The sequence below is a fragment of the Hermetia illucens genome, chromosome 3, assembly GCF_905115235.1.
Source record: "Hermetia illucens chromosome 3, iHerIll2.2.curated.20191125, whole genome shotgun sequence".
Taxonomy (NCBI): domain Eukaryota; kingdom Metazoa; phylum Arthropoda; class Insecta; order Diptera; family Stratiomyidae; genus Hermetia; species Hermetia illucens.
Window position 1 is genome coordinate 134,905,496 of NC_051851.1, and position 288,358 is coordinate 135,193,853.

Sequence of the window (288,358 nt, forward strand, 5' to 3'; positions counted from 1 at the left end):
GCACGTCCATGCGAGAATTCGGTATCACAACGAAATTGATAAGACCTACTAGGCTGACCCTGACCAATGTGCGAGGCCAGATAAAAGCAGCAGGATCACTCTCGAGACCAATAAATATCAACAACGGTCCAAGACAAGGGGATGTCCTATCATGCGTCCTCTTTAATCTGGCCCTGGAGAAAGTGATTCGAAATGCCGATGTAAATTCGAGAGGCAACATCCTCTTCAAGTCCTCCCAACTACCGGCCTATGCTGACGATATTGACATTATGGGAAGAGCAACCCTAGATGTACAGTCTACCTTCATCCAGATTGAGCAGGCGGCGCGAGATCTTGGGGTGCACATTATTGAAGGCAAGACGAAGTACATAGTGGCAACGCCAACGCCAAAACTAAAACCGAAAGAACAAACAGCATCATCTCGCACTCGAAAACAAATAGGAGACTAAAAGTTTGAGATCGTTGAAAATTTCTCCTATCTGAGGCCGAAGATTACAACCGACAACAGCTATGATGATGAAATCCGCGCACGGTTGTTGGCTGCCAGCAGAGTCTATTTCAGCTTACAAAAACTGTTTCGCTCGAAACGTCTCACCACAGGATCGAAGCTCTTACTGCACAAGACAATGATCTTGCCAGTCCTCGGAAACTTGGGTTGTTAGCAGAAAAAATTGCGAACTCGAAGAATTTTTGACCCTCTACATAAGGATGGACGATTCCGTAGCCTCCGTAACGACGAAATCGGTGAGCGATACCATGACCGTCAGGTTGTGGATAAAATCCGGCTCAATAGGTTACGGTGGGCGAGTCACTTAATTCGTATGGATGAGGATGATCCAGCCCGGAAAGTCTATAAGGGCAATATCTATGGTAGGAAGAGAAGACGAGGCAGACCCTGCCTGAGATAGAGCGATGGCGTAGGTCAGGACGCCAGACAGCTTCTAGGGATATCAAATTGGTGGACCTCGACGCAAAACCTAGATGCCTGGAGTTGCTTTATAATGCAGTCCTAGACCGGATACTGGCTATTCCGCCATTGATAATGATGTAAAACATTTTTAAATTTATTTACAGATGAAGTGACTATTCCGAGGTCAAATAAAGGATGATCTTGAATAACTATAAATGTGTAATTTATTATATTCAAATTGATGACTACTAGAGTGGAGAGTCATAACTTGGAAGCCTTCAGTTGAGCGAGAAATATGAAAGCTGTAACTATATTTTAGGTTCGTAACTTATGTTAAGGTGTCGTTGGAATCACTGTCTTGGTTCATCAAGAACTCTTGAATCCTCCATGAGATATCTTTATAGTAGATCATACCTAAATCGGTCAATTTTCATCCATACAGATTAGAATGAAAGTTTTCCTCGTTAAGCGCATCCTTCGAAATCGATGGAGGCATCTTGCGTTTAGCAAAAGGGAGATTAAATGGACACGTATTCAGAAAGGCTATAAGCTATACAGACCTGGCAAATTAAACAAAAAGGAATGACACCAAATTTCTCCTTAATACAATTGAAAAGTGCACAAACATGAAGGTTCTTTTTTCAATGACTGTGAATCCATAAAACTACCGAATAATTTCTCAGGTCCAAATTTTTGCATTAATATCTTCAGTCCTTATCTGCCAAAAAAAGTCCATCCGCATAGCTTTGTCATGGTGTACATGCAGCAGATAAGGCTATATACATAACTACCATGGACATATCATGCTCTCTTATTGTCCCTACAGAGAAATTTAAAATTTATGAAAAACTATGAAAAAGTGAGGCTTATTCTTTTGTGAATGATGGCGGCGACGATGGTGAAAAAATGTTGAATGAAGACCGTGTTTTAATTCAGGAATGCAGAGTACGACATAAAAGGCTGTTTGAACTAGATTTCGTGGAAAATTTCATTATAATTTTTAGCCAATATTTACTTAGCTTTTGAAAGTCCTTGTGAGGATACCTTATCTGAAATATATCAGTTTGGTGTCTAAATATTTATGTACAAAATTGATTTACGCAGGGTTTTTTTTTGAAAGCTAGAACTTATCACTTTTCGTGTACTTCCAGCTATGACTAAACTGGAATTGTTTAGCTTTGACCAAATGAGATTCATTCTGTTGTCTCCATAGCTGTGTGACCGAACAGCATTAAAATGCAAAAAAAAGCAGTATGAGTAGAGAAATACCATTTATTCAGCAGAAACGAATTAATATTATGTCTTAGCTAAGGAGGCAATCTGAATGATTGAGAAAACGGAGAAATAGCAGTAACAAACCACATAGTCAAAATTACGCACAAAATAAGAGTAGACTACTGAAGAGGGAGAGTATTCAATTACGAAAGGAAAACTATCCTCAAAGTTGGGAAGGGGCGAAGATTAACTGTGCAGGTCCCTAAAACAGCTTCATTGAAGTGTCCCGTTGACGTGCGTTTGCTGCTACTGAGCTATCCAAGGTCGGGAGTATGCAAGGATTCTTTCGAATACTTCAGTCCCGCTCACCTTATTCATAACACTTGCATATGGTGTATTGAAAACGCCCCCAGAGGAAATCCGGCAGGAGTGATGAAAATTAACCAGTCTTCTGTCTTCTGTCTTCTGTCTTCTGTCTTCTGTCTTCTGTCTTCTGTCTTCTGTCTTCTGTCTTCTGTCTTCTGTCTTCTGTCTTCTGTCTTCTGTCTTCTGTCTTCTGTCTTCTGTCTTCTGTCTTCTGTCTTCTGTCTTCTGTCTTCTGTCTTCTGTCTTCTGTCTTCTGTCTTCTGTCTTCTGTCTTCTGTCTTCTGTCTTCTGTCTTCTGTCTTCTGTCTTCTGTCTTCTGTCTTCTGTCTTCTGTCTTCTGTCTTCTGTCTTCTGTCTTCTGTCTTCTGTCTTCTGTCTTCTGTCTTCTGTCTTCTGTCTTCTGTCTTCTGTCTTCTGTCTTCTGTCTTCTGTCTTCTGTCTTCTGTCTTCTGTCTTCTGTCTTCTGTCTTCTGTCTTCTGTCTTCTGTCTTCTGTCTTCTGTCTTCTGTCTTCTGTCTTCTGTCTTCTGTCCTCTGTCCTCTGTCCTCTGTCCTCTGTCCTCTGTCCTCTGTCCTCTGTCCTCTGTCCTCTGTCCTCTGTCCTCTGTCCTCTGTCCTCTGTCCTCTGTCCTCTGTCCTCTGTCCTCTGTCCTCTGTCCTCTGTCCTCTGTCCTCTGTCCTCTGTCCTCTGTCCTCTATCCTCTGTCCTCTGTCCTCTGTTTTCTGTCTTCTGTCTGGTTCGACTGTGCGTAGAACTGGAAAGCTCGGAATTGTATACCGGAATTAGGGACGAAAGATTCACAATGGATTGCATTACTATCCGATGTTCCTTTTGTTCAGGCGTCAGTAAGACGTGACTCTCACTACTTCAGCATCTCGCAGTTATAGTGTAATCAGATGCTTCTTTGAAAATGGATGGTGTCCTCAAATCAGGGAGAATTATTCGCTTGAATTCATTTTATCTAAATATAGAGGAAAATAAAAAGAATAATTTTAACTAGAGTTAACAGCTTGTTTGCACAGGCCATATTAATTCAGTTCAGTTCAATTCAAACTAGATGGGTGGAAAATAAAGTGCAAAGGCAGGTGCAGTACCAACTATGCTATTTCCAGAGAAATACCGTTTGATTAAATTGTTGACACACTTACGGATACGGAGAAAGTCATTCCAGACGTGTTCAGAATGCAACGTAATCAAAGAACCAGCCGAGCATTAAGTCCTTTATAATATTTGTGGCAAGGTCAGATTCTCAGAGGTAGCGCGGACGGGTGCAACAACCCTGTGGTGCGAATTAACACCAAGTGGTCAAGGGGAACTTTCACGTGATGGCACTAGGAAATCTTGGATTCACATTGACTGGTCGTGAAGCAGTTGCTGAACGCTCCAAGACGTTGGCCGATAAGACTAGAGTCTGTCAGCGGACTTACTTGAAGTAAGTTCGGGCACGAAGCTGGACCAGCCTGATCTTGTGCCATGGGAACTGGGATAGCTCGCCGAGTTTATATGTCTCAGGAGAATTTCTAGGGCATATTTTCTTGTTTCCGGTTGGTCCACTTGTATGACTTTCATGGAGGTTGTGGGGGCTCAAGTGTGAAGTTGCATTTGCAACTCTTTACTTCTGTTGAGGCTTTAGGTAGGTCTCGTATTCACCAATAAGAAAACTGTGCCTGCATGCAGTATACACTAGTACCGTTGGGCTTATCAACGCCGAGCTCGGCTTGTAGTCAATAAATAAGTGTCTTTAGTAGTCCGGGGGTTTAGGCTTACTCACGCAAAACCACCGTAACTGTGGAACGGTCCATGCTCTCCTCGACAAAAACATTGAGTGGCAAAAGGACTGGCGAGTTCGTCAAAGGGTTGCAAAGAGTAACCCGTTATCAATTTCGTAGTTGTTAAACAGGCAACTAGAGCTCATAGAAATCCCTGTAATTGCTATATCAATTATGACAAGGTTTTGGACGTCCTGCACGCCTGATTAATGGGTGTTATAAGTCTGTGTCGCATTGATCCCAGGCTGAAAAAGTTTTAGGCAGTGGTCATGGAAGGTGGCAGTCTTCATGGGGACTAATTGATTCACCTATGGTTTCGATGATTCGGAACTCCGTGACTACTGAATTATGCTAGAGGGTATGATTTTGCAATTAAATGTGAGTAACGTGCTCAGTGCGAGCTGATTCACTTGATGTACTAAATGATATCAAGTCGTATGCAGGTACCTTTGGAGTCTATTGTTTATCGTTGACAAGTTTGGGCGTAATATTTGGGTGGAGTTTTGTTTAAGCATTCCTGTTTATCCATAAACAAATTAAATTATAAGGTTCTGCCCACTGATTCTGTTACTTTTTAACAATCATACAACGATATTGAAGCATTGGGGTAAGTATACAGGAATTTTCACACGGCAGAAATTAATTTGATATCCTAACCAGCAATTTGGGTATCTCAAGTCAGACAAACTGTCAATTACAAAAGCATTGGCCGATAGTGAAGCTATCATGGATGAACAATACCTTATAGGTAATTTTTGAGACAAAGCTATTTGCAATTTAATTAATGTTGGGAACCACTGGGAAAGGTCAAAAATAGATTAGCAATTTTTCCCAGTAACTGACGAGACTACTTGGCGAAACTGTTTCTTAGTTATGTTCCTATGGCTAGTTTTGAATGTTTTTTATTATTTGGGCTCTGCGCCTTAAATTTTAAGGAAAGGCAAAAGATAAGGTCGCACAGTTCACATTTGAGGAGCAGCGCTGTGCCCTTTTAATAGAGTGAACATATTCAATTATCCAATACTTTTTCGAAAAGACTTACAGGCTTTCCTTCTTCTGAAAATCCTGTCTCTTCCATTATCTCTCGGGGCGGAGTAAGCAAACTCTAGCTCGACCCTTTTCTTTTATACGCAGCGTTCGTAACCAAGCTGATCCCCTCGCAAATTGCTTTGGATAGATCCGATCATAGAATTGACGTATACTAATCTTCTTAACATGCTAGAATCCTTCGTGCGAGATTTTCTGGTACCAGCATCTCTTCTCTTTTTGGCTCTGAATAACCGGGAGCAAGCTATTGAAGATTACTCGCTCTAATATGTTTAGAAGGCCTACTGTATTGGAGGCACCAGTACCAGCTTCTGCCGTTTCCATTCTGCAGAATCCCCTGGGGCTTGCGCATTTAAAATAACTTAGCGGGCATGTTCGATCTGGATTTTACTGCAAGCTTAAGGGTTCTATTCCGAGGGCCTTCCAAACCGAGAGATTTGTTTTCTTCTAGTCTAGATCAGATCTCCAGCAACTCGTCGTCACATTCAGAGGTCGATGAAAGCTGACACTCATGACACTCCGCTCCACTCATGATGGCGGGAATAATCCCTGGCTGATTTTAAACAAGAAGTTAGGGCACGTGATGCGGCGCTCGTTTTGCTTCACTAGTTGAAGGCTGGCCAGTACACCGCTCCAATAGTAGTCTTCTGTTGGGGATGTGTGACATAAAGACCTATTTCCGCAGAAGCGTCTACTTTATTAGGTTTGTCTAGCCACACCGCTATGTGGGTCTGCTCATGGAAAGCTATCTCAGAACACGTATTTCTCGGTTTCGACTATGCTGATTCTCTGCCCTGCGGCTCCTTGCATATTTCAAAGAGGATTACCGAAGCGCCAGCACATACAGTGTGTCAGCAAAGGGCTCATGCAGGTCGGATCTACAATTGAACCATATGTAATATTACAGGGCTGCTGCGAAATGAGGCAGGATTGCCAAGTGAAAGATCGATGTCATCACGAGTTGAACTTAAGGAAAGATAGCTAAAATTTTAAGGTTTAAAGCGAGTTTGCCCGAAGATAGCTTTTCAGGGAGAACTCCTTGATGCGGGGCGGATGAGGTCCTCAAAGAGTACATCGTCACAGCGGCGGTATCTTAGAACTCGGTATTGGGTCCTGTACTTTAGAATTTCTTGTAAATGGAGTGCTTGTGCTGGCACTTGTAAAAATAGAGTTTGCAATGCTGCGCGAGATCTTGGGCTGCACATCAATGAAGGCAAGACAAAATACATGGTGGCAACGTCAGCACCGAAGACGAATCAACCAACAACATCAAACCGCACTGGTCAAACACAAACACGAACAAGAATAAGGATAGGGGAATACAACTTTGAGACCGTTGACAATTTCTCCTATCTAGGGTCGAAAATCACAACCGATAACAACTACGATGATGAAATCCGCGCACGGTTGTTGTCAGCCAACAGAGCCTACTTCAGCTTACAAAGACTGTTCCGCTCGAAACGTCTCACCATAGGGTCAAAGCTCTTACTGTACAAGACTATGATCTTGCCAGTCCTCATGTATTCCTCGGAAACTTGGGTTCTTAGCAAGAAAAATTGCGAACTCTTGGCCGCGTTCGAGAGAAGAATCCTCCGAAGAATTTTTGGCCCCCTACATGAGGATGGACGATTCCGTAGCCTACACAATGATGAAATCTATGAGCGATACCATGACTGTCCGGCTGTGGATAAAATCCGGCTCAATAGGTTACGGTGGGCGGGTCACTTAATCCGTATGGATGAAGATGATCCCACCCGGAAAGTCTATAAGGGCAATATCTATGGTAGGAAAAGAAGACGAGGCAGACCCTGCCTAAGATGGAGCGATGGCGTGGGCCAGGACGCCAGACAGCTTTTAGGGATATCGAATTGGTGGACCTCGGCGCAAAACCGGGATGTCTGGAGTTCCTTATTAAGGCAGGCCTAGACCGGATACCGGTTGTTGCGCCGTTGATGATGATGAATGCTTTTAACATAGCTTCAGATGAGGCAGTATTGGTAGTACTGGTTTCAGTCGCGATTCTGATGAGGGAAGTGAATGTGTTGCACCATGAAAAACACAGAACGCAGGAATTCCGAAAGGTTAGAGTCGTACAGTCGGTTGTAACATTGATGGGGCCAACCTATGAAGGGTTGCAAAGGATTGGTGAACGCACTAGTTGATTTCCAATATTAGGGTATGGCTTGAAGGACACCACGTGGACACCAACTACCATATTACACAATTCCTGACGTAACTAAGTAGCTACTACGGTTAAGTATCTGCCCCGTTTTGGACTAAATGATTCCCTAAATGACTTGGATGTGATGGCATACTGAAGGATGCAGATCATACGATGTTTCACTAGCTCAGCTTGGCGATGAGGAGAAGGGATATGAACCAAATGCTCGGAAGGAGCGTGGGAACTGTAAATATAATTTCGGAGATTCAGAGGTTGAAAGAGAACTGACTAATAGTTTCTCTTATAGTCGTGAAAATACAAAGCGAGCTGGTGAGGAAAGCTGAAAGGGCAAGAAGCGCGGGGGCCTCAAGGCAACTCTACTCCGCGAAGTGAGTACTGTACTTACGTTTTATGATGCCGTAGCAACTTGGGTAAACGTTGGAAAATTAAATGAATATTTTTCTAAAAATTATTTATTAGTTTAATATCACTTTTATAAAAATGACGCTGCTGAGTGGATTATCGTCACGCCACTATGTCGGGCAAGAATTTGCGGATGTTTCCGGCGTGGAGGTTCGACGAGCCATAAACAGCTGGAATAACTGCAGAAACCCTGGTCCGGATCGGGTGCAGAATTTCTGGTATAAATAGTTGTTCCGAAACTAATAAAGTTTCCGGAGAAAGTTATGCCAGGGATGCACGCCAATTTGTCAGTGCGTTTATCTGAGGGTATCAACACCTCAGACCCCACACGTATATGGAGAGGTATTTTGCAGGGGATTAGTTAAGTCTTATTTGGTTCCCTTTGCAACTAAACCGATAAGGCTACTCAATGATGCTAGAGTGCATGGTTTCGAAATAAAATATGGCCTATATGCTAAGGGTGAGTTGACACACTTAATGTGTTGTATGCTGGCACTGATGACCACCTCAGGAGTCGGTTAGCAGTAATATTCGGATGGAATTTATATTAGACAAATGCCGCATCTAAGTCATCCGTAAAGGTCATCATCAGCCACATGCCAGACATAGCGTTGGTGACCTCCACATCCAAGTTATGACCGAAATAGACATCTACAAACACATATGGCCCAGCAAAGAGCAATCAAATCCCTTGCATGTGGCTGTTTGCAAAGCAAACTGCGGGCTGACCCCACTTAATCCTCTGCATATGTGGGACAAATGGCTGTGTGCAGGGGAGCTCTTTGCTGGGGCGGAGGGATCTATGTGTGAAATTCTTGTGGGGAAAGAGCAATGCAAAATGCATTGTTCGGCGTTAGAGGCGTTAGACCATCTCATTTCTGGCTGCACTCATATGGTACCGGAGTAACACACCAAAAGGCACGATGCTCTATGTAAGACCATCAAAAGCTTACATACCAGCAGAGGCTGATCGCGGGAGCAAGTAGAATTTACCGGAATGAGCCGCAAGCAGTATTCGATAGTTCTGCGTGCAGCATGTATTGGAACCAGCAAGTTCTAACTGATCGCCATATAGCACACAAAAAGCCTGATGTGCTGTTAGTTGGCAAGGCGGATCGCGTCGCATATATTATAGATGTTTCTATCTCCCATAGTAGCAATATTTAACGGGAATAGGTGGAGAAAAAGGTGAACTATGAACTATTGGCTTGAAGTTTTCCATGGATACTCTCATTAACTTATCACCGGCCACCAGAGCTCTATTATCTTTTAAGTAGATAGGATCGAGCCATCAGGTATTCATTAGGTTAAATCCGTCATCTGCCAAGAATGTTTTGTTAGAGTACTTCATTTAAGACAGTAAGGGTGCATTTGGGGGCAAAAGCTTTCGATAGATGTTTCATCTCATGTGCTCTCCGAAATATTCTTCATTATTTTTTTGATACTGGTGCACCGGGGCATAACCAAATCTTTAGTTAAGATAGAAACTGTTGCCGTTGGTTGCCTCATAGATCGGTCAACCAGTTGGATCATGAGCAGTCTTCCATTGCTTTCTGCTTTGCTTCTGAATACTTTCTGCAGTAGTGTATAGAGGTCCTCATTTTGAGCGATCATCGAGTTTAGAAGTTCCTCAGTTTTAATGGTTGCAGATTGGAGAAGATAGACCGTCGCCCTCGGCACCTCCTACTGTTCCCTATGATCGTCAGCTATTCTGTGATGTACTTCGTCGGACAGCCTGCGAATTTCGGACCAGGTTGAAAATTTATGCCAGTGAACACAAATTTGGCATTTTGTCCCTTACACATCGGCCCGACGATAAGGTTCCTGATTATTTCCTGCTGCTAACCATGACTATTTTTTTCGGAAATGATCTGGGTAGAATAGATAGTTGAGTACCATTAACCGCGCTAGCCTACCCGAGGATTCCCTCTTATTGGATTGGAGTTTGGTTTCTTCGTTTGGGTCGACTTTCACTGCCTTGGTTTCGTTCGGTTCCGATGTTGGTGGTTTACGTTTATTATAAACTTTTTTTGAAGGCTTTTAGGCTTTCCCTCAGATAGCAGAAATTTAATGTAGCTCTAGCGCAACTGAGGCCTGTTTTCTTTCTGTTGTCAGATATGCAACCTCAGACACCCTATTGCTGATCCATCCCTTCTGACCGTAGATCTTTGTTGATTGTAGTCTTTGTAGAAGGCCAAACATAAGAAGTTTGCGCGACATATGTACTCTTTATGAAGACAAATAGCAAAATATTTTGTCTACATACATATATATACTCTCTCTCTGTCTACTGCTTCATATTCTTACATGAATGCCATCGTAAATGAAATGAAGCTCACAGAAAATCGTACCACACATCCTTAATCTGGATTTCTTGACGTCATTTCAATGTAATTACGGTCATTATTTCTAGAGATTCAAGAACACGCGCGATACTTATTCCGGTAGTTGCTTTCATGTAGTAATTAATAATAAATCCACATTTTATAGCCGTACAATTTATACATACTAGACATACTTATGCATTTTACGTTCAAACCAGACCATTCTTCGCGAGATTACGTTATTGCTTCCGAACATTTGCCGTGACAATGTTCCTCTTCCTTGTTTTTTTGCACCCCGCCGTTCAGCTAATCTTCATTTTAATGATTATCCATGTTAGTAAATGACACTATACGTGTTGGTATGTCGATGTTCTTATGTGCCACCACAATTTATATCACTTGAACTCTTGCAATTAACATATGCCCCCCGAAGGTCCTTTCGTTCTAATTTTACTCGTTAAATTGGCACTTTGGCACTATTCTCGCAGCTGGCTCTCGCTTCAACAGTTTAACATCATAGTATCAACTTCTTGATATATCCAACATATATATGACGCTATGTCGACCAGCATCCCTAGACGCTTTTCTGGAGAGAGCAAGCTATCTGTTCCTCATATTCTCTGTATCTACTTGACGCCATTGCATCCTTCTGAGCACAGCAGCGTGTTTGCATGCAAATGTTTATTTGTTAATTATCAAGTGTTTTGTTGGTAACACCCCTTCCTCCTCGCCTACACCGTTCTCTCGTTGCATCTGGGAGAGATTGTATAGTACTCCAGTTACCTACATAAGGTTTTTACAAGCTTTTATGTTTTACTTTCGATCCGGGCACCTCCCCCGCTCAGGAACTTAGTCCTTTGCATGTTCTTTTTGTTCCTGTTCAGAGCAACTTGTGTCAAAGGGTTTTTCTCATACTCTTCGCACTATTTGTCAGTAAACATCACCGTGGCGGTGAAAGAACAAACGCAAAAAGGACACCGCCTGAAAATGGTATGCAATGTTTTAGGTAGCTCCTATTAGTCTAAATGAAAGGCCTAGGGAATCAACAAAGCCACGATGTGGTTTTTTGCTGTAAGTTCGAAAGGGGAATGAAGCTTATAGGGAACCTGCATGGTATTTTGCTATGGTTCATTGGAGGATTACATAAGTGTTTGTTGGAATCAGTTTACAGGCGTCGAATGTTTCAAAGAAATATAGTGAAAACTGTTAGAGGCGGTTTTTTCTATTCGTGTTGTCAGTTATTTGCATCGACTTTGACTTTTTGATGCAGTTCTGTGACTGTGCATATACAGAGTTCGTGTCATCTGAGAATCGTTGCAATTGATAATCATGCTCAGAGGAAAGTATGTCATTATCATTCTCAATCTTTTCTATACACAAGTGTAATGAATAACTGTGCACTAATATACTAGTAAGTTAAGTACAGGCCAACGCAGATATTTTGGACTGATTTACCAATCTGTTTCACAAAACACAAAATCTGCTCCAGTGAAAGCCAAACATTTGTGAGTGAATTCTCGTTAGTGCGAATTGCGTGATCATACAATCGAAGGCGCCTCTCTCGCAATTTTTCCACGATCGATACAGCCCCATAACGATCGTGGATATCCTCATTTCAGATGTGGTCAAAAAGTATCATGCCACTAGTTCAACGCAACATCTTCGTCTCCATTACCGCAAGACGCCGTTCATTGTCTTTTATAGTCGCCCAGTACTCAGTACCATAGAGGGCGACAGGACCAACGACATTGCGTTAGATTTTAGATTGGAGACGTTCGTTGATACATCGATCGCAAAGAACACCAGTTGTGGAACGCCACTTCATCCAGGTTGCATTAATGCAAATAACAATACCCTCTTGTGAATTTTTGGACAGTTGATCAAACTTGTTTCCCTTCAGAAAGGTTCCTTCAAAATAGCGATATTTTGTTTGTCTGTTGGTTACATTGTGTGGCTACAAGATCTTTAGAAGACTAGCATGGAGTGCTGGTCGAAGGTTAGATTTAGAATTGTAGAAACTTTGAAGTCCTAAGTCGTGAGGAGCTTCAGCAAACAAAAAGTGGCCTGCTAGATAGACTGACACGCTCCCTGGAAGCCAATCTATCTCTCTTTGGAGATGATATGGAGCTCACTCGAAGCCAAGCCCTTCGTCTACCTAGGCCGTTAGTGAGTGGGCCACATCCTTCAGGCGATGACCCTACTATTACAAGAACGTTACGGATCTAGACTGAGGAGTCGACAAACAGCTTCCCAAAACCGGGGTGTTATGAGAAACGTGCCCATTGTGCAGTCCGAGATACCTGAGATTCGAACGCAGCCTTACTGATACCTGGTCGTTTCAGTGAGTAAGCTTGATTTTACCATATTACTGGGGACTATGAGACGGCGGGCGGCTCATACTTATTGAAATCATCTGAGAATGCCTACAAAAAAAAGACTCCGTATCAAGGTCAAACTGGCCCGCTACCCAAAGAGACATCTTCGCAATGCTGAGAGCCGGGTGACTACACCCAAAAAGGGAGAAGTTAAGAAGTCAGTCAATGGAGCCAAGGTCAACACTACTGCGAAGTGAACGCTGAAGGACATTCAATTGGGAGTACGGTCGAAACATTTTCGAAATAAATACTGACTCATAAGGAGCAGGAAATTATTGAAAACTTTGCCTTCAGGCGGATGTGCAAGGGGTGGAGTGAGGAACTTATGTACACCGGCTTACGCTTTCCACCAGGCTTTATACAATGGACTGCCTAGTATCTAAATTGGCAAGCTCGAAAGGAGCAGAATTATTGATGTGTTTTGGAGACGATATTTTCTGCAGGACTTGAGACGAAAGAATTTATGGGCTTCCGAATTGTCCAAAATAATGCCTCCATATAAGATTAAGCAGAGCCTTCAGAAGCAAGGTGGTTGGAAACGGTAAATTCTTCACGGTCGGGATAGGTGACTGATCCCTGGTGGCAACTAGGATACAAAAAGTGCAGATGAAACATCGGGTGGAAAATCTATTGAAATCGCCGATGGCATTGCGGAGACATAGAGGCTGAAAGGGGAGGACCAAACAGAGCTCAAGACAATCAGGAATATTGAGGAACGCGCCATGTCTGAGAAGGAGGATGACACTCTAACTGTGGAGAAAAGCTTCAAAAAGTAATGGAGCCAATGGCCAGATGGCCACTGTATCTGCAATTATTATAAGGGCAATCTTGAAGGACAACATTGGAATAGTGCTACAAACCCTGGGTGTAGATTCTAGGTAGATTCGTAGTATGCAATGAGGATGTATGCAGTTAATTTGGGACACCCCTTGAAAAAACCTAGAGCTTGCATCATTATGAAAAGAAATTTAAAATGTATGTTTTTTAGACTTCTTGATTGAAGACCTTTCGGCAGCCTGAGATATATTGTAACCCGGAGAGAAAACTTGGGAGGCGGCGGTGGTATCAGGCTACTTCCCAGGTGACGATATCCAGATTAAACCGGAGTTTGTCGTTAGGCTGATGGAGTGCTGGTATAAGAAAAAGGCGCTACCATTTCTGCTCAGCTGCGATGCCAACGCTTATCACTCAATCTGGGAAAGCAGCAACAGTAATTGAAAAGGTGTCGACTTCTTGAATTTATTATTTGTAACAAGTTAGAAATATACAACATAAGGGAAACTCCAACAATCGTGATCAGCACTAGACCAGAGGTACTAGACATAACTCTAGGGAATACTCAGATGAATATCCTGACCAAGAATTGGAGGGTGTCTGATGAGCCCTCCGTGTCAAATCACAGAATAATCAGATTTGACATTGAGGAAAACTCCTAAACAAAATCAGTAGTAAGGACTGTCAGGAAAATAGATTGGGATACCAATGGAAAGCCCCTGAACAATAACGTCGCTTTTACCGAAAGGGGCGATGATAGGTGGTAGTAGCCAACTAGAATTTGAAATAGTGGTGGACCCCAATTAAGTCGCCATTGACGCGCCAGCTGTCCGCCTAAAGCAATCACGTCATGTACCCTGCTGAAACAGGAACCTAACCAAAGTGAGAACAGACACCGAACCAGAAATTGGTGAAAGGGGAGAATGAACCACAGAATCAGCCAGGCTATACAAAGCTATAGCTAATATCTTCTGTCTGTCTGAAGAATGTAGTTGGGTCATTTATCGCGTATGAGGAGGACAGAGTACATCTGCTTTTCAGAACTCATTTCTAGGCATTCTATTCCATGGTGAAAGGCAATAACATCCAGTCTGACATCTCAACAACAAATGGAAGGGAAAAAGAGGAGAACTTTTAAGTGGCAAGAGGGACATGTTCGGAGACTAGGATGAGATGGACAGTAGAAACCTATAAAACACGGATTAGAAGGCATTTTCTCAGTTCTACACCAAAGAGGTGTAGAAAACATTTTTTAAGGGATATGTAGTAAGCACATGAAGGCGGGCAAAAGTAGCCTTCATTCTGAAAGCGGGTAATAAGCTTCCTTTGCATGACATGGAAGCCAAATGAGAAACAAAATTCAAATGTATGGAAATTGCACTAGACCAAAAGTTACTTCGGAATACGCATGTTGGAAACATATGACGGAAAACTATAAGGACTCTGCTGACTTGCAGATCTGTGGATGCACTTCGAAGATTGTACTTTGGATAAACACTGCAATAGTCAGGACAATGATTACCTATGGAGCGATAAATCGTGTAGAAAGAACTAAACTCAGCCCAACAGCAAGGGAGTTACACAAACTTGCTTGAATATCAGCGGGACAACGAGAGCAAATCCAACCGCCTCGCTGGAAGTCCTTCTGCTATTAGCGGCCCCCATCTTCATATAAAGATGCAGGTAGAAGGAGAATTTTCAGAATTTCTCGGGGTATCGGTGAGACGGGCAGTTGCACCAAATCGAAGAAAAAACTTATATTTTCTTCCGAGTTATTGATACCAAGGGATAGTACGACCACGAGGTTTCATTTTGACTAGAAATTTGAGGTACGTTATAGTAAGAGGCCAAATTGATGAGCGTGAGAGTGACGTAGTATATTCCACGCGGAAATACATAGACGGAGTGCTCTGGATCCCACACCACCTCGGCTTAGATGGCAAGGACGTAGTGGAGGAGCTGGCAGGGAAAGGAATCGGAAATAAATTCATGACGGCGACGTTGGAAAATGAAAGGAAATGTGTGAGAGCGCTGCCAACGAAGGAACAGTCTAGGTTGCTCATAGGTGATACGAGCCGAAGCGCCCAAAGAATAATTGCCATAAAAAATTACCTCCGGATCATTGTGATACAAGATGCCGAGTTTAAATACTCGGGAGTTGGGAGTATACTACTGTCGGTTATCGGCTTGTTTGCCATACTATAGACAATAAGTACACTATAACCGGTAAAGCAGTACAATATTTTTTAAAGGACGCACTGCAAGGTTTCAGTATTATCATAACCATTATATAAAACAAACCTCCCTCAACACTTAAACCCCCACTTTTAAAATCTCAGAAACAGCAAGAATTTTTAAAGAAAGTAATCTCCTTTTTTCACATATACTCTTCCAGATCCCAGAGGTACTAGAAGCACTCCATTAATTAAGAATAATAATAGCCGCAGTTGTTCTTCTCTGCGAAACAAGCTGCTTATGCTGGAACCAGAAAAAGCTGCATCTGTTTCTAGTTTTGCGCAGGCCGATCTGACAAGCTGACCGAAATTGGCACTCTATTACATACTACATTGAAGTTGTCAGGAAAACGGACGAATTTGCTTACTATTTATTCAAAAATTCTTTCGACTCAAGATAACTTCGTCCATCGAATCGAGAATGTTGCAACGAATAAGTCAGTTTTTCTCACCTGGTCCTTTCACTGCTTCGATCAAACCATAGAAACCAGCGACCTTTCATGCTAAACAAACATCCACCGTCAGCTCTTACTGGGGCCTTTAGTGCTAAGCATCAGCTGCACTGTTGCACTATTTCGTTGGCATAGTGTTCCGGGTTCGCATTACAACACCACCTACAGTTCCCTCTGACAATCAGGTCAGAGTGAATACTGAAGCCATTTATAACACACCCTTCCGTAACACCTATAAGGGGAAAATGGATGACAAAACAAACTAGCAGATGTCCTGGAGATGAAGCATCAACAAACGATCTTCCCAATCACTTGAAAAACCTTATCATAAATACGGCCACAAACATACTTGACCCCAGCCGCAAGAGAAGTCGGAACGGCTGGTTTGATAATGAATGTAAGCTAGCAACGGAACGGAAGAATGATGCGTACCGAGTAATGTTGCATTCTCAAAGAGCGTGGGTACGTGCAAAGACTTACCAGGAACTCCGTCGAGCGGAGAAGCGACTTCACCAAAAGGTCTGTGAACTCGAAAATTGTGTGCAAGTTTTACCAACAAGTCAGCAGGATGAAGCCTCTCACACCTCGATGTTCATCCCACCGAGACAAAGAGGGAAATCTGATTTAACACAGAATGGGCATATTGGCGCAATGGGTTGAGTACTTTGATGAACTACTGAACAACCAAAACATCGGCGAGGTGGAGGTCCCGCTAATTGAAGACGACGCACAAATACTGCCACAACCAAGTATAGAAGAAATTTATCGGCTAAAAAATCATAAGTCGCCAGGAGTCGATGGAATCACAGCCGAATTGGTTAAATATGGAGGCGACCAATTACACCAAGTAGTTCATCAACTTGTACTCAAGGTGTGCGATAGCGAATGCCTGACGACTGTCAACGAGGCGTTATCAGTCCCATACATAAAAAGGGAAATATCACACAGTGCAGTAATTGTAGAAGTATCACGTTGCTAAGTACGGATAGCCCCAAACGCCCGGAACATCATTGGCCCATACCAGAGAGGCTTGACTCTAGGTAGCAGCAGCAACAGATCAGATTTTCTCTGCGCGGCAAGCGATGGAAAAACTGTTGGAATATGAACATCAGTTGCACCATCTTTTCATCGATTTTAAAGCCACCTATGATAGCATAGCCAGGGTAAAAGTGTACACGGCCATGAGAGAATTCGGTACCCCGATGAAATTGACCAATGTGCGAGGTCAGGTAAAAACAGCAGGATCACTCTCAAGACCATTCAACATCAACCACCGTCCTATCATGCGTCCTCTTTAACTTGGCCCTGGAGAAAGTGATCCGTGATGCTGATCAACTTATAAAAACTGTTCCGCTCAAAACGTTTCACCATAGGGTTAAAGCTCTTACTGTACAATACAATGATCTTGCCAGTCCTCACGTATTACTCGGAGACATGGGTTCTAAACAAGAAAAATTGCGAACTCTTGGCCGCGTTCGAGAGAAGAACCCTCCGCACAATTTTTGGCCGCTTACATGACGATTAACGATTCCCTAGCTTAGATAATGACAAAATCTATGAGCAATATCATGACCGACTGGTTGTGTATAAAATCCGGCTTGATAGGTTACGGTGGGCGGGCCACTTAATCATTGTGGATGAAGGGGATTCTTTCGGGTCGAATATATATATATCTATGGTAGAAAAAAAGATGAGGCAGACCCTGCTGAGATGGAGCGATGGCGTAGATCAGGAGGCCAGGCAACTTTTAGGGATTTCGAATTGGTGGACTTCGGCGCCAAACCGAAGTGTCTGGAGTTCCTTATTAAGGCACCGGATACCAGTTGTTGCGCCGTTGATGATGATGAGATGGAAGTGGTGAGGTTATTCTAGAAATCCAGTTATTCCAGCATTCCAGTACCATTACCCTCCTCGCCTGGAAGCCAATGAAAATACTTTTTAACGTGCGCTTTTCCCACACCTTCCAGAGCAGCATTGTGTGAGTCACTTATTCCAGCTTTTCGGCAAAGTTTAACTGTAAGGTTTTACGGCATACACCTGCAGATTCAAAGGGAAACTTAATGTCTTGCAAAGATGCAGTCCTTACAGGTAGGAGGAGTTTTCTCCTAAGCTGTTCGCACTGCTCCTTGTCGTTACCGGATGAATTGGTGTCGTCATACAAGGCCCATCAGTCAGCATCGATAGCCGTGCCTGGCTGAAGACTTGGTCGTTGCTGGCCGAGCCCTCTGTGCCTCCATTTGGGCAGAAGAGTTTGGATCGTCAGAAGGCCACTTCCACTTTGGTTTACCCCTATCCTATCCTATATGGACGCCCCAGACGATCCTCTCCCTTCACCATTGGTTTACCTGGAGTCATTGTTTAGCCCGGGAGCAGTTCGCCTACAGGCTATTTACTGCATAAAGGTAGGTGCTTACCCGTAGGGAAAACTTTAGCCTCAGAGGCGATGCCCATTAAAGCCTGTGATCAGGATTGCTGACAGGTGGAAACTGCTTCGGCTCGTCCGTTAAAGAATGGGTCTCAGTTAGGTTGGTGAGTAAGTGGAGAATCTGAATCTAAACTCAGATTAGTCATTGATGAGCTCAGGGTTGGATCATCATCATGGAAATTTAATTTTTGTTTTTGTTTTGACCTCTGGTTCCCTAGGACATCTCCCTCACAGAGCTCCCTCACCACGACGACGTAGGCAATCGTCGAGAGCGATAACTTATCTTAATTTAATCTAATATATTTGATTAACTCTATCTCGACCGGATTTCTCAACAAAGTCACTAAACTATTAGCTGAAAAATTGAAATGAGAAATAATCATTTTTAAGCGAAATTAATACACAGTTGATACGCTATCTTGAGTAATGAAAGGAAGTAACTCTAAGGCAATACTGAAATTTTTATTTCATTTTTAAGACACTTTGGTTGCCATATTCGCGAATTTATTCTGTTTTACGGTAAGTTTCGTACCGAGTAGAAGCATATGAGACATTCATTGCATCGAAATGAATAAGGGAAAGTTAGTCGCCGAAAGTTTGATGATGCAGTTTACAACATCCCAGGAAATACGTGTCTGGAAATTTCACATACACTTCATAGACATGGAAATTTGATTGTTATAAGAACATGCTTGTACGCCAACGAGATTTGAATTACGATGCACTTGAAAATGTACAATTAGATATGTTCACGCCTTTGTTTGCACACTCGGGCTTCGTATTAATATCTGGAAAGTTGGGCTTATTCGACACACCTTTTGCGATGTTGTATGTATGCAGCAGCAAAAAGTGTACATTGGAAGCACTGCGAACTTCATTAAGATTATTTGTTCTATTCAAACTAGTTTGAAGTCTACCGATTGTATGTATTTCATTATCTTTCTTAATTAAAGTTATTTGAACGGTGTTTGGTAGGATCACTCCAATTAGGGAAGTTGTCATTCTGTCACCTCCTTTTTCGGTTCGAATGGGAAGGAGTAAATAATAATCCGTTATACTAAATCTACTTTAGGCGTTTTCAATTGGGATTTACCGATAATCACTCTGTTTTAAATTTATAGAAAAACTTCAGATTTTATTAGAATTGTAGTGACCACTGTACTTCCTTCGCCTTTTTCAGAGGCATCTGCTAATATGCAATATTTTCCATTCCCTACCTTTCGCAATATACTTCTCCTAATTTCCTATTTCCCGTCCCCAACGTACATGTACATCACCCTTTAAAATGCTAAAAATTAAAATTCATTTATATATTTATGTACAAATTGTCTACTTAAATATATAAAAACAATGTTGAATGCTGCGTGACCGGTCAAAAGGGAGCATCGACCTTGGATTTAAACTTGACCGCTGCATATATTCCGGAATATAGGCCTAACGATTGGTGTGGGTAGGGCAATTGAGGATGCATTTTTGTTGCAAAGATTACCGGAACCGGGGACCGGTTGATTGGAGGAACACCTGTTGAACTGGACTGGGTCGTTAATCAATCAGTGAGTTTTGCAGAATAAAGTGTCTTCTTTTTTTAAAAAAAGGGGTGTGCATCTTTTGGAAAATTCGCGGTTAGCGGACAGGGGAAGTAAAGGAAATAGTGAATTACCAAATCCCGGTGATTATGGAACATCAGATGTTGGGTTGAGCTTTCGCCTGCTTGTGTTTGATGTGCGCTTCCGCGCCCAGAACAATCTGCCCTTAGCTGCGTCCAGGGCCAAGACAGTATCGTCATAAGTAGTGCAACCTAGCTACTAGCGCATTGATCGCAGAGGAAATCACTGGCACAGAAAAACTCGTGAGAAACAGGTTAGACCTGCTTACTCCTGGGAACCATGTTACTAGTTAGACTTTTTCGCGTCCGCCAAGACCCAGAACCACCCATTTTGTTCTGACCGTTTAAGCGCATCATGCTGACTTCACATTTTTGAGGAATTTTTTAAAGAAGCGTATAAACTAAAAAGTTAAAGAAACATTGGAGCATCCTGCGAGAGCGTAACTACAACGTTTCAGATTGAAACCGCCAAGTCCGATCATTAACAGGTTTAGGTGGATACAAGATTTATTATTTTATTTTTCTTTCTCTCATTTGATTACTGAACATTTTCCACTCGTTAGTTGTAGTAATTGAAGAAACTTATTCGGAAAGAAAAAGGGTGAGGAATTTATTTTATATTTTTTTTTGTTACTTGCTTTTTCTTTCCGAGTGGTTCTTTTTAAGGTTTTGTTTTACACAAAGCCTTATTAAAATCGGTTTGCTGTCTGTCTGTCTGTAACACGCAGTTTTCTCGGAAACTTTTAAAGCGATTAAGACTAAATTTGGTGGGAAGGTGAGAACTGTGAACGTTCACGCACGCAGGCCTCATAAAACATGTGAGGCAGGAGAAACATGGATTGATGATGTGATCTTTCGTGGATCGGTCGATGGTGGCACTCGGAAGTTTTACGGCTCCACGTGCGTGGTTGAGGTTTTTTTTTTATTTTTCAGGTTTAGCTCGCGTATGTTTACTTCATTAAGTGCACCAGAATTCCCATGTTTGAGTATTTTTCTGGATCCGGTGCGGATCCACGCACCGGGAGGAAAACGTGATTTCACCCACATTCCGGAGCCTGGCTAGCACAAAGGTGTGCAAGCACGTGTCGACGGAGCACTTTGATGGAGCTTCAAAATTTGCGCATGTATCTTCAGGCTAAATTTTTTTTAGGTTTTTCGGATGGCTCTTTCCTCTTAGTCGTCTCCAGCTATTGAGGATAGTCTTGTGATCATCGCAATTTCTATTTGCCGTTACAGAATGGTACCCAACTTACATAAGTACATCACATTCGCTGATTTAGACGTCCATTAAATTCGGTTTTCAATAAATCCAGTGTGTATGTCAGGTAACTTCACAAGTGCTCTATAGGCCAATTCTAACAAATAGGTCATGTCGTCGTCGTCGGCGGTAATAAAAGATGTCTCTTATCCATAAACCCCAAATGATGAATGTCTTCAGTAACTGCTTTTTGTTTTTTCTAAATACGATAACTTTAGTCGTGGAAATTAGCTTGACCAATAACAGGTTTTTGAAAAAAAAACAAAATTGTGCCCAGGCAACAAATTTAACGTCTACGGTTGCACTCTGAATCATTCGGTAAAATTGACCATATCATTATTATTGGATTGCCCCATTCTTGGGAACGTCCTTATACGAACAAATCTGGCTTCTCTCCCTTTTCATCTTTCTGCTGTTGGACGTGTACAATGATGTGACATGATTTCACGACACGCAGAGTGGTGTAGAGATTCATTTGATTAAATGCACTATACCTAGAGGAGATGATAACAGTTGACCCCCTTTGGTATCAAATGTCAGAATTGAGGCCAGTACTAATCAAGGCCCCCCCTCCCCATCCCTATTATGCTCAACGTAGAACAATGTTACTCAGTATTGGCAGTACCGACCTTCCCACAAAATTTCGTATCAATAGGACAGACAGACGGACAGACAGGCAGACAATAAACCAATTTTAATAAGCGGAAAGCCGAGGAAGCTCTTGGGAAACTGAAAGGTCCATATCTCCTTCGTAATCGAGATTTGCGGATAGGGGTGTCAGGAAAATGGCAGAAAACTCAGAGAAAAGGAGTGAATGGCATATAGTTTAGGGGGTGTGGATCCCAGGGAAAGTGTCTAAAAAATCCTTATTATTGAAAGTGTCGAGAAAGGAGCGGAATTCATGGTCGCTAGTTTTAGAGGAGAAAAATGCTGGCAAAATGTTTGGATGTTGAGGGTGCTAGGGACGAATTGAGACGACTTTCGGGAAACTTTAAACGACCATATGTCCATTGTTATTGATAATTTTGAGGAAAGGAGAGAAATTGGAGATGCCTAATTTTAGCAGGAAGAGAGACTTGTTGAATGGTATACAAGTTGTGGCTTTCAGGAAAATTATCCAAAAAGACGTGTGGTCTCTCGGAACTCTTCAAGTGATTACTTCCCCGTTGTTATTGAGAATTTGTAGCAAAGAACTGGAATCAACGATCACCAGCGGAGAGAAAGACCGGCGAAATGGTATACAGGGTTGGGCGTGTAGATGCCAAAGAAATGGGCGAAAAATCGAGAAATTTCTGGGTAAACTCTAAAAGCCTATATCTCCATTATTATTATCGAGAAAATATCGAGAATTTCGTGAGAAGAAACGAAATTCGACATACCCATTATTAGAGGTGAAGAAAACTTGCAAAATAGTCAAAAGGCTGGGGGTCCTACAAAAGTCCTACAAAATGCAGCATCATCATCATCATCAACGGCGCAACAACCGGTATCCGGTCTAGGCCTGCCTTAATAAGGAACTCCAGACATTACGGTTTTGCCCCGAGTTCCACCAATTCAATATGCCTAAAAGCTGTCTGGCGTCCTGACTTACGCCATCGCTCCATCTTAGGCAGGGTCTGCCTCGTCTTCTTTTTCTAACATATATATTGCCCTTATAAACTTTCCGGGTGGGATCATCCTCATCCATACGGGTTAAGTGACCCGCCCACCGTAACCTATTGAGCCGGATTTTATCCACAACTTGACGGTCATGGTACCGCTCATAGATTTCGTCATTGTGTAGGTTACGGAATCGTCCATCCTCATGTAGGGGGCCAAAAATTCAAAAATGCAGCATGTCGAGGAAAAATTGAGGAATCTCTTGGGAAACTTGAGTCGCCTGAACCTCGCTTATTGTTGAGTACTTCGAGAAAAGCAGTTGTTCCATCACCAAATATTTTCCCATCAACGAAGTGGTCCAGATATTTAAAGGAATGATAATCAGTGAATGACAGGTTTGATGAATAAGGACCATGGGGTAGAGTCTGGTAATCCAATTGAAAAAGTTGTCGTTGTTGTGAAGAAGAATGACACCATCTCCGTTGACTAAAACTGGCTGTTTTCTTAGTAATTTATGATGCATTTCTTGCAGTTCTGTACAGTATTTTGTTGTGTCTATTGTTTCACCACTATTTGCGTTGGATGAATATTTTGCTTTTGTATATGCCCTGATCATCGGCGTCAAACCACAATTCATGCAAAAAGGATTCGTGCTATTCAGTCAACAGACGTGAACGCATTTTCCCATCTTTTTCACCTTTCCAATCGAATCCAGATGACGGGAAATACAGACTGCGGCAGCATAACTTCCTTTTTTAAAATGCGCGCCACTCAGTTAGTTGATGTCATAGCGGAGCGCTAGTGGTTTCGTTCAAGAGGGGATACTATAAAGTTTTCTCCCGACACGGTTCAGCCGCCATCATGCGTTGGAATAGTGAGGAGCGTGCCTTTGCCGTTGAGGTTTACTTTTCAAGCGGATGTTCGGTTAGTGCAACACAGCGTGCATTTCGGAATCGCTTTAATTTAGCCCCGTTGGCTCCCGTCCCAGACCGCAAATCAATTGTTACATGGGTCACTACATTCAGACAAACTGCAAGTGCGACAAAAGGAAGAACTGGAGTCCCTCGGCCCGTTAGATCACCTGAGAATATTGAAGCAGTGAGAGCGTTCTGCGCACAAACACGCATCTGCCCTTGGACTATCCGATCGTCTTGTGAGAAGAATTCTTCGTGATGATCTTCATTTTCATCCTCGCTGTGGTGGAAATCTCCGAGCAATGTGCAGCGGGAAAATCAAAATTGGACGGGTAGTATATAGGGTTCGAATGTGGATAATCCCCATCAAGTGTTACAAGTGTCTGGACTCTGGTCACCAAGCGAAGGCCTACAATGGAAACGCAAGTTGTGTTCTCTGCAGGGATCGTGGCGCTTCTGGTGAGAGAGTCGCACACATTGCGAGTTCGGGAAGGTGTCCAATTCTTAGGGCGGAACTAGAAAGGGCTGGGGCACGAATACTATTATCGGCATTCTTCAAGTTAACATACACCGGAGTGCCACTGCTCACCAGTTGCTTGCGCAGTTCGCTGCGGAGGTAAATACTGATCTAGTGCTAGTCAGCAATACCGGAATGGAGACGCAGCTTCATGAAATCTCGACTTATCGGATACTGCTGTGATTTCGACGTTTAGGGATATCGTTTTTTAGCATTTATCTGACCCCGAATAAGACGATGCCTGACTTTCGACAGCGGCTTGATGTTCTGGAGGACACCGTTTTGGGCACGGAGCGATAAATTCTGGTTAGCGGAGATTTTAATACAAGGGCCCTCGGATGGGGCATGCCCCAGCCAGACTCAGGAGAGAAACATTTCGGCGCCCAGGCTGTGAAAGAAGCATCTTTGACGTAACTTTTGCGTCGGAATCTCTGGCGCCATCGGTGGACGCGGGGCGCGTCCTTGAAGACTTCTCTGCAAGTGATCACCAATATATCGCATTCGAAGTGATTGACGCTACTTGCCGACGTGCACCAACCTGCCCCCTGCGTGTGGAATGTCTGGAGGGTGAACATCTGGAAGTTCGTCGAAGCTCTTGGACAGGCAGAGTCGTCCTGAAGCGCGCTCCGGAGGGTGGTAGAGATGCAGGTAACGCAGTCGAAAACTCAGTGATGAAACCCATAACGGCAGCATGTGAGACTTCCATGCTCCGAAGGGCTCCCAGCTGTGACAAGCCATCTATGAACTGATGGACGGTGGAAGTTGGTGACCTTCGAAGGGAGTGTTTTAAGCTCGAACGTTTGGCACAATATTTACACGCCAGCGAGGAGGCATGCGTCGTAAAAGCAGAGTACAGATCTGCAAAAAGGAGACTCCGGAACATGATAAATAAAAGTAGGGGCTTGGCTATAAACTTGTCAACAAGAAAACCGGGGCTCTGCGGAAGCCCTGTATACTATGTATTGACCAGATGGACCGCATTATACGAGTATTATTCCCCAGACATCCCGTATGGGTTGATGTAAATAGCACGGAAAGCGTCGAAGATTGCCCCCTTTTCGCAATGAGAGAGTTGGGAAAAGCGGTGCTTATCATGAAAAACAAGAAGGCACCAGGTTCTCATTGTATCCCAGTGGAAACTTACAAAGTGGTGGTCTGTCAACGGGGCTGATCGGGGCGTTCAATCGTTGCTTGAAGGATGGCATTTCTTTTTGTCGCTAGAAGGTAGCGAGACCGGTGCTGATCCGCAAGGGAAAAGGAGACCCGGAGCTGCCGTTGACTGCTCATGGTTTCAGCCTTGCGCTAGAAAAAATCGAAGTAGCTATCTTGACCAAAAGGAGGATCCCAACTGTGCATCCCATATCAATCCGCGAGTTGACTGTCGAGTCGAAACCAGCTGTTAAATACCATGTTTTAATGCTCGACTCGAAGATGAGTTTCTTCCATCAAATTAAAGCATCAGCGGACAGGGCTGCATTTGCAGTTTCGATCTTGGTTCGGCTAGTGGCGGATGTCGGGGGCCCTATATCTACTAGCAGACGTCTTCTTTTGGGAGCAACGCAATCCATTCTGTTCTATGGCGCGGTGGTTTGGGCTGATACCCTTTACAGGAAGGTGCACCGTAGGCGCCGTGCTTAAGTGCAGAGATGGGAAGCTTTGCGAATGACGTTTGCTCATAGCACTGCCTCAGGACCAACCGAGATGGTGATCGCGGGAGAGATCCTTGCGTCCTCCTTTCCAATGAGCGTTAAGCTATCTACAGTCGCAAGGACAGAAACTTAACGGCAAAGTATCCTTACCGGATGGCACCTTTCTTGGCACAGATGGAACGCATGGAAAAATTAATTACTTCGTGACCCAACTTCTAAAATGTACTTTAAAGCCGGTAACCTCGAGGATGGCCACCGTCTGTTGAAACTCGATAATTTGGCCAGTGCCTCCCGCCACACTTCACTAATCACGGGGGGCACATGCACCTCCTAGATCTTGCCAGCGGTGTTCGCTAACACCTTCAAATACCCAGGAAATGGCTTTGGTGCGCTCCTGGAGTTGCTACAACCACAGCGACTTCAGAAGCTCAACCTAAATCTTGTCTCCGCCCAACTGTTTCACACCACGCAGCAGTTGGCTCAGGGAGCGGTCACCTAAGGTGAGCTCCGCCTGCAAGTTGAGCTTTGCTGATTCATTTACTGGCAGTCGCTTGATGAGGGTGCCCTTTAACTTTGAGCCACCTTAACCCAATAGACTCTTCGTCCAGGCCGACAACCGTGTGATTAAATCGCCGTAGCGTCACTAGTGATGCGAGCGCGAATTGCGCCTCTAATTGCCGGAACTAGGCCTCCAGTTACATCGCAAAGCGGTGGCACCCGGACCTCCACTGCGGCCACGGGGTGTGCTTAGATGCCGGAGGGAACTATACACCTTTGTGCAATACAAGTCGCGACTTTCAACGCAATTGGCAAATTCTTCGTGGACTTTCACATATCAGATCCTGCAGATCGTCCTACAGGTTGAGTCGCAAACACTTCTTCCTTTTCAAATCATTTCTAATTTCTTAGCCTCCTAATATTCTTCAGATTAGCCTTGGCTTCTGTTGGTAATAAATAGTTTGCACAGTGGCTTCTTCCTTTTATGTCTTATTACGTATTCCCATATAATTTGTAGACAACAATTGATTGGAATTTTCTTTTCCCCACACCAATCGGCTGCCACCGTTATGGGAAAAAGACTGCGCGCCCGCTATTTAAAGCGGGCATTACAAATTTGCGAATTTAGCTGGACCGATTGCCGGGGTCACCAATTTATGGGTAAATTATTATTTTAAAGCATTTATTGGAGAAACCAATTTGACATTAAAATATTGAAACGATTTAAGTTATTATAATGATTCAACTTTGCTTGTCAAATTGACAACTTTTAATTTTTTATTTTTTATTATATTCCTTTTTCTGATGCGATCCGATGTTGGTTTATTTTTAGACTGACTCGACCCGGTTTCTGCGCCGGCTCCGTGGCTGTCATCTTGCTACCGACAGGTAGTCGAACTGCTTGGATGAGTAAGTTTTGAGTTGCTCAGTCGTGATGAGTTGTGCTGCGCTACTTTGGTGTGGAGCTCTGGTGAATCTTCGTTAAACGGTTCCACATTGCAGCGCAAGGGAGTGCATCTGGAATGTTCGAAGAATCAGATGTTACATATGATGATGCAAAAGGTGGAGGTAAAATCTCAAAGAAATTTAAGGTTCAAAATGCAGCCCACATTTTTTTCTTCTTGTTATCCTCTACGGATTTGAGGGTGGAAGGAGGCAAGTAGAGACGGAGTGAAGATAAACTCCGAAAACTCCAAATCAAGCTTCCCAATCTGGCGGGTCATGCCTTTCTTCTTATGTGCATTAATGGATGCAATATCGATAGCATCGAGCAATCTTTATATATAGGAAGCGTTGTTGCTGTCTATTGCGGTGCTGAGATCAACATCACTTGTGGCTTTAATAGCTAATAGTCTTCGACCAGCTTTCGTTATTTTGTCCATAACAGTGGAATGAAGTTATTTCAACACCAAAGTTGACTCGAGTCTGTTTCGTGCTAATATTCTTTCTATGCTACTATATAGAAGTCGGACATGAAATTTTCACGCTATTGTCAACAATCGTGTCCATCGTATCACTGGCGTATTCTGCTGATACGATTTCGAAATGACGTGTTTATGTGAAGGCGGAAGTGGCACAGAACACTGCACCCATTGTGCCCACAGAACTATCACTTGACATTACTTGGTGGTGTGAGTTACAGGCTTAATCATACAATTTTACAGCAGTTAACGACAAGAGCGTTTTAAGATCCTATGCCGGTTTAATAAGCAATTTGTATCTCTGTCTTATGGTGTGCAGGCATTACTACGCCAGCGATAGAAACATACAGAGATGTCAACTCCGTGGGGTTACTCACTTGTCGATATTACCATGTCAGGACTATATTCGCGACATCGTTCAAACAACCGTGAGTCAAACCGAGTTTGTCAAGAGCTGCGGAACTACGTTTGCAATACACGCTACGCAATTACTCATGGAGAAACACCATGAGAAGCATCGCCCTCTTTATATTGCATTTCGGGATCTGGAGGAAGTGTTTGACCTCGTGCCATCTGGTCATATAATAATAAGAGTACACTTGTCAAGATTGGTCTAAGCAACGAAGTCGATGGTACGCGACTATAAGGCCGGCCCAAACAAAGGTGGCTTGATATGCTGGATGGGAATTTGAAAGCTTCGCGACTGGATCTAGATCAGGTCCTCGACACAACAAAATGGCGCAATCGATCACGATGAGCCGACCCCGCTGGTGAATGAGACAACGACTGAAGAAAAAGAAGAAGGTATGCAAATATTGATAACTTAATAAGAGAATTTTTTATTGCCAGTTTAGTATACCAACAACAACGCTTTCATATAACAACAACTCTATACACTTAGTGTGCTGAAACTCCATTGAGAGTAAAATATTGTCATTAATTTTCAACCTAAATCGATAGCATAAGTTCTGATTTCATAAAGGGAAATACCCTGTTTCGACGGTATAGAAATTTGACAATACCCCACGCACTATAAAGCCTCTCCCCATTTAATCGGATGTACATGTTGCGAATTAACAACAAATGCAACAGTTAACTATTTCCTCCCTAAATATTCAGTACGTGGAACGTCAATGCTGAAATTTATATGGCATAACGATGCCAGGACAAATTTGTAGCCATTAATATTGTGCTGACAAATATTTTGAAAATTTGTTTAGAATCTATGCATCGTTGCCTTTCAGTCGGGTCCTAATAATCGCTAAAACATCGCAAAGCTAAAGGTTTCACACATTAATTCCTGTTCAATGTTCAATTCATCTGATTGCAAGGACAATGCATTGAGTCCACCGAATGATTCTGTGTATGCGGTCGTTGACATACATGGGGAATATCAAATATATTTCAGGCTTTTGCCGAATTCCTGGGAATTTCCTCACTCCCCCACTATGCTCCCGAGTAGGGGTGCTGCTGCTCTGCAGATATATCCCTAGTTCTACATATATTTATCTGCCGATGGGAGTACCTTCGCACTAGATAAGGAGTCGTGGAGCCAGAATTGGATATTGCGTAAATTTTATCATGCTTTTCACAGCCTACATATCCTCTTGAAATAATAGGCACATTGCAAGGACATTTTGGCTGATTTATAGACACTTGGCGAGGGTGAGTATAATTGTTCAGTTGATGTTGAATGGCGCGATACATACGGCTGATGCTGCAATAATTTCAATTTGGATTTATTCGTAAAATTACTGACCATCCCGGAAGCCAGTTAATGTGCTTCTATATCTTATGGAATTTCATTGCACTTTGTTTTGTATCTTTATATTGTGTAAACTGGCGTCATATATCCATATGACTTTTGATGCCTGTGTATCACCCCCGCAAACAGCTGCCATCGAAAGTCATCTTTTTCGAGAGTACACCCCAAGCCGTATTTGGCTAGTCCATTTAAAGATGTTTAGTCAAGGCCAATCGATAAATCTTCCACCTATAAATCCATATCTGTGGAAGCAGTGTATTCTAGCTGTCCAAATATACACTGGAAAAAAATATCCAATCGTCAAAAACCACTTTTGACTCTTTTCATTATTGTCGCTGCTGGCGGCACATCCTTGTCGTCGTACATGTATCTGGGATATGCGTAAATGGAGCTCACTTCGGATGAGTTCAGAGTCGGCACACAATCCTATTTTTTAATGCATTTCATTAGCATAAAAAGGATGGTTCCTGTCCGTTTTAAACGATGAAATATGAGAGATTTGTTTGACCGGATAAAGTGCATTAAATTGATGACAACTGGCCTAAAAACGCTCTGAGCGGGATAGAGGTTATGCCATTATTTGATGAAACAGGATATGGTGGTAGGATTTAATCTCTATTCAAATGTAGTGTTTGCTGCAGATGATTGATGAATATTGATTGCCGGAAAGAGTTCTGTTCGTGGGTACGTACAAATGTGTAGAATGCATTGAAACAGTATTTATCGGTCTTTCTGGAAGTTGAAATGAACGATGTTATCAAGTACATGTAAAATCTGAACCATTCGTGACATCCTATACCTCACGTCAAAGTTCAAAAGATTCTGTTTCTATAGCAAAAGATGCTTCCCTGAAGATAATTTAATTTGCAAAGTTCATATGCGGACGAGGCTTTAGTGAAGTATTTCCTCGCAGTTTCATTTAAAGCCCCGGTCATTAGGGAAATAGTCAGCTGAAGACAAATCGGGGCTGACAATTTCAAGTTTACTATTTGTTTCTCTGTTTAACTGGTTAGAGTCACCTCACATACTTGTAATTCTATTTTGCTTCTGATTCCAGCCTTTCCTTTCCAGGTGAAAGAAGGATTCATGAGTATAGCGATGCCTTTCTGAATTGTGCTATTTCTGTAACTAAGAAGATTCATTATTGCCATTCATTCAAAAACATATGCTCCTTAACTTGATATTGTCTTGAAAGTACTGCGTGTCCTTAGTTCTATTAACCTAACTATTTGAACCTTCTTCTAATTATTCGCACGTGTTAGTTTTCTTCCCACAGTGTCAGGATAACTCTCTTGAAGACAATCTGCCTCTCTCTGGGGTTGATATGTAGCTCGCCAGGCTGGCCAAACCTAACGCCTACCAGCCAAACGGGTTTGGATAGTCAAGGCAAAATTGTTGAATGGCAACGATTCTTTTTATTTCCGAACCAAGTCGACTCACACCTCCCAGTCGGTAGCCCCGGATAGCCACTAGTCAACCTGATGGTCAACTAACGTAACCAGCGACATGGGCGATGACCGAGCATGGCATGGAGATTCCACCACCAGTAGCTTACTTACTGAAAAAGTAGATATGCCCACTGTCCCAATAGTGAGGTTCTCTGAGGTGCCGAGGAGGCACAGTCAACACCAAAATGACCAAAGGAAAACCTTCACGAGATAGCACTGGGAAACGCTATGGTTTGCTGCCGGGTACGGCCCAATCAGATTCTTGAGGCACACAGATTTTGGATATGGTCGCCAGGATATAATTTATTGTTCTAATTACCGGTAGCACTCCAACATTCCGAAGTACTGCTTGCGTGGGCACTATTCTTGACTTAGGTATCCCTAATGTCAGCAGTCCAATGATAGAAGTTACGGAAGATTTCACAGCCAGTGATTATCGGCACATTTCCTTTGAAGGGACAAACGGATCTTCCCAATTTTCTACCCTCCGTCAGACGCCTACCAGATGGAACGTCGGGAAAACCGGCGTTGAAAAATTTGCCGAAGTCATTTCAAGAGGAGTAAATCAAGGACAAGACCCTCACGCAGACAGAAGAACCTCAACCGAATCGCTAGTTCATTCAACGATGAGCCTTACCGCCGAAGTTTGTAATGCATCACGTCCCAAAAGGAAACACCGTCCCGGGTAAATACTCGTGTACTGGTGGACGGCTGAAATTGCAAACCTACGAAGAGACTGCCTCAGAGCAAGACGAAGTGACCCTTTGATCCGCAGAGTATAAGGGTTGAAAAAAGGAACTCTGCCACGAAATCAAAAGGTAGTGTGCACGCTGCTGGCAGGAGCTAATCAACGATGTCAACAGAGAGCCATGGAGCCTCAGGTATAAACTGGTTTCCAAAAACTCAATACCCATCGGTCACCCTTTTTGCTATCCACGGAATTCGAGCTGAAACTGTGGATGAAGAAATGAGTAGTAAGTAACGGAATGTCCGCCCTTCACTGCAAAGAATCTAAAGGAGGCGGTCTCGTCCATTGACGGAAAAAAAGCACGCGAAGCAGCGAAGTGCCGAAATTCGCATGGAAGTACAAGCCGAATTTGCTACTCTTCATCGTCAACATATGCTTGATAGCGGGTGAATTTCTCTCTCGCTGAAAGGTTGCGCGACTTGTGCTGGTAAGCTAGGGCAAAGGCGACTCCGAGGCGCCGTCAGCGTATTGTCCGCTCAGTATACTGGCTCATTAAGCTGACTGACACAATATGTGCTGCGGGAGACTACCCACTAACACAACATGATTTTAAGTTAATTTGATTTAATTTAAGAAACGCCTTCAACTCTGCAAGGTAGTGTATATGCTTGGGCATTGGCAAATCGTTTCCATATTGCAGGCATCTATTGCGGATGTTGAGAGACTATTTAAAAGACCGTGCCCTATACTACGAGACTCTGGAAGCACACCACCGAATAAAGGCGACATCGGAGACGACTCAGGGATCTATTCTTATCCTTATCTCTGGAAAAAACCGATGTCGTTTTGCTGACCCTAATCAGGTTGGTAAAACCATGGTCTTTTCGAAGCCGTCACTGAAATACCTGGGCATCATAATAGACATGAAAATGAGTTTCTTCGAACAGATCCGCAACACCGCAGACAAGGCTAGAACAAGAATGTTTGTGATTTGCCGGCTGACCTCCAATATTAGAGGTCTCTAATCCACCGAGCGTTGCTTGCTGATGAGCACGGTTCAAGCCCTCCTCTTTTACGGCTCCGAAGTATGCGCTCACACCCCCTGCAAGGAAATGAACTGGAGGCGACATGTAGGCTTTCCTAACCTTCATATTTGTGAGAACCAAATGAGCACACAAATTAAAAACATCAAACGCACAAACCAAAAACAAACTGAACTCCAAACCTGACACAAACTGATCCACCACGGGGAAGTACAACTTTCCAATACTGAGAACCACCTGATTGCACCCAAAGAAGGACGAAATTAGCAAAGCCAAACAGTGGAGCTAAGCCCAACACTTGGCCACTGCGAAGACCGCTACAAACTAAGCCTCAGTGGCAACTGACGTGCTCAGGATAGACCCAAACCTTCAAAAACACAGAAAAGGAAACCAGCGTAGATCAGTATAAAATACGAAAATGCTGTGTTAACTATACAAGCGCGGGGAAGAAAATCTTGCAGGCAATTATTTCCGGGGTAAATACTCAGGGGAAGCAGCAGGAAATCATCAAAAACCTTGTCATGAGATGAAGTGCCCAACTCGGTCTTAGTTACTGAAAGTAAAGATCTTCACAGCCGGCCATGGAAAGCCTTCAAAAGCCAGGGCACAGGCAAACTCCTGACGATCAGGGTAGATGACGAGGTAGGGTTATCCGATATCCCAGGAAAGCTGGGAGGTCTAATTTACGTTATCGTTTCATCTCAGGCAGAGTCTACCATATCTTCCTTTTGTACGATATACTATATATTGTCCTTATAAACCACCTGGGCTAGATCATCTTCCCGCATATGGGTTAGGTGACCCGATTATTATTATGCATTCCTCACGTGTGTGGATGCGTGCAATGTGTTGTTTATTGTAGTGTTTGCTTCTCCTGCTATTTTTCGATGGGGAAGAGTGACATTGTTGCATGTTTCCAAAAAGTATTTTGATATTTATTCTGCCCTTAAAGTCTTGCCATCCCTTTTAAATGTTTTCTTCGACCCACACCTCCTGAGAAAATGCTCTTTGTGTGTCATAGCCCATTTTTGAGTGAAAGAAAAGTGATCTCACGAATTCAGCAGATCGGATGGCTCATGTGGTTAGAGCGCTGGTCTGTCGTAGCGGAAGGTCAGTGGTGGCCGAGGATTTGTTATCGTGATTGGATATCGGATATCAGTCGACCCAGATTGAGTTAAATCTGAGTAATAATCTCAACAGTGTACTGTAGTGTACCATTACGATCTTGAGTAAAGTGCTCTAACACGCTTCAAGCTCCTGATACAATATGGATTGTTGGATACACGATTATTATAATCGAGCAGATCACTACTGCCGATAATGTGGTACTTACCTGTTTCAAATCTGCGAAAGCCTCAAATAGGACGCGCGCCTGTTCTTTTTAGTTCGATTGCTCTGCTTCATCTTCTCTTCTCTCGAACTCTTGCTAAGAACCCAAGTCTCCGAGGAATACGTTAGGACTGGTAAGATCATTGTCTCGTACAGTAAAAGCTTTGACCCTATGGTGAGACGTTTCGAGCGGAACAGTTTTTGTAAGCTGAAATAGGCTCTGTTGGCTGCCAAGAACCGTGCGCAAATTTCATGGTCCTAGCTATTATTATTCTGTCAAGGGAAAGTCGCACCGCGTCCTTAGAGAACTATTATGCCCCTTTTACTGGTTATAGTGTACTTATTGATCATAGTTTCTTAAGCAGCTATAACCGTCAGGAACTTTAGTATGTTCCCTACTTCCAGATATTTCAGCTTTGCATCTGGTATTAAGTGTTCTCCCAGTGTCCAACACCAGTTTAGAGTTCACCTGGTTGGGCCTAAGTGCTTTGATCGCTGCTTGGCTATCGGTGAGAATAGCTACATTCTGCCCCCTGTAGTTTCTTTGCAGATTAAAGGGGGCACATTTGTCTATGGCGTATATTTCCGCCTGGAATATGCTAGCGCACCTGCCCATTGGCTCAAAGTACATTTTCCTTGGACCAATGACATCGGCACCCGCCCCCTCCGGTCCTAGCTGTTATCGGTTGTGATTTTCGACCCTAGATAGGAAAAATTATCAACGGCCTCCAAATTGTAGTCTCCTATTTTTATTCTTCCAGTTTTACTAGTGCGGTTTGATGTTGCTGGTTGGTTTGTTTTCGGTGCTGACGTTGCCACCATATATTTTGTCTTGCCTTCATTGATGTCCAGCCCAAGATCTCACGCCGATCGCCTCCTGCTCGATCTAGATGAAAGCAGTTTGTTTGGTCGTTCTACCCATGATATCGCTACCGTCAGTATAGGCCAGTAATTGGTTTTCCCATCGCTTGCCGCACAGAGAAAATCTGATCTGTTGCTGATTTGCCTGGAGTGAAGTTTCTTTGGTATGGGCCAATGATGTTCCGGCTGTATGGGGCTATGCGGCCTAGCACGATAGCGGAGAATAACTTATAGATGGTACTCAGCAACGTGATACCTTTATAATTGCTTCACTGTGTAATATTTCCCTTTTTATGTATGGGACAGATAATGCCTCCTTGCAAGTCGTCAGGCATTGATTCGCTGTCCCATACCTTGCGCACAAGATGATGAACCACTTGGTGGAACTGGTCGCCTCCATATTTAACTAATTCGGCTGTAATTCCATCGGCTCCTGGCGACTTATGATATTTGAACCGGTGAATTGCACGGACTGTTTCTCCTAAACTTAGTGGTGGCAGTATTTGTCCGTCGTCTTCAGTTGGCGGGGCCTCCATCTCGCCAATGTTCTGATTGTGCAGTAGCTCATCAAAGTACTCAACCCATTAGTAGCAGTTATATCAGCTCTATATTGGAACAAGGTATCGGCTAGCTGGTTGCCAGCTTTATCTCTGTACAGGGTGCACACGTTCCATGAGAAAATGCGCAAATCGTTATTCCTTTGTCCTTGCGTGTTCGTCGCTGTGTTACTCGTCCAGTCCAAGGCTTCTGTTGTGGTTTCGTAACAAGTTGTTTTCCGTATGGGTAGTCAGCCTTACCCAACCCCCAACGTGGAGGACCAGTTGATACAATTTGTCCCGTTTTTAGGCGCTGGAGGTCCTTCTCCGTCTGCAGTTTTTCGTTAAGAAAGAGCTCCCAGCAGTCACCACCCGGAGGTAGAGATAGGGTTTGGTAGTAGAGCTGTTGGTATTGGTTCAGCAGGCGTTTCCCAGGTTTTATGCTCCATCGTGGGTACCAATCCACGTTTCGCCCTGGGACCTATACTGCCCTTTCACCAAGGTCGTACTGTTTAGATTATCATCCAGAGAAAATCGGGATAATGAAAGCAGCTATTTTCTGTTAATGCATTCAAGGGGAGATGACTAGCCCTGCATATTGTATTCAGCTATCCAGTTTCGGATTAAGACCTCGGAATAGGGTTCTCCATAGTAAGTCGGCACCCTGTCTGCCTTTGGAAGGTAAAAAAGGTTTGGTGATAAAAAATATGCTGAAGAGATCTACTGAAGGATAATAAAATAGGCCTCATTTTGATCTGAGTGCTGGAAGCTATTGCTCTCCTATACTTAATCTAAGTTAATCTTAATAACTGCAGAAAATCTGATAAAATAGATAGGATGATGCGGTTGGGATAGAATGAAGAGGAACTAATGGCGCATGTGTATATATATACTCGGTTCCATTGCAACTTGGAAATTTGATTAAGTATGGTCATTCACCCTATCTGAAAAGTTTGGGGTGGCTTCAAGGTGCACTGGCGCATCTTTCCGGTAGGATAATCTAGTTACCAGGCGACTATACATCTTTTAACGCTAACATAATAATCTTCATAAACAGATCAATCACGAAAGAAGGGAGAATGGTGGCTATATTGCGGGTAGAATTATATGTTATTTTATTAACAGCAGATGGAATTAAAACATCTTTCTGATTTCCAAGCGACGTTAGAAGGACTTGGCAGTTAAATAAATTTGTACGCAGCTAGTAGTAAATGTACCTTAAATATATTCATAAGTAATGATAGAAACAAAGATCATGATCAGATGAGCTATGAGTGAGAAAATTTATCGCTAAGGCCCTAATTCCATAATGTTAACATCAGCGTTAACATCATCAAATCTTTTCTAAAAAGTGAGGTATCAGAGGCTTGGAAAGCGAAAATTTATATGAAGAAGTCATTAAAGCGGGATATTTATGCCCTTTAAATAAATTGAACAGAAAATCCTTACGTGCCTTCTTGAGTTGCTCATTAGATTACAATAGTTATTATTTGAAGCTCGTGTAAGAAAAAGGACAAAAGCAATTCGTGGGCATTTGATACCAGCAGATGCCTATATTTGATGAAAAGATTACTCCCCGCTTTTGGTTGCTTTTTGTATGGAACTCGTTTTCCCCTAATGTAAAACGGTGTCCCTCATTATATGTGTGAGCGTTTACAGTTCCAAACTTTCCACCAAATATTTTGTTAATTGGTTAACTGTTTTAGAGAAAAGTGCGTGTGGCAGGCAGACAGGGGTTCTCAGATCCAACATCAACCGCGACCCCAGGTGGCAAATAGGGGCATTTCTATTGATGTGTAAATATTGATTGTTGCACGTAAAATGGCCGATTTGGCAATCAAGTGAAGTTAGTTGCGACTTTGCTGTATCAAACCACCACCAGTTGACGTTGTTGGTGTTGGAAAATGAAGTATAAATACTCCTACATTTAATCAAGGAGTCATTTTGAGTATCAGTCGGTGTCAAGCGTCCGAGCGGATCGGACGTGTTCATTAAAGTGCTCCGCGAGTAAACCAGTTAATGAACGAAGTGTTATTGTGTTGCGCAATGTCCAAGCGCCAGGTGGTCGACAGGTCACTGTCACCCCAGGGGATGGATCCTGAACCCAAAAGGGTTCACCCCTACGAAGATAGCGAAGGCGAAGCCCCATCTAGTCCCGAAGGCAGTCGGGAATCCGCCCCAGAAGAGAGCGAGTCGGACGTGGCTCGCGAGTCGGACATGGCTCACGAGTCGGACATGGCTCGCGAAACGTCGGACGACGACGAGGACGAGGTCGCCGCTCTACGGAGGCAGGTCCAAGAACTGAGGACCTCCCTCAAGGAAATGACGAGTCGGTACGACCGGCTCGCCGCTCTGTTCAGTTCGTCACTGACGAAAAGCACCATAGCCCTCACCAACCCAACTCACCAAACGATCATGCCAACCACATCATGCCATGAGAACCGAGGAGAACGGTCCATGGCAGAAGTGAAAAATCCGACAATACAACAAATTCTAGCCGCAGCAATAGAAACTACAAGCACCCCTCATCCAACTACCACACCAATCAATGTCGCCGAAGGTCCAGCCCGACAGCTACATCAGCCATCCACCCACACACCGATAACAACCACCTCAACCGCACCACGAGCCGTTCAAGCAGCCAAACCTAAGACACAAGAGGTAAGTCAGGAAAAATGTCCGCCTTTAATCATACGCGCTGACCCCACAACTACAAAGAACATTACCACGAAAATCCTCTCCACAATCCCTAACAACATAACCCTAAAAAAGACATCAACTCCCTCCACCCACGTCCTCGCCACTTCCCAGGCAGATTACGAATCTGCCAAAAATATACTGAAAGAAGGTAACCACCCCTTCTTCACATACACCCCATCCCATATGAAACCCGTCAACCTAGTCCTCCGGGGACTAGATTTTACTTACTCCCCCGAAGAAATCCTCAAGGAGCTACACCGCCTCGGCGTCTCCGAAGCTATCAGCGTTCGTCAATACGAAACTAGCTCCTCCCGACGAAACGCGAAACCCCTCCACCTCTTCCTTGTAACTTTTGCCCCAAAATTCTACAAACATCCCTCACGAAAGCCAGGGCGATGTTTCACTGCATCGTCAAGTTCGAAGCGGTCCAGCTACACGAAATCACCCAATGCCGCAACTGCCAGCGCATTGGGCATGCAGCGTCCAATTGCAATCTGGCTTACCGTTGCGTTAAATGCAACATCCCCCACGGGCCACGACAATGCCCAAAGAAGCAGGAAGAAAATCCATCCTGCATCAACTGCGGAGCCAACACACGTCCGGCTAGTTATCGCAACTGCCCGATGTTCGTGCAAGCTCGCGCCCGTCAAACACAACAATCAAAACAGAACCCCACTCCACCAACCAAACCCGGTCCCCAACCAAAACCCGCTCAGATCCCCACCCCACATAACCCTACTTCCCCACCATTCTCATACGCCGCAATGGCTAGGCGCGCCTCGCACCCAGCACCTACATTTGACTTTGACTCCGAGATCCACTCGCTCTTCAACACCTCCATTAACCAACTAGCCTCTCAACTCACCCCATTCCTCCCCACATACAACTCCCTGTCCTCACCAATGGAGAAGAGACTCGCACTCCTCTCCTTCCTCTGCCAAGTGTCCCCCAGTAATGGCCACTAAAGTGGTATTACTGAACATAAATTCAGTGGTCAGTCGACAAAAGCGGCACGATCTGACCAACTTCCTATCCGTCCACAAACCCAATCTACTCCTTCTTACCGAATCCAAACTCCACTCAAGACACAAGCTACACATCCCCAACTACACCACCTTCCGATCCGACCGCATTGACCGCCAAGACGGAGGCACAGCCATATTAGTGGCGAATCCCCTAGAAGCCCAACGGGTCTACATCCCAAACACTATTGCCCCATCCATAGAGCTAACTGTCGTGTCCATTGCCACACCCTCCTCCATCACATTCCTAGGTAGCCTCTACTGTCCCGACCAAACCCTTAATCCCGCTGACATCTCCAACCTAACACAACACCTCAAAGCCCACCCAGCTACCCGAAACAAACGTTTCTCCCTTGTATTAGGGGGCGACCTAAATGCCAAACATAACACCTGGCATAACACAGCTACAAACGCCAATGGCAATAGGTTAGCCAATTGGTACGCACAACACTCCCACCCTCTACAGCTCACCCTCCTCCCCACCAATCAACCCACCTACCACAGGCGAAATACACACTCATTCATCGACTTCTTCCTGATAAGCAACCACCTGCTCGTCCTCCCCAGCACGCCTACCTCCCCCCAAGACCTTCCCACCATTCCTGGCTTGAGCGATCATGACGGAGTGGTTCTCCACTTCAATATCACTGATCGCTTCCCCAAATCCCAGCCTAAATTCCTTCCCAACTACGCTGCGACCAACTGGAAACGACTGAACTATAACCTAGCCGACAAACTGTCAACTATCTGCCTCCCACCCAATCCGTCTCCCACCGAAATAGACTCAGCCGTGGAAAAGTTCACGGAATTCACACAAAAAGCCTGTAGCGAAACCATTCCTCTCAGACCACTAAACTACCAGGGCCTAATCCCCCTGCCCAGCCACCCTAAGACGCCAACTCCATCGACACAGATACGCTCCCCAGGTTTAACTTTCTCAAATCACGTATCTACTCCCTGTCACACCTCATCCAATCCCATATCCAAACGCTATACGCTGACAACTACGCTGTGAAGCATGCGAACATCTTGCTTAATCAGCAAACATGCAATCCTCGACTATCCAAACCCAGCACAGCCAGCGTCCTCCCGCACAACACCTCACCCAAAGCCCACGCCGACCTGATTGCTAACAGCTTCCTGGCCGCCCACCACACCACCCGACAATTGTCTGATCCTCCCACAGAAACCACTGTGCGCCAACACATCCCCAACCTCACCACCACGCCATCTACCTATGACCAATTCCCGATCCCACCACCCGAACCTACAACACCTCACTGCTTGCCAATACAAGCCATCATATCCCAAACAGTTGAATCCATCATCCTCTCCCGAAATAATAAAAAATCAACCGGCCCCGATCACATCCCAATCATCATCCTAAAAAAATGCGCCAAAATCGTAAGCCCTTTCCTTGCTGAACTCTTCAATCTATGCCTCCTATTTGCACACTTCCCCACTCCATGGAAAGAATCCCACATCGTCCCAATCCTAAAAAAGGACCAACCTTCAGCTACCGCCCCATCTCCCTCCTCAACGTGACACCGAAAATTTTCGAGCACGTCATCCACGATATCATGCTCCAGCACATCACGGATCACGCCATTATTCCCACATTCCAGTTTGCCAACAAACGTGGCCACGGCACCTCACATGCTCTCCTAGTCCTCAAGACTGAGATCCTCTCCCAGTTAAACAAGAACATCCCCACCACCGCTTGCCTCCTAGACATCCAGAAAGCCTTCGATGCGGTCTGGCACGAAGGCCTCACCTACAAACTCTCCCATACCTTCAAATTCCACCCTCAGATATGCAAACTTGTCCTAAATTACCTATCCGACCGCCAATCCCTAGTCCGTATCCACGATACCCTATCCGACCCGTACAGTCCTCCTGCAGGCATCCCCCAAGGCTCAGTTCTGTCAGCAACACTATTCTCCCTATACACCGCCGACATACCGCTCCAACACCCCACCAACTCTCCACAAACGGTCAAAACCATATAGTACGCGGACGACTTGATCTTTTACACCTCGTCCCGAAACATACAATCCGCCCAAAACCGCATCAATACCACAATCTTAACCCTCAACAAATTCCTCCAATCTTGGAAACTCCTCCTCAACCCCAGCAAATGCGAAGCCATTGTCTTCCGCGGTAGAGCCACCTTTACCCGCAAGATGCCAGCCGACACCCGCAACCTCACGATCAAAATCGGAACATCCACCATTTCCTCCGTCCAATCCACTAAATACCTGGGAATAACAATGAACTCTCGCCTGTCACCCGTGCCCCAGGTAAACTCCATCCTTTCAAAGACCCTAATGGGCCTAAAAATCCTATGGCCCATCCTTAAGAAAGACTCCGCTATCCTCCCCAAAGTAAAACTCTACTGCTATAAACAGCTAATCCGTCTCTTAATCACGTACGGATTCGTCGCATGGTGTGACGTATCCTCAGCTCAAATGGAGCGTCTCCGGGCACGTGAAAGAAGGTTCTTCCGCCTCGCCCTTTCCCAGTCCAAAACCCACTCCAACCAAGCTGTCTATGACGAGGTAAGGTGCTCCCGCATAGACCAGATCCTCCTCACCTCACTAACCAAATTCCTCACCAAATGTCAAACCCATGAAAATAACCTCATCCAGTTTTACTCCAACATACACAGTCATAACGCTATCCCCTCATACCGCCACCATCCCCTCCCTTCAGACCTCCTAACCCTCTCCTCCCAAAATAGCAGTTATCGCAACGGTAAGATGATAATATTCAACCGCCCACACGATCGACATCGCACTGGCCTCGTTTACTCCACCGCCCAATAACATCACCTTCCACTATATGCATCCTTCCTTCACCCTTTCACACAGTACAACTATCCCACCGAACAACATCAATTTAAGGGAGGTTTTTCCTGACTTTCCCCTCTATAGCATTAAACATAGGATAAGTTAATATTACCGTAAATTAAGTCTAGTATTAAGCAAAACGTTAACTTCTAGGTAAAGCTGTTAGAGATAAGTCTAGTATTAATTTTAGTCATAAACTATTTGTAACTAAATCAAAGGAAATAAATCGAATGTGTTAACAAAAAAAGGAGTCATTTCAACTTGATGGATGATGGAAAAGAGCCAAGAACGTCATAAAGCAGCGGAGGCGACCAGAAAAATTAACAGCGCATTTGGAGCTGATACGGTAAGCGAACAAACCACGCGGCGGTGAATCGAAAAATTCCGGTCAGGCGACGTAAACCTTCAAACGGACGGAAAGTGACATGTGATGAAAAGTTTATATTGTACGGCAATTGTCGCCGATCAGCACAATGCCTAAATGCTAATGGGTCACCGAAGCACATGCCGAAACCGATCCTCCATCCGAAGAAGGTAATGGTGACTGTTTGGTGGGCTACAGCTGGAGTTATCCAATATTCTTTTTCGGCACTTGAAGAGACGATATATGCCCAGAAATACTGTGCCCAACTCGAGGAAATGCACCGAAAATTGAGTATTCAACGGCCGAGATTGGTCAACAGAGATGGTGTGATACTCCTTCACGACAATGCGCGACCTCATGTATCCAGAACAACGGTTCAAAAGTTGAACGAATTGCAGTATGAGACTCTGCCTTGTCTACCATATTCACCGGACTTTTCGCCAACCGACTACCACTTTTTTAAGAATTTGAATTTTTTCGCGGAAATACGATTTAGGAATGAAGAGGCCATAAAAATTGCTTTCGACGAGTTTATAAACACCCGAAAATTGGACTTCTACGAAACTGGCATACATGCTCTTGTATCACGCTGGGAGAAGTGTTTCGAATTGACTGGCACCTATTTTGATTAATTAAATAAAGCTTCATATTTTTTTCAAATTTTATTACCAAATCGGCCATTTCATGTTTTTCCAATTTCTTCTCGGGCCGTTATTGGCCACGTGTTTGCTCATCCTTGGTGCGTGGACCAAAGTGGCTATGGTAGGGATACCCAGAACAATACAACCAGCATTGAAGATAGGAGAAGAGAAAACTTACTGTGCTGGGGCTTGGAAATCTAGAGATGTTGTGAGTGTGCAAGCAGGTTCCTGGCCATCGATATCTCCCAACCGCAATATTTGAAGAGAGATGTGTTCAAACGAAGCTCGACGTTATTAAGCATACAAATAATGAAGGCGAAAACTGATGTGCAAAAGGAAAATTGCTGACCGACTAGGTAAGCTGCTCAATTCTCTTTTCTTCACCAATCCCAAAGACGGAAAAAATAGCACACGAAATTGTAAGGTAATTAACAGCCGAAATCTGCTGCTACAACATGCAATCCACAGGCGATGTAAGTAACACCTAGCGGTAGTATCTTTGGTCTGCCACCGTGCAAAAGAGCGCGGGAGAAAGATGGTAATCTTCTAACGAATCAGCAGGCGCCTAAGTAGAAGACAGGCACAGTAGGGGTTCATAAGAACGGAAATAAAAGTAAGCAAAAGGAGAAAACCTATGCCTCAAATACCGATGCTCGAAAGAAAATAATAATAATAATTATTGTTAGCGCAACAATTCACTTGGATCAGGGCCTTGAAGTCCTACAGGATCACAGTACCCTGCAGCAAGCAATGTGGTCGGCATTGTTCTCGCTCGAGATTATTACCCTGATTTGACTCAGGTACTCATTCACAGCTCATTCACTCATTGAGGTATCCAACGTCAAATCACGATACAAATCCCACTGCCGTCAATGAGATTTGAGCATGGGCCTTCCGTACGACAACCATGTGCTCTAACCACTCAGCTATCCGGACAAGGAAATATAAGGGGAACCAAAATAGTGAATAAACCAAAGTCGTTAACAAAAACGCAGAAGAGAAAGCGAAAGTGTGAATTCATCCAAAGCTAATTGTTACTTCTAGCAAGAGTATTTTGTTGTAAGCAGAGATACTAAAAAAGGTCAAAACTGACTCCAACGTAAAATATTTAGGCGGAAATATTAGCTAGATCCGAAGGACACAGAAAGGCGATCTTTTGGTTAAGCTAAAATTATCCAGTGTGGGCAAAACTAATGGCTGGCATAACCAAGATAAGAACTCACTTGGGGAGAATGTAGCAATATGGGTTCAAAAGTACAATGATATCGACGAAGACGTAACCACAAGGGAAACATACACTGCGTTAAAAGGGAAATTTAAATTGAAGGAAATAGGAGGAGAATCTGCTGTGACTTAGAGAAAAGTATATGATAGTACTCAAATGCACCCAATGCGACATGTCCAGCAAAATTCGTATCGGGTAGGTTGCCTGCCATCCAAGAAAGCAGATGTCATTAAAGAGGGTCTATGATGTTTGGACATTTCGCAATGCTGTGGGGAGAAAAGCCATATTGCCAAGGAGCGCAATAGAGATCCTAATTCCCTGTTGTATGCAAGAAAGGAGAAACAGGGTAACCAGTATATTGCCGGAAGTGGCAAATGCCTGGAATTTAGGAGGCGTTGACTGGAATAGAGAAATGAGGCTTATTCGAATAAACCGCAATTATTGCAGGGTCGCTCAAGGTTTACTTGAGCAATCCACCTACGATTCTGAGATTAAAGACGCCATCATATATGAACCCTTCACAAACCGAATCACAGATATGCGGTAGAGCGATGATATGGGCTCACGATCGGCAGGCAATATAATGCACCATAAGTCACCTAGCCAGTAGTGTGGACGAAAGTTAGCATTCTGTACATGATAGCTACTCAAAATCTTTCTTGCCTCAATTTGAAAACTTGTTAGATAACATAGTTCTCGACGCAAGGGAACGATTTCCGGTGATCCCAAAGCGTGAGTCCAAGAGTGGAGAAATACAAAGTCCCAGAGTCTATTAAATGCCTATACGCAGTTGGATATATGTAGTTCTCGACAACGAAGATGATGATTTTGAAAAGGGAAGTTTTTCGCAATCATAGTCCTGACCGTTGTGAGACTTGCACTGGCGAGTGCACGTTAACGAGGGCTACACTCACAGCGAACTCCAGGCAATTATCTTCAAACTATGAAGAGAGCCACACGACAGGGAAACAACGTAAGCCTAGATGAACATTAGGCTAGTCTACAAAACGACGGGCAAACATTCATAGAAGTTTAGTTATACCAACCTACTAAGGCAGAACTCTCCATGCAACAGAATGTATCGCCAAAGTATATGACACGTCTCTAGGAGATATACGTTACACAGGTGAAAATGGGAACTGACCCAGTGAAAATGTTACCACCAACTTGGAAGAATGGCTTAGAGGGCAGAATATATTCAGAATGTATGCATTCAGCGGAACAACAAAGAATTTTTCAAGGAACTCTGCTTTGAAGCGGAAGAAAATTTATAGGGGCGTACTTATAGAATGGTGATGGGGTGACTCAGAAGCCGGTTACCCTAATGGATCATGTGCGTTACCCTGTTGTTAAAAATAATTCACGTTTTATTCCTCAGCAAGAGAGAGGCGCTGATACCTTTCAAAGATCTCTGAATGAAATCCCTGCAGTAAATATAGAGGAGCTGTTGGAGATCTACAGCAGAAGAGGCCCCGACAAAGCTCCAAGTCTGGACGGAGTACAGAATAAGGCCTTCAAGCTCAAGTTTAGATCGAACATGTCGGCTGAGTCGTTCGAATCGTGCAAAAGTTGTTATTACTTCCTGAAGTTGGTGGTGGGCCATCCTCCTTTAAACCCATATGTCTTCTAGAAACTGTAGGGAAATTGTAAGGGTGGAATATTTACAGAGAGAGCCCAGAGGGTGTGTCAAATCATCAGCAACGGTTCGGTAAAGCTAGATTAACCATTGATGCCATTAAATTGATTACTGGCTTGACCGAAGTCGTCCCAGCAAATATGGTGGCGTTTTAGCCGTTTGTGCTAAAAGTGCCTATGATAAACAGACACGAAGCGAGACTATTGCTCAGCAGCAGAGGAGGTGGAACGAGCCAAAGGAAGACCGATGGACCAATAGAATCATATGGGATATTCGCAGATGGAACGAGCGACTCCTCGGCGAAGTAGGTTTCGACCTAACACAAGTTTTGAGCGGAGACGGAGGCAATCGAGCATACCCTCATCAATTGGAGCATGACATTTCGCTATATTGTGCCAAAGTGCCTGACCATTGCAGACGATGGAGAACACGGTTTATTCCAATGCTCAAGGTCTACGGTTGCATTTGAAACTACAACTGGGCACCATTTCTCAAACCAAATGGATTGCAATCGAAAAGGTGATCGCAACCATTCATAATAAGCTTAGAGAGGAGGAAGTCAGGCAGAAGAAAGAACGAATGAGTAGGGCAAATGTGAGCACGAGTGCATGGTAAATTCTGATCAAACACCGCGACGTAATACCAAAAGGCAGTTTCGTGGAGAGAGCGAAAGTAGAAGAGGGTGGTGTTAGTGGGTGACAGTCCCACATAACCGTTTGGCAGAGCCAAAGGTAAATTTTGTAGCTAGCCACCTTCCAGCAAAAAAACTGACAGACAGACATACGTACATTGAACAAAATTTTATAAGGTTTCGATTTAGACAAAATTTCAAAAAGGCAGACAGAAAATCAATTTTAATAAGGTTTTGCTTTATATACAACTTTGGAAAAAGGCTACATAAAATTGTATAAAATTTCATCAACTGGTGGTAATGGATGTGGATCAATAATGTCTTTCAATAGGAAATAGGTTGTTAGCGTTTGGAAAAAAGGTTTAAAAACTACCGTTAATGTTACCGAATATTACTAGTTAACTACAGTCCGCCAAAGTTGAAGTGGTATCCACGATTATCCGCAAAACATATGAAAAAAATAAAAATAAAAAACAAAAGCCAGCGTTGCATTTTATACTTATCTAGCCGCCTGCCTTCTTCAAATTGAAAGTAAAGATACTTTGTTAACTACTTTTCGAAGCCTTTAGGTTTGTAAATTTGTAAAAGATTGCATAGGATGTAGGGTAAAAACTTTTAAAGTTCTTTGAAGGGGCGTGTCCTATTTCCCGAGTCGAAGGCAGCAAAACGATGCCCTGGTGGAACCAAGAACTGCAAAGACTTAGTAAATCAACTAGATGACTTCTGAATCTGAAAGGATAAGAAGACTGGTTAAACTCCCAGAGCTTAAAGCGTGAGTATGAGAGTTCCGTAAAACGTTCTAAACGAGGCTCTTTAAAAGTATACTGTAAGGAACTGCAAGGAGCACCTATCAAAAGCTCAGCGATGAGCTTCCCATAATGATGGGTGTCAGAGGCTTATTGCTGCTAAGATCTGTCACAACCAAATCAACATAGTGCAAAATTTAACCTATCGAAAGACTTGCAGCAATGTTGTGGGCACTTTGATTGGCCATAATTCAATAGCTGGACATATGCTCAGAATGGAGATTCTTCAAGATGATACACGTTCATCCTGTAATGAGGAAACGGGATTCATGGAATATTTTCTATCAGACATCTACAAACGCAACCGTTAGAAGCGGAATTCGAATACAATGGACCACTAGAGTATGAGTGCTCCCAGGTGCCATCTCTTTCCAACCCCCCTACCCCGCCCCTCATACACATACATACAGAGGCATCAAGAGATGGTCTACTAACCTCACTGCGATTTCAACTTACTTGCTAGCTAACCAAACCTAGAACGAGCTAATGCTAAGGGATAAAGTTTGATTTTATATAGAGAGAGTGTAGAATTAAATAAAGACAAATTTTTCGATGGTTGTAGCTGATATATAATTTTAAGAAAAAGGACATGACCAGAGAAAGCTTATTCCTATTTTTTTTTCAAAGAAAATGCCGGGTTAATGTGTAGCTTTCCTAGGGCTAAACCTCTCGTCCACCAAGACCGTTAATGAGTGGTGATAGCCATAAACTATACGAGGTGACCCCACTTTTAACAAAACGTAACGGATCTAGACTGGCGAGTCGATAAACACCTTCCCCAATCGAGGATGTCATGCAAACCGTGTCCATTGAATGTTGTGCAGTTTTGGGGTAACTGACTGCATCCGAATGGAGCGTCACTGATACCCGGTCGCCTCAATGAGAAAGTTAGACCTTAGTGCAGTTCGGGGGGCTATGGCACGGTGGACGTCCAAATCTCTATACTCATGGCGATCATATGAGTCGCATTACAAAAATAAAGAAAACTGCAACTAAACAAACGGGACCCCACACCGCACAGAAACTGGTTAACCAGTAGAGTAATAGATTCAAGGTGAACATTGGTATACTGCGAGCACAACAACCAACAAGGACCACTGCTCAAAAAGCAGGGACAAGCAAAGCTGAGTCTGAGTGGCACAGGTGTTAAATGGTATCTGCGTTATCTGAAGACCTCAAACCGGAAGGGGTCCTTAATCCATCTTTTTCGGAGCCAAGACAGCGACGAGCAAGGGAGAATGCATAAGGAGAATGCAAACCCAGGTAGGTCAGGGGTCAAAGCAGAAATCAGGAAGCCCGCCATTAGCTATGCTAGTGCATTCGACTGGCTATACCACCGAAAATCAACGGTCAATTTGGCAATATTCCTGTGTACGTGCACAGAGAAAGGGCGACGTTAGACACTTCGGAGGAGATACCGCGTGAAAAAACTTATAGAGTTCCCCAAAAAAATCTCGGAAGCCATTGAGGCGAAAAGGGCTGGATCATTCAAAGAAGTAGACTTGTTACCCAGTGAAGAGCAGAAGTTGGACGACCTAGACCTAGATCCTCCAACGCTTACGGTGAACAGTGACATGCAGGAGAACGCAATGTCGGAGGAGGATGGTGATAGTCAGACAGTGGATTAGAGTTCCAAATAATAACGGATCTAGTCTAGTGACCAGCACTAGACAGGAGATACTAGAGGTAACTCTAGGAAATACTCTAATGAACGTGCTGCCCAGGAATTGGATGATGTCGGATGAGTCCTCTATGTCTGATCACAAAATAGTCAGATTCAACTTCGAAATAAAAAGAATAATAAGGAATCGCATGAGAACGGATTGGGATTCCTATGAAATGCACCTGAGCGACAACATGGCTCACCTTCAAGAGGGCAGCGACATCAGGAGCAAACTGGAATTTGAGACAGTGGTGGAAAACCTCAGCACAGTCGACATTGACCCATATGGGGAAATCAATTTAAAGTCCCTTTTGAGTGTAATAAGGAGCAGCATAGCCCTGGGATATATACCAATGGCATGGAGGTGGGCAAAATTGGTTTCTATTCCGAAAGCGGGTAAGAAAGATCCTTTTCACCCGCAATCTTTCAGACCAATTTGCCTAACATTGTCCGTACTCAAAACGGTGAAGAAGATCATAGACAACTATATTTGAACTAACATTCTAAAGTGCAATCCTCTACATCAGTGTCAACATGCTTACCGGGCAGGACGGTCAACCGAAACTGCTCTATATCAGCTGATGGATGTACTACGAGATGACATAGAAACAAAAGAAATAGCACTGTGTGCGTTTTTGGATATCGAAGGAGTATTCGAAAACACATCGCACACAGAGATACGGGACTGCTTATCAATCCAGCCAAAAGCACCATAGCATCATTCACAACGAAACGTAAACTCGATCACCTGAGAGTCATGAGATTACATGATATAGAGATGAAACGAGAAAAAGAGGTGAAATATTTGAGAATTACGCTAGACCAAAAATTATTCTGAAAGACGCATGTCAGAAACACTTGTCAGAAAGCTACAAGGGCTTTGATAACTAGTTTGTCCATAGCAGAAAAAAAATGGGGTTGCATCCCGAAGATACTACTCTGGATATACACTGCAATAGTAAGGCCATGGGGCGGTAATCTGGGCACAAAGAACTAAACTTAGCACACAAGCCAGGGAGTTACACAAGCTCCAAGGGCTTCCATATTTATCAGTGGGGTAATGAGGACATACCCAATGGCATCCCTGCAGGTCCTTCTGTGACTAACCTCTCTCCATCTGCACATACAATGGCAGGCAATGAGGACCATCTTCAGGTTGGCCGAAAGAATCAGTGAGGGGGAGCTGCCTAAATCGAAGGAAGATTAATATTCTTTCTAGGCGGTACTCCAAATTACTGATACTAAATGATAACATGACAACAAGATGTCACCTCACCAATCATAGTGGGAGTTCTCACTGGTCACTGCCGGCTAAACTATAACCTTGGGAAGCTATTAATATCTACGGACACTGCCTGCAGGTTCTGGGCGGAGTGTGTTGAAGGTTCGAAGGGAGTAAATATAGGGAATATAATAAAATTCCGAACGGTTATAGGCTTACTTGGGGTACACTATAATCAGTAAAAGGGGTACAATAGTCTTTTAAGGACGCGGTGTGACTTCCCCCCCCGGTAAGGCAAATAAATTTAAGGAAAAGAATATGAGGTAATTCTATTGAGAATTCCCCTTGAAACTTCTAAAAATCCTCAACTTAAGATGTTAAAAACACCCGTAAATCTATATTTATATACAAGTATGAACATTTATTTTTATTTATTAAAATAACTTGCACACAATTCAAATGCAGGAACCCGAAATTCCGATTTGATTTTTCTTCCTCTTTTTACATAATATTTTAAATATCCTGCAAAGAAAACTTACTCGCTCTCTCGGCGCACTTCATTTTCATTTTTCGATTTTATTTTCGTTTTATTTACCTGATAAATAATTTTTAATCTTATGTTTAAGGTTTAATATTGTTTTTTTTCATTATTATTATCATTTCTTCCATGAATTGTTCATAGACCATTTTTAATTAATTTATTCAGATTCAGATTAAGCTTATCAGTAGTTTCAGGTTTCATAAACGGATTTTCTACATTTCTTTGAATGAGTTTGTCTGAAATTTAACATTTGTTTCTGTGATAATTTAATTTAATCATTAATGAATCATTTTATTTTTATCTCTCCGAGGATGTTTACTTTTGTAATTTTGTTGAATTCTTCTATTCATCTAATTTTATTTTTAGATTTTACATAAAAGCTACGTTCTGTTTTTGTTATATAAAAAATGAGCTTTGTTGCATTTGTTGTTAATTTTATTGTTTTTTTTCTAATTTCTATGTAATTATTTGCTTTTGGAATTTATACAATATTTGTTTGAATTATTTGGCAAGTTATAATGCGGCTGGATTGTGAAAAGATGTGATATTGTTAGTGATAATTGAAATAAGTGTAAAAATAGTATAATAAAGTAATAAATAATGACCACATTTGCAAAATTGCTGGGAAACACAAAAGTACTCATTTGAAATGATATATCACAATCGAGTTATCTAGTTATAACAAAATAAAATTAAAATAAAAAAATGGTTAGCTAGAACCAAAAAATATAAACGTTTAATCAAGTTCTGAGAAAGAAATTCTTAGGGAAAGTTAAGCAAAAAAGGTCATTGCTTTTGCGCACTTTCAAAAGGGCGGAGAAATGTTAATGCATTCCTATTCTAAAATAAGAAATTAGAAGTAAAATAATCAAATATTTTCTTTGGCATATGAAAGCTCTTAGCCTCTAGTTTTAAATGTCATATAAACTGGCATTTTTCTATCTGTTTGAAATCCGTGCTTTGGGACGGAAGATCATTTTACTTTTCTCTCAAAATTTGGCATTTGATTCTTATTTATTCAAACCAATAATAGTTGCATGAAAGAATAAGAAAGAAATTTTATTTTAAGTTGAGCATGAAAGTAATAAGTTTAGCTTTCTATCGAATATTGCAATAAATTCTGTTACATTATTTTCATTACAAAAGTTTTTATACAATATCTTATTCATACAATTTCTTCAAAGGTTTTTTGCAACCTTTTAATGTTATTTAGTCAATTCTTCTAATATATGATTACCAATTGTATTTCGTATTTTCATAGCTCCGACTCGTTCTCATTTAAGATAACAAAAAATAAACTTAAATGTTCTCTTGAATTAGCATTTGGTTTAGTGTCGTATTACTTTCGCTCATACAATGCTTTATTTTTACAAGTAAAGACTATCGGCATTTACCATTACAACCCTACCATTCTTAAAAGTTGTGAATATCTTTAACTATTTTACAAACTAATGAATTATTACTCCCACTCTCCTAAAGTTCCAGTTCGATTTTTGTTATTAAATTTCTTTTTAGTATATAATCTGTTGATATTTATTAAGGTACCTATCATATAATGCTCTGTATTCTATACACAATATTGACAGTCTGCTTAGTTATTTACGCTTATTTTATTGTTTTATTTAAATATTTTTTGCTATTTTCATTTATTTTAATATGAACAACAAACAATACATTTTTGTTAATTTTTAATACTATCCTGTGGTTTTTGCAGTTTGAAATTTAGTTGGAGAATCCACGTCCTTTCGATTGATGCTTTTATTTTATCTTTTTAATGTTTTAATCTAATTTTGACATCTTAACTTCACAACCGAAAATTTATGCACTTTTCGAAAGATAGCGTACTTGAGATATCCAGTGAAAGGGAAACGAATGGTTGAGGCTAGGATCAATTGCAAAACTTAGTGAGTGCCTGGTATACTTTGAAGGAACAGATTTTGAAAAAGACAAAAGATTAGTCGTTGCTTCTGCGTAGAAATTAGTTATATCATGCAAGTATCATCAAACTTAAGATTATTCTACTTTATATGATTTTCAATACAATTTATTTCTTCTGCTCCCTCGTCTTGAAATCACTACATAGTTCACGATTAACCCCTATTCGCATGTGTTGCAGATAATCTGTAGACAAATTGTTTTTAAACGTTAGAAAAATTATTTTGCGGAATTCCCCCTGATTCAGTCCATTTAAACGGGCGGCAAGTGGCAACCACCACCTGTCACGATTACGTCACATCGCGCCTCTAATTATCAGGATGAAGTAACAATTCGCTTATCTGCGACATTTTTGTGCGAATATAATTGCTTAAGGGTGCAAGGCTCCTTGCCGCTAATGGTCATCCCATATTGAAGTCGACGACGATTGTTGGCCATGTCATGCGTTTTAATTACAACATCTTTTTCGTCATTTCTCATTCGACCGGGATGATGTTGTTGGTGATGATTTATGTCTTTACATCGAGTTCGATAATGTAGGATTGTGTGGGGGGATGAAATGAAATTGTTGGATATTAGAATCGATATCAAAGTTGCAACGAAAAGAACACTATCCAGTGTAAGGGTAGTGCTGAGAAGATTCTTCATCCGATGGAAAACTATCCGTGGTGAGAACGAGATGCCGACTGAAGGGGTGGTTTCTCTTCGACGGTCCGGTCCGACACGTGTTATTGATGAGGCCGACGACGGCATATCTGCTGAAATGAGAGAAGTTTAGGATCAATAGATGATTTATCAAAAGCGAAAAGATTTATTGCTGCCCAATGCTTGGATTGGATGAGTTTCAAGATTTGAAGATATGTTTAATTGTTTGTGCTTTACTTCCCTTTGGAGATATATACATGTGTACGTATACAAATTACATATATTTTTATGAAAAAGTTTATGTCTAAAAATATGCGTATCAACCTCCCAATATATTTATATATATATATATATTCATATCTTCGTATTTGTAAATATGGTTGTCATTGCGGACGGCGATTGGGTGATGTAAGCCTAGTTGTGGCATCAGGAGCCAGTCCTCTCGGGACCCTGGTCAGATAGTATGCATTGAACCGGTATTAGTAGGCCGCGCTTACCTTAGCGAGCGCTTCTCCACTTGTGAATTGCGAGATCAGCAAGCGTATGTCAGACCACGAGGAACTTAGGAAGAAGTTTTGTCCCCGAGGCATACGATCGGCTGGTAAAAACTCCATGGAGAAAAGAATAAAAGAAACCAAAAAATCCATGCAATGACAGGGAACGAGGATGAGTTGATTGCATTTCATCGCAGTACTAAAATGTCTCGCTCACAGCAGCGCCCAGCAAAAGAGGCCGCAAGGGTTGCAGGTTGCCCCTGACGCCCATCATCTTGTTCGATGCTCAGATATCCCGACTCCACTGTCCACTCTAGCGCAAGCCTGCCAAGTTGAACTTTCGTAAGGTGAACTTCGAAGGTCTGAACTCAGCCCATGCGGCAATCAACTACGTTCCGCTCCTCTCCCCATTAACGTGTGACCAAGCACACTACAATTTCTACACTATTTTATCTGATCTTCTTCCTTGTTACGTCCACACCTCTCTTAAGTGTTTACGCTCTTACTCTGTGTGGTTCACCACTGACGTTCACAAAAGACTTCGTCAAAAACATCCTGCGAGGAAGAAGTTTCTGTCTTCTAAAACCTATGCGGACTTACTTTTTTTCAAATCTCTGCGTTCCTCGGTCAAATCCTTAATATGTAAGTTCAGAATCGAATATTTGACCAGTGTTGAAGACTCACTAAAGCACGGAAGCCTCAGACCTTTCTGATCCTACATTCGCAAATCCCGCTGTCCAGCTATCCCCTCCGTCCATTAAATTTCTCTGGCTCCTCAGCTCACTTCCACTGTATGCTGTATTGGAAGTCGCCACGGAACACGCAAGGAAGCTCCTTAATAGCACGAACATTAAAATTGGTTGAGTGGTATACAAGGTAAGAATGCGGAAAACCTCCGCCATATGGTACAGGTATCCGGACTACGAGCATACCTCTGCCTAGACCGCATACTGCAAATGAAAACTAAAACTTCGTTCTCTGCAAGGATCGTGGTGGGTCTGGTAAGAGCGTTTCCTACACTGAAGATTCGAGGCAGTGTTCCGTCTTCTGGCCGGAACTAGAAAGAGCTCGGATGCATGTCGCATGATCCGAATTCTACAAATTAATATGCACCCAAGGGCGCTTCAGAGGTAAAAGCTGATCTAGTGCTTATCAGCGAACAATACTGGAATCTCCGGTTTCATGACATCTTGTCTTATCGGGTAGGAGCCGCCATCTGGGTTAGGGCCTGCACTTGACTTCGGGGTCTTATCCGAAGCCGGACTTTCGATGCGGGCACGATGCTCTCGAGTATGCAGTGTGGGCACGGATGGGTGAATACTGGTAGGAGGTGACTTTAATGGTAGGACCCTTGAAGGGAATGCAAATGGCGGCGAAAACCTAGTATCCAAGCTGCGAATAAGGCATACCAGACATAACTTTTGCGTCAAAATTCCTGGCAGTATATTGTGCGCGTGTGGAGCGACGGAAAAGTGAATATCGGGAGATTCGTCGAAACTCTTGGAATAGGCAAAGTCGTGGTGGAGGGCACTTCGGGATTGAGGATGATAACATTCCTGTTGAAACTGTCGTAAATTCAGTGATGTCTACACACTCGCGAGGAGGCATGCGCCACAAAGGCAGAGTACAGATCAGCCAAAACGCGACCACGCAGCACGATAAATAAGACCAAAGCTCGTGGAAGGCAGAACCTAGTCAACAGTGTAAATGGTGACCTGTGGCGACTTGACTTGCCATCCAGGAAATCGGCGCTCTGTGGAAGCCCCCAGATGAACTGCTTTATTCCCCTGATATCCTATACGGGTTGACGTCCACAGTGCGGAAGGCACTGTGGACTGCCTCGTCTTAAAAACAGTGCGAAAATGCAATTCTCACCATGAAGAATTGAAGGGAATCTGGTGATGGTGGCACTCCGGCAGGAGTTTATAAACTGGTGTTCCGCCAACACCCAGTTTTGCTCCTCGTGGCATTCAACGCTTGCCTGAAGGAAGGCATTTTTCCTTATCACTACAAGGTGGCGAGACTCGTGCTAATCAGCAATGGAAAAGGTGGCCCTGAGCTGCCCTCAGCATATCGATCGCTATGTATGCTTAATCAAGTAGGGAAAGTCTCCGAAAAGCTCATCAGGAATAGAATCGCTGAAGCGATCCATGCTGCCGGGGACTTATCCCTAAGGCACACACAGCTGCCGATTTCTATGGATGCTGTGGCGCTCCTCGTAACGCTTGACGTCAAAAATATCTTCAATTCCGTAATATGTACAGACTTACTAGGTAATTCTTTTCACGTACCGAGTTATCTCTTGTGGATATTGGGGGATTATCTGATAAATCGCTGCCTGCACTATGAGACGCTGTAGGATCAGAGGAATATGGAGATGATCAAGGTTAACGGAGCACACTTCCTACGATAGTCTGCTAAGACTTGACGTTTCAGAAGAACTGCGCCTGGTCGGTTTTGCACATGATGTTGCTGCACTTGTTACTAAATGCACTATTGGACAGACGCAAAGAAGGCTTTTTATATATGATAATTCTGACAGGTAAGTGGATGAATGGTTCCAACCTTGTGTTTGAATAAACTGAAATAGTCATCTTCACCCTTCAAAGAATCCCAAACCTGCATCCCATATCGATTAACCAATTACCAATAGAGTCAAAACCAAAGGCCAATGTTGGAGGACCCTACCCAGAAACGTCTTCTTATGGGAGCAACGGGGTCCGTTCTGTTCTACGGCGAGGTGGTGTGGGCTGATGTCCTTGGCAGGGAGGTGTATCATAAAAGCTTTGCCCAAGTGGAGGAGAGGCTTGCGAATGGCACCTATTTAACGCACTGTCTTAAAACTGCTGGAATGCTGGTGATCGTGGAAGTGATACTCATTGCTCACCACAATGGTCTGCCAAGGTACGTAAAGCCATTTACAGTCGCAGAGGTGAATTTTGAACTGGATTGGTTGCCCGTGAACAATTTTAGTGCACACTTACCGAGAAGCAGATGGACTGTGCAGTTCATGAACAATTTAGATCCATGGTTGAACCGAAAGCATGATGAGATTGGCTAGTTCCTTGCCGAAATTCTAAGTGAATAGCACAGCATTTGGAAGGTACGATCTCCTGTTTGTGTGTTCTGTGAGGAAGTGGCGGGCGATGACAAACACACCTTTCTTTCTTGCGAAAAGTGGTGAGTTTTGTCAGAAATTTTATCCAGACACATGGAAGCTCTTTCCAGATAAAATTATTAGGGAGATTCCGAACAGCGTTTGCCGATTGAGTCATGCTGCATACTACGTGCATCTCCCACTTGGTGCGAAGAAGATTGAGCGCGACTGATGAAGGAACCGGATGGCAAAAGATTGCTTGAACTAACTACTCCCTTTCCCCTCTCTCCTCTTATTGATGAAAGAAAGTCGGCGAGTTGAAGGCCTCTAAGGCGGGGAGAGCGCGAGGGGAGAGGGCAGGGAGGCCTAGCCCAAAATAATGTGTTAAATGATTCCAGACTAGTTCCCAGATGAGCGGAAGGTGTTTAGTTGATATTCTGGTGGCGCACCGTTGCGGTAGTCCAACACTCTCTGCGTAAATGCATTCATCTATCCTACTCCAAACAATGAATAAGTCGGGAAACCGGAAGCTAGACACTTCAGGTATGAAAGAGGGATAAAGAGACTTGAGTATGCATTTGTCCCATTAGCATGTAGCATGTAAAATATATATTATGTGAAAATATCCAATTTCAAGTGATATTGACATTCATAGTCTTGAATTTGCAGAAAAGCGACAGTTTTGACCTAGTATAACTTTCTTGATAATAGCGCCATTTTGACCAAATTTGGCAGAATCATGCTCTATGCTGTAGCCTACATTGCTGCAAAATTTTGTGATTCTAGGGTGAACTTAAGGGAGGTTTTCCTGTCAATTACTAAAAATTATAGTAATGTACTATTATTAACTTTATTTGAACAGGTATCGGTATGGAGAGTGTTTCGGAGGCTGGGTACTATATAGTAGCAGCCCTCTGATTTTTTCAGATTTTTCGGTTGAGTAGTTTCTGAGAATGGGTTCGTTACTTCAACCCCCCGCACCCTCAAGCTTTTCAACAAAAGTCAAAACTAAGACCGGCTTCGAAAATTACTAATCAAGACCTTTAATTTGATACCCCACATGACTATATTTGATGAAAAAAAAGTTTACACCCCCCCTTTTGCATGTACCTTCTCGTAAATTCGACGTAAAAGGATGTAACGCACTATATACGTGAGCGTTCACAGTTCCCACCTTTCTGCCAAATTTGGTGCAAATCCGAGAGAAATGCGTGTGACGGACAGACAGATAGACAGACAGTAAACCGAGAGAAATGCGTGTGACGGACAGACAGATAGACAGACAGTAAACCGATTTACAGTCTGTACTATTACTATTACTATTACAGTAAACTGATTTACTGTAAATCGGTTTACTGTCTGTCTGTCTGTCTGTAATAAGGTTTTGTGTTTACACAAAACCTTAAAAAGGAAAAATTTCGCCTATGTGAAGCCTGGGGATCTAATAGACAGGACAAAGTTTCCAGTGAAGCCGACTCACACCACCCAGTTGGTAACCTCGGATAGTCAACAGTCCGCCTAGTTGGGGACTAATGCAAGCGGCAACGACAATAACGCAGCATGACTTCGCATTTGAGCTGACGGCTGTAGTATTCTTTCACCTTACTACACCAGCGTGACATCTCGTACAAAAGATTCTTAGCCTAATGTTAAGGCTCCCATAGTCTCGATAACATTCTGGGCAGGACTTTAAGTATGCTAATGCGATATAGAGCGCTCAACTAGCCAGTATTTCCGGACCAAAGCTTCACTCGTAAGGAGTAAATAATAATTAAGGACCTCATCATTCGAATTCGTGTGAGAGAAGAGAAGATCCCTTTGTTTGGGTTCCAAACAAATCTGTGCCCGCTTCTCGGAATAGGCTCGCCCCTTGGATGACGAGAAGTCTAGGCGGAGGAGACTTTAACGCCAGAGCCTTCGAAAGGGGAGTAAATGACTGGTGGATACCAGTCGACTTAGATGTGAATGAGTACCTGAGCCAAATCAGGGTAATAATTTTTGGCGAGCGCAATGCTGACCACATTGCCTCCTATAGGGTATTATAATCCTGTAGCGTGCCGTTACGATCTTGAATGAAGTGTTCTAACACACTTCAACGCTCTGATCCAATTGGATTGTTGGGCCAACGATTATTATTATTAATCACATCATCGCTTCCAAGCAGATCATCAAATACATGGGAGTGATGATAGATACGAAGTTTTCAACAACACGCGCAAAATGCTTGTGATAAAGGATCCATCCCGAACGTGGGAGAGCCACGGTATACTTGTAGGCTACTTATTGCCAGAGTGGTTCCCGCTTTATATCATCCGTATTTGGGGAAAGGCATTTCGCATATCATGTAATATCATGCAACTGTGTGTTTTTATAGGAGGATAGGCCTAAGGGTGAATTCTGCCTTCAGAAACGCCTCAGATGAGGCCGCATTCGTCATCTCCGGAATGATGCCAATTGGCATATTGGCAAATGAGGTGACGAGTATATACAATTTGAAGCCAGGCTTTCCTTTGTCGCAAGCGAAGAACGCCGAAAGCGAGTGATCTGTAAATAGATGGCAGGGGCGTTGAGACTACTCGGAGAAGGGCCGATGGATACACAAACTGATCCATACCATCAAGGAGTAGCTGGGGAGACAACATGGGGAGATTAATTAACTAATCTCATCCGGTTTCTGACGGGGCATGTACCAGTACCTCTACGGGTTCAAATTGGTCAATTCGCCCAATTGTCAAAACTGCAAGGGAGGCCCCGAGCACCCACAGCACATGTTCTTGCACTTTCCGAGATTCAGCGACGAGAGGAGGAACCTAGAGGAAACTGAATCGCTTATACCGGAAAACGTGGTCAGGAGAATGCTAACATCGCAAGAGGATTGGGATGCGATCAACTTAATGATCGCATCAATCCAAGGCAAACTGCGAAAAGCGAAAGAAGTGAGGAAGGCGCGGTTATGAACGTCGCGCATAGAAGCGTGATTGCACAGTATGGTGATTCCAAGGTGGAAAGGAGAAGTAGGGGGTGGTTTTAGTGAGAAAAAATGCCACACTCTGACGTGGCCAGGCCAGTGTTTTTTTAAGATTTCCACCTTCCGAAAAAAAATTATTTCTGAACTAGCGAGTAGTTATCGGAAGCCACCAACTAGGAAATAGGGGTCGAATTGGGTCTCTTTTGGCGGTGGCTTTCTTCCAAAACAGTCAAGTTTTTTTAAGGTTTTGTGTGAAACTTTTTCCAAAATTGGTACACTGAGTCAGTGAACATACCTCAATTTGTCATGGCTCCCACTCGAATGGAATTTGAACTATCCTTGAACTGCTAAACAAAATGTATTTGCTTCACAATTTTTGAGTATTTCGCAACATACAAAAGGAATGGAATTGCGTCTTTGAAAAGCAATCATCCCTTAATTCGGTACCGATATATTTATCATTTTCCAATTATCTTTCCTCATTGCAAGCCTCATTCATTCATGAAATTCATAAATTTTTCCCTCAACTCAATTTTCTTCGTAATACACATTGATGAGTTCACATACCTACAGCATCCATTCTTTACCAATTACGAAAACTGCTCAATTTTACTCCAATATGAATTGAGATTGCTTACGGTTGAAAAAGGGCAGAATAAAAGATTGTTCTGCACATCAGATATCCGAGAAAAATGAAAGAAAGCAATATCATCTCACGCATGATGCTGGAGTGATGACGTTGCAAGTAGATCAGATTATTCTAGTCATCATTTTTTTAGTAACTGTGGAAATATTACATAAATACAATACAATATCGCCGGAGACATCCATACACCCGAGCAGATAAAAGGGAGCAATTTCATGAGCAATTCGAACGAGAATTTATTGCTTCCTTATGAGAGGGAGAATGCAGAACTGTCTGTCTGGCAGGGCGTAGATTTCGCGAATCATAACAATACTCGTACCTTGGCGAAAGTGGGTGGAAAGTATGGATATAGATACACGCTTACATAGTAATGTTTGTTTTACAGCGACGAAGATAAATTGAAAACGTTAAACGTCATGACTTGATGATTCGACGAATGTTTTATGAGGACACATAAAACAGAATGCGAGAATAACTTCATTGCTTTCGGTTGGAAAACCATGTAGGTCATTGTGTGACAGGATCCTCGTTTGAACCATCCTCCCTTGTCTGAGCGCGGCAAATTTACAACCCTTTGGGAATATTCAATTTTGAAAATAATGGTAACCGCAAATGTTGGAATGCAGAGCTTCGGTTTAATTAATTCGTTGTTGTGCCGTTTTTATATCTAATGTAGCTGGTACATGTATATGTGTATATATGCGTTGTCATTCCGAGGGCAGTGCTCAGGGGTGTGGTTAATGTATTAATCCAAATATGCATATCAGCCAATTTTACGAGTTTCTGAGAAACATTGAGTTTTCTATGGAATTCCCTCCCCGTATTTTCGCTTTCAATGTACTCAGTCGTTAGAAGTCATCCTACGTCCATTGGGAATTCAGAGATGTGATTATCCTTATAAAATTCATATCTGCGAATTCGTGGAAACACTGAATAAAGCAGCTCTCATGCGATTTGTTTTCATACAAGTATTTGAGTACGCGCACTCATATTCCGAACAAATTCCTTTTCTGATTTCAACTTAATTTATTTTTACAATTATTCCAGCTTTGCTCTTTGAATCAGGACGAAAAATCAAAAAAACATAATATCTGCTATCTAAAAGGCTTGTGCTCCTATTCTGAAGACATTCAAAAACATGCGAATTTTCTTGTTATATTCTCTTTAACGTTTCAATCTTGATTCTGTTAGGCTATCAGGGAATCAACCAAAAAGGCTGCTGACATTTTCCTAGCATTTATCTGTAATGCGAAAGAAAGTATGAATTGAGATAAGGAAGAGAAGCTGCCAAACTAAATAAAAAGGAAAGGAGGAAACGCCAGGAAAAATTAACAAGCAATGAAATCCTTGAAAAGATATTTGTCCTCGCAGTCCCGACTTTGGAGAAAATTGAAATAATATCTAACGAGCGGCAGACTGAAGTTTTTCAAGATGGCCCGTCGGAAAAGTGGAAATTGCATGGCTTTTGAGCTTGGTCTGCTTCAATTTTTTTGTTGTTATTTATTTGAAATGATGCTAAGTGGAGACAGAAAGTTTCAACATATTCGAATATTTTAGCCCCTAGGGCCTCCTTTCATTTCAACGTTCAGCTCAGTTGGTTTTTCTTTATTTGAAGTGAAACGTAATAGTTTGCCTTAATTTTGTTTCTTTTGTTTATTTAGTGATCGCACTTGGAATATTTAATAGGATATTATTTGCCTGGGTTAGATAACTTTACAAGTAAATGTCCCCTTCCTCAAAAGAACGGAGTTCCTAAAACTGCACTTAAGGTTTTATATTGTGATTAGTGGCTAACTTTATTTTCCCTATCCTTGCAGACATGAAGTTTCCCAAAAAAATATTTTTTTTTGTTTCAGGCGATTCAAATTGCATATTTGCACTTTCTACCTTCTAGTCAATTGGCTACTGCGAAGAGCTCGTTCGAGAGCCCTTTGCGTAGAGTGTGGCAACATTTAGACATCTAAAAGAAAAACTCCTCTAATATATATTTTTTCCATGTTCTTCTATGTGGGGGATAGCACGTCAACTATACCCACACGCCATCGCTGTTCGTTTCCGTCAATCCGCTTCGACTTCCTCCATGATTTTCCGAAAAGCTTGCACTAATCCTCCACTGTTCTACGCCACGTAGTTCTGGAGCGACATACTCGTCAGTAATCTTGGAATGCAATAGAGTCGTATGGGACAGCTCGTAATGGAGTTGTCGACCTTCGACGTATCAATTCTCACTTTCGGCTTCATGATCAATACGTCCACGAGTATCTAGCCCCGTACAACAACTTAGTTGTAGGAGTGGTAGTGACGGTGACTTTCCATATACCAGTCCCTTATAATAGCACAAAGAAAGAAAAGAAAGAAAATGTTGAGATAGCTGCATTTCCAAATTTTCAACCAAACAGTAAAGTCCGATTTAGCACGGTTAACGCGTCGAGTGACATGAATTTCGGTCCCAACGTAGGCAGAAACCATCAGCGCGCCTTCAATGCTCTGCCCGTTCACGCGACTAGGAGGAGTGCCAGTACCAATTAAAATGAGAATTTTGGTTTTATTGGTGTTTATCTTCAGTCCTGCTTCTTCAAATTTAGAGCCATTTGGCCAAAATCCGAGATTCGGTGAGAGTACAAGCAGATATCAGCAGTGTAGTCAACGTGTAAAAGGAAAGGTGACGTAAGTATCGGTGATAAGATGCGACCTTGACTTGAACTCCACTTATGATTTTAAATTCTTCTGAGACTCAACTTCGATGTAGCACGCGACATTTTACACCGCCGAATACCACGCTCTGATAGTAGTTAGCTTTTGCGGACTATTCTTCCTGTGTCGAGCGTTCCAGGTGTACTCCCTACCCATTATCTAAGCTTAGTATCCTGCTCCACAATGAATCGGAGTGCGTAAATCCGACCAGTACAGAAGGATCCAGAACAAAAATCAACTTCGAGGCGTTCCTTGATCAGTTCCAGGATGATTTCAGCTAATATCTTCACTGCACAGCAGGAAGCACATATAATTTCGCTGCTGTTTGATACAGTAAATTGTCATGTCAGCATAAGATGTGAAACTTCATCGGGGTTATGATATTCAATATATTCCTACGGACCATCAAAGGCTTACGGCAGTAACGTTCCTGAAGTGCCGGAATAAGTAGTTCTGTCTCCTTAGCGGTAGTCTACCTTCACGATAGTAGATTCGATAGCGCCTCTCGCTACAAGTCGCGATACACTGGGAGTCCTTGGATCCGTGAACAGCTCTCTGAGGTGATGTAAGCCTAGCTTTAACACAGGTGGTAGCTGCGACGTGTATTAGGATTCGAACCTGAGTAAAAGGTAATCCATCCGTGAGTTTGTGGTCAGCTGAGCGTAGGTTTGGCCTCTGGGAGTTGGGGTTGGGGCTTTGTCTCCAAGGGTACTAATCCGGAAAAAGTGCCAGAGAAATTTGCTTGGTGGACATGGACACTGGTAGCATGATCAAATTCCCTTGGGAAAGCCGAAGAGAAAAGGAAATGCGAATCAGTGGTAAAGCGCATGCGGTCGGTAACGTTCCTAAAAAAACTGGCATGAAAAATGGACTGATGGAACTAGAAATACTCCTGAACCGCATTTCCTTCTACAAACAAGCACGGAGAGCAGTGGAAGATGCAGAAGCAGTCGCAATTTTCACTGAGAACACTGCAACCGCCGGCAAGTGAGGAAGGACCAGACCGACTAGCTTTGCTCATTAAATCAACGCAAGTCAAGATATTTGCCGAATTCCTCAGTGAAATCCGATAAGATGAAGTATCTTTTGTACGGAAAACGAAGGGTGACGTAGTCCTCGCTGAATTAGCCTGAACACAACTAACAAGAGTCCGTTCTGCAACGCAGTCAAGGGGCTACTGGGCCGAAAAGCTTTGGTCTCTAGTCGAGTATCTGCTCTCTTGAAATTCGAAATCGTAGGAAGTGGAAGAGGCCGTCAAGCATGAGTGTCCGGAAATAATCAATGCTCAGATGGAATGTGAATTCTCGAGTTCAAAAAACGCGCTGTAGTGGAAGCCGCGGGTAATTCGTCAGGGAACTTCATTACAACGGTAAGATTGAAATTAAATGCGTAATATATAAAGCACGAATGTGGATAACGCCCCACGGATGCGGCTAGTATAATCCGTACCATACAAATTACACGCATCGGAGTGCAACCGCTCACGACATGCTAACACATACGATGCGGAAGTAAAAGTTGATCTTGTGCTTATGAGCGAGCAGTACCGGAAGAAGGGTTCGGCTTTATGGCATCTCGATTTATCGGCTATCGCGGCCATTTGCATTCGGGACCTCATTCGACTTCTGGTTTTTGTCCAAGGTCAAGGGAATGGCTTGGTATGGATTCGATGTTCAGAGGTAACGTATTTTAGTATTTACCTAACTCCTAATGAGACGATTCCGCACTTTTGACAGAACCTCAGTGTTCTGGAGGATGCCCGTCCAGGAGAGTGCTCGAAAAGATCATCAGGGGTAGACTCGTTTTGGCGTTTGGATTCAGAGCAGAAAGGTCCACGGTCAGTGCTTTTATGGAAGTCCTAGATCCGGTTCGTCGAGCTGAAACACACTGCCGCCAAGCTCGATGGTTAGTTAGATGGGTAGGTATGGTAGGCAAGTTAGAAAATTCCTTCAATTTGTTGAGTTGCCTCTTTCGGGAACTGAGGGAATATCTGAGGGACCGCTCGTCGCTCTATGAGACACTAGAGAAGGAGGATTGGGATCACATAGGCGAGGGTACAGGGAGCCATCCTAGGGCCGGACCCTTGGAACGCCTTTACGGTAGCTGTTAAAACTTGCGATTCCAGAAGAACCGAGCCTGGGGTCAATTAAGTTGATGATGTTGCGGCACTTGACATATTGATGCAAAAGATAACGGGAGTGATGACTGCTTATGGTTTCAGCCTTGTGCTGGGGAAAACCGAAGTAATCACCCTGCCCAGAAAGAGAAGCCCTGCCCTTCGTTCCGTATCGAACAGCGATTTGCATATAGAGCCAAAACCAACGCTTAGCTGAAGATGGGCTTCTTTTAACAAATCAAAACAACAACTTTGCATTTTCAATCTTAACTGCACAAAATTGGAAAAGTATGATCTCCTAATTTTGTATTTGGCAATGGAGTAGAGTTGACGCTGATCATATCTTTTTCTCTTCCGGGTCCTATCAGGAACTTTATGCATACACTGGGGAACTCTGTCCAGTCAAAGTTGTCAGAGAGATGGACTTCGTTGGCATGCAAGATTTATCGTGGCATCAAGCGAATTAGGAGATACTGAGAATTAAAGTGGGCAGCTCTCTGTGCTATTATTGAATAGGTGATGTTGGTGACAAAGTACCATTGGTAATCGAATAAAATGCAGGAGGTTTAGGATCCTACGTAATAATACAAACAAAATGTATGTCAAAATATCCAAGCAGTAAAAACGGGGCCTACTTTGGCCTATACTTTCTTATTCTATATAATAATTTTCCCAAAAATAATATTTGAATACCGACCTTTGTAATGCGTTGAATAGAAGTCACTTTGATCCGTCATTTCACCATCACCTTGTGAGTCATATCCGAATAAGTTAACATCAGGCGATCTTCCAGATGCCAAAATTCTAGGACGGTCTTCTTCTATGTATTTTTCAATGTCTTGTTCATAAATGCCATGAATCCTTGCTGTGCACTTGAGCTAAAATTAAAAATTAAACTTAATTATCTAAATTAAAATTAAAATATTTTTAGTTGTAGAAAATGCCACGGTCATAATGTTCCCTTGTTTGCTAATAGAGAAAAATAAAGTTCACCTTCAACCGTCCTCGAATGAACTGATGATGCTGAACTGTGAAATTTATCTCCAAAACTGACGACTCCAAGTTCTCAAACTTCAAAGGTTCGTAACTTTTGATGTCCCGTGGCATTACCTGCAATTATAAAAATCCTGCTTAGAATTGGATAACAAAAAACCAACTAGGAACCCGATGTGTAATTATGAACATATATGATAATATATAATATTTCATTATTCTCACGAAATCACTTTGAAAGCTGTAAATAATGTTGTAAAAATTATGAGCCGAAATCAAACTACTAACACGAGAATTTCACAACGCGTCAATAGAGACGCAATGAGTAGTTTCTACAAAAACCAAATCCGGTCACCTTTCCCGAATATTCTTCATCTCGTTCCATGCGGGAAGAGCCTGCAAGTGAACCAAAGCAGGCACTCGAAGCAGGGTTCAAGTTCGTATGCCGCCGGAAAAGGAGCAAAAAGCAACAGGTGAGTGCTAAAATGTAAGTGCTACCCAAGTGCCAATGCTTCCTTTGCTTCCAATACCCTAAACCCAAAAAGGAGGCAGTTCCTCCAATTATAACATATAATATTAATGTCCTGCAACTACTGAAATCATTGATGGGCAATCGCCTAAAGGCTACCCTAGAAAATATGAGAAGTGATAGAACTCTCTTTCTTGCGGACTCAACAGCGGACGATACGAACTTTATGTCGACTATGAAAGAGCCCAACACCACAAGGACCCTAAAAACTCAATTCACAACTAACCGCCGCCGAAAACTGACCTCGAAGAAGTTGTGGCCGAATTCAGTTTAGAGACCTACTTCTGACAGTTTGCTCGATTACAAAGTTTGTGATCAGAGAAGGTAATTCCACGCTCCCAAACAAATCTCAATTTGGTCTTTTTATAGCCAACTTTGAGTCCTCCCAAGACTTAAGTTAAATCTTAAAAGTTAAGTAGATCCTTCATCAAAAGATTACCATGGAAAAGTGAAACCAATGGAGCAAGTGCGGTGTTATAAATTCCAAAATTTCGGGTATATCAAAGAGCCATACGTGTGGGGAATACTTAAAGCCCACTACATTGCATTGCTGCTACTGTGACCAGACTGGACACCCTGCAATCTATGGCGTGTGTCGATTAAGGGAAGGTGTCCAAACCTGAAAGGCAACTGAGAAATCTTCAGTCAAGCAAACAGTGCCCAACTTTCACTTCTTTCTGAGTAGAAACATCAAATTGTTCGCAGTCCAAATATGTTTTTATTTCTTGAATTAATCCCTGGTATTAGTGACTCTGATGTCATCAACTTCTTCATAACCACTGCAATTCTAAACCACTTTCAGCTTCTGTAAAAAAGTCTTCAAAATCGAACCATATCCAGGTTTCCTCCGAAAACAATGTATTCCACTTAACCATTGACCAAAAAATTAGTCAATATTCGGAAGCAATTCCAGAAGTTGTCCGGGAATTTATCCTGACAACACATCCAACACATATGCAAGACAGAAGTAGTGTGATCAACCGAGATCGAATCCAAGCAAGCTCTGCCTGCGTAGAGGAAACTGTAAAACAAACTGTCAAACTTTATACTCAGTTAAGTACGCACTCTTCTTCTTATGCCGGCTCCACGATCTTGCCATTGGTTGTCGGAGATGAAACTAAAAGGGCTAGAAACTTGAAAATTTTGAAATTTTGCTAATGCACGTCAAACAACAATGTCTCGGGTAGGCAATCACCTCAACCTGAAGACCTTTGATTAGTTTGATCAGTGACAACGATATCGAAAGTCCCCAGAATGCTCGCTTTCCCCAACTCGAGTGAGAATTTTAGCGATATAAGCTAGACATTCAGAGCCTAAGCGAAATAAGATAATGCCACATTAATGGCAACGTGCTTTTGTTTGGCAACCATAAGGTGTACTCCTTGAGCTGGCAACCGGTTTCTAAGACTTTGGACTTGAAGATTTCCGTCCAGATTAAGGAGCATCCCAATTGTACATAGTATAGTCATAAGTTCTGTCAGTTGATGCGTACAGCGAGAAATGTTAGATCACCGAAACTAGTAACACTGCGCACGGAGAGTACCTAACCACACCCCACTTCCGTCAGACATTCAGGTTCCGAAGGTCAGTACCGCGTGAACGACAACTCGATGAAGTTTGGTAACTACAAGAAAGAATCGCGATTATTGCGTTGTACCAATGTGGGAATACACCGAAAAAGATTCATAGTTTCTTAAAAAAGCTGTCTGCAAACTAACGATTCATTTTGAGGACGTTAGCTCCATGTGGTTGACAGGCAACGGGACGGGCGCCCGCGCTCCGTACGTCGCCCGAATGTCATGCATGCTATGCGTGAGCTTTTTCGTCGCAATCCTCTCCGCAAGCAGAAAGGAATGTCGGCGGAAACGGGCATTTCAACTCGAAGTATGAGTCGTATTCTACGAGAAGATCTCAGTCTCGTTGCGTACCAGTGATGTATTCCCCATATGTTAACGCCAAACTGAAGAAAATACGGTGAACTGTAAAATTATATTTTCTGATGAAAAAAATTTTACCTACGAGGAGAAATTCAACCGACGAAATGATCGAGTATATGCTCACAATTGTTATGAAGCCAAACAAACAGCTCCGCGAGTCTAACGTCGTCACCATCCGCCTGTCATGGTATGGTGAGGCACCTCATACCACCGAGCAACTGATATTCATTTCTGCGAGGCCGCCGTCAAAACCAATGTGAGCGTGTACGGAAAGATGTTAGAGGATGTAGTTGAGCCATTGAGTGAATTTCTATTCGCTGGAAAGCCGTGGTGCTTCCAACAGGACTCGGGCCCCGGTCACAAAGCCAAGATAATTCAGCAGTGGTTAGCAGCGCATGTTACTGTTCACAACCGCGAATGAATAGGCCTTAGGCAGCCCAGATTTAAATCCTCTGGACTAAGAAAAGACTGCAGCTCGAGAAATGCCTCACAGACTTCGGGACTGGCCATTTTGAATATTTTTTTTGGTTTGAAAACTCTGTGCTTCACTTTTCTAATGGTGTACTTTGATTTGGTTTATTATTTCGTGAGAAATAAAGATTTGTTTGACTGACAGACTGTTCATCAGTGCTAACAAGTGTTGTTATCGAAATATCGGTATTTGCAAGAATAAATATCTACATCGGTGAAAAAGAAACAACAAGTTTTTTTATTATCTCAAGCTTTCCATTCAGCGGAGTACGAGAAAATGCTTTAAGGATGTAAATCTGTGGGGTAGCAAATTGTGATGAGACCGTCATCCCCATAGATCACGTGCCCTATTCTCTTGTTGAAAATCATTCAGCGGTTATTCCCCCAGCAAGAGGGGGGGAATTGATCAGATTCAGATCGTCAGAATGGGTTCGTAAAGCCAGATCAACCATTGATGCCGTCAAAATGATCACCGGCTTTGCCGAAAATGCAATTCACGGTAGGAGCAGCAAATATTGCATGGTGGTGACCCTGGACGTGAAGAATGCATCTAATTCGGCCAATTGGAACCTCATAGGAAAGTGCCTGGCCAGGATTTATGTTCCCACTTATCCCGCAACTATTGTCGATAGCTACCTGCTTCCGTGTCAATGTTCAAAGATTCAGCGGCATATAGATTAGTTCCCAACTATATCTCAATACCTGACTTTAGACCTAAACATTTTTCCAAAGATTAAGGGTTAGGTCAAGCAATATTGATTGCTTGACCATCATCGACCAATTCACGTGATGACCGGTAGCCGGGCTTAGAGCCATGACAGCAGAAAAAATAATCAATGCTGTTTTTGACAACTGGATCAGTCATTGCGGCACTCTGCTTCTGATCAAGCCCTCACTTCATTGGTGCTAAACGAATCAGAACCACCACCTACCATTTTCAATCAAATGGTCTCATAGAACGCTTCCATCGTACACACAAGGTAGCATTAATGTGCTCACCGCACCTTTGGACCAAGATTTTATTCACCGTCATTCTCGGTATCTGAACCAATTTAAAAGAAGATCTTTAAGCATCTTCAGGTCAGTTTCTATTTGGAAATAACATACCAGTGGAATTTTGCATTTCAGAGGAAATGCAAGCACACCCCCATTTGCTAGAACAACATCGTGAATTCATCCGCGATTTTCTTGCTACTCCCATGTGTAATCAAAAGTATTCATTTTAAACGACTTGTACACCTGTTGACATGTTTTCGTACACTGTGACCACATCAAAACCCCTTTATGGGCTAATTGAAAGTTTCAGACAGAATTTTTAATAGAGTCTTCATAGATGACGTCAACGACACACACCAGAACCTATCAGTGGATAGATTCAAACCAGCATTCATCAATAAAACAAAGAAGCAGTCAAACTCTTAGCGGTAGGAGCAAACACCCCTTGTATAATAATATGAGCAAGCTCGGCCAGAATCTCAATAATCTCAGAAAACACTTCATGTTGGATATGCAAAACAACGCCCACATCTTCAGCAAAGTTCTTCTCCAAAAAAATGTACAGACAATAACTTAAACAAACTCTTTCAACTGCAGTACAGGCACTGCAAACACAATAGCCTTCTCAACACCAACAACAAGTTCAGCCACATCATAGTTACCAATGTAATTCCTTGCCACTTTTCCTTGTGGGATAGTGGCTCGTTTATGGATCCGCCAATACACACTTACTCCAGGCGACGTGTTAAGTTTAAACTTTCTGACGCAAGTTATTCAGGGGGAGTAGCTGTGGCGATCATGGGAAGGTTGGATTGCCCATCGTATAAGCGCCACCAGCGGGCAGACTTTTCATTCAAGCTATCCCTGAACCATAATTAGGAGACGCTACTTAATCATCTCGCGTTTGACAGATTTTTTTGTTAATCTTTTATGTGATCATCCCTCTTGGTGTTGTGAGTCTACTTAACCTGGACTTATTGGACTGGACTTATTGGGTGATCTTTTTGGTGGGCACCTGATTTTGCATTTTGGCTCCGTGGATTGGTCTTTCAGATCATGCAACATCACTTCTTTGCATTATTTTTTTCGTAGGCTATGTGAAGCCTCTAGTCTCCAGTGATAACTAAACTTCAATAAATTCTTTGGAAGTCAAATTGGGCCATAAGGCCAGGTCGCAAGCAGCGTCTAAACCAGAAAAATTTTCAAAAATAAATACCATCAATTCTCATTTCCAATGCTAATAAAATTTTGAAAAAAATATGCCTAAATGAATCAGCTTCTATTTATTGTGCCACGAGCAAAAAAATGTTCTTGAAACTTCATCTACCCTCCTGATATCTGAAATGTAAGGAAACCTTTGATGAAAAATGGTTTGACTTAGCATTAACAAAGATGCGTCCTTTCGTTTTAGTGGAACAGGAATGCGGTATAGAGAACATAATTTGAGTTTCCAGCAAGTAAACAAATTAATATCTAAAAATTATTTGAGTAGCCAAATAATTGCGATAGTTTCCTAACCAATGAATAATTACAAATATTCCTTGAAGCATTTTGCCTTCCAGACAATGCCACACAGACAAGTTTCCATGAATCCTGTTTAATAAGTTCCGAAATAATATATATACAAACACATCGTCTATCCAGTACATCCGTCGACCTCGATCCCCCTCATGAAAAAGTATCGAACATCTAATCATTAGAGTTACATTTACGATTTATGAAAGATACAAGATACATATTGACCTCATTTCGGTTGAAGGATTTTCGATAGATTTAGGTCGAAATGAACTCCATTCGAAGATATAATATTTCCTGCAAATGGCAATAAAGCCTCCTGAAATTAATAACCCCCAGTCTCTGGAGAATTGCTTTCCGTCGAGTTGAGTATTCATTTGAGGTTTTGGGTACATGAGAGTGTTTATCTGTCTGCGGGTAATATTACGCTTTCCACATGTTTAGCTAGACCCTAAAAACATGCAAGTTTCATAATAATCTGCGACCCATGACTGTATTCAAAATTGATCCTGTGGCCGGAAAAAAGGAAAAAGTACTAAAAAGCGTATTCTCTGTAGGATATGAATCCGTCCGAAGTAGTTATGCTTAATTACTGATTTGAAAAGGTCGTTTCAGGAGGCACTCATTTTTGGTTTGCCAGCTTTATTTATGGTCCATATTGAGCACGTGTGCAGCGACGGACTTTTCAATTAAAACTGCAAACACGTCTGCAGGCGTGACCATTATCTGCACTGAAATGCTTTTTTGAACACTCTCAATTAAGCCGATAATCGTTCTGGGAAAATATTCTTCTGCCATAATTCGTCCGTTGTTCATGCGGCACGTATGTTACGGTAAGTTGAAAATTTCCATTCATTCTGCGGAGAAAGCCGGTTATAAATTTATGATAATTTATGTCCAGCATGACGTATTGCATTTTCTGTAGGAAAAAAGGCCCACCGAGAAAATATGCCGAAATTTTCGTTTCAGGTTTTTTTGGCTCTTCGGGTCGTGAGTCCTTCCAGCCGTCTAGTTTGAAATCTGTATTTCATTGTACCCGGGCTCCGGGGCCAAGAATATATGCAAATACTTTGGTCAGAAAATCTTCGTAGTTTATTATGATGACCGTTACGAAGTGGCCTGTGCGTAACGTGGTGAATATAAAATTGTTTTATGTTGATTGTTTTATCCGTTCCCGGATATTTAGAACAAGCTGTATTAACGGATTTACTGACACTGAGGCCTGACCGCTGCTGAAATTCCCGTGCGAAAAGCTGTAGGTATGCAAATTCGATCATCCTGAATGAATTATTTGCCGGACGCTCATGATTTAAACTGAAGTTCCAAAATCAATAGTTATGATTTATTTGAGGGCTTGATTCGAAGTTTGTATAGTTTCGGCAGAGGCGTCTCAGAAATGTTGAACAAATCCGAAGAATATCTTTTTAAATAAGATAGATATGGTCTGTTCATACCTACCAAGCAAGCATAAACACATTCTCATACGTCCATTTTTCATATAAATCATCCTCTCTCCCAAATAATTCGTGACACGAACTTTAACTACTTTTCCAGCACAGGACAATGACTCTCATTCCCCCAAAAATTCATCTTCGCACATTCCAGATAAATTGACCAGAAATACTATTTCACTAAATAAGACAGAAGGGAAAAAGACAAATGATAGCAGAAATAAATAACAATCCATCTTACCGGGATATCATTTATAGTCCACGTTAGATTGGCAGCTGGCTTTGAATAATTCGACGTGCAGTTACCGTTAATGGTGTCCCCAAGACGATACCTCGAATGTATGCCCATCAGAGTTGGCCGCTCGGTTGGTAGTTCTGCTCGGGAGGACATTGGTTCCAACATGAAAGACAACCGAGAAAGAAACAGATAAGAAACATGATACACTTTTCATAGGTATCCATGCATCCTATTGACCATTTTGACTAGGTTTCCCGATTCCGTTGAAACTTTGTTGTTTGTGAAACAGTTCAGCGGGCACAGGTAGCTTGCATAGCATGTCGCAGGAATAACTTTTGCTTTTAACATGCTTCTAAGTGATTGTTAAAAATTTATAGGAGATGGTTTCAGGATTTCGGGATAAATAATAAATATTCTATTATGGCCATTTGCTTTTAGGACTTTGAAGAGGATGCGAGTTAATGTTCGGAATATAAATGAGGATGGAATTTGGGATATGAGGGACTTACCTACAACGTCGAGTTCACCTGATACAACCATTGTGTGAAATGATGGAGCGTCGGCTGATACTTCGCAACTAAATTTTCCTGATATCATTGGTTGCACGGAGGAGAGGATGACGTGGCTTTGATTTGATAGTGATCGCTGGAAGAAATAAAAAATTTAGTTATAGTCGACCGTTGACGGATGAAATAAAAAACCAAATAGCAAGAAATCTTTCCATTTCAACCAAAGTTGATTCATTTAGCTGAAAAGTGCCATTCAAAATGTAGATGGTATTTGGAAGAAAGTATAAATAAATTCAATCTGGATATTCCATACTTCCCGTCTTGAAAAGGTTAATAGAATTTTATCCCGATCTGCTTTTCTGGAATCCCTAGATATTTATGAGAAAGAAAGATAGAATTCATACTGGACGTCATGAGCCTGATGTAGGCTTCACGTCATGACTCATTTAAATCGAAAACAGAGGATCACAATTTAGAATTCAATTTCCGATTCAAGATTCCAAGAACACGCATTTTATATCTACATAACATATATCAATTTACATTGCAGCATATGTATTTTGAGTAAAAACTTAAAGGGCGTCTGCTCAGTAGATAGGGAACACGTGCTGGTAACTACAAGGCATTGAAAGGCCTATGTTGACCTAGCAGCCTGTTTCTCCCTCCCCTCCCTCCCCCTTTATATTCAGACTTTCTTTTCTGCCTTTGCTGCCTTTTCGGATCTGTAACTGCATCAATTTCAAAAAAACATTACTAAAACAAACAAAAAGTCGATTAGCTTTGTTTTGTTTTGTTTTTAAAATCATTTTTGTTTTTAAGAAATAGGTGACAATAGTATATAGATTGGAAAAATGAACAATAAAAAACAATGTTTTAAAATAACAAAAATAACTTAAATCTAATGGCCACTGTGGGCTCTCAAAATTTTTGAATAACGAAAAGTCGATTAGCTATCATAGCCGTTTCGTCAGTATGGAAAATTTCTTTCCAAGATCGATTTTAAAACTTATTGTAACCTCGTTCATTCTAAATGGGGACTTGCACGCGGAAAATGCATTCTGGGGATCCAAGCTAACAAGATCCGGAGGCAGGCCATTATTTGAAGTGAAAAAGGCACAAAAGTGTGATTTCCGCTTTAGTTCTAAGCCTGCATACTCGCCGACTGACGTAATAAAAATACTGATGTAAATGATTTCTACGTAGCTAAAGCAATCTGGGCGGATAAACGGTATTACGGGTTCCAGGGCGACAATTTGGATTGATACACACAACGGAGCGTAAAATCTGGGAAACGCCTGATGAACCAACATTAAAAGCCCTACTACCACATTCTTTGCTCACCTCCTTGTGGTGATCACTTGTTTTCTTTAATGACGCGGCAAGCCACATTGGCCCTTGGCCCCCAGAATAAAATTCCTCCAGCCATCTCGATCCTTCGATCGCATCCTCCAGTTGAAAAACTTCAGCAGCTTTTTACTGGTCTCGTCCACTGAGTCCTCAAACGGAGCCGCGGCTTTCCCACTGGGCAGCGTCTTTCGTGTGTGCCTTTGAATACACTGTTAGGTATTCACTTGCCATCCATCGGTTGTACACAACCGGCCCACTGCAATTTTCGTAGTTTTACCACCACCGATTCTGCTATGTCCTCATAAATCTGCTAAAATTCATAGTTGTATCTAATTCCAGTCAGTCCAAGTATTCGACGTAGAATTTTACGTTCGATTGTGTCGATGAACTTCTCTAACACCTGTATTAGAGTCCACGCGTTACAGTCGTACAGTAGCACAGGTCGTATTACCTAGTGATCACTTAGAGTTCGTTTTTAACGAGCAGATGCAGAGGAAGGAGAATGAAGACGGGTCTCCCGGGGATAAAAACAGAACACATTATTCCAACTGGTCTTCCAGGTTTGAGAGTTGGGTAGGGTTGACAACCTTACACGGAAAACCGAAGTTACAAAACCACGAAAGGAACTTCAGCCTGCACGGATTTTACGACGGCAGATCCGGCAATAAAAACTGAGTAATGATTTGCGCATTCTCTCATGGAATGTGCACTCCCTGCACAGAAAAGGAGCTGGCGGGCAACTAGCCGATACCTAGTTCCAATACAAGGCTGATGCCATAGCGTTGCAAGAGATGCGCGGGACAGGGACCGGTTGCCCGGAAAACAACCATTACACCATATAGTATTGTCTAGTAGACCATATGCTCGGAATAGATTTCCGTTATTCACTTTGCCTTTCATTTTATCATCCATTTCGCAATAAGCCAGTATACGGTCAAAGCCTGCCTTAATATGGAACTCGAGACTTCCCGGTTTGCGCCGAGGGTCATCAATTCGATATCCCTCAAAGCAGTCTGGTGCCCTGGCCTTCGCCATAGCTCAATCTGAGGTAGATTTTCCAACCAGAAGCATCCTCTCCCATACGGAGTAAGTGACATGACCTTCGCAACCTATAAGCCGGATTTTATCCGTAACCAGTCTGCGGAATTGTCCATCCACTTATTGGAGGGATCGATGAGGATTCTCCTTTCTAACATGGTCAAAAGTTCGCCATTTTTCCGTTAAGAAACCAACTCTCGGGGTCATATAAGAGGATTGGCAAGATCATTGTTTTGTACAATCAAAGTTTTGACCCTGTGATGAGATGTCTCGAGCGGAACAGTTTTTGTAAGCTTAATTAAGTAAGCGAATTTTACCGTCGTAGCTGTTATAAGTTGTGATTTTTGACTCTAGATAGGAGAAGAGCTGAAAGCTGAAATCTCCTATATTTAGTGTTCCCATTTCACCACCATGTGTTTCGTCTTCTTCATTAATGTGCAGCTCAAAATCTGGATGAAGGTGATTGTACTTCTCGGGTTATTCTTCCCATATTGTCAGCATAAGCCAGTCGGTAGGTGGACTTGAAGAATGAACAGGATCTTACCTCTCGCGCTAACATCAACATCGCGGATCACTTTTTCCAGGGCCAGGTTAAAAGGAATTCATGATTGGCCATTCCTTTGCCTTGGATTGCTATTGCTTTTATCTGGCCTCGCGCGTTATTCAGGGTCAGCTTAGCCAGTCATATCAATTTAGTCGGGATATCGAATTCTCTCATAGCCGTGTACAGTTTTACCGTGACGACGCTATCATAGGCGGCCTTGAAGTCGATGAAAAAATTGTGCAACTGATGTCCATATACCGATAGCTTCTACTTCCCTTGTGGTAGGGAGAAAATCTGATCTGTTGCTGATTTGCCTGCAATGAAGCGTCTTTGACATGTGTCCATGATGTTGTGGTAGTATGAGACTATCCCGCCCAGTAGAAAAGCAGATAGCGCTTGGTATAGTTGCTGTCCGGATAGCTGAGCGGTTAGAGCACAAGATTATCGTACGGAAGGTTGCGGTTCAAATCTCACTGGTGACAGTAGAATTTGTATCGTGATTTGACGTCGAATACCAGTCAACTCAGCTGTGAATGAGTACCTGAGTCAAATCAGGGTAATAATCTCGGGCGAGCGCAATACTGACCACATTGCCTCCTACAGTGTACTGTAGTGTACCGCTACCGTCTTGAATGAAGTGCTCTAACACACTTCAAGACCTAGATCCAATATGGATTGTTACGCCAACGAGTTTGGTTTTTAAGCACGGATTGTTTCATCCATGCCTGGTGGTGATAGGTATCGAGGTGAATAAGGCTTCATCCCACTGACTTGTTAGTAAAGCTTCCGCGCGTAGTGCGGTTGCTCCCTGTATTTTCCAAGTTCACAAATCCGTTGGTTCTTCCAGTTTTCCGGTTTCTATTCATGAAGTCACTTCTCCAGTCGACAGAGTTTGTAATGTTCGTGCGTATCCCGGTTCTTTAAGGGTACCTGAAACACAGTATTCTTACGTTTCGTTTCTAGCTTACTTAAATCATCGACTTTTGTTGCGACTGGTGCCAAGTATATTTGTTGTCGTATAAATTATAACGTTCGTATGGTGGTTGTAATGATCATGTGTTGATGCTTCATCTTCAGGACCTCCTTCAACGAGTTATTGGGAATCCATTTTCCCCTTGTAAGTGTTACGGAGGCCTTTGTTGTGGATGGCGTCAGCATTCTCTTTCCGCTGATTGTCGGAAGGAATGGTGATTTAATTCGAGCCCGGAGCACTATGCACTAGTAATCCGAGTTTATATTGCCTCCCTCCCAATATGTTGTGATATCCATCAAAGCTGGGTAGCGGCGTTCGATTTAGTTGAAACTGGTCTCGTCAGAGACTTACGTTTGTTTGTGGAGTAGGAGGAGGCTTACGTTTGTTTGTGGAGTAGTTTACGGGCAAACCAGACATCAGATACAGGGAGCATCTCGCTCAAGATTGCTAGTTGAATAACGCGCAGTTCTTTTCAGTGGTATTTTTAGGTAAGCTCCCATAGTTTTAACATATCACTAGAATTGTCTGTGGGCAAAGAACTCTTCCAAGCAGTGTTCGGGTAAACTGCCTCTGAGCAAAACACAATCCCGGGTTGTGGCAAGGTTGAATGAAAAAGACTGTCCTGTGGCTATGGGCAAACCAAAGAAGGAGCAGCCCGCTAACGATTCTAACTCATCACCCCAAAAAAATGGCAAAGAGTGCTCAGCCTGAAACTACTAAATTTTCATTTTCTATTCAGGTTACTCAAGATAATGGGCGGTTCTTTCTTGACAACACAAATCCACAATCTTTACGGACTGCAAAACATTGAGCTTTGGTTTTAATGGGTAGGTGAAATGTTATAGCTAAACTTTGCCGTCGAAAGCACGAATAATTGGCTCAGGCAGTATTGCTTTTGCCTCAGTCTGAAGACTGTTTCTGATCTGCTAAGTAGAATGATTGCGTAATGACTCTGGGGCAACTTGGTGTCCAGTACAACCCCAATACATCCACCTGGATGTTGTTGGGAAGCAGAGCAGAATGAAACCTGATAGGCAAGGAATTTTTCTTCTTATCGGCGATCCAGCACCGGAAAAAGTTCCTTTATAACATATAAAGCTTATCTTCATTAAGAACCTATGTAATGGCGACACCCCAACGATCTAAGCAACCGAAAAAAGTTAATAGCAGGATAGTAACGAATGATTGCATGCCTTAAGATCACAGACATATTCATTTCGTAATGGACATAGATTCACCTCCAACTGCACGACTTCGGATCCGTGGAAGACTATCTGGGCGACGTATAAACTAGAACCGAACGCCAGAGCTAAGATCCTAGGGAGACGCCTCAAATCCATTGCTGGAATTGAGAAAACAACCCAGATGATCAAAACTACCGTGAGAGAAGCTCCTGCCCAGAATGCCAAATAAGTATAAAAAGTGGTAGAACCAGGATTTGGGAAAGCAAAGGTGAATGAAGGAGCTCTTAAGTCTAATTTAGCTGCTGGGTGAAATCAGTATAAAGAGGCCCTAAAAACTTTGAAAAGGATTTTAAATAATAAAAGCTTGTTTTTCCTATTCGCTAGTGTTGATTTATATTTTGCAAATACCGATATTTTGGGAACCACTACACTCAGGTTTGAAAAAGAGCTTAATATCGGCTAAAGGATCATCATGGGGACCCTTTGCAAAGACACTATTTGTCTTCAGGGAACCTCAACCCAATCAGTTGGATTCTACACATTCTAGACTAGGAAAAGATGCAGATAATGGGAGGGGACCGGAGTTTATATAGGTGGAATGTTTTAGGGGCTTTCTGCACATGGTTCATGAAGGATACAAATGCCTTTGTGTAAATATTAGCGGGCGACCTGACCGTAAAAATTGTCTATAACTGTACGCAGTATGTGATCACTTAAATGCAACTCAGCAAATAATCCAAAGTTGACGCCTTTATAACGAGCTCACGGTGAAAAGCTATGAAGACTGGAAAAGTCGTATTCACTAACAACGTTAGTTGATGCAGTTACACCCTGCCCACCCTATTTGGTGGAAATCAGCTAGTGCAAACAGTTGAGTATTTACGAGAACATTTATGCTCCAGGCCTGCGTGGAAGCATGACTCCACAATACCAGAAACCTAGCAGATTGCTTTGGTACTGGAGTACTACGATAGGTAAGATCCTAGAATAACACCAGATGGATTTACACATACGTACGTCCATAATAAAGTCCATATGAATTTTGCTAAAAGCGGGAAGCTGGTGGCACAGATCCAAAGGTTCGCTTGCCTCTAAATATTACTGGTGCGATGAGTACTATTCCGACTGTTGCTCACAAAGCTATTCTAAATCAATCCTCATTTCATTGGAGGTAAACCGAAAGCAGCTAACGACGCATATAGACTTGACGCCATTGACCCGTGGAAAGGCAACTAATTATACGGTGGAAATCCTTGAACGAACGTAAAATGACTATGACAGCTGATTCCAAGTTTCGTTTTTCAGAAGACTGTTAATCACCGAAAGGGAAGGATAATGTTCTCGCCAAGCTCGAATACGGAGCTGGTCCTCTGGGAAAAAGAACGACCACATTCCAAGTGGAGTATATATCATTTTAGTGGCAACAAAATAATGTAACCGACTTTAAATGGGAACAACATATGAAGCCTTGCTGTGGTCTTACAAGTAGTTACTGCTGAAACTATGAGAAGGCCGACAGACTGACTTACCAAGGGTTCAGATCGAAAATAGTTGGACTATAGCTGCTCTAAAATTGCAAAGATTCAAGGAGCCGAATGAAGAAATTTGTCTTCTCTGCGAAAAAGCGGGGGCCTCTAGAGCGGAATCTGTATTTTTCCTTAATAAGTGAGACTTGGAAACGCTGATAGGGCTCTTAGCTTAGGAAAGTGTTTTCAGATACAGAAAAGTCTGCGTCCGCTGTAGGCCGTGCGTTCTATAGGAGATTTTAGGGTACAGTACGAAGGGCCTAACAAAAAGCCTGAGTGTTTGGTGCTGTCGCTCCCCCACCAAACTAGTTGGTTGAGTTAGATAACAGGTTACTCTGAAACTGTCATATGTATGTAAGTACCACATTTTTTATTACTACATATATCAATCAGTAGCTATTAGAAGGCACAATTTGCGGTTAAACTTGCAAGATACAAGTAAGGAGGGGGTAACTATCTATGTTGAAAAGAAGCTGATCATCATAGGTTATTTAGACGCAATAAGTATTTCGATTCTACTTACCTCTACATTGATACCATTTATCGCAAATGTTTTCATGGCCGGATTTTCCTTAGGGGTGTACCGATAAAACTCTCTGCGTCCCTTATACCATTTCACTGAGTAGAGTGGATCACCTTCCAAATCATAATTACATATTAATAACGCATTATCGCCTTTTTTCACAGCTGTCGGGACCGTTACCGATACATTTTTCAAGCATAGAATAAAATCTGAAAAAGAAGATAAAAAAGTTGAAAGGATGAATCAGAAATGTTTATATATTATAGAGAAATTCATTATTGTGAAATGCTAAAATAAGTTGAAATTTATTCAACTAGAATATTAAGGATTTGTGAAAGACAAAGCCTTGAAACGAAATTTGGTAGGGAGGTCAAAAGTGCAAACCCCTCCGCATCGAGTGAATGTTATTATCATTTATCAGACAGGTCTGTCTAGATCCGGTGTTTAGGGGTAACTTTTTTAGCGTTTATCTGACGGCACCGGCTTGTTGCTCTGGAGGATGCCGTTTCGAGCACGGAGCGACGAATTTTGGTAGGCGGTGATTTTAATGCCAGGGCTTTTCAATGGGGCATGCCTCAGTCAGACTCCAGAGGGAAACGGGTTCTGGAAGGGCTCTTGAATGGGGCATGCCTCAGTTAGACTCCAGAGGGGAACGGGTTCTGGAAATGGCGGCAAGAACCGGGCTCGTAGTTTTAAACACCGAATCCACGCCAACATTTTAACACCCAGGCTGTGAAGAAAACATTCCTGACATCATTTTTGCGTCGGAATCTCTGGCATGATCGGTGGATGGGTGGCGAGTCTTAGAATATTTCTCAGCAAGTGATCACCAGTAAGTACATTGCGTTCGAAGCGGTTGACGCTACTTACCGGCGTGCACCAACGCGACGCTCTCCCTGCCTGTGGAATGTCGCGAGGGTGAACATCGTGAAGTTCGGCAAGGCTCAACGAGGAAGCATGTGCCATAAAGGCACAGTATAGATCAGCAGAAAGGAGACTCTGCAGCGCTATAAATAAAATCAAAGCTCGCAGCTGCAGAACCTTCTTAATGAGGTAAATGAGGACCCGTGGGGACATGACTATAAGCTTGTCACCCGGAAAATCGGGGCTCTGCGGAGGCTCTGCATACTAAGTACCGACCAGATGGACCGCATTGTGCGGGCATTGTTTCTCAGACACGGGTACGTGTTGATGTAAATAGCGCGAAACGCGTTGAGGATTGCCCCCTTTTCACAACGAGAGAGCTCGAAAAAGCGGTTCTCACCATGAAGAACAAGAAAGCGCCAGGACCCGATGGCATCCCGCCGGAAGTTTACAAACTGGTATTCCGCGGGACGTTCAACGCTTGCTGGAAGGTAGGCATTTTTCCTTGTCACTGGAAAGTGGCCAGACTCGCGTTGATCAGTAAGGGTAAAGGGGACCCGGAGCTCCCGTCTGCATATCGATCGCTGTGTATGCTTGACATGACCGAAAAAGTGCTCGAGAAGCTGATCAGGAGTAGACTCGCTGAAGCGATCCGCGCTGCCGGGGATTTACCCCCAAGACAATTCGAGTTCAGAACAGGGAGATCTGCAGTGGAGGCTGTTATGTAGGTCGTAGATGCGGTGCATCGAACCGAGGCACACAGCCGCCAATCTCGACGGATAGTGCTCCTCATAACGCTTGATGTCAGAAATGCCTTCAATTCCGTAAGATGGACGGATATGCTGGGCGCACTAGAAAACTCATTTCACGTGCCAAGCTATCTCTTGCTGATATTGAGGGATTATCTGAAGGACCGCTCCGTGCTCTATGAGACACTAGAGGGCCAAAGGAGGATGGAAATCACGTCGGGAGTAGCACAGGGATCCAACCTAGGGCTGCACCTCTTATGATAGTCTGCCGAGACTCAGTATGCCCGAAAAGTCGCGCCTGGTCGGTCATGCAGACTCGGCATATTAATGCGACGGGTAAGCGGATAGATGACTCATCACGGTTTCAGCCTTGCGTTGGAAAAAACCGAAGTAGTCATCTTGACCGGAAAGAGAATCGCAACGCAGTTGGTTCTGCTATCTGGTGCATAGGTATGGGCTGATGCCCTTGACAAGGAGATGCATCGTAAACGCCTTGCTCATGTGCAGAAGCGGGGAGCTTTGCGAGTGGCGCCTGCTTATCACACCATCTCTGAACCAGCTGTGATGGTGATCGCGGGTGTGATCCCCGTTGCCCTCCATAACAAGGAACGCAAAGCTATCTACCGACGTAGGGCTGAGAACTTAAGAGGGCGGTTACCCGTGAAGAAGGTCAACGCATCCTTACCGAGTGGCAACATTATTGGCAAAAAGAGCCAAAGGGCAGATGGACTGCGGGGCTCATCGACAAATTAGATCCGTGGTTGAACCGAATGCACGATGAGATTGATTACTTCCTGAACCAACTTCTGAGTGGGCATTGAGGTTTTCAGTCTTCCCTGCACATTATTGGGAAGGCGCGATCTCCTAATCGTGTGTTGTGCAACGGAGTCGCGAACGACGGTGAACACACATTTTTCTCTTGCGAGAGGTGAGAGCAGCTTTATGCAGACACAAGGGAGCTCTTTCCAGGCAACATTGTCACAGAGATGTTGAAGAGCGCTGGCAGCTGGAATCGTATTGCGCATTATGTTTGTCCTCTTCTTATTACGAAGAAGATTGAACTCGACCGGCAGAGGGATCGGACGGTAAGGGGTTCCCTGAACTGACAACTCCCTTCCTCCCAAAGCCAGGAGAACGTGAGGGCTAGCCCAAAGTAATGCGTCAAACGATTCCAGGCTAGTTCTCTGATGACAGGGAGGTGTGTAGTTGGTAGCCCGATAACGTGCTGTTGCGGGAGTCCAACGATCTGTGCGTAAACGCAATCACCTACCCTACCCGAAAAAAGAAAAAATCCCAAAAGTTACCCATTCGAAAGATTTGCATTACACTTCTCAAGATATTCTTCATCCATTTTTTTGCAATAGATAATATCAAGCGTGACCTGAAGTTTGGTGGAAATCATAGTATTACCAACAAAGTTATAATAAGGTTAAATTTCAAGTAAAAAAATGACGCCTATTATAGATTTAAGTTCCAACGGTGCGGTGTTTCAAATTCTGGATAGCTTGCACCGGACTCACTTTCTAGATTGTACGATTTTGAGACTGACTCTTTGTCTTGTTAAGGACACCTCAGAAGTTAGCTTAATGTGGTCTATTGTTTATTTGCGAAAACCAACGGCTAGTTCATTCGCTTGTATTTATGGTAAAAGTAGTTGTTGTGTACCAAAAATGGTTCCTGTTAATTGCTATCCGTTTTAGAATTACATTGCGTGCAAAAAAGCTTCTGATTAAATTCTCACATAGTCGATTGTGAGGCTATGCTCTCACGCTGATTATACCAAACCGCTGAGTATGCTGCAGTGCTTGATTTACTTTTACAATCATCACGAACCTAAGGGATAAAGTGAACATCGCAATTCAGTTGTGGTCATCAGCTCTAGTCCCGAAAGGATAAGTGAATACAAATTCGGCAACATTCCGTTCCTTATTATTATATTGAATTTGAGGTAATGGAGACCTACAGCATTTTTAATTGTAGTTTAGTTCTTAGATAAAGCATAAAATCCCTGATATTAATACCGGCCTACTAGTGATAAAATGCACCAAAATGTCCTTATTGATTTAATGGTTATATTTTGCTTATCTGTTATTGTCGCGCTTTGAATCTTCAGTAAGAAATGCCTGGTATGTGTAATTCCACTGGCAAAGTCAATTGGCCACTCCCAGCTGAGCCGTCAGAGGCACTTTCAACTCATGTTGCTGCAGCTACTCAAGATTTTAACAATTTTTAGCATCGTTTGGGGTAACGAGTTGTACAGCGCAACTGCACAACAGACAATATAGACACGACAGCTTTGAAACTCCCACAACCACAAATAATCAGGCCGGGAGCACATCCCTCCAGACGTCTTCAGGAGCATAAGTTTCAGACGCCATCCTGGTTCCAATGGTACCAGATAGACTCCAGTAAGCTTCGTGGCAAGACCTACACTGATCAGTTCCCCTCAGGTCTGATCGCTCACCTCGAATACCTGGTAACCTGGTGTATCATCTGATTTGCTTACTTCTTCCAGTACACAAAGTACCAGTTAACCCGTTGGGGAGTTCCGTCTCCACGTACTCGAGGAGGGCGACCAGATCCGAGTCTGCAAGGGACTCATCTTAAGTGGCTCTGCCACGAAGCCTCACCGAAGGTTATCTGGTACCATGGGAACCGGGATGGCCTTCTGAGAGCATATGCTCCAGGAGAATTCCTGGTTGTGTTGTGTTATTTGCGGTTGGCCCCCTAGTGGGAGTTTTATGGTGGTTGTGGTTATGCCAACATCGCGGGCAGAACTCCTCGGAGCTCGAGCGTGGAGTTGCGCTGTACAGCTCGGGTGCCGTACTCCTTAGTTGCGGCAGAGGTGTTAGATAGGCCTCGCATCCACTGGTATGAATGCTGAGCTTGCACTCAGTATAAACCAGGACCGCAGTGCTTGCATGGCGGGGCTCTGATTGTGGTTCCAAAATCAATCCGTGTCCGAAGAGGACCGTGGGATTATGCCTTCACGGTAGGTACTCACGTTACACCCCCCAGGACTTTCAGTACACAAAGTAAATCCGCAGTTTTTGGAATTATATCTAGGAAGGACAACGTCTGTCGGGTTCAGCTAGTTATTTATAATTGTTTAGGATAAGTGAGGGATCCTAAGTCCACAACCACTTGTTGTTGGACCGGACCAAATGGAGAGCAACTTACTCCCACGTTTATTTGGTCCGCGGATCCCTCGTTTGGGGCATGGCACCCAAGTAAGTTGCTCTCCATTTGGTCCGGTCCAACAACAAGTGGTTGTGGACTTAGGATCCCTCACTTATCCTAAACAATTAATTTAGCTTTAGCCAGCTCAGGCTCAAACTATCGGTTTCCACTGGATATAATTCGCACCCTTGGCGTGTTTTCCTTAACATATAAATGGAGCGTTTTCCATCCGATGCCACTCACGGTCACGCTGCTCCCAGGGCAGAGGTTGAGGCAGCGTCTGAAGAGTTGCCTCTGCCCTGGACGAAACCGTTTGTCTTACGATAGTTATTTATAATTTAATTAATATGTCACCTCCAAAAATATCATATGGCGTCGATGATTATATTTTAACCTCTCCTTTCAATTTTTAGGCTATAAATAATGCTACTTCAGAAAAAAACATTCTCCTACGATACCTCCAGAGTCAAGCTTTGATGCTATATGTTCCATATTCCGTATGACTCCCATGCAAATACTGGAGGTGTGATTGTGGCTTGAGGGATTATAAAGCTTTGTGGTCATGAACTCCAATTACTCGAATACCTAACCAATGCATTGCAGGCTTCCGTTTTCATCATGTCCTTACAGCAAAAGAGCCATCTGCCTTTATACAGCAAACATCACATGACCTACCGCTGGAAAGTTTAATAGTAATTTCACTCCAATCAGCTTTTGGATGACAAAAGCTTGGAAGGTTAGAATTTTTTCCAAGAATTCTATCATATCCTGGATAATCCCGCTTTCATACCCAATTACGAATAACTAACCATTCTCGTAAGATTCACTAATACCACCAATTACTATAATGAAATCAAAATGGAGCCGAAAAAGGAAAAGAGGACAACGTCAAGGATTAAAGTGCTAAATAAATTCTGCTCTCGTAGATCCTGTGGTATCACTTGTGCTTCCTATTGGCGCAATAAAGTGGAGCACCTTCTCTCCATTTTGTTCGATGTTCTACACTGAAGCTTATTCAGGTCGATCATACAAGGACATCCTCTCTGACCGCAACACAATGTTACCGTCGTCCTTCCGACAGCCGGCACCGTATAAGCAATTTCTTATTAATTCTATTAGTTGATGGAGAAGATTACAATTAAATTGCAAAAGGTGGAAGTAGATGTAGGACGGGAGTCCACGCCCTCCGATGATAGACCGTAGTCTCTCCGGTATTTAGTCGGAACGTGAAGAGTATTATTAGAAATTGAGTCTTTGGAGGTTTAGTTGCAACATCACCCTGTACATACGCTATATACAATGTTATCTATATATATAGTACATATATTCGCTTCTATTATATATAGATTTCATGCTGTGCGTCTTATAAGTGAGATTAGGAGTTTTGGTCGTGATTTTAATTAGCCGGGATTTTCTTTCAGGGACACAATGTGAGTAGGTACGTGTGTATGCACATTGTTTGGTAACGAAATGGTCTGAAGCTTGTGGGTGGGTATGGGTATAGCTTACCATATACCTGATGAATATAATGGAGCATACACTTAATATGATATGGGAGCGGAGAAATCAATTATTCCTCAAAGACGCTAGGAAAATGGAGAAAGAACTTGGCTCTACATTCTAAAAACTGCTCCTGCGTCATTTGTATGTGAATGAATGAAATTCATGTTGTATTTTCTTTCTCATTTTGATCCAATCTTACCTAGAATATTATTGAAGCCCCTATCTGGAAGCGAGGGGTAGAGAAGGTGTTAAAACAATTGGTTTTGATTCAAAAACTTCACACGTTCTTGCACGCCTTTGAGATTGCCACGCTCAGGAATGGGGGGTCCATTGAACGCTTTGATCCCTCACGTGTCATTACGTGGGTCCGCCCGGATCTAAACATGAGACAACGAAGAAGGGAACTTCGCGCCTAGCGAAATAAACCAGAACTCGAGCTAAACCTGGAAAATAAGAAACAAAGTCGGGAAACCGGAAGCTGGACGCTTCAGGTACGAAAGGTTCTCTGTATTTCTTAGTACGTAGCACCTAATCTATCCATATATTTTGTGAGGGTATCCACTTTCGGGTGATGTTAACATTAATAGCCTTCAATTTTCAAAGAAGCAAAAACTTTGACGTAGACACAACAACTACTGGCCTATGCTGACGATATCGACATCATGGGAAGAACCACCCGGGACGTACAAACTGTCTTCATCCAGATCGAGCAGGCGGCCATTGAGGCGAGATCTCGGGCTGCACATCAATGAAGGCAAGACCAAATATATGGTGGCAACGTCAGCAACGAAAACCAACCAACCAACAACGTCAAACCGTACTGGTCAAACGGGAAGAATAAAGATAGGAGAATACAACTTTGAGACAGTTTATAATTTCTCCTATCTAGGGTCGAAAATCACAACAGCTACGATGATGAAATCCGCGCACGGTTGTTGTCAGCCACCATAGGGTCAAAGTTCTTACTGTACAAGACTATGATCTTGCCAGTCCTCATGTATTCCTCGGAAACTTGGGTTTCTAGCAAGAAAAATTGCGAACTCTTGGCCGCGTTCGAGAGAAGGATTCTCCGAAAAATGTTTGGCCCCCTACATGAGGATGGACGATTCCGTAGCCTACACAATTATGAAATCTATGAGCGATACCATGACCCATCTTAGGCAGGGTCTGCCTCGTCTTCTTTTCTACCATAGATATTGCCCTTATAGACTTTCCGGGCTGCATCATCCTCATCCATACGGATTAAGTGACCCGCCCACCGTAACCTATTGAGCCGGATTTTATCCACAACCGGACGGTCATGGTATCGCTCATAGATTTCATAATTGTGTAGGCTACGGAATCGTCCAAGATCATAGTCTTGTACAGTAAGAACTTTGACCCTATGGTGGCTGACAACAACCGTGCGCGGATTTCATCATCGTAGCTGTTGTGATTTTCGACCTTAGATAGGAAAAATTATCAACGGTCTCAAAGTTGTATTCTCCTATCTTTATTCTTCTTCGTGTTTGACCAGTGCGATTTGATGTTGTTGAGTGATTCGTCTTCGGTGCTGACGTTGTCACCATATACTTTGTCTTGCCTTCATTGATGTGCAGCCCGAGATCTCGCCTCAATGGCCGCCTGCTCGATCTGGATGAAGACAGTTTGTACGTCTCGGGTGGTTCTTCCCATGATGTCGATATCGTCAGCATAGGCCAGTAGTTGGGTGGACTTGAAGAGGATCGTACCTCTTGCATTCACCTCAGCATCACGGATCACTTTCTCGAGGGCCAGGTTAAAGAGGACGCATGATAGGGCATCCCCTTGTCGTAGACCGTTGTTGATGTCGAATGGTCTTGAGAGTGATCCTGCTGCTTTTATCTGGCCTCGCACATTCGTCAGGGTCAGCCTAGTCAGTCTTATTAATTTCGTCGGGATACCGAATTCTCTCATGGCCGTGTACAGTTTTACCCTGGCTATGCTATCATAGGCTGCTTTAAAGTCGATGAACAGATGGTGCAACTGTTGTCCATATTCCAACAGTTTTTCCATCGCTTGCCGCACGGAGAAAATCTGATCTGTTGCTGATTTGCCTGGAGTGAAGCCTCTTTGGTATGGGCCAATGATGTTCTGGGCGTATGGGACTATCCGGCCTAGCTAGATAGTGGAGAATATCTTATAGATGGTACTCAGCAACGTGATACCTCTATAATTGCTGCACTGTGTGATATCTCCGTTTTTATGTATGAGGCAGATAATGCCTCGTTGCCAATCGTCAGGCATTGATTCGCTGTCCCATACCTTGAGCACAAATTGATGAACCACTTGGTGCAACCGGTCGTTTCCGTATTTGACCAATTCAGCTGTAATTCCATCGGGTCCTGGCGACTTATGATTTTTTGGCCGATGAATTGCACGGACTGTTTATCCTAAACTTGGTGGTGGCAGTATTTGTCCGTCGTCTTCAGTTGGCGGGACCTCCAACTCGCCGATGTTCTGGTTGTTCAGTAGCTCATCAATTCGCCCGTATGCATTCAATAATGTGCAATCTGTGACGCGAGTTACGGTAATTGCACATTATGGAATGCATTATTGGAGCAAAGTAATCCAGAAAAAGGCGAATGAGATTCCGTTCCCGTCACGAAGCCGCGGTCAGTACAGGGCAGCTGGGTTTCAGAGACCCGCTCGAGAAAGGACAGTTGAAAACCAGTGAGGCAATTACTGTTGGTAATCAGTTGAGTATCTGCGTGCGTCAAAGGGAAAGGCAGCCAAAGATCGAGACAGTGACTTAGGCCTTGAAGTCCTTCGCGTGAGCGACGCCCGAATTACGTCCCTGCATGTCCTCCAACTCGTATTAAACTGTTTCGACTCTACCGATGATCTTCGCTTTCACGAACTTCCGATCCAGTTTGGTATTGAACCGCTTTGCTTCACTGCTTAAGTTGAAAAGCCGCTTATACACGATATCTCCGACCTGAAATTCACGAGCTCGGGATCGTAAGTTGTATCCCCTCTCTTGTGTCCCTCTTGCTTGGAGGATGCGCCTCTGAACCTCTTCTCCCGGAAAAGCAAGTTTATCCTGAGAACAGACCTCGAAGGTCACATCATGTAAGGCGTTTAGTCGTCGTAAAAAGGTCTAGATACTCCCATGGGAGACCATCCTTTGCTCAAAAACGACGTGATAGGTGGAAGCCCCTATCGATACGTGTTTCACTGAACGAAGGGCACAGTTGATGGATGACAGATTGTTATCCAAACCTCTTTGATCAGGGCCGATATAAGCGCGTAGGGCGTTTGCCTGCGGAAAGTATACAGAAGTGTAAATGTGTTGAATGCCATGCTAGTTTAAAAGATCGTTAAAAAGCCACGGATTTGAACTATACCCCATTATTAGACGTGATCGACTCAGGGATTCCAAACACATGAAAGATTCTCTTCTCCAAGTATTCAGTCAGCACGTTCGCGGTAAACTGTTTAATTGGTTTCACAAATGAAAACTGGGAGAATCGATTCGAGAACGACTATTGCTCCTATATTTCCAGCGCAAGATCGGATGTATGGGCCGATCAAATAGATATATAAGCGCTGAAACACCCGATCAGAGATGATCGCTTCTCATTAGAGGCTGGAGTATTTGGTTGGGAGCTTTTGACGTTTTGGACGTTTTACAATTGCAGATATAGTTCTTGACCTATAAAACCATTTAAGGTCAATAACACCACAACCGCAGTCTACACCAAGGTTTCACCAACCCCCCCAAATGCACTCCAAGAATGGTCAGGTGCACGGGTGATCACCTCAGCCCTCAGCTCTTCCGGAATCCAAGGCTTCCAAACCTGTTGTTAAGCTCCTGAGGCATGATTGGCTCGCTTGTATACCAATCCACCACACATCTGCAGATCAGGGAGTTTGTTGAAATTCTCCCTAAAACGCTCGATGAGTCGCAAATAGTCTGCAGACCGAAAATATGCTGAATCAAAATCCACGTCTGTATGTTCTCAATTCTCTCCATCTACGCTGGTGAATACATTCGGGATAAGGAATCCGGAACCAGATTTTGAGATCCATTCCTTTGTTTGATTATGAACGAAAATCATGGAAACTTCAATACCCAGCTGGCCAGTCTACTTGAAGGTCGGACTGGTTCATCAGCCATTTGTGCGAAGCGTGGTCAGTTACGATTTCGAATCTTCTGCCTTCAATATACGCTCGGAATTTACATACTGCCTCCACCACTGCCAGACATTCCTGCTCACTGACAGTGTAGTTCGCTGAGGCTTAGTAAGCTTCTTCGACATATATGCCGTGTTGATTTGCGTCACAAGGTAGGCGAAAGGTTTGGAGAAGTCAGGGTTATGCAAGACTGGACCCGAATGCTGAGATGGCTTCCTCACACCAACAAAAGTGACGCTTCTTCTGAAGTATGTCTGCCAACGGTGCAGTCAGGGAAGCGTAATTTGGCACAAATCGCTAATACCACCCACACATTCCTGCCAAGAATCGACACAGTTATCGTCAGATTGATTCGGAATCATATAGTGCGATCTGCTTCGCATGGTGAGAACCCTTGGGTTTCGCAGCGGTTCTACCCAAATGATGGGTATTTCGAGAAAGCTCTCACGACAGGTATCATTCCTCTCGAAGCGTTCGTGTATCTTGACAGGAATGGTCTAATTCTTGATTCTGCCGGTGATCCGGTTATGTATCATATACATAGACGGGCCATGGACAAAAGGATAGAATACCCCCGAATTTGACAGTGGGGGCTCCGGGATTCGACTGGAGATACTCCAGAGCGAAAGCAATTGATATTAAGCGGGATGAAAAAGACAAATCTTGGTACTGGTGGCTGCGGGATGCCGGTTAGCGGTGGCCGTGCTCAGTTCTGCCATTTGCTTCTTGGTGGGGCTTTGTAAATATGTACACATTGAACGGGTGCTGATTTTGTCTCCAGTTGTAACTTATAAATATATACGTTATTATTCTTTGTTTTTTTTGTATGGATGTTATTGTAAAAAAAAAGAAAAAATGTTTAACATAAAATATATAATTATGATAGTTTTAAGAACAATAACTTAAGTTAAAAGTATTTTTTGAAGCGATCAAATATTTATTATTACTTTTATATTTCTTTATTTGCCACTAAGGCCAAGTGAATTCTGTCGGGTTTTTGACCATTTCCCGACAACTTATTGTAAAATTAGATTTTTATTTCTAACTGTTCTCTCTGTCTGTAAATTGTTATTCGAAAACTTTGAGAGCCCACAGTGGCCATTAGATTTAAGTTATTTTTGTTATTTTAAAGGATTGTTTTTTATTGTTCATTTTTCCAATCTATATACTATTGTTACCTATTTCTTAAAAATAAAAATGATTTTAAAAACTAAAAACTAAACCCACACATTCCAAGAAACCGCCGTAGTTGTTTGACGGTTTTCGGCCATGGAAAATTCTTGATGGCGTGCACCTTGATGGGATCAATACAAATCGATCGGAGACGACTGAAAATCCCCTCGATGAGAGACACAGGATAAGTGCCCTTCACGGTTACATGGTTACACGCATCAAGGAAAATTCACACTTTTCCGGATTTCATGACAAGGGTGACTGGCGATGACCAGGCGCTTTGTGATTCTTCTATGACTTTCAAAACCAGCATCCGATCAATCTCTTCGTAGAGCAGCTTCTCGATGGCGGGAGAGGCTAAGAATCGTCTCTGTTTGATCGGTTGATTATTCCCGACATCGATGACGTGTGTCGTACGTATGTCCTAAGCCTTTCGACTCGAAAGACGGAAAACACGGTCAATTTCGCCAATTTTGTAGATTTCTGGGATAGCTCTTCCCTCTGGGTCGTGATCGGCCACTCAGGATGGTTTTTTGACCATCCAATTTCCTTTAGGTTTACTACAGACGTGCATCCTTCGCAAGTTTTGATTGGCTTAATTTTTCATTGGTTGCTGCAGTCTTCTTAGGATGGTGAATTTAATATTATCAATCAAAATTTATGTATCTGAAGTAAAAGGCATGGTCCCCACTTTTATTTTTCAAAGCGGAACAAAAATTATCAAATTCCGTATCAAAGTTCTACTCCTGATAACGGCTGGAAACGGGAATCTGCAATAAGGCACCAAATCCGTTTATTTGAAATGAATATTTTAGGGAATATTTTCGCCATAATCGCGTTTCATAAAATCAATCAAAATTTTCCTGATACTTCTGGGAGCACCAAAATCGATTAATGTTCGCATTTAACCTGGTTTCAAATGGCGCTATCGAGTCTCAAGTTCAATATAATCAAAGCTATATTTTCAGCCTGAACTGAGATCCTTTTCTTGCTTTCACGTACTGCGACTTCCTAATTCTTTCAGGATAGCAAACGATGAAAGTCGAAATCAACTTTAGCCTTTACCTCCCTAGGAGAGCAGAATATAATCTTCCCTTTTAGCATTATATACATACGACTATGTACATATGCATATAGGTGGGCGGTAAATCAGAAAGCAAATCGCAAAGGAAATCACAAAATCTTGACTGAGAGACTATCACCGTTGCTTGCCCTCCCCCATTACAGATCCATTACTGAGGACAAATCCGTAAAGGTCTATTCACATAGATCCTGTGTACAGAGCTCAGGGTTGTGTGGCATGTTAAATGAGATTTCGATTGAAAGTATATCGCGTGGGAAGCAATGACTGAGCGATGGGAATTCGAGAATATTTTCTAATTTTTTTTCCTTATTTTCGGTCCTCTTATATTCAAAGGTAAACAAATCGGTTTCTTCCACTGTGCTTCAGACGAATGCCTTTTGTGGTGCGGACATGGAATTTTCTGGTTTCAGAGAAATTTTATTTGAATTTTCGGTTTAGGTTCAAGTAAGTGGAATGCCTGAAGAAGTACGCTGAGCTCGCTTTGAAAAGTGGCCGAGAAAGGGAAAAGTTCAAAACGTTTCCTAAGTACTTATCGACATGGGAAAAAAATCTATGAGCACCGAGCGGTAAATCGATTTAGTCCTTCAAGGCAGAATAAATATATAAAATAGTCGTATTATGTACAGTTTGAAGGTTGATAAGGATGTTCGCAAATATAAAATGGCTGTGTTGAGGGTAGAAAAAATATTATGGGGAATTGGGAATGATCAAGGAGACGTTGGACCCATCCAATGACCGTAACTCTTCGATAGTCAGATGCTTCCCGCCTCAACATAGTGGCATTTAGATTCAGACTGGATTCTACTTTAGATGCACTTTAGAGACAGTGATGGCCCTTAAGACAATCTCTCTTGAAAGCAATCCTACTCGATGATCGAAAAATGTACTACTGAGTTAATCCTTAACATATAATGTGTTAAAATTACTAAAAAAGAGGTTCCGAGAGTAACAGATATGCAATCACTTTGGTAGCACTGGTGAGAAGCTAGTCTGCCAAGTGTCTTGGATCAGGCACAAACGGGCTTGGACAAAGTTGCTGCATGGCAATGCTCCTTGTTATTTCCAAACTGAATCGACTCCTGTCTCTCAGTTGGTAGACTCGGATAAGCACTAGTCAACCTAGTGGCGATAAAGACGACGACCCGTCGTGTGAATCGATTCGGAAATAGGTTGCATATGAACTGACAGCTGTGGCATTCTGTTATCTTACTACACTAGGCTGACATCTCGTGGACACGGCTTTCAGATTAATATTACAGGTGTATCCGTTCCGCTCAAGGCTATGACACCATTAAGTTGCTAGTACAAGATCAGTTGAAATGAACTCCTGACTAGCAATTGATCCCGGCTCTGAGTACAAACTCCCATAAGACTTTGTATCAATCCACCCATGACCTCGCAGCTCGCATAAACAATAATGGAGATCATTCAAGACTTTCTAGAGGATTTAGCGGCTTACTGGTGGGACTCAAGCTACAATGGCAACGCCAATAACAACAACAAAAGTGAGAACAAAGACGACGATACAACTGACAATAGCCGAAATTTCTAGAAGGAACAACAATGCAACACCCTCCCTGTTTCTGCTAATTAAAATGGGAGACACTGGGGTGATAAATTCAGCCGGGGAACTCGGACCAACAATATACTTGTCTAGCATTTTTCGAAGACCGATGAGAAGAGAGTGTAATAGACTGGTAATTTTTGCGATACAGTGGAAAGAATTCTAGGCCCAAAAGCAGTGGTTTCCAGCCTAGAACCCATGTGCACTCATGACATAAGAGATCAGCATTGTTGCACTAAAACGGGAAAGGTGGAGGACGCGATAAAAATGGATTACCCAGATGTGAGTAATCTTAAGGTGGAAGCCCCATCTGTCAAGTCCAGAGGACAAAAATTGCTTACTGTTACTGTCCCTGAGAAGACAGCGAGCCAGCTTTTTCATTGCGGTTAAAAAAAGTGACCAGGGGGATCATTTGCAGAATAAAGCGAAGGGTAATTGCAACCGGCAGAATTAACTGCTAGGCATACGGACATACACATAATAGGGGGCACGTTGTGTTACAAGTGTGACGAACCAAAACACAAAGTGGAGACATGTGTGCTGGCATAGAGTTGCATCCTTTGCAAGGATGCGGTTCAGACGGGAAAAGGCGAGTACCATTATCCACATCCCGCGAGCAAACGTGGATATGTTTCCAACTGCTCCCGAGCTGATAGGGCAGATATTGCAAGTAAGAAGAGCTGTCTTGTTGCTAGTAGCTCACTATCGTGGTATGCCGATATACCTGGCACTACCCCCATGAGGGTGAGATATACGGTTAACTTGCGAGTGTGGGCCCATGGTCGAGGAGGTGGCTTCGATTGGGTTGGTTGCGCGAAAATGACTTTTTTCAGCATTTACCTCACACCAAACAAATCTATGCCCGCTATTCGGGATAGACGCCGCCTTGGAGGACGAGATTAAAAACACGGTACGGAGAATTCTAGTTGGAGAAGAGTTTATTGCCAGTGCCCTAAAATGGGGCATGTCCCAACCAGATTTTCGACTGTGACATCTACGACCTGGTTCCGGGGCACTATCCCTGACGTACCACTTACTACGAAGTCATTAGTGTTAGCGGTTCAATGATGGAAGGGTATGCAAGTTTTTATAGTTAGTGATCATCAGTACATTTTCATTGAAGTGACAAACGACTCCTCCCAACATTCTGACGTCCGCTAACCTCGGGAAAATCAACGCTGGAAAAATTGCCGATACTTTCTTAAGAAGGGTGAATCAACAACATGACCTTGGCGCAAACAGAAGAATTGCAACTGAATCGCTTTTTTAGTCAACAATAGGCCTTAGGATTTAAAGAACTGCATGTGGGGTGCTATCGTGGTTTTACAGTGCTGCCCGGTAGATGACCTTAACGTACTCCTGCACCTCGACCCTGCTCGGCCCGCTTAAAGCTACCCTCCTTTGTGTTTAAGATCGGGTGAACGGGTGGATGGACTAGTCAGTCGCCAGTTATCAGCTGCGTATGCTTGAGAAGGATTTAGCCCTCCTTTGTGCCAGACGCGTGCAAATGCGGACAGGATCACGGTCTATCGGGGACTATGCCGCCAGACTCGGTATACCCTAGAATTCACATTGTCGAAGTTGCGGGGAGGAGTGAGAAACCATCCTTCGCTTTCTATTTGATTACACAGTCTAGATAAGGACAGGCTGCAGACACTATGTTATCAATTTTTTGGGGACCCCAACGAGATCTTCTTCTTATTTTTCTTCAGGCTTTGTCCACTTCATAAGTTCCCAAATATGATAAGTCATAAATCCCCATTCGGCGTATTAAGCACCCTTGTTTCCGCCTGCTTTTTGGTCGTTTACCATCGGCTTCGATGTTTGGACCAATCTTGACAAGTGAATTCTCGTTAACGCGAATTGCGTAACCATACCATCGAAGACGCCTCTCTCGCAATTTTTCCACGATCGGTGCAACCCCATATTGATTGCGGATATCCTCATTTCGGATGTGATCAAAACGTGTCACGCCACTAGTCCAACACAACATTTTCGTCTTCATTACCGCAAGACGCCGTACATTGTCTTTTATAGTCGCCCAACACTCTGAACCATAAAGGGCGACAGGACGGACAACATTGCGGTAAATTTTAGATTTCACACGTTGGTTGATACGTCGATCACAGAGAGCACCAGTTGTAGAACGCCACTTTATCCGAGTTGCGTTAATGCATCAAACAAGTTCATAATGCAGTTCTTCATTGGCTTATAGCATTGACCCGAGATATTTAAATCGCTCAGTTCTGGGCAGGTCACTGCCACTGACAGTGACTGTGCCTGTTTCATGGGGATCGGTCGTCAAAAACTCAGTTATATTAAGATTCAATCTGAGGCCGTGTTGCATAACGCCATCACTCCATTTTTGGAAAAGTTACTCGAGATCATTTTCGCTGTTAGCTGAAAGCATCATCTGCATAAAGTAGTGTATTTGGCGATGGACGTTGGATATCCCGTGTGACAGTGTCCATAACAAGAACAAAGACGAGTGGTGAGGGGTCGCTTGCTTGATGAACACCAACAGAGACACGAAACGGTTTTGATACACCCGCCACACTTCGAACTTTACTTTTAAGATTGCGGTAGAGCAATTAAACCCAGCGCAAGAGTTCTTCTGAGTGTTGTCGTAGAGCATACCAGATGAGTTCGTGTGGCACACGCACAAACTCCAGATCCAGAAGCGCAATGTAAAGAGGGGATGCTTTTCACGGTGTTTCTCCATGGGTAACCGCGCAATATGCATTGCAGCAGTAGTTCCGCAGTTTTTGACAAATGAGGCATGTTTTACTGTCATTTCAACGATTTCGGTTTTGAAGAATGCATTCAAAAATCTTCATGGTATGGGAAAATAAGCGGATCTGACTTTAATTTGAACACTCTGCTGGACTATCATTCTTTTTCCATATTGGAACTCTGATTCTTTCTTGCCATACAAGTGGTGTTCTACCTTCCTGAATAAGCCGATTAAAGAATTCAGTGAGCCACAGTGTTGGGTCCCAGCTCTTCGCTTTCCAGAGCTCAGATGCGGCGTCGTCAGTTCCCGTTGCTTTCCCCGATTTTATTCGTTTTATAGCTTCCTTGACTTCAGTTGCGCTGACAGCTGGAACCGCTCTAAATGTCAACAATGCTTGTGGAAATGGAGGATGAACAAATTCTTCAGTTGAAATCTGCTCGAAATATTCTCCCCATCTATCCGTCGTGGCTCGACGGTCAGTAAGCAAAGTGCCGTTCTTGTCATTAACGTTTCATATCCTGTTTACAGTCGTGTTGGTTTTTGGCAAGTCGATATAGATGTCTCTCGCTATCCCGAGTGTCCAGTTTGTCATAAATATATTTGTAATGGACCGCTCGGGTGATAGCGATCGCTTTCTTTGCTACCCTGTTGGCATTCTTATAAATTTGTCAATTGGCGAGCATTTTATCGTCGCTTTGTGGATTGTATCTTTAAATTGGTTCCACGATTCTTCCACATTCGTAATAGTTGGTAATCGGTTAATGGAAGATCATTTCTTCTTTCTTCGCGTGAAATCAGCACCATTTGATGCGCGGCGGGCCAGTGCGTTCCGCACGCTGTTTTATCGTTGGTTTGATTTGCAGGACGGCAATCAATGGCCTATGTTGAGTGCGATTATCTCATATGGAAAGGCTTTGCAATCCGTGACGGTGGTAAAATGTCGTTGTCTTATGAGAATATAATCGATTTGCGTTTTACTGTTCACATTAGAAAATGTAGGAAGATGAGACAATCGTTTGATGAACCATGCATTCACAAGTGCAAGGTCATGGGTGTCCGTAAAATCGATTATACGCTCGCCACCTTCATTTCGCACTCCAAACCCTTTCCTTCGTGGCATATGTTATCGTCCGCCTTTTCGCCCACATGACCTTTAAGGTCCCAGGCAATGATGATATAGCAGCCACGTTGCAGCTCTTTCTCGGCAACAGGTCGACCTACCTGTGGTGCGTAAGCGGTGAAGAATTGAATAGTGTGATCAACCGATATAATTATAAGCTTTATCAGCCGGAAACCCTCTGAGATGGCAATACCAACATCATATTGAGTGTGTGGGCTATAATAAAGTAGAGAAGTTAATCGGATTTCTTGCAGAGCGCAGATATCAATGCGCCTTTTCCGAAGAGCTCTTGCGAGTTCCTCGGTCTTTCCAGTTAGGGTGCCTACATTTAGCGTACAGACACGTATTTGTTTTGCTTTTGTTTGGACTAACTTACTTACGTGTTGACACCGTCCATGCGTCAAGAACTCTTGCTCACTTCTCGACAGGACCACGACAGGCCACGTCGACTGAGGTGGACGCCCTATTCTCCTAGATCCGATCATGTTGTTTCTAACGACATTGGATGCATTTACTTGGTCGGCCTGTCCCGGGACCTGTCACCGAGATAGGATTTAGTACAGTGGAATAACTCGAACTATACTTTATTGCGGCAGGCGATGGAAAAACTGTTGGAATATGGACAACAGTTGCACCATCTGTTCATCGACTTTAAAGCCGCCTATGATAGCATAGCCAGGGTAAAACTGTACACGGCCATGAGAGAATTCGGTATCCCGACGAAATTAATAAGACTGACTAGGCTGACCCTGACCAATGTGCGAGGCCAGATAAAAGCAGCAGGATCACTCTCAAGACCATTCGACATCAACAACGGTCTACGACAAGGGGATGCGCTATCATGCGTCCTCTTTAACCTGGCCCTCGAGAAGGTGATCCGTGATGCTGAGGTGAATGCAAGAGGTACGATCCTCTTCAAGTCCACCCAACTACTGGCCTATGCTGACGATATCGACATCATGGGAAGAACCACCCGAGACGTTCAAACTGCCTTCATCCAGATCGAGCAGCGCGAGATCTTGGGCTGCACATCAATGAAGGCAAGACAAAATACATGGTGGCAACGTCAGCACCGAAGACGAATCAACCAACAACATCAAACCGCACTGGTCAAACACAAGCACGAACAAGAATAAGGATAGGGGAATACAACTTTGAGACCGTTGACAATTTCTCCTATCTAGGGTCGAAAATCACAACCGATAACAACTACGATGAGGAAATCCGCGCACGGTTGTTGTCAGCCAACAGAGCCTACTTCAGCTTACAAAGACTGTTCCGCTCGAAACGTCTCACCATAGGGTCAAAGCTCTTACTGTACAAGACTATGATCTTGCCAGTCCTCATGTATTCCTCGGAAACTTGGGTTCTTAGCAAGAAAAATTGCGAACTCTTGGCCGCGTTCGAGAGAAGAATCCTCCGAAGAATTTTTGGCCCCCTACATGAGGATGGACGTTTCCGTAGCCTACACAATGACGAAATCTATGAGCGATACCATGACCGTACGGTTGTGGATAAAATCCGGCTCAATAGGTTACGGTGGGCGGGTCACTTAATCCGTATGGATGAAGATGATCCCACCCGGAAAGTCTATAAGGGCAATATCTATGGTAGGAAAAGAAGACGAGGCAGACCCTGCCTAAGATGGAGCGATGGCGTGGGCCAGGACGCCAGACAGCTTTTAGGGATATCGAATTGGTGGACCTCGGCGCAAAACCGGGATGTCTGGAGTTCCTTATTAAGGCAAGCCTAGACCGGATACCGGTTGTTGCGCCGTTGATGATGATGATACTTTATTTATCTCTATCCCTGATCTCATCATTTTCTTTTTGTTTTACTGAGGATAGTGCAAAGTGCGCTGCCTCTGACCCTCCTCTTTTACCTGTGTTTGGGACCAGCATGCTATGTTAATTGCATGGTGGAGTTTCCAAAGAGATCTCTGGTTAAGTTAAAGTGTGGCGAGCTCATTTTCTTTATAAATGATATGGGCTGGCTTTGAAGCTTTAAGCCAGCTCGTCTTAATAGTTTGTAGAATCAAAATGGCGCACCAGACCTGCCTACCTAGTTTTCAAAAACTGATCTGCTCGAAATGTCTCGCCATTGGGTCAAAGCACTTATTGTACATGACAATGATCTTGCCAGTCCCCATTTACTCCTCGGAAACTTGTGTTCTCAGAAATAAAAAGTGAAAAATTTTACCTGGAGAGATGAACCCATCGAAGAATTTTCAGCAACCTATAGAAGCATAGACGAGCTTCGTAACGACAAAAGTTATGAGTTTTACCCAAACCTTCTGGTTGCGGATAAAGTCGGGTTCAATAGGTTACGGGTCATCTAACCCGTATGGTGAGGATGATCCCGCGTAGATAGTCTCTAAGGGTAGATTCATGGTAGAAAAAGAACATGTGACACACCTTGCCTCAGATGGAAGGATTGTTTAGGCTAGGACGCCAACAGCTTTTAGGGATGTCGAATTGGTGGACCTCGGCGTCATACTGGGATATCTGGAGTGTCTTACTAAAGCAGGCTTAGACCGGATGCTCAAAAAAGGAAGCCTCAAAAACAAGTCAATCTATTATAAATGACGCATGTATATGACGGACATTTTATTCGACTCCACTTTGAGGTGTATCTATTCTTAGAACCTTTGGTAACGACAGCTGCCAAAAGTGGCGGTAACTGACCAAGACAAAATATGTAGGTGTTCTAGCTCGGTTTTGGATTAGCAGAATGTTTTACGAAACCGACAAGGAATTTCCTTTCTGGAGGGAAAGTTTTTCTGATAGAGACATTTTTTAAGGGGATGCTAATATGACATTCATTTTCTTACCGAATTTCAATTATTATGATAATTCTGCACTCAACAGTTTCCGTTTCCCCTTCCTTAAAATTCCTCGCTTAAACTATGTACATGTTTTAGCGACATTATGTAAATTAATTTTTCTCCCACTGTCTCACAACCTGCTCCACGCACTTCTGACATGTTCAATTGATACCAAAATTTTCAATCACGATCCGTTCCCGTTCTTGACACCTAATAAATCGCTTTCTGAATAAAAAATGAGCATCGGGAGAAGGACCAGGGAAAAAGGCGACCTTTTTTTCCATGCCGGGGAAATTCAACAATTGTTGTGATTGGAAAATCGCTGAACCGTAACGGAAACACAATTTCTGAGATGAAGCTTCAATGGACTCAAAAATCAAATCATTAGCAAGGAATTCAGGAGGAAGGAGGGTGAGTGGACAGTGGGTCGACGTAGGCGCAGAAAACTTAGCCGTCTGTAAGTCGATGCTGTTGGTGTTCCTTATCTTCGATTAGAAGATTAGGACTCGATTTCTCTTTAAATTTCAGGGTAACCAACCAATAGGGAAAGGTCAGTGTATCTGTAACATTTTGAAATGATTTCAACGCAGATTAATGAGCTTTCATGAATAAGCAATCTCTTAAGGGTCTGTGGACACTACAGTCCGTGAAAGGGTAATTTTGAAGTAATGGTATAGCGAAAATTATTTCAGGAGCAGTAATAGAACTGCTGTGGAACACGCCTAAAATCCAACAGCTTCCAGCTTATTCCTACCTTGATATTGGCCTAACTTAGGTGCTCAATTCAAATTAAACTCTGCGGTAAGTTTTTCTTGGAATATTGAATCACGGATGGCCTGGATTAATCACTTTCAGTTACTCATTTTCCAATGTTGACGTTGCTTTTCAAAGCAATAATATTCCTGGCTTTGTTAAGAAATTGGGTCGCTTCAGGACTTCGGCAATTAAACAGAAATTGAATTTGTTGTTTTGGCATTTGTAACGATACGCAATGGTCAAGAATTTCAACATTTACCTTCCATAGAACAATATTCGCTTCTATGTATTATAATATGACGTCATTGTCGAATTCTTCCCCTCCTCCCAGTTTCCTCCCACCATAATTCAGATCAGTCGGTGAAGAAGAGAAATTGTCTGAAAAATACGGTTCCTATCGGAATTTCCCACAAGAATACATTTTCCAAATTTGCCTATTCTTTCCAAGACCACTCCTTCATATACATTCTTGGGTTGAAATTTTTAATTGAATGGAATCGTTTTCCTCATTCAAATTCTGCACCAATCCATATAAAGCCTAAAGAAGCAAATCAGTTGGACTTGCTTATAATTTTCCAATTCTATGCAAGACAATCTTTTCTATAAATCCAACCCTCGGAGACACTGATTTATACTTTCGGAATTAGAAATTCAGATCAGGCATTTGTCACTTCCATCCATTTCTTCGTGGATCTCTCATTACACGCACCAGTCATCATAGTCCTGGGTCCTGGTTCCTGAAAGATAATACCAGAGACGACATTTACCAAACTTTCCGTATCACAATGCTAACAATAAACATTAGCACGTTCATCTAGGATTCTTTGTCCTGGCTCACTCCAGTCGTCCTAGGACTGTTTTTGCGCTCGCTTTATCCCTTCGCACTTGTTTGTCTCTTTGGGTTCAATGTTTGTATGTCGGCATCGATTATTTTATTTCACGCTATTCTAGCGCTATTGTCTGGAAATTTTCAATTAGCATATGGAAATAAATCCTGGAAGAGTTTAAGCGGAACGGTGGTGATGGAAATTAGTTTTCAATACGAGTTTTGGAGTTATTCGTTTCGTTTGGAATTTTCTTCCGGATTTGAATGCTGAGTAATGAAATAAGGTTGGATTTTTTTCAGGCTATGTTTAAGTCCTTTGGAAAACGAGCGTTTACTTACTTGTATATGTGCCTTTTCGAAAACTGTGACGCGCTTTTCAGATGGCACTTAATATTATCAATTGAGAAATGGAGTGTTAAAGGGGTGGACAGTTTGTAACTTAATCGATTGCCAATTGCTCTTAATTTTGGATTTGGAGCAGACTCGCATTTTTTTTTGGTAATTTTACTTAGCTCCACATATTTTTATCACCACAAATACCTACATTTATAATAAACTATTTACATCTTTTTAAAGTTTTGTGTAAAACAAAAACTTAATAAAATCGGTTTACTGTCTGTCTGTCTGTCCGTCTTTTCTTTTTTTATAGATGGAAGTGGAAATCTTACAAAGACACTGTCGCGCCAGGTTGCAGCAGTGTGTGGGATTCTCACCCACTAAAACCACCCCCCCCTCTCTCCTTCTCCTCGCGGAACCGCCGCAAAGCATTACTTCGCGGAGTGGACTACGCTTTATGCGACCAAACCTGCCGTTCTTCGTGTCTTCCAAGGAGGACCAAGTTTCTGCTGTATACTTTCCGTTGCGGAGTTCACCAGTTTCCTTCTGACTTCAGCATTTGCCCGACAATGTTGATTTTCAGGGAGTCTTCCAGGCTCTTCCTCTGTGAGTAAAATCGTGGACAGTGGAACACAACATGCTCCGGGTCCTCAGGTGTGTAACCACATTCAGGACAAAAGCAAGAATCATCCAGCCTGAATTGGTCCAGAAAATTCCTGTAACCACCATGACCTGATAGGAATTGCGTCAGATGGCAATTAAGCTCGCCGTGTCATCGTTTGATCCACTCCTCAATGCGGGGAATCAAAGTGTAGGTTCAGCGACTCCTCTGCCAGTCATCCCACCGTTGCTGCCACTTTTCCAGCAACTTTCGCCTTGCCGCCTTTCGGTATTCTGCATTCTTTTCAGGTGGATTTATTTCCCTTTTCTCGTACAGGCAGCGTGTCTCGCTTGCCAGAATGTCTATCGGGATCATTCCCGCAATAACAAACGCTGCGTCGCCTGATATTGTTCTGAAGATGCTGCACACTCTTAGCACCACTGAAGGGTAAGTCATATTTACTCTCTTCCGATTACTCTCACACGATAGTGCTTCCTCCCAAACTGGTGCCGCGTATAATAGTGTGGAGCGAACCACTCAGGTCACAAGTAATCTGCGACTGTATCTTTGGCCTCCAATGTTAGGCATCATCCGTACTAATGATACGCTCGTATTTGCCGCTTTCTTACAGGCATAGTTTAGGTGTCCCTTCAAATTGATTTTAGCGTCAATTGTCACCACCAGGTATTTGCTAACTGGTTTCAAAGTGATGACCACCAATACGAATATTATTGGCGGACCTGTCATCTAGGGAAATTAGGTAGGATTTAGCATAGTGGAATAACTCCAACTATACTTTATTTATCTCTTTCCCTGAACTCAAAATTTAATTTTTGTTTTACTGAGGATTGTACTGTAACTCATCAGACACTGCTTCACCGTTGCCCTGGGAACAAATGGAATGATCGCTTCATGCCATACAGTCTCAGATTGAATCTGAATAAAACTGAATTTTTGACAACCGATTCCAAACAGGCACAATCACTGTCAGCGGCAGTGATCTGTCCAGGGCTGAGCGATTTAAATCTCGAGTCAACGTTATCAGCCAATGGAGAATTGCATTATGAAATTGCTTCACGCACCTGAATGAAGTCGCGTTCCACAACTAATGTTCTTTGTAATCGTCGCATAAATGAACATCTCAAATCTAAAATTTACCGCATTGTCGTCCATTCTGTCGCTCTCTATGGTCCTGAGTCTTGGCCGAATGTAAAAGCCAATGGACGGCGTCTTGCGGTAATGGAGACGAAGATGTCATGTTGAACTAGTGGTGGGACACGTTTCGATCACATCGATCACACACAAAATGAGGTGCTCCAAGGCCTAACAAGGGCGATCAGACCCGAGTCTGCACGGGGACTCATCTGAAGTGGCTTCGGTCACGAAACCTTACCAGGGGTATATTGATACCATGGCAACCGAGGTAGCCCCTTAGACTCTTATACTTCAGGAGAAATTCTGTCGTATCTGAGTGCAGCTCGGTTGTTTGCGGTTGGCCCCCCTAGTGAGAGTTTCATGCTGGTTGTGGTTATGCTCAAGCGAGAAGAGACCTTCGGGCCTCGACGTGGTGTTGCGTATCAACACGGGTGCCGTACTCCATAGTTCGGTAGATATTTAGGTGGTACCGTTGTTGCTTGTCTCAGCGGGGCTCTGATTGTGGTCACAAAATCAATCCGTGTCTTAAGAGGACCGTAGGATTTAAGTCTCACGACAGGTGCCTACGTAGAACACCATGGGCTTCACATCCAAAATGAGGATATCTGCGATCGTTATGGGGAACACCGTTCACACCCATACCAAAGGGGCTTTACTTCAGGCAAATCAGCAACGGATCAGATTTTCTCTTTGCGGCAAGCGATGGAAAAACTGATGGAATATGGACATCGGTTGCACCCTCTTTTTATCGACTTTTAAGCCACCTATGATAGCATAGCCTGGGTAAAACTGTCCACGACCATGAGAGAATTCGGTATCCCGACGAAATTGATAAGACTGACTAGGCTGACCCTGACCAATATGGCCAATAAGACAAGAGGATGCCCTATTATGCGTCCACTTTAACCTGGCCTTCGCAAAAGTGATCCGTGATGCTGAGATAGATGCAAGAGGTACGATCCTCTTCCAGTCCACCCAACTACTGGCCTATGCTGACGATATCGACATCATGGGAACAATGACTCGAGACGTACAAATTGCCTTTATCCAGATCGAGCAGGCGGCCATTGAGGCGAGATCTTGGGCTGCACATCAATGAAGGCAAGACAAAATATATGATGGCAACGTCAACACCGGAAACCAACCAATCAACAACATCAATTCGCACTTTTCAAACGAGAAGAATAAAGACAGGAGAATACAACTTAGAGACCGTTGATAATTTCTTCTATCTAGGGGCGAAAATCACAGCCGATAACAGCTACGATTATGAAATCTGCGCACATTATCAGCCAACAGAGCCTATTTTAGCTTGCAAAAACTGTTTCGCTCGAAACGTCTCACCATAGAGTCAGAGCTCTTACTGTACAAGACAAAGATCCTGCCGGTCCTCATGTATTTCTCGGAGACTTGAGTTCTTAGCAAGAAAAATTGCGAACTGTTGGTCGCGTTCGAGAGAAGAATCCTGCGAAAAATGGTTGCCCCCCTACACGATTCCGTAGCTTACATAACAACGAAATCTATGAACGATAACATGTTTGTCAGGTTGTGGTATGTTGCTACGGTGGGCGGGTCACTTAATCCGTATGGATGAGGATAATCCAGCCCGGAAAGTCTCTAAGAGTAATATTAGAAAAAGAAGACGAGGTAGACCCTATCTGAGATTGAGCGATGGCGTAGGTCAGGACGCCAGACATACATTTTGAAAACGTATGATAGAACAGTGATGGTCTTCTATTCAGACAAGATAGAGCAAATTGAAACATCTTCGGTGCGCTTCATTGGTATGGGGGGGGGGGGGGGAGGAAACCTCGTCACACGCCGACCGCAGCATACGCTTTTAGCTGTTTTCTATTACACATTTGACTAAGTTTATGTCAAAAAGTATAAAGATTGGTGAGAGTAACTTGGAGCATGCCAAAGTCTCCTCCTACCTGCTAGCAGCGATGACAAAACTGCACGATTGCCTCCATATTTTTCTGGTGCAAAAGCCACGCGTTTGATTTAATAAAATCTATGGCATTGGATCACAATTCGCCAATACACGCTTAAGTTTATGCTCATGACGTGGCTGTGCTTGCTGTTGATCGGGATCTTCGAAAGCTGTGTGGAGGTATACACTCTGCCGTTGATATGATAGACAGTTGGCGCCGCAGATATGGACTATCGGTTAATGCAAATAATACCATAACAGTATTACTTGCTAAAAGGAGAAAACTGAATGAACTTTACCTCCTTGAGATGAAGAGTAAAACCATTCAACTCTCCGAAGAAGTGAAATATCTGGGAGTCACTCTAGATAAAAATCTTCTTTGGAACAAACATGTAGAGGTAAAGTTGAAGCGAGCTCTCACAACCTACGGGCTGTGCAGACGGACCTTTGCCTCCACATAGGGACTCAGACCTCATGTGGTAATGTGGATATACGTTGCTATCATTAGGCCGAGGTTTGTTTATGCATCCGTAGTGTGGTGGGTTAAAGTGAGACAAAAAGATTTTCACCGTAAACTAGCCGCACTGCAGAGAACTGTGTGGATATTACCGGTGCCATGAGCACGACATACGGCGCAGCTCTAAGTGCATTACTCAATTTGCAGCCAGTGGATATATTTATGCAATGCAATAAGAACAGCTCATAGACTAATTTGATTATATCTATGGGGAACAACCCCCCGTACATCGGTTTGACAGAAGATATGAAGTTAGTCTGAAATGTAAAGAGTACCGGGAAGTCCCAGAGGAATGCGTGGCGGAATATACGGAAGTTTTCTATACCGATGGCTCAAAACCAGAACGGGACTTTGGAGTCGGATTCTATCTTTCGAATAAAATCGAGAAGTGGAGTTTTCCTTTGGAACAATATAAAACGGGGTTTCGAGCCGAAGTATATGTGATCCTTAGTGCAACAAACTGGGTGATTGACGAACAGTTGAAGGGCAGGCGCATCGCAATCTGCAGTTGAAGCCAGGCTGCATAGAGAGCGTTGACTAGTCCTTTGATCATTTCAAAAATCGCTCAGGAATGCAAAAATCGTTTGAACTCTATCTCTACATTCAGTACGGTGGAACTACTCTGTGGTGTTGCGCGAAATAAAATCTTGGTTCTGCTAGAACCGGGACCAGCAATTGGAATATCAACAGCAATGGCTAAGACTGTCTTCAAAAACTAGGAACAAGGTTCCCACAATGGCAGAGCCTAAATGCTGCTAGATACACCAAACTTTCCCTGTCAGAACCAAACATGCATACCGCAAAGTTTATCCTGTTGGAAAGGAGGAGGACTTGCAGAAGTATTGGCATTCTGACAGGCCACTAGCTGAATATATGTTCAGAATAGGAATTATACAAGATGATATGTCTCTCTCTTGTGATGAGGAAACGGGATCGAGGGGGAATTTTCTATGTGAATGCCCCACCTATTGACGCATCAGATATCAGACCTTTGGCACCGACGTTCTCCAGTTGCAACCGGTAGCATGGCATCCACTAACGGAAACCCTGCTATACATTAACGAACCCGCGATATTGCATTAGACGGGGGAGTCGATTTCAATGGGTCACCACGGCCTAAGTGCTCAGAACCTGTAACTTCTCCCCACCACAAACACACATACAACAGTTTTTAGTAGGTGACTTAAGCATAGTAATGAGTTCAGTCAAGAATAACTTTATCTTAGAAACAAATGTCAATTGTTCCGTCAGAGGACAACCATCCTATACACTTCAAATTAATGTTGGGTACTTTCAAAGATTTATTTCATACGAGATTCAATTATTTTTTTCATCACCTGTGTACTCTCTCATCATGACTTGCCGTAACGCGACATTCTCTGCCGAACAGAATATTTGTCATTCCCGCTCCATTGAAATGACTTTTTCAATTTCCATTGGAAATACCTCCATATTTTACACAAAGCCAATTTACCAGAATGAATACAAGTGAACTACATTTACCGAATTTTTCATCGCCCGAAAGGAAATAAAACCTCAACAAATAATAAGCTCCTTCCTGAGAACAAATACTTCACTTTATCTTTCTTCTTAACGTTACATTCCATTGAAATTTGCATACCATCATCAGCTGGAGGTGACTGCCAGTATATTGTCTGTTAGTTTACGATCTCCTTGCTCTCCTTCAAGGATACCAGGCGTCGGAAAGCTAAAAACAATAATACTGAGGGAAAAAAAATTCCCAGGAGTGCTGACAGAATGTTAATATCTTAAGTCCCATTTGGGAGGAGGGCTTTCTTCGCACTTGAGTGGTGAAAGGACGTTAAGGAACTGTATAGGACTTTGAGATCCCCATAATTCTTTCTTCTTTGTATTTACTTGAGTTATCCCGTTTCCTATGCTTCCGTTTGCTGAAGTGTAACATTGCAGGTGCCACCATTACCAGAGCAAATAGATGAGTGTTATGTGGGTAAGCAACACGAGAAAACAAAAAAAAATGATCAGGGGAATGTTGCATATTCTAAAAAGCAGGAAAAATGATTCCTGACATTTTTCTTTTATCCGCATTTATTGAGAAAACGTGTTCTTTCAGAGAATGGGATCTTTCGCTGGGACTACGCCGCACCCCTTGGTTGCCTTCTTCGGCTAGCTTGCAACTCGTCTATAATGTGTGCATTTCAGGGCACTGTAGAAAGAGCAAAGGACAAGGTTTGCATGCTTTTAGTGGATATTTATTTAGTTCAACATCGGTTGTAAATAACTGTCGGTTTTCTATAATCAATAAAAAGCCACAACAACAAAAATTGATATTGGAATTGAATTACTGAGCGAAAATGACTGTCAACCACCCACACAATGATTTATGAGTTTGATGACTCATATTGGAATTTCTGACGTAGATTTTCAGATTGAAATTGTTCCTATTTTTTTTTTGTTTAATTGTTGCATAATACAAAATAGTAAGTTTTCCCATTTTTTGGTGGGATTTCGTAGTTTGCATAGGTGTGAACACCACTTTAAAGAAATCAAGTGGTAGATTTAGCAGTTTCTGAGAGAAAAGGTGTGACAAACAGACCAATTTAAAGATTTTATTTTTACACATAAATGATGATTCAACATTTAGATTCCCTAAGAACACTGGTCAACTCAACAGTTTACGTAAAATACAATCCGGAAATATAGTTTACGCTTAGATATATCAGTTGAGACACGCTGCCTGTTTAACGGACTTTGTGAAATTGGCAGAGGATTTGTGACCTACGCTTTTTGTATATTTCATTAATAAATATCCCGGATCTTGGCCATGTCAGCTTCAAGGAAGAAACTCGGGTGAAACCCGAAAGATAGATGTGAAGATATTGGTCTACTATACGAAGTAGAAAAAGAATAAGATCGGAGTGCTCACATTCCGCCAAACTTTCGATTTTTGGATAGTAGAACCGAGTATGCTGAGCCCTGTATATCTTCTTGGTCCTACGAAGAGTACAAGACATCCACACAGGCTTTTTATTCTTCATCATCATTATCATTAACGGCGCAACAACCGGTATCCGGTCTAGGCCTGCCTTAATAAGGAACTCCAGACATCCCGGTTTTACCCCGAGGTCAACCAATTCGATATCCCTAAAAGCTGCATGGCGTCCTGGCCTACGCCACCGCTCCATCTTAGGCAGAGTCTGCCTCGTCTTCTATTTCTACCATAGATATTGCCCTTATAGACTTTCCGGATGATCCCATCCTCATTCATACGGATTAAGTGACCCGCCCACCGTAACCTATTGAGCCGGATTTTATCCACAACCGGACGGTCATGGTATCGCTCATAGATTTCGTCATTGTGTAGGCTATGGAATCGTCCATCCTCATGTAGGGGGCCAAAAATTCTTCGGAGGATTCTTCTCTCGAACGCGGCCAAGAGTTCGCAAGAACCCAAGTTTCCGAAGAATACATGGTGCGACGTTTCGAGCGGAACAATCTTTGTAAGCTGAAATAGGCTCTATTGGCTGACAACAACCGTGCGCGGATTTCATCATCGTTGCTGTTTTCGGTTGTGATTTTCGACCCTAGATAGGCGAAATTATCAACGGTCTCAAAGTTGCATTCTCCTATCTTTATTTTTTCCGTTTGACCAGTGCGGTTTGATGTTGTTGGTTGATTCGTCTTCGGTGCTGACGTTGCCACCATATATTGTGTGTTGCCTTCATTGATGTGCAGTCCAAACTCTCGCGCCAATGACCGCCTGCTCGATCTGGATGAAGGCAGTTTGTACGTCTCGGGTGGTTCTTCCCATGATGTCGATATCGTCAGCATAGGCCAGTAGTTGGATGGACTTGAAGAGGATCGTACCTCTTGCATTTACCTCAGCATCACGGATCACTTTCTCGAGGGCCAGGTTAAAGAGGACGCATGATAGGGCATCCCCTTGTCGTAGACCGTTGTTGATGTCGAATGTTCTTGAGAGTGATCCTGCTGTTTTTATCTGGCCTCGCACATTGGTCAGGGTCAGCCTAGTCAGTCTTATTAATTTCGTCGGGATACCGAATTCTCCCATGGCCGTGTACAGTTTTACTCTGGCTATGCATGCTATCATAGGCGGCTTTAAAGTCGATGAACAGATGGTGCAACTGTTATCCATATTCCAACAGTTTTTCCATCGCTCGCCGCAGAGCGAAAATCTGATATATTGCTGATTTGCCTGGAGTGAAGCCACTCTGGTATGGGCCAATGATGTTCTGGGCTTATGGGGCTATCCGGCCTTTCAAGATAGAAGAGAATATCTTATAGATGGTACTCAGCAACGTGATACCTCTATAATTGCTGCACTGTGTGATATCTCCCTTTTTATGTATGAGACAGATAATGCCTCGTTGCCAATCATCAGGCATTGATTCGCTGTCCCATACCTTAAGCACAAATTGATGAACCACTTGGTGTAAATGGTCGCCTCCATATTTAACTAATTCGGCTGTAATTCCATCGGCTCCTGGTGACTTATGATTCTTTAGCCGATGAATTGCGCGGACTTTTTCTCTTAAACTTGGTGGTGGCAGTATTTGTTCGTCGTCTTCAGTTGGCGGGACCTCCAACTCGCCGATGTTCTGATTGTTCAGTAGCTCATCAAAGTACTCAACCCATCGCTCTAATATGCCTATTCTGTCGGAAATCAGATTTCCTTCTTTGTCTCGGCAGGATAAACATCGAGGTGTATAAGGCTTCATCCTGCTGACTTGTTGGTAAAACTTCCGCGCCTGGTGCGGTTGCTCCCTGTGCTTTTCTAGTTCACAGACTTGTTGGTTCTCCCAGGATTCCTTTTTCTGTCTGTGAAGTCGCTTCTCGGCTCGACGGAGTTCGTGATAAGACTCTGCGCCTGCCCGCGTTCTTTGAGAATGCAATATTACTCGGTATGCGGCATTCTTCCGTTCCGTTGCTAGCTTACATTCATCGTCAAACCAGCCGTTCCGACTCCTTTTGCGGCTGGGGCCAAGTATGTTTGTGGCTGTAGCCATGATAACGTTCTTCAGGTGATTGGGAAGATCATTTGTTGATGCTTCATCTCCAGGACCTCTGTTGACTGCGGTTATTGAGGCATCCATTTCCCTCTTATAGGTGTCGCGGAGGGTTGTGTTGTGGATGGATTCAGTGCTCACTCTCACCTGATTATCAGAGGGGATTCTAGGTGGTATTGTTATTCGAGCTCGGAGCACCATGTCAACGAGATAGTGATCCGAGTCTATATTGGCCCCCCTATATGTTCTGACATTCATCAAGGCTGAGAGGTGGCGGTGTTCGATCAACACGTGGTCAATTTGGTTGAAAGTGGTCCCGTCTGGAGAGGCCCACGTATGTTTGTGGACCGCTTTCCGCGCAAACCAGGTACTTCCAACAATCATTTCGTGTGACCCTGCTAATTGAACAATCTGCAGTCCGTTATCATTTGTTTTTTCGTGTAAGCTATGGAAGCCAACGTATCGCCTGAATACGGGCTCCTTCCCTACTTGGCTGTTAAAATCCCCAAGTATGATTTTGATATCATATCTGGGACAGGCTTCGAGGGTTCGTTCTACTGCCTCGTAGAAGATATCCTTCTCCGACTCTGCAGTCTCCTCTGTAGGGGCCTGAACGTTAATGGGGCCTATATTTCTAAACTTGACTCGGAAGCGCAGAGTGCATAACCGTTCGCCTATGTTTTCAAAGCCGATAACAGCAGGTTTCATTTTTTGGCTGACTAAGAAACCTACTCCGAGCACATGGTTTACTGGATGGCCACTATAATATATGGTGTAGCGGCTCTTCCCCAGGAAACCGGTCCCTGGCCATCGCATCTCTTGTAACGCTGTTATATCAGCCCTATATTGGGACAGGGTATAGGCTAGCTGGTCATCAGCTTCATCTCTGTACAGGGGAGCGCACGTTCCATGAGAAAATGCGCAAATCGTTGATACGTTGTCGTTGTCGGGTCCGTCGTTTTAAAGTCCATCCTGTCGGAGGCTCCTTTCGTGGCTCCGTAACATCGGTTTTCCGTGTAGGGTTGTCAGCCCCACCCAACCCCCAACCTGGAGGACCAGTGGGTACAGTTTGTCCCGCTTTTAGGCGCGGGAGATTCGCCTTTATCCTTCTCCATCTGCAGCTTTTCGTTACGAAAGAGCTGCCAGCGGTCACCACGTGGAGGTGGAGATAGGGTTTGGTAGTAGAGCTGTTGGTGTTGGTTCAGTAGGCATTTCCCAGGTTTTATGCTCCATCGTGGGTACCAATCCACGTTTCGCCCTATACAACCCTTTGACTTTTTATTCTTACTGTGTTTTTCCTTTACCAGTTTATTTTCAGTGTCCGGATGGCTGAGTGGTTAGAGCACAAGGCTGTCATATGGAAGGTCGCGGTGCAAATCTAAATGGTGACATTGGGATTTGTATCGTGATTTGACGTCGGATACCAGTCGACTCAGTTGTGAATGAGTACCTGAGTCAAATCAGGGTAATAATCTCGGGCGAGCGCAATGCTGACCACATTGCCTCCTACAGTGTACTGTAGTGTACCGTTACGGTCTTGAATGAAGTTCTCTAACACACTTCAAGGCCCTGATTCAATATGGATTGTTGCGCCAACGATTATTATTATTAGTTTATTTTCAGTGAGATTTCATTGCCATCATACTTGAAATTGTAGAATTTATAAGTTTACAATAACGAGACAATCGCAAAGGCATACACGTACTTCCATGATAAGTGAGGTACAATGAGGCTGCAAGGCTGACACTGAACCAATTCTCCGCTCGCGTCGTTCGCAGGCGCTTGGAATCTAACCCAATCAAAAGGATATATTTCTGTATATTTCTACATAACTCAAATTTATCTTGTAAAATTTTAGAAATACCTTGTTGTTACTTCAGTTTTTTATTGACCTCAGAAACTCCTCCAAAAAGTTCGAAATATAAATTGAAAACGTCGTCAACATCTCTCTCCTCAACGTGAACCCCGGAGAATGGAATACAATTTGACATAAGTGCGTATTCTGGACAATCGATCATCTAATCCGAGGCGATGCAAATATTTCTGATAACTACCGGGTACCGCAAGGAGTTAACAATTTAATTTAATTAGTTTATTATCATTACGCGACCCATTTTTCCATATACGGCATCAGTATACGCATCCAGTGATAATTGTCGAAACTACGCCATGACTACTCTTTCCCGTGGTGACCGCCGCGGCATCATTTCAGTATTGTACTATAAGAGTACATGCTTCATACTCCTAGCGCGACTGGTCAGTATGCTGAACTCACCTCCTATCATTCCACATGGAGCACGGACTACTTACCAACCTCTTCTCTACCCGAAAGGTACACAGGTTTCGCACCACTAGATTTGTTCTGTCCATTAATGTGTATAGGGAGAGTGCGATGACTCGTTCCATTAAGAACCCTGGTTTATTGGTGTTCATCTTCAGTCCAAATCTATATACCTCTCTTTAAAAATCCAGAGCTCTTTCGCTCAGGTCCCCGGCTCGGTTAGAGAGTAAACGGATGTCATTAGCGTGGTGGAGGTGTTTGATGAAAATCGTCATTATGCTCTGAACTTCTCTCCGTGCTCCGGACAATACAACGAGGGAAGCCCCACCGATAAAAAGAAGGAATAATATCCCTGGCGGTCTCATCTTTCGACTTGAAAGAGAGATTTTACCTCAATGCAACACATGATATTTTGCGTCACTCAATTAGTAGCAAGTTTCTCTGGAATGTTTTCGCTGGTTGGAGCACTCGAGGTACAATCCCTCCACCCGCATATTGCTCTGAAATAATTAAAAGGGTATTAATGTCCTCACTGTCGAAGGATACAAAGTGAACCCAGTCTGCTCTGTAGATTAAGCTTTCGATTGATTGTTGCCGAATTGTTTTAGTTATTATTTTGCGAGAACGGGGGGCAACAAATACCTCTCCTCCAATTGTCACACTCAAGACAGGTTTTTTCAGGGCTTTCACGATTATCTAGTTCTTCCACTTACAGGTTTCTAACTTTCTCTTATAAGTAGAAATAATAGCTCTGCAAAAGCCACAGTAGCAATGATAGGGAGTGAGGAGACTACTAATGCCTGGAGGCTTTACTTCGCTTCTCTGCATTAATAGCAGAGATGATTTCACCTATACTTGGAAGTTAAGTCCTTGAGAGTTTTACATGAGCACCTGTCTGGAAGACTTAATCCCACGGTCTTCTTAGGACACGGATTGATTTCGTAACCACAATCACAGCCCCGCTGAGGCAAGCAACAACGGTACCAGTCTATACGAAGTGCATGACTTAGCATTCATACTGGTGGTACAAGATTTACCTAAATCTCTACCGAACTAAGGAGTACGGCACCCGTATTGAAACGCAACACCACGCCGAGGCCCGAAGGTCTCTTCTCGCTTGAGCATAACCATAACCCCCATGAAACTCCAACTAGGGGGCCAACCGCAAACAACCGAGCTGCACTCAGATACAATGGGAGTTCACCCGAAGTATGAGAGTCCAGGGGCTATCCTGGTTCCAATGGTATCGGTATACCCCTGGTAAGGTTTCGTGACCAAATTGCCACTTCAGATGAGTCCCCGTGCAGACTCGGGTCTAATCGCCTTGATTAGGCTTTTGGAGCATTCGCCTACTGCATCACGGCCGACAAACCAAAGTGAGTACAGCGTCTTCCGGTGCCACCACTATGGAGGTTCTCCTCGACCACTTGGTTCTGGTTTGGCCGACAGGGTTGCCGCCCCGTCTTCTCACCGTCACCTCTGAGCAGCACCTATATTTGGAAGAATAGTCTGCATCCATATGTTACGGTGATTAGCCAATTTATCTACAAGAAGCGGAATTTCACTGGATGTGGTTCGAAGGTTGTCGGCCAGGAAAAAAGGATTGGGGCAAACACTGTCACACTGGCCCAAGGATTAAATGAAATTTATTGCAGGAAGTGATGCAACAACCCAGATGATCACAATTGGTATCAAAAAAGTTTTCAAAAGGGAAGGTGGATCATACTGGTCGAGCCTGAATTAGACAAGAGGGGAATGACAATGTACTCTTCACTCTCTTGCACTCAAGACCGAATCACGGTATGTGTCTGCATGAGTGGAACTCACCAAAATTGGTGGTTAATATACGGGAAGTTAACTCGGATTGATTTCGAAAGACTGATTGAATGGCTCAGCTCCACGAAAAAATGACGATCGCATTGCCTGCAGAAGAGTGTTTGCCCAAAAACGGCGAGTTTAAACCATGTGAACCTTTTCTGACAGTCTATCGTCATTTCAACACTCAATAGTGCTAACATATCAAACTAGTACGTACTGTATCCTATGGTAGACCGAAAGAAATCGTTCCTGGTGGGTTAGCGTTGAAAGGGCAGACAATGATGAGGATAGTGTTTGGTGAGCATTATGTTCAAAAAGTTTTCATTCGAGACAAATTGGGTTGGTGGTTTTAGTTATTTGCAGGCAATATGAAGAAAATGACAACATGTTCCTTAACTTCACATGTGGCTGTCTGGTCTCCTCAGACTTAAGATGAAGTTACCTCAGAAAACTCTTCTTCAACGAAAATATTTGCAAGCTCTCTGGAGCCTTCTCGGGTGGCCTGGCAAAGAGTCTGCACTGTTGGATGCAGAATTGTTGACAAAGGTAGTCACAGAGAAGATACCATAACAATTCACAACCGTTACAAAACAGGGAATTAAGTGTGTGAAAAATTGTACAATTAAGAGAAACTCTTTTGTTTTGCAGTTTTATGTCAGGCTTGCATTTACAAAATTAATTAATTAATTTGGATATTTTACAGCTATCAAAAAAGGTGATTTCACTTCACACCGCATTAAGCATTAACCATCAACTTTAAGGGAAATGCTTTTCCATAAAATTCACTTTCGAAAACAAACACAAAGCAGATACTTTGCTAGCAATCCGCCACCTAAACTTCCTATATAATGGACTTAATGACAATGTCGGGCGCAGGTAATGGTTTAGCAGCCTGCAAACAATATCTTTTCTACCCTCTCGCTTCAATAAATAATGGAAAATGCTTGGTGATAATAACTTCAGCGATGTCCCTGAACACTGTTGTAGCAAAATAAAGTGTCCAAGGACTTTAAGAAACTTTTCCATTAAAGGAAAATAGGATACGAAAGTATGTAATGAAGAAGTTCTCACTTTCCTGGACTTCCCTCTCCTTTTGCTTTTTTAAAGTATTGTTTGTTATTTTTAAGGTAAAAATAGGGGAACGTGCTAGCTTCCATAAAATAATGGAGGATCTAAAAACAAAAGGGACTGGTAGCTGTCAGGTCACGTGACTCTCAAAATTTGCTTAGTTCTGTGGACATGTCCTATTAAAACCTGAACATGTCTTGATTGAATTTTAGAAAAAAAAATTGATTTTCCATGACTGAACTGATCAAAAGCTGCCAATTCAGAGCTTCCTTTGTTCTTTCTGCAACATAAATGTAATTGAGTATTTGATGCGTTGCCATTTGCTAATGTTCATTATATTTGCGGAAGACACCATACGGCATTCCAACTGAGGTGCATTTTCGGATGATATAGTTGAGGTTGTTTGAAGATCAAATGATAATCTTTATGCGGGTGTCAAAGTTCATCGAAGGCACTAATATATCTAATCATTACATTCTAGGGAAATAATCAAGAGCCCATAGAAAGCAAATTTTTGTTTCAGGGATTACCTTGTCACCTGATAATGAGTCTATATTTAATTTGGAAGAAATGAGTTTATAAATTTAGTGCTGTAAGGAAATCCAGCACCATATCAGCAAGAGCAACAGATCATCGAATAGCTGACCAACCGTATCCTCCGCGGATGTTGAAAACCTAATCAGCTTTCGAACTATTCATACTTTGAACAGTGTTTTAAAAATTGGCTTATTAAATTGGAGGAGTAGTAATTAGTATTGGTTGGTGGGACCTGCAAGTGTTGCGTGTATTTTAGTTCATAATGCTTTCGTCCTTTCAACATTGATGATTTCAAGGTTTTGACTTACTTTATTAACAGCATAAAACTTAAAACTGTAAGTGTAGCTTCTTCAAAATCAGGTAAGGAGGCTATAGTATCCTTTCCGATATCCAATACATTGGACTGGAATTTGGGGCTTTAGATAACCAATTGGATTTGATGATCGGCTGATGAAGCTCACCATTATATCAGCTGATCGCACTATTCACTTCTTCACCGCGTATACACCACAGACAGGCCGACCTGATGCCGAGAAAGATGTCTTCTGGCAACTTCTCGATGCAAAGACTTGTCACGTGCCTGCTGACGATTACATAATCATTGCCGGCGACCTTAATGGTCATGTGGGTGAAAAGGCAGACGGTAGCAGGTGCCATGGGGGAAAGGGGTTCGGAGCGCGCAATGAAGGTGGCGAGCGTATAATCGATTTTGCGGACACCCATGACCTTGTACTTATGAATACATGGTTCATCAAACGATTGTCTCATCTTCCCACATTTTATAGTGGGAGCAGTAAAAAGCAAATCGACTATATTCTCATAAGAGGCCAACATTTTACCACTGTCACTGATTGCAAAGTCGTTCCCTATGAGACCATCCCACCTCAACATCGGCCGTTGATTGCTGTCCTGCGAATTAAGCCACCGATAAAACAGCGTGAGGAACGCACTGGCCCGCCGCGCATTGAATGGTGGCGATTTGGTGAGAAGAAAGAAGAAACGGTCTCACTCATACGATTGCCAACCATTACGAATGTGGAAGAATCATGGAACCAAATGAAAGACACGATCCACGAAGCGGCCTCTGCAATCCTCGGGGTCACCAAGCCGGGTAAGCGGTACATCAACCGAGATACTTGGCTTTGAAATGATGATGTTGAAATGAAGGTCCGTGAAAAGAAACGCTTCTGCCACAAATTTCTCGACGATAAAACGCCTACTAATTGGCAAATTTATAAGAATGCCAACCGGGAAGCAAAGAAAGCGGTCGCTGTCACCCGAGCGAACCATTTCAAAAATCTTTACGATAAACTAGACACTCGGGATAGCGAGAGAGATCTGTATCGACTTGCTAAAAGCCGTGATGAACGCACACAGGATATCGAACACTTCTGTTGTGTTAATGACAAGAACGGTACTTTGCTTACTGACCGTCGAGCCGCAACGGATAGATGGCGAGAATACTTCGAGCAGATTTCAACTGAAGAATTTGCTCATCCTCCACTTCCATAATCATTGCCGACATTCGGAGCAGTTCCACCAGTCAGCGTATCTGAAGTCGAGGAGGCAATAAAACAAATGAAATCGGGGAAAGCAACAGGACCTGACGACATCGCATCTGAGCTCTGGAAAGCGAAGAGCTGGGACCCAACATTGTGGCTTAGTGAATTCTATAACCGGGTTATTCAGGAAGGAAGAACACCATCTGACTGGCAAGAAAGTACCACTGTTCCAATATGGAAAAAGAAAGGTAGCCCAGCAGAATGTTCAAATTACCGTCCGATCCGGTTACTTTCCCATACCATGAAGATTTTTGAACGCATTCTTGACAACCGTATTCGCGAAATCGTTGAAATAAATAACCGTGAATCAAGCCGGATTTGTCAAGAACTGCGGAACTACTGACGCAATACACGCTGCGCGGTTACTCATGGAGAAACACCGTGAGAAGCATCGTCCTCTTTACATTGCCTTTCTGGATCTAGAGAAAGCGTTTGACCGTGCACCACACGAACTCATCTGGTATGCTTTACGACAACACTTCGTGCCAGAAGAACTCGTGCGGTGGGTTCAATTGCTCTACCACGATCCGAAAAGTAAAGTTCGAAGTATGGCGGGTGTATCAAAACCGCTTCGTGTCTCTGTTGGAGTTCATCAAGGAAGTGCCCTCTCACCACTCCTCTTTGTCCTTGTTATGGACACCGTCACACGGGATATCCAACGTCCAGCGCCCTACACACTGCTTTATGCAGATGATGTTTTCCTAGCATCTGATAGCAAAAATTATCTCGAGCAACTTGTTCAAAAATGGAATGATCGCCTCATGCAACACGGTCTCAGATTGAATTTAAACAAAACTGAATTTTTGACGACCGATCCCCATGAAACAGGCACAATCACTGTCAGCGGCAGTGATCTGCCAAGAACTGAGCGATTTAAATACCTCGGCTCAACGCTATCAGCCAATGGAGAGCGGCGTTATGAAATTGCTTCACGCATTAACGCAACCTGGATGAAGTGGCGTTCCGCAACTGGTGTCCTTTGTGATCGACGTATCAACGAACGTCTCAAATCTAAAATTTACCGCAATGTCGTCCGTCCAGTCGCTCTCTCTGGTTCTGAGTGTTGGCCGACCATAAAAGACAATGAACGGCGTCTTGCGGTAATGGAGACGAAGATGCTACGTTGGACTAGTGGCGTCACACGTTTAGATCACATCCGAAATGAGGATATCCGCGATCGTTATGGGGTTGCACCGATCGTGGAAAAGTTGCGAGAGAGGCGTCTTCGATGGGATGGTCACGCAGTTCGTGCAAACGAGAATTCACTTGCAAAGATTGGTCTGAACATCGAAGTCGATGGTAAACGACCAAAAGGCAGACCTAAGCAACGGTGGCTTGATACGCTGGATGGGGATTTGAAAGCCTCGAGATTGCACCCAGATCAGGCATTCGATAGAGCCAAACGGCGAAGCCGATCACGACGAGCCGACCCCGCTTGTGAACGGGACAAAGGCTGAAGAAAAAGAAGAAGAACGGTGACACAAAGAAGTCATTAATTTATGATAGTGTGGGGTTTTGGAGTTAAAGTGGCGAGCCTTTGTCAGTTATTACTCCCAAATAAGAGTGCAGAGAGAACATAGACAAGAAACTCATCAATCATTTGATTTCTCTCGTAGTGGACAGCATGGTGTCGAAACCGTGGGGCGGTTTCCAGCTGCAGCACGCGGAGTAATGCCCTCCGTCATCGTGGGGCTTAGACGATGTCAGAAGTACCTAGGAATTATGCAAGAAACCTATGCTTGATTTGATGATTTGAAGCACGGACTGCTATCTGAATTCCTGCGCCGTATAAAGCTGGTATTGGAACCGGATCTCTGGGGGAATTGCCGATGACGAAGACTGATCTGGAAAATGTCCAGCAACGGACTACTAGTTCAAAATCGGAATGCACCATCCAAACTCTGCCGTGCAGCTGATGAACCTGCTTCGTGACATTGGAGGCAGTGGCGAAGTTGACATTCCGGCATAACATCTCCAAGTCGACTCGCTATGTGCTTATTTTTACAGCAAAAACCAGGTGAGTCCCTTGCAAGCAGCTATTCTTAAGACAGATTATGCACTGACCTCACCTTGAAGGAACGATCTCTCAATCCTTTAGGAGGGGTGACGATAGATCAACAGTGGATCGCTAAGTGGAAGTTGAAAGCAACGCAGCGTAAATACGAGAATTGTTTTTAGCAGCCATTTGTCGATTTGCATGTGTGCTATGGAGCTTTTTGCTGATTCGCAGGGATTTATTTGCGCCATTTAGGACGGCGTGGTTGCCCCCCGAGTTTATAAAAGCCTCATAATGAAAGGATGGCTAGAGAACGACCATTGCAGAATGTGTGGTTCGGCATTAGAAACGTTCGATTATACCATTTCCGGCTACACTGCAATAGCACCGGTGCAATACATCAACAGGCATAATGCTGTATGTAAGGTCATTCATCAAAACCTTGTATACAAGCAGGCACTAATCAAGGGAAGAGGTCCAGTTTACCGATATGAGGCGTAAGTAGCACTTGATAGTTCTGCTTACAGCTGGATCGGACTGACCGCCATACACCACACAAACCTGACGCTCCGTGTATATTATTGATGTTGCTATCTCTAGCCGGTCCAACTTTTGAAATCTTACTGCCACCGAAACGTCCGTGAACTGCTGGAATTTTGTCGGTTTGAGTTAAAATGTCAAAATTTTCAGTTATTTGTATTTGGCTGCCACGCTAGTGAAATATGGGGATGCCACTTCGCGGCATTTGTGTTGAAGCGGTCGTACCTGACCATAAAAGTTTCAGCGGCTTTTCTGTTTTCTTTAGCCGGTGATAACTTAACGTACAACCAATGAGTATTCTCACTATGATCCTAAGGGTCTTCTAGGTGAGCTTAAGATAATCCTGCGAGTGCTTAGGTACATATCTCCCCTTGAGGGCCACAGACTGTTCCATTCCTAATAAGTTCGCACAATTTAGTTCTCTCAGAAATCCTCCTTTCTTTATTGGCGTCACAGTCATGAACTTCTTTCTGATTCAACCAAGAAATTCTGGTCCATATAACGGCATTTGCACTCCTTTATTTTCTAGCTTATCCGTCGCTTCATTTCCCTCTAACCCAACACCCTGGAAATCTAGGCACGATAAGGCCAAGCCGAGTGTGTTCAATCTATTAAAGCATTCCCATGCCAGTTTGGAGTTCGGCTGTTGGCCACAGTAGCAATATTCTGCCCCCTATAGATCCTTTGAAGGTTGAAGGAAGCAACTTCAATCAAAACTGTTACTTAACCCCAGAGTGGATAGAATTCTAATATATTATCCCAAAATAAACCAAGGAAGCTTCATGCTAAATAAAAACTGAAACGTGGGTATCTATTTTCTATCATTTCATTTATGCAAATTATAATACTAAGGGAAGGCAATTCTCAGTGAAATGTGAAAGTAATTTGAGAACCCTTAGAGGACAAACGTGGCAGAATTAGTTATCTAAACCCAAAACAGAAAGTGATATAGATAGACCATTTTTCATTACTTCCTTTTAAATTAGATTTTCTATAAATTTTTTATCAAAAAAAAAATTTATTTGAAAGATTTCGAATTTTTATTCAAGTGTCATTCTCCCCAACAAATTCTTGCTATGATTGCCTTGGGTACGTAACCCAAACGAAAAGAATCCAATAATAAGCCCATTATACCACATGCTGGAACAATTTCCAAGGTCCTGCTCATTTACTCAACACAAATTTCAATTATTGTTTATTCATATCTGTCCGGAATTGCAAACAATATCTCGCCTCCACAGCATTATAACTACACGCAATAAGGAAATGTAACACATGTCGAACTCCTGATTGGATTCCCAACAATTCGGGAATATGTTCAAAAAAACCAAATTCTTTTTTTCCGATAAATTTGCACATTTAAAGATACCATCCGCCATTAGGATGGCATTACCGACATTAAGAAATGTACAGGATATGGCCGGGATCTAGAAGAAAACGAGTGGGTTTTGTTTCGTAGCATCTTCGACACCGCATATACCCTCATGTAGTGGCCTCAGCGTTTACACATCTTTGTATATACGAACTGAACAGATATCCTTTCCCGATGTTTCCGAAGTCTCACCAGCAACTTTCAAGTTGGCTGTACCAAGCTACATAGCGTATATATAGATCTTTACGTATATAAAATCATGTAACCGAAATGGTGAACATGAAAACAAATTTCCTCGTATTTATTTTGCTATTTTCATCAGTATCAAACAGCCCTCCTTCATTTGAGGGACTAAGTCACGTATTTGCCGCAGGGGGTGGATCGGTTTTTCTTCGATTTACTGAGCATAAGAAACAGGAAATATTTGCGTAGAGCAAAGATTTCCGAGTGAAGGGTCTAAGTATAATTCAAGAATTATTACGTTTCTAATATTTCGTCGTTTCCCTTATTAAAAATGGGAGAAGAAATATAACTATGAAACCCATAATTTACCAAAAGAAAATCTGACAGCCGACATGTTACTCGGTGGTGGATATGGTTGTCTTGGTTCCAATATGAGACCATATTGCCGACGTGACTGAATAATTTAATGCCACCAGGAACGAATGGGATATGTGCCTTGCGATAGAGGAGAAAATAATACTTCATTTTGGTATGGAACCAAACGTAAGGACTTTCTATTGCTCTAGGATAATTACCTTAAATTTAACAGGCACGTTTGCGTACAATGTTCTCTTGGACAAATTGCGCTTGTTTAGCGATCATTTATTGGGGGTAGATATAGTTCGCATCTAGTAGCCTTAAATTTCTGAAGAGGAGACCAAAATATTCTCAGCGAATAACTAAGCCATGCACACAAAAAAGGCGAAAGGATGATAGCTAAAACCACAAAAGAAAACATACATATGTATATCGAAAACAATTCGGAAACTGGAAGCTTGGCACTTCAGGTATGAAAGGTTTTGTATGTTTCTTATTTAAGAATGTTTAGGTGTATGACGGTTCAATTTATGTACATAGTTTGCAATGTATTTGCACTTGGATTATTCATTTAATTCAATACTAATACTTTATGAAGATATGATACGAGTTCCATCAAAACTTCTGGCACTGTGCTGTCTTGTGATCTACGTTATTACAAAATTTTATACTTCTAGGATGAACTTGTGTATGGTTTCCAGTATTATAATATAATATTATTACCTTAATTCGAACAGATATAGGAAGAGTACTATTTTGAGAACTAGATATATATAACGGCATCATCATGACTTTTTTAAATCTTTCAGTTAGATAGTTTGCGAAAATGGCATCTTGATTTGCATACTTCCTAATGAACCAAAACAACTGCCTGTTCACCCTACACTGGAAAACGTGTTAAAAGGACCCGAAGCCAATATGGAACTGCATATTTCGAGGGCTATGGGGAACTTGGTCCTTTCCTAGACTAATCGTGCGACGGACGATAGCAAAAAAGATGGTAATGTCAGATGCAACACGGAAGGCCGAGCTTTTGGTATCCAGCCAGGAGACAGAAGCCGTCGAGGACAGTACAATCGATGCCAGTCGCTATGTTGACACCAACAACAAGTACTTCCGGAGATGAGACGGTGGGCGATTTAATGGTTTCCAGCTTGGAAACCGCTGTCTTCGAGCTGGGTGTAACTTGTACCGGCTACAGTACTCCTAACTCAAAACCGTCGGTTCGGGGGTCCCCTTAATACTACGTCCTGACAAGAATTTCGGTCGCGGAAAGCCTACCTATTCTGATCAAGATTGCCGAGAATAAGGAAGCCGGTACTGTCGATGAGCGAGATGAAAGGGACCTCGCTAAATACCGGGCGATTTTTGAACAATATAACAGCAAACACCTGGGAAGTGAACAGAACGCGAAGCCCACCGCCTTTAAACGCAACCGATCTCAAGACGACACAAACGGAGTACAGTGTACAAGGGCTGAGATGCTAAGTAACCTCGGCAAACATGAAAGCAGTAAAACCCGAGTAACGAAGTACGAACTGCGAAACCTTTCACCAACGTGGCCAGGAGTCACTTACGTGTGGTAATTACGCATAGTGATTCGCCAGCGGCAAAGTAGCACCAGAGGTTTGGGTTAATGTTGAAGCCAGGTTACGGGAGATGGTCACTGAGCAGCTCCTGGACAGGTGAAGGGAACAGGAGGATTCATTCCCGCTTCAGCTCCTTTCAGGTGGTCCGTGGGTTCAACGTTATAGTATGCGTGGATTATTTCTTCAGGGGCTTTCTCGGTTCATGTGTCGCTTCAAAGAGCGTAAAACTCAAAGTTTTCCTATACAAGGAGATCATCAGGGTACCGGTCGGTTCTATCTAGTTGCCAAAGATGTGCATGCATATGGATGAGCTTGTTCAGTCCCTGCGCCTTTAAAAGATTCCCACGGAAGGGTGGTTATGAAAGGGGAAAGCCACAAGCGAACAGCTAACCTCTTCCCCTCCGTTTGAAAGGAGAGCATCTGAAGCCACTAGAAAAAAAGCATGGTTCTGAGTCAGGAACGCAAGAGTGAAACTGTTCCGTTCCGCGAATCCAAATGACGACCTGGATCCAGTCGTCACCACCAACGAGATGTTCGAGAAGGTAAAGATGAGGGAGCCTGATGGAGCCCCAATACAAGCAGATTATGCTGAGAATAGCACAGGTAAATCTGCAAAGCTTCAAATGTGCCTCGCCTAATCTGCTAGTTTTCCTTCTAGATGAAAGACATCGACATCGCCTTAATATAGGAGCCCAGGAACCGAGGAGATCAAACCAGCAAAGGCTCCAAAAGCAATATTATAATTTTTTTTTTAGCACAGGAGACACTGATCGGACCATGCCTAAAGAATATTTCTTCGCTAGGAAGAGCCTGAACGTTTTTCTGTGCCGCGCCATAGTTCTAGCGACCTAGCGATGATCAAACTGGAGCAGACAACTGCGGATATTATATTTCCTAGCCTTACAACCGATCACCTCCGTCCAGAAGAACTGCAACATTTTACGTACACCATCTTAGTAAAAAGGGCCAACCAGTTGATAGATCGCAAATCAGCGGAAATCAACCAAAGAGGTGAGTCTTTCTCTGGTAATATTAACAAAAACTCAATTGGTGTGTAACAGGAGCAGTACACCAACCTTCCTTTTCCCAGTTCGGAGAACGATGACTGTTGGGCGAGGTCTTTGATATCACCGTTCTTACGGACAATGGGTTTCTTGAGGTAGAGCACTGGAGTGTCTGAACAGAGATCGTTCTCAAATCACAGTTGGATAGTTTTCAGTGTTGATCTCGCAGCCCAAGTTATCAAGAACAAACTCTCCGGTGAGTAAATTTGTAAGATTGCCTCGACTGAGGAAATGAAGTTAAAGGTCGGAGCTCCAGAAAAGCATTCAAAACCGCCTTCAAAGTCATGTTCTTTGCTAAATACATTAAGAAAACATTGCCACCGTGGCGAAATGAATATCTGCACGGCTTTAGAAGACGAACCAGGGAGATCTCGGAAATCTGCTACAGGCACAAATATTGGCAGGCATACGAGGACTGCTGATGAAATACCAGTCAGCCATTAAAACTGCCAAGAGACGGTCCGGATAGTTGAGTGGTTAGAGCACAAGGCTGTCAGACGTGGGCAGTGGGATTTGTATCGTGATTTGATGTCGGATACCAGTCAACTCAGCTGTGAATGAGTACCTGAGTTAAATCAAGGTAATAATCTCGGGCGAGCGCAATGCTGACCACATTGCCTCCTACAGTGTATTGTAGCGTACCGTTACGGTCTTGAATGAAGTGCTCTAACACACTTCAAGGCCCTGATCCAATATGGATTCTTGCGCCAACGATTATTATTATTAAGAGACGGTCCTTGTTGAACTATTGTCAGAACATAGAAGGCACCAGTAAATTTGCGAGACTCAGTAAGATTTTGTTCAAGATCATAGAAGGTTATCCTTTCTTAAAAAAACGGAAGGTCCGGAATTTTCCAATAAAACCTTGGTTCAGATCACTTTCCGGCCGCCTGGAGAGTATACAGCCCTTCTCCCCAGCCCCCAGTAAGGCTGATAGTTGATAAATTTAGTCGTGCCTTAATAAGAAACTACAAACATCCCGGTTTTGCGCTGAGGTCCACCAATTCGATATCCTCAAAAGCTGTCTGGCGTCGTGGCTTTCCCTATCCCTCCGTCTCAGGCAATGTTTGACCCGTCTTGTTTTTCTACCATCGATATTGCCCTTATAGACTTACGGGCTGGATCATTCTCTTCCATACGGATTAAAGAATCCCGCCACCGCTGCCCATTGAGTGGGATTTTATCCACAACCTGACGGTCATGTAATCGCTCATAGATTTCATTGTTGTGTGTTTTTATGAAAGGGGCCAAACATTCTTCGGAGGATTCTTCTTTCGAACGCGGGCAACAGTTCGCAATTTTTCTTGCTAAGAACCGAAGTCCCCTAGGAACACAAGAGGACATGCAAGATCAATAATAAGAGGTATGACCCCATGGTGTGATATTTCTTTGCAAGCTGAAATAGGCTCTGTTGGCTGCCAACAGCCATGACAGCGGTTGCTAATTTGCATTTACAGAGAATAAAATCAGCTGCACTTTAAACAGCTTCTTTGCTTATAAATGTTCGGGCAAGATAGCATAATGTTATCATTCGAGAAGAGGGGGTTGTGCCGTAACTTGTCGGGATTTATGACAGTTTCATCTTTTTGGAATGTGTACCACACTTTGGGAGACACGCGCATGGTTTTCGCATCCAAAGCGACCATAAGTCCGCAACGGACTTTTCACCAATCAGTTACACCCTTTGCAAGTTGAAGACCCCTGAGCACGTAGCGGACATCCTCTTAAGCACGATTATGTTGATAACATTCTGCGCTAAGTCCCAATACCCTTGCCTCAAATGGAAGGTGAAATTTTACGCAAATTGGACGGGAGGGGGCGAAGATGGTGGCGTATGCCGAGCACTTAATGACATTCACGTCACGGATGTTTTTCTCGGATGTGAAATAAATCATGGAAGCAACGTTGGAAAAGGCGTGCTTTTGGGTCGCAAGATGTGGATTCGGCATAAATTCCACTAAAACGGAACTGATGCTATTCATCATTAAGGCAGCCAAATTCCAGCTCCCACGGCGAAATAAACAAAGATTATTTTTTTCCTCCAATGTAAAGTATCTGGCTATAATGTTCGATCTGCGAAGCTAATTTGGAGATTGGACAGAGAACTGAGGGTTAAGAGGGTCTGCAAAGCCTCTTCTGTCGGCAAGAGCACGTCTGAAAGGAAATTGGGTCTCGGTTTGAGCATGGTTCTCTCGATGTACAGAGGTGTGGTTTGTCCTAACCTAACGTACGGGTCTATTATGTGATAACAGGCGCAGAAAAAAATGCAATAAAAGAAGTCCAGATAGCTGAATGGATAAAGCACAAGGGTGACATACGAAAGGTCGTGGTTCAAATCTCAGTGGTAGCAGTGGAGTTTGTATCGTGATTTGACATCGGATACCGGTCGACTCAGCTATGAATGAGTACCAAAGTCAAATCAGGGTAATAATCTCAGGCGAACGCATTGCTGACCACATTCCCTCCTATAGGGTACTAAAATCCTGTAGTGTGATCTAGTTACCACGGGAACTTTGGGCATTCCTAGCGGACCACGCTACATGCAAGCTGAACTTGACCAGGAATTTCACTGTGGAGTTTTCAATCAGGGCAAAGACCGGCAGCGTGTAGCAAGGTTATGATGCAGTATTTTTCACCGAACGATCAAAGATGGCCTGTAGAGTTGGCAAGGGAGCATTTGATTCCCAGAATTCGTTAGTGTATTTCAAGCAAGAGTATTGGGAGGATTGTCTGAGCCCCAGGCGTTACTACTATTTTGTCCAAGATTTGAAAATGCAAATCATTCAATACCGATATCAATTGAAGCTGTTTTAGGTCAGTATTGTCTGTGGGATGTTATACGGCAGCAGTTTATGAACAACGGACGTTACTATCACTTGATAGTTGCAACTTTCTTTTGGCATTAATTCTCGGGTTGCTAGTAGTTTAAGAGCTGGCTACATACATTTTAACTGGAAATGACTGGAATGTTGTCGGTAAAGCAACAGCAGGATAGTCGACTAAGTCATGCGAGGGCTGTCGAACCTGTCAAATTTTGGTCAGAAACAAACCGACTTCTGCACGGCTGAATTTTTGCATACATATAGAGTAAAGACGCACAAATGCAGGACGAATATTGTCAGAAGGCTAGCTGGAAGATAAAAAGCTGTCAGAAGGCTTCAAGTTGCAAAAACCACGTAAAATTTGCATATTAAAAAGTACTTTGACAATTCGTTTTTATCATTCACTACATGGTCTTCCAAAATTACCAGATAAACTGTATGCCAGCCAATTCCTCGTGTAATTCTAAGCGAAAAATATTAAGTAATTTTTTTTTATTTCTTAGCCCTTTAGCTGAAACAGGTATTTTAATTAAGTAAAAAAAATCGCCATAAATTTTTGCATTGGGAAAGTTGTAATTTCTGCACAGCTTACTCTATTTTCACAAGCAAACTTTCATATTCAAGAATAATGCCTTAGCTGCGATTGACCATATATTCTAATGCTCTAGCTATCGTAGTTTTCATATAAGGACTTTAGTAGTGTAAAGGCGACGATTTTTTAAGAAACTTGGAGGTGAGTATGCGTTGATAGCTGTGATGTTCTTTGTGCCGACAAACGAGGAAGAGGATTTTGACCGCGGGAAACCACACTTTAAAGTGAAAGAAGTGGATCGAAATCGCGAAATTTTATTGAAAGGTTGTCATTTCGGGTGCATTTCCCTTTTTGTTTCTATTTTCTAAAGATCTCGTATTTCTTTTCGATGGCTTCACGAATAGGTGAAAGATTGGTGGAATTCGGTGAGTGTCTGGATGGATCGAAACCGATAAATTTCCATAAAAGCAGATATTTATTTCGGTTTATTAAGGAGCAGTTAGGTAATCATCCTTTGTTAAGTTGAGCCCTCTAATTTCTAGGGGTGTCACAACTGATGGGAGATCAGGAGTTTGTCCCGCTGGGGTCACATCAAATGGGAGGATTGTATCTGATTTTCCGCGATTTTCGTTTTTTAATCAAGTAAGATTTTTCGTAGTTAGTTTAGTGTTTGGTGCAGTTTTATCGGAATTTTTGTGGATTTTATAGCCTGAAAACGTGCAAAGTCAACCACCGAGCGCGGTGAAAGTACGAAATTTTGTCTTTATCGAGTGGAAAATTTGAATCGGAAAAAAGCTGTAAGTACAGTGTTGAGTTTCTTCCTTGCGTCAGTTTCGCTTGAAATTGTATGCAATTGAGTGAGGGCAATTGGTAAATTACTCACAGTTTGGGAAGAGTTTTGTGTTCAGTGTAGAGGAGATACTATGCTAGTTTTCGACTCCAAGTGCTTTCGTTGATTTACTTTTTAATTTTTCTAAACTGTTGTACGATTCCGAGGAAATTTGCTCACGAAGGAGTGCTGACTGGACTGTATCATTGACCGATTGTAGTTAATGTATTTAATATTTAAGCGACTCAATGCTCATTCAATAACCTGGAATCCTATCGCTCAGTCCGATAATCGTCCTGTCCGCGAGTGGTGCATGCATGAACTTAATTTCAAAAAAATTAAAGAATTTTCCTTTGACATTATGACTGCAATTAATTTCAATTTTTATCTGTAGAAATAAACATGAATGTTGACATGCAGAGCTCTGGGTGAAATCGTGTTTTTTACTTTCCTTTTAATTTTATTATTTATTATTCATTTTCAAGATTATCATTTTTAACTTTCTTATTTTAATTCATTTATTTTTTTAATTTTAATATTTCCGAGTTATCACAATCTCGGCAGATACCGGATTTTACCTAATAGTAGCACTAAGTGCCAAGCATTTAGACTCGGACGATCCTACCTACTGGTGGTAGTGGCCGGTGGTAGGTCAATGGGAGAATCCGTCAAGTACTCCCCGCAATATCGAGCACGTATGCAGAATGGTGTACTTCTCCATGGTTTGAACCAAACTGTCCCAGGATATTAAGGGAAACCCTGAAGGATATAGGTACAATACTTGTAGCTGACCATATTTTGGGAACTATAAAACAACCACCCGCTCGAGACGCCAAATTTCTTTGATTTCCCGAGCCAATGGCTCATAGTTCACTTTCTTCTCCACGTATTTTCGTTGAATGTTGCTATTATGGGGGATAGCAACATCAATAATATACGCGGAGCGACCCGTCTTGTCAACTAACAGTACGTCAGGCTTGTTGTGTGGAGTATGGCGATCAGTCAGAACTTGCCGGTCCCAGTACTTGCTGTAAGCAGAACTGTCAAGTACTGCTTGCTGCACACATCGGTAAACCGGACATGTTCCCGTGATCAGCCCATGCTTGTATGCATTATGAATGGTGATGTATTGCACCGGTGCCATAACAGTACAGCCAGAAATGAGATAGTCCAACGTCTCTAACGCGAAACACACATTCTGCACTGGTCGTTTTCCATCCGTTCTTTCAGTATGAGCTTTTTATAAGCTCGACTGGCGACCACGCCGTCCTGAATGGAACACATGAATCGCTCTGTCTCAGCAAAGAGCTCCCCAGCACACAGCCATTTATTCGACAAATGCAAATCGACAAATGGCTGCCAAAGACAACTCACGTGTTTACCATGCATTGCCTTCGACTTCCATTCATTGATCTGCTCCTGGTCTGACTTCACCCCACTCAGAGGATTGAAAGATCGATCCTTCAAGTTCCACAGTCTGCCTTATAGACAGCCCCATGCAAGGGACTCGCCTGCTCTTTGCTGTAAAAATAAGCGTGCAGCGAGTCGACTTGGCGATGATGTCGTGCCGCCACGTCAATCACGCTCTTACGTCAGATGTCACGAGGCAAGTTCATCCGCTCCACGGCAGACTTTAGATGATGCGTTCGGAATAGGACATAGTTGTCCGTATCGGCCTCTCGACGTTTGCCAGATCGGTCTTTTTCCCCGAGAGATGCGATTTCAGTACCAGCTTTACACGCCGCAGGAATTCGGACAGCAGAGCATCCTTCAGATCACCAACTCGAGCATGGGCTCCTTGCAGAATTCCTAGCTACTTGCAGAAATCTGTCTCGGTCATAGCTTCGATGTGGAGGTCACCAATGCTATGTGCGGCTCGTGATGACCTTTGCGGATGGCTTGGATTCGACATTTGTCTAATTCAAACTCCATCCGAACATCACGACTGAACATGTCTATTATTCGCAACAGATTTCTAAGATGGTCATCAGTCCCAGCACACAGCTTGATGTCATCAAAGTACATCAAGTGTGTCAGTTCGCACTGAGCACGTAGGCTATATTTAATTGCAAAACCATGCCCTCTAGCATCATTCAGTAGCCATGATAGGGGGTTCAGCGCATGCAAAACCAAAGGGGACTCAGCGAATCTCCCTGGAAGATGCCCCACCGTAGACGGCTCTGAGTTATTATCACCCTCAGATGTACGCACTGATAAGGTGGGGTGCCACCCTTTCATGACTGTCGCCGAAAACTTTATTAGTTTCCCATCAATGCGATACAGATCGATTAGCCAGGTATGCGGAACGCTATCAAAAGCCTTGGCATAATCGATATAGCAACTAAAGAGATTTCTTTGGCCTCCAGTTGCTTGTACTACAACTATCGAATCGATAATGAGTTACTTTTGCAACTCCTTGAATCAACTCGGCAGCCCGTCTACTCCTCGGACGGAATGTTGTTGGTCTCGAGGTGCACATTAACCCTTCCAATAATAATGGACGTTATGAATTTGTACAGGTTTGGTAAGCAAGTAATCGGTCTTGTGTCTGCGGGGTCCTGCACCGTGTCCTTCGGCCGACTTATGATCTGATTTATGCTGTGTGCCACGTGACTGTGTAAATAGTAAATAGCTTATACCAGAAATTCTGCACCCAATCTATACCTGGGCTCCTCTAGTTCTTCGAGTTGTTTATGGTTCGTCGAACTTCCTCTTCGGTAACATCCGCAAAATTGATGCCAGGCGTATTGGCATGGCAGGTGCCGTCGGTGGTGATCCACTCAGTATGCTTAGCATGCTGGGCGGGTAACCCCCAAAGTCCACACCAATATTTTTTTGCTTCCGTTACTGAAAACTGCACTGTCTTGCCGCTCTGTTAGGATTCGTAGAAAGATCTGCCCATGTTGCATTCTGGACACGTCTGGAATAACTTTCGCCATACCGTCGTAACCAACTGCATATTACAGACAGTTTTTACTGTAGTGTGTCCAGAATATCAACTACGGGTGTCTCACTGGAGATGCTGTAGTTTCTGTAAACCCTCTGCACTTTATTCCTCACCCAGCTGCTGGCATTGCCAGTGCTAATCAGAATCAGTCTAGCAATGTCCTGCCTTATAGGGTCCCGCCGACGTTCCAGACGAATTTTCATCCTGAACCTCAGCGGAAACCTAAAGTGGACGGTGGAGAAGAGTGCTCCGGCGATTAATTATTATTCATTTTTAAGATTATCATTTTTATTTTTTTTTATTTTGATTCATTTATTCTTTTGATTTTATTATTTATTATTTAATTTTAAGTTTCAAGTTCAAGTTTGTTATTCAAATTCAGTTATCATTTTAATTTTATTTTTTATTATCTACCTTCTTTATCGAATTCCCCTTTTAAGAAATGGCAGGTTTTCCGTTTTCTCTTCTTGTTCCTTCTCTGAATTTATATAGATATGTTATTTGCATTATCGGTGGCTATTATGGCACTAGCACTTTGAAATTTTCGCATTTTAGGTAATTTCTTTAGTTTGAGGACTTCCTTCATTTCTCCTTGTCCTTAACCCCCCAAACACTGACACACTAGGGGCATCCTCTAAAATAATGGCCGAAGTAGTCAAGGAACGGAGGGAACCTCAGGTTGCGCGCCTCATTGGAAATCTGAGGTAGAGGGCAAAATGATTGAGGCTGTGATTAATCGTAGATTTCATATTTTTTGCTTAGAGTTACATGAGCCTTGAATACAATTTGTCTGGTAATTTTCAAACACCATGTATACGTGAAAAATATAAATGCAAATTGTCAACATAGTTCTTAATATGCAAATTTTGTGTGGTTTTTGCAACTTTAAGCCTTCTGACAGCTTTCTATCTTCCACCTAGCCTTCTGACAATATTTATCCTCCATTTGTCCGTCTTCACCCTATATGTATGCAAAAATTCAGCCGCGCAGAAGTCAGTTACAAAAAATTTGACAGGTTTGACGGTAGGTCTTCTGACTGTCCGGCTTTGCTTCACCGACAACACTCCAAACATTTCCAGTTTAAATTTTTCGTGCATCGAGTCATGTAAATTTTTATGTAGCCAGCTCTCCGTCTATAAGGTTCGAGAAAATCTCAGACGAAGAGTTGAGCCAGGATAAAGGTCAGTTACCGTAGATGAATTTATTAGCAAGCGGGAGTGACAGTGAATAGGACTCGCTTTAAAAATTTGGGCCAACTCCATCGTTAACTACACTACGCAATAGCAATGTCCACGATATCTGCGAAGTTATCGGAAAAATATGTTCTTAACTTGACTATGGCAAAAATCGGGTCATTGTACGAGTATACTGCACAGAAACCTCTACTGTCAATATAGGAGTAGATATGGACCAGTAGTTCTCGACTAGTAGGGCTAAGTCATTGGAAAAGCCAATTTATTTTGAAAACGGCTTTACCACCTATCTCTAGTCTATGGCGAAAGGTGCCGCGCTGTGTGAAAGATAGAAATTTCAAAAGTAGTCCTGTTTCAATAAATCAAAACAACAAACAAGGAGGCATTTAAGATCAATCACAAACAAGGCATGCCATTTCTTCATTATTTTCGGTTTAATATTCATCGAGTCTCTCAACAATAAAATCATGAGTGGAAATCAGTAGTTCATAATTAACGGCAGGAGAAACACAGATTCCACTCTAAGCCCAATTGGTTTCCAAATTTACCGGTATTCATAGGCGTATGAAATTTCGCTCCAATAATGCTCCCACCATTAAGGTAGCTTCATCATTCGACTTATTATTGGCAATTTGTTGATAAATCTTCTACGGAACCTGAACATATTCCACGAATGCAAAATACTAGAGAAACAAATCGCATAGCATCTGCTTTTCTACGCATAGCCACTATGAAATCTCACACAAGCAGCCGTTTTAATTGCATCCAATTCTGCAACAAATCTTCACGTCGCTGCGAAAATCGATTTTCAAATTGGAAATTCCTGAACGTACCAGGAATACATTAGGAGAGCAAGAGCAGAAACTTGTCGACTTCCAGCGCCTGATTTAAAAGTTCCAAACGAATCTTTTCGTCCATACTATCGCGTTCGAAGGTAGGGATGCACCGTTCAATGATTGCATCAATCATCCAAACAAATAGTACCTTCAAACAATAGAAATATACACTTTAGATAGATGCACTGACTCCAAGATATTTTATTCCGATCTCGTAGACAAAGTCGCAATTTGGCTTGGTCGTAGCCTTCAATGTCTGACGGGCATTCATGCGAAAAACTGATTTTAAAGTTTGTATCGTCCTGGGAGTTGTTTTCCTGGTGGAATTGTTGCCAAATACAATGCTCCAATAAATACATGCATACATATATCTGTAGTATCTATGCAACTTCTGCATGGAACCTGTCATACTACTGGGAGTTGAAAATTCCTCGCGAATGGTAAAAGTTGCAGCGAACACGTACATCCAAGATATGTAGGTAGAAATTACACACGTCACATATCTTTGGAAGGATACTGTGGGCTTAGAGATCGCATAAAATTCGAAACTGTACGTTTTCAGTTAGCTTATTGGCGTCCTCGGGATTTTTTGCACAAGTGCGGAAAGGGGAATGGTTGGGTTGCGAGAATGGATGCCAATGGGTTTTCAAGCTATTGCGTAATGTCCTAGAAGTTTTAAAATGGAATACCTTAGAGCCTTTAATGGATGCAAGTTTACCTTTGTAATTTTGTCAATAATAAGATGTGAGTTTGTCGTGAAAGGTCTGGATAACTTAGTGTGTAGGTGAGAAGGATCGCATGAGTAAGCCAAATAACCCCAAAATCGAATTTAAGAGTGTGTTTAAAAGAATTGATCGATTTCTCCGAGCCTTCATATATATCTTACCATAGTTGGATGATAAAAGCATATATGTATTGCTTTTGCCATCCAACTATGATGGTCTGATGGCAAACTTTTATTTTAATTGCTTTTTATGCAGTGTCCCTTTTGTAGATGAAAAAGGGAAGAAAGTTTAATATAAAAATTAACTTCAGTTAATCACTTTCCAAGGGCCGAAATCGACGATCAGAAAGCAAAAAAGTGACTTTTGTACGACAAGGACTATTTGTTAATAGAGGAACCAGTAGATACATATATGAAGGCAGACAACAAAGCGGTTTGCGAGGGAACTGCCAGGAAAGGTTGTTTCGTCAGTTATTCTTGAAAACACCACTAAGAAACAACCATTTTTCAGCAGACTGGTACTTAGAAAACCCAGTTAAATGGAACAGGAAATTGGCACTTCATGGAACGCTCAATAAACAAGAATGCGGATGCAAGAATAATCACCAAGAATCATCATTTTCACGACCATTATCGCGACATCAGGAAACTGGTATTCAAGGAGGAGACACCTAGTTGAGACTGTTTGGTGAGAAATGCTACTTTTTCCGCATCACCACAGTAAACTGCACAGTTGGATGACCATTTGAGAATCAGAATAAGTGCTAGTTGATATATCCGAAGGTCGTTTACCAATTGGCCTAAAAACTTTAAGGGTATCTTTCCCATTCAGTATGTTGCAATTATGAACAATATTCGGAACAATACTAAAGAAGCAATTGTCGACATTCATCGACTGCAATGATCGCTTGCTTGGAGCCGGAAGGAAATGGAGTTAGAATCCGAGAAACTAATGAAGATGAATTTCGCAAACGCGAAAAACTTTTCTGAACAAAAAACAAAAGAAAGATTGCCACGGGCGAACTGAGAGTACTCACCTTCCAGCTGATAACATTCACCAACCAGCAAAATAACGTGCATTCTGCGGACAAGAACCAGGTTGCAATTTTCAGAGCGTCTTAGAAAAAAAACTTGGTTGGATCCATCCAAAACTTTTAAACAAAAGGTGGATTAACGTATGTTTACCAATCGGTACATTATCGAAAATTCAAATGATTTCTTCGCGTATCCTTGGGGTTTGGAAGCCCCAAGATATACATACATATGTATCAACCTATTCACTGATTTTTGTATATGTTCTGAGAAGGAAGTCTATTATGATTTATGGTCCCCACATTTTAGGTGGGGGACCTAAGCCTTACCTCTCACCTGATAAAAAAATTGGCACTGAAAGGTACTAATTGAACCGTTCTGAAACGTATTTCACACAACCGTATTCTGATAAACTTACACCCACCTTTCACATGTATGGGAGTCTCCCCTAAAAAATAATCGTTGGCGCAACAATCCATATTGGATCAGGGTCTTGAAGTATATTAGAGCACTTCATTCAAGACCGTGGTCAGGATTGCGCTCGGCCGAGATTATTACCCTGATTTGACTCAGGTGCTCATTCACAGCTGAGTCGACTGGTATCCGACGTCAAATCGCGTTACAAATCTCACTGCCACCAGTGAGATTCGAACCGCGACCTTCCGTATGACAGCCTTGTGCTCTAACTACGTAGCTATCCGGACAGCAGTCTTCCCTTAAACTCAACGTAAAATCAACCAATTTACTGCAAGTGAAGGAACTCACAGATCACATGTTCTTCACAAACAAAAAATTCAATTGTTTCGAAGTATGTCGGATGTGACAGACAGACTGACAAACGAGTAGATAGAATCTCTTAGGAGTTGCCAGATCTCCCACCAGGTCCGACCCCAGTTGCCGAATGGTGGCATACCTATTAATGTGTAAATATGTGTTCATGAATTTTCTTTCCTGGTAATCCGTAGTGCGTGGACCAACATGGTTATGAGAAGAATACGTGGAAAATAAAACTATAATTGAAGTCAAGAGACGGAGTAAACTTACGGGGCAGGAGCCCAGTACCAGTGGCTTTTCGGAGAAACCAAGCTGGCTCTCAGCAATCGATATCCCTCAACTGCAGTGCCTCCACGGTGGATAAATTGCTCATCGTGGTATCTAATGCAGCAATTCGAAGAAGGAGGTTTTCAAGCGAAGCACCATTTAACCGAGAATACCAGTAACAAAGTCGAAGAGTTGAAAACTGACCACTAGATGATAAGAACATATCCACCGCATTTGTTTAAGAGAAACAACGACAGGGGGACTCCAAAATTAAGAAAAATTCTAAGGTTTCCGCCAATGTCAAAGATGAAGCAGGGAGAAGGTCAATACCGGCCCAAGTTGAAGGACCACACAAACGGAGTAATCTGGCCGGGACTTATGGAGAACAGAGCCTTGATCCGGAGGAATAACCTCTCACACTAGTTGGGGCAAAATTAGTCGAGTTATCCGTGCTTATCAAAGACAAGTACAAATCATAAAAAATAATTAGGAAACTACTAGAGTGCTCTACAACCAATCGGAAGCGGAATTACGAAATTCCAAGGAAAATCCGAACCTTGCTATCATCAATTTGTGTTGTCATCAACCTGTCACTAAGCAAAAGAATTTGAGAACAAGATGTAGACCCTCTAGGAGATCAGCAAGCGCCTAAGAGGCCAAAATGCACATTAGTAGTTTCGAAAAACAAAACGAAAATGGACCAACATCATGAACAAGAAAGAGTTGAAGAAAAAAGCATAGGTGAGAATCCGGCCAGAGGCAATCTTTGATTGTTGAAAAAGTCAAAAGTCTTTCCGGAAATGTTAGCAAAATTCAAAGGACCCAGAAGGGTGGACTTATGTTTGTGCTAAAAAAATCCAACTTATGCAAAACGGATGGTTTTCGCAGCCAAGTCAAGATGTCACTTCTAGTGAATGTCACAGTATGGGCCGGATTGCAACTAACAGCGGAGGTATCGCAGAAATTATTGTTGACTGGGAAAGTTCAAATTGAAAAGGTTGTCGGCGGCTTGAAAGATCAGATTTCTTTCGCAAAAACCGATCAATGCAGAAAATATGAAGAGAAAGGTCAGATTGGTAAAGAATGTAATGAGGATTCCAAATGTCTATTGTGCGAAGTAGGGGCGGAATAACCGGCATATTGTTTGGAAGCGGTAAATGCCCAGAATTATAATGCGCTGACTGCAATGAAAAAAATGAGGCTCCCTTCAATCATTGCAGGGTAGCTCAGGATTTACTTGAGCAGACCACATATGAATTTGAAAAGAAAATTGTCTTCAAAAGTTGACCGTATAGAAACCGTCACGGAAGCGTATGGATCACAGATGAAAAGTGGACCGTATAGAAACCGTCACGGAAGCGTATCGGCCACAGATTCGACTAGTAGAGCGGCATTATAAGCTTGCGGTTGACAAGCCATACAATGTATTGAGAGTCAGGCAGCCCGTGGCTTGGTGTGGGCGAAAATAAATGAGGTGGGTGTGCGCAGCTGCTACACTTCACTAAGTTTGTTTATCTGTCTCATTCTCAACGTAAGGGGATGTAGTCCTAAAAGGGCCAGTGGCTTCACCGGTTGGTCCTCTGAGTGGGATAGCAGAGAACCAAAAGCAAGAGGGCGCCTATTAAGTTGGATGTAATTCTGCCCAACGAAGATGATGTAAACACTTGGTTTGCCCTAAATGTACACTTGACCTTTATCAACCCTGTACTAGCGTTTCAGTTTAGACTGTACCTGCGAGTGCTGCGAGTGGAGCCACAGGGTAGAATACCAGCATGTTCAAAACGGAGAAAGATTTTAGGCTGATTTGCAAAAGTTTAAGATTAGCAGAAGTTCATAGAGGTGTGGTTAGACCAACAAAATAAAGGAGTCCATGTTGGGAAAGTGCTCGTTCCACAGTAGAGGACCAAACTACTGGTAGAATTATGAACTGGCTAGCTCTCAATCAGCTTGTCATTCATCAGGGGCAAAAACAGCGTGCCTATAAAGAAGCCCACAAAACCCTCAAGCTCGCCATCCATCGGAGCAAGAGGGACTGCTGTAAGGAGTTTTACTGGGAAAAGAACGTAAGCACTAATCGTGAAGGGATGATTCAGTGATTGTTAATCCAACGACTTCTGCATGCTATGAAAATTGCAATAGCGGACAGTGACGAGCTGCGCGATAAAATAGGAGGCAACAGAAGCCCCATTAATGAATGGTATGCCGAACATGGCCTTTAAGTTCGCGGTGAAATTCATGCCGGATTTATTCACTGAGTTCTTAAAAGGTGTATGTCCGACGTGATACGGCTGATACTACTATCTAAAGCTGGTAAACTGCCAGAAGAGCCATCCCCCTACAGAGCCGTAGATTACTCACATTTATTAAGATACGTAAAGCCAGATCAAAAATCGATGCTATCAAATTGGCTAGTGGCTTAGCCGAAAATGCAATTCAGGGAAGAGATAGTATCAGCGAATTTTGTGTGTTAGTGGCCCTGTACGTGAGAAATGCATTCAATTCGACCAAATGGAAACCTAAGACGGGAATCCTTGGCGAGGATTAATATTCTTCCCTATTCCTCCCTATCTTGAAGCTATTGTGAACAGATATTTACAAGAATGAAGACTCCGGTATGACATAGATGTGCTGTTGAGGGTTAGCTAAAGAGTCCTGATTTAACGCTTGCTGAGGAAAACGCTGAAGCGGTCCTCATCACCAAGCACCGTCCAAGTTTGCCATCAAATATTTGGGAGTGGTGATAGATGCGAAGCGGGCAGTATATTTCCGACAAAGCATATAATGTCAACATGGCTTTGGTAAGGATGATGCCGAACGTTGGAAGGCCACGGGGTACTTCTAGCTTGCTTATAGCTACGGTGATAACTGATTGATTCTACAGAAAGCCAGCCCTAAGGGTGTGCTCTGCCTTCAGAATTGTCTCAGATGATGCGGCGTTCGTTATCTCGATTGATATCCTAGCAAATCAAATGTCAAACATATATAACGGCAGGTCCATCTCTTCCTCATAGCAGACGTAGAAAACGGAAAGAAGGAAACCTGTAAATAGATGGTAAGAACATTGGGAGTACTCGAAAAAGCTGGTTGGACACACAGTGTCAACCATACCATCAAGGAGTGGTTGTAGAGACAACACGATGAGGTCAATTATAATCTCGTCCAGCTTCTCATGGGCAGAGAGGGTATTGCCAGTACCTGTGAAGGTTTAAATTGGACCAGAAAATCTAAGTGCTCAGAGGCTTTGCCTTTCCCCCACCTCAAACACACACACACCAGAAAATCTGGTGCGGGGAATGCTAGTATGTCAGGAGTATTGGGATGCAATCAACTACATGACCAGATCCACCAAGAGTAAACTACGAAGAGAAGAGCAAAGTACGGTGACGTACGACGCGAATAGAGTGTGAATAAGTGAGATAATACCTTCAGGTGGTTCCAAGGGGCGGGGTGAAATCAAGACTGGTTTTGATGGCCAAAATTTCACACACTGGGGTAACTATGGTGAGACGTTTCGAACGGAGCAACTATCGTGCGCGGAGTTCTTCCTCATAGCTGCTATCGCCTGCTATGTTTGACTCTAAAGAGGAGACATTATCAACGGTTTCAAAATTCTAATTTTCTATATTTATTGTCCTCGGTTAACCAGTGCTATTTGTTCTTAGTGTTTCTTTGATTTTTGGTTCTGATTTCCCCTTATGGATATCGCCCTGCTTTCATTAATGTGCAGGCCACGATCTCACATTGATTGTCGTCAGGTCGATCTTGATAAAAGCAGTTTGTACATCTTGGGTTCTTCAGCATCTACACCAACATCACGGATAACTTTTTTGGACCAGACTAAAAAGGAGGCATGATAGCGGATACTCTTTTCATAGTATCCTTGCTGATGGTGAATAGTCTCGAGAGAGATCCAGCTGCTTTTATCTGGATTCGCACATTGCTCAAGGTCTCTCTTGTCAATTTCGTTGGGATCGTGAATCCTTCGAACCAAAATTTACTTATCTAAAAAGATCGCAGGTTGGGAGTGGGAGTGGGAGAGGTCGACAGTGATGATTTCTTTAACGGGCCCATTTTCAGAAACTACCCAACCGAAAAATCATGAAGCTGCCTCTGTACGGTGTCCGGGTCTCAAAATATTCAAAATAGTCTCTATACATATCTTAAGTTAATAATAGTATATTACTATGTTTTTTGGAAAATTGACTAGAATCCCCCTTGAGTTTACCCTAGAATTATAATATAAAAAAATATATAGATTATAGTGTGAAGCATATTAATCCCAAGTTCGACTAAAATCGTGCCATTACTAACAAGGTTACAGTAGCTAGAATTTGTCTTTACCGTATGAATTTACTGCAACCTAAAATACTAAATATCAATATCACAATAAAGTGAGTAGTCAGACATGCTAAATGCATATACAGTGCGGGTTAATAACAAATGGGATAATTCTATACTGAAATATGCTTACAGAAGAAACAAACGAAACCTTCCATACCTGAAGCGCAGAGCTTCCGGTTTCTCGACTTGTATTTAATATTTGGAAGACTTTTGCAGGTTAGTTATTATACATATCCATATCCACCTACATTATCGATGAAATTCGTTGGAATGTAAATAAAATGGAAAACAATGGTGGTATCAGTTCAGGTTTCTACTGTTCTGCCTAGGCGGAGGGAAGAAGGGAGGGATTAACTCAGCACTGAAGAAAGAAATAATTAGCTTCAAAAGTACATACATATATGCATCAAAATGCCATCTTTTTGTAGGAGGAGAAAAAGTTGCTTTCATTTTAACATTTATTCGCAATTATATCTACATATATTGGTTACTACTCACGTCAGTTGTATGAAAAGTCAGATTAATATTAATATTAATATTATCGATAAAATTTACCTGCAAAAAAGGAAATTATTTCTATTAGATTTAAGGCACGAAAAATTGTTATGATAATGGTTTTGTAGCTTAATTTTTCCAAAGTAGAACTTTCTGGCGAAAAAAAATATACAATGGAAGTAGTGCAGTAGTACCCACAAAAGAAGCTATTGGCTGTAAAACTAGAGGTAAATTTATTACTTATATATATATTTATTATTTATTTTTATTCTACAAGCCTGGGATTTAACATTAAAGCCGCCGCGTACAACACAATGCCAATGTCAGTAATCAGATCATAACTATACTGTCTGTCTGTGTATGCTTCGGTTCACTTCTTTGTAGAACAAAGGGCATCCCACAGTTCCACTTTTCATTGAAAGTGTGTTATCATCACAATTAATGCTTCGCAGGTGATAAGCCCAGAGGAGCAGGCTAACAAATTATGAACTTTATACTCCGCAGAACATTCCAGAAAGGCATGCAAAGACGTTGCTAGAAAACTACTGCATGCAAAGACGTTGCTAGAAAACTACTTTACGCTTTTAACAAGATCTCCTTACTGGCATTAGAGACATCTGTTGGAAATTATCGTAACTGAATATTCGCCCTACTGTTATACAGTTTGGATGTCCTGGCTAATTGTCATTACTACGATTTACATTGATGTCACACATAATTTTCCAATTTTACAATATTATTACCAAAACCCAATCGGCTTTTAACTTCTCCCACATCCTTAAATTCATTTAAATATTTCCAAATTTTAATATACCAATTTCCTAAAATTCCAAAATCGATCGTCAACTTTTCGGTTGTTGCTTTCACATGGGTCTGCTGATGCTGAGTATAATTAGATGCGCTTTTATCGCTTGTTTCTTGCTAAACCTGTGATTCTGTGTGAATTTTATTGTTCTAGTGAGGCTGGATTGGGACAAGACGGCTAAATCAAAATTACGGAAAACTTTGAGGTAGTAGGCGCCAAATTTGTGTCTATGCCGAAAGATAAGCGGGACATTGGGCGGTTGAGGAAGGTGAAACGGGAAACAGGTACCTTGTGAAGAGTGAATTTGGAAGTAATAAATTGTGATCGGGTTTGGTACTCGGTGCGGTTTTTGCACAAGAGGGACTGAGGTGTTCAAGGAAACTCCACATTCCCGAGAAGGTTAGTAAAAAGGCAAGCGAGCACGCGTGGGCGGAGTACTTCGGTGGAAATTCAATATTCGCCGGCAAACCTTCATGGTAAATTTAGCACGAAGTTGCCACTATATGGTGTCCAGGGTTGTAAATATCCTCGATAACGATATCTACTCAAATAAAGGTAGCGATAGTACGTTACCACATTTCTTAGAAATTGAGTGGAAACCCTCTTTAAATTCATTCTAGAATTATAAAATTTCGCAGCAATATAGGCTTTTATATAGCATGATTTTGCCAAGTTTGGTGAAAAACCCACTATTACTGGCAAAGTTGTACTAGCTCAAAGCTGTCTTTTTTATGCAAACTTACTAAAAAGGCAGACACCGAATGTCAATATCAGATTAAAGTAAAAGTTTGACATGCCTCCGCGTTTCGACATGCTTTTATAAATATACATACATAGATATGCGCTATAAATGCGGAAAATTGTGCGATTTGGTAACTCCTCCTTGTTTGGACCTCATCTCAATTTTTCTCGACACTCGCTGATTTCATATAATATGAGTATATTATATAGTGGAAGCCTACATAGTATGTATAATCTGAAAGTTGTCACCAGGGGATATATTTTAAAGTAAAATTATGATTTCTGGGTGGTTCTTCGTCGATATTTCAATCGACGTTTTTCATCTGATTATTACATGTATTTTGCCACATATTCCGTTCAACGTATATAAAATATACATATTTGGAGTGACATATTGGAAGAAAATAAACATCCTTAACAACCAACGAATTTATGGATCGCTTCATTTTCTTGGCGCTTGTATTGAACAATAGATACGCAAACATAAATCAATTTTCAACTGAAAGCGTTCCAAACTTTTCATGATAAACGTATCCTGGTATGTATATTTACATGTGTATAAGTATGTACGTTTTATACATATGAAGCCTTGTTTGCAGAAAAATTTTAAGAAAGATTGTTAACATATGTATGTGCAAATGTTTGCTTTAAATATGTACTAGAAATTTATCATTGAACTCAAGAAAAAGAGGGCGAAGATGATGTATTTCGAGGATGTTTACTTATGAGTTTTCTTTATTATGTTTCTTGCAGATATGTTGGAATTAGATGTTACTTTGGAAAAGGGTAGGACCACCAGTCCATTTATTAATTACCTAACAAAGGGTTTTGCATGAATATTTGCATATTTATCTTGGGTGATTAAATCAGTTTAGCAATTTCGAACTGTTCTCCATGAAATTACCACCAAGTAGCAACAACGTTTAACTGATGTTGATCGAACGAAGATGGTTTTATTTTTCAACAACTCTGCGAACACAACTAATAACAGTTGGATTTGTTTTTGATAAGCCGTACATGTATGGGCATGTTTATTCGCAGGTCGCGTAGGTGGGTGGAAAACACCCACCCATGGACCAAATTTTCTACGAGAAGGTTGGCCAGAATAATAAACCAATATGGACAAAGAGAGAAGGTGTAAACCTACGGTACAGGCATTCGGGACCCCAGTACTAGCGACTTTTGAGAATGAGCAAGCAGGCTCCCGGTCGTTGATATTCCTTGACTGCAATGCTTCAGTGGTTGACAGCTTGGCCACTGTGGCTTCTAATGCCAAAAGTGGCTTAGATTAGGTTAGATGAGGTATTTAAATCGTGCACGTCATTTCCTAGAATACTGATACCAAAATCCCAGATGGATGCGCTCAGGGAAAAACGATGAGAGTAAAAAGCCGTAGTCACACCAACTGTATTCGAGCGTAATAGGACGGGGGAGCCAGATCGAGGTCGAGAGCGGGATCTGCTTAGAAGAAGCTCAACGATGATGACATCTGATGCGAAAGAACCGAAGAAAAGCCCCAAAAATTACTCCTTCGATGGTAATGCAATCGACACAGATGACACCTAACCGTATTCGGGAAAAGGAAGACGAACATCCAGGAAAGCAGTAGCTTTCCAAAAAATAAAAAAAGGTTTCGGCAACTTTGGGGAAGGGTTTAAAATCTTGATATGGGAGAAAATAGTGCCTAAAACGCTGTCGTCGTCAAGTGAACCGATGTTCAATTAAAGGTGAGGTTGGACTTAAGGTTGGGCCAAAAAAAAAACAAAATGGAAGAAGGAGAGAATGATGATACGTCAAGAGGCAATAATCATTTCAAGCACGGGTATTACGTGCTGCGCAGATATGTTAAGAAAGGTGAAAGGTGACCCTGATCTCAAAGACTGGGGAAATGTAAGTAGGACCCGGAGTACTTGAAAGGTGGAGGCTTGGGCAGGAGTTGAAAGCGTCGTGAAAGAGCAAACCGAATACTTCTGCAGCCAAGTAAAAAGTTTACTTGCTGAAAGTGCTGCCGCGCTGAAAAGTATGAGATCGCTGTATAGTGCAAGGACTTAGACGAGGTCCCTTCTAAGGCAGAAATTTGCACTGCTTTACTAGGACAGCTCAAACTGCACGGCTTGGAATGTAACACTAATCCCAAATTCAGGTTGTACGATAGAAAGGAGGGTCTAGACAACGGGCATTTAGCCGGATGAGGCAGGTGTCCTTAGTTCAAAAAGGCGCCATATACAGCGGGAAGATGAGGTTAATTCAAATCAATCCCAATCATTGCAGAGTCACTCAAGACCTACTTTCGTAGACCACCCTTGAATCGAAGGTGCAAGTGGCAATAGTAATCGAACCCTATACAAACTCAAAAATAATGTATGAGTAGCCGATCCTATGGATAGGGCGACTTTGTGGGCATGCATGAATCATGTCGTATTGGAATGTATGAGGCAGCCCGCAAGAGATTTCTTCCTGGCGGCATGTACGTCTTTGACTATGATCACCAGGCCATCGTCTTTAATCTGAACAAGAACAACACAAGCGGAACCTGCTCTTCCAATATTGAGAAGAACCTCAAGCTAATTTGCTAAAGCGATTGATAGACAAACATTCATACAATTGTGGTTGGACCACGGCGCTATACCAATCGAACCCTTGGAAAAGAGCCTTCTATATCACGGAGAGCATCGCGATGGCATGCGATTCCTCGATACCGAGATGTTATACTTTCCCCTGTAGCAGATCTAACTGCCAGTGAAATAGTGACGTGAGTAATCTTCGGTCAGTATGTCATCAGACCAGACGAGTGGCTAAGAAAGCAATGGGTAGGACTGAGAAGAAGGTGAGGCGGCGTGTCTGCAAGGAAGCTTGAAGAACCCGAAGCTATCTATACATTGAAACAAGAACAACTGCTTCAAACAACTCTGCTCAGAGGCCGATATGGACCTATGTAGGAGTGCCTACAGGCGAGCAGCTCCGCAAATTATATGTCCGGATCTCCTGCTGAATATTGTTCGCGATAAAATTAGTCAGAGATCTTTGCATACCGCCAATAACGACGAAAGCGATTCTGTAAATTTGTAGTAGGGCGCAAACAAAGCCCCGGCCTCGACGATAGAGTAAATAAACCCTTAAATTATTTGTTAAGTCAAGAGCACACATAATTGTAAAGTTATTTGAAGCATGCTTAGTAGATCTTTCATGAGACAGGGAAAGAACTAAAAAAGTGGCGATCGAGTGTCCTCGAGTTCTTTCACGAAGGTTTCCGTCTACCACTAGGAATTAAAATTTGCGTGAACCCTTAAAAATTTACAGCTCAGAGCAGACTAGACAGAAAATGACTTAACGCAAAATGATGACTTCATCCTTACAATTGTTGAACCAGCAAGTCGGTCAGCTTTCCCATTGCCAACGATATTCGAATAACCTGGCATCGACATTAAGAATGTTTCGTCCAGTTTTCTGAGCTGGTTGCCTTGAAATGATGTCGCTGGTTAGCCCTGGTAGCATTACTATCAGTAGCGGTGTGTGAATTTATTTCTACAGTTAAGCAGTACTTAACGGTAGAAATAAATTCTGCCAACGATATTCGAATAACCTGGCATCGACATTAAGAATGTTTCGTCCAGTTTTCTGAGCTGGTTGCCTTGAAATGATGTCGCTGGTTAGCCCTGGTAGCATTACTATCAGTAGCGGTGTGTGAATTTATTTCTACAGTTAAGCAGTACTTAACGGTAGAAATAAATTCTGACACCGCTACTTTTGTCGGAACCTACGTTGACGTTAATAGCTTTGCAAGCGTTAATAAATTTGAATATCTAGGAATCGTTTTCCTTACATGTAGTCTCATACTCGAGACTACCGGTTGCATTTCGCTGTTCAAACTAACTGAGTGTTGCGGAAATCCAAACAGTGCTACCCTTCGTCGTCAGCATTTTTATTATTTGGGGCCAAGGATGTTATGATATCCGGATAATAGATAGTGGGCAGAGAATTCCGGGAAATCGAGGATCCGGGATGCACTCCTAAATACTTGACGGTTAATAAGAGCTAGTTCCACCACTGGTAGAGTTGTCAGTAGCATTCATAGAGAATATACGCAATTAGGTCAGTCTTCCTAGCACTCACTGTGAGTCGTTTGTGGAGGTATCACCGGTCTATTTTCTACAAAGTCAACTTTCAAGCGGTCACATACTGTGCCTTCAAACTCCTTCCACAAATGCTTATGTAAAGACGTGTGAGTGCTCTTTGAGCCATACTAAAGTGTCTACTGTCAGGAGACGTAGCAAGGGTTTTATTGCTAGAACACCGCCTGATTGGTAAGAAAGTATGGACGGACTCACATGGAAAAAGAATGGCAGTTCAGCTGATTGTCCAAATAACCGTCCGATCCGTTTGCTGTCTCTCACCATGGATTTTTGAACGCATTCGTGACAACCGTATTAAGGACATACTTCGAACACCGTATCCACGTAATAAAAATGTATTTTTCAAAGAACTGTGGAACTACTATTGTACTTTACGCTGTGTGATTACTTATGGAGTAGTGTTTGACCTTGTGCCGCAAGAGCTCATTTGGGCAGATTTTCAAGACAGTCTTTGAAGTTGCTGTAACTCTCTAGCTGTTGTGTTTAATTTAGTTTTTTCTACTATTGCAGTGTATAGCCATTGCAGCATTTTCGGGGTTTATGACCATTTTTCCCTGTTATGAACTTGCAAGTCATCAGAGCCCTTGTGGCTTTCCGACATATGTTTTCAACATGTGCCTTTCACAGTAGTTTTTGGTCTAGTATTATTCCCAAATATTTGTTATTGTTTCACTTCCATGCGCTTCTTAGGGAATGAAACTATATTGGCCTTGGCTGGATTTATGTGCAGCCCCGTCTTTCTGTACCAGTTACTAGTTAAAAGGAGTTTGGTTTGAATTCTGTCACATAGGGTATCCGCATATTTGCCCCTAGAGATTGAAACAAGATCATCAACGTAACCCTGAACCTGCATTCCAGTGTTCGTTAATTCTCCTAGAATTTCATTGATTACCAGGCTCCACATGAACGGTGATAATACCCCACCTCGTGGATAAACTTGAGTAGTGTTCATATAATACAATAGAATTGGTACCAGTCGGTACTTCTATTTGCCTAATCTCTAACATTCTGCCTATTTAGAAGGCTAGGGTGTTTCCCACACTTTTGCGGCACTATGCACGATATGTTGTTGAACGCTGCTTCGATGTCTAAAAAGGCACACAGCTTGAATGCTTTTGTGGTTTTTTCTATTCCTTTTCACAATTCCCTCTTTCGTTTTGCTTCCTTGATCGCCGGTGCCTTTTTGTTCCCCTGCCAGTCCCGGTTTATTTTCGCACTTCTTTCTCATTCTGGCTAGTTTCCTGTTCCATCAGGGGTACGCCCCTTGATGAGTTGACTTTCTTAGATTGACGACTCTGTTGAGGCCGTCCACAACTGTTTCTAGTTCTATTTCGTTACTGATGTCACGCTCATCTGTAGATGAGCCATGTTGTCTCTCAGGTGTCTCATATAGGAGTTCCAGTCTGTTCAGCTGGGATTCCTTATTATCATCCGACATAGAAGGCTTTTCCGACACCCTTCAATTTTTTACCAAGCTGCCAATCAGAGTGTTCACTTGAGTGACGTCTAGTACCTCTTGTCTTGTTCTGGTCACGGATTTTGATGTGTTACCTACATTATGAATTTGTAACTTATTATCGAGAATGAATTTCAGAAGGTACTCACCTCACCTCTTCTTCTAGAAAGTTTGAAAGATATATCTATCATAAGTTTCCTTTGAGAATGATGCAAGCCCTTGGTTTTTAACAAGAGGGATCCCAAATTACCTACATACTTCCTCCTTGCTATACCCAGGGCTCTCGAGCCAGCACGACTCTAATGTTACCCTTGGCCGGCAATTACTGCAGATGCAACTTTTGTATGGCGAGATTGACCCGGGCTGTTTTAGTGTTGGCCACTGGCTCCGTTTGGAGCTCTTATCCAATTTCGGAGCATTAGCCTCCTCCTCCGAGATGGCACTTTCTTGCGGGTGTATAACTGTCACAACTCCTTTTTGCATATATGTACGCCTATTTGCGTCTATTTCTAAAGAAAGATACTTTATAGAAAACCTCAAAAAGTACTCTTAGTGCAGCAATACTTGGAAATTTGGCTGATATTAAACAACGTAATTTCCCAATAAATTTCAGATGCATTTATCTTGTTTACTTGCAAAAATGACTAATTAAAATAAGTGCAATTACGTAAAAAGGGCTGTTGGTTTGTATGTACGTACATTCCCATTGTCGTAGGTTTGAATGTTTGCCACGTGAGACTAAGAAGAAGCAAAGAACAGGAAAGTTGCCACTATGCACTTGGGAATTGCAGACAAGTGCAACATACCGTAAATCCTTGCAGAGACACCGGGTACAAGTGCTTTAATTACAGTTTTCCCCAATGGAAAGAGATAAATGTTCGGAAAACAGACAAATTCCGCTGCAGACATGTCACAGAAGATGTTTTCAGGGCGTCAATGGGGTCTCGTCTTTGCTCCCGTCTTTTGTGAAGATCCGAATTTCCTCCTTAAATAGCTGTTTTATCATGTGTACTTGCTTCTAGATTTAGAATAGAATGCATGCATGCCAGAGCTGCTTGGCTTCAAAAAAGCTCGCATACGTGAAAGGACCGAGGAACTTCCCAGGTACACATACGTCAGTTTTAATTATAATGGAACGAATTCTAATTAGTCTCATATATTAAATTGTCTCTTCCGTAATCTTGAGCAGACGCAATTAGGAATGGAATGTCACTGGAGATTTTAGATGGATTCATGAGTGATAACTTTCATTTCTATCTCACAAGCTATCTAACTAGGAAAGATCTGGTCCTGTGAACTGTCTTTTTGATAAATACGGTAACAATAGAGAAAAGATTTACGAGGCTAAATTGATTCTTTTCCGTCGAAAATATAAGGGAACATGTCGCAGTGCTATTATTGGAATTAAACTTTAACTCCGTTATATTAAACCTTTATAATATAATTTTGATATTTTGTTGTAGGAAGCATGGAAATAGATTAATTCTTTATTAAATTCATTTTCCGGAATAGTTTTTCACCTGGGATATGATAGTATTTCTCAAAACCCTAGTTAATAAATCTTATCAAAATTATCAAAGGAAAATGTTCCTAGAATTCTTAGAATCTATAGGATTGAAGGTAAATATTATAGAGCTTTATATTTAGCTATTTATTTCTTTTGATAGAAGAGCATATTTGTATATGTATATCAAATTAAGATTAATTTATCTAGTATTCAATTAAAATCATGACAAGTGATAACTGAATTTTCCAGGATATCTGATGAAAATTCCCAAAAGTCGCGTTATTTGGGATAAAAGCCAGCAACAGTTATTGATGGATCGCCGTTTTCAGAAATTCAATTTGAATTAAATTGAAATTATTATCATAAACAAAAAATGGTTGATTACACTTTAAAACAGATTCAAACTGTGATTGATATGCCTCAGAGATAAAGTGGATTTACATGGATAAATACCCTTATGTAACGGAAAAAATATTCCAAATATTATTTCAATAAAATCATTGATTTATAATAAAGCTGACATGGATTTTACATGTATACCACCACCATCATTGACGTCTGGTTACATTTATGAATTGATTGTATATTTATTTGTGTTCTGATGTTCCAGCTTACACAAACAATTAAGATTGAAATATTTCCCGACTTTTGTTTTGATATCAAGTAGCAGACGCAAATAGTCTGCGAGCTTGAAGTTATTGTCAGAATTTTTGCAGGCTACGGCCGATGTCTCTCTGTTAATCCACTAATTTTATACAAAGCTTTATTTAGTTACTTTTATTTTTTTATGTTTTTGCTTCCCTTGGGGTAGTAGAGAGATAGCTCCAGAGCTTAAGTTACAGTTCGTGGTTGGCTGGCGAGAGAAGATGTGGGACGAACTAACAAGTCAACTGTAAATTTCACCAACCAGCTGATTTATAGTCAGAAAACTAGTTTTTCTGGTGAACAACAGACACTCCTTTCCTCCAGATATGACATGTTAGCTACCCATAGAGTTAAAAATGGCTGTAAAAGGACCCCTTTTTTGAGTTACGATTATTTTATGTTTATTGCAATTATGGGGTGGAAGATAGTAACCACTGTGGTAAGAGCAAGGAGGCAGGGTCGAGCCGGGTCAAATTTTCATACCCAGCCCATAGCAATCCTCAAAGAAAGGTTTACCTACTGTCCGAAGCCTGGCTTTAGCGAGAGCTGGGCACTCTCAAAGAAATGTCTGAGGGTTTCTTCCTCTTCTCTGTAGCTTTGGCAATGCGAACTGCAGGGTGTGCCCAGTCTGGCGACTATTCAGCGTGTTTCTGGGCTATCACTCAGCGTAGCCCGTCCCAAGCCCGGTTGTCAAAGGAGGAGGGATGGATAGCTTCAGTCTGAATGGCTGCCCGTCACCGCAGCGTCTCAGGGGGTAGATGTGGAAAGTGCAGGAGCTTTGCACTCTTACAGTTAATGAGAAGACGGAGAGACTTGAGGTCCGGTGCGGATAGCCGGCGGGAGTCGTCTGATTTGGTTACTGGCCCGGGCATCCGGAATGGACAGCAGGGCGTTGAAACCGCTAGTCGTGGGGCGGTTCAACTTCTAGGTGCCACGACGACTACTTCAGCAGGTTCGCGTAGGCAGCGGGGGAAGTGGACTGAAGAAACAAACCTCTTCATCATCCGCTTCCACTACGAAATAACGGCGGGGCGGCTACAACATCTTACTGCCCCTTGTTGTACCAGAAATTCGTCGAGAGTTTCCGGCAATTCGCGCACGTGACTGTGCAACGAGTTGCAGACCAGTACCGCTTTGTTACTCGGAGCGACACAATCCCGGCCACCATCAGGGAGCGTGCTCGATTTCAGGTTGCCGCAGAAACTGGTGACCGAGAGTCGATGGGAACAGAGGCGGCGGCACCAACAACACCACGCCGCACTGCAGGCAACAGTTTTAGTACTCGCTGAAGCACTCTTCTCAACCGTCCAGCAGAGGTTGCCGCTGAGTTTCGGGACGTGTATAGAATTCTCGGATATGGATCCTTTGCATAGACCAGGTATTCCCAGGCTCTATGCATCTCCAGCAAGTTTGGGAATTCTATCTCAAATCAATGATGAGATTGCATCTCGACTGTGTGCTGATATGTCGTTGCTGCAACTATAATCACCTGTGTATTGTGGTGCAGTTGCGGCTATCAGATTGGAGGGTCAGAGGATTCGTTTTCGTGTTATTGGTTTGAGTGACCAAAGAGATCCACCATAGGAAATTCGTCTGGAACGTCAGCGGGACTCACAAAGGCAGGACGTTGCTAGACTGATTCAGATCGGCACTGGCAATGCCAGCAGACAGGTGAGAAATAAAGTGCAGAAAGTTTACCGGAACTATGCCATCCCCAGTGAGACACCCGTAGTTGAAATTCTGGACACACTAAAACAGAAACTTTCTGTCATATGCAGTCGGTTACGGCGGCATGGCGAAAGTCATTCCGAGAATGCAACATACGCGGGGAACTAGCGGAGCTTTTTCAGATCTCTCAACGAATCCTAACAGAGTGTCCAGACAGTGCAGTTTTCGGTGACGGAAGCGAAAGAACATTGGGGTGGACTTTGGTACTCGCCATGTCAATACGCCTGGCATGAATTTTGCGTATGTTACCGAAGAGGAAGTTCGACGAGCCATAAATAAGAAATTTACTAGTATACACAGGCGGTTGGCACGCAGTGTAAACAAGGTCATGAGTCGGCCGGAGGAATTTCCACCCTTTCTCACTGTGGGGATTACCTATCTTATCCCTAAGAAGGACAAGGAGCAGGACCCCGCAGACACACGACCGATTACTTGGTTACCAGCCTTCTGCAAATTCATCACGTCCATTATTAGTGGAAGGATCAATGAGACCAACAACATTCTGTCCGAGGAGCAGAAGGGCTGCTGGGTTGGGTCAAGGGTTGCAAAGAGCAACTCGTTATCGAGTCAGCAGTTGTAGGATAAGAAACAAGAGGCCAAAGGAGCCTCTCTAGTTGCTATATCGATTATGCCAAGGCTTTTGATAGCGTCCCGTATACCTGGCTAATCGATGTTCTACATCTGTATCGCATTGATCCGAAACTAATAAAGTTGTTAGCGACAGTCATGGAAGGGTGGCATACCACTCTATCAGTGCGTACATCTGAGGGTGAGCCTATCCGTATATGGAGGGGCATCTTCTAGGAAGATTCGTTGAGTCCCCTTTGGTTTTGCATGGCACTGCATCCCCTTTCAAGGATACTGAATGATGCTAGAGGGCTTGGTTTTGCAATAAAGTATGGCCTACGTGCTAAGGACGAACTGATACACTTGATGTACTTAGATGCCATCAAGTTGTATGCTGGTACCACCTTAGAAGTCTGTTGTGAATAGCAGAAATGTTCAGCCGTGATATTCGGATGGAGTTTGGATTAGACAAATGTCGAATTCAAGCCATCCGCAGAGGCCGCATGCCAGTCATCTCCACATCGAAGCTATGACCGAGGCAGACAAGTATCTAGGAATTCTACAAGGAACCCATGCTCGAGTTGGCGATCTGAAGGATGCTCTTCTGTTCGAATTTTTGCGACATGTAAAACTGGTGCAGAAATCGCATCTCGGGGAAGAATAAAATAAGCGCGTTGAATGTATTCGCTATCCCTTCACTGGCTCATGCATTCAGAATATTGCCGCGGACAAAGACCGATCTGGAAAACGTCCAGCGGCGTATACGGACAACTATGTCCAAATTCTGAATGCATCATCGAAACTCTGGCGTGGAGCGGATGAACTTGCCTCGTGACATCGGAGGTAGAGGCGTGGTTGTCGTGGCGGCACAACATCATCGCCAAGTCGATTCAGAACGCGTTTATTTTTACAGCAAAGAGCAGGCGAGTTCCTTGCATGCGGCTGTCTGTAAAGCAGGCTGTGAACTGACTCTACTTAACTTGAAGGATCGATTATCAATCCTGTGAGTGGGGTGAAGTCGGACAAAGAGCGGATCAATGAATGGAAGTCGAAGGCAATGCACGATAAACACATGAATTGTCTTTGGCAGCCACTTTTCGATTCGCATTTGTCGAACAGATGGCTGTGGGCGGGGGAGCCCTTTTTTAAGATGGAGGGTTTCATGTGCCATTCAGGACTGTGTGCCACCCAAGCTTATAAAAAGCTCATCATGAAAGAACGGGTGGAGAACGATCAGTGCAGAATGTGTGGTTCGGCGTTAGAGACGTTGGACCATCTCATTTCTGCATGTACTTTTATGTCACCAGCGCAATACATCACCAGGCATAATGCTGTATGTAAGGTTATCCATCAAAACCTTGCATACAAGCATGGGCTGATCACGGGAACATGTCCGGTTAACCGATAAGAGTCGCTAGCAGTACTTGATAGTTCTGCTTACAGCATGTATTGGGATAGCCAAGTTCTATGAGCCACTTGTTCAGAGAGGTTTGCCGTCCCGAGCGGGTAGTTGTAGTTCCCATTATATTGTCAGCTACAGGTATTGTACCTAAATCCCTCACGGCTTCCCTTGATGACCTGGGCGTTTCTCACGGTCTGGGTGAAACCATGCAGAAGTACACCATTCTGCATACGTACTCCATGCTGCGGGGAGTTCTCGACGGATTCTCCCTTTGACTTACCACCGGCAAAAACCATCAGCGCCCCTTTATAATTTAAGTAGTTAAGATCGTCTGTGCCCAAATGCTTGGCACTTAGTGCTAGTATTAAGTAAAATTCGGCATCTGCCGAGATTTTGAGAACTCGGAAATAGTAATCGTTGGCGCAACAATTCAATTGGATCAGGACCTTGTAGTGTGTTAGGGTACTTCATTCAAGACCGTACACTACAGGATTACAGTGGCCTGTAGAAGGCAATGAAGTTTCCATTGCGCTCGCTCTAGAGCATTGCCCTTATTCACAGCTGAGTCGACTGGTATCTGACGTCAAATTACGATACAAATGCCACTGCCACCAGTGAGATTTGAACTGCAATCTTCCGTACGACAGTCTTCTGCTCTAAGAACTCAGCTATCCAGACGTAGTTGAATATGAGGCCTTAATTACCGCTTGGCTGTTGGCTAGAATGGCTACGCTAATCTTGAGGCTCAGATCATGCCCCAGCCATCGACAGGCTTGCAGTATCCCCAATACTTCCTCTTGGAATACACTGGTGGATATGAGACCGTGCGATTTGAATACGCTGCGTGCATCTGCCACATCTTCCACTGGGGCTCCACAGAGACTCTTTGATCCTTCGATGCAAAATGCTGTGTCACATCCCTGCAACTTGATCCCAGTCCTCTACTCTGCCCTGGTTTCTCGTTAAGTACGACTTGCGTGGCGTATTTCGTAGGCAATATCCAGAGCTCCTGCGGTTTCGTGTACGAGTACAAGCACCATGGTTCCTTGAATCCTATAAAGTTTCATTCTATTGCACTTTTTGCACAACGTCGGCCCAAATTTAATAGAACCGCACCTTAGCATGGGACGCAGCATGGTCTTGCTCATCCAGAGAACTCTCCTCGGCCGGCGAGCTCATTTCCATGCAAAGGTCCCCTTGCAGCCGTAAATAGCTATACAGGCCTTCTAAACCCCCAGTTCTGTGTTTCATTTCCAATTTAGCTTCGGATCCAGGATTATATCCAGATACTTTACATCTTAAAAAAAAACCAATCTTTGTTTAACCGCGCGAGATGGAATTCGCGTGTCATTGTCTTGTTGTTTAATACCACCAGCGCCGTTTTGATCGGACTTATGCTGAGTCGGATTTATGTTGAAACACCTTTTCCAATGCTCCTTCCAAAATGTCACTCACTAAGGAGGAAACATCTCTGACACCAATATCACCAATCATTGGCATGTACCACCATCTCCACTCCCTCGTGTTCAATACATGTAGAATTTCACTACCAATCAGAACGCCGATGAGATTGCTCCATCATGGAGCATACGTCTACTTAAAGCTCTGGTCAAGTGGCTAACTCCCAGATCAGATTGGATTATACTAGTTCTTAGCGTGGATGATATCCAATGCGAAAGAAGCCACCCCTCCTAACCCTGTACTGGTTGAAGCTTCCTTAATGGCGATGGAACTACCGTTGTTCAATGCTGTGTCCATATCCAGGAAGACAGCTATAATATAATGCTGTACTGCAGTGACCATTAAACCGTGCCAATTACCTTGTGGAGTCCTTCGCGGACTTATGGCCGTGCCTGCCCTTTTCCGGTTTGAAAACTACATCGCGCGTCTACAAGAATGTGGTACCTATCCCAAGAAGATACAGCTGTGGTAAACCTCGTCAAGCCGCGATACAACCCTTTCTTATTTATTCCGTAACATGACTCGCATTATGCCATCTGGTCCGGGGATTTATATTCGGAGAAATTGTTTATGACCCAGCCAATATTACACGACTGGGGCTGCATACCTTTTAAATAAGGTTCTGATTCGCAGTCCTCCTCGCTGGAAGGAAAATGAACCAGCGACTCCAAGGAGTCACCAGCAGATTCCACCTAGGAGCCTTTTGACTATTTAACAAAAGATAGGCTTGGAATCTTATTGAGTTTCGCAGATACATTGGTTTTTTCAATATTCTGACAATAGTCCAACTAGGACCATGTCTTGGCGGCCGAATTGTACTTTTTGCAGGCAGTCCTTGACTGCTGCCTGCTAATATTTTTGCCTGTAGTAGATGCTGAAGATCTCCCTGGTCAGCTCCTTGAGGCTGCGCAGATCTTCACTCCACCGTGGTGGTAGGACCTTCTTTCTGCATTTAACGGGGCAAGAGACTTTCAATGGGATTTCAAATGCCTTTTCCAGAGTTTTAAACTTGGACTACAGTTCGTGCGTCGTGACGATCGTACCAATTTGCGCACCGGAGGGTGGTTCTTGATGGCTTGATCAAACTTCCTCCAGCTGATGTATTATTATTATTTTCTCTAAAAATACTGTAAACTTATCATTGCCTACTATGTAATATTTTTCCTAAAATACTGTAAATTGATATGTACCGGCCTACTAAGAATAGGTAAAAATTGTATAAAAAAGGAAATATAAATTAAAAATACGTAGTTCGTTGGAACTATCAAACTCAAGCTTAACGTGTTTCATTCTGTGGAGTCCAAGCAATTCGCTGCTCCCATAATTTACACTGCTTGATTAGGTCATTGTGGAGTTCAGGCAATTGCTGCTCCCATAACTGGTTAGTCTGGAGTTTTGGCATTTAGCTGCTCCGACTAACCATAATCTAATCTAGAAAGAAAGAAGAATAAGGTATTGCCGAGTGGATTGGCAACAATCACATAAGGTGGCACATCACAGGGATTGCCAAGTGGACTGGCAACAACCACATAAGGTGACACATCACATGGCGACCGTGACAGTCTAAAGACTTCATACATAAGTAACAGTCTAAAGACTTCTGCTTACTAGCGTTTCTACTTATTATCGTGAAAATTTGGAAATCAAGGTCGTGTAAATGAACGACATTGGGGAAAAGTTCGACCAGCTTTACCAGAAAATCTGGCAATTGCTCAAAAAACCAGAGCAAAACAATGGAGGCATAACACTATATAAAATTGGAGAGCAACCACCACGCTGGAAGCCGTCAGAATCAACATCGACAACTACGGTTGATGATAAACTTGCGGGACCTCGACGCCTTACGATAGAAGAATATAAGAAACGTACGAAACGACTATCCAATAACGAATCTGTCAGCGCTAAAGGAGGACGAAGAAGAGAACTCCAGCGGCAGTTCATAAAATATAAACGGTTAGAGGAAATCGCAGCTACACCAGAAGAGACCAACAAGTATAAATATTTAATAACCAAAGTTAAAAAAGAAATAAATTATTTAAAAAAAATGCAAAAAAAAAATAATAAAGTTAATCAGTAAAATAATATAAAAAAAAAAAAATGTTTGTTCCAAATTAGAATTATGATAGTTTAATAAATGTAATAGTAATAAATAATAAATGATTTTTTTTGTTTGTTCTAAATAATGTTAGTATTTATATCACATGATTGAAAGCACGACAATATAACAATATAAAAGTAGATGTCTGAAAATGTTATTCTTTGCTTTTTCTAAATGGACAAATTAGAATCTCTAAAAGAGAAACTTCAAATTACACTAATAAATCTACGGAAAAGTGTAAATCGTCCTTACAGTGAAAAAACTATACGTGAAAAACGCGAATTAATTGAACAAACACTAATAGACGCAAAGTCGACTGAACAAAATATACGAACAGACGTTAAAACAGCAACTCTAATTAAGGGAGTTTGCAAGGAAATACAGCAACTATCTGCTGAAATACTTTCAATATTAGACAAACAACAATTAGGGAACATGGCTTTCGACATTAAAACAGTCACAGCTTTAGTCAAATACTTTGACGGAAACCCAGAGGAAACAGAATCCTTCATTGAGTCAGTTTCACTATTGAACGAACTCACACCAGTAGAACACAAAGGTATTCTACTTAAATTTGTGAAAACCCGGATAACCGGCAAAGCCAAATACACGGTATCCGAGGAATTAAACACAATAACTAAACTAATCGATAAACTGAGAGTAAAATTCTCTATAAAAATATCGTCTGATGCCGTTCTGGCACAACTTAAAAGTTGTAAACAGGGAAATACCAAATTAACTGATTTTACAAATAAAATAGAGGACTTGTCAAGGCAATTGACAAGAGCCTTTATATCAGAAAAAGTCGCAGAGGGCGAAACTGCAGAGAAATTAGCCGAAAAATTTGCAATGCAAACAATAGCGGAAAATGTTTCGAACAGCGAAACCTCATTAATTTTGCGTGCCGGTAATCTTACAAATCTATCCGACACAATTGCAAAGGCAATTGCAGTCGATAAACCAATTCCCAAAAATGTCTATCATTACAAAACAAACAGAAGAGGTAACAATCACAATAATAACTTCAATAACCAAAACCGACGTAATAATCAAAGTTTTAATAATACCGCAAATAGAAATTCATATGAAAATTTTACCAGAAACAATACTCCAAATAGAAACCAAAATTATAACCGCAACCAAAATAACAGGTTCAGAAATAATAACAACAATTACCGAAGACCCTTCTGGAACAACAGTAACAACCGACAAAATATAAACCATTTGAGTTCGGGGGAATCCCAACCCCCTCAGTCGGTGCTAGAAACCAACCAAAATCGGTTGGGGGGAAATCAATAAGAAAGGTCACATTCCATACTATAAATCCATCACTCACAAGCTTTGTACGAGCTTTCGTTGACATGTGCAACACAACATGTACCTTTATAATAGACACAGGAGCTGACATTTCTATATTTAAACGGGGAAAAATTGACAATAATCAAATATACTATCCAAATAACACATGCACAATACAGGGCATTACTGGGGTACAAAAAGAATCAATTGGTGCAACAAAAACCCATATAAAATTCGATAGTACTCTTTCAATTGAGCACACATTCCAAATAGTTGCTAATGACTTTCCACTAGACGCAGATGCAATTCTAGGTTTAGACTTCCTTACTAAACATAGGGCAATAATCGACTATGACACCTGGATATTGACAATTAATATCAATAATATTCTTCATGAAATTCCAATTCTAGATGGTCCTACACGGAACACAATCTTAATCCCGCCCAGATGCGAAGTAATACGCAAACTAAACAATCAATTCTCAAACGACATAGTTATACCCGGACAAGAAATACAACCCGGAATATTCTTAGCAGGATCAATTATTTCTCCTCAAAACCCACTAGTTAAAATCCTAAACACCACTTCAAATACAGTAAAAATCGAAAACCTCAACCCTCAATGGGAACACCTTTCGGATTATTCTGTATACAACAATACCGATAAATTCCATAACACACAAAGAATGCAAAAATTGTTAAATACATTGGACGTAGAACACGTACCAGAATATGCAACAAAAGACCTTAAAACACTATGCCGAGAATTCGCGGATATTTTTAATATGGAAAATGAGCCATTAACCACCAACAACTTTTATAGCCAACATATCCAGTTGAGTGATAACTCAGCGGTATACACAAAAAATTACCGTATACCTGAAGCCCACAAAACAGAAATAAATCGTCAAGTCAAACAAATGTTGGACGACGGTATCATTGAGCACTCAACATCGCATTTCAACTCACCTATACTATTAGTCCCTAAAAAGTCATCAACAGGAGATAAGAAATGGCGTTTGGTAGTTGATTTTCGTAATCTTAACAAAAAAGTGGTAGCAGATAAATTCCCACTTCCCAGAATAGATGAAATTCTTGACCAAATGGGTCGAGCCAAATATTTTTCCACTTGAGATTTACTATCTGGATTTCATCAAATACCTCTAAAACAATCATCGCGAAAATACACAGCTTTTTCTACAAACCAGGGACATTACCAATTTACCCGCCTACCCTTCGGACTAAATATTAGTCCCAATAGCTTTCAGAGAATGATGACCATAGCATTATCAGGTTTCTCACCCGACACAGCTTTCTTATACATTGACGACATAATAGTCACTGGATGTTCGAAAAACCATCACTTAAAAAATCTAACTTCAGTATTTCAGTGCTTACGAGCCAAAAACTTAAAGTTAAACCCTGATAAGTGTAAATTCTTTCAATCAGAAGTAACATATCTCGGACATCAGATCTCTGCCGAAGGAATACAACCTGATCCTTCAAAATTCGAAGTCATTAAACAATTTCCAGTACCAAAAAACCCAGACGAAGTAAGACGATTCGTCGCATTCTGTAATTATTACAGACGTTTTGTCCCAAATTTCGCTGAAATTGCCCTACCTTTAAATCAATTGTTGCGTAAAAATGTTAAATTCGAATGGACACCACTGTGTAGCACTGCATTCGACATCCTTAAAACAATATTAATGTCCCCGCCCATACTTCAGTACCCTGATTTTAAACAACAGTTTACAATATCCACAGATGCATCCGAAAATGCATGTGGAGCAATACTATCACAGACAATAGATGGAACTGAATTGCCAATAGCTTTCGCTAGCAAAACATTCACTAAAGGTGAAAAAAATAAATCTACCATAGAAAAAGAACTAACAGCAATTCATTGGGCAATAATGTATTTCAAACCATATGTTTATGGAAGACATTTTATAGTAAGAACAGATCATAGGCCACTTATTTACTTATTTGGGATGAAAAACCCATCATCGAAACTAACACGGATGAGGCTTGATCTAGAAGAATATCAATTTGACATACAGTACATTAAAGGTAAAGAGAACATTGGCCCAGATACATTATCTAGAATAGAACTAGATATAACAGACCTGACAAACCTGAAAAATATCTTGCAAATACAAACAAGAGCAATGACCAAAAACACAAATCAATCAAAACTCATTCACAATACTTCAGAAAACCACATTACTAACAAAAACATGCAGCCTGATCAACTGCACGTTTTCGAGGTTCTATCACCTAATGAAGTAATGCATTTACCGGAATTGAAATTTAATATTGCGCAATATAAAAATAAAAATACTGATATAGAGATAAACATAATACATAAAAACAAAGTCCAAATAAAGCGGTATATAAATCTAAATAATAACCAATCAATTGAACCCGCATTAGTGCAGGAACTCACAGAGTTGGAAAAATATCTAAATAATAGGTTTCAGACCAAGACTCTGAAATTATCGGCCGAAAGTGAATTATTCACTATATTAAATACAACCGCATTTAAAACGCTAGCGAATCATACTTTGAAAAATATGGATATCCAAATATACAAACCACTAATTACGATAACAGACAAATCGAAAATAATAGAAATATTGCATAATAATCACTCTACTCCAACAGCAGGACACATTGGACAGAGTAGAATGTATAAAAAACTTCGTGAAATATACAAATGGAAAAACATGAAAAAAACAATCGCTAATTATATTAAAAACTGTAGTTCATGTACAAAAAATAAACATCAAAAACAAAATAGGGAATTACTAGAGATAACAACAACACCAACCAAAGTATTCGATACCATGTCCATAGACACAGTTGGACCGTTTACCAAAACCAACCAAGGTAATAAATACGCTGTAACTATGCAGTGTGATCTGAGCAAATATGTGATAATAATACCTATTCCAAACAAAGAAGCGAACACTGTTGCAAGAGCAATTGTCCATGGATTCATATTAAACTACGGACCCATGAACAAAATAAAAACAGATCTCGGTACTGAATACAAAAATCAAGTATTCTCAGAGATATGTAAATTGCTAAAAATTGAACAAATATTTGCAACACCAGCTCATCCTGAAACCATAGGAGCTCTAGAACGTAACCATAAGTGTCTAAACGAATACCTACGAAGTTTCGTTAATGAAAACAAAGATGATTGGGATGATTGGGTACAGTACTACTCTTTCTGTTACAACACGTCACCCAATTCCATACATTGTTACACACCATTCGAGTTAGTGTTTGAAAAAAAAGTAAATATACCCTCAGAACTCTCTAAAACAAAACCAGAACCAATATATAATTACGACTTGTACAATAATGAACTAAAATACAGATTACAAAATTCCATTAGCAAAGCCAAACAACTTCTAGAAAAAGCAAAGAAAAAGACAAAAAACCAAAATGACCCAAAATGTAACCCATTATCATTGAAAATAGGAGATCAAGTTTTGTTATCCGTCGAAAACAGACGAAAACTAGACCCATTGTATGAAGGTCCTTATAGCATAATATCAATTGACAATGTAAATTGCCTGATAAAAGACCAGGACAATAAAATATCTAAAATTCACAAAAATAGGTTAAGACGAATAAATAAATAAATAAAATAAACAAAATTGCTTTGAAATTGCCTATACTGTTATAAATATAAATATACCACCTAATTAATCAATACCAATACAATACTATTACAATAAGTAGACTTTAAAAATATTACTCATTATTGTTAAAAAAAAAAAAAAAAAAAAAACTTCTAACTATACATAATATAAACAATAAAGAAAAAACGAATTGTCTACCGTTCCTAAAGACAATTCATTTTTTTCAAAAGGGGTAAGGTGTAAAATACTGTAAACTTATTCACTTTATCATCGCCTACTATGTATTATTTTCTCTAAAAATACTGTAAACTTATCATTGCCTACTATGTAATATTTTTCCTAAAATACTGTAAATTGATATGTACCGGCCTACTAAGAATAGGTAAAAATTGTATAAAAAAGGAAATATAAATTAAAAATACGTAGTTCGTTGGAACTATCAAACTCAAGCTTAACGTGTTTCATTCTGTGGAGTCCAAGCAATTCGCTGCTCCCATAATATACACTGCTTGATTAGGTCATTGTGGAGTTCAGGCAATTGCTGCTCCCATAACTGGTTAGTCTGGAGTTTTGGCATTTAGCTGCTCCGACTAACCATAATCTAATCTAGAAAGAAAGAAGAATAAGGTATTGCCGAGTGGATTGGCAACAATCACATAAGGTGGCACATCACAGGGATTGCCAAGTGGACTGGCAACAACCACATAAGGTGACACATCACAGTATCCAGCTGCCATCTGAGAAGGATCCTGGTCAGACATTCTCCAGTTTTCGACCCGAGGAATCACATTATCAGTTAGTACGGTAAAATCAAGGACCTTCTCTCAACCACCACAATTTCCCAAGATGAGAAAATTGAGGATTGGTAAATTGCCCCTGATACACACCGATAGATTTTTCTTAGTAATAAAATCAAAGATTGGCGCACCTTTTGCGTTAATTTCCGAGCTGCCTATAGCGCATGCCTTGCACTAGCATCGCAGCCCGTCAACTGGTTGGCCTTGGGATAGTGATTGAACTAGCTTGTTCTTATCCACGTGGATCTTTAGCAACCAGATGCGAGCGACCGCTCTGCTCCGGATTTCGTTGTATGGAATAACTTTAAGAACTACGCCTTCTCAGGTGTCGCTGATCCTAGCGATGTACGAACCGAGAAAGTCCTGGGAGAATTGGTACTGGCAAGCTAAAACCTGGAACCCAAGGACCACCTGAAACAAAAGCAGGGGATGCATTTCACCTGTTCCCCTTTGCTATCCACGAGATGGATAATGACCGTCTCCGGCAGTTCGGCTTCAGCACTGGTCCATATTTTCGTTGTTGGTTTGCCGCTAGCAGAATTACCATTCGCCAGCGTCATACGTAAGTGACTCCTGGCCACGTCGCTGAAGACTTTCGTAGTTTGTAAAGGTAGACGTTGATTTTGGTGTGATCAATTATTCCAACACACACTTCCAATCTTCGAACCAAATTTCATGTCAATTAATATAATTATTTCTGAGAAAAGTACGTGTAACAGGCAAGCAGAGAGAGAAGCATACGGACAGAAGGATAGACAGAAATAACGAAAAAGGAAATTGAGTCGCACTAGGGGAAAAGGGAGAAGTGAAGGGGGTAATTTGATGGTACAGTACGTCGACATTCCATGATTAAGAAGAAAGACCCAACTTTCTATTTTGTTCGCAGGACGATCAACGCTATGGGGAAATGAGGTACTTACAGCTTAACTTAAACGATTTCCAGGAGGACTAGGGTCTGCTCTCATGAAGTATGCTCGAGAACCAAATTAACGTCGCCGCGGAAATCGTGCCATAGTAGTATTAATGACGATCCTCGAAAGTGGTTTCACGAAAGCGAGAGAGGTGGTAAACCCATCGACAGGCTAGGCGGCAACAAGGCTTGCGATAGAAGAGTTGAAATCAATGGCGTAGAGGCTGGAAATGAGTGCAAATGGCTAGAGCGAGCATAATTAAACCGTCCAGATAGCTACTAAAAATACGGGTGATTTCCCCCCTCCCCCCCCCCCCCACCCTTCTCTGAGCTTGCAAGAGGAACCGACTCTTGCAACGGAGGAAACGATTATTTCATCGACAACGTAACAGATGATAATATAATAAGTGAGGGTCTCGCCACTCTCTTCAACAATTACCTAAATAACGGGCACTTCGCTATAACTTGGAAATTAGATCTCCTGTTACCTACTCCAAAGAAGGGTTGTTTTGACTACCTCAAAATTAGGAGACCCATCTCTTTCCTATCTAATATTAGAAAAATCCGGAAAAATTATTTTACTGATCCACCTCGATAGGCTACTCCTACTCCTCTCTCATTAAACTAAAGCAATTCGGCTTCGAAAACTACAGATCCACTGAACAGGCAATTCGTTATCTGCAAGAATACATATGGGGAACAGATAATGCACTGTGGCCTGCGACTTAAACCTTGAAAATGCATATGATTTAGTCTGGGAATAGGGCCTGCTCTTCAAGCTAATCCAGACTAACTGCCCCCTCCCTTATTTTAATACTGTTAGTTATTTAATCTCGTCTTCTCATACCAAATAGTGTGAAGTGCGTGGTGTGCATCATTGCCTACTTTTTAATAGTTAAGTTTCTATGCTGCGATTTAGTTGAAGGAGCGAAATCATGTAGAACAACATGTGAAGTTCCACAAGATTCCATTGCAGAACGACTTCTGGGGATAATTATAACGTAGTGCTGAAATTACACCTCCCTGACATTTTTTGCACGCCTCGTGGATGAGGTCAAGGTTTATGGGAATGAACCATTTTACGGTATTTAATTTTAGCTGGAGGACGCTGGCTTATCGCTCGCAGATCATGAAACGGAGTAGTGATTATCGCTAAGCGGAAGAGGTGTACGACTATGAAGATTTAAGTTGGAATACAAACAAGACATTCCCAGCTAGCGCTCAAGTATTTAGACGTAATGATCGACCAGAAGCTAATTTCCAGCGAGAATGCTACCGCGTGGACGAAAAGTGTCCTTGAGTGGCAGGAGGGGTGGAATAAGTCAGAAAAAGTCCGCTGGAAACACAGAGGGGAATCAATAAAGATAGAAGAGCGACCCTACGACGAAAAAGATTAAGGTAGGTACGTTATCGTGCATACCTCCATTAGTTTTGGCAATATTCGCGATATTGCGTAAAGCACTCGAACATTGCAGAGGACGCTGACCATACCCTATTTCAGTATCCAAAGTTCACACTTATCACCGGAAAACATAATGAAGCGTATATTCAAATCAAAGGGAATATGGACTGAAGTTGAAAAGCTGGTAAGAATTTAACGTAAGAGGAGGAAGAAGAAAGAACGAGTGGGAAGACTATCGTGAACATGACTGCAGAATAGATTCTGATCCATTCCCGCCAAGCAATGCCTTATGGTAGTCTCGCCAGAGAGTGGAAGTTTGTATGTTGAGTGGTAGTTTTATTGGCAAGAGCGAGATGTAGCGCTTAAGGCTTTCTATCTCCCTGCCCTAAAAAAAAGACAGCTTGACAGACTACAGCTATAAACTCGTATGTTCCCAAAAACCTAGGATTTATAAACAGGAATGAGGGCATCCAAAGAAAAAATCGCCTTTAAATAAAAATTATATTAATAGTGGGTCTGACAAAAACCTATGAAGGTACTCAAATGGCCACAATTCGACTACCGTATTACAGGGCAAAATTAATTACGGAGGTACTTCAAATGTTTGGTGTTTGGACACTTCGCGAAAGCATGCACCATCGGCATTAATCGATTAGTCGGCGAGTGCCTTTTTGTGGGCCCTACCAAACCTCACATGGTCTGAATTTGAAAGATTGTTAGAAATTTTTGTTTTTTTGCGCAAGGGCGACAATCACCATTGAACTATGGTCGGAGACCTGCACGCTCAAAGCCAACATCGAAAAGAACATCAGGTTGGTCAGCAAAAGCAATTGATGAGGAATCATTCATGAAGGTATGATTAGATCAGCACAACAGGGCAAGCATATCTGCAGATAAAGTTCTTCAAATAACGTAAAGCATCGCCAAAACCTGCGGTGCGTCCATGCCTAGGAGATGCACGTTCCTCAGTAGAAGTCTTAATTTTTACTGTAATAGTGAACTGGCCAACCTTCTATCGACTTACTGCTGAGTCAAATGAACGGGTGGTAAATAGGAAGAGGCACCAAGGGCGAAAAGAGTATGTTTATAGGGAAATCCGTAAAAACCTCAAGTTGCCTATCCAGTGGAGCAAGAGGGAAAGTTATAAGTAGCTTTGTTCCCGGGCAGAAGTGAACATGGTGGAACATTTCTAATCGAAGGAATTAGAGGCCACTAATATACGGATATCACGTGCTGCCCCTTTTGTTGAAAATAATCCTGGGGTTCTTTCCTCAGTACGAAGGAGCACTGACAGCTTCTAGAGACTTCTGGAAATCATGTCTGTTCTAGCAGTCATCTGAGATGAGCAGTAAGAGAGAGAGAGTTTGTGATCGCATTCAAACCGGGCGCAAATCACTAGTAACTGGTACGGAAAAGCGGGGCTGCGCATAAATCCAGCCAAGGCCAATATAGTACCAGCCACTAGGAAGCGTAAGCTTGATCACCTGCGAGCCATTAGATTAGATACCACGGAGATGAAACGAGTAACAGAGGTCAATTATTTGGGAACCACACCAGATCAAAATCAGTACATGTTGCCGGAAGGCCACAAGGGCTCTGATGACTTGCAGCTCCATAGCAGGGAAATTGGCACCACGAAAATACTGCATTGGACACATTGGTTACACTGTAATAGTAAGGCCAATTATTAACTATGATGTGGTAATCTGGGTAGAAAGAATTGAACTCGGAACAACAGCCAGACTGACTTGCGTGTGTATCGTGGGACAATGAAAACCTGCCCCAATAGGTCCTTCTGGGGTCGACTCCTTTCTATGTGCCCATACAGATGCAGACAAGTTGGGTAATCTTCAGAATGTTCGAGTACCAATGAGGCGGAAAGCCTAAATCGGAAAAAAATTGATATTTTTCTAGGACCCATCCCGATTTACTGATACCAAGGGATAACATGACAACGAAGTTCCACTTCGATAAGAAGTTTCAAACAAGTTGAAGCAACAGGGCAAACTGGGAGTGCGTGCCATTAACATATGGCTTAAACCAGCAACTGATTAGCTTGTACACTGACGGATTCCTTACGGCAGACGGAGCAGGCGCTGAAGTCATTGATCTTAGGAAAACACACTTTGAACCAATGGTCCTTGTAATCAAACCACAGAGAGAACTTCCATGCCAATGTGCAGCCATGCAATACCAAAAAGTTAACACCAAAAATCCGTTCTGAAAACTAAAGTTTGTCCTAAACTCCCATATCCTAGGAATACCAAGCCATCAGAACTTGATGAATAGTCGAAACTGTGACGCCATCATAGCTAAACAAGTAAACTTCAATCTAAGACTTGTCAAGTCTCCAAACTCCTTCACTATAACTAAACAATTTGGTATGTTAGAGAAGTCTCGCCCAGCTTTGTCCACCATGTTGCCGATTGTGATTATTAGAAGTTTTCCAAAATAACAAATTTCATCAAGACAGCCATTTTGACACTATCTGTAATCATGAAAAAATAAATCTGAATATAGCTATCGCATGAAGATGATAAAGGAAAGTCTTGTCAGAACAGTCTCATCTCAACTCCCTTTTCTCTTGAAGCCTCCCCCATTGGATTCAATTAAGGCAGAGTCAAAACAGGAAAAAAGCTGAAAATCATTTATAACACCTAAAACAACTCTAACTTGTCCTGGTGAATGTCCAGCTTTCACACTGTAAAGGAACGATAAGAAGGGGCTGAAAAAGAAGTGGCTAAAGCCCTTCCCAATATTCCCAACCAAATTGTTTGGAAATCCTCATGCCTTCATGGAGTACCAGTCACGTCGTAATTTCCCTCTTTCTTCCTTGAATTCAATTGCTAGCAGGAAGTCGAGCACTGCGTACTGCTGCCCTTAGCGAGATAAGCGAAATGTACCACTTTGTCCACTTTCGCAGTTATCAGGAATGGGGAATGAGAAGGAACGAACAGTTAATAACACTGCAATAATCAATAAATTTGCCAAAGGTTTTGACTCTCAGCAATAAGTCCCTTGCCCACATTGGACGCCATACAGCGACTCAAGTCTTCCTTTGGAGGTATTCGACTTCAGGTTGACTGTCTCCTGGAATTTTTCTCTCTCTTGATTTTTATCTGCGTTTTTTCGTATTATACAACAATGTTTCACCTGATCTGAAATTTGCATAATAAAATTAACTTTTTCGCGTAGTTTGCATAATAAAGAAATAAGATAAACAATTTCTTGCGCGCAACGGAAGAGCAACAACAGAATATCTAAATTTGTAAGAGCATTGAGTGGAAAGGGAGCCGAATAGTCAATGATTCCGGCGAAAAGGACGAAAAATGCAAGAGAAGACTAAGACGTGAAGTTTTCGCCTTCCAACAGTTTATTGTTTGAACGTTGGATAAGAAGTAAAGCCAATAAATATTCTTGCACTTAAGACATTTTCGGTTAATTTATGACAGAAATTGGTAAAACGTGCTCAGATATGCATCCCTAAGTATTTAGTTTCGCTGACTTTCAAAGGGAAGGGGTGAAAGAGGACATAGCGAAGGAGAGTGTTTTTGTAATGCATAATCACCGAACGCCATGAAAGCTTATAAAAGCCAGTTTATTGGTAGTTTCGTCGAAGTGGGGGGAAGGAGCACCAGATTTTAATGATTACGATACAGGTTGAACTCGAACGTTAGTTAGAATATCGGGGCCGATGCTGGTCACGTTGGATTCTAAACTCAGAATGTGTTTTTAAGTACATACTGATAAGTTGTAGACGGGCAGCGTTTTATGTGATTTACGTTTTCTATAATATTTACGTGTGTGGTGTGAAAGCTACAATAGTTTGGAGTCACGAAAATTATGAATAAATGATGGTAATAAGGGAAAACAATGGACAGATCCAGAATACTTCGTCCTTAGTAAAATTTCCAGTCTTTTCCTTTCTTTGAACAAGGTATGATAGTTGAAAATATCAAAATCCAAATACGCAGATATATAAGCAAGTTAGTAAAGTGTCAGATTTTTGGTTTGAGATTTGTGATTTAAAACCAGAACTGACAAGTGCACGCAGTGAAACTATTTAAGGCAAGATGCCTCTGCCTATTGAACTGCTTCTCAGTATTGGAATTTGGCAGGCTGACATTGTAAAAAGAAACTAATAAACCCGAGAACGGCTAGCATATTAAAGATCGCCAACTCTTACATCTCCCTTCTGTGTAACATAAAACACTGTGTGAGTTAGGGCTTAACCATACATTCAAAGTCTTCCCTACTGGGCGTAAGCAGACTTTACAGATTCAGGGACTGACGTCACGCCGAAGAGTGTAGGATATCGGAAACGGACTATGATTGGTTTCTAGAATATGGGCAAACTTCTTGACAACAGTAGCCAGGGTTCTCATAATGCTCGCTTTCTCTAACTCGAGTAAAAAGTCGAACGATATAATCTGGACATTCTGGGCTTAAGTGAAGTAAGATGATGGGACTCCTGAAAGTACCCCTCTCTCTCATGCCATACTAATGGCAATGTACTTTTTTGCTATGGAAAGCCGATTGGTAGCAGACGCGAATCCGGTGTCGGGTTGCTTCTCACGACTACCGCAAGCCACGCTTTCTTGACCTACGAGCCGGTTTCTGACAGATTTCTATTGCAAGAGTGCTATGAAGCCACGGAGATTTCCGGTGTAGTGGACAAGTATGGCTTCTACGAGCAATTACACGCAGTTCAGGAGAGGCTTCCTAAAGATAACATTGTGAACGTGATGGATGATCTGAATGCCAGGGAGAGCAAAGTGTTGTCAGAACCTTGCTCGGACATGATATCATGTGAAGGTGATGGTCTCGGTGACCGCAACGATAATGGTGAGGACTTCTGCAGCTGCGGCCGCCTCGTCAGTAATGGCATATTGTATGTGCACAAAGTCCGCCATACGGTCAATTGGCTTCCAAATGACCCGCACCGTACGAACAATTCGACCGGCCACTCTGCGATCAGCAGCAAGTTTGGGAGTTGTCTCTTGGATGATTACGCCAAAAAAGAATTCACTGTTGCGTCGGCCAGGGAAGCGATGCAACAGAACGCAATGATTTTAGAAATGCATACCTCATCACGAAGTCAGGACTGAAATGATTAAAGAACACTTTACTACCGTTCTTAACCTTATTATATCCGGTGAAGTTCCTCCACTGGCATTTGAAATCGCTTGTCACCGGAACATGCCAATACTAACTGCTCCTCCAAGCAGAAGAGAAGTCATTTAACGGAGTAAAGCCGCTGGGTTGTGGAAATTTTGGGAATCCGAGAGCTTTCCCTGAGAGTGGACTTAGGGAATGATTGTTAAGATTGCAAAGAAAAGCTCCCGTTTTTAGTTTGATACTTGGAGGGATATCTGCGTGCTGTTGTCGCAAAGATGTTAGCTAAAATAATCCTGGAATGCATCAAAGAACATCTCGAAAATTTGATCCACAAAAAGCACGCTGGCATCTGTCCCGGATTCTCTTGCACTGACGACACAACAACACCCTACGGATCACTTTGCAACATTGAGCGGAAATTTTATCATCAGTTTACGTGCTCTTCATCGTTTCGAGGAAGCTTTGAACAGCATGAACAGGGAGTGTATCTAGAGCATCCTACGCAGGATGGACATTTCAGAGAAACAAATAGCCATTATCAGAGTAAAATATGATGGAAAAAAATGTCATGTGCTGCACTGAGGTAAAGTCTCGCAGGATTTTAAGTTTGTCAGGGTTGTATATTGTCACCGATATTATTTTTTCTTGTTATCGGTGACACTGTTCATGTCGCCCTGCCCGGAGCACGTGGAGATATTTAACGGACGATGACATCTTTCCTCAAACACCTCGACTATGCTGATGACATCTTCTTACTGTCCCATCGGGTTCTGGACCTTGATCAAACGGCTACATCGGGTAAAAGAAGTAAGTAATGTAGGACTGATGATAACACCAACAAAACTAAGATTCACCCTATTTCCATTAATGGGAAGAACATCGAAAGCATCGATCAATTTGTCTAACTAGGAAGGGTGGTTTTTACCAACGATGGTACTGATGCGTCTTTTTGTGTTGCTATAACTTCAAAGGCTCGAAGCCTTCGTCAAAACCTATCTTCGTCGTATCATTGGAGTACATTGGCCTGAACTTACTACAAACGAAGAACTTAGACAGCCCTCAAGCCTGGCACCGATCAATTTGTCTAACTAGGAAGGGTGGTTTTTACCAACGATGGTACTGATGCGTCTTTTTGTGTTGCTATAACTTCAAAGGCTCGAAGCCTTCGTCAAAACCTATCTTCGTCGTATCATTGGAGTACATTGGCCTGAACTTACTACAAACGAAGAACTTAGACAGCCCTCAAGCCTGGCACCTGTATGCAATGTGGCCCGAAAGCAATAATGGCAATGGATAGGTCAGAGACTGATGCGCAATCTCGTAGCAACGTTGAGACCTACACTGGATGCAGCGGACTCCTCGGTTAGCGGCAGTTTTCACATTAGACTTCACTTATGTCTACAAATATAAAAGTTGGTCTAATTAACTTGCAGCACCAGCAAGGCTAGTAAAACTGTCATTATATATTTCAGGTATATTTAGAGAAAGGCCACTATCCTGAGCAAATTTGATACCCTGGACCTAATTGGAGCCATTTTGCAATACCAGATTAGTGCATACCCTATAATTCCCCTTATCCTATACCGACGTAAGAACTAAGGGATCTGGCAGCGTCTATGGAGTCAAGTGGTCTTGAACTCTTAATTGGTTGTGATGCAAAAATTCAACATTTGTTGCGGAAGAAGCAAATGCAACCTTTTAGGAGAGAAGCTTTTTAAATCATTACCTCAGCCGGAATCATGACTGCGTTGGATTACCAAGAGGTGAAGGGATTTAGAAGTTATCTAGAAAATTTCAGGACCTTGCTCCTAAAATTAATAAGAATGAATACTGCTTAAATTTCAGGAACTCACAATGTGAGTACAAGAGGCTCGTAAATAGTAAGAAACCGTCAGGGGAAACAAATAATTGAAGTAGGAAAGAGAAAAACGGCGATTTCTGCAAAAGCTTCAAGCCTGAAGTGTTGTACGGGGGAGTTGGAACACAGCGAGAACGGTAGTAGCTAATGAAAAATCGAGACCTGCGGCACAGTCGTTTGAACATTCAAAGCTAAAAGCGGGTACGTAGAGTGATTTGTAAGAAAATTTTTTCTAACATGTCTTGCTCTGGCTTCATAGCCACCTCTTGGCAGAAGGTTAAGGTAGTTTTCATATCGAAGACTGTGAAAGCTGATTATTCAAATCCAAGGAACTTCAGACAGATCAAATTAACATCATTCTCACTGATATGTCTAGAGTAAGGTGCTAAGGTCGCACCCACTAAATGAAAACCAACATAATTTGCGGTTTGGTAAGTCCTGTGAGTCTGCTCTTCATTTTTTCATTTCAAGAATAGAGAACGCAGCGAGTACGCGTGTTTCTAATGTCGACAAGGAGCATAGTGTCAATAGCACTACATAAAGTTCCGTGGATTTGTCTTATGTTAGTGCAGGGATCGCTGTGCACTGACATCAGAAGCAACGAAACTTTGCCCACAGAGATATATGCTGTCGCCATTTCTGTGGAGTATATTGATCATTGCGGGCTGAACTGTAAAATCTGCCAATACACCCGAAGGTTATGCGGATGAAGAAGCTGCGCTAGCTGTCAGTCGAGACATCCGAATGAAGCTAAAAATACCCAAATCACCGTTAACTAACTCGATTGATACCTCTAGAAGGGGTTTTCGGTTAACTCAAACAAAATCACGGTGTTGTTATTTGCAAACAGAAGGAAATCAATTGCATTCCACAGGGAGGGAATTTTAACTCTCCGATGAAGTGAAATAAGTAAGTAAATAAGTTATTTTAAACAAGAAGCTCCTCTGGATGAAACATGTAGGGTGGAAGGTGAAACGGGCTCTCACTACCTACGAACTATTTAGACTGACTTTTACCTCTACATAGGGACTTAAACCAACCTTTCGAATAGAAACGAAAAGTGGACTTTTCTTCGAGACGATACCCAATGAACTTTCAGATTAAAGTGGAGGCAATTCTAAGGGCAGCAATGGTTGGCGGTAGGCGTATTGCAACCTTCAGTGATAATCAAACTGTATTGGGAGCCATCAAAGGCACTTTAATCACCTCAAAAATCAGTCAGGGGTGTAAAACTCTATTTTCAAGTCCAATACAATGTAACTCTGCGTACCTGGTTAGTGCGGTGTAAGGGTAAATAAGATCTTGGATGCCTTACCAAAATAGGGTTCAATTTATCCCATGACCGAACGTCTACGCTCGGAGTATTAGAATTAATGGCTTATGCTGCTAACAATATCTGATAATCCATAAAACCAAGTAATAAAGCCTAGACACACTAAACTTTTTTTGCCTGGACCAAACAAACACACTGCAAATCATATCCTGCTGAAAACCAGAAAGACTTGACATTCTGACCGGCCATAATTCACTAGCTAAGCATATGTTGAGATCAAGAATTTTACAAGATGTAATTAGGAAGCGGAATCCACGTAACAATTATTATGTGATTACCCCGCCTATGAATTTATAACATATTAAATTTTTGATGCTGACGTACTCCAGCTGCAACACATCCCCTAAAGCAAATCCTAAAACACATAAACGAATCTAGGATATTCCATTAGACGCTAGAACTGTATGCAATGGATCACTGTAGTATGAGCGTTGATAGTTATTGGTTCAATGGAGGCTATGCCTCTCCCCTACATCATAACCATGAATATATCAACGCAATAATGCACGCTGCCATGTCTAACGGTGTCCTGAAAGCAGCACGCATCGTTGTCATCGCTGAATGGTAGATCATATTTACCTTCCTTCAATTCCTTTCACATGGTAGTGTCTCCTCCCAGGCTAGGTCTGTGTACAGCAGGAAGAGCGAATCAAATAATCTGCTCCTATTACTTTGGTCTCTAATGTTCCTCATCATCGGTGTCATCAATGCATTAAGATTTACTGCTTGCTTTCAGGTATAGAACAGTTATCCGCTGAAATTGATTTACGCTTTAATCATCACCTCAATGTATTCGATAGCCGATTCTAAAACGTTGGTGTGGCCATCAAGTCAAATATTATTCGTGACCAAGATTGTCCGCGTCTTGTGTTCCATTAAATCAAGTTCGACCATGTCTAGTTACGTTGGCACTGATGGTCCTACTGACGTATACTTCCACATCTTCAATGACAAGTCATCATGGTCCTCATCAACGGCGCAACAACTGGTATCCGGCCTAGCCCTGCCTAAGCAAGGAACTTCAGACACTCCGATTTTGCGCCGAGGTCCACCAATTTGATAACCCTAAAAGCTGTCTGGCGTCCAGACCTACACCATTGCACCATTCCAGGCAGGGTTAGCCTCATCTTATTTTACTACTATAGAAATGACCCTTACAGACTTTCCGGGCTGGATCATACTCATCCATACGGATTAAGTAACCTGATGAGCCGGAATTTATCCACAACTTGACGGTCATGGTATTGCTCATAGATTTCGTCGTTATGGAGGTTACACAACGACAAGTCATTGCGGCACAATATATATCGTTCTCTGTTTTTGGAGTCGATGGAAAGATGACTACGTCCAGGAAAAATCTTTTATAGATGATCCTTCTTGGCATCCTCCTTATCATAACGTTGGGCTGCTTTGAAGAGTTCTTTTTCTACAGTATTAAATCTACCCCCAGGGAACGTGTATTCGGCTAAGGTTTCCACAAAGATCCATTAACTTTGTGTCGGTTTTGGCTTTCTAGGGAATGGAGCCATATGTTATAACCTTTCTCATTCCCCTTTTACTTCCTTTGAATTAAGTAAACTTCCGCCATTATGGACTCCTATTCGATATTCTCTTCAATTTGTTTGAAGCCTCATACGGGAGCCTGAGAGAATCGATTGTTCCATATCTTCCCCTACCTCGATATCACCTGCGTCATCGACCTTTCTGTGTGGAATCCAGTTTCCTCAGATCGTATTTTTAATGCCTTGGAGCACACTATGTTCATTCTTTATGAATTATGACAGCTGAATTATTTTGCCTCTGAGCAGGGCGCTATCCATATTTGGTAAGCGCTCTCGCAACTTCATCTTTCATCAGCTTTACCTCCGGGGTTGGTCAAGCTACTCCAAAATGGGTCTGGCACTAGTTCTCACCATATTTTGTTCAATGACGAAGTCAGCCCATCTGAATCGAATCCATCATTTTTCTTGATCAGAGGCTCCCAAGTCGCTATTCAGCTTATCAGACCATAGTGTTTTTTTCTGCCGTTTTGATGGTTTCCCATCGACTTCGATGTTCAGGCCAATGTTTGCTAATGAGTTTCGTAAGTGCGAAGTTTGTATATAACCATGCAAAAGAACGGCAGTTGCTGGCCGTTACTTCATCTAGCGCTAATGTATGAAGCAATTTCATAGCGCAGTTCACCATTGATTTTCAGAATTGATCCCAGATACAGAGACCGTTCTGTGTGAAGCGATCATTGCCCTTTCGGACAAGTTGCCCGAGATCAATCATGGGAATGAAGTCGATTGACATCTTGGCAGATGAGATGACGGACATTTACAAGGGAAGCCCATCTTCTCTTTATTGCAAGTGAAGAGCGCCGAACGGGAGAGATTTATAAAAAGACGAATGGAACACCCCGAAGACGATTGAAGATACACAGGCTGACCCCTGACATCGGAAACTGGCTAGACATGGAAAGGTTAAGCATAATTCTACCCAGTTCTCATTGGGTGTAAAGAAAACTGTCAGTATTTCCACTGTTTCAAATTGGATACCTTACATGATGCAGTTTCAGTGAACCATCTGAGATTCGTAAATAAAGGACGAAACTTGAAGCGTAAAACCTTTTGCTTGCCTGGAAGATTGGAATACGATTAGCACCATGATCGGAACTATCCAACGAAATTGAGAAAATAGTATGAGGGCCGGAAAGCACTTTTACGAATACCACCAAAAGAGGGAAGGAAAAGGAATGTGGTCTGCCCTGGGATGTAATACCTTCTGGTGGTTCTATGAGACAGAAAGAGAAATTTTGGGGGTTTTTAGCAGTTATGCAGGTTAGTATTTTTTGAAGAAGAAAGGGCAGACAAATAAACAGATTGGTGGTCAGACGAATCGGCCTTCAACGATAAAACCATACAAGTCAGCTACCCAACGCATCGTAAAATTGTTCTGGCAGACCACCCAGCATGAATGTTTGGTTAATCGTAGCAGATTCTCCATAACTAGCTACAATACTGCTACTGTTTCGAGGTTATTATGGTATGTGTACTTTTTAACTGTTGATAGTCTAACCTAGTCGGTCTTATCTTTAACTACGACAATCAGAAATCTTTAGACAAAGACTAGCTGAAACGCTTCATAGATTGAATGTAAAACTTATCATCCTTCCTTAGTTGAAAGAACAACGACTTTTCAGTTATATTTGAAACTCTCAGCTCATATCCTAATAGTTTCATATTTCATTAAATGGCGATAGGGATATACATATATTTTTCCTAATTGGATCCATATATAAATCCAGTTTCTCAAACAAGGTAATTTGAAAGTGAGCTCATCTACCTCAATGCATGGACAAGATTGTGGATGTCTACAGCTACCACATCTAAACTTTGATTGGACTTATCTCCTTTCATATCTTCCAGCCTTGAGTTCCAAATTGCAACCAAATTACTCCCTCTTGGTTTGAATTTGGTTTGAAATTCGAGGAAGCATATTCCAAAAGTTGTTATATTAATGCTTACAACATCTATGTAGTGAGAAATAGATGAGGTTCTGAAAAGTCCATCTATTGTTGGACGAATTCAATTAAAAAACAGTTTGCTAGGATGTTCATGTGCAATAGGGTGTAACCTTTTAGACCATATGTGTTATATATATGTATGTACGTATATGCGCGACTTAGGGTGTTCAGAACTAGTTTATACTCATTTCAATGGTGCACTTATCTGTTCTCGACCACTTTCGGTGGTAATTAGTAGAACTTGTCGGTAGAGAAATTCAATAAATTGAGTATACTTATGTATATGTATTTTAAATGACCCTACCTAAGTGGATGTCTCCACGGAATCGAAAGCATACAAGCCTTCATTCCTTTAGAAATAAAAAAAAAATGCCGGAATTTTGATACTGACAAATATTAAAGTAGAATTTGATAGTTATTGGTTCGATGATGCTGAAGAATAAGCATGGATTCGCCCAAATCATCATAAAGATTAATTGGATATGTTGGGTTACAACAAATTAAAAAATATGATTTGATAATGCTGATGGACTGACAGACAGAAAAAGTGATGATTAAAGATCAAAGTATTTCATAGAATTTAAAAATGGAACCACGACGGATTGCATATTTAATTGATGCTTTCCCTGTTTCGGACATTCATGAGGGGCGGCGCTTTGTGTATTTCTCTTTTATTAGAATAGATATTTGTCCCCTTTGTATTCAGCTCGTAATTGTAATCTTGTGTCAGAAGACGATTCTGTGGTCGACCAAGAGGGAAGAGCTATTCCAAGAACCCAAAAATTTGGTGAAATTAAACGTGAAGGCACGCCCGCGAATATTGAAGCTACGCCAAAGTGTTCTGTTGTCTTGCGTCTTGCTGGCCAGGTTCTCAAATGTGGGGTGTTGGGTCCTTTCAACACTTCAGCCACGACGGATCGTATCCTCAATCGTTGTTTCTCCTCTCTCAAATGTTTAATGAGGCATGACCTTTGGGACTTCCACTCTGTTTTCTCTTCATCTTATCGTTTTCGTCATAAGGAGGCTATTCATGAGTTTCAATTCCTAAGACCCATCAAATGGCACATTTACTGGAAGGGAGTTGCCACAGTAACCCTCACAGTTCCAATATCGTGTTCATCTTCACAAAAAGTCCCATTCCCCTGAATCATATTTTTCGACTCACAAAGGCTATCTATTTTGAAATTGCAAAAATTTCATATTAAGTCATCCGCAGTGTCGTATTGATTGGCAAATTTCAGAATCGAAACCCCTATCAAGACCGTTATTCACTTCTGATGATGTACCTTCACTAGGGCCTTTGTCATATCACGATAAGCATTTATCGACGAAGTTGACTCTAATTCGTATTGCCAGTAAATACTAATTTTTATGAGTTGAATTGGATTCTTCACTATAAGTGTCAATGTAATAGCTTCAGAGTTGATCAGCATATGCAACGTCGTCTGCCCCAAAAGAGAAACATTGTATAGTATTATTGAATACAAAAATAAAATCAGCAGACGTTTTCGGCTCCCTGTTGATTTTGTGCAACACCTAAATAAGTCCGTTCTGTCAAAATATAGTAATCAACGCACTTCTTAAACAACTATTAGAATTTAGAACGGTTGTTTTTCTTCCACCATTCAAAACCAACTGAATCATGAGCTAGTTTCACGTGGGGCAATATATGAATCTCATTGACCTCGGTGTTAGCGAAGATGATGCCTTTTGCCTATCTTTCTTTTACCGCCATTTTTATAATGAACAGTTTCTTAACATTTCTTACATCCTCAATCGGATATCAAGATACACTCACAAGACAAACTATATTCATTCAGCTAACTCTGGAATATACCGAATCACTGATTAACGTCTGAACTTTTGTAATTTGTGATCATTTTATGTAATCCATTAGGACGACTTCCTTAAACGATTGAATGAGTTGTATAATTCATTTACCAAATAAATTCAATGCTGTTTTATTCCAGACACAGCCCTTTAACCACTTCTCGATTTCAGTTAAAACTGCCTCGAATTTTTCATAAGCCATATAATAGCCTCATTAGACAAACAAGTTTTTATTTACCGCAGCCAGAAACAAACATTGGAAATGCACTTAATAAGACGCAACATGACCTACATGAAAGCAAGAGGTCAGTGATCATTATTCAAAAATTGTCATATTGAACTTTGAAATATTTAAATGGAAGTGGATTTTAAGATAAGTATACGGTGATAGCGGGATCGGAATTAGGAAATTAGAAAGGGCATATTGGAGTAGCTAAGGCTGCTGGTGTTAGTAAATGCATTCTCCGCCCAGATCGTGAAGGACAATGCGGAGGAAATATTGCAGATGCCACGAAACCTGCGGACACTACATAATGCTTAAGTATTTAGTATGTCAGATTTTTCACTTTAGTGTGATACAGACAATCAAAGTCTCAGATTAGAATAAATTTACACAAAAGGGACAACATTGACTTATTATAACTTTGTTAATATAGCGCGATTTCCACAAGTGGTAGATAGTGGTGATATCATGCTCTACATTGTAGCCCATATTCCTGTAAAATTTTATGATTCTAGCATGAATATAAGGGGATTTCCACTCAATTTCAGAAAAGTATAGCAATATACTATTATTGTCTTCGTATAAGGAGCCATCGCTATGGAGGCTATTTTGAACACCCAACGTGTGCAATTTAGCTTATCCATCTGAATCATGTTTTTGCATTGAAAATCCAAAGGAAAATTTAACTTTACTTTGATAAAGACCGAGCGGGCCTTCGGGTTTACAATGCCTCCGGACTCCAAAACTGACTCCTCAAAACTTTTACTAACCAAAAGTTTTACTCCACTTTTTAACTCTGCAAATCATTAAAGACGGCTATTCACTAGACTGCCCTACCCGACTCTTCAAATCAAATCGTAAAGACCCAACAACAAACACTTCGCGCCAATGACTATGAAAAATGCCTCATCTTAATTCAATGCTCTTGAATCCGCACGAAATTTCTCAATTTATCTTTATTCCAAAAGGAAAACACTCCCCGGTCTTTTACTTAAAGAACACAACAAACCCCACTTTTCATACGTTAAAAATCCAATTGTAAATACATTGCACGATGAGGTAACATGTAGTATATGATCCTATCGCTCAACAACAAACAAACAAACAGCAAAAAGGAAAGGTTAATAATCATTTTGAAGGTTTTGTGTAAAACATGGCTGTATGTGAAACCTAACGGGGGTCTCCATATATGTAAAAGAGGTCCACATTTTTTTTAAACTAAATATGGTAATGTGGGATATAAAATGAAAGGTCTTAGTACTACACAGTACTCGCCTCAGGGGGACTGGAAAGGAGCCCTTTTTTCATACACCCATTCTTGGAATCTACCTAATCGAAAAATTTGAAAAAATCGCGAAGCTGCCATTATATGATGCCTAGGCTCCGTAATACCTTCTACGCCAATATCTGTTCAACTCTAGTTTATAACAGCATATTACCATAATTTTTAGCAATTGATTGTACAATCCCTCTTAAGTTCACCGTAGAATCAATCAAGAAAATAAGCCGTAATATAAGGCATGATCTTGTCAAGTTTGGTGGAAGTCGCACCATTATTTACAAAGTTATAGTAGCTCAAAATTGTTGCTTCACATCATGACTTGTTCGGGGTTTTTGGTTGGTTAGTTTCAGCATATGCCTCCTAATCGGACTTACCTTTTTCTAAGCTTCCTTTGCCAAATAATTTGCTATTCTAGGTTCCCGATTCTAGTTACCAAACCCGGCTATGCTAATAGCTTTTCGTGGTCAACACAGTTCGTCAAAAAAAAAAGGTAAGCAGAGTCGCGGAATTATTCCTGGTTCTCTTTTTTAACCGGAGAAAGAAGGTGGAAAATATTTTATGAGAGTGGCAAATAAGGAAAGAAAAATCACTCAGACCCAGACCTGCAACTTCGTGTAGCACTCTCTATTTTCGTTTTCTCCGGGGTCTCGCTCCTCGGAACAATAAAGACAAAACAACTGCGAAGTGCACTCTGGGGACTGACTCTTTCGCGGGTGACTGGTGCAATGTGTTGCAGGTACGGATCGACGGGATCATGATTAATTTCTTGATGCAACCTAAGAAACAACAAATTTGTTCTACCCAACAGTTCAACTGTCGGGGTGTCATACAACTCTCTGGTCCAGATACACTTCCAAGGCAATCAATCAATTCCTTGCTGGAAAGATATCTTTGCAAATTAAGAGACTCTTTTATGAATCAATAACCATCTGGGAGATTAATTTTCGCTTCTGGGCTGCGAGTTTTTCGGCTCAGCGCTCGCGGTTAAGCCAGCATTTTTTCGTTTTAATTTTTAATTCTAATTAATTTAATTAATTTTTTATTTTTTCTGACACAAACTCATCAGGTAAGGGACACGTGGAAGATTTGATATGATGAGGGACTGTCAAAAAAAAAATCCTTTCACACATTCTCGAGCTAAGGTAACACTGAGGCGTCCAAGCGCATGTCGACGGGAAGCTACAGTGGAGTTGTACTTTGGTGCTGGGGAACCTGGACGGTCAACCTCACTACCTATTAGGCCAACCCGAATAGTCATTCTGGCGTCCTTCAAAATATGAGGTCAGTACTGCCTTTATGATGAAAAGCATCAACATATTCATTGCAATCGTTAAATTTGAAACCGAAAAGTAGTTAACTTTACTATCAAATAATCAGCCAACTAAGAAATTAATGATGCTTCCAAATCTTTGTAGCAAGGAATTCTAAGATTAGGTATGTATAATATGAACAGCTAAAAAACGCAATTATCATTTCTGTGATAATGATTTATAATTCTACTGATTATTTGCTATCATATTTAGAAAATTCAGGATTTTGTTGCTCCCAATATTTTTCCGTTCAAAAATCGAAATACAATTTGTGTGTAATACCATACTTACTCTTAAACGAGCTGGTATCCATTTGCATATAATGTATTTGCAAACATCTATCAAACTTACCTGCAAGGATAGAAAGTGAAAATTATTCAATAGAATTCACAAAAAATTTATCAAATGCACATTATATAAAATATCTCAATAAAACGTATTGAAGAATAAATCATGGAAATCACTAAATCCTGGAAATCACTACCATCAATTAGCACTGTGGTGCGCTGTTTTTACGCTACAAGGCCGTGACTGGTATGAGAGCAAGGAGGCAGACTCCAGCCGGCTCAGATCTTCAGAGCCAGAAGGAAAGCAGCCCTCCCACCCTGCAGCTAGAAATCTTTCTGGCGTTCCCAAAGAATCTTTTGCACACTGTTCATAGCCCGACTCTAGCTAGAGCTGGGCAATCGCAAAGGAAGCGTCTGAGGCTTTCCCCTTCATCTCCCCAGCTTCGGCAATGCAAATTGTAGGGTACGCCGAGCCTGGCAGCATGGTCCCTAGGTGGCGGTGCCCGCCATAATCTTGTATGCATTTGAACGTGTCAGACACAGCAGCTCTTGTGATTGGGTTTTGATATAAGCGAGTAAAATCCTCTTTGACTTTGCACAGGTGGTGAGCCTTCGCCACTTTTGGTCGGCGGCTGCTAGGAAGTGCCAGTAGATTCTGCCCTTAACAGTTACTAGGGGGACACCGACTGTACCCGCTGAACGACTGCTAAGAACAGAGTCCCACTTGGCCAATCCGTCAGCCCGCTCGCCCACCTCTATGTTCCAATGAACGGGAACCCGAAGGATGGTGACCTTGGGCGTTCTGCCCAGACTGTTCGGTACGTTTCTGCACAACCCCGCTAGCCTAGAAAATGTCGCTGCTGAGTACAAGGCTTTAATGGCAGCTTGTCGGTCAGAATGGCTATGTTACGCTTGCGGCTTGAATCATGCCCCTGCCATCGGCAGGCTTCCAGTATCACCAATACTTCTGCTTGAAATACACTGGCGAGACTTGGGAGACAATATGATTGGAACACACTGTGTGTATTCGCGAAAATCCCAGCACCCTGACTTCGTCCATGATTTTATTATGACCTTAGGACTGCGCTGTCCAGCATCGGGACTCAGGTAGTCTAATAGGACTGCTCGCTACAACGTATCTAATGTGGAGGTCTAAGCACAACTTTCGCAACGCTCTTTCCATAATGTTACTCATATTATTCTGTCAAGGGAAAGTCGCACCGCGTCCTTGAAGAACTATTGTGCCCATGTTACTCATAATGGAGGGAAACATCCCCATCACTAATATCACCATGTCGTTGGCATACGCCACCACCTTCGCCGTCCAATATTCACGAAATTTCGTCCATCACTATTAACCAGAACACCGGAGTGTAGGCAGCACCACTGTTCACAGCTCTGGTCAATTGGTTGAGCATGGTTGATGCTCTATATCCAATAAGGCAGCTAGGGTATACTGGTTGTACTGCAGTGACCGGGGATTAGGGATATGTCAAGCCATATTTCTGGTTCCTCTGAACATTCTTGGCACATAACATCTCCTTGGAGAACATGAATGATAACATTATCGCTGGGACCACCATCTAACGCTTGTCCTCCTCTTCGCGAAACTATGGCAAAATATTACGTCACGGCATGGAGAAGACTCTAGCCTACCCGATCGCCCTTTGATTGCACCTCCAACCGCTTTTTTAATTCATCCTTTGAATATCTCAACCTCCACTAATTCACCCCACCAGGTGGTTAACGGCGTTCGTTTCTGTTCACTTTTAAGATCCTACTATAAAGCATTAGACGTGGTTTGCATCGTAGTTCCCCAAACTACGAAGCGCAGAGTAGGGGCTAGGTAGGGATAGGTAGGGCTCACCATTCTAACAACCCTCGAGTACATCGCGGGCCTTTAGCGTAGTTATGGTATCATCTTTGCAGGGTCATACCAACATTGGATGCACTAATACAAGGTGGGTTCAAATGCTGACCGAAGTTCAACCTACCATTTATCATAATTCCAAGGTGAAATTATGACTTTTTTACCCATTCTGAATAGAGAATCGTTCACTTGAAACGCGAGAGTGAGATCTTATAGGTTCAAATGAATATAACTCCGCTTGCACGAGATATTTTGCAATACCAATCATCGTCACGCGCATCTCAATTTCATAGTGTTCTTTGCAGCTGGAATCTTGAAGACGTTACTTTGCATACAGTATAGGTCCCAGCACAGAGCCCTGTTGAATAACAACGGGGCTAATATATTCCCAGTGCCAAAGTCTTCCCCCAGATAGATAGCGCAGCTAGGTAACTTAGCACACCAATGGTCACCAGAGACCTTCTTTTTAGACTCTGATTAACAGAGTTAACTGCATTCAGAGTAACCACTGCGCAGTACTTACTAATACTACTCTTTTTGTGCATTCCACTTTCAGCCAAGCCAGTCACCAGTCTGATCGCATTGATGGTTGATCTGGCTGTGCTGAAACCCAATTAGCGGTCTGATAAACTTCCGACACTCTGTAAATCAGGGAGCAATCTGTTATTATTTCTGGCATCCTCTCCATATTATCTAATAGACATATAGGTCTTTAGATGAATAGCTCACCAGGAGACTCACCAGCTATAGGCACTAACCTTGGGTATTTATATACAACAGGAAATCGTTACATTTACAACTGATCGTTTTGGATTCTCGAATGCTTGTTGTTCAGCTTTCTTAAAAAAAGACAGTAGCTCTCCAATTTCAATAAGTTTATTGTTGTGTTGAGATTTGCTCAATCCCCGAATACTTGTCACAAACTCCAAAATGAACATTGGTTGCTTGTAAAATAAGTAGCTACAAAAACCCGTACGCCGAAGCCTCAAAATATTCCCGCTATCAAACGTGCGGCGTTGAACGAGTGGCGTTAAAATGTGCACGCTGAAATGACTTGTTTTATTTCATCTTCAATTCGAAGTTTTTCGTCTCTTCTCCAAATCCAAAAACATTTGGTCAATGTCTGTGATTCGATAAGAGGCGGGGTAACCGAATTATTTGATTCGTCAAATAAAATGACATAGTTTATTCAACCCCTAAATGTTCATCCAGGACAGGATCAACGATGACTACAAGAAAAAGTGTCGATAACAAGATGTAACCCTGATGGACTTCGCTCTGGACTTAAAGTTAGGGTTTCCTGTTCATTCCTTAGTAGAGCATAGGGCATCCAATCAGATTGTGCTTTAGGTTCACTATCATCACATTTAACGCTGTGCAAGTGAGAAGCTCACAGCAGGAAGACAAACACAAGACGATCACAGACACCCATAACGACTGGGAATCGGACCCTGACTTCCTACCCCTTCACTAATCGTGCCGTTAAAGGACTTAAAATTGCTGCGATATTTTACCTCAACGTAGCTCGTGACATTTTGCACTATTGTATTATATATTTCTTGAGAATGCCCTTCTGTTTGGGCATTTCAGATGCACTCTCTTTTCAGCTGTCGGAAGCCTTTTCGAAATCCATTCAGAGCTGGTAGAGCGGTGATCTTAACGGCGCATATCGCTCCAAAATAAACCGAAGGGTGTTCATGTCATTCTGAAGATTCGGCGCGAAAACTATCCTAGTCTTAACCAGTCAAGCTCTCAAGGGCTTACCAGATTAGTTCCAACTTAATTTTTAAGCTATTGTCTTTGCGACAGCAGGAAGCGCGTTAGTACCCCTCCCATGATCATGCCCTTCTACTACTAATTGGGACATTCACTTTAGTTGTTATGTTTAAAGTCAGTGACACCAAATAATTTGGGATGCATTTCGTTAGGCGATCAAAATTCATCATGAACAGCAGTTAATGCATTAAGTTGGTAGTCCTTTGAAAAAATTAACGTTCGATTAGATTTCTGGTTTTTTTTTTTGAATTAGTAAAGGCACTGGTCAGGCCACATCAGCGTATAGGATTTTTACCCACTAAAATCACTCTCAACTATTGCCATCTAGATATCCCCCTTTCGGCGTTCTTCATCTGTGATAAAGAAAAGATGGACCTGATGTGGTATATGTTCGTCAACTGATCTGCCAGGATATTAATTTGAATTATCCCCAGACGACGAACGCTGCATCATCTGCATCTACCACAAATTCCCAGCTGGTGACTGGCGGTAATGCCATCATATTCGGAGGTTGCTGTCCGTCTGCCTGTCTGTCGCACGCGCTTTTCTCAGAAGCGGTCGAACTAATTAACACCAAATTTGATGTAAAGGTGGGAACTGAGGACTTGCACGAATGCAGTGAGTTTCAACGTTCTATGTGGAACTTAAGGGAGGGGGGGGCATATATGCAAAAGGGGCCCATATATAGAGCCGCTTTCTGGGAATTTTGGTGGAAATTCTACTATTATCAACAAAGTTGGAGTAGGTTCAAGTAACCTCTTTTGTGTCAAATCGGTACCGCGGAAGAGATTAAATGTCAGCCATCGAATTGAATATGGAGCACGTTCAACGTATATATAGTACCAGCTGAGTATAAATGGAACCATCACGCACCCTAATATTATTACTAAGATCTGTAAGCTTATTGTGAGTTTCTTATGTAAAGTAAGGGGAGAAAGGGTTTTTCATTTAGTGAGAACTCAAGCGATGGTATATACTCAAATCTTACTTAGTTACAGAACACAAACTATAAACTACATATAAGTTGTAAGTGGAAAGTCGAAAGAAAAGAATGATACTGATGGCCATTTTCTCGGGGTATAGCCTGAGGCATATGCAAAAACATTGGTATTGGTATACATTCACGTAGTGTTAAACCTGTCTACTAGTGATACTATATTATGTTTTCCGGAAGTATATATCTGGCCTAACTACAAACTTAAATGCAATATGTGCTATCCTTAGAGCGGACGACCCGGAAGAAATGCTTGTTTGAAGGAAGGGTTGAATTCATAATAAAATTTATTCCACCGAGATTCGAGTTGATATTTTTCTTGTCCTTATCTAGAAAAAGATTTATTTTCCCTTCTTTTCCTGAACACCCTTTCATATTTCATTTGTTGTTCCTCTTCCTAGAATTCTTTGTTTTTCTTGCTTTCCCTTGACTGAGTGAATATCTCAAGGACATCATGCATGAATCTGATATATAGAGTGTATTATATTAAAGAATTGCAAGAAAGATCTTTTGTTAGAATAAGTGCAAAGACAGTACCCTTCTTTTAGAAGTAACTAGAGCTGAGCATACATAATGATGGCCATGGGAATAACAATGGACGTTTCGTTTTAAACGCAGCTTTTATTGAGCAAACAACTAATTGTGACATGCTGTAAAAGATATTTTCTTGAAGGACAGAGCTTTCTTTGAAATGACAATGCACCAAAGTCGAGATAGAAAAGGAGAGACCTTCTGATAATACAATGGAGGGAAACCAGTGTATGCTCCATTCGGTTGAGATTGAAAAGTTCTTCTCACACTTCTGGGGCGAATTCCATACATTCGTATATGGGCTGAGTTTGCTGTATCATCATATGCAAGAGATAGGAAAGCGGAGAAATTACACTACTAGGTTAGTGCTTAGTCTTTGTAAATAGTTTCTATGTCAAGGAATCATGCATCAGACTAAAAAGGGGTTCATTTTCGATACTTTATAGTGACTTTGTTCAAATTAATAATATATAGAAAATATTTCTTTTCAATCGCTAGGCTGTCCTAACAGAAGGTGGCAATTCAAACCTCACTGGCTGCAAAGGGGTTTACAACGTGACTGGATGTCGGATACCAGTCGGCTCAGCTGTGAATGAGTACCTGAGTCAAATCAGGCCAATAATCACAGGCGGGCACAACGCTGACTACACTGTCTCCTACAGCTCACTGTAGTGTACCATTACGGTGTTGGATGATGTGCTTTAACACGCTTGAAGGTCCTGATCCAACTGGCTTCTTACGCGAACCATTATTACTTTCTGAGTTCTGCTCAATGCCAACCCAGATGCTTTGTTATCAGTAATATTCAGAACCTGTAGTTTCTCAGTATCTGCGCCATTTATTTATCTCTAACAAGTAACGAGCGATTGAGAAATTCGTTTCCCTGTATGCAGCATATCTCCTTTTCATCTATTTAACTTCATTCAACATCTCCATTACCTTTCTGACTTTCTGGTTCGAAACTCACTTGAAGTCAACAGCTGAAGGCAAGTACGTGGTAAAGGTCATTTTCGACATAGAGTTTATTGGATTTAGTGCTTGAAACTCGGAGTGCCAAGATGCCGGTCATTCCGATTTTAATACTTTTGTTCTGGCAGAATTGATGAAGTAAAGGAAATAGTAACGAAGGTGCTGCATAAGAAGCCCAGCCAAAAAGGGAATGCTCGTGCTCAAAAAGTTAGCCCTAAGGACCGTTGACCTATTTCCCCTGCGCCGACCATGGGGCGGGAAAGTAGAAGACACTAATTAGCAATTAATCTCGGAAAAAAATTGAATTTCATATGGAAAATGTCCGCCGTGAAGTGTATCCAAATTATTAGTTTGAATTTGTGAAGCAAGACGTGGTCAGTTGTTTTTGAGGAGTGTTGCTCTTTTTCCCGTGAATCAAATATCGAAGCTTCTTCGTTGCGGTTGGGAAATCCGCCAAAGCGTTCAGAAACTCGCGATTTAACAAGCTCTTAAATCGCTGGCAACGGTGCCAGTATCTATTGAAAAGATCTATTCGCAGAAGGTCGCGTTCATGATTAGTACCTACAGGATGATATATATTTGAATGCCATCATCGTTTTCAAGTGTAGGTTAATTTCGGTGATAGTCCCGGATGTTTTCCAAATAATCATATATAGCACATAACCATTTGTCTCTCAATTCTTATTTTTCTTCAGCCTTTGTCCCGTTCACAGGCTGGGTTGCCTCGTCGTGATCGGTTTCGCCATTTTGGCTGTCAAATGCCTGATCTGGATGCAATATCGAGGCTTTTAAATCCCCATCTAGCATATCAAGCCACCGTTGTTTCGGCCTGCGTTTTCATCGTTTACCATCGACTTCGATGTTCAGACCAATCTTGCCAGGTGAATTGTCGTTGGTGCGAATTGCGTGACCATTCCATCGAAGATGTCTCCCTCGCAATTTTTCCACGATCCATGCAACCCCATAATGATCGCGGATATCTTCATTACGGATGTGATCAAAAAGGTGTCATGCCACTAGTCCAACGTAACATCTTCGTCGCCATTATCGCAAGACCTGTTCATTGTCTTTTACAGTTGGTCAACACTCAGAACACTCAGAGGGCGACAAGACAGATGACATAGCGGTAAATTTTAGATTTGCGATGTTCATTGATACATCGATCACAAAGAACACCGGTTGTGGAACGCCACTTCATCCAGGTTGCGTTAATGCGTGAAGCAATTTCATAACGTAGTTCTTCATTGGCTGATAGCATTGACCCGAAGTATTTAAATTGCTCAGTTCTACGCAAATCACTGCCGCTGACAGTGATTGTGACTGTTTCATGAGAATCGATCGTCAAAAACTCAGTTTTGTATAGATTCAATCTGACACCGTGTTGCATAAAACGATCACTCCTTTTGGGCAAGTTGCTTGAGATCATCTTTGCTATTAGATGCCAGAAAAACATCATCTGCATAAGGCAGTATATAGGGCGCTGGACGTTGGATGTTCCGTGTAACGGTGTCCATAGCAAGAACAAAGAGGAGTGGTAAGAGAGCGTTCCCTTGAAGCACACCGACAGAGACACGAAGCGGTTTTAATACACCGGTCATACTTCGAACTTTACTTTTCGGATCGTAGTAGAGCAATTGAACCCAGCGCTCGAGTTCTTCTGACACTAAGAATTGTCGTAAAGCAAACTAGATGAGTTCGTATGGCACACAGACGAGCGCTTTCTCTAGATCTAGAAATGCAATGTAAAGTAGGCGATGCTTCTCGCAGTGTTTCTCCATGAGTTTAAAAATTGCTGACACGTCAGATTTTGACCGTCTAATGGTGGAAAAGGGAGATCCTGAGCCTCATAATAACAATGGTTGAGGTTAGTCTTTGTCAACTATAGTCACTTACATGATTTAGCGCAATTATATATATGAGACAGGGTTTATATCGCTTTACATTGCATACACCTTGGTAGTTGGTGCCGTTGGTATTTAAGTGATCCTCTTCACCTCGCTTCTCTTCGGCCGGTCCAATTCTTGGTGCATGATGCTGCAAATTGAAGTACTTGATTCCTCCATGTAATTTAGGGCTGAACCATTTTGTTAATGATTCTTCTTGTTCGCTGCAAAATAGGTGGCGATGAAAAAGTGCCGCGAGGACACTGACTTCTTGTGCCATAATATGAGGTTCCGTGTAGAGAATAAAGCAGTGAAGAAAACATGGAAGGAAACAACGGTATGTGTCCTTACAAAGACCTGTCCAATTTTCGTTATCCGACGAAAAAACAAAAAAGAAAAGTACTGATATTTTGCCTGTCCCTTCTGATTCAACTGAAAAAAAGGGAGAAAAGCCCAAAAGAGTCACTAAAAAACAGACAAGACCCTTATTTTAGCTTTTCGCTAACCACAGCAGAATATTCTCTTCTATCAGAGAGAGACGATTAAACGCTCCAACAAACATCCGACTAACCCTCATTTTCTTATTATTAGAAGCCTTCACTGGAAAATGGATCAGGTGGATACCTTTTTGGGTCTCAACAAGGGAGACCCTCAGTTAAAATTGCCTACGGACGCGCATTTTATGACAAGGACAAACTCTCCATGAAGAAAATCCTTCGTTCTTAATGAAGTCTCAATCAATGTTCATTGCTACTTTTGAGCCTTCTCAGGAACTCAACAATGCTTTCCACGGAAAGTGTATGCTTCACAAGATCACTTTTGCGAGACTTAAGAGCACTGATTAACTGTGTTCAGGTATACTGCCCAGAACTGTTTGATTGTTCGCAGGTGTGTTGAGTGTATAAGCTCTCGCTTCAGCAGCAAGTTTCTGTTATGAAATTTGTAACGAATTTATGTAGTCAAATGTCGTCACACTGCCCTACTCTTGCATTTCAGCGATTCATTTAAAGAGCAAGCATAATGTCAACTTCATCGTATAGTCCACTATCTGGAATAACACCAACACCGGTGCTGCCTTTTAAGCGCCGAAAATTAAAACCACTGATCCCCACAACGGTGCCATGGCTTGAAAGTCTTGGGAAATCTCTAGTTTAAAGTCAAATATCTCATCTTTGACAGCGACTTAAACTCAAGACACACCTCTTGGAGCGATACCCTGCTGAAATGGATCCATAACATTGCACGCCAACGTACCTTGAGATGGTTTTACCGGATTTATTAGCAAGACCGGCAAGTCAATATATCATTGACTATTTCATGCTATATGATGAAGCCAGAAAGAGCTTCCAGGTGAAATCATGGAAGAAGCTTCCAGGTATGTCTGACCACACGCAGTTAAACTTAATTTGTCTTTATCTTATTAGTTGAAAAGTGAGTAATATCTACAAAAAGATCAAGCGGACCCCCCCCCAATTCCTAAACAAAACTCAGTTTAGCCACATATCGTGTTTTTGAACTTGTAAAACGGAGCAAATGCCACTTTGTAGTCACTTCGTTTACGATGTTCCCAGGATGGTGAGGCAGCGTCTGATGAGCTGATTCTGCCCAGGACGAAACCGCAAGTCCAACTAGAAAGAAGTCCGAAAATCAGAAGTTCAGCGGTTCAGGTATAAAGGTCTATAGAATTTATGCCAAACTTTTCAGTATGCTGCTTTATATTAAGCTCTATATTACTGAAAGCTTACGGATTTGGGTTAAGTTTAAGGGGGATTCGCAGTAAACTTTCAAAATTGAATACTTCACTATTATTAACTCTATTTGAGCACATATCGTAAAGAAGAGTATTTTGGAGCCTAAACAATATGTGCACAAATCACCATAACCTTTTTCCAAATTTTTTGATTAGGTAGTTTCTGAGAACAGGTTCTTGAACTAATTGACTCCTTTCGAGCCTCTGCACTCCTTCCCTTTGCAACCACTGTCAAAATTAATACCTGTTTCGGAAAATATTACTCGTGACCTCTCATTCGATACCAAAAGTAACTATATTCGGTGAAAAAAGGTTTTGCATCTCTCTTTTAGGTGTATGCCTCCCCCTCTGTGGGCGTACAGCAGTATCCACCGCATACGCAGGGGTTCATAGTTCCAAATTTTTCACCGAATTACGTGTCAATAGGTACAATAATTTTTGTGAAAAGTGCGTGTGACCGACAGACAGACAATAAACCGATTTTAGTAAAGTTTTGTCTTAAAAAAACCGTAAAAAGTTAAAAAACGAAAACTAAGATGCTTTCTTGTGGCCCGCCGTTCATACGAGTTTACTTTATTTGATGATGACGTCACATACGTCTTATAACTTACACTGATGTCAACTTTTGTATTTCTAGGATAAACTAAAGGGAGGTTTCGGGGTAAATTTCTATAATATTTATTTGAGCAGGTGTCCGAATGGAATATATTTTGAGAACCTGATTTCATATAGATGTACCATTATGGTTTTTTTTTGAAATTTTCCGGTTGGATAGCAGACCCAAATCTTCTTCTTCGCTCCTCTATGTATCCAATTAGTTTCGAAAAGTACCAATTGAGATTTTTCATTTAATACCCCATACGGCCATATTCGGTAAAAAAATTATACACCCTTTTTTCGGATGTGTGGGGCCCTCCTCAATAGAAAATGACACTTCTTACTACTGTGAAAGGACTCATCGAACACAACTTCTTACCAAATTTTCTGACGATAGGTTTCACCTTTCCCGGGTAAATCTGCTACGACAGACAGACATTGAATCGATTTTAATAAGGTTTTGTCTTACACAACATGCTAATAATCCCGACGAAATGCCGAAGCATTTTCTAAAGAACGGAGAACCATCAATACCACGACTATACCAGCAAGGAAAGCATCCTCATTGGCGACATTTCTTAGGCCCGGCCAAATAATGAGTACTAACCGGAGAACCTCTATCTTTTCTCTTTTCGATACTGTTTATCTGGTGAGAGTACATAGAGGCTAAAACGTAATCAATATATATATATAGGTGCTCATTGTAAAAAGTAGAAGAAGTTATGACTAAATAATACATAAATCAAGATTAGTTAAAATTAAGTAAGTAATTTTGAACTTCCTCGCGCCTGAAGTGCAGGCGCAATCTCATGTTATGGTTGGTAAACAAATAATTGTAGAAGCACAAAATTATAATTATTTTCTTTCCTTCATTTCCTGTTTTGTGGAGGTGTCACCTGCGTTTCCAGAGTGACCTTCTCGCTTTTGGCTTAGGCAATTTTGCTCCTCTAGAACAGACAAGACAATTGAACGCATCTTATCCTGATCCAAATATATTAGCGGACATTTTATCGCAACTTTATGTTCCCTGTAAGTGGGGACTTGAAAAGGCACTTATAGTCTTCCCTGCTTATGGCCAGAGGCATCTAAACGGGGTGAAAATTCGTAGGCTAACAACCTGCAAATTTCCAAACTTTGCTTCGACTAAAATGCCAACAACTCCTCCGATAGGGGGTGACAACGATTGATTTCCGGAATGTGCGCAGGCTCCTCAACGGCAGTAGCAAGGGTCCTCAGAATGCTCGCTTCCTCCAACTCGAGCGAGAATTCCAACGATATGATGTGGTGATTCTGGGGCCAAGAGAAGTTAGTGTCCTCTCATCCTTAGGGTAATGTGCGTTTGTTGTTGACCTTATAGTAAGGGGCGATCTCTGAACCTGGGAGCCGATTTCTGGCAGACTTTTGACCGCAAGATTCCGGTCTAGGTTAAGAAGCATCACAATTGTACCCCACCTAAAACTTCTGATATAGTGAAAAAGGATGCATTTTACAAAAAATAACACGCACTTCAGAGGAAGCTTCCTAAAGGTGACATTGCGATCGTGATGCATGGTCTGAGTGCCAAGGTGGGATCTGATAACAACTTGCTCGGACATGTGATGGGAAACTCGGTCGTGGCAAGTGTGCTGGATTGCGACGGAGGAATTATATTTGGCGCGCTCTATGCAGGACCAGCCTTCTACAGAAACTAAAGGCTATCATCAGAGTGCCACATGGCACAAAATGTCACGTGCTGCATAAAGGTAAGATCTTAATCTTACTTCTTGTTATCGGTGACAGTCTTCATGCTATCTTGTTCGGAGAACTTTGAAGACTTCAATGGTTACATATGTTTGCTCCCTCACCGAGTCATGAACTTTTCCCAAATCATTCTGCATTTGAAAAAAGGGGTAAATACAGTCGGACTGAAGATAAATACCAGCAAAGCCAAGATTCTCAGGGTCATTGCGCACGTCTAAATCTATCAAGATCAAGTCAAGACTACCCCACTCATGTCTCTTCGTGTCGCTATTCGGGAGAAGCACTTGAAAAGTGATTACCAACGCTAATAAATACCTCGTATCTACGTTTGCCTACGGGGTGTCATCGGCGTTCACTGGCTTCACAGAATCTCGAACAACGAACTTGGTTGACAATACAATCGCTGGCTAGTCAATGTAGTAAAATCCACTATCCCAAACTGGTAGATACGTGGGTTGGAGCAGGATCCCATGACACAGAACAGTAGAGGAGGAGCCTAAGCATCCCAGTAAGTCCAAGCTGAAGCGAATTTCAGCGACCCCTTAAAGCCCCATTAAGGGGAGAATGGCAACCATACGTAATCTTCTCAAGACAGATAGTACCGAATTGTTAGTTTTTTAGCTAGCGAAAAAGCTCCAAAGAGGCGTTTCTTGCAATGAAATATGGAAAGTATAATCCAACTGTCTTTTTCGACACATATCTTCATTTTTAAACAATTGTCATCCGATCCTAACCACATTTCTTGAACTTTCTACTGAAATATGTTCCTCAAATATTCTGCAGCAACTAATTTTATGAGCCACTTCCACGAAAAAATAAAAGACAAAATAAAAACAAAAAATAAATTCGAGCGAAAATCTGCTTCTATTCGCACCCCAAAAGTCATTTTTTCCATCTTCTTATGGATATAGGGAGGAAAATTACTTTCAACTGTTTGTATCTGCACACTTCCTTCAATAACAATAAAATCCTTTTCGCCAGCTAGATTGCTGTAAGACACATACAGTCGATATTATAGGAAATCCTTACAATAAACATGTGTCACACAGAAAGTTGGTCATTTTAAGTATCAAAACCAGTGCAGAAAACAACCCTTTGGACCCCTCTGATTTCACATTATTGAACAAGGGCAAGTCCTCACTCACTAAAGTAACCCGAAACCCGGAAATGAGAGCCTGAAAACTTTTCTACCTTGCTGTCTACTTGTACCTAATACAAGGGTAGCTGAGCTATTTATTTGACCTATTGTTTGTGTCGTGGCCTCTAATTTTCTTTTCAATCTCTGATAGAATGAACTGGGGGCGGTTCTCCATGATGACGAGAGAATCCATGCCACAAGCATAAAACAGCAACAGTAGCTGGAATTTTAGAAACACGAAAATGGGCGGTTAACATCATTTTCCGAAACTGACCTAGGGCCATGTTCATCATATCTCATCCAACCATCTTGAGCTTCATTTTGGGAACAGTTTCCCGAAAGATCCAGGTCTTGTTTTCTTGCTTGTTGTTTTCCGTCCCGACAGTTCTCTGCCGGCTTCACATTTTTCTTGGATATATAGCAGGAGTTAACGTTTCATAGCCAGGATTTGTCTAAAACGAACAACAGAGAGAGGTGTAACAAGAGCTTTGAAATAAATGGTAATAGCTTGGCATGGAGCGGTTGAAGGTTGGTAGGGAAAATGCTTCCGACTTAGCCAGTTTTGTAGAGTGGATACTTTATCACAAAAATGAATCTGATGTTTGCTGAGTGACAGATGGTCATCGATGTTAGAGGGTAGGTTGGGTATAGGAAAAAAATGAAAAATATGCAAGCCTCGTTCTCTGAAATGTTTCTACTTCGGATGAATTCGAAATGGTTTTATTCGGTCCCTTTAACCCCGCAAATTGGTATACAAATATTGCTCATTCGTGCAACATTATTCAATGTTCACATTTTCATAGATGTGGACGACATTCCTAATATATGGACATACATACTATACTCCATGGATTGTACACCTAGGATAAGTGTAGCTTGGGGGTTTCAATACCATGATTTGCCTCCGGCATGGTCCATCGTATTTCTCTTTGTATTTTTTCCGGTGTCCATTTTTGATGGAGCGAATGGCGTATTGCATCGCAATGCGAAATCCTGATACAGTTGACGTTTTGGACAGTGACGATAAATGGATATTAAAGTTTGAATTGGTTTCGGATAAAGCTTTCATGTCATAGCTCTTGCTGTGTTGGAAATGCATATAAGCACTGACAGTGGAGAATGAAAAGATTTCTGGCCTTGTGAAACTTGACGGTCCTCTTTCAAGGAGCAAAGTTGGTTTCAAATATTTATTTTCCAATTCATATCTTCGTGGATATAATATAAACGATAAATTGCAATTCCTAAGAAATTTCAGGTCGAACCTACTGAAGATGCAATAGTTAACGTTGGGCTCGTTAGTATGGCATTACTTTTTATCCCTCGAAAAGGGGAACATTTGAATGATAAATTCTATTTCTTCAACTATCAGCAAAGCGGGTAGGTGGACTCTTTTGACGTTTCGTACATAACTGTTTGGCTTCCTCAGTCGCAAACCCAAAACCGGAAACGGTCTGCAATCTCCGCAGGTAAAAAAGTGTCTAAATAAGCGTCGAGAGTTACAACACAATGGATTCATTGCAAGCTGAATGGGGAATGTGAATGGAACTATGTACCTCTATTTGTTTTTAGCTTTTAACAATTTGCCAAGGCCTCAGTTTTCAATCTTTTCACGGTCGTTTAACAAAAGTCAATAAAATAAACTAAGTAAAAAAAAATTCGGGAAAATTTCGGATTTAGACAAATTTATTTCAATTGAAATCAATAACGCCGCCAGTTACCAGTTACCAGTTACCAGTTATCAGAGAAGATCGTGAAATGAACAACAAACAGATGTTTGGACACCGAGTGGACGTAGTGTATATATAGAACAGCGCAAACAACCAGCACCTTTACCCGGTGACAATCTGATAACAGCATGCATTTGCTAATATGCGGAATTCCTTATTTTGATACGTTTTAGCAGCCCCGATAAAAAGCTGTTTCGTTTTAAACGTCTCACCATAAGGCCAAACTCATAGTGTACAAGAGCAATGATCTTGTCAGTCATGTATTCCTCGGAGATTAGCCAGAAGAGTTGTGTACTCTTGGGACCATTTGAGAGCATGTGCATGGACGATTCCGTAGCCTACATAATGACCAAATCTACGGGTGATATCACGACCGTCTGGTTGATAGGTTACAGTGGGTGTGCCGCTCAATTATGCTATGCGGATGATCCATTCCGGAAAATCTATAAGGGTAAAATCTCTAGAGGAGAAAGAAGACGTGCCAGACGCTGCTTGTGATAGAGTAATAGCATAGGCCACCAGACAGCTTTTAAGCACATAAAATTGGTGGACCTTGGCGCAAAACTAGGATGTCTGGAGCTCCTTACTAAAATTCTGAAATTACCTTCGCAGGCTTGTCCACGCTACATATTATTGGATGCATGTCCGTCGTTTATTTCTGGCTGGGGTGAATGATAATTTATTTTTGTAGTGAAAAAATTCGATACGGTTATTACTATCATCCTAACGACGTTGAATTTGAATTTCAAGGTCGGGATTAGATAGAGCGTAGTGGGGCTTGGATCGGCTAAGGAAAGGTGGACCGGTGATCATCTGGACTGCGGGAGGTGATTCGGGGCGACTATGAAAGTCACATCGTTTTTATTTTGGAGTTCGGAATTTCACACTGAAGTAAAGTGAAATTTTTTATTTGAAATTCGCCCGTATCGGTTCAGTGACAGTTCCGGGAAATCGATCCTAAACATCGCACCTGATGAATGAAAGCGATATCAGAGGAAGGGCACCATCGCCTTACACTCGTACGCTTAACACGGTTAATTTTTTGTTTGTGGTTTTTTAAAAATTTGCTTCCTGGATCTCGAGGAGTGCTGAAAGACGACAATTTTTGTATAGTATAGCATAGTCCGAATGCTTGTTAGAATGCAACGACAACCAGAAGCAATAGAGGAGGATATTGAACCCTCCAGACGTCGGGTCAGATGACACATTGGGAACAAAGCAGATAAAAGCTTCAGTTCGCAGCCACGGGAGGTTAAGTCGCATTCAAGATGCTCTACCGATTGCCGCTTCTTCCATTTGATGCGGATTACCATATATTCCACGTAAACCGGGCTGACTAGGCAAGTCAGACCTCCCGTTGCTTGGAGATAAGTGCACCTTTGAGAATACTAACAAATCCATAGAATACCTTGTATGAATATTTACGCTTCTCATTATTATATAATGATTTAAGAAACCATAAAGAGACGTGAAGTTTTCTTAAATGGTATATGAGGGACCGAAGACCGAAAAAAACCCACTTTTCCGAGCCAGACCGAGGCCAGCAAGCCCGCGTGGATGGAACACTTGGCTGGAGCTTCAATATTTTTGGGTGAACTTTCATGATGAATATGGCCAAATTTTTTTGGTTTTTGGATAACTGCCCTTGTCTTCGGGGTAAAAAGGATTGTCGTTTAAGCATCGACTACACGCCTTAGGTCATAAACTCTGTAATGGTTTTTCGCTCTCCTACTGACTTTTGTCCCCATGTCCCTCCTTCGAATACCTTTTTATGTAACCAAGATGATCCTCACGGTTCTCAACACCATCGCATTAGATATTTCGCAGTTCGATATCCTTGTGATCTTAGGTTCTTCATTTTATTCAACTCCAGGTTGAATCTACTCCGACATTGGACTTCACTTCGTTTTGGTCCTTTTATAATTTTCTCGAACGAATTCACAATTCACAAAACTGTGATTTCATTTTTGAAAGTAAAAGGATCTGGTAGTGTCCTTTTCTTAAGCTGAGCTTATCATTTTAGCCTTTTCTTTTTATTTCCATTTTCCGTCAGTTTACCCTTAAGTGCTGCTCTTTGACAGCGGTGCCAAAATAATGTTAGCGTGGTCCATAAAACTTGCCCTCCAGGCTTGGGAACCAGTTTCACACAGACTAGAGCGTTACAAGCCAATGGAATATTTGAAACAGAAGTGACGAAGGCGTTTCAAGAGAAATTATTTTTTTTTATGAATGTCGAAGGGGACCTTTACAACTCCCATGATAGGGGAATGTGGCTTTAGGAACAAGAAACAAGTCGGGAAGCCGGAAGCTGGACGCTTCAGGTACGAAAGGTTTTGTGTATTTCTTAGTATGTAGCACGTAATATATGCGTATATTATGTGAGAATATCCACTTTCGGATGATATTGACATTTATAGTCTTGATAAGATCATCATGTGTGAGGATCATCAAACTTGATAAGATCATGCTCTATATCATACCCTATATTGTTGCGAAATTTCGTGCTCCTAGCATGAATTTAAGGGGGGTTCTGCAACGAATTACTAAAAATTATAGTAATATACTATTATTAACTTTATTTATGCAGATATCAGTGTGGAAGGTATTTCGGAGCCCAGGCACCATATAGTGGCAGCCTCTTGATTTTTTTCAGATTTTTTGGTTGGGTAGTTTCTGAGAATGGCTCCCGTAAAGGAATGGTCACTTTCAACCACCCGCACTCCCCACCTTTCCAACAAATGTAAAAACTAAGACCAGCTTCGAAAAGTACTGACCGAGACCTTTAATTTGATACCCCACATGACTATATTTGATGAAAAGAAATGTTACACCCCCTTTTGCATGTATGGGGACCCCCCCTTAAATTCGACGTAAAAGGATGTAATTCACTGTATGCGTGAGCGTTCACAGTTCCCAGCTTTCCACCAAATTTGGTGTCAATCGCTGCAACCGTCTCCGAGAAAAATGCGTGTGACGGACAGACAGACAGACAGACAGACAGACAGACGGACAGACAGACAGACAGACAGACAGTAAACCGATTTTAATAAGGTTTTGTGTTTACACAAAACCTTAAAAAGGGGCGTTCGTTGACTGAAGTTGGATTCGTCACGTGGCGTCTACCTCTAACGTAGATAATCCATAGTCAACTTTTGGGGATAAAGATGAGCGCACCACAACGTGACGGAATTTGCCCAGGTGGTAGTTCAGGAAAGGAAAGGATTATCCTAATATTACTGTTTAAATTAAAGCCTACTTAACGTTCTACCACGCCAAGTACACGACAACCTTCCTGGAAAATGCAACTGTGCGCATTTTTCCGCTTGGAAGTTACCCAGAACTGCCACGAGTCCAATTCCAGTGAGAAGGCAGAGCATATGAGATTTATGGATTTCTGTAAATTCTACTGCTGCGTCATTGTCATTGCACTACTTGACACATCTCTTGTGTTTCTCTATCATTCGATGCTTCAACACGGAGGGAAATACATACAAATAATCAAAATATCAACATCAAGTGAAAGCTGCCTACTAGTAACCTATATCAACATTATCACATAAGGTCTAACCACATAAGCCGAAACAAAGCCCGGTTGTTTTGAGAAAAAAATCCTTATTTGACATCTAACAGATTTTATAATATTTTCTTTTTGTTCGGGAAGCTTGTTTTGATCCTCTTTTAGCCTAACACCCAAATATTCAAAAAGATGTTAAAGGTGACTAATGGCTTCATACTAGGCCCAGGCAACTCATCAGCCGCTGGCAGGTAAGCTAGCACGATATAATTTTGAATGAAGAGCAACATCAATGTGCAGCCTAGGCAGATGTAGATCTGAAAACAGAATTGGTAATGACGGAATCACGTGTTACACAACACTAAAGGGAAAACCTCACATATATTTCCGGAGGCCGTCAATGATGTGAGGTACGGTTGACAATGCATTTCAAGCATCCTTTGTTACGGCCAATAAAATACTATTAACGTACCTTAAAAGAGAAATGAAAGAACCCACTCTTCTTTGTTTGAAGTCCGAAAACTAGATGGGAATGAAGTGTTGTGAATGAAATATGACAGTAACTGCTAGCCGCCGCTAAATTCTCAGCAATACATATAATACAAACCAACCATAGTTTTCCTCCAATATAAAAACAAGCCTGGATATCGGAAGCTGAGGCATAGATTTCATATAGATGCACCACTGTGTTTTTTTCAAATTTTTCGGTTAGATAAGTTCAGAGAATGAGACCTGTTTCACTTTTTGGAGTACATACTTTTAGCCCTCATCCCCTACTTTTCAACCAGTGTCAAAAATAAGATCAGTTTCGAAAACTACTAACAGAATCCTTCATTTGGTACCCCACATGGCCATATTTCGTCGGAAAAAATGAACACCCCCCTTCGCATGTGTGAGGAGCCCCTCTTATACTGAACACAAAATGGTGCCACTTGTTATATGCAAAGGGAGTAAATCTGGTGTAACAGACAGACATTGAATTAATTTTATTAAAGTTTTGTGTGAAACAAAACAGATACCCCAAGCTCGTAAGATTAAGAAAAAAAATTATTTAAACGCAAAGGCAATGAACAGTTCCAAAAGACAAACTTTCGATTTCTGACAAGAAGTCCTAATTTTCTAGACGGATACAGCCGACAAACTTGTATGGTACACGATTAGATACAAGTCAGAAAACTCGACTTTACAGCAAAATGTGGGAAATGCGGTAGAAGAATTCTCTGTCTTTGTAGAGCCCAGTATAGAACACCGAATGAGAGAATAGTTCCAAAATCCAAAGCTCGGAATCTTGAATAGGCCATTCAAAGAGCGCCACTATCGCGCGGGTCCTGGGGTGTTAGGTAGAATATTAAACTGTAAAAAAAGTGGAATTTATCTCGATCCATACAAAAAGTGGATAAAAATGCGGACATTAACCTTAATAGAAAATTTTCAATTTTAGACTAAAGTCGAATAATTTATGAAAACACAACTGCTAACTTAGGAAATGAATATGCACAATTTTTTGGAAAGGTAATAACGTCAAAATGTCACCCGAAAACTCGACCGCCGGAACCCAAGCTTGATCGTATATGGTCAAAACCGAAAGGCACAATTTTGGTAGCTCGGAAGCTTCGACCATAACAGTCTAAGTGGATCGTGTTTTTATGTATCACATTATTCATTGTTTCTTACACGTTTTGTGAGGAATTCTGCTTCTTTTCTGTCTTCTGCACTCTGACAATGCAAATTCACCAATTTGCATCTTCGTATGTAATATTTTGACCCTGTTGAACACCCGCAGCTGGGGAGGGAGGGTTCATCATTGATGTCGTACAACAGCCTGTTTTCGTTCAGATGTCTGCCGATTGCTGCATCTACGGGTACACTACTGCTACTAGGTGCAACGACTGTCGATAGAGGCTTCGTTATTGGGTTCCAACTGGCCAAATTGAATTCATTTCACATATCAAGGGAGACGTGCCAATACTACCTTTTCTATATACTGTATTTTCGGCCATACAAACATTACATTTATAATTTTACTATCAAGAGTGAAGAAATATGAGAGGTCACAAGGAAACGCTGCTCCCATGGCAAAGGTGAGGCAGCGTCTGATGAGTTGCCTCTGCCCTGAACGACACCGGAATTCATTAATTTTGCAACTTGGATGCTTGCCCAATGATGGGGTTTCCTCAGACCACAACCATGAAAGCATATTGCTTTCCAACTAGTCCGGTCCGTCATTAAGTGAATGGAGGACTTAGGAAACTTAAACAAGGATTTTTAAACAAAATTTGATTTAACTTTTTTGTTTCGCGGCGGAATCACCCAGCCTTACTCATATCGCTTGGCTCTTTTTCTACCATACGCAATTTATTCATGATCAACACCACTTATTGGCACAAAAAAAGGCGTCATTTTTTATTGAATCGAAGGAGATTTCCTATATACATTTGTGACAGGAAGATTTCAAATCTAAATCTGTATGGGATATCTTATGAACGGTTTTGCTTTGTATCCTATGAAACACGTCTTACTGTTGACATCGGTTACAAAAAGAAGCAATGCGAGATCTAGCAACACGAACCTCTAATGAGACAACATCCATTTGCCTTATATTGAGTTACACTCAGATGTACAAAATTTCATCAGTAAAATTTAGCTCTGATGGCACTGACTCTAAGTGTTCCTGCTCATTTCAGACGACTCTAAAAGCTGTTTCAATACGTCCTAGAAGATCCTTACCTGAATAAACAAGTCAGAAAATTGGAAGCTAAGCGCTTTAGGTGTGAAAGGTTTTCTTACTTACTTAAGTGGGCATTTGTTCTATTTATACCTAGCTCGCAATAATTATGCACGTAGCGATTGACTGTTCACTTTTGCTTGATTCTGACATCGAAGTCTAAAATTACAGTGACAGGAGCGACCATTTTGACGTATTATAACTTTATTAGTAACATCACGATTTCCACTAAACTTGCCAGTATCATGCTTCTGATTGTAGAGTGAACTTAAGGGGGATTTCCAGTCAAGTTACAACAAATATATGTACTATAAATAACTTTATTTAAGCAGATATTGATATGGAGGGACTTTTGTGCCCTTGATAACATATAGTCGCAACTTCGGATTTTTCGACTTGGTAGTTTCTGACAACAGGGTCGTTAAATAAATGCTCACTTTCCAGCCCTGCATTCCATACTTTTATAATTATTGTCAAAACTAATACTGTCGAAAAGTGCTAATAGAAATCTTTAATTTGCTACCTCACTGAATCCATTCGTTGAATAGCAATTTTACATCAACCTTCTGAATGTAAGGGGACCCGTCCTTAAGCTCAACATAGAACGATGTTACTCACTGCATGCGTGGGCATTCACCGTTCCAATCTTGTCACACACTTTGTCTTAAGAAACTGGGACAAAGAAGCACCCAGATAGACAGTCAACCGATTTTAATAAAGCTTTGTTTTATAAACTTAAAAAAAATAGACCTTAACTAACATTGGGTATTGCTAGTGTAATTAGAACCAACAATATGGCTTTTGCAAGCCTTTCAAGCTTTTATTGAAAACAAAGCCTTATTAAACGGTTCATTGTCTGTCGGTTCGTTGTCAATCGGTTCATTGTCTGTTTGTCGCACGCACACAGAACGGACACGACTTTGACAGGAAATTTGGTAGAAAGATTGAAATTGTGAATCCACACACATGCGTCCAATTTCATCGTTGCAGGTTGAGCTTAAGGGGAGGTCCCCTTACACGTAAAATATAGGTTAAAATTATATTATCTTAAAAGGAAGGTGTGTGGGGGCAATTACTTCAAGGATCCACTCTCAGAAACTCCAAGCAAAAGATGTCTATGCCTCAAAATCCCTACGTTACGTTATCTGCTCAATTAACATTTACTGCGAACCCGCTTGAGTTCATCAGCATCCATAGAATTCTGCAGTAAGATTTGAACAAAAAACATCATGCTGGGAAGTTTGGTAGAAATCCTACTATTACTAGCAAAGTTATAGCTGGTGCAATATGCTTTTTTCTCGTTAAATTGCCATTCTTTAAGATATAAGATATCAGTACCATATCGAATTGAATATTGCGTACTCGTATGTACTGCGAGCCATATATAAGTGGAACCATCGTATAACCAAATATTCTCCCTTAAAAAATCAACGAAACCTTTCATATTTGAAGCACTGACCTGAAGATTTCTGAAGCAGCCCATCTTGCTTGTATTTGTATTTCTCCTATTGACTCCATTGCGGAGTATAGAGCATTCAAAAAACCTTCAGGCTTCAATAAGACTGAGCTTCAGTTTCGATATCATCACACCTGACGCTGTGTAAGTGACCCAAGACGGCCAGGGTTCAACCCAGGAGTAACAAAATAGACAGGCTGATGCTCAACCATCTGGAGCACTACACCCGTCAAATGACCTTGGATACCTTGAACAGTCTCTTTTCTTGTCCATTTTGTCTATATTCTCGAATAACTATACGCTCTAGACAAAATTAAAGAAGTTTCAATATATCCAGAAATAGACAGATATAAACACACTTTCAGCATTATGTGTATGAAAGTTGCTCCCTGATTCTTATTATCTTCTTCCCTTCAACTGTGATAGAAAAAATATGCAAAAAGGGATGAACAAATTTTTCCATAACTTTTACAACAAAATTCAAAATTTTCCTTTTTACAACCCTTCCCAAAACTTTTATTGCATCTTTTATCCTTTCCATCAATAATGCAAACAAATTCGAAAATATTCAGATAGCCCCGGGCTAATATTTTGAATACTATGCGATCGAGATGAAGACAAGATGACATACATATGACACAATGTCAATTCTTTGGAAATTCTCTGGCAAAGTGACAAAAGGGATACGAAGAAACAAGGACAAGTGAAAGTGAAACGCCACCCTTGGAATCATCTTTTGAAATACTTTGAGAAAAGTTGGCTGAATTAGGGAGCAGGATGGTGTAAAATTGCTCACATTTGATCCTCTGTTTGTCTTCATCTTGTCAATGCCATATGTTACAAGGAGGCCGGGAAGAAAGAATGTTCGCGTATAAACTTATCTACTCCGCTCCCTAAATCATTGGCAGACATAAACCCACGTACGTAAAGCATATTGATGTGTCCCATAAAAGCAACATTTTAACGGGAGAAATTCTTCTCCTGCAAGCTAGGAGTAACGGCGAAGCTGAACAATAGAACATCCTGTGGTAAAGTAAATTCAATTAGATACCACCTTGAGGTGTATCTGGATAATGTGCGTGACGGAGTAGGACGGGGGAAATTGGCACACTCGTCAACTTGACGCTTAAATCGTCAATTTAATTTAATTGTCACCTGTCTGTTAGGGGACATTAGGCACTTGCGACATTCCTTATTCGATATGAATAAATAAGCCATGGAATTCGAAAAATAGAAAGCTTTCCTTTGAATGTTTGAAGAGGGCATCGAATAAAAGGAAGAAGTTTTTATTAGATTTGAGAGAAGCAGGTTTACGGCAGAATTTGAGTGCAGGTAAATTGAAATAAAATTTAATGGCAATTTCCTCACGAAAAATAATTTACTTATTTTATAGGGTGTCTCCCGTTTTCGTCCCAGTTGGTTGACAATCCTAACTTCAATTATAGAGTGTCAATATCATGTCCCCCTCCCGGAATGCGGATGGACTTGTAAATCAATTACAGAAGAGACGTTTTAGGATTTTGTAGTAACATTTCTTTTTGTTCAAACATCCACAAGTCTTACTTGTATCCCTGAATATTGCGTTCCCAAAAATCTTTTATATTTTAGGCAGACGACGTAAGGCTGTTCAGATATCGAGCCGAAAACATCGTTACAGTTCGAATTCGTGTTTCGGTGATAACCGCTATTTCCGACTTCTTAAAATTCAAACTCGAAACTCTTGGCAAGAATATTGATATTTTTTTCGACCTGGTATTCTCTTGACTTTTGTTCATTAAAGTTACTCTAAAACTATGTCAAGCTTAATCAACTTGCTTCTGGTTGTGGTTGCTATTCTGAAAAAAATGTGCGTGATTATTCGCCTAGATTTGGTAAAGGGAGGATACATTTAAATATACACCAGTTAATGTTATACGATTAGGGGTTGAATCCAGATGAATTCAGTTTGTATCTCATATTAGTCCTCCCCCTCCAATTCCCCGTGGCGTTTGGTATATGTCCCAGGGCGAAAACGTGGAATAGTACCTAGAATATAGCATAAAACTTGGGAAACACCTGCTGAATCAACATCAACGGTTTTATTACCAAACTTTCGTCACTTCAATGCCGAAGGATGCAGGCCAGTCTCCCGCGTCTAAAAACAGGACAAATTTTATCAATTCGTCCTCTACGGTGGGGCTTGGGTACAGCTGGCAACATTACCCGGGAAACAGAAGTTATCGAACCACAAGAGGAGTTTCGGATGGATATTACAACGATGAACCCGGCAATGAAAACCGACTAGCAATTTGCGAAATTTCCCATGGAACGTGCGCTCCCTGTACAGATCGAATGCTACGCAGCAACTACCCGATATCTTGTATCAATATGAGGTTAAGATAATAGCGTGGCAAAAGATACGTTGGATAGGGGCTAGTCAGCTAGAAAATGAAACCATTTGTTATCTCCTTGGAAAACATAAGCGATGACCATGCCCTCTGCACTTGCGTGGAAAATTTCGAAATATAAGCCTCATTAAAGTTCATACCCCTACAGAGGAGAGTCAGAGAAGGATACTTTCTACGAGTTAATATAGCTAGCTTGGCCTAGGTATGATATTAAAATTATACTTAGAGATTTTAATAGCCAAGTAGGGACGGAGTTAGCTCCCATAGCTTACATAAAAATACCAATGATAAAACACTGTGGATTATTCAGTTAGCAGTATCGCGCGAAATGGTTGTTGGAAGCACCTGGTTTGCACGAAACGCGGTCCAGAAAGGAAAGTGGGTATATTAATGGGTTGAGTACTTTGGAGAACTGCTCAACAACCAAAATATCGTCTGGTCAGCTAAAGGTGATAGAAAAATACTGCTATCAAGCATGGAAGAAACAGTTTATACAATCCTTCGGCTTTGGCAGGAACCGATGGAATTATAACCGAACTAGGTAGATATGGAGGCGACCAACTACATCGAACAGTTCATCAACTGATGCTCAAGGAGTGGGATAACAAAATAAGGCTTGACGATGGGTAACGGGGCATTATTTCTCTATAAATGAAAAGGCGGATACCATGCCATGCAGAAATTATAGAGAAATCACGTTGCTGAGCTCTATCTATAAGATATTCTCTGTTATCTTGCTAAGCTGGATACCTCCATACGCCCAGAACTTCGTCGGCCTATACCAAATGCGGTTCACTCCAGGCAGATCAGCAACAGATCAGGTTTTCTCTGTGTGGTAAGTGATGGAGAAACTGTTGGTGAATGGTCATCAGCTACGTCATTTTTACACCGACTTCAATGCAATGCTGCTGTTGATGTGAGAGGCACCATTCTCTTCCACTCCAGCCAACTGCTGGTTTATGCTAACGACATTAATGAAGGCAAGACGAAGTACATGGTGGCAACGTTAGTACCAAAAAACAAAGAAGCAGCAACATAAAATCGCACTCGTCAAATAAGAACGATAAAGATAAAAACACTACAAGTTACATACCGTTGATAACTTCTCCTATGTAGGATCGAAAATCTCAACTGATAACAACTATGACAATGAAATTCGCGCATGGTTGTTGGCTACCAACAGAGCTTATTTAAACTTTCAAAAAGTCTTCAACCATACGTTCGACAATGACTTCATTTGTTCCACGGCGATTTAAACGAGTTCGAGGGCAGAATATACAGGAGGATGGACCACTCCGTAGCCTATATTACGACAAAATTTATGAGTGATTCCATGACCGTACGGTTGTGGATAAGTTCCGGCTCAATAGGTTGCGGTCGGCAATTCAATTAATCCGTTTGGGTGGGAATGATTCGGCCTGAATATTTTATCAGGGTAATATCTATGGTAGAAAAAGAAAACGTGACAGACCGTGTCTGAGATGGAGGGAAGGCATTGGTTAGAACGACCGGAAAGTTTTAGGGATATCGAACTGGTGGATCTCGGCATTACCGGATACCGGTTGTTACGACGTTGATGAATAAAAGTCAATGTTAGCTTGCGGCTGGTCAACGAGGTGAATAAGGCCCCGTGGGAACTTGGCTATAAGCTTGTCACGGAGAATTGGGGCTCACCGAACCCCTGCACTCTAAGTGCTGACCAGATAGATCTCACTAGACGGGCATTCTTCCCCAGACATCCCGTATGAGTTGATGTTAATATCGCCGAAAGCATCGAAGATTGCCCCTTTATCGCAATGAGAAAGCTCGAAGAAGCGATTCTCACTATGAAAAATAAGAAAGGGTCAGGTCCTGATGGTATCCCGGTGGAAGTTTGCAAACTGGTGTTATGCCAGCGACCAGACTTGCACCTCGGGGCGCTCAACACTTGCTTGAAAGAGAGTATTTTTCATTGTCACTGGAAGGAGGCGAAGCTCACGCTGATCAGCAAGGGAAAATGAAACCCAGAGCTCTCGTCTGCATACCGATCGCTGTGTATGCTTAACAAGGCGAGGAAGCGCTCGAAAAGCTCATCATGAGTGGACTCGCTGAAGCGATCCACGCTGCCAGGGACTTATCCCCAAGGTAGTTCGGTGGATACTGTTATGGGTTCGTAGATGCGGTTCATCGAGCCGAGACACACAGTCCCCGATGTCGACGAATAGTGCTCCTCACAACACTTGTTGTCAGGAATGCCTTCAATTCCGTAAGATGGACAGATATGGTAGACACATTCCACGTACCAACCTATCTCTTACGGTTATTGAGGGATTATCTGAAAAATCTCTCCCTGCTCTATGAGACGTTAGAGGCACAGAGGAGGATGTAAATCCCGTCTGGAGTAGCACAGGGATCCATCCTAGGGCCGGACCTCTGGACCGCTTCCTAAAATAGTCTGCTGTGACTCAATATGCTCGAAGAGTCGCACCTGGTCCGTTATCTTGACGAAGTTGCGGCACTTATTGCCGGACATACTGTTGAACAGGCACAAAGCGGACTTGACATACTGATGCTACGGGTAAGTGGATGGATGACTGCTCATGGTTCCAGCCTTACGCTGAAAAAAACCGAAGTAGTCATCTTAACCCGAAAGTGAATCCCGGCCCTGCGTCCCACATCGATGCGCGAGTTGGTTATAGTGTCAAAATTAGCTGTTAAATACCGTGGTTTAATGCCCGACTCGAAGATGAGCTCCTTTGACCAAATCAAAGCAGCAGCGGACAGGGATGTTGCTGGCGTAAAGCTATCTACCGTCATGAGAGCGCATGCCCGTGATGAACGTCAACCCACCCCTACCGAGTGGCAACTCTCTTGGCAAAGTCAGCAGGGAGGCAGATTGACTACGCGGCTCATCGACAATTTATGTTCGCTGCTGAACCGAAGGTACGGTCAGATTTGTTTTTCCTTACCCAACTTCTAAGTGGGCATGGAGGTTTTAAGTCTTAGCTGCACAGGAATGGGAAGGCGCGATCTCCTGATTGTGTGTTCCTCAGTGAAGTGGCGGACGACGCTGCACACAACTATTTCCCTTGTGAAAAGTGAGACGGGTTTCGTCGGCAGCTTTATGAGCTCTCTTCAGACAACATTGTCAGAGAGATGCTGAAGAGCGCTGGCAGCTGGAATCGTGTTGCGCATTATATTCGGGCTTTCCTTATTGCGAAGAAGATTTAACTCGACCGGAGACCGGATGGGGGTCGGGGACTCTGAACTAACAGCTCACTTCCTTCCCTCCTGTTTGTGAAAAGTATTCCCAGATTTGAAGACTGCTAAAGCCAGGGGAGCAGGAGGGCTAGGCAGCTAAGTATTGTGTCAAACGGTTCCAGGCTAGTTGTCTGACGACAGGGGGGGGGGTGTTTAGTTCGTAGCCCGACAGCGTACTGTCGCGGAGGTCCAACACACTGTGCGTAAACACATTCAGCTACCCAACCTATCAACGACCCTCCACCCCCAAAAAAGTCCACAAAAATAACATGAATAGTAAACAAGTGGAAACCCATTCTGTAAATAAACTGGTCCATTAAATATCCATCTATATCCGCAATGTGTAGGTAAAAAGAAGGGAGATGTTCGAAGGGTGAGAGGTCGAGCTAGACCCGATATTGGCCTACTAAGATGACTGGAACCAATTAAGGGTTTGATCTGAAAGCAGAGAGTAGCAAAAACACGCCTGAAGTCAACACATCATACTTTAGAAAGGGAACAAGTCTCAGTGGTGAAGGCGCTAAGTGGTATTTGTGATATCTAGAAGGAGACCTTTACGAAGGCTCAGGGTAGACTTAAGCTGTCAACAGCAGAACCAAAGTGGGGACGAATACCATGGATCCGCCTACAAGGATGGACTGATGGGGGAGATCCCGGATAGCTCAAGGACGGCGGTATGCTAGTGAGGTAAAGGGAATCCGACTATCCATATTATGTAAGTCACTTTCGGACCAAATGCTTACATGTGAAGAGGAGGAAATCATTGGGGACCTTACTGTCAGGCAAATGATTAACGAATGGAAGGCCGTGTTCATCCGAATACAGACATGACGGAGGAGACAGCGAAATGGCCAATTTTCCCCAAAAACAGTGGGGCTCATGGACTCCTTAATCGTCCGGTTTTCGGAACTCAAATAGATATCAAAGGCAAAGTTCGTATGATCAGGGTTGATCGATTCCTGGAGGCGATTAATAGCCCTAAATGCCACGTTAATTATAAATTTGGTATCTTATTTACGCATCGTGGTGGACATATCGGGTGAAAAGCTTACCAACATCCCCGAGAGTTATAAGAACCGAAAGGGCAGAATTGATTAGGGAAGTCGACTTACTGATCGTTAGGAATGAGAAGCTTGATGAGGTTCGCCTAGCTTCTTAAGGCTCATGGCGGGTAGCGATTCATAGGAAAGCGTTATGTCGCAGCAGAACGATAGCGCTAAATCAGACTGACACGAATACTTTCTTTGACATCAACCTACCCAAAAGTAAGCATTTTAATTGCCTAATACCGGTATTCGCACTCCATGGCGAATTGCGCTATGATTGAGGCAAGTAGGATAAAATAGGCCTCCTTTACGATAGACTTATCAGTGAATATCTTAGATGACATAGCTACTGATGAGCAAACGAAATACAATGAATAATGCCTCATGATTGAAAATACTAAAATATTGGCTGGATTAATAGTAACATCAGTGTCTCTCTTTGTCACTGAAGTATTTCAGTTTAAGACAGTTAATGAAGAGCTGTGTCGGCGTACGGTCCTGATACCTGTAGACGTGTTGATAAAGGGCGCAGAAGTGGCAGTGGATAGGTCACATATCAAGGAAGCGCAGCAACTGCATCGCGGGTTATGTCGTTCATTGAAAGTCACTATACCGGAAGGGCAGACGAGCGGCGCTTAAAGCGACGTTGCTAGTTAGCTAGTAAGCGTGGAGGAGTGCAAGCGCCTCGAAAAAGGGATGTGGACGTGGTTGAGGCGCTTCGCTTCACAGTAGCAGAATTGGATATGTTCCCGTCTGACGTGAGAACACGTCGTATTATTAGAAAATTATACGAGAAGTACCTGCTACCTTGGTAGATGAAACTGACTCAATATGTAAGTCAACAGAAAATGTCCTAAAAGCCTCCTAAAACGGCAATGGTTTAATACGCTCGGCAATGACTTCAATATCCGTCGGTTTTCCAAGAGCAAGCGAGAGAAATGTCAAGTGTAATCCACCCGAATAGATATCACTTAGTGGACAAGAGCTAAAGAAGAAGGAGAATTTTTGCAAATCTCAGTCTTCAATGGAGATTCCTGTTCAGCATATCAATAGACTCTCGAAGTATCCCCACAAAATGCATAACTTCATCAAATTTTAGTCTTCACCAAATTTCAGGATAAGCCTTTAATTTATTTAATATTTATTATGCTGTCGGCATTATCAAATGCAAACTAATTTCCAATACCTAAATTTCAATATCTTAAAGGCTTATCACTCACTCAAGTAAAATTTTAATCGTCCTTATTCAAAACCGCATTAGATCCCCGTTTTAGCATAGATCCTCCATTAAAATTACTTTCAAGAAATATTCTACTAAGAGATAAGAAAACGCCTTTGTTTCCACACTATAGAAACAAGATATAAGGATATCTAAATGAATAAAATTATCCGAGGCCATCTCTTTACAGAGTAGTTTAAGGATTCCCTTCAGATTTAATTTACATAATCCTACTTTGAGCAGTAGTTGAGTTGTACAGCAAAATGCCCGGAGAGGAAATCGCGGAATGTTGGCGATTTGCTCAACTATATTGCATTGATGGGGATAAAAAAGATACAGAGAGAGAGAGTAAGAGGAAGCCAAAACAAATGGATTACTCCATAAGTGTTTTACCTGTGCGGGGAGAAATTAATTACCCGTTCTTTTTCTCCACTTCAGCATATTAGGTTTCCCTTCCCACAGGGACCGTGGCCTCAAAACCTGTCAAAGAAATTAGGAAACTAGAATTTTATTAAAACTAAACTGGAGCACCCTCAGGGTTTTTTAGAACAGGCCGTCCTTCATCGTTACAAGTAAAGTTTCCAACTTCAGCGGCAAGTGTAATTTCCTTTGATTGCCGACTAAAGGCTCTTAACCTGTATTCTAATTTAATTTTGTTCCCAGGAAAGAAGTAATGCCAATGAAGACAGAAGTGAAGAATGAAGGTCCTTCCTTTTACAATACATTTAAGAGAAACTCTTTGGGGAACTCAGGACTGCTTTGAGGGCCTGATATTAAATTGTTTAACAGCGTGTAAGAAACAATGAGTTTGTGTACCTTTTCCCTTTTTCATCAAGCAAGAAAAGAGGGGATGAAGAAGAGCAGGAGAGCAGAAAAAGGGTTTAACGATAATGTTCATTTAATTTTCCCTTTTGGGTTCTCGTAGGCAACAACAGTTAAGATCCAACCACACTAATATCAAAATTTATGATTTATTCCACCATTTAAATGTAGATATATACTCGTATGTACTCCCAGGATCCATGGAGCGCTTGCAAATAAAGTAAATGAATAAAAAATAAAAGCCTTGATGAAGAAATCAACGTTGTTGCCAGCGGTTATATATTTTGACCCCGGGAAGCGGCGGAGACCTTTTACATGGTGTAAGCTGAAATTCGCACTAAATGGCAAATAAATCTTTCCGCGGAAGGTAATTTCCTCTTCTTTAAAATTATTTTCTGGCCAAAAGAAAAACCCATATTATCCTATTGGACGCCTACTCGGTATCACGTAAAGAAGCTCTCAGAAATTGTCCTGCGGCGAGTATCTGGATAATGATCTGGAGATGCTTACGTTGTGGGAGTTATTAGAGAAAGAGGACTTTCGAGGTGTTGCGAGAACGGTCAATTAACTAAATTTACATTTTGTTTCTATTTTTATATGGGATATATGTCCGGATATAAGTGGAGAAAAATTGAGAAGGCTATAATTATCAGGAGTAAATATATCAGTAAGTCGTGTTTACCTCGCGAATTATACAATCAAAGTAAATGCTTAGAAGATATTTCCACAGTTCCTAATCTGCTTCTGATATGAAGTTCTGCCAGTAAAATAGAGTTACAAATCTATGTATTTCTAAACTATCAGAAGTCATCTTATAACGTTAAATTGGAAGCAACTGTAATGTATATGGAGTGCTAGAGGTGTTCAAGTGGTCACCATAGGTTGATTTTGATTAGCCACGTGTACCCTATGTTCTGAGTTGGTTTGAGATTCTGTTTATTGTACTTGGAACTTCTGACCCTCACATATTATAATATAAAATATTATTGGAAGCCGGCAGGATAATTAGTAAAACAGTTATGTCATCGTGCTGATGGCACCCGCCCCCAAGGATATTTAAAGAAGCTGAGTTATCAGGGGTGCGGGGTGGGAGACGTAGGGTGAGTAATTCCTTAAATATGTCCTTAATAATAAGTGGTGACTAGCGCTGGGTTAGAGGCTGTAAACATAAATTTAGATAACACTCTTATGGATAAATCAGTTGGGAACTGGGGAGTTTCGGTTATACCTTCAATTCAGATCAGAGAATTAACAAAATAACAAAGAATACGACTTCGTCGTACAAGGTCCAAACCCGGTTGTGAAAGGAGGAGGGATAGTTAGCTTCAGTCTGAATGGTTACAGCTAGGGCTGATAGGTAGGGCAAGTGAAGGAACTTGGTAGTCTTGCAGATTACTCACATAAGAAGCTGTCACCACACCTGGCAGTCAGCGACAAAATGCAACATCAAAAATAAGGAGGGGAGAAATTTTATGTTTGCTACGGATAATCGGCAGGAGTCATCTGATTTGGTGACTAGGCCAGCACGGCGTCGAAGTCGCTAATCGTGGGGTGGTTCGACCTCTAGGCGTCACGGTGACCAGCAGCACTGCTCCGCATGCTGCAGCTGTTTCGTCACAACACGCCGCATTGCAGGCAACAGTTTTAGTACTTCTTCACCGTCCGGCTGAAGTCTCCGCTGAGGTCAGAGACGAATTCCAAAGAGCGTTTTTAGAATTCTCAGAACTGGATCCCGGAATTCTATTTCAAATAAATGATAAGATTTGATCTTGACTGTGTGCTGATATGCCGCCACTGCAACTACAATCACTTGTGTATTGTGGTGCAGTTGGAATTTCTATTAGCTAGGTGTCGAATATAAGCCCTCCGCAAAAGCCATCATGAGCCACATGCCAGACATATCATTGTTGACCTCCACATCGAAGCTATAACCGAGGCAGACTTCTACAAATACCTTGGAATTCTGCAAGGAACCCATGCTCAAGTTGGTGATCTGAAGGATGGTATGTTGTCAGAACTCCTGCGACGTGTAAAGCTAGTGCTGAAATCGCATCTCTTGGGGAAGAATAAAATAAGCGCATTGAATACGCTTCTACCAGGCAGTTGAGCGGACCCTCGAAGCCTGTCCCAAGTATGATATCAAAATCATAATAATAATAATCGTTGGCGCAACAATCCATGTTGGATCAGGGCCTTGAAGTGTGTTAGAGCACTTCATTCAAGACCGTAACGGTAAACTAGGAGGCAATGTGGTCAGCTTTGCGCTCGCCCGAGATTATTACCCTGATTTGACTCAGGTACTCACTTACAGCTGAGTCGACTGGTATCCGACGTCAAATCACGATACAAATTCCACTGCCACCAGTGAGATTTGAACCGCAACCTTCCGTACGACAGCCTTGTGCTCTAACCACTGAGCTATCCGGACAGACTTGGAGATTTTAATAGTTAAGTAGGGACGGAGCCCGTATTCAGGCGATACGTTGGCTCCCATAGCTGGAAGTACCTGGTTTGCGCGGAAAGCGGCTCACAAACATACGTGGGCCTCTCCAGATGGGACCACTTTCAACCAAATTGACCACGAGCTGATTGAACGCCGCCACCTCTCAGCCTTGATGAATGTCAGAACATATAAGGGGGCCAATATAGACTCGGATCACTATCTTGTTGGCATGGTGCTCCGAGCTCCAATTACGACACCACGGACAATCCCCTCTGACAATCAGATGAGAGTGAATACTGAAGCCATCCACAACACAGCAGTATTTGTCCGCCAACTGAAGACGAAAGCCAAATACTGCCACCACCAAGTATTGGAGGAACAGTCCGTGCAATTCATTGGCTTAAAAATCATAAGTCACCAAGAGCCGATGGAATTACAGCCGAAGTGGTTAAATATGGAGGCGACCAATTACACCAAGTGGTTCATCAACTTGTGCTCTAGGTGTGGAATAGCGAATCAATGCCTTACGATTGGCAACGATGCATTCTCTCCCTTATACGCCCAGAACATCATTGGCCCATACCGGTTGTGGATTAAATCCGGCTCAATAGGTTACGGTGGGCGGGTCACTTAATTCGTATGGATGAGGATGATCCCACCCAGAAAGTCTATAAGGGCAATATCTGTGGTAGAAAAAGAAGACGAGGCAGACCCTAAGATGGAGCGATGGCGTAGGTCAGGACGCCAGACAGCTTTTAGGGATATCGAATTGGTGGACCTCGACGCAAAACTGGGATGTCTGGAGTTCCTTATGAAGGCAGGCCTAGACCGGATACCGGTTGATGCGCCGTTGGTGATGATGATTTAATATCCTTTCACTGGTCTATGCATTCGGAATGTTGCCGCGAACGACGACCGACCTGGAAAACGTCTAGCAGTGGATATGGACAACTATGTCCAAATTTCGAATGTGTCACCCAAACTCCGCCGTAGAACGGATGAACCTGCCTAGCAACATTGAAGGTAGAGACGTAGTTGATGTTGCAGCACAACATCTCCGTCAAGTCGACTCGCTGCACGCATACTTGTACAGCAAAGAGCAGGCGAGTCCCTTGCATGTAGCTGTTTGTAGGGCAGACTGTGGACTGACTCCTCTTAACTTGAAGGATCGATTTTTCAATCCTCTAAGTGGGGTGAAGTCAGACCAAGAGCGGAACGATGAGTGGAAGTCGAAGGTAATGCACGGTATATTTAATTTATTAAATTTATCGATTTACATTTGGCTCTATTCTAGGGGGACAGAGGAATTTATGTGTTCCATTCAGGACGGCGTGGTCGCCAACCGAGCTTGAAAAACCTTCATAATCAAACGAAGCGAATGGAGAACGACCTGTGCAGAATGTGTGGTTCGGCGTTAGAGACGTTGGATCTCCTGATTTCTGGCTGCACTGCAATGCCAACGATGCAATACGCGAATAGGTATATTGCTGTATGTAAGGTGATTCACCAAAACCTTGCAGACAAGCATGTGCTGGTCACGGGAACACTGTCGGTTTATCGGTATGAGCCGTAGACAATACTGGTTACGGCATGTATTGAGACCAGCAAAGTCTAACTCAGAATATTTTGAAGCCCAACTTGGCATCGATCATTGCTGCTAAAGAGGTTTGTCAAGTGCTTTACTTTTAGAAGCATTTATTTGAGTAAATAGTGCAGAACCGGTGAGTAGTAGTGCCACAGTGTTGATTGATGGCGTGACGATATGGGGTTGTGGTCCCTAAGCTATACAATCGACCATGAGCCGAGTCGGCCAGTGGCTTTGTGTGGGCAAAAATAACCGGTGTGTACGGGTACAGCTGCTACGCTCCACCCAGTCTCGCATTATCTGAGTTTGAAGACATCTTGGATAACTTCGCTTATGACGCAAAAGGACGAAGTCCAAAAGTGGTTATGGTGATTTTAATTATGGGTTTCCGAATGGCGAAGTAGAGAGAAAAAAGCAAAAGACCGAAGTTAATTGGAAGCCTTTGCCCAGTTAGATATATTTCTGGCCGATGAAGGTAATCTGAACACCTTTCGGAAGGGGGGTCTGCCTTAATAGTAGACCTGACCTTTGTCAGCCCCGCGCTGATAAGTCGTATATCCTGGCACGTTAGTAAGGACTACACCCGTAGTATATTCACCTTTGAAATATGGAGACAACCACACTGCAGGGAAGCATCACATAAAAGCCAGAAAAAAACATTCGACTGGCGTACAAAAGCTTTGGATGAGCATATTTTCCTGGAAGTGTAACTAGACCAACCTGCTAAGGCTCGCGGCCCTTATAAAAAAGCTGTGACACTATGAATATGGCGCATCCATGCCTGCTGCTCCAGCTGCTGGTGAAATAATGAACTAGTTAAGCTTCGATCAACCTGCCACCAAGCGAGACGAACGGCTTAAAGGGCGGTAAGCAGGATAGAACAGGTGGAAAAATAGCATGCATTTAAGTAAGTCCTCAAGTTCGCCATCTACCGTAGCAAGAGGTAGTATTTTAAGAGCTTTCAGAGATTCAATGTGACGAAATTCCATGCAGCAACCAGCCAGCTAATTGGAGCCGTATACAGAAGTTCCTGGTGACGATTGGTGTTGCCAAATTATTAATTATCTAACATAACACCAATTATGGGCCCCAGGAGTACCTTGTCGGGTATCCCACAGGGTTCCGTGCAGAGGCCACTATTGTGGAAGATTATGTATAATAACTACGTACCTAACCTTCTGGTTTCGCGCCAATGATATAGCACTGGTTGTGTCTAATAGAATCTTGGGGATGTTGAATTAAACTCATGCAAAACAATCAATGCTTGCGAGTTGGAGAGTGCTGGATTGGCATTTGCGGAGGAAAAGACGAAAGCGGTCCTCATCACCAAGCACCATAAGAGCAATATGATGCATCATATCATAACAATCAAGCCAGCCATCAACTACTTGAGAGTGATAATAAATAGAAAACTCAATTTTTACCTGCATAAAAAGTATACTTGGAAAGGGCATCCACCACGAATATGACCCCGGCAAGAATGATGTCACGGCAGAATCTAGACTCTTTATAGCCTGGATAGTGAGTTCCATCATGTTATATGAGGTCTCAGTTTCGGGAACAGCGCTGCATATTTTACCTAGCGACCATTAACTGAGTGCGGTGTACAGATGAACAGCCGTCATGGTGTGTTCTGCTTTCAGGGCTGTCTTAGATCTGTCGTCATCACGGAAATTGTGCCGACTGACATCTTGGCAGGCGAGATAGCGAACATAGATAACATCAAATCCATCTCTTCTTTATCGGATTAAAAAAAGCCGAAAAGGAGAGATTTATAACTAAATGGTAATAGCAATATGATCGTTTAAAAACCGATCGCTGGAAACATAGGTTGATCCCTCTCATGTGCGAGTGCCTAGGGAAGAAACATGGAAAGATCAGTTATAGTCTTACCCAGTTTTTCACCGGTCCTGGAGGATACCGGCAGCAGTACACACTTGGCTGTATTGTTGTGGGCTACGTACGCAGAGGTCGAACATATTAAATGAAAACCAACATGGTGACCAGCGTGGAGAGTCCTGTCAGTTTGCTCCTCGCTCCTTAGTCGTAAAAAAAATCCCACCATGCAGGGCTAGTAGGTGTTGGGTACGTTAGTCACCATTGAAGAGACTTCTGATTGTGCGTATTTCCAAACACTGTGATACTGACAGAGGGCATGGTGCTGATGAAACTTCAACTTAGTGGATCTATGCTAGCGCAGAAATTTTTAGGGTGAAGTAGGTATTGATCCCACAACAGAAGCAACGAAAGACTACCGCCAGTGAGGCGACAGAATGTCACCACTGGTGTAAAGTACCATTTGGATTAAGTTTTAACTCAGTTATTTTTTGCATTTTTAATTATGCACAAACGAGCACAAAACTGGCCCCAAAATTTCTTATACATGAAAGCGAAAAAACGATTACACCTGAAGCGTTTAGCTTGTCTTTTTCGATTTTTTTGTGACATTTTGAAAATTTTGTAAATATTTCATAACTCTCTTTGTAAAAGAGTATATTAGTCTGAGTACGTTGACACTATTCACGGTGTAAGACTCTCCTTTGTAAGTCCGAAATCAGAACTCAAACGCGTTGAAATGAATGTTTTTATTTCATTTCAAAACTTTAGATTATATTATTTAGATTGTCGATAATATACAACTTAATATCCTAAAAAATAATTGGCGAGAAGCTAGCGAAAAACACAATTATATATGTATATTCCAAATGTAGCCAGAATAGCAATAACAGAATATAGTAGATTATAAACATGGGCAGGCAGTGAATGACTTAACAACGTCTAACGAACTGAACATAGCCCAAACAAAACATATTTTTTTTTCCAGATAAATCCGTTGAAAATATTTTTGTTTACTGAAGGAAATTGTTTTTCGTAGAACAAATGGAGCGTTTAGATCGTTTACCTACATATTTTCGTCTCAGAAGAAGTACGAGTATTCTGTTACTGCCAACAAAGTAATAATTTCTTAAAATTTTTGGCTCAGTTCTACAGACTTTTTAAGTTTGGCACGCAACGTGAGTACACTCACTTAAATCAATTTAATATGTATGAAAGTTGATTATTTTTCAAACAAAAATATTTTGAAGTTTTCATATCAAACAAAATTATATCTTGTTATGTGAGTTAGGGGTTATGAATATACTTAAGGTATTCATTGCTTGTAGCCAAATGTAACTAAAGAGGATAGACATTAGTGGGATAGCAACCTGCATATTTCCAAACGCTGACTCCACCACGGAAGGGACTGACCGCATGACAACATCCTTTGGCAATTGATTGATTTTGGGAAGTTGGGCACGTTCGTCCACTATGGTATCGAAGGCGCTCAGAACGACCGCTTTTTCCAACTTAAGGGGGTCATCCCGTGTGAAGGCGGTTTTTTGGCTTTCTTTAGAATTTTTTTGTGAATTACTGGATGAAGATACAAATACAATTTTTTCGCAATATATTAATTAATATCTTGAGCATGTGTAGTAATTTTTTCAGCCCGATCGCATAGTTCGTTATTGAAATACAGTGCAATTTATACACCCATCTCCAAAAAAAGGTGTTTTTCTGCTGCCATGCTAGACGGTGCAACGATAAAGAAAAAAAATGAACGGCATTTTAACATCAAGACTTAATTACAGTCCGCAAAACTAGGATTATTCAAAAATATTAAAAGGTAAATTTGTGGTGCCGTGTTAAACTTTTTTTTATGAATTTTGGTGTTTTTTTAAGGCTTCTTTACTGAATAACAAAAAAACTACTAGATGAATCGTAATTATCCTAGTTTGCGGACCGTAGAAATATGTTCTGAATAAGTCATGGAAATTTCAAAGAATTTCGTTAGATCGATTTTGGGCTATGGTGGCAGCCGATATTCAACATGCGATTTTGAGAAAAATGCATTTAATAAGTAGAATGCGATTTTTAGCCATTTTTAGCCTTTTAGCCTAATCCATAAGCCTTAGTTTTCTTCAAGAAACACATATACAGCCTTGGCTTCAATTGTGGTCCTTTAGCGAAGTCATTCGAATGTCATTCGGGTTGATAAATACGAGCTTTATTACGGCGACCGACATAAATCTGGCATGTGACTTATCACGTTTTAACACTATAATTTCCGAACGACTCCGAATATCAAAAAATCACTTTACCCATATATTCTACACTATAATAATACACTATATAATTGATGCCAAAAAAAAATTCGATTCCGCGGATCCGACACAGGGGATGACCCCCATAAGCGAAAATTCCTCTGATATAAGCCGGGCATTTTTCTTCTATTCGAAGTGAGTTGGAGGGACCGTGGAGAGTACCGCGGAACTGTGCTTTTATGCTCTGATAAGTCTGGTGGTAGTAGATATGCGGATGAGATATGGCCCTAATTAAGAAGCATCACAATGGTACAGTGGTACTCACCAAAGGTGATTTGCGATAGAGTGAATCAGGATGCTCTCCAGGGGCACATGTAGTTGGGGAGAGGTTTGTTATATGAGATATTTTGATCGCAATGGACGATCTTAATGCCAACGTGGGCTCTAACGACTACCTAGTGCTAGGACATGTAATGGGGAGGCATGGATATGGTGACCGCAAAAAGAATGGCGAAAGATTGGTAAACCTTCACAACGTTGTCTTCAGCGGCAGACTTTCAGAATACTGACCCTTTCACAAGGTTCATTGGCTTCCGATTGATCGTCAACGAATAACCAATCAAACTGGCTATATTTTCTGAACGTGCATAACAAAAGAGTTGCTCATTTTGGACAGAAAGTCACCTTTATTTGATAGTCACTTCGCTTGTGATTACAATACGAACAAAGACACCATGAAGTTATCTTTCAACATGAGACCCGTCAAAACGTACCTAGTGTCCATAGCACCTCAGTATTTGCATCCTTTTATTCTCTCTTGCGGTAATGCGGTGATGAGCGAATCAGAGATTCATATGATTGTATGCGGCATGTTTCCATTTTGCCTACCTAACTCCCATCAGCAACTCCATTCCATTTAAGGCCAATATGGAACACTTTCTAACAATTTCTGAAAACGATCATTAACATTGGTCGTTGTTGTTTACCTATGAAATTAAACTATCTTGCATATCACAAATAGTTACCAACCATTTATTGCTGGCTAAAGCGAAATATTGCGCATGCGTATGCTTTGATTTAGCTGGATTTCGATTCAGTTGGAGACTTTTTGAGCCGAAGACTGGTGCGTGTTTGAGTGTCATTTTAGCCAAAGAGATAATTAGATTGAGTGTTCGTACCTTGAAGTGTCGAGAATCGCGGACATCCCGGTTTGAATAGTTTTCTTGTGGCAGAATTGGTGAAAAAAACTGTTCGTGACGGTATAGTGGCCCAGCTAAACAAGGAAACACTCATGTTCGTAAAGTAGTAAGCGATCACTTCAGAAAAAGGTTTGCAAAGTCGCCTATTAAATCATACTTGTTGCATAATCAAACGTTTGATCTATTCTTTGTCGTGCAGCAAAGGCGTACACAGCTAACTCCAAGGACCAACGACTTCCAGCTGGATCAACCGCGTATACTTTCAGCACCGACCATGGGGTGGGAAATAGGATTCCAGTCAGTCACAGCGGCTGAAGTCTCAACAAATGATAGAAGACACTACTCACCACTTGATTCCGGAAAAATAATTTGAATTTTATATTGAAAATGTCCCGTTGAGGCAAGCGAGAGGTGACCAATTGTTTGGAAAGAGTGTTGCTTTTCTTCTCCTGACTCCAAGGGTAAAAAAGTCGTCATCTCTTCGCTCGTGATTAGATCCAGCAGGGTGAAAAGATATATGTTTGAACGTTGCTGTCGTTCTTTTGAAGTGTAGGTCAGTTTCGATAGCAGCCTGGGGTCCATGAAAACTTTCTTAGAGTCGGCGTTTCCACGTTGCCGTTATCTAAAATCCAACTTCCGACTATTTGATCACTTTATTTTGCTGGCAGGCAGCGTAACATTGCTCCGGGATGGAGAACTGTCCCGTACACCCCTCACGGGTTTGATATTTGATAGTGGGTGAGGATCCCCGTCCGCCGAGTAGCCGAATTGAGACTAAGCTACAAGAGGTTAGTGCCTTGCATTTGCAAATTAACAGCCTGGGGAACGCCGGACTGGTCGCATATCAAAGCAGGGTGTCCCAGAGAGCCCACGCTACACTGGATCCAGTCAAGGCTTTGCTGGACTCACTCAAGTAAACTGAGAAACGGAAACACAAAATTTTTTTTATGCAACCGTTAAGTCATCACGCGATCTGCAAGGATGATCGCTGGTGCCATGAAATGAACTTGGAATTGTCAACTAGCGTATTATTTAGACAAACGACATGAAGAAGAGGGAACTTGTAATCTAATTATGCAAAGAAATTTATGCTTATCCATACCGTTAAGGACAGGAAATGAGCTACAATATAGTACTTGTACTACTAAGGTGATGCTACGTACTTTGTTAAATATTTAAATTGTCGCATATAACGACCAGCCTTACTTAATGTTGATGATATTTGTTTTTAATAGTGATGCAACAAGAAATTATGACCAAAAACTAAAATATATCCTTTCAGACCAACCCTGAAGAGCTCTCAAGGGAGCGAAGCTTTATCTGCAATTATTGCCGAAGATTATATGTTTTTCCGCTTTTTCTTCTCCTATTTTTATTGTACTATTTTTATATTTTTTTATAACTGGCTTTCTTCCTTTTCCTTTTAGTCTATTATTTCTTGTATTTGGTCTTTCTGTTTGGCACTGAATTATAGTGAAGTGAATCGGACTTAAAATTTTCAATTTGAGGACCTTCCTGCCCCCCCAAATCTAACTTGCGTGTTTACCTTCCATTAGGTTCGCACGATATCCCGATGGTGTTTGTTTTTCAGGTTTTGATTGTGAGGAAGTGAAGTATTCGAATTACTTCTATTTATTTTGACAAATGAAAAAATACATCGATTCAGTGATAACGCCACAGTACCGATTCTCTTTCCAAGGTAGAATGTGCATACTGTCGAGAAAATGGGAAAAGGTAGTAGCTAGCCATAAAGAAAACCAACAACGATTTCTCAAAAATAAAAACAAATTTCATTACACAAAGCGCGATTTAGGTTGCGCACCTAATATATACCCCTATTGGGAAAGTTGCTTCTACGTTTCCATTATGGTCGATAAAGGCAAGAGAGCTTTAAAGTATATTGCCAGGAATCATTTAGAGTCTCTAATGTCTCTATGCGAGCACCGACCAAGGTCTTAGATTTACGACTGCGAGCAATGCGATTTAAGCAAAATCAAATTAATGAATGAAAGCCGCCCAGGTTCATCAGTAGTTTTCAGCTAGCATTCAAGTTCAGGCGACCGAAAAGGCATATGCAAAAGAAATTCTGCACTAGATCAGTTATTGTTAGATTTGAGTCAAAAGATAGGGTTACTGGGGGTGCAAAGAAGTCCTGGATTGATACCCACGATGGAGCATAAAACCTGGAAGACATCTGCCGAGCCACCAACAGCTCTACTATTAAGACCTCCATGTAATGCGCTGGACAGGGTACGGTTTCCTCGAGAAGAGTCACTACACAGTAACTAAAGGCCATCCTGTAAACAATGTGCTCGAAGTAGGTTTCCTAGTCAGCCAAAAAATGAAACCTGTTGTAATCGTCTTTAAAAATATAAGCGAGAGGTTATACACTCCACGTGTGAAAGGTAAGTTTCAAAATATAAGACTCATTAACGTTCTCGCCCTTACAGAACCTGAGAGGGATACCTTCTACGAGGCAGTTGAACGACCCTTGAAGCCCGCTCTAGGTATCACATCAAAATTATACTTGGAATGACGAATGTTACGAGAGCTTACATAGAAATACCAAAGAAAATGGACCGCGGATTATTCAGCTAGCAGCACCGCACGAGTTCGAAGTGCCAAGTTTGCGCCGTAAGCGGTCCACAAAAAAACGTGATCCTTCCCAATCGGAACCACTTTCAATCAAATTGACCATGTAAAGATTTGACGGCGCCACCTTCCAGCTTTGATGAATGTCACAACATATGAGGGCTGCGGGACCCATACACTGATCCCGTATATGAAGAGATGAGTTGGGTGAAAGAAAAACACAGAGATTTGAATTACCACCTAGCACAGTTCCTTACGGGACATGGTGGATACAGGAAGTACTTGCATCTCTTCGGATTGGTTAAGTCCCTAGGCTGTCTCGAATGCGCCGCGACACCCGAGTACCCGGAGCATGTTTCAATGTCCCAGATTGTCCCAAATTCACGATTGAAAGAGGAAGGTGAAACGATGCCTCAACGCACTGATCGGACACCAGAAATTTGTAGAGGTGATGCTGAGGTCGGAAGCAAATTAGAGTGCGATAAAAGCAGCAGTAAGTGCGATAGACGAAAAGGATCGAGCCTGGAAAGCCCGATGAATGCATGACTTAACCGCATGAAACCAGAGCCACCCTCGCGAAGTAATACTTCACGGTGGTGCCGCGGGGATATGGACGGAGAAGTGAGGGTGGTTTTAGTGGGTGAGAATCCCGTACACTGCTCCAACCTGGTACAGCCGCGTCTTTTTAAGATTTCTACCTCATTCATGTTGGCAGAAAGCCCCAGGCTCTAATTACAACACCAACCAGAATCACTGGTAGAACCAAAAAGTCTTTGAACTTAAGAAGTATATGGAGCAACTGCACAAGTCGGGCAGTTTTGACTAACAAGTCAGTAGGATGAAGTCATATGCAGCTCGATATTCATCCTGGAGAGACAAGCAGCGAAATCTAATTTCAGACCGCATGGGGAACAGAGCATATTTCAGCTTACAAAAACTGTTTCGCTCGAAACGTCTCACCATAGGGTCAAAATCCTTACTCTACAAGACTACAATTTTGCCAGTCCTAATGTATTCTCTAGAGACTTGGGTTCTTAGGAAGAAAAGTTGCAAACTCTTGGCCGTGTTCGAGGGGAGGAATCTCCGAAGAATTTTTGGCCGCCTACATGACAATAGACGATTTGGTAGCCTCTATAATGATGAAATTTATGAGCGATACCATGACCGTCTGGCTGTGGATAGAATGCAGTTGAACAGGTAATTCGTTTGGGTGAGGATGATCCAGCCCGGAAAGTCTATAAGGGCAATATCTATGGTAGAAAAAGAAGACGTTGCAGAATCTGCTTGAGATGGAACGACGGCGTAGGTCAGGACGCTAGACAGCTTTTAGCGATATCTAATTGGTGGACTTCGGCGAAAAAGGTGATCTGTGAGGCTGATATAAATGCGTCATGCGCCATTCTTCTCAAGACTACCCAACTACTGGCCTATGGTGACGATATCGACATCATCGAAAGAAGAATCCGAGATGTACAAAGTGTCTTCACACAGATCGGGGTAGGCGGCGATTTATGTGCGATCTTGGGATGCACATTAATAAAGGCAAGGCGAAGTACATGATGGTAATGTCAGCCTCTCAGCGTAGAGTTAAAGCTCTTACTGTAAGGCAATGATCTTACCTGACCTCATGTATTCCTTACAAACTTGGGTTCTTAGCAAGAAAAATTACGAATTCTTGGCCCGTTCGAGAGGAGGATATTTTGAAAAATTTTCGGTATATATAAAACGATGAAAACTAAGAGTGATACCACGGTTTGGGGCAAAACCAGGCTCAATGGGTGGCTGTGAGCGGTTCATTTATATTGTATCGGTGAGGATGACCTCTTTACGGGGTTTCGTTAGTTCAACAATCTACGGAAGCGAATCTATAGGAATAATCCACACTATTTAAAGTAAGGACAATTTACAAATATATGCATATCTGATCACTGAAATGGGGTGTTATGTAACTAGGAGTTTGGAAGTCTAAAGGTTAACAACTGGCATTTCGATTTAGCATTCAAGTAACAATATAGTGAACTTTCTTACGATTTTTCTACACTTTCAAGGACAAACAACTGTCCAAACACGTCACCAAATCCAGTGTTTTGCAATTTCGCTTACCTTGGGGGTATATGGGGTAGTATTCGTGTGTAAGCGATTCTAATGGAGTCCACCCGCCAAGAATCTATCTCAGAGATTCTTGTTGGTATCTATGAGAAAATAAAAACTCCGGGCAACCCATGGGAGCCACATTAACTTCTTTCTTACCTTACAACGTCAATATGAATTATGTTAATAAACTTCAAGGTTCAAATCGGACTGCTGTTATTATTGACAAAGGGGTGGAAAACCGGAAGCTCAGCGTTACAGGTACGAAAAGTTTTGTGTATTTTTTATGTCAGACTATTCACTGTAATGCGATACTGGCATTCAAAGTCGTAGATTACAGTAAGTTTGCGTGAGAGTGGAAGCTTTTACCTGTTATAACATTGTTGTGTTGTGCTGCGATTTCCACCAAACTTTGCAGTATCATGACATATGACAGAGCCAATGTTACTGCATTTATAACTCTAGGACAAACTTAAGGGTGCTTTCAGATCAAATTCTAAAAATATAGTAATATAATGTTATTAACTTTATTTGAACAGATTTCGAAACCTGAAGACAGTATAGTGGCAGCTTTGTGATTGTTTTCTATGTAGATTCTGGTATTTTCTGAGAATGGGTCCAAGAAAAAGATGATAACTTTCGATAACGTCAGAACTGAGGTTAGTTTGGGAAAGTACTAATCGATATATTTCATATGATGATGATAGCCTACATGACTATATTTCCTCGCTCCTGCCTTCAAATCCACGTTCGAGACAAACAGGTAGATAGTAAACTGATTTGAAAAAAGTTTCGTTTTGAACAAATCCTTAACAACCCACCCACTCCCCATTTTAGCCCATGTTTTAAAGGATTGGATAGCAAAACTGGAACATTAAAAAACAAAAAATAATATGCAATAAACGTGCACGTTTTTTCTAACTTGAATACAAATTCGTGTTAATACTTTTCGCTAGGATATTTCTCCTAACTTTAGTGACACATAAATTTCAAGGAGTAGCACCCTTTGGATGTTCTCCGGCAGTAATCATAATTTTATCAGAGCAGTCCTAAATACTTTCGAAATCCTTTTTTTTTAAGTAGACAAGGAACAATTGTTGAAAAGAATACTCATGTGCATGCCAAATTCTAATGCATTTTTCCATTCCCGAAGAATTCCAGCGGTTATGCTGAAAGTATGTATTCCTGATCCCAGCCGTAGAAAATTTAAAAATATTAAGGATAAAGTACATACCTGGATTTGCAACTATCAGCAAGCAGAGGATTACGGGTCGTAAATAAGAAACCCTCGTGCGCACCATATTCTCCAGCAGCATTTCTTCGTATTCACTTCGGTGCTATGTTTACTATGCACAAATGGGCAATAGCTTTGAGATGGAAGTGCAATAACGGTTACACTGAAAACATTTTAAGGGTGCATGTGCTTTCTTTCACTTTTGCAGAAGGGTCGTCGTCTCATTTTTCTCAAGTGTCCGAAAAGTTTGCTGCTTTCCACTTGCAATGAAGTATTATATCCTTCCAACTTATTGTCTGCGATCCTTTTTCTTTTCACTTTCTTTTCTTTAGTATTTTTGTTTCAAATATTATTTCATTTTCCAATACATTTCATAGAAACCACAACCACAAACCAGTGGTGAGAATGTAGCACCCACAAGGATATTAAATGGAAACAGGATGCAAGTTAGCATGAGGAGAGAACAAATCCTGGTTGCTATCGTATTTCCAGGTGGAAATGCTGTTGCGGTTGCTCCTTTACCATTCGCGTTCAACACATTCACTTTAGGATAGATTGATAGCCAAGGAGGCGTGCACGGTTGCTGAAGTTCATTTGAGTCCTGAACGATGTTTTTCTGTTCGTTTGGAACAGGTTCAAAGCAATCGGTTTCGACACACCAGCATCCTTTATTCGGGTTTCGATGATTTCATTCGCTTCTTGGGTTTTCATCAATGTCTTCTTACACGTGAAGTACTTATTGCTTTCGTGCTTGTTGCTATTCAGTTAGGTGTGAAACTAGTGAAGCTCAGACGAGAATACAACTTGCATTTGCATTCATGCTTTATTCACAGAAATGGTGGTTTCCAGTTGTACCGTTTTGTACATCCGAAATGTTCAGATTCCGGAAGTCTTATTGTTCTGCTTTGAGTTTTTACTTTCGTCAGAACTGAACTGAGTCCCCAATACCTGCGGATGCTGTTGTCGAGCAACAATTCAAGTTAATAACACTCGAGTAGTCCTTCGTTGTAATTATGCAATCGTCGTCGAAGCACTGACTGGATTCATTTTATGCTTGAATAAATAGTTCGTATGTGGAACTTTGAGCCACGTAGTATTCAGCAAGCAGAACTACATCGGTAGTATGTATGGAATTTTAATTTCATGCTGAACTGCGAAACTGATATTCACCGTCTCTAGGGCTTAGCATCAGATAAAGTCATATATCGTCTTCCCATTAGATACTCCGAAACTAGCTTTGGAATATATCGCATCAACTGAAAATCACTTCAGGTATATGATTTTTCCAAGTGTACAATTTGAGATGATGACTTGCGAACTATCTTCCTTCTCCTTGGTATGCTTCGCAATTTCTATAATTTCTATTTCTATAATTACTTCACTATGCAGAGATACTCCGTAGTTGCTTTTATCTGGAATAGGAAGAAACATTTATTTAAAAAGTTAGATAAATTCTGGTGTAATATTGAAATAAATTACTATTGGAAACTAAATCCACACACTGGCATTTAAATTCAGAGGTAATAAGTGCCCCATGATTTTCGGCCTAAGAATATACTCAAAAATACCTAGTTACCATAAGAGGCGTCTAAAAGGAATAGAAATTTGTGGGCTAGCAATCTGCAAATTTTGAAAGCTTATTGCTACTGAAACGTAAACAACGTCTCGGCAACAACCTTTGGCTAGCGAAAACGAGCTATGATTCTTTTGTGGAATGTACGCATGCTTCTCGAGAACGGTTTCGAGCGTCCCAAGAATGCTCGCTTTCTCCAATCCGAGCGGGAATTCCACCGATATAAACTGGACATTCTGGGCCTAAGCGAAGTAAGATGGTGGGACCCTGGAAAGTCCTCCTCTCCCTATTGCTCAGTCAGTTGTATTTGTACTAAAGTCAAGTGGTGGCAGACGGAGTTGCTTCCCCCGCGACCGCAAAACACGGTGGTGGCATATTGTTCGACCACAGAGCATGCTATAACGTCATTTGCGTTTCAGCTGGTCGGCTTCGTACGAGCAATCAGATCGACCAGCAGTAGATTTAGGAGTTGTCTTCTGCATGTGCGTAACAAGAGAGGCGCGGATATCGGCCTTGAAAGGGATAACCACCTGATGGTCGGTAATGTTCATATACATGTTGTGTCCGCCACATGATGTAGGGTGAACTGCGATCTGCTAAGCTCCACATCGACCGCTTGTACGACAGTAGGGGAGTTAGCTAGCTGATTGAGCGGCAAATCTACTGAGTAAATCACCCGAGAAAAGAGCATTTTCGATGGCGACCCAATGCTCTTTTCTCGGGTACTACGCAAGTCGCCGGCCACGTCATAAAACCTGGCTGACTCCGAAGTCGTGGAAGCGGATCGATGAACGAAAGAGGTAGAAGACTCTAGTGCGAGTGATGCCTTTGAACTCCGATACGAAGCAAAATCCCGAGAAGTTCAGCGTAGTATACGCCGTGACAAGAACGAATTTGCTATTGAATTGGCTAGGGAAGCGCAAAATACCGCAGATCGCAATGATACCAAAAATGTATACCACATCACGAAAACACTCACTTCTTTTCTTTCAATGATCCTGTGAAGGACGCCATCGGTCGACTTCTCATCAGCGATGATGAACAGTTGAAGAAGCGAAAAGAACACTTCACCATGGTTCTTAACCGTGTTACATCTGATGACGTTTCTCCTCTTGTGGATGAAGTGACTAGTTATGGTAAGATGCGAATACGGACTGTTTCTCCAAGCAGAGGAGAAATCATTTCGGTCATCAATGCACTCAAACAGCCGCTGGGCTTGACGGTCTTCCGGCAAAGCTATTTATCGCCGCATCTGCAGTCACTGCAGATCTGCTGCTTCTGCTCGTACGAAAATCTTGGGAATCCGAGACGTTTGATCGTTAAGATTCCAAAAAAGTCAAACTTTTTGAGTATGACAGTTCGAGGTGTATCTGCGTGCTCTCTGCCGTTGCAGAGATAATAGCTACAATAATCCTGGAACGCATCAAGGAATATCTCGAAAGCTTGATTGATAGAGTGAGGCCTGGTTTCTGACTACGATGATGACATCTGTTTGCTTTCTCACTGGCCAAATGGCTCTGGATTTGGAAAGAGAGGCAAGCACAGTTGGACTGAAGATATACCCGAACAGAACCAAAGCTCCCAATCTGACGGGTCATTGCACTCTCCCTATCTCCATCAATGACCAGAGCATCGAAAGCGTCGAGCAATTTGCATATCTAGGAAGCCTGGCTTCTGCCGACGGCGAAACCTAACTAGATGTTGCTCGACGAATGAACAGCGTTAGATCCACCTTCGCTGTACTGTCTAAAATATGGAAATATAATTGTGTCAATATCAAGATAAATTTAAGACTGTTCTATTGTTCCTTCTGTGGTGCTATATGGCAGTAGAGTAGTAGGGGGGAAGTGGGAAGTGGATTCCACTGTTACTCAAAAGCTCTAACCTTCCATCCTATCTGCGTCGTATCACCGGAGTATGGTGGCCTGACACTTTCTCAATCGATTGACTTGGTCGGCATAGACTTGGCACTCTTATGTAATATGATAGGAAGGCAGAAGTGGCAGTCAATAGGTTTTTATTGCTTTGCTTGAAGATACGAATACCTAGTTCTCACCATATATTTACTAATATCTTGAGCATGCGTGATATTTTTTTTAACCGAAAAGCATAGTTCATTATTGAAGTATAGAGCAACTTACACACCAATCTCTAAAAAGAGTTCTTTTTCTGCTGCCACGCTATAGTTTACTGTGATCATCTTAAAGAGAAAATATACTGCACTTGAAGGGGCGGACTTAACCACAGTTCGCAAACTAGGATTATCAAAAAATATTGAAAATTTTAAAACATTTCGTTGAATAGATTTTGAGCTATGGTAGCGTAAATTTTCAACATGCGCTTTGAAAGCATTATGAACTAATGCCCAGGCCAGCTTCAATCCATATCATCTTTTCTCCTAATCTCTTATCCACTCTGATGAACACTTCGGCAGTCCAAACAAAGTTCAGAATGCTATTAATAATAATAACAGTTGGCGCAACAATCCAAATGGATCAGGACCTTGAAGTATGTTAGAGTACTTCATTCAAAACCGCAGCTGGACACTAGAGTACACTGTAGAAGGCAATGTGGTCAGCATTGCGCTCAACCGAGATTATTACCCTGATTAGACTCAGGTTCTCATTCATAGATAAGTCGACTAGTATCCGACGCCAAATCACGATGCAAATCTCATTGCTACCAGTGAGATTTGAACCGCGATTTTTCGAACGACAGCCATTCAACTATCCGGACAGACTGTGATTACAGCCTCCAAAAGTAAAAGATGCGCTCCCAATATTTACACCCCACTTTACTCAACAATTAATCACTGCCTCCTCATTGCCCACTTTCCCATCCATTGGAAGAATGCTCGCATTAGTCCCATCCACAAAGAGAGCCTTATCCAGCTTAACTCTGATAGTGACAATTCTATCTTCCTCCGCCTAAATTTTTTAGAGGACCATTAAACCTCTTATTCAAGAGCACTCCGACTCCAACAACACTCTTCCCGAGTTCCAGTTCGCCAAACGAACTAAATACGGATCCCCATCGTAGCTTGTCTTGCAGGCACAAGGAAAACTTTCGACTCTGTATAGTAACACGAACTCGCTTTTAAGCCAAGCGAAATCCTCAATTTCCATCGCACCTCTGTAAGCTAATTCTTAGCTTTCAAGGACGCTGAAATTTCCAGCCAATATGCGATAGCATCCTTCCTCTTCATATACGTGCCCTTGGGATTCCTCACTGTTCAGTCCTTTCTGCAACCTTTTTATCCCTATTTACCGCTGATATCCCCAAACCGATTCTACAACCGTGTTTTATCCGAATCCTTAAATACACGGATGACCTCATCCATTGTTCTTCCACCAAAGGCATTTTGGCAACATGAATTGATATACATGAAAGCCTGGGAAACGCCTGCTGAACCACCGCCAACAGCTCTACTACCAAACCTTTTCTCCACCTCCACGTGGTGATCGCGGGAAGTTCTTTTTTAATAAAAAACTGCAGCCAGAAAAGGATGAAGATGAGTCTCTTGCGCCCAAAAACGAGACGAATTGTACCAACTGGTCCTTCAGGTTGGGTTTTGGGTAGAGCTGACAACCCTACATGGAAAACCGAAGTTACAAGGACACCGAAGTAGCCTCCGCTACGATGGCTTTTAAAACGGCGAACCGGGGAACGAAAACGGAATACAAGAGACACGTTGGACAGAGACCGGTTTCCTGGAGAAGACTGTACCATATATTATAGCCATCCAGTGAACTATGTGCTTGGAGTAGGTTTCCAAGCCAGCCAAAAAATCAAACCTGCTGTTATCGGCTTCGAAAACATAAGCGAAAAGCTATGTGTTTTAAGTGCACGATGCCTTCTACGAGGCAGTTTAGCGAACCCTCGAAGACTGTTCCTGGAATGATATCAAAAGCGCACTTCAAGACTTTAACAGTTAAGTAGGGACGGAGCCCGTATTCAGGCAATGCGACGGCTCCTACAACTTACATAGAAACACAAATCCTAACAAACTGCGGATTATTCAATTAGCAATATCGCTGGAAACCGTTAATGGAAATGGTACCTGGTTTGTGCGCAAAGCGGTCTGTAGAGAAGCGTGCGCATCTTCAGGAGGCGACCACTTTCAACGAAATTGACCACGTGTTGATCGAACGCCGCCACTTCTCAACCTTGATGAATGTCAGAACATATAAGGGGGGGGGCATATAGACTCGGATCACTATCTCGTTGGCATAGTGCTCCGGGCTCGAATAAAAACACCGCCTACAATCCGGACAATCAGGTGAGAGTTAACACATAATCCCACCGTAGCACCTATAAGGAGCAATGGATGTCTCAACAGCCGCAGCTAGCAGATGTCCTGGAGAGAAAGCATTAACAAATGATCATCGCAACTATCTGAAGAGCATTAATATTGATATGGACACAAACTTTGTTGGCCCTAGCCGCAAAAAAAAGTCGGAACAGCACGTTCGACAATGAATGTAAGCTAGCAGCGAAACATAAGAATGCTGCATACCTAGTAATGCTGCATTATCAAAGAACGCTGGCACGCGCAGAGGACAATTATTTACCCCGTTGAGTGGTGAAGCGATTTAACAAACAGAAAAAAAGAGGAGGGACCAACAGATCTGTGAACTCGAGGAGTACAGCGAGCAACTGCACCCGGCGAGGAAGTTTTACCAAAAAGTCAGCAGGATAAAGCATTATGTACCTCGACGCTCATTCCGCCGAGATGAAGAGGGAAATCTGATTTCCGACATAATGGGCTCATTGAAGCGATGGGTTGATATTTTTATGAACTGTTCAACAACTAAAATATCGGCAAGTTGGAGGTTGCCGTAAATGCTACCACCACCAACAAATGCAAAAAGAGTCCGTGCAATGCTTAAAAACCATAAGTGATCAGAAGGCGATGGAATTACAGCCGAATTAGTTAAATATGAACGCGACCAAATACACCAAATGGTTGGATTTTGTCTGATAATTGTAGTTCAGTCTAATTTTATACCAAGTGGTTCATCAACTGAGGCTCAAGGGGTGGGACAGCGAATCAATGCCAGTCAAAAGGCTGGCAATAAGGCATTATCTGTACCATCCATAAATAAAAATATATCACGCAGTGCAGAAATTATCGCGGTATTACGTTGCTGAGTACCACCTTTAAGATATTCTCCATTATCTTGCTAAGCCGGATAGCCCCATATGTCCAGAACATCACTGACCCATACCAAAGAGGCTTTATTCCAGGCAAATCAGAAGCAAGTTAGATTTTCTCTGTGCAGTAAGCAATGAAAAAACTGTTGGAATATGGTCATCGGTTGCACCATCTTTTCATCCACTTTAAGGCCGCCTATGGTAGCATAGGTAGGGTAAAATTGTACACACTTATGAAAGAATTCAGTATCCAGACCAAAGTGATAAGACTAACTAGGCTGACCCTGACCAATGTAAAAGGCTAAATAAAAGCAGTAGGATCGTCCTCGAAACTATTCAACCTGAACAACAGTGTAAAGCAATGGGATCCTCTATCAAGCGTCCTCTTTAACCTGGTCCTGGAAAAATTTATCCACGATGAAGATGTTAATGCAAGAGGTACAAAACTCTTCAAGTCCGCGCAATTACTGGCCTACGTTGTCGCGGGCTGCACATTGATGAAGGCAAGACGAAGTACATGGTGGAAACGGCAGCACCAAAAACCAAAGAACGAACAACATCGAATTGCGCTGCGAACACAAGAACAACAAAAATAGTAGACTACAACTTTGAAACTATTGAAAATTTCTCCTATCTAGGTACAAAACTCACAACCGATAACAGCTACGACGATGAAATCCGCGCAAGGTTGTTGACTGCCAACAGAGCATATTTCAGCTTACAAAAACTCTGCCGGTCAAAATGTCTCACCATAGGGTCTAAGCTTTTACTCTACAAGATAATGATTTTGCCAGTTCTCATGTATTCCTCTGAAACCTCGGTTCTTAGCAAAAGAAAATTGCGAATTCTTGACCGCGTTCCAAAGAAGAATCCTCCGAAGAATTTTTGGCCCCCCACATGAGGATGGACGATTTCAAAATCACAAAATCTATGAGCGATACCACGACCACATGGATAAAATTCAACTCAACAGGTTGCGGTGGGATCATCGAATCCATATAGATGAGGATCATCTAACCCGCAAAGTTTATAAGGGCAATATCTATGGTAGGAAAAGAAGACGTGGCAGACCCTGCCTGAGATGGAGCTATGGCGTAGGATGCCAAACAGCCTTTAAGGGATACCGAGTTAGTGGACCTCGGCGTAAAACCGGAATATACGCAGTTTCTTACCAAGATAGGCCTAGACCGGAAACCGATTGTTGCGGCGTTGATGATGATGGAAGTCTCGTTCTGAAGCTCGTTTTCGTAGTGAAGCACGTCTGATTGGTGATTTAGATGAGCGCAAATTTATACTCCAAAAAAATTAGGCTGTTCTGTTATAAACAGCTTGTCCAACCACTCCTCATTTTTCGCTTTAATTTCTAGTCCAATAGCTCCCCATTCCAAATTGAAAGACTCTGCCAAAATGGGCGCAAAATCGTTCGCCACTGCGCCAACATTTTTAAAAATGAAAAGTGCTCCAAATACATTTCAAACCTGAAGTTTTACGAATCCTGTCTGGCGATGTCTTCTTGCCCGTCATACCCTCAATTGCCTGGTAAAATGTCAATCCCATCCAAATCCTTTAGTTTTTAAGGCCATGCATATAGATATCGCTAAAGATTATTTTTTTCAGATTTATTTCTTTCTTCAGATCCTCTTATCCTTAAAATCTCAAAACTGTCTTCTCGATTGCATGAGTAGAGTAGTCTTCTACACCGGAAATTAGTCCACCTCCCAATATTTTAAACCTTCCCATTATTAGCACCCATCTTAGCTTCTGATTTTCATCCCTCCCCCGCATGCCACTTCCCGATTTACCCTTCCCTGTTCCACCTTTTTAAAGTTTTGTGAAAAACAAAACCATATTAAAAACGGTTTACAGTCTGGTTGTCTGTCTGTCGCATTTTTCTCAGAAACCTTTATACCGACTGACACCAAATTTGCTGAAGAGGTGGGGTCTGTGAACGCTCACGCATACAGTGAGTTACATGTGAGTTACAGTTATGTGAAATTTAAAAGGGGTCTCCTAGATGCAAAACGGACTTGTAAAATACTTTTTCATCAAATGTAGTCATGTCGAGTATCAAATATGCGCTGGTCGCTGCTAACTAAACTACCACCGGGGGGGAGCTACGAATACTTCCGAACAGTGGCTGTAGGTTTTATGCGGAATGTCATGAAATCTCCATGCACGTTCTGGAACAGTGTCTGGCATTTCTGCAAAGCACGTCGAGACTCCTGGGAGAGCACTTAATGCCAGATGCCAAGTTAAGCTACTTGTAAGTAGGAAATATATTAAAATTCCTGACGGTTACAGGCTTGTTAGATAATAGATACAGTATAATCAATAAAAGGGGTACAATAGTTCTTTAGAACACAGTGCAACTTCCCTTAACAGAATAATAATAATAATTTGACAGTTTTTGAGTTTATTATTTTTCAGTCAGATTTTGGTCACCTTTTCAGGTTTTTGCATTTTTTTCTTTTGTCAGTTTCAGACCTTTGCGGTAATTTTGTTCTGTCGTGAAATGTGGAACAGAAAATAAAGAAGGGCCTTATAGTTGGCTTTACTTTCAATAATTACCGTGGAGCCTTACTAAGGACGATCAACAACATCAGTGCCTACAAAGCATAAGTCAACCTCAAACACTATCCCGTTGCATGGCGCTACATAGAGGACACATTTATCTAATTGATTGTCCACCACAGTCACACTGAAACCTCAATAGTCAGGCTCTATGCAAAATATAGATTGTCTACTTGACAGATCATGATACCTCGTATTTACCCTGTAATGGCGAAATCAGGAGTCGCAGCTTTCCCCCGTAATAGAGTTCTTAAAGTTTTTTAAGTCCTGATGCTAAGTATACCTGTTAAGAAATGATCGAAGCAGAACTTGGTCTATACAAGGATTTGAAAGAACGAAGGGCAACGGACAACACCGCTTTATGGGTGTAAGGGAATCAGGTCTTGTGATATGGTTTGTTTAAAAGCAAGCACCATAAAAGTCCATCAATCTCACTGAGCTGATTTCGAGTAATAGTTGAAAATCTATTCTAATTTCCCGAAAGAGGAGCTAAGTTTAATTAAGCCTCGGCCATGTGAGTGTCTTTATGGTCAAAAGAAGTTTAATCCCCCAGTACTATACCTAATACCAAACTGGTGGTAAAAGGTCGTACCTGGCAGGTCCGGTATCTGAACCCGCTTCTATCATACCCTTGTTTATTAACCTTAAAAGCAGCACCGTGAGATCTGCTATTTTACATCCCTTCAACTTTGCATTCCACAATTTCAACCACTCATTAGAGTCAAAATCTTCAAGGATGGAATTTCGCTGGCTGGTTCCCTTTGCGTGTCCTTGCAACAATGTTACAAAGGTAATGAAAACACAAATTCCATTTGCACAATTTGCGTGAATTTTCATTTTAAAATCAGATTCCTTATCATAATTAAACACAAAGTTCTTATTATATCATACTTCCAGCATTCCTGGTTCCATTATAAAATGAAAAGCGGCCCCAGTCCTTTTGGGCAGTTCACTGAATGATCCCCGGAAAGGAGGGAACAAAATGAACACGGCTACAGACAACCTTTTCATCATTTGCTGGTATTCATTATCTCTTAATTAAAAATGTATGTTTTTTCTGCTCCGGCATTTATGTTACCGGCAAATGAAAATATTTCTGTCCAACAAAAGAATTTTTCTATTTCGCGAAATATTTCACTCACTTAATTTTCTCGTGCTCACTTACCGTCATTTTCTCCCTCTCGTCTATTGGCGTGATGGCCTATTAATTTTAGTAAAAATAACAAACCGTGGCAGACAGATAATAATGAGCGAAACGAATAACCGTAAAGGAGAAATGTTGAGGTGAAATGAGATTTGATGTTGGGAATTTTATCTGAACGGCACGGGAAAATGGGGAACGAACCAGCAAATGGGAACGAGCAGCTGAATGCTTGCACAGGTATTTTCGCTACGATCTCTTTTCTATTATCTAAGAATGATGATTTAATTAAATTATATATAAATTTGTGAAGCTTCGCTCTGCAGACTCCACAGATGTGCGGTGGTACGACAACTCCACGAAATGTGGAAATTCGGCGAGGTCGCATCTCAATTTAAAATAATTGCAGTGCTTTGAACGTTTGATGAATCTACTCTGCCCGGAGGGCTTGCTAATTATCCTTGTATAAATATAATGAAATGGAAAATACATATTAAGATCCGGGCCTGCCTCTATGGGATGAGATATGCAGCTACGATTTACACTTTGTAGAATTTCTTGTTTAATTCACACCGGAAAATATCTGCAGCATCGGGTGGATGGCTGCAAACTATTAGTATTTCCTCTGATTCTAAGAAACGAACAAGTTTAGTTTGAGATGGAATCATCATCTAAGGCCCAGTCAGACATTCTGGACTTTCGAATCTAGTTGAAATTAGGTATGGCATTTAAAGTTAAATGTGACGCTTATGAGCAGACCGGACATGAATATCGCTTAATAATTCTCAATAATTCGGCGAAACAAGGCTAAAAGCTAAAATTGCCGAAAAAAATTGGTTTGCTCGGTCAGGCTTGATGCCTATGTTTCATAGACAAAATAGTTATATATTCTACTTCAAATTCTTGTATAGAATTCTCTTCTATTTCTTCTTTCAACGGCAAGTTGAACGCGCTGAGTAAAAATTCTGGTTCATACTTGATTGCCAGTTTCAGTCCTTCGATGTGAATACCATCCGACCCCGGTCCTGCCAGTCACTTTACAATGAAAAATGGACACTCCTCAGCACTCCCCATCTCATTGACAACATCAGTTTAGATAGGTTCTACCGGAGAAGTACCTGCACGCTTTCTTCCATTCTTGCTGCTTCCATGGCGCAGGATAACCGATGAGCGCCGAGTTTTTTCGGTAATCAACATATACCTGAAGTCCAATGGGTCCCTGTTAATATTACTGAGTAGCTCCTTCCTGGCGGAGTCCGCTTTTCGCTTTCCTTTATTATACGGATCTAAGGTTTATGTTATCTTAGCCTGTTGCTATATAATCCGCGAAGAGTGCGGCAGTTCCTTCGAAAACTTGCAGTCTCCTTTTATGCATCGATGGATCGCAAACTGCGGGGATAAGGCTTATTGTTGAGTTCAGAAACAGTTCATCCCCACCCCCTCTCAGTGTTCTATCTGCGTCCAACTATGCCATTTTTCGGATGTTCCATCTGTTTGGTATTTTCCAGACGTCAATACATAGGGAGAAGTCATTAGTCACTTCGACGAAAATGTACTGGTGATCATTGGCCATGACATATTCCAATACCTTCCATCGTTTCACCGCTGCCACTAAAGATACTGTAGAACGCATCCCGTCAGGGATAGTGCACTCACAATACGCGGGCCGAATTGTCGGAGAGCTACGGATTTTTGGTATAATAAGTCCCGTCCTTGTCGCCAACTCCAACCGAAAGCCTGGTCGAGGCATACTGCATCCAAGAGTTCTGGTGTTAAAGTCTCCTCACCTTGCGCTAAGAAAAACCGAAGTAGTCATCCTGACCAGAAGGAGAATCCCGACCTTGCGTCCCATATCGATCGGCGAGTTGACTATAGAGTCAAAACCAGCGATTAAATACCTTGGTTTAATGCTCGACCCGAAGATGAGCTTCTTCGAGCAAATCAAAGCAGCAACGGACAGGGCTGCAGCAGGAGTCGCGGCCTTGAGTCGGCTAATGGCGAATGTGGGCGGCCCTATATCAACTAGGAGACGTCTCCTCATGGGAGCAACGCAGTCCGTCCTTCTCTATGGTGCGGAGGTATGGGCTGATGCCCTTGACAAGGAGGTGCATCGTAAACGCCTCGCTCAAGTGCAGAGGCGGGGAGCTTTGCGAGTGGCGTCTGCTTATCGCACCGTCTTCGAACCGGCTGTGATGGTGATTGCGGGAGTGATCCCCGTTGCCCTCCTTGCCAAGGAGCGCAAAGCTATCTATCGCCGTAAGAGCGAAAACTTAAAGAAGTCGTTGCCCGTGAAGAACGTCAACGCACCCTTAACGATTGGCAACTTTCTTGGCAAAATGAACCAAGGGGCAAGTGGACTGCGCGGCTCATCGACAAATTAGACCCGTGGTTGAACAGAAAGCACGGTGAGATTGATTACTTCCTTACCCAACTTCTAAGTGGGCATGGAGGCTTTCAATCTTACCTGCACAGGGTTGGGAAGGCGCGATCTCCTGATTGTGTGTTCTGCAATAGAGTGGCGGATGACGCTGAACACACCTTTTTCTCTTGCGAGAGGTGGGTCCGCCTCAGACAGCAGCTTTATGCAGACACAGGGGAGCTCTCTCCAGACAACATTGTCAGACAGCGCTGGCAGCTGGAATCGTATTGCGCATTATGTTCGGGCTCTTCTTACTACGAAGAAGATTGAACTCAACCGGCAGAGGGATCGAACGGTAAGGGGTTTCCTGAACTAACAACTCCCTTCCTCCCCTCCCCTCCCCTCCCGTTGGTGAAAGGAATTCCCTGACTTGAAGGCTCCCAAAGCCGGGAGAGCGGGAGGGCTAGCCCGAAGTAATGTGTCAAACGGTTCCAGGCTAGTTCTCTGATGACGGGGAGGTGTTTAGTTGGTAGTCCGCCAGCGTGTTGTTGCGGGAGTCCAACACTCTGTGCGTAAACGCATTCACCTACCCTACTCCCAAACAAAAAAAAAAAAGTCTCCTCCAACCAGAGTTATTGCTCCCGTGTCTTGAATTTAGACCTCAAACGCGCCGCGCTTATTCCGAAAAGCAGACATAGATTCACTCGGTATGAGGTAAACGCCAAAAAAAATCACTTCTGGACAACAAAGCCAACTCTTCGACCATAGCACTGCACTCATAAGCTGATTGTATCTCCCACCCAGATGGCAACAGTGTCAGATATATCGACATACTTCGATGGTAAACTCCTATTTAGGCAACGAGTCTGCTTTTCTTTTCTGCATCTGTCCCATCAGCCGCTTGTAAAAAGTGGATTATGGTGGTTGATTTTCCATTTTGTGCTACTGTTCTTTAAAGACCTGGCATCACCCGAAACAGCTAACTTAACCCGCGTCTTCTTTTTACAGATCCTTGCAAACTATCATAATACAGTATTTTTCCGAAGCACAAGTTTCATTTTCCCCCCGGGTTCGCCACTCGTGTAACATAACGTGTTTCTGTTCTACCCTGTGAATACTCTGGCTGTGTGCTCATAGGCCCAGCCCTAAGGAAGCGGTTCGCAATGAAGAAGGTGGCTCGCTGTCTTCTTAGCAAAGTTCACAATGGCCAATTTTTTCCCTCTAGAGTTGATAGATATAACTTCCACTTTGAGGTGCTCACATTGGGGCGATCGCTTTTTATAGCTTCTTCCATTCGATGTTTGTTCGCAATATAGGCCAGCTCCTTTATTTTGAGGATGCCCATGGGTTCCAGACTGGAATCTAATGCTTCCATGCCTAGAATGCTGTCTCGCAGAATATACTCTTTTCATTGTCTTTATAGCTAAGTTTGACAACTATACCGTCGGTTTGAGTCCGCCGAAATACTTTTATTTTATATCTACCCCCGTGTTTTCTGGTTGCCGGGAATTTCTCGGGAAACTTTTGCGAAAAAATGTGTTTCCTTTCAGCTTTTCTCCTTGCGTTCCGCTTGATAAGAAGGGTCCCTAACTGTGGTTTGCTCATTTTATTTTTATTTGGTGCTTGTTATCATAGCTGTGACCGGATAGCTCAGTGGTTACAGCACTGGGTTGTGTCATACGGAAGGCCGAGGTTCAAATCTCGCTGGTGGCACTGGGATTTGTATCGTGGCTTGATGTCGGATACCAGTCGACTCAGCTGTGAATGAGTACCTGAGTCAAATCAGGGTAATAATCTCGGGCGAGCGCAATGCTGACCACATTGCCTCCTAGCGTACCGTTGCGGTCTTGAATGAAGTGCTCTAACACACTTCAAGGCCCTGATCCTGATCCATCAATCCATCCATGTTGCGCCAACGATTATTATTATTATTATTATCATAGCTGACCTCAGGTTTACTACAGTGGAGTCATTAACATCGACATATAGGTTATGTTATTGCTGCTGCATTTTGGACGTTGCTTGGACCCTTTGGATATCGAATTTTTTTACACGTGATGGGCGGCAGATTTTCACTCTATTCCAAACATTTCCTTTTACCATCTGTCTATTCTCCCGTCTGCTGGACTATGCGCTCCTCATTTTGCGTGATCTGGGCTAGTGATTCACATTTTCTTCATCCCCTTTTCTAGAATTTTCCAGGAGTTATGGTAATGCGTGATAAGGTTCAGGAGTCCCTCCGTCTCCATTATGCCATTTTTGACATATATGGATATATAAGATGGCTGTAACATTAACTTGAGAGCCGTTTCCACGAGATGTTATTCTGCTATAGTAAAGTAACAGAATGCCACTATCACGCTAGCTGGAGGCTATTGGGGCCCACAAACTGAGCGGTCGGCTTGGTTCGGAAATAGATACCGATCGTTTCCATCTAGCAACTCTCTCCTGTTGTCTTCTAATTATTTTTATTGGTGGCATGTATTGTTATATGATAAATACTGGATGAAATGTCGCATTCTTCGCATCATATCATCATCATAGACGGCGCAACAACCGGTATCCGGTCTAAGCCTGCCTTAATGAGGAACCTCAGACATTCCAGTTTTGCGTCTGGCGTCCTGACTTACGCCATCGCTCCATCTCAGGCAGGGTCTGCCTCGTCTTCTTTTTCTACTATAGATATTGCCCTTATAGACTTTCCGCGCTGGATCATCCTATTCATACGGATTAAGTGACTCGCCCACCTATTGAGCCCGATTTTATCATGATATCGCTCATAGATTTCGTCGTTACGTAGACTATGGATTCGTCCACCCTCATATAGGCGGCCTTCTTCCGAGGATTCAACTTTTCTTGCTAAGAACCCAAGTCTGCGAGGAGTACATGACGACTGGCAAAATCATTGTATTTTACAGTAAAAGCTTTGACCCTATGGTGAGACGTTTTTAGTGGAACAGTTTTTGTAAGCTGAAAAGGCTCTGTTGGTTGTCAACATCGTCGTAGCTGTTATCGGTTGTGATTTTCGACCTCAGATAGGAGAAATTACCAACGATCTCAAAGTTGTAGCCTCCTACCTTTATTCTTCCTATTTGACCAATGCGGTTTGATGTTGTTAGTTGATTGGTTTTTGGTGCTGACGTTACCACCATATATTTTGTCTTAGCTTCATTGTTGGATGAAGGCAGTTTGTACGTCTCGCATCATATACAATGGCTAATTGGGTTGTCTTTAACATTAGCAAAGGATTCTTAGTTAAAGGTAATTTCTAAGCTCGCTACTATCGATATTCTTAATAGTTCCAGCAGATGCTTTACGCACATGAGCGGTACACGCTGAAGCAAGCCATGAAATCAACACGGAAGTTTTTGTTGCCGTCATAAGTGAATGTACCAGTGGTAAATTTTGCTACATACCTAAAGATCGAACTCCGAGTAAAAGAAATGAAAACGGTTATTCTTTTTGAGATGTGGAAGTGTGAACCTTTCACTGAGCGTCAGTTCAAGAGCAGCTATCTGGAGTTTTGTTTATAAACTGCATAATTCAACGGATTCAAGAATCGTTACTAACTGCGATACCACTCGTTACATCGCCATTTTGTGCCATCTTGTGAGTTCGTGAGGTTGAGAAATGGTGGAAATTGACCATGTAAGGGTCTTCACGGTGAATAATCTGAGATGTTGATAGAGGAGAAAAATTGCTCACTAATCTGCAGACATAAAATGTAGGTTTTAAAAGCAAGAAATGGACCACAATCAGTTCCACCCGCAACAGGTAGGATGTGTGTATTTGAGGTAGGGGAGAGGCAAAGCCTCTGAGCACTCAGACCCTGGTGGTTCATTGTACTCAAGTCCCGCGTTTAACGAAATATTCCGGTTTCGTTCGTGTATCACAGGATTGCCGTTAGCGGATGTGATGCTACCCACTGCAGTTGGAGCACAGCAGCACCAGTAATCTGATGTTTGGAGTGTCCATAGGAAGGGCACTCACATAGATAATGTTCCGCGTAAAGTTCTTCCTTATTTCAGGATGGACATAAATGAAAAATCCCTATCCTGAACATATCATCAGCTAGTGAATTATGGCCAGTCAGAACGCCTACAATACTTCTGCAAGTCTGCCTGTTTTTCGATTGGATAAACATTGCAGTATGTTTATTTGGCCCTGACAGGAAAAGTTTGGTGTGTCTAGCTGCTTCAAGACTCCGCCACTGGGAAGTTCGTTCCCAGCTTTTGATAGTAGCATTAACCAGTATTACTCATAGTCCAATTGCTGGTTTCGATCCGGTAATGGGGGGAAATTAGACCCTATGTTGCTAAATCATCCGATATTTGGCGGTCAAAGAGTAGTATAGGTCCCAGGGCGAAACGTGGATTGGTACCCACGATGGATCAAAAAACCTGGGAAACGCCTGCTGAAGCAACAACAACAGTTCTATTACCAAACTCTACCTCCACCTCGATGTGGTGACCTAATGCAATTTTTCATTGGATGAAGAAGGATGAAGACGACTCTCCGGCCCCTAAAAACGGGAAAAATTGTACCAACTGGTCCTCCAGATTAGGGGCTAGGCAGGGTTGACAACCCTATATGAACACCAAAGTCACGAAGCCAAGAAGGTAGCCTCCAATTGGATTGACAGCGCAATGACGAACTTCGCCACGAAAAGCAAATTAAAGGTTTGCACCTTATCTCATTAAAATTTCAGCCTAGTCAGACAAAAAAAAAATGAAACCTGCTGCACTCTGCGATTGCGAGGCAAATTTAGAAATGTAAGCCTCATTAGCATTCACGCCCCTACGGAGAAAACTGCAGAGTTGGAGAGAGAGGTGGGGATGCAGCCCGTAATACGTTGCCTCCCATTGTTTACACAAAACTACCTATGGCAGACAACAGACTGGAGGCTATCCAATGAGCAGTGTCGCATGGAATAGTTTTTGGAAGTAACTGGTTTTCGTAGAAGGAGGTCCACAAACATAAGTAGGCTTCTCCAAGCAGTATCGCTTTGAACCAAATTTACCACGCGCTAATCGGACGCCGACATCTATCAACCTTGATGAATATCAGAACATATATGAATATCAGAACATAGGGGCCAATGTAGACTCGGACCAATATCTCGTTGGCACGGTGTTCTGAGTTCGAACAACAATACCGCCTCGAAACCCCTGCGACAATCTGCTAGGAGTGAACACTGATGCCATCCATAACAAAGTCCTTCGTAACAACTATAAGCGGAAATGGAGGCTGCAACAACCACAGCTAACACAGGTCCCGCAGAACGCGGGCACGCCCAGAGACCCACCACGAACTCCGTCCAGTGGAGAAATGACCTCATAAGCAGAAAAAGGAAGCCTTGAAGAAGCAGCAAGTCTGTCTCGAAAAGTAGAGGGAGCAATCGCACCAGGCGCGGATTTTACCAACAAGTCAGCAGGAAGAAGCCTTATGCACCTCGATGCTCATCCTGTCGAGACAAAGAGGGAAATTTGACTTCCAACAGAATTCGCATGTTGGAGCGTTGGGATGAGTACTTTGATGAACTGTTTTACAACTAAAATATCGGCGAGTTGGAGGTCCCGCCAAGGCCAAGACGACGGACAAGTGCTGTCATCACCAAGCATGGAAGCGACAGTGCGTACATTCCATGGGCTTAGAAACCACAGGTCGCCAGGAGCCGACCGAATTATGGACGAACTAGTTAAATGTGGACCAATGTACGAAGCCAAATAAAAGCAATAGGATCACTCTCGGGATCTTTCGGCATCAATAATGTTCTTAGACAATGATGTGCCCTATCTTGCTCCCTTTTTAACCTCGTCCTGAAAGAAGTGATCCACAATGCCGAGGTAAATGCAAAAGCATTATCCTTTTCGAATCCACCCAACTATTGGCCTATGCTGACGATATAGACATCATGAGAAGAGTGAGCCGAGACGTTCAAACTGTCTCCATCCAGAACTAGCAGGCGATGCGAGGTCTTGGGCTGCACATAAATGATCGCAAGACGAGATATATGGCGGCAATGATAACAACAATACCTCATGTATTCCTCAAAGGCTCTTAGCAAGAAAAATTGCGAACTCTAAGCCGCGTTTGAAAGAAGAATTCTCTGAAGAATTTTTGGCCTCTACATGAGAATGCACGAATCGGTAGCCTATACAAAGACGAAATCTATAAGCGAAACCATGATCGTCCGGTTGGCTTAAGAGGTTATAGTTTGCTGGTCATTTAATCCGATGAAGCTGATCCAGCCAGAAAGTCTACAATGGTAATATATGTGGTAGAAAAAGAGGAAGAAGACGAGGGAGAGCTTGCCTGAGATGGAATGATGGTGTAGGCCAGGACACCAGACAGCTTTTAGGAATATCGAATTGGTGGAACTCGGCGCAAAACCCGGATATCTGGAATTCCGTATTAAGACAGGCCTAGATCGAATACCGGTTGTTACGTTGTTGATGATGTTCATGAACCAGTATTACACCTTTAAATTTAATACAAAGTGATTCTCACTTTTGGATGATATTCAATCGATGATCATGTTCTGCCAAATCCAAAGGATAGCATTGGTTGACTGTCAAAAACGTAGACAATACCTGGAGTATGAATTTGGGTTTTATCAGTAAAATGAGGCGCATGAACAGTGGTTGGCTCCGCAAACTGTTGGAAAATGCTTTTCAACCTTAACATGATTTTTTTCTATTTTAGGCTAGGTACCCAAAACCTTCAAAATTGAGCTCGCTCCTGAAGGAACTGGAGAGAGTGATAAGTAATAGTCGAAGAACAGCCCACCTTTCGACGCCGGAAGAGAGTAACTTTCTCAAAAATATTTCATTTTTAAGCTGGATTCTTCTTAGAAAACAAAATATTATCAAGTATATTAAGGTAATTGGAGTTTTACTTATAGAAGCCGCATTGATGGATAAGTCTCTTAATCTATTGAAATCTGGGTTGAGATGAATTTGTTATCTAGAAAATCCTTAGGGATTGACTTCTCCCTACAGACATAAATTCCACGTGCTCATAAATATCTAAACCCATTTCCCTTGGCTCCTTAATATTCATCCCTTTTATTGTTACCTAATGCACTTCCTGCCGCTGTTGTGGAGGAGCATTTGAGCTTCCATAGTATATATCCTGAAAAGAACACCGACACCGTGCAATAAAATTCTCAAGACCGTTATTCGATAATAATAATCTATTAGGTCAACAAAAGTAGGATGAACCCTTCCCGAGCTATTAAAAATTTGAAAAGAAATGAAAATTTTTATTACAGGGTCATGCGATGTAATCCTTTCTCAGCCATTGAGAATCACTGTTTCATTTGATCCACTCTTTTCGAGGTGGATTCGAGGTGGAACTTTTCATCCATGCCTGACTAACATGATGAGGAAAATTTCCGGATTTTACCTCCATAAAATGGACGGTAAATGATATCTAATGTCAGAAAAGGATTCAGATCTTTGTGTATGGGATTTATATGCGACTTAATTTTCTGGTTTCTTCAAAAATAACCCCATTGAATGCTTAGCTTGGGAGTACTCCCAAATGGATTGTATAACTGTTTGTTGTCAGTTTTGATAAGGCCAAATAAGTGCAACAAAAAAGTGAAAATGATCCGCTTCTGCGTAAATTGTCTTGAGAGTACTTTATCGAACCTAATCTCAGCTACAGAAAAAAGGGACTTTATATCTTTCTGGTTCTAGTTCTAAGTAAACTTCAAACCCTAGCCCGCCACTAAAGCTGATTTTCCAGAAAAGCGTCAAAAGAAACTTTTGTAAGTCCTATGGGAAGGTTCAAATCTCGTTTCAATTATACTAATAAGTTTTCCTTGTTAAAAGCATACATTTTCCATTCGATCCCCTCCCTTTGCCAACATTCAGTTCATTCTAAAACTATGTTTATAAAAGTTTCCTACAACACAACGTGGTCCCTTCAAAGGAACTCAATCCTTTATCTTCATATACGTTACACTTCTTACCATAAACGCAAATCCCTTTTAGGACTGATTTTCCGTTAATGTCATTTCGCACGACCTACCCGCGGCTCAAGGCGACGATCTTTTCAATTTTTTATCAATCCTCTTATCCGTTTTTTAGCAACCCTTATAACACACACGAATAAACCCTCAACATCATGGGCGAATAATTTATGAACATCCCCGGAACGAAAGCCGGATTGGTGATTTAGCAGGGTGTGGGTATTTTCATGGAGACAGCAACTTCGATTTCGGGAATGGAATCTAAATGTCAGCATGTCACCACTTTTTTCTCGATTAGCTTTTAATTTTACAATTTCAAGCAAAAGAATCCGTCAGGAATCTAGAAAATGGTCGGGGACTGGCACCGGAATGCACAAGGATACTTGACGATGCTATCTTCCTGGCAGCACGAGTCATGGGTCGTAAATATACTTCCAGGCAATTTAATACCCGACCAGTTTCGAATCCACAGACCTAGCGCTCCTTCCTAAGAATGAGGCTTTGATGGGGAGAAATTGAATTTCTTCCTTCTTCCATTTGCCAGGCTGAGTTTGGAAGACACCAAAATAGGATTTTTTATGGGATCTACTCGAGGCTCTTACAAAGCATCAATGGATGTGTTTTAGTGCCTGTTCGCGCAGAACGATTGATTTTCGTCATTTTTTATTTTTATTATTCTATATCCTAGGGAGAATGATGCATCGGGCAATATCACCCTCACATTAGGCGTAATGTCCGTTATGGGACTTTCATCTGCGTCTTTACTGTCACCGTTCGGCTACTTAACGCAGTAAACCTTCCACTCATTGGATCATCGGAATAATCGGGGAGTAAAGGTTAGCTGAGCCACATTCCGCGTACAGAAAGTGGAAGTAAATGTTACATTCTTGATTCGGCTGCATAGATCATGGGACCGCTTTTATGGACTTTATGGGCAGTAAATAGAAATTTCCAAATGAATTTTGTGAAGTAAAAGGATAAGAGGTGTATTGTGATTCTGGTTTCAAATATTCCCGTCAGAAAAATGATTCCAGTTTTAATTATGAACATTTCATGATACTAGACTAAGCCTATATCTTCTATAACCATGAGTACCCTATTTTTTTGCACGGCAGAGCTTCAGTTACGTTTCATTAATTGTAAATAGATTTCAATAAGTGAAAGCTAAAAAGCTAGTTATGTTCACTGCTGTTTTGTGTAACAAAACAGTGTATGGAATTTTAATCCACGAAAACCACCCCTTGCTCCACGGTATCACCGTAAGGTATTACATCACAGACTGGGGTAAGCTCATTCCAACCCGACCTTCTTTCTTCTATACGCGGCAATAGTGGCTCAGCTTTCCTCTGCAGTACGCAGTTTACGGTGGTGAGATCAAATTATGGTGGTCAAAGGGTAGGCCCCAGGACGAAACGTGAATTGGTACCCCCGATGGAACATAAAACCTGGGAAACGCCAGCTGAACCAACACCAACAACTCTATTACCAAATCCTATCTCCACCTCCACGTTTCTTATCAACACGCTGCAGACGGAGAAGGAGGATGGCGAGTCTCCCGCGCCTAAAACGGGACAAATTGTACCAACTGGTCCTCCAGGTTGGGGTTTGGGTAGGGCTGACAACCCTACATGGAAAAAACCTGTCACGAAGCCACAACAGCAGCCTCGGACTGGCCTGATAACACAATGACGAACCCGGTAATGACAAAGGAACAGAGTACAGAGATTGTGGGGTAGCAGGGTTCTAACCGCGGAAATCAGAATTCCACTGTCAACGTGAGAAATAACTGCTTAATTAAAGTACAGTTTGATTAAAGTGACGGCGAGAACTCGCTACGAGGGGGGAGTGCCAAGCGGTGAAAAAGTTCCGTTGGTTGGAGCTGAAGAGACTGATTGGTTTCCCATGCGGTCCCCTTGCTCCTAACCAACGGAACTTTTCCACCACTGGCTCTGCCCGCCCGTGGCGAGTTCGAATAAGCCACGAAGAGCATCAGCTGCGTCATCTATCCGTTCGCATTAACAGCATTCGAAATAAATTTCGAATGTTGTTAGCCCTGCCTCGCCACAATATGAAGTTGCCCAGCAGCTAGCCGATACCCTGTTCCAATATAGGGCTGATGTAACAACGTTACAGGAGATGCGCTGGACAGGGACCGGTTTCCTGGTGAAGAGTCACTACGCCATATATTGTAGTGGCCATCCAGGAAACCATGTGCTGGGAGTAGTCAGCTAAAAACTTGCTGTTATCGGCTTTAAAAATAAACGAACGACTATGCCTCTGCGCTCGCGAGGCAAATTTAGAAATATAAGCCTGATTAACGTTCACGCGCCTACAGAGGAGACTGCAGAGTCGGAGAAGGATACCTTCTACGAGGCAGTAGAACGAACCCTCGAAGCCTATCCCTGCCCCCCCCCCTTTTTTTAAGAGGGAAATGGATGCCGCAATAACCTCAGTTAACAGAGGTCCTGGAGATGAAGCATCAACAAATGATCTTCACAATCACCTGAAGAACGTTATCATAAAAACGGCACAAATATACTTGGCCCCACCCGCAAAAAGAGTCGGAGCGTCTGGTTTAACGATGAATGTAACCTAGCAACAGAACGAAAGAATGTTGCATACCGAGTAATGTTGCATTCTCAAAGAACGCGGGCACGGGCGGAGACTTATCACAAACTGAAGACAGAATGGCATATTGGAGTAACGGGTTGAGTACTTTGATAAACTACTGAACAACCAGAACATCGGCGAGTTGGAGGTCCCGCCAACTGAAGACGACTGACAAATGCTGTCACCACCAGATATGGAAGAAATGCAATGTGCAATTCATCGGTTTAAAAATCATGAATCGCCAGGAATCGATGGAATTACAGCCGAATTGGTTAAATAGGGAGGCGACCAATTACACCAAGTGGTTCATCAACTTGTGCCCAAGGTGTGGGACAGCGAATCAATGCAGGCAAATCAGCAACAGATCATATTTTCTCTGTGCGCACTGGTCAAACGGGAAGAATAAAGATGGGAGACTACAATTTTGAGGCCGTTGATGGTTTCTCCTACCTAGGGTTAAAAATCCCAACCGATAACAGCTATGGTGTTAAAATCCGCGCACGGTTGCTGTAAGCCAACAGAGCGTGTTTCAGCTTACAAAAACTGTTCCGTTCGAAACGTCTCACCATAGGGTCAAAGCTTTTACTGTACAAGACTTGATCGACAATGATCTTGCTAGTCGAAGACTTGGGTTCTTAGCAAGAAAAAAAAATTGTGAACTTTTGGCCGCGTTCGAGAGAAGAATCCTCCGAAGAAGTGTTGGCCCCCTTCATGAGGATGGACGATTCTGTAGCTTACATAACGACGAAATCTATGAGCGATACCATCATCGTCTGGTTGTGGATAAAATCCGGATCAATACGTTACGGTGGGCGAATCACTTAATCCGTATGGATGAAGATGATCCATCTCAGAAAGTCTATAAGGGCAATATCTATGGTAGGAAAAGAAGACAAGGCAGACCCTGCCTGAGATGGAGCGATGGCGTATCTCAGGACGCCAGACAGCTTTTAGGGATTCCGAATTGGTGGACCTCGGCGCAAAACCGGGATGTCCGGAGTGCGTTGAGCAAAAAGTATAATGGAATGAACCTTAATGGGATTCAAAGAAACGCGTGTATAGGTGCTACTGCGGCTCTGCAGTCCTGCCTGGCAAATGCTCTCAATGTACTCTTACACCTCCTCCTTATGAGCCTCCTCATTAAATATTTTGTAGCATGCAGTGCTGTTAGAATACGGGAGTATAGATGCTAGACAGCGAAGCCCTGCAGCCATAGTAATATCTTAGACGAAGTACCTCGGGAAATCTGGGCATTCCCCACGGACTACGTCATATACACGCTGAAATTCACGAGAAACTTTGCTGTGGACTTTCCAACCAGAGTAGAGTGGAAGAACGGTGACGTGCTACTAGGCTATGACACACTATACTTTACCGACGGATTAAAAATTATCTGTGGATTCGGCATGGGAATTTTCTCGAATACACACAGTGTATTAGAGTTGCACGGTCTCCCGAGGTTCGTCACTGTATTCCAAGCGGAAATATTGGCGATACTGGTAGGCTGTCGAAGGCTGGGGTTTGATCCCTGCCCTAAGCGTATATTAGCCATCCTGGCCAATAGCAAAGCGGTCATTAAAGCCTTGTACTCTACGGCGGCATCGTCTAGACTAGACGGGGCACTGGCCTAAAGAGGACCATGACGCCAGGCTCGACATACCTCACATTTCGCATTGCCGAAGCTGCGGAGGAGAGGAAAAAACCGTCAAACTCTTCCTATAGGATTGTCAAGCTCTAGTTAAAGTCAGGCTACGTACATTAGGTAAACCATTCTTCGAGGATCCCAGAAAGATCTCTAGCTTCAATGTGGGTGAGCTGCTTTCCTTCGCGAATGCTACCGGCTGGCTCTGAAAATTTGAGTCGGCTGAACTCTTCCGCCTTGCCCTCATAACAGTAATCATGGTCTTACATAGGAGTCTGTGGCAACAAAACTCTCTTCGGATGATACATGAGGAATCGAATTCTTCAAAAGACCTCACTCTCACATTCTCGAACGTGGCTAGTACCAGAGCATGTAAGCGTGTGTCGATGGAACACTTCGATGAAGCTTCAATATTTGCGGACGGACCTTCGGGATCAATTTCGCGACATTTTCAGTTTTTTTGAATAGCTTTTCTTTCTTGGTCATTTCCAGCCACTCAGGATGGTTTTCGGCCATCGCCCAATCCCACTTAGTCATTACACATGTGTTTTCTTTTCAAACTCTGTAATAGCCTCCCGAAGGGAATGTAGTATGGATATTTTTAAGTTCCTTTGGCGGACCTCGACAGCTACTTTAACTCTCCGTTCCGAGGTTATGCCGGCAATGACAGCGTCCGGCCTCTGCCTTTATTTCCTTCCTTAGTTCCAAGCATGATTTAAGTTACTTACAGTCTTTTCTGTGGGTTGGTATTACTAGATGCGACAGAAAAACTACGAAACCGGAGTGTCCCGAACGATAAACCCATACACGTATGCACCGAAAAGTGATAGATAGATTGAGCATATCAATTATGATCATACATATATATATATAAATATGTATCTTGACGTTTCAAAATAGTTGAAGGCATGATTTGAATTTTGGTGGTTCAAATTGAATTTCATATGCAAGAACACTAAGTCTGATGCAGTACGGGTTTAGTTCCAGATCAATGCATTACAATAAATTTGGTTTGTTTTCATGGAAAGGACGAATTGAAATAATCTAGAAAGTATTCGGTTAGCAAACCAACCGTCAGTTCAAAACTAAGCGCCCTAAGCCATATTATTCGCGGTTGTTATGCATGAGCAGCACCACATAACCACCATTTAATATCACATAATGCCGGGCCAAAAATATTACAACCGTGGCAAAACGTTTGCCATTGGGGTTAGATACCACACCACAGCGAACAAATATTACAATTTCGCCAACAATTGGCAAAAAAGCCACCATTTCATTGACAGATAAATTACATTGCAACCGCCATCCAAACCAGATTCTCGCATTATTCGCATCCCATGCAGGCAATTCGAAAAATCGAAAATCACCACCCAACCAAAATTGAACTTTTGAATTGACCAGATTAGCTGCGATTTGGTCTGGGGCTTTTCAAAGGACGTGCATGACTGGCGAATGTGAGTATGTAGATTGCATGTGTTACGTCATCGCGAAGGATTTCCAATACATATGTTTGGAGCTGGGCGGTCGGCTGGATTTCGAGTGAAAAAAACGCATCATTCTCAATTTCAACAGCTCCAGCACGTCATATTGAAAAATTTGATATTTGAAATGGTAGACGATGGATGCAACTGTTGCAGAAGGTACACATGATGAACATCAACATGCACCCTCTCCATGCGTATATCAGCGCTTTCGAGTGGAAAGCAAAAAGTGTGCTAACTTTGGAGCCTATGCGTTTTTGCCATTGTTTGAAAGTGTAATTATATAGGGGTAGTTTGAAACCGTTGATTTTTTTTTATTTTGATATATGATGAAAAATAAGCAACAAAAAGACAAAAACGTGAAAAGGGTTGAGTTGATTGTGGAAAAAATGTACCCTTTGAAAGCTCTTAGGAATACAATATTTTCAATTTTATCCATTCGGCGCCCAACGTGGACACCACCACCCTCACTTACAACTCGAAACTATGGCCTTACATACATATAAAATGAAAACTTATTGAAATCAGTTCACCATCGATCATTCTGTCTAGCTGCAATACACAATTTGTTTAGAAAAAGTTGAACCTTTTTATGAAATCGGAGTGTGGGAAGTTTGAAGTATCCTTGAACCAGCGAATGCCAAGTTTTTTTGATGCTCCAGAGGAGTTCTTTAACAGGCGAAGGTGGATTGTGGGTCAGTTCAGTACAGGTCACTACGAATTTGAAAAACAAAGCTATTCTCCTAACCTGAAGAAAAATCTAGTCCTTGCTCTCTTAGTATTATTGTTTTTTTTTCCAATAAGTCTCTTTACTATTGCATATTCTTGCTTTTTTCTTAAACGGGAAACTATTTATTTATTTATCTTTTTATTTATTTCGTTAAGGACAACAAACAGAGTAAACTCCAATTACTTATTGCCTTCAGGAGGAGGAGAATGCAAAAATCGTATCCCACGTTTAAAACTACTTAAAGTAGAGAAGTTAAAAGGATCAAGCTGTTCTGCGTTGTAATTTCGGCAAAGCCTAGGAATCGGGGAATGAGGGTGGACTTCGAGCTCTGCGAAAGGCACATTCAAAATGTCTGCGCTACGTGTTTTATAAGATGCAGTGCGGCAGGTGACGTCGTCAGCGGCTGAGCAGTCCATCAGAACCGAGGAAAGTTTAAAAAATGTGCATAGATCCAGATAGGATCTACGCTGTTGTTGGAAGGGAAGGTTCAGAAAGCGGCGGCGGGAGGAGTAGTCCACGCGAGGGAAGCTTTTCGTGAAGAAGAGGGAACAGGTGAATTTACGTTGCACATTTTCAAGGGTAAGACAATCACAGTTACGGGAGGGTGACCAGATCACCGAGCAGTACTCGAGGGTATTCCTCACGAGGGGAATTGAAGAGAGCTAGGGAGGGTTGGATGGAGTCAAAATCAGAGGAGGAGCAAAGTATAAAGCTTGACAATTTTGCTGCTCGATTGGTAACTTCGAGGCAATGGGTGTCAAAGCGGAGCTTACTGTCGAAAGTGACTCCGAGGTCTTGAGTATTCCATCCAAGCAGGATAAAGAATGTCCGTGAAGAGAGTAGGAGAAAGAAGTGGGTGAGGATTTGTAGTGACCGCGGCTGCGCGACGGGAGCGGAATCTCATTCGGCTCTTTCTTAATTAATTTGCTTAAACAATGCATTTAATAGTGTGCAATTGCCTTAATGTTCGCCGCAGATTGCACATTATTGAATGCATTCGGGCGAATTGATCTTGACAAGAGGCGAATGATTTGCCGCATCCGCAGGCGCATGCCCATGTTGCCGCAATATTGCCTAGCGAGAGTTGAAGGCTATGTAGCGGGAAGTGAAGCGGTGCGAGAAGAAGGAGAACAAAGAGGAGGCGAGGCGGCAGAGACAGAAGGAGTTGAGTTTTCTTATTTTTTGGTTGGCGAGACGAGGAGGTGTGGAGTTTCTTGTTGGCGGGTGAACGGTGGAAGAAGAGAAGAAGGAGTTTGTTTCTTTACTTGGGGAACGTTGGATAGTGGAAGTGACAGTTCGATGGGAAAAGGAAGATCGGTTTTGTCGTTTGACAAAAAAGGGGTGTTATTTTTCGCGAGGAAAATAGAAGAATCGGACCCAGAAAACTAACACCGCATCGTGCTAAACCATAATTCAAGTGTATTTTAAAGGAAATATTCTGAATAAGTTCAGGCAGAAGAAAGTAGAGTGCTTTGTTTTGGGTGACTGGATTGGTTAAGAGTTTCAAACGTTAGGGAGAAATTTCGGAAAAATTTTCGTTAGTAGAAAAAGACAGGTTTTGAACAGCTAAGAAACGTGCGGATTCTGGCATAATATATTAATCGTTTCTGTAAGAATTTAAACAATAAGCCTGCTGGATGACAAGTGTTTCATATTTTGCCCGAGAAGGAATCGTCAAGTTAGAATGACATAAATATAAATATAAATGAATTAATTTTACTTATAATTGTTTTTATAAAAATTTTAGAATTTGTAAACCAGCATCATCCCGAGCTCGGAGTGACGACCTGGGTAAGTCTTTGTTTTTTTTATTTTTTTTTTTAATTTCTTTCGCTTTCACGTATTTCTTTTGTTTTCTCCTTTAGTCTTGCATTAAATTTAATATATTGTTTATTTTTATTTTTTTTATTATTATTTATGTTTATAAGGTTGTTTGGATGATAAATAATTATGTTTGAATAATTCAATTGTAATTTGAGGACTTCCTTTCTTATCCTCCTTTCTCCCGCGGAACTTCTATAAGGGACATCCTCAAAATGATAAACTGGCCTGAGGATGTCGAGGAAGGGTGGGAACCTCAGGGGCCGCGCCTCGTACCAGATCTGAGGCGGAAGAGCCAATAATTGAGACGATGATCCGTCGTGGATCTTCCCCTCCTTGATCACGGCAATCGGGTCCGGAGACTTACGGCTCCATGCGCGCGGTCGAGCCGTTTTTTAAGATTTTGTGTAAACACAAAACCTTATTAAAATCGGTTTACTGTCTGTCTGTCTGTCTGTCCGTCTGTCCGTCTGTCCGTCTGTCCGTCTGTCCGTCTGTCCGTCTGTCCGTCTGTCCGTCTGTCCGTCTGTCCGTCTGTCCGTCTGTCCGTCTGTCCGTCTGTCCGTCTGTCCGTCTGTCCGTCTGTCCGTCTGTCCGTCTGTCCGTCTGTCCGTCTGTCCGTCTGTCCGTCTGTCCGTCTGTCCGTCTGTCCGTCTGTCCGTCTGTCCGTCTGTCCGTCTGTCCGTTTGTCCGTCTGTCCGTCTGTCCGTCTGTCCGTCTGTCCGTCTGTCCGTCTGTCCGTCTGTCCGTCTGTCCGACTGTCCGTCTGTCCGTCTGTCCGTCTGTCCGTCTGTCCGTCTGTCCGTCTGTCCGTCTGTCCGTCTGTCCGTCTGTCCGTCTGTCCGTCTGTCCGTCTGTCCGTCTGTCCGTCTGTCCGTCTGTCCGTCTGTCCGTCTGTCCGTCTGTCCGTCTGTCCGTCTGTCCGTCTGTCCGTCTGTCCGTCTGTCCGTCTGTCCGTTTGTCCGTCTGTCCGTCTGTCCGTCTGTCCGTCTGTCCGTCTGTCCGTCTGTCCGTCTGTCCGTCTGTCCGTCTGTCCGACTGTCCGTCTGTCCGTCTGTCCGTCTGTCCGTCTGTCCGTCTGTCCGTCTGTCCGTCTGTCCGTCTGTCCGTCTGTCCGTCTGTCCGTCTGTCCGTCTGTCCATCTGTCCGTCTGTCCGTCTGTCCGTCTGTCCGTCTGTCCGTCTGTCCGTCTGTCCGTCTGTCCGTCTGTCCGTCTGTCCGTCTGTCCGTCTGTCCGTCTGTCCGTCTGTCCGTCTGTCCGTCTGTCCGTCTGTCCGTCTGTCCGTCTGTCCGTCTGTCCGTCTGTCCGTCACACGCATTTTTCTCGGAGACAGTTATAGCGATTGACACCAAATTTGGTAGAAACGTGGAAACTGTGAACGCTCACGCATACAGTGAATTACATCCTTTTACGTCCAATTTAAGGGGGGGCCCCATACATGCAAAAGGGGGGTGTACAATTGTTTTTCATCAAATATATTCATGTGGGGTATCAAATTAAAGCTCTCGATTAGTACTTTTCAAAGCCGATCTTATTTTTGACATTCGTTGGAAGGGTGGGGAGCGCGGGGGGTTGAAAGTGATCACTTCTTTAAGGGGGCCATTCTCAGAAACTACCCAACCGAAAAATCTGACAAAAATCAGGAGGTTGCCACTATATGGTGCCTGGGCTCCGAAATACCTTCCATGCCGATATCTGTTTAAATAAAGTTAATAATAGTATATTACTACAATTTTTTGTAATTGGTTAGAAACCCCCCTTACGTTCATCCTAGTAGCATGAAATTTTGCAGTGATATAGGCTATTATATAGAGCATGATTCTATCAAGTTTGGTGGAAATCGCACTATTACTAACAAAGTTATAATACGTCAAAGTTGTCGCTTCCTTGCAAATTCAAGACTATGAATGTCAATATCATCCGAAAGTGAATATTCTCACATAATATTATATATGCATTTATTACGTGCTACGTACTAAGAAATACACAAAACCTTTCGTACCTGAAGCGTCCAGCTCCCGACTTGTTTTTTTTTTCTTTTCTATTTTCCAATTTTAGTTCGCGTTCTGTTTAGCATTCGAGAGGCCGTCGCGAAATCCTCCACGTTGTTTTGTAGTAATGAGGGGAATGTAGGGATCAAAGCGCTCAAAGGACCCTCCCCCCCACATTCCCGAGCCTGGCTAGTACAGAGGCGTGCAAGAACGTGTCGACCGAGCACTTTGATGGAGCTTCAATCTTTGTGGGTGGACCTTCACGGTCAACTTAGCCAATTTGTTTAGATTTTTGGGATAGCTTTGCCCTCTAGGTCGTTATCGGCCATTCAGGATGATCGACCTGACTCTCCTATATCCACTCTTACCATTACAGATTTCAGGGAGTAGCAAACAGAGTGACACTTTCTGACGTTTAGCGCCAAACCATTAGTCGAGCTCCAACGAACCAGAGTGACTTGGTTAGATTGAAAAGAAACACAGTCTATAGGCGACGATATAGCGGAAAACGGCTTTAGTGAAGTCAGGGTAAATGGTATGCACTTCTGGCCGTGAATTTAGACATTTGGCGCCAAAGTTGGTAAAATCAAGCGGGTTGGAAGCAGTCGACCTACGTTTAACGAAGTTGTGTTGCTCTTTCACTACGTGGTAACCAAACTGGGCGGACAACCAATCGCTGACATATCTTTCCAGGATTTAGGAACAGGAGGAGAGGAGGGAAATGGGATTCTCGGCAAGCGTACGATCGTCATTTTTGTCTATGGGGATGATGAGAGTCCCTTTCCATAAGCCGGGAAAATGATTCTCTTCGAGGCTTTTGCCGAAAATAAGGGATTGGGGAAGAGAGATGGACTTAGCAGTTTTGAGCAGAAAGAGGTTTGGAATACCATCATAGCCAGGTCCAACATTCGCATCAAGTTTGCCAATGAGGTACTCGACACAGATAGGGGTAAGAATGAGAACGGTAGGCGATGCGGGGCAGGGTCCATCCACTATCGGGAGCGGCGGTGCAAATCGCACAATAGTTGAGGGGAGTTAGCTGAGGAGGCGGAGAATTTAATGGACGGAGAGGATTGCTGGGCAGGACAGCGGGAGTTAGAATGTGGGACCAGAAAGGTTTCAGGTTTCTGCGCTTTAGTGAATCTTCCACATTATAAAATATTCGTTTCTGGACTTACATATCAAGGATTTGACCGAGGAACGTAGAGATTTGAAAAAAACTATTTCACCATGTCAATTCCTTCCCCTAGGTCCCGTGACAGACTGGTAGGATGGGCCCCAGTACTTACGTTCTGATCCATGGCCGGATAAGTATAGAAGTAAATTAGTCGGAGTAAGACAACATGTTAAATATTAGTACCCTTAATAAAAACCCACGAAACTCGAAATATTAATATTTGCGCTTAAAAAAAAACCCGGTGCCAAAAGCTGCAACATAGAATGTGACCGCGGTAAAAGTGACTTCTTTATTTTGGTAATTCACACACCTAATATGGTGTCGGCATTGCTATCTTTGATGGTTTCCGTGAGATTAAAGTAATCGAGCGATTTGATGAGCAGCTGGGGTCGTACGTCTTCACCGCATACGCACCACAAACAACTCGATTCGATCCCGAGAAAGGTGCCTTCCCGTAGCTTGCCAATACAAGGACCTTTAACTGCTGACGACTATATCGCTATTGCGGGCGACTTTAATGGTCATGTAGGTGAAAAGGCACACGACAACAGGCGCCATGGATGAAAGGGTTTCGAGTACGCAAAGAGGGTGGCTAATATATAGTTGATTTTGCGGATACCCATGACCTTGTATTTATGAATGTATTCTTCATCAAACGATCGTCTCATCTTCCTACATTATATAGTGTGAATAGTAAAACGCAAATCGGCTATGTCCCCATAACACTACGACATTTTATCACCTTCACCATCTGCAAAGCTGTTCCCAATGAGATCATCGCGTCTCAACATCGACTTTCGATTGCGATCTTGCAAATCAAGCCACCGACAAAACAGAGTGAGGAATGTACTGGTCCTCCGCGCAATAATTAGTCGTAATTTCGCGAGAAAAAAAAGAAATGATTCTACTTAACCAATTAACAACCATAATGAATGCAGAGGAATCGTGGAGCCAAATTAAAAACACAATCCACGAGGCGCTCTCTGCTACCCTCGAGGTCACCAAGTCAGGTAAGCGACTCATAAACTGAGTAGCTTGGTTTTCGAATGATTATATCTAAGTGAAGGCCCGTGTAAAGAAACGCCTTATTCAATCGTGAAGCAAAGAAAGCGATCGCTGTTACCCGAGCATGCGACAAACTGTACACCCGCGATGACCAGAGAGATCTGTATCCACTTGTCAAAAGTCGACACTAACGCACACAGGATATCGAAGACTCCTGTTAGTTAACGACAAGAAGGGTACTTTTCTTATCGATCGACGAAACGCGACTGATAGAAGGAGAAAATATTTCGCATAGATTTAAATGGACGGATTTCTTCATCCTCCACTCCCAGAAACATTGCCAGCATTTGTGACAATTCCACTTGTCAGCGCAACTTAAGTCAAGGAAAAAATAAAACAAATAAAATTGGGGAAAGCAATAGGACCTAATAACATGGCATCTGAGTTCTAGAAAACGAGGAGCTGGGGCACAGTACTGTGGCTCAGCGAGTTCTTCAATCGAATTATTCAGGAAGGAAGGAACACCATCTAATCGCCAAGGAAGCACCATCGTTCCATTATGAGAAAAGAAAGGTAGTCCAACTGAATGTTCAAATTACCATCCAATCCGGTTGCTGTATCATACCATGGAGATTTATTATGGAATCCAGTGTTGTCAATCGTATCCTGACATCGCTTAAATAACTGTGAATGAAGCGGGATTAGTCAATAACTGCGGAATTACTGACACAATGCACGCTGTGCGATTACTCATGAAGAAATATTGTGAGAAGCATCGCCTTAGAGAAGGTGTTTCAAGATGTGACAATCATATGGTATGCTCTGCGGTAGCACTTAGTACAAGAAAAACTGGTGCGTTGGGTTGAAATGCACTACCACTCTGTCTCCGCTGGTGCTCATCAACGGAGCGCTCTCTCACCACTTCTCCTCGTTCTTATGATGGACACTGTTACACGGGACATCTAATGTCAAGCGCCCTATACAATGCTTTATGGGGATGATGACAAAGCGGATCTTGAGCAAATCGTTCAAAAATGGAATGATCGCCTCATGCAATACGATCTCAGATTGAATTTGAATAAAATATAATAATAATAATCGTTGGCGCAACAATCCATATTGGATCAGGGCCTTGAAGTGTGTTAGAGCACTTCATTCAAGACCGTAACGGTACACTACAGTGAACTGTAGGAGGCAACGTGGTCAGCATTGCGCTCGCCCGAGATTATTACCCTGATTTGACTCAGGTACTCATTCACAACTGAGTCGACTGGTATCCGACGTCAAGTCACGATACAAATCCCACTGCCACCAGCGAGATTTGAACCGCGGCCTTCCGTATGACAACCCAGTGCTCTAACCACTGAGCTATTCGGCCGGAATAAAATATAATTCACTGTTAACGGCAGTGACCTGCCCAAAACTAGGTGATTTAAATATCTCCAGCCAAGGTTATTAGCCAATGGAGAACTGTGTTATGCAATTGACTTCACGCATTAGCGCAACCTGGATGAAGTGACGTTCCACAACTTGTAGTTTTTGTGGTTGAGGTATCAACGGATGGTTCAAGTCGAACATTTCCTGCAGTGTCGTGCGCCCTGTCGCTCTCTATGGCTTTGAGAGTTGGCCAACTATTCAAGACAATGAACGACGCCTCGCAGTAATGGTGAAGAATATGTTACGTTGGAAAACGGCGTAACACGCCATGATTGCGTCCACGGATATTCGGGATCGATATGGGGCTGCATCGATCGTGAAGAAAGTGCAAGAGAAGCGTCTTCAATGGTATGGACATGCAATTCGTGCTAACGAGTATTCACTATCCAAGATGGTCTGAACATCGACTGGAAAAGATCAAAAGGCCAGCCGAAGCAACAGTGGTTTGATATGCTGGATACGCTGGGTGGTGATCTGAAAGCCTCGCAACTGCAGCCAGATCCGATAGTCACAAGAAATAGATGAATATATGCTCGCTCCAAAAAGGACTAATGCAATTTCCTTTCGTAGCGACGTGTCCTTACCGGGGCAGGTATTTTTTTTAATTTTATTTACATGTTCGCCACTGTACCTGGTGGAATGAACGGGGTTTTGGAGATAAATTTCTAATAGAAGCGTAATGAGGTTAAAGATTGGTGGATGCAACCTGTTTCAGTTTAAATGATCTCCCCGCCCATTAAGTGATATTGGGAGTGAATTGTCAATACGTTTGTTTGTTTGTTTAGTTCTGCGGTTCGGTATCGTTTCCATTTGCTTTTCTTTATGGTTTGCCAACCCCTACTACCAAACGAATACTCACTTGCCATTCGGATGGCAACAAAATTTCAAAAGCTTGATAAAATCCTCTCAACATCTTGATTAATTTCTTCCAATTAGTTATAGGCATAGACATTTCAGTGGATTCTTCCCACGCATACACGAAATGGATGAATCTGTGTTTTATTGTCATTAACGAAATTATCGTACACCCACCGCGGGAAGATGCTTCTTAATAACTCGCTACAAATATCCCGCCAAATTGTACAAACGATTCACAGTGCTTTGTATTCTACCCCACCTATGTACACTTTCGATTTTCCTGAAAATTACGTATTGTCGCATTCAGCGTCAACCAACCATAATGTCATTCCGAATAAGAATTCCTACGCAAAAAGAGCAATATCCATTATTTTCAAAGGATGTCCTTGTTTCACGTCTGCGAGTGTTGTTCTCTGAATGGAATGGAAACGAGGTCTTATGACGTCTTCCCTTTACATTTTCGCCTACAATAATATGTTTTCAGTTCAAACTTCCATCCTGTATCGATATGGAAATGGTATCTTACAAGAAGAGGAGCATTATCACCATTGCTACTGTTTCAGGAGAGCTCAGTCTGCTTCCTTCGACAGCTTTCTGTAGTGCCTTTGGATTTGGATATTAGGATGAACTAGTTTTTCGCTACCTTGGGCTTTTAAGATGTTCCTTAGGTTTTGAACCCTACACCACTCCTTACAACAGACGGTAGAATCCTAGTAATGCTCCATTGTTTCCCTTGCTGATGCATTATTTACATAGATACACGTTTCTTCATACAAGCTAAGCCATTTCCTCAGGTGCAGATAGGAAATTCCCTTTGCCTACTTCCACCTTTCGCGTCGTGTACTCTCTCCTGCCAGGTTGACATTATCGTCAGCTAACCTCAGGGAGCCGTGGAAAAAGGAAGATCCCGTGTTCGTTATTGACGCTGTCAAAAGCTGAGTGGTGTGAACGGGTGAATGGAGACTCACGGTGAATGGGTTCTGATAATTTGTACAATCGAGTGGCTGCAACTCATGCATGTGATGGGACTTGTGACATATTGATTCACATTATTCCCCTTGACGACCATAGATGAGGATGGTTCCGAGTCTTTAGACTTGCTGACGGGATGGTTACATTAAGTGTCAATATTGAAAGATGCTAAGTCAAGTTATATTCGTGTTCACCCACGATAAATGGAAATAGAATTTCGCTTTTTAAAAATCATACCCACGACGGCATGGCGTGGCTGGTAGTAAACATTGGGGATAACAATTTGAGTATTCCATAAAATGTTAACGCTACATTGAACAATGACTAGCAGGAATATAGCATAAATCACAATATTTTCGACTTTAAATGTTTAAGTTCTTTGTTCTTTGAAATTTTTCAGTTATTTTCATGAATTGAGAGAAATTTGCTGGCAAAGCCTAGAGCAAGTTTCTAATTGAATCTTCTGAATTCTGCATTTCGGGCACTTTGGATTATAAGGGAATTTAAAGGAAAAAAATCCTTTCTTAGAACGTTGGACGATTTGTTCTACAATCTGATAATAAAAATCACTATTAATACAGATTTAGAATAAATTATCCGGATTTCTTGTCCGAAAGCTGCTTTCCCTTCCACTCGATAGGGAAAATTGAAACTCAGTCAATATTTTAGAACCTTCTCCTTTCAATTTTCTTGAATTAAAATGAAATTAAATAAATTGACAATCCCTCTTAAATAAGGCTTAACAAATTGAAGAAAACCCTTTAGTACTAGCAAAAGAAATGTTAATCTCAAGGGACGAAAAATTTTGGAAAGCTGAATTACTGATGCGGCTGCAAACATACTAGGTCCCAGTCGCAAAAAGAAAGTGGTTCGACGGTAAATGCAAGCTTTTCTGAATACTATCTGTAAGATACTCTCCGCTATTTTGTTAGGTTGAGCAGCCCCATACGCCCAGAACATCATTGGCCTGTACCAAAGAGCCTTCACTCCAGGCAAATCAGTAACAGATCAGATTTTCTCCCTGAGGCAAGCAATGGTAAATCTGTTGGAATATGGCCATCAGTTGCACGATCTTTTTATCGATGGCAAAATCGCTTATGATAGCATAATCATGGTACGGGTATACATGGCCATGAAAAAATTCGGTATCCTGACCAAATTGATAAGACTGACCAATGTGCGAGGCCAAATAAAGGTTACAAGATCACCTTTGATATTGAGTGCGGTGCGGGATCGTGGGCTTGAAGGCCAAGGCCAAGTATTTGGTGGCAACGTCAGCACCAAGAAACAACGAAGCAACAACATCAAATCGCATGCCAACAATGAAGGTAGGAGACTTCAAATTTGAGACCGTTGATAATTAATAGCTACGAGGAGGAAATCCGTGCATGGTTGTTGGTAGCCAACAGGACCTATTTCAGATCAAAAAGTTCTTTCTGCTCGGGGCAATGATCTTCCCAGCAAGAAAAATCGCGAACTTTTAGCGTCGTTCGAGGGAAGAATACCCCGAAGAATTTTTGGTTCCCTACATGAGGTTGGACGATTCCGTAGACTATCCTCCACGGTGCTGCTTCAGATTGAGCGATCGCATAGACCAGGCTGCTACCCGACTAAACTAAACTAGCTATGGTAGGTAGGTAGATATAAATGGCTGCGCCTAGGAGCCCAATCGGCACTGTGGTGTGCCGCTTCAGATTGACAGATGCCGTAGGCTAGACGCCGGTCGTTTTACTCATAGTATTTTCAATATATACGAAGGTATGGTATATCCTGGGTCACCCTCGATGATTATCAGGCGCTCAATAAGCGATATCTAATAGGGATATCTATTAGGGACATGATGATCTGAATCAAAGCGATCAAGGTGCTGGGGGTTTAACGTGGGTACCTTTCGTGTAGACATAACCCCACGGTCCTATTCGGACACGGAATGAGTTGGAGACCACAATCAGAGCCCCGCCATGACTGGCACTGGGGTACTGATTTATCTTGAGTGCAGGTCAGCATTCACACCAGTAGATCTAATACCTCTGCCGCAACTAACGGGTACGGTACCCGAGTTGTACAGCGCAACTCCACGCTTGAGCCCGAGTGAGCTCTGCCCGCGATGTAGGCATAATCACAACCACCATGAAACTCCCACAAAGGGGCCAACCGCAAATAACTGGGCCGAGAATACATCCTTCAGGGATTCTCCTGGAACATATGCTCTCAGAGGGCCATCCCGGTTCTCATGGTACCAGATAATCTCATATGAGGCTTCATGGCAAGAGCCACTTCAGATGAGTCCCTTGCAGACTCGGGTCTGATCGACCTCCTCTAGTATGAATCAAAGCGATAACCAAAATAATCGTTCCGTCGGTTGAGTGATTTCAGGGATTAAAATGTGATCAATAGTACTGAACTCTAACTCTCCCTCTAAACGCCAACCGTTCAAAGTAGGCTCACCTCAGCAAAAAGGGGGTTAGCCCATATTTACTTTTCTTCCCTGATATTAGTAAGACTGTCGCAACTAATCATTAAATTTTAAATAAACAAAAATTGACATTTTAGAGAGATGTTTTCAATCGAACCTTGAATCTGAGTCTGGACTCATATTACCTGCATGTTCAATCGGAAATTAGTCCTACTTAAACGACTGAGACCTAGTCTTAAAAGAATGAAGAAGGCCTTCCTTTTAGTTGTATTGTTGGCATAAATACCTAATACAAGAACGATGAGTTGTTGATGGGAAAATTAGGAGTTTTGAAGTTCTTAATCACCCCGCGTGATATGCTCCGGCATGGTGGTTTCAAAAGACCAGGCTATCTCGGTGAAGGATCCACATGATGGCGACGCCCCAATGGCTAAACTAACCATAAAACGTCAACAAGGAGAAGATAAATTCTTTGATATTCTGCTTGTTTTCTCAATGACCATAATGAAGTTCCTATTAGAATATTGACTAGAAACTATTTAGTATGCCAAATGTAAAGGCATGGGAGTACCCGCAGGATGTGATGTTTCTATCTATCGTATCTTTTGGGGAAGTTCCAACTTCAACACGAGAGGATCGAGACTACTAGAGCATCTAGAACGAACCGAACTGTAGATCTTCAACTTGGATCAGACAAGGGCTCATCGACCACAGTGGCACCTCTTAACTTTGGCTCTTACCAGAGAGTGGAGAGTATAAATCGATATCACGCTTTCATATTACAGACCCATTGATTTTGAAATTGGACAGAATTTACCCCCAAAACCTTCATTTTGAAATTCCTGAAAAATAGATTTTGCGATGTACAGAAAAGAATAGAGCGCCCGAATTTTTGGGGGGATCACCAAATCCTCTGCTAGAGTTGAGAAAACAACCCAGATGAGCACAACTTGTATAAGAGATGCTTTCGAAGAAAGCTAAAACTAATGAGAGCACTTCTCAACTGTCACCCGGAGTCAGATTCAGCTGTTAAATGGAATCGATACAAATGGGCTCAGACGGGTCTAAAGAAAGATATTAGATCGGCTAAATGATCATACAAAGATAGCACTTCAAGAGCTCACGTGGAAAGTTGAGAAGGCGATCTCCGAAAAATAACTTACATTCATAGATATTCAAGATGCCTTCAACTAAGAATCCATCCACTATTAATAAGTTGGATTCTTCACATGCTGCAGTGGAGGGGGATCCACATACTGGTCGGATGGAAGTCTATTAAGGCAAGATACCTTAAGGGCCACGGCGAAGAATTGTCTCTTCTTTTACAACTGCTGACCATTGGACACCTTGCTCATATTCCTAGAGGACACAGAAGTTTGTGTACAAGCTTTTACGGAAGATCTATTCGTAAGCATTATCCGCAAGTTTGTGGGTAAAGTATGTAACGGATTGAATGCAACTTTGCAGGAAAGTCATAGTTGGTATCATCGTGTATAAGTTAAATATTTAGGGGTACTTCCAGGAATAACATCCGATTCCTGCTGATTACTCTGGTGCTGTTGGACTCCTACGGGCAAGATATGGGGAGTTTCACAGCAATAGATGCATTGGATGTACGCATCCATGATAAAGCCTATTATGCGTTACCTAACGACTGCCACTTCCGTCTTCTGACCACAGTGCATACATACGTACGTATCAGGCCAGCGTACTTCGATGATAAGACGCAGACAAATATTGACAAATGCTTGGAACTTTTGGGTAACAGTGGAGTTCGCATTCCAAGTGCCACTCCCATTTAGTTACACAGAAAGAAGACTAGCACAGCAACAGTCCCAACTAGATCTTGTTGTTAACATAACTGCATTTCTAAATGTTACACATGGCAGCAATAGCGGATATAGCACTGTTAATGTGTCGAGTAACATGTAGTTCGGTTCCACCGTCAGCAGAAACCCCGCTCTCTAGATATTCAAATTAGTCGACGCCTTCGATTTTCTGCCAATTAATGCAGACAGGGGAGTGCGATGACCCGCCAGACTGAGAAACTTTGTTTTGTTGGTGTTTATCTTCAACTCTACTTGCCTCTCTTTCCAAATCTAGAGCCATTAGGCCAAGGTCCACAACCCGGTGAAAGAGCAAGCGCAAACTGTCTGATAATATTAGTTTCTCCGGAATGCCCCTACTGCGGAAAGCATTCCAGATACACTGTTTGTTGGCGCTATCGAAAGATATCTCAAATTCGATGAAGGGCAGGTGGACTGAAGATCAAACCTCTGCGCACTGTTCCAAAATGATCCGCAGGGTGTTGATGTGGTCAATGCAGGAGGGATTGGCCTGGAAACAGGCCTGCTTGCTGTCGATCAAGCTTTCGAGATGTTTTCTGATGCGTTCCAGCATTACTTTTGCTATTATCTTTGCGACGACAGGGAACACGCAGATATGCCTCCAATTTCCACAAAACGGGTCTCCTTTTTTGGAATCTTGACGACCATCGCCTTCTTTCACTCTCCGGGAGAGGTTTCGGATTCCCAAAATTTCTGTACGAGCAGCAGATCTGCAGTAGCTGCAGGTGCAGCGATAAACAACCCTAGGGGGAAACAGTCAAGCTCAGCGATTTTACTACGTTTGGGTGCATTGATGGCCGAAATGATTTCTCTTCTATTTGGAGGAACAGTCCATATCCGCATGATGCGGTGACTAGTCATTAAATTTCTTTATATTTCGCCCGAAATCGGAGTTTCAACGCCTTTGAGGGTCAGTCAGTCTCAAGCGTCCGAGACGATCGGACGTGTGCTCACGAAAGTGCCGAGTGAAAAATCCAAAGTGCGGAGTGAAAAACAAAACAAAACACAATCGCGACCGTAGTGTTTTCGGTCAAACATTCAGTGGCGAGGCGCTATGTCAAAGCGCCCGGTTGAGGACAGGTCACTGTCGCCCCAGGGGATGGATCCTGAGCCCAAGAGGATTCACCCCCTTGGGGACAGCGAAAGCGAGGCTCCATCAAGTCCCGAAGCCAGTCGGGAACCCGCCCGAGAAGATAGCGAGTCGGACATGGCTCGCGAAACGTCAGACGACGATCAAGACGATGTCGCCGCCCTGCGGAGACAGGTACAAGAACTGAGAACCTCCCTGAAGGAGATGACAAGCCGGTACGACCGGCTCTCTGCGTTGTTCAGTTCTTCATTAGTGGAATCTACCATCGCCCTCAACAAGTCATCTCAGCAACCCAATACAGCAACTACATCAATTCATGAGAACCAAGAAGAACGGTCGATGGCAGAAATGGAAATTCCCACACCGAAGCCACAACAAAAAATAGCCTCAGCAATAGCATCTACACCCTCACCCCATCTAACGACAACAACAACGAATGTCACCGAACATCCAGCCCGACAACTACAACAACCAACCACACACACCCCGATAACAACCACCACAACCACGCAGCAAGCCGCTCAACCAGCCAAATCCACCCCACCAAGGGTAAGTCAGGAAAAATTCCCGCCGCTAATTATCCGCGCTGACCCCACAACCACTAAAGATATCACTAACAAAATTCTGTCCACAATCCCCAACAATATATCCCTTAAAAAAACATCAATACGCTCAACCCACGTCCTCGCCACCTCCCAGGCAGATTACGATTCTGCAAAAAACCTACTTAAAGAAGGAAACCACCCCTTCTTCACGTATACTCCGTCACACCTCAAACCAATCAACCTAGTCCTCCGAGGACTAGATTATACATACTCTCCCGATGAAATCCTCAAGGAGCTACACCGCCTCGGCATCTCCGAAGCCATCAGCGTTCGTCAATACGAGACTAGCTCCTCCCGACGAAACGCGAAACCCCTCCACCTCTTCCTTGTAACGTTTTCCCCCAAATTCCAGCAGGCCACTCTCACGAAAGCCAGGGCGATGTTTCACTGCATCGTGAAGTTCGAAGCCGTCCAGCTACACGAAATCACCCAATGCCGGAACTGCCAGCGCATTGGGCATGCAGCGTCAAATTGCAATCTGGCTTACCGTTGCGTTAAATGCAACACCCCGCACGGGCCACGACAATGCCCAAAGAAGCAGGAAGAAAATCCATCCTGCATCAACTGCGGAGCCAACACTCATCCGGCTAGTTATCGCAACTGCCCGATGTTCGTGCAAGCCCGCGCCCGCCAAACACAACAATCACCCCCCACAAAGCATAACCCTGCTCCACCAACCAAACCCGGTCCCCAACCAAAACCCGTTCAGGGCCCCGCCCCGTACAACCCTACGTCCCCACCACTCTCTTACGCTGCGATGGCCAGGAACGCCTCGCGCCCAGTCCCCACCTTTGACCTCGACTCCGAGATCCACTCCCTCTTCAACATCTCCACCACCCAACTAGCCTCCCAACTCACCTCATTCCTCCCCACATACAACTCCCTTTCCTCGCCGATGGAGAAGAGACTCGCTCTCCTCTCCTTCCTCTGCCAAGTGTCCCCCAGTAATGTCCACTAAAGTGGTATTACTGAACGTAAATTCGGTGGTCAGTCGACAAAAACGTCACGATCTAACTAATTTCTTGTCCGTCCACAAACCTAACCTACTCCTCCTCACAGAATCCAAACTGCACCCAAGGCATAAGCTGCACATCCCCAACTATACCACCTTCCGCTCCGACCGTGTTGACCGCCCAGGCGGAGGCACAGCCATACTAGTGGCAAATCCCCTAGACGCTCAACGGGTCTACATCCCAAACACTATTGCCCCATCCATGGAGCTAACGATTGTCTTCATTGCCACACCTTCCTCCATCACATTCCTAGGTAGCCTCTACTGCCCCGACCAAACCCTCAATCCCGCTGACATCTCCAACCTTACACAACACCTCAAAGCCCTCCCAGTCAGCCGAAACAAGCGTTTCTCCCTTGTACTAGGGGGCGACCTAAATGCCAAACATAACACCTGGTATAACACCACTATAAATGCCAATGGCAATAGGTTAGCCAACTGGTACTCACAACACTCCCACCCTCTACAGCTCACCCTCCTCCCCACCAACCAACCCACCTACCACAGGCAAAATACCCACTCCTTCATCGACCTCTTCCTGGTAAGCAACCACCTTCTCGTACACCCCAGCACGCCTACCTCCCCCCAAGACCTCCCCACCATCCCCGGCTTGAGCGATCATGACGGAGTGGTTCTCCACTTCAATATCACCGACCGCCTCCCCAAATCCCAGCCTAAATTCCTTCCCAACTACGCTGCCACTAACTGGCAACGCCTCAACTACAACCTAGCCGACAAACTCTCGACCATCCGCCTCCCGTCCAATCCGTCTCCTACCGAAATCGATTCAGCCGTGGAAAAGCTCACGGAATCCACACAAAAGGCTTGCAACGAAACCATCCCTCTCAGACCACTAAACTACCAGGGCCTAATCACCCTGCCACCACACATCCTAGACCTCATCAAACAAAAATCAACCCTACGACGCCAACTCCACAGGCACAGGTACGCTCCTCAATTTAACTTCCTCAAGTCACAAATCCACTCCCTCACACAACGCATCCAATCCCAGATCCAGACGCTATACGCTGATCACTACGCGGTAAAGCATGCGAACATCTCGCTTAATCAGCAAACATGCAATAAACTCCGGGGTACCTGCCCCCGACTAGCCAAACCCCGCTCAGCCAGCGTCCTCCCACACAACACCTCACCCAAAGCCCACGCCGACCTGATTGCTAACAGCTTTCTAGCCGCCCACCACACCACCCAACATTTGTCCGACCCACCCACAGAAACAGCGGTGCGCCAACACATACACAACATCACTACCACGCCAGCCATCCACACCGAATTCCCGATCCCACCATCCGAATCTACAACACCCTACTGCTTACCAATACAAGCCGTCACACCCCAAACAGTTGAATCCATTATCCTCTCCCGAAATAATAAAAAATCTACCGGACCCGACCACATCCCCATCATCATCCTCAAAAAATGCGCCAAAACCCTAAGCCCCTTTCTCGCCCAACTCTTCAATCAATGCCTCCTCTCTGCACACTTTCCCACCCCATGGAAACGAGCCCACATCGTCCCAATCCTAAAAAAGGACCAGCCTTCAGCTTCCCCGGGCAGCTACCGCCCCATCTCCCTCCTTAACGTGACATCGAAAATTTTTGAACACGTCATCCACGATATCATGCTCCAACACATCACCGACCACGCCATTATCCCCCCCTTCCAGTTTGCCAACAGGCACGGCCACGGCACCTCACATGCCCTCCTAGTCCTCAAAACCGACATCCTATCCCAACTAAACAACAACATCCCCACCACAGCTTGCCTCCTCGATATCCAGAAAGCCTTCGACGCGGTCTGGCACGACGGCCTCACCTACAAACTCTCCCACACTTTCAAATTCCACCCACAATTATGCAAACTCATCCTTAACTACCTGTCTGATCGCCAATCCTTAGTCCGTATCCACGATACCCTGTCCGACCCTTACAGTCCTCCCGCAGGCATCCCCCAAGGCTCAGTTCTGTCAGCAACCCTCTTCTCCCTATACACCGCCGATATCCCACTCCAGCACCCTACCAACTCCCCCCAAGCAGTCAAAACCATCCAATACGCTGACGACTTGATCCTCTACACCTCTTCCCGGAGAATAAAATCCGCCCAAAACCGCATCAATACTTCAATCCAAACCCTCAACAAATTCCTCCAATCCTGGAAACTCCTACTCAACCCCTGCAAATGCGAAGCCATCGTCTTCCGCGGTAGAGCCACCTTTACCCGCAAGATGCTGGCCGACACCCGCAACCTCACTATCAAGATCGGACCTTCTACCATTCCCTCCGTCAAATCCACTAAATACCTGGGAATAACCCTCAATACCCGCCTATCACCCATACCCCAGGTAAATTCCATCATTTCAAAGACCCTAACAGGACTAAAAACCCTATGGCCCATCCTTAAGAAAGACTCCGCCATCCTCCCTAAAGTGAAACTCTACTGCTATAAGCAGCTAATCCGTCCCTTAATTACATATGGATTCGTCGCATGGTGTGACGTCTCCTCAGCTCAAATGGAGCGCCTTCGGGTACGCGAAAGGAGGTTCTTCCGCCTCTCCCTTTCCCAGTCCAATATCCACTCCAACCAAGCTGTCTACGACGAGGTAAAGTGCTCCCGCATAGACCAGATCCTCCTTACCTCACTAACCAAATTCCTCATCAAATGTCAAGCCCATGAAAACAACCTCATCCAGTTTTACTCCCACATACGAAACCATAACACTAACCCCACATACCGCCACCATCCCCTCCCTTCAGACCTCCTAACCCTTTCCTCCCAAAACAGCAGTTATCGCGGCGGGAAGATGATCATATTCAACCGCCCATACGATCGACATCGCCCTGGCCTCGTCTACTCCACCGCCCAATAACACCACCTTCCCCTATATGTATCCTTCCTCCATCCATTCATGCAACACAATTATCCAACGAACAAACAACAACATAAGAGGGGTTTTTCCTGACTTTCCCCTCTATAACATTAGCCATAGGATAAATTAATACCACCGTAAATTAAGTCTAGTATTAAGCAAAATGTTAATTTCTAGGTAAAGTTAAGCTGTTAGAGATAAGTCTAGTATTAATTTTAGTCATAAACTACCTGTAACAAAATCAAACAAAATAAATTGAATGTGTTAAGAAAAAAAAAAAAACGCCTTTGAGGGTCTTTAAACCGTACCGATTACGGTCTTGGGGAGAATAATAGCCACATGAAGGACGTTCAATTGTGAAAGATACAACCATCAGTTGTACCAAATATTTAAAAATTCCGAAATCTCCAAATTAATAAAACTTCAGAAGTTGCAATGGTTTGACTACGCTCAATGTGTGGACAAAACTCGGATACCTGAAAGGGTATTCGAAGGAAGGGCAGAAGGAGGACCGATAGAGAAACGCAAAAATCGCTGGGCAAATTCTGTTGGTGAAAACAGCGCATCTCTGCTCGGATTTCAAAATAGAGGACCCCATCGATTGATCAAGTTGGTTGAAGGAAGGACATCCTGAAGGCAAAGGCCCGAAATGGGCTGTAGAGCCTCGACAACAATGAATGATTCGTGGCAAAGGGGGAGATTTTTACTAGCGTAAAGTGACCCGACATGACGAGTAGGTCTAGTTTACAGGTTGCCAATCGAATCGATAATTGACTCAGACGATTCATTTGATCACTCCTAACAACTTTTGATGACATATGGCTTGGTAGATATTTTCATCTTAAATAAGTATAGCATCTGCATATAGATACATACAGTATAAAATATATTTCACTTGCCAGGCTCAATGATAACATTTGATAAGATACCGTTTATATACCTGAAAAAAAAGAAAAGAAATTGTTGATTATTTGCCTACGCTGTCTTAATTTAAAAAGGATTCAAAATTTCTTTGTGATTACATATTTACTTAAGACAAGTCTACTACCTTTTCATCTTCTCAAATTTATATATATTGAATTCATTCATTCACTCAAACTCCCACAAAATGAACAGTTTCTACTAAGCTAATTTTCTTCAATCTTGTAAGCATCATCCTGAAGCAAGTCATTCACCAGCTTCATAACTTCGTTAACTTTGTAGATGTCTATCAAAGGACCCGCAGCCCACACTTCAAGTTCGTATACAATTTCAATCTTACAAGTGTACGTGCGGCCAAACTGCCTGTGTTTCTCTAGAAACATCCCTCAAGTCCTTTTCTGCTTTTTCGCTTTCCCTCAGAAAAGGATTTGATGTCATTTCTCGAAAAGTTCACATTGCTCAATTTCCACCGCAAAGCTACACTTTTTATGCACTCCATATAACCACAATTGCTACACTCTTTGCCAGGCTTCCTTGCCGACTGTGGTCCTTGGATTAGACACAGTACACTGCCAGATGATAAAGGGTGGGAGGGGGAGAGTATACAATATGTGTCACCTTTTCTATATGGGCGTCACAACGATTACGAAACAGACGATGGAGACGTCGACGTGGAAATTGTGAGAAGTTTTTGTTTGAGTTTCTGTTTTTGAGTTAGACAGCTGTTGCATAACAACATTCTCAAAAGAAGTATGAAGATGAATGGAGGGTGGATGAATCACGTTGTGGGAAGTTCCGTTTATTTAGTTTTAGCTAACAGTTTCAGAGTAGAAAAGTCGATCGCTTTTTAAAAGCCTTTGAAACAAAAGGATTTCAGGTAAATGACATATTTTGATGGCTGCGGGTCCAGCGAAAATCACTGAAAGCGGACCCTATGTAGTACCTCTAGGAAACTCTTGTCTTAAAAGGTAGCCACGGACCCATTGTGAGGGTGAATCTGGGAATTTAATACCGTTGCTGCTGCACAAAAACTGATTTGTTGCGTTCTGTCACTGTTGTCATTAAACTAGATGTTGGTAAATCAAATCAGCGAAGAAGTCACCTCGATATTCTGCATTCGGCCCTATTCTGGGTGGAAGCAGTGGAGCTGCCATCTCAAAGGTGACTCTTGGGAATCGTATGTAGCCAGAATGCTCTAAACATTTGCAGGCACTTACTAGACGGTACTGAAAGACGAAGTGTATGTGGTGAGGGGACCAATTGTTACTAGAGCGTTTCGTCAACTATAATAGATTATCTTTCAAAGTAACTGAAGGTACTGACCAATCACATATATCGAACCCTGGTAGGTTATCACCTCACACAGTTCACCACTGGTAAAGTCGGTTACAGGAATTGGCCACATCCTATAGAACATGACAACAGTCCGTTTATGAAAAGTGCGCGAACGCTTTGGGAGATGCCTAACACGCCTTCTTGCTGATGAGGAGAGAGAGCTAGAGTCGACTCTGAGGGGTGCATTCAGGACTGAAGCGTAAATCCCAGATATGCAAAAGGAGGATGTACCGAATGTAGCTCATAAGGCATCAACTACATTCACAATAATCTCAAGAAGCCCAAAGGGGGGAGAGCACTAGATCACCAGCCAACCTGTCATAGGCAGTTGCATTACTTGGCATAACCTGCAGCGAAGTTGTTTCTATTTCTTTCTGTATAATTCACAAGTCCGTGGGTATCTACGGCCAACTGCAATGAACGTTTTTCATTCAAAAGTTCGGCGGGCCAACATCCCCGGATGGCATGTTGCGAACAACTATTGAAAATGGCATGGGACTTTCAAGTAACAATCGCAGCCACTTTTCATGTATCCATGTATGCAACGTCCTTAATTTGGCTTCAAAACAACAAAGACAAATACATCAGTGCTAATGTGTCGAGTGATATCAAGTTCAGTGCGGAACAAAACATTGCTTCATAAATATACAGATTTATTAGCGCCTGCAATACTTTGAATTATTTCGTTCACTTCATTCTCTGACCACCTCACAAGAGATTCATCTCCTTGAATCTTGGAATACATCCATTAACCTCCCTTCAACTTCCTACTTCGAACACTGACATTAGAAAATATAAATGTAAAAACGATTCTTTTTTGTTTGCAGTTTTACTTATAAAACCCTCTTACCTCTAAACTTCCCTCAAAAAACCCTAACATCAGTTTAAATTTTCAATTTTAATAGAGAAATTTTTTAATATTCGGAAAATGACTATTTTTGTCATCGTTTTCACACGAAACTGCTCATGAACCATATCGTTTGATGAGTTTCCAACGTTTGTTTCTGGCTGAGGCGAAATGTTGTGCATGAAATGGAAATGATACTGAAGATTCTATTGATACTTTATTTTTGAGATGAATCCGGTTTGAGGCAGGACTGTTCGATAAGAAAATATAGAAAAATTCGAGGCAACTTTTCCTGTTGTCTCAATTGATAATGAATTTTGGGATCCATGTCAATGCCTACAAATTCGCGGAATATATTGAAGCAGCTGAACGAGGATGGAATCGGAACATCATCTGGCTGGATGAGGAGTGCAGTTTAATATTCGAACCAATTAGTACTTGAACCTAGTCGCATTGGCGAACTGTATTATGAATAAGTTTCAATGAACGTTTCAAATCCAAAACTTACCACAGTGTCGTCTGTTTTCCTCCATACCTCTGAGTATTGACCGTCTATAAAAAACAATGCACGGCATCTCGCGATGATCTTGCTTTGAACTAGTGGCGTAATGTTTATTTATTTATTTATCTATTTAATTAACGGACAACAAACAGAAAGAATTCCAATTAATTATTGTCCTCAGGAGGAGGAGAAAGCAAAAAACTTATCCTACGTTTAAAACTATTTAAAGTAGGGAAGTTAAAAGGACCAAGCTGTTTTGCATTATAATTTCGGCAAAGCCTGGGAATCGGGGAATGAAAATAGACTTCGAGCTCCGCGAAAGGCACGTAGAAAATATCTGCGTTACGTGTGTTATAAGACGCAGGGCGGCAGGTGATCTCGTCAGCGGCGGAGCAGTCCATCAGGCCCGAGGAAAGTTTAAAGAATGTGCATAGATCCAGATAGGATCTACGCTGTTGTAGGAAGGGAAGGTTTAGAAAGCGGAGGCGGGAGGGGTAATCCACAATAATAGTAATATGTAATAACCACGTCTGAAATGAGGATACCCGCGATCGATCTGGGCTTGCACCGATCGTGGAAAAGTTGCGAGAGAGGTGTCTTCGATGGTATGGTGACGTAATTCGTGCTAAGGAAAATTCGCTTCCCATGATTGGCCTGAACATCGAAGTCGATGGTAAACGACCAAAAGGCCGGCTGAAGTAGCGGGGGCTTGGTACACGGGAAGGTGATTTGAAAGCTTCGCAACTGCATCCAAATCATGTAAATGGCAGAACAAAATGGGGCAACATAAAGTCTGAAGAAGAAGTATGCATTTTTATGAGGTTTCGTAAAGTTTAGTGCGCAGTTGATGTCAATATGCGACATTCCCTTTTTGTAAAGTCCTCACCGGGAAGCTTATCTTAGATGAAAAATATGCATTGGGATCATTCCCATTGAGTGCTATGTTACTGATTCTGAGCGAAGTTTCATTTCTGGAGGTCCGGAAGGTATTTTTCAACAAATTATTGGCGAGGGGTCTCAGTTCGTTGTGCCCATTGCTTCAATTCTGCAGGCCGAAGCGAAAAAGAACCTTACAGAAAAAGATGGCATTTTGCTACGAACTTATCGCCTTTCATTGTCTGCTCCTGATCCCCGTCCTGTATGAAACGACGCATGCGTTCCACTATTAGTTTCAGGTCTTTGCGTACTGGTTGTTTATGTCGAAATATGCCATTATTCTGATCCCGACGATGGCATTAGAACCGTCCATGATCCTCAAGTGCTTGCCCATCGAAAGCACTTTGTGTCGTCACATATCAACCTTCCTTGGTTTGATGTGGGGATTGCGTGCAAAGGAACACCTGAAGAAGGATCGTGCATGTGTTATTGCTGCAAATCATCACTGTTTATTGGATATTCCAAGAATGTTTGATATTTGGCATGTTCTGGTATAGGGTGAAAGGACTCGAAAGGTCGAGTTTGGTGTTTTCGCTTTACCCAAGCAATTTACAGAGACTGCTCTGTTCTAAAAATTCAGTGGAACTTCAAAATTAGTAAGCGGACCTACACGGCCAATTTCAGTAAATTTGTAGGTTTTTGGAATAGCTCTAGGCCGACTGCTTTCTGATTCGATTCCATTTTAGGATTTGTTGTTTCAAAATAAGGTCCCCTTGCTAAAATCAGCCAGGTTTTCTCCAAATTAGGAGTTTAGGACCTAGCTTCGCCCTTCTAATATGGCTGGCATGGGGCCATTGACTTTCCTTAAAGACAAGGATCAGTTCCAGTTGTATATTCTACCTATCTTGTTTTCTTAGATGCCGCTTTTTTGCAGGTTTCTGCGTCTTCTTTGAGGTTGCATTTATTTTTTAAGGCGCCGAAATTATACGCGTTTTGCCAGTAATTTCAGCCGATCCACTTGCTTTTGAGTTGAGTCCTTGTGTTTCTTGACAGTTGGCCGCACTTCCCTGATTCTGCCCAGTATTTTTAAAGTGTGTACTTCTGCACATCTTTCGTCTTGAACATTGTTCCCCAACTTGATGTCTTAGATTATGATGAATATTCCCATAGTTCTAAGTAAACTGAGAAAGTTCCATAACCTTATTACTCATTGTGATCCAGATCACTCCCCATTGATCGCTGCAATTTACGTCGAATGAGTGATGAAAGATTGGAATTTCCTCTTTCCAGTGCCTTCTAGCTATTTTCGTCCCACTGCAGATCTTCTTCTGAATAGGTTTATCAGGGGAAAACTCAAAAGTCAAATCCTTCTATGCCAAACCTCAGCTATTTTTCCTTAAAAGATGCTCCAGCTATTATTATTCTCAAAAATTAAAAGTATAACTGAAGACAAAAGAAAAAGATGCGTTTTGTCGTGATATTCTTTTTTGGGTAGGATAAGCGAATGCGTTCACCCACAATATGTTGGACTCCCCCAACGATACGGCATCGGAGTACCAACTACACACCCCTCCATCATCGGAGAGCTTGCCTGAAACCGTTTGTCACATTATTTCGGCCTACCGCCGAGTTCTCCAGCCTTGAGGAGTCTTCAAATCAAGGTATTTCTTTCACCAACTGGAGAGGGGAGGAGCAAGGGAACTGTTAGATCAGAAACCCCTTCCAATCAATCTTTTTTGCAAGAAGAAGAACCCGAACGTACTGCGCAATAGGGCTCAACTTGTCAGCGCTCCTCAGCATCCCTCCGACAATGTTATCCAGAGAGAGTTTCCCTGTAATGAACTAAAGTCGTTGACGAATTCCATCTGATCGAGTGCAAAATATACAATCAGGAGATCGTTTCTTCTTAATTTTTGTACAGGTAAGGAACTAGTCTCACCATGTAACATAGTTGGCGTTTTTTACAAGCAACCATCTTCCTTAACTTACGTTTCTTAGCAAGAACGATAACGAGAATCACTCTCGAGATCATCCTGCCAAGCTCGTCTTTGTATTTGCGGAAGGCGCTTACGATATACGTCCTTCCTAAGAGCATGAGCCCAAAACTCTGCATGTAGAGGAGAACAAACTGCGTTGTGATCATTAGAACACATCGCTTTCTAGATTCATTGTTATCATGATATTGTTATCTTGGAAGTGGACAGACAAACTTTAGATTAGACTAAAGAATGGAGAGAACCATAGCTCAAAGCATTCAAATAACGTTGCGTCCACTGTATTGTCTTGACGTATGTCCATTCGGATAGCTTCCTCCCTAAGTCAGCGAGAGAGGCCAGGACGGGGTTGCGAGTGTTTCTGATGTAAGTCCAAAAGGTTCTGGAGAAGTTTCTAGAAGCCAATGTTATCTCGAGACTAACCACATAATCGTTCCTAGATTATATTATCAGTATTTTTTTTGGAGCTCGCAGAGCATTAAGGTCATTGGAATCAGCCTGGCTTCAGGCAGACATACATTTTTCCTTTGCAGCGTATTTCAAACTACTTATGGATCTCTATGGCGAACCAGAAGGGAAGAAGACGGGACGTAATAGGAAAACTTATTAGTGAGGGTGGTATAAAAGGAGCTCACAAGTTAAAGGAATTAGGATGAGACATTAGTTGATAGCCGTCAAGGCATAATTCAAACCTTCGGGATTGGTCTTTCAAAACTTAAACTTTAGCCAGCCTTTGAACCACCTGGGAATGGTTGCTACCGATATGTGCAATGAATTCAAGAGCAGGATGATGAATATCAGGAGCGACGTAAGGAGGATTATCAGAAAAATGGGGAAAAGCTATTCACATTCAAGTTCGAAAGAGCGAGATTAAGAGTGCGGTTTAAGTGATTTTTGGCGAGGTTGGACTGAAGAGCTATACAAGTGTTCATAAAAGTAGTAAGTAAAAGTAGTAAATAAAGAGAAGAAAGGATTTGAGGACCTAAGAAGTTAGACCAGCTGAACAAGGGAGACTAAAGTCAGGGGGAGGTGGAAACCACGATAAGGGTATGCGACAATTTCCCGAGGAATTCCAGGGTTGCTAAAGCAAGGAAAGTATACATAGGAAATGAAAAATGGTTTTGCGTTGCATGGAAAAGCTTTGAGGAGACGAATAGGGGGAAAAATGAGTTTGGGACAGAAGAGACGGTTTACAGTGATTAGGACTCCTATGCCTGTAGCGTTACCAAAAGCCATGCGATCTCAATCAAAAGTGAAAGACCGAGTAACCTTCGAGGAGCTCAAACTCCAAAATCTTATATCATCTATCCAGGTTAGTTTTTAGACCTTTCTTATAAAGGAGGCTAAAGCTAATTAATAATCCGATTATATTGGTAGGTGGCACGAAAATTTTCTCATAATATATTTCTTTGGCAAGGTTTAATAAAAATCGCCTGCAACCCAAAGCAGGATTGATCGACGGGGTCGAGGCTGTAAGGATACCTTACCTTGAAAGAAATTATTACACAGCCGGGGCTGTCATCCTTCGGTTTTACTCCTGACGAGAATATCGCCCAAAGAGGAAGAGTATGTAGAAGAAATAAATAGCCCTTGGTAATGGCAGTTCTAGCTGGCACTATTGCCGTGGTGTTGGCCGGTGGAACGTTGGAGGGAAACGTGTTGTGGCCATTTCGGTCCAGTAGGGTCTTGGGTAGGGTGAAGGTTGTACTTCTTTAATGAAGCATCGGCGTTGGACCCATCAGAAAAGTCAGTTAGATTGGCACTAGCATTGTTTGTCTCACTGGTTGCAGAATGGGAAAGAACATATTGACTGCCTATTCAATCGCCGCAGCAAGTGTTGCGGGTAGTAGTGATGAAAGCTGGGCATGAATATCAAGAAAAATGGCAAGGGACCTAGATACTTAGTACGGTGTGACTTCTTACAGGGTCCATCGCAGTCGAAGAATTTGAAAAGGGTCGATTTTGGCTCCTCACAAATAGCACCGCGTTTTCCATTTATCGGTGAGAACGATACGTTTAAGTAACGAAGGCAAAACTGAAGCCACATATCAATGCTCACGCAAAAGACGTTGCAGATACTCAGTTTGCAGTATTTTCTGTTCAATCCTTAACTTGCCCCATAGGAGAGTACCTTCTAGTAAATTTCATCAGCTAGTCATGCAGACAGTAACCCTGGGGAATTGGCATTTACTGATGCGGCTCAATATCCCAGACTCTAGCTGGAAATAGTTGAAATTCCGAGACTTTTTTCTGATAACTTTCGTTTGAATTATTTTTCATTTAACTTTCTGACCTACGTTCGCATTCGCCATGGAGAGGGCTATTTTACGATCAGCAAAGCTTTAATGATACAAAATAGCAAAGAATACGAAGTTGGTTTATATAGAAATGATACTACGTACTTTCAGCCATTTGACTATTTCATTACATGACTGAGTTCCGCCTACTATTCGCTTTTCTAGTAACAAAGAACTCAGAACAACTAAGCTCTTCTGGATTTGTGTCCCGCTCTGTGCCGCGTTTCCATGATTTAAGTGGACTTTCCAAAAATTTACAATGGATTTTAGTGGCTTGGTGTCCCACATTTCCCTTTTATTCAGCGCTTTTTAGAATTTGAAGGGAATATTTGGGATTGTTTGAACCCCACATAAAGTCGTCTCCGAGAATCAATAATAATCAGAAATCCTAAAATTTTCAGTGAAAGGCGAAATCTGGATACACAGAGTAGGCATCAGTGTAGGCTCTATTCAGGGAAATTTTCAAATTAAAATGGGATTCCCTAGGAATGATGAATATTTTAGAAATGAGTTGCGAGTTTGATGAGGTTTCAGTTTAATCCTGTTTGATGGAAATTCTAGGTAGTCTTGTTTCGAGGAATGTTTGTCCAAAATCCTAGGTAAAGCTTATTAATATTTCAGGGTTGATTATATATATACCTACTGGCATTGAGATTGGACCTTTCTAGTAAATTACTTGCACGCATTCATTATGAACGCAACCTTCAAAATTTCGCTCAATATTCAAACTTTCTGAATTTTCAA

The 288,358-nt window shown here is 42.3% G+C and overlaps 2 protein-coding genes across 3 annotated transcripts; one reads left to right on the forward strand and one right to left on the reverse strand.

Moving 5' to 3' along the window:
* Positions 1-51,340: 51,340 nt before the first annotated feature.
* On the reverse strand, positions 51,341-233,796 carry LOC119652994. Of its 2 annotated transcripts, none has more exons than XM_038057420.1 (7): positions 232,482-233,796; positions 81,277-81,485; positions 74,142-74,277; positions 73,636-73,769; positions 66,496-66,612; positions 66,200-66,380; positions 51,341-53,597 (listed from the first exon to the last, which is right to left on the reverse strand). In XM_038057420.1, the coding sequence occupies exons 1-7, from the start codon at positions 232,561-232,563 to the stop codon at positions 53,158-53,160; spliced, it is 1,299 nt and encodes a 432-aa protein (XP_037913348.1). In that variant the 5' UTR covers positions 232,564-233,796; the 3' UTR covers positions 51,341-53,157. The 2 variants fall into 2 exon arrangements, with proteins under 2 accessions (XP_037913348.1, XP_037913347.1); XM_038057419.1 differs by having other exon boundaries at positions 51,341-53,600.
* Positions 233,797-274,455: 40,659 nt separating this feature from the next.
* LOC119652165 lies at positions 274,456-281,937 on the forward strand. Its single transcript, XM_038056110.1, has 2 exons — positions 274,456-274,887; positions 281,926-281,937. Exons 1-2 carry the CDS (start codon positions 274,456-274,458, stop codon positions 281,935-281,937), a joined length of 444 nt encoding a protein of 147 aa, XP_037912038.1.
* Positions 281,938-288,358: the final 6,421 nt, after the last annotated feature.

What these genes read in the sequence shown, in the direction of transcription:
- LOC119652994 (XM_038057419.1), bottom strand. Translation starts at nt 232,563, where the DNA reads ATGCTGCTGGAGAATATGGTGCGCACGAGGGTTTCTTATTTACGACCC. An exon ending in AGGTGAACTCGACGTTGTAG is followed by an intron (nt 73,770 to 74,141) that starts GTAAGTCCCTCA and finishes CCTCCCGAGCAG; the next exon opens with AACTACCAACCGAGCGGCCA. An exon ending in TCATTCGAGGACGGTTGAAG is followed by an intron (nt 66,381 to 66,495) that starts GTGAACTTTATT and finishes TTTTAATTTTAG; the next exon opens with CTCAAGTGCACAGCAAGGAT.
- LOC119652165 (XM_038056110.1), top strand. Translation starts at nt 274,456, where the DNA reads ATGGCTCGCGAAACGTCAGACGACGATCAAGACGATGTCGCCGCCCTG.